At 38.7% G+C, this 243,979-nt stretch overlaps 6 protein-coding genes across 8 annotated transcripts; 4 read left to right on the plus strand and 2 right to left on the minus strand.

The window, feature by feature from the left end:
- Nucleotides 1-240: 240 nt before the first annotated feature.
- Nucleotides 241-9,777, minus strand: lrrc56 (leucine rich repeat containing 56). The gene is made up of 13 exons (XM_014986224.2): nucleotides 9,683-9,777; nucleotides 9,381-9,558; nucleotides 8,696-8,783; nucleotides 8,231-8,291; nucleotides 7,147-7,243; nucleotides 6,138-6,335; nucleotides 4,295-4,463; nucleotides 3,997-4,188; nucleotides 3,723-3,790; nucleotides 3,410-3,552; nucleotides 2,395-2,603; nucleotides 1,981-2,293; nucleotides 241-1,168 (listed from the first exon to the last, which is right to left on the minus strand). Exons 2-13 carry the CDS (start codon nucleotides 9,543-9,545, stop codon nucleotides 1,003-1,005), a joined length of 1,869 nt encoding a protein of 622 aa, XP_014841710.2. The 5' UTR covers nucleotides 9,546-9,558; nucleotides 9,683-9,777; the 3' UTR covers nucleotides 241-1,002.
- A 457-nt stretch (nucleotides 9,778-10,234) lies between these two features.
- LOC106917342 (GTPase HRas) lies at nucleotides 10,235-30,278 on the plus strand. Of its 2 annotated transcripts, none has more exons than XM_088006348.1 (6): nucleotides 10,235-10,516; nucleotides 21,568-21,706; nucleotides 24,411-24,589; nucleotides 26,044-26,203; nucleotides 26,861-26,985; nucleotides 27,631-30,278. In XM_088006348.1, exons 2-5 carry the CDS (start codon nucleotides 21,596-21,598, stop codon nucleotides 26,978-26,980), a joined length of 570 nt encoding a protein of 189 aa, XP_087862474.1. In that variant the 5' UTR covers nucleotides 10,235-10,516; nucleotides 21,568-21,595; the 3' UTR covers nucleotides 26,981-26,985; nucleotides 27,631-30,278. The 2 variants fall into 2 exon arrangements, with proteins under 2 accessions (XP_087862474.1, XP_014841707.1); XM_014986221.2 differs by having other exon boundaries at nucleotides 10,236-10,537.
- Nucleotides 30,279-32,461: 2,183 nt separating this feature from the next.
- LOC106917343 (tumor susceptibility gene 101 protein) lies at nucleotides 32,462-34,160 on the plus strand. The gene is made up of 6 exons (XM_014986222.2): nucleotides 32,462-32,586; nucleotides 32,685-32,769; nucleotides 32,893-32,958; nucleotides 33,098-33,261; nucleotides 33,388-33,490; nucleotides 33,645-34,160. The coding sequence occupies exons 1-6, from the start codon at nucleotides 32,545-32,547 to the stop codon at nucleotides 33,743-33,745; spliced, it is 561 nt and encodes a 186-aa protein (XP_014841708.2). The 5' UTR covers nucleotides 32,462-32,544; the 3' UTR covers nucleotides 33,746-34,160.
- Nucleotides 34,161-35,456: 1,296 nt separating this feature from the next.
- On the plus strand, nucleotides 35,457-42,530 carry tsg101a (tumor susceptibility 101a). The gene is made up of 10 exons (XM_014986219.2): nucleotides 35,457-35,868; nucleotides 36,657-36,744; nucleotides 36,840-36,905; nucleotides 37,106-37,269; nucleotides 37,903-38,029; nucleotides 38,593-38,650; nucleotides 39,675-39,769; nucleotides 40,620-40,822; nucleotides 40,907-41,146; nucleotides 41,235-42,530. The coding sequence occupies exons 1-10, from the start codon at nucleotides 35,827-35,829 to the stop codon at nucleotides 41,322-41,324; spliced, it is 1,173 nt and encodes a 390-aa protein (XP_014841705.1). The 5' UTR covers nucleotides 35,457-35,826; the 3' UTR covers nucleotides 41,325-42,530.
- A 334-nt stretch (nucleotides 42,531-42,864) lies between these two features.
- ldha (lactate dehydrogenase A4) lies at nucleotides 42,865-48,885 on the minus strand. Its single transcript, XM_014986220.2, has 8 exons — nucleotides 48,453-48,885; nucleotides 47,024-47,149; nucleotides 46,282-46,399; nucleotides 46,032-46,205; nucleotides 45,766-45,939; nucleotides 44,782-44,899; nucleotides 44,072-44,195; nucleotides 42,865-43,983 (listed from the first exon to the last, which is right to left on the minus strand). Exons 2-8 carry the CDS (start codon nucleotides 47,147-47,149, stop codon nucleotides 43,819-43,821), a joined length of 999 nt encoding a protein of 332 aa, XP_014841706.1. The 5' UTR covers nucleotides 48,453-48,885; the 3' UTR covers nucleotides 42,865-43,818.
- A 19,581-nt stretch (nucleotides 48,886-68,466) lies between these two features.
- On the plus strand, nucleotides 68,467-242,405 carry brsk2a (BR serine/threonine kinase 2a). 2 transcript variants are annotated; one of them, XM_088006349.1, is made up of 19 exons: nucleotides 68,467-69,128; nucleotides 170,777-170,871; nucleotides 190,538-190,623; nucleotides 194,545-194,685; nucleotides 205,553-205,669; nucleotides 210,463-210,496; nucleotides 210,624-210,692; nucleotides 212,623-212,769; nucleotides 216,354-216,385; nucleotides 218,643-218,807; nucleotides 219,845-219,942; nucleotides 221,265-221,415; nucleotides 228,617-228,677; nucleotides 230,623-230,830; nucleotides 231,545-231,593; nucleotides 233,321-233,444; nucleotides 234,391-234,571; nucleotides 237,544-237,633; nucleotides 240,218-242,405. In XM_088006349.1, the coding sequence occupies exons 1-19, from the start codon at nucleotides 69,035-69,037 to the stop codon at nucleotides 240,238-240,240; spliced, it is 1,965 nt and encodes a 654-aa protein (XP_087862475.1). In that variant the 5' UTR covers nucleotides 68,467-69,034; the 3' UTR covers nucleotides 240,241-242,405. The 2 variants fall into 2 exon arrangements, with proteins under 2 accessions (XP_087862475.1, XP_014841703.1); XM_014986217.2 differs by having other exon boundaries at nucleotides 68,468-69,128; nucleotides 239,745-242,405.
- Nucleotides 242,406-243,979: the final 1,574 nt, after the last annotated feature.

The raw sequence follows: 243,979 nt of genomic DNA on the forward strand, positions 1-243,979 counted from the left end.
GAAAGCAATGTTGTTCTTAAAAGAGTGTGGAGCTTATGCCCTCTAGAGGCTGTATCAGATTCCTACATCAGTTAGATTAGCCACAATGGCTCCTATAATTCCGGATGACATTTGGGAAAATCTTTCTTCAAGTTTTGCCTTTTAGTTACACTTTCACATGTAACTGAATAGATTAATTTACTACTTTAACTGAATAAAATATGAGGGTTTTGAGAAAGAAAAAAAAAAGAGTTCTTAAAGTTGAAGTTTATAAACCTTTAATCGTGCTTATTTTCCAACAATAGCTTCCCTCAACATTGGTGTCCTGCAAGAACTCAAAACTGTTTGATAAATAAATTATTTCAAACAAATCAAGGGTACACATCTTAAAATATAAAGATTCCCTGCTTTCTCAAAACATGATATAAACAATTATAATCAATGGATCAAATAGAGGGATGCGTCCCATTCTGGGATATTTCACATGAGGGTTACCTTTTTCAGGAGGGGGAGAGAAAAGGGGCCTGTGTGTGTGTCTCTTTAGGTCCACTCTCCCCACTTCCTCTGGCTGTGACCCAAAGACCAGTGTCAACACCACATCCAAACGTATGTCTGAATTCCTACAGTACTCCCCAAAGGAAGAGTGGAAAAAAAGAGAAATCTATTGGATAAGTATGAAGGTCTATTGGTGAGATTTATGCCTGTATTTAGCGTTAAACTACAATTAAATGTCCATAACGGCCCTCAGTGTGGTTTTATGGAGATACCAGACACGATATGGAAGCAACTATAAAACATTGGGCATCTGTATAAGCGATTCTCCAACATTGGTTTCCACTTAGACGCAAGGATGTGTCATATTTGTCAGTGTGTTTCCTCAACACCTCCATTCTGGGGTTTAGTTTTCTGCTTTGCTCCCATCTGCAGTGTGAGCAACTAGAAATGAACCAGAGCTGAATAAAGGATGTACAAGCTGAACAGAAATGACAAGGCCTAACGCCTGGAAGGCAGGCCAGCACGGTGTCAGTCCAGGTCTGAGCTCCCTCTGGACGGCTGGAGTAGATGCTGCTGGGGATGTTTCTGCAGAACTGCTCTAGCAGTGTGAGGGCGGGATATCACTGGTCTCTGGAGGACTTTTGACATCTTTTGCTTGGAGGTCAAAGGTAGACTGGACCTCTCCATACCCGCACTGAAAGATAATACAAGTAAAAGTTCTAATAATAATAATAAAAAAAAAAATCTGATCTAAAAAAAATATGCATGTAAAATTGAAACATTTATGATTTACACATTTTTTTGTCTTGTTAAATTATATTGACAATTTATTTGCTAAAGAATCATACGTAAAAATATGCTTTTTAACCGGCAGTTGTTGTAATTACACCTCCTCAGCTGAAGACCTAAAAGCTGTGATTTTGTATTTCAGAAGTTGCACAAATTAATTTCTGGACAAAGAAATGAAAGATTATCAAATATTTACTGGTGTTAAATAAGCACAGCATCAGTACAAAAACACATGTCTGAGCATTATTTATTCGAAAGACAGCTCATCTTTTATTTTTGGAACAAAAATCAAATTTGACTTTCTTTTAAAGAATATATAAGTAAAACACACTAACATCTAATAATATGATTAAGATTAATTTTAAATTAATGGAATACCTAAAACGGAAGGATTTAAAGCACAAAACTTCATACACAAATAAGGAAAAATGAAAGAAATAGACAGATTTCCTGGAATCTGAATAGTAAATTCAAAGAAATCTGAGCTGATGACCAACTGCAGGGATTGATGCAATGATTCTGTACCCCTAAATAAGTTGATGCCAACTGAAAAACAATTCTCCATTTGCAATAGTGTCTGGATTTTCACAATTAACAAAGTTTTCAACAGATAAAAATGAAATAAATGGTATCCTTGCTTAAATTGGAGTTTAACAATTTAAACAAAACAAAATAATAAAAATCAGCCCAAAAAGTAACTGTTTATTATTGCCATACCTTGAAATCACTGGTCCTTCACATGGATAACGTTTCGGAGGTGGGTGGGGTGAGTAAGTGGGCCTTGCCACATGTCTCTTGGACATGAGTTCTGTTTCTGCTGCAGCTGACAGAGTTTGAGGGGCCAAGTCTTTTCTGCTGAGCTGCTCTGGATGGGTCAGAGGGAGACGAAGCTTGCGGGCACGAATGCCTGGCAGCTTCGTGTTCACAGGAGCTGCAGTGACATGAACAGGAGGGGAAGGACAAGGTGTGGTGTCTGTAGACAGGGACAGTGGGACCATGTTGGGGAAAGATGTTTCTTGTTGATTCAGGTCTGACAACAATAAGAAAGAAAAGCCCTTCTTAACTGTTATAGTTTGAGTAATCATGTATAGAAATGGAGAATGTAGTTACTTTATGCATTCAATATTTCACCTGGGGAAAGAGACTGGAAGGATGAGTCTGGTGAGCCAGTAGCTAAGCCGTCACAGAGTTCGTCTTCTTCTTGATCTTCGTCACTACTGTCGCTCTTCATACCACCAAAGCCTTCTTCCTCCTCCTCCTCACTTTCGGCTTCTTCTTCATCAGAATGGTGAATAACCAGGACCTGTGGCAACCGCTCTTTCTCTATAATTGCTAGCTGTCTGGAAAACAAGTTAGAAAAAACTACAGCAGTAGTTCCCAAACATTTCATGATCTCTTACACAAAATAACACAATCAGTGAGCACAGCTACATTTATTTGAGTTATGCAAAGGGGATGCATGATATAATAAGAAAGAATGTAATTGTAATATGATATAATATTATCATATGATATGTTTCCAGATCTCATAATAGTACAAATCTCATTCCTTTTTTTTTTTAAAGTATCTTGCAATAAAAGTGCTCCCACATTAAGGAAAATTATTTACCGTTCAGACATTTATTGCCAGATTTCATATGGATAAATGGTAAATGGCTTTTACTTGTACAGCACTTTATCAAGTCCAGAGGAGCCCACAGTGCTTCGCACTACATTCAGTCATTCACACATTGATGGTGGCAAGATACTACACTGTAGCCACAGTTGTTCTGGGGCAGTCTGACAGAAGTAAAGCTGCTATGCACTGGTGCCACTGGGCCTTCTGACCGCCACCTGCAGGCAAGGTAGGTGAAATTGCATCTGACTTGCCTGCAGAATCACCCCAAAAGATAAGATAAATAACATATTTTATGAACCAATAAATTCACATCTGAGTGTATTTACAAGCACATTCAGCTCCTATCCCTGGGTTTCCAAGTGTGCCCCAGAAAGATCTCTGTTTTCTTCTTCTTTAGAGCTTTCTATACCTCATGGATAAAACACCCTTCCCCTTGTAGAGATATGGTTAAAGGCTAAAAATGTGATTCAACCACATCTGAAATGAGACGTGAGCCAAAAGAGTAACAAAAAAAAAAAAGGCTTTTACTTGCTGTGTTGTTCCCTCCAGGCCCGCAACTCTGCAAACACATTGACACGCTCCTCAGGATCAGGCTCATTTAGGTCATACGTGTGTTCTGGCACATGGATGGGAAGGTCGCGAAGGACCAAAGAGGATCTGGTTGGTGCCGTCTAAGAGGCAACAGAGAGAGAGATAACAGGTTATTATTATTATTATTTTTTTTTTACTGTGAGCTTACTTTTTGTACTGTATCAGACCAGTAGCGATTTTCATCTGTACTGTTTTGATCAGTGATAGAGTGTATTGATTTGGGGAGTCAGATAGATGCATTGTTTCTCACGTTTAACTTTTCTCTCCTTGCCCGAACGGCCTGCACAGGATTCCCACAGAACAGGATCTTGCCAGCTCCTCCACATCCAGCAGATGAGATGAGAGAGACAGCAGTAAATTACAAAGACATCTTGCAAGACGATACAACTGGAGCCTCTTGGTGGCACTGTTAGGCCAGGGTGGTCGCTGTTTGGATTGCTTACTGTTTATGCGTTTCAAAACAGAACAGCAGGTATCACTAAACCTAAATGTACATGTCAGGATTAACCAAAGCTGAGCCACACCGTGCGTAAGGGTGCTGGTTTCTGCTTCCACTGATGCTACATCAGAGTCTGAAGACGCTGGTCTTGATCCAGGAGGGGAAAGAAGTTTGCGCCCAGTCGCCAAAATGGGCCTCATGCTTGCAGACGACGCAGGTCTGGCACCCAAAGGACCGGTAATGTGTGCACCATGACGAAGATGCCTTGCTATCTTTTCTACAAATTGAGAAGTTAGATGTCAATTAAATAGAGACAATTGCAATCAAATATATTGCATAAAGACACGCATTCAAACATTTATTTTATTTTTTTTTTTTTTTACCCGCAGTCTCAAAGGAGTTGGACTCTTGAAAAGACATTCTGAGAATGTCCCAGTCTTCCTGCGTGGTGCTACAGCAGGTCAACTTGTCCTCTTCCACCTTCACATCATCTAGGTAACGCAACTGAGGGACCAACTCCCTCACTGCTGCTCTGTAATTATACTCTTCAGCCTAAGCAAAGGAGACAAAACAATGACGAGGAGAGACGATGTAAATGCAGAGGACACGTGTGTTCCACCTCAAAATTTTTAAGAGGAAAATATTTAAAGGACGACACACAATTATGTTTCCAAAGGGTCTAGTCAAAGTTAAATCTATATGTCCAGTATCATTTCCTTGCTGGCTCACAATTTTCAATGACATTGTGTTGGTCTGACACAGAAAATCCCTGAATAGACAGAAAGATCAATGGCTATTTTTTATGCAAAGTCATAGTTAATTAAATAGTATATGATTTCCAATTAGAATCCTTTGTCAGACTAAAAGTACCTATTGTAAATAACAAACTTTGAGCAGGTATCAAATGTAGTTTCAACTAGGCCCACTTTTCTGTATTACAAGTGTTTCTGTTTTTTGGTCTGATGAATATTTTCGAACATTTCCTGTGTTTAGACTGAAAGTATCTGAATCTAATGTCTGGAACAGGTTACTACCAGATGCAAATTAAGTACTGCACTTAATGTTGATCTGCAAAGGCACACCAGCCAATTTCTTAGCTACCGAGAAATCAAACTAGGGCTCGTCACTCCTGGCTTTTACTAAATCCCACAGATGCCGTGAATAAAAAAAGAGAAAGACAAGAGACAGGCAAGGACAAAACCAAAAAGAAAGAGGGAAGAGAAAGATCGTCTAACAGAGAGGAAGTGAGCGGATGTGTGCATTTGTGTGTGATGGAAAGAGAGACAGAGAGAGAAGTGTTGGTTTGGGGGGAGAGAGCAAACCCAAGAATCCCACAATTACTACAAAGCACATGCCTAATGCATATTCAGCTCAGCATCTCTACTCATTGCCCTAGTTTCCTAATTAATGCTCCACTGGTGGGTGTAAATAAACACATTCACAGAGGCCCAAAAAACTCGCAGCTAAATGCAGCTTGGTATCGTGCATCCAGGAAAATAACAGAGGCATAGAGAGTTGATTCACCTACATGACGTTTACATTAATTTAACAGTGCATTGGCCTGTTTCCAGTCAGACTTTGTTCTGCAACATCACGACAAAACCTGTTGTTTGCTATGACGCATCGCTGTAAAACCCTGTCAGCTATTCAACTGTTAAGTTTTGGGTTTTTGATATCTTTTTGTGCGACCAGAGCAGATCGCCACAAACATACTTTCATGTGCCAGCACACCGGCAGCACTGCGCGCACAGGAGACACTGGTGGATGATCACAGGCACGAGCTGCATTTGCAAGCAGGCTTTTACAACACCAACTGAATACAACACTTCCTGTTTAGGAGCTCTGCCCAGCTCCTTGCACAAGACTTATTCAACCCCAACCGTTCACAGGCTTCTTTTAGATTTTGCCAGACTTCTGCCACTTTGATAGCTTCACCCTCTCGGGGGGGAAATTTACCTTGAGAAACCCTAAGATACAGTAAAGATATGCAGAGGGTATATTTTCAAGTTGTTCCGTATGAATTGGTGGATGCACAAAACAAATCATTTGGACTTTTGGTCCTTTACATGTTACTGATCCTAGCGAAAACCCAACCAGAGAAGCAAATGTTGAACGAACAACATTACAGTGTATGTAACATAGCCAGGACAATTCTTGTCATATGGAAAAATGCTAAGTTAAATATATACAGACTGATTCAGTTGTGTGCCAAAAGAAATTCCCTACCTGAGGGGAAGCAGGGTTAGGGCGTTTGCTCACAGGGTTCCCCTCCAGGGTGAGAGTTTGGAGATTGGGACACAAACCCAGATACTGAATCTGGATAAGGTCGTCCACACAGTTCCCTTCCAAATCTAAAAGCCGCAGGTTCTCCAGCATGGCAACCTGACTTAGGTCGGACACATTGTTATAGGGCAGGTAGAGCTCCTGAAGCAGGAACAAAGGATCACAGAAAGTGAACAGAAAGAAACACATTGAGCAAGTTTAAATACAGAACCTTGGAAATATGTGAAAAAACATATATTCACATTTCTTAAACGTTTTTTTTTTGTACATTTGTGTCACATTACAATTTCAATGTATTTTATTAGAATTTTATGTGATAGACCAACGCAAAGCAGAGCAAAATCCTGAAGTTAAGCAAAAAAAGGTTGAATAATAGTTGATATTTTCTACAAATTGAAATGTGAAAACTGTGCCATTTATTCAACCCTCACTGTGATTTTACAGTGAGTTAACACTGTAAAATCACCATTCACTGCAATTCACTGCAACCACAAGTGAAAGCCCTTTGGGCGGTCTCTCTCCACCAGTTCTGCATATCTAGAGATGTTCCCTCTTTCTTCTGTTCAAAACAGCTGAAGCTCAGTCAGAGTTGATGGAGAGCATCTGGGAACTTCTGCCTTCAAGTCTTTTCAGAGACTCTCCACTGGATTTAGACCAAGAATCCTCAACTCCAGGCCTCGAGGGCTGGTGTTCTGCAGGATTTAGGTGTGTCTCTGCCTCATCATACCTGAGTCACATACAGTTGGTTACCGCTCACAAACCTCTGCTGTTTTCTGCAAATTTTACTTTGAGTTGTTCTATCACATTGACATTTGTTGTTGTTGTTGTAACAGGATAAACTGAAGAGAAGTTTCTGAGGTACAGATACTTTTGCAAGGATCTTTACTAACAAGGATACACGATGATCATAGTATGAGTTTTTAAGCAATCTTCTATGACTGTTATAGTCTACCTTAAGAGAATCAAATGTAGAAATGCCACTTAAGTCTTGAAGGCAGCAGTGAGACATCCACAGCACCTGCAGGTGGGACAGGGTGGTTCCCAGGTCTCTAGAGAGACAGAGTAGCACAAAGTAGAGGGACAGGCAGCGCAAGGAGATGATAATGCTGTCAATAATGAGAAAGGCCAGCTAAGTTTCCTTTTAGAAATTGAAACAATTTTATTTTCCATTGGAAATTCTATGTTGCTTCTCTTCTACAAATCTACCCCTACTGCACATTTTAAAACAAGTCAGCTTTAAAATATATCTAACCCTGGATCATGCTCTCTACTACAGCTCTCTTAGCCCTGAGCAGGAAGCGCTGTCAGAGGCAGCACATGTCCAACTGGCTCTGCTCCACTGGTCTCAGGGTGGAGCAGACAAATCTTTAACTTTTTGTTTGCTCTTTTTCACCTTCCAGACATTTCTCAAATTATAACCAGAGAGTTCAATGGCCCAGATGTGGCCTTCTGATGTGGCAGGACAGTCTAAAAAAAAAGACTGTCCTGCCACATAGAGTGTGAAATGAATACATTTGAAATGTGATACGAAACAAAACCCCCCTCTATTGTGTCATTGTGAAACAGGTGGTGAAGCTTAAACACGTGTGTCGGTAGTATCTCCAAGATTGCAGGAAACGTCAAACCTCTGGTAGTCTGGTTTACAAGCTGCAGACTCTACATCCTGTATTGTGGGAGAAATGGTGGAAATGTCGGAGTAAAGTACAACAGATTATAACAGCTGCACAACAGCGCACCATTCCAGTGAACACCAACCTTCTCGATGCATTGTCTAACTCAGAGGACCATTTCTCATAGCTCAATATGTGAAGCTTAGCAGAGAATCCCCAATCGTTTCCCCCTTCTCTTGATTAAGTCATAGATGTTTTTAAGAGAAAGATATAAATGTGAAAAAGTCAAGCAGTGGGTTTTACTTTTGGCTAAAGGATGAAATCCTTCTTGAATAGTATGGAAGCTGTAGTGATGATTTACTGTAATTGATTTCCTTCACATATTACGCAAAAAAAAGAAGATAACATCAGCGTTTTAGTACCTACCTCAATGACATGACGAAGCTGTTGTTCATTTTCAGCTGCTCTAATCTGGGCAAGTAAGCACCTGCAAGAAAAACTGATAAGCAAAGCCATATTTCTATCACTTTTAATGACAGACCTATTGTGTTTCAATACAGAGAGTTCCCTCATTTCCAGTTCATATCTTCAAAAGTTTAGTCCTCCCTGCCCACTATGTTAAAGGAAACATGACTAAAACATGATGCATTTGTGAACTGTACATACAGTTTCCATCAATCATGAACTCATGATGAAATCTAGGATTTTGAGAGAACAATGATGAACGCAGTAAACATTTTCCTTTCCAATTGCCACTGTAGACATCTAAATCTGCCTGACGCAACTGTCTTTTTCTAAAGCAAACAGCTAGAACAAGTAGAGGCGTTGTTGTTTCCAAAAAGGTTTGAATAAAAGACCTTTAATATGGCTTGAATGTAAGTTGTTTCTCACCAAAGTCACCCAGTGTATTTTCTTGGGTGTCTACGCAGATCTCCAGATGGTTCACACGAGAGAGGTCATGAGTACCGCACAACAGTTCCTGTAGATGGACAAAAATAGTAGGCGTGCCATACCATAACAATGCAGCTAAATTATATGTCTCCAAAAATCTTAATTCTCTAAATGGAACCATAAATGTGGTGTGAAGGTTTTTTTGTCTGGCCACATCAACTTTAAACACCACCAGCAGTCCTTTCATAATAGTGCCTTGCAATAAGTATTCACACCCCTTGAACTTTCTCACATTTGTCAGATTAAAGCCACAAACTGAACTGCGCTGTGGGAAAACTTTATGTGATAAACCAGCACAAAATAGTACATAAAAGTGAAGTTCCAGAAAATGATACATGGTTTTTAAAAACATTTTTAACAAGAAATAAAAAAAAAATGCATTTCAGTGACTTGTCAGAGATTCAACTTCAGAATTGTACTTTGTTTGGGTCTATGACATGAAATCCTTGTGACAAAATATGGACAAGTTCAAGGGGTATCAATATCTTTGCAAGGCACTCTAATTCTATGCAACAAATGCTTAAAAGAAGATGTGTTTTATACACTGCACACGAGTAACATGAATGTTTGTCCATTAAGATATAAAATGATTGATTTTAAGGTGTTTTTTTGACAGACAGCATACCAGTCTTTTTGGAGAAAGGTATGGTTCCACTGCTTTGTCTTGGTCTTGGTTTGCTTTACGGGCAGGAGTTGGGTTGATGCTCCCTGAACCGCTCAGCTCAGTCACTTGAACCCGTGCTGTACCAGGCCGGACCTCTTGGACCACAGAGTCATGACACACACTCATTTCTCACGACAATCTGAAGAAAGAAGCCATGAACAACAATTATGAAGCTAACGTTTATGAAACAGTTTATCTAACATTTCGCTGTAAACAAAGTAACAGTGCGCAGTACGTAAATTATACAAAGTTAGATATTTTACCTGACGCAAGGAATAGTCTTGTCAATACATTTTACAGATCATCTAAACAGACAAAAGTTTACTTGGCAACCGGGGTCAACTTCCTGGAAACGGGCCCGTGGCTCATTGGGATATGTAGTTCTCGACAGCCATATGAAGTGTTCAGGCTACCAGTCGGGGAAACAGAAAAGTATCCACTATTAAGTTAAATATTTATTAAAAATGTATCGTGTTTTAAAATGTGAGCATAGCAAACGTTATGTATCCTGAAAATGTGACAGTTTTTAATTACCATAAATATTTGACGGTGTGTTTTCTAGTTACAACTGTATATGTTTGTGAGTTTGTGTTACAGGCCATTCTATGGTTGCCTTGAGAGGACAAAAACGCAACCTCCATCACTCATTTCGGATCAAAATAGGCATTCGTTGTCTTTAAAACTCAAATGCCTATTTGTAAACTTTAATTTATTTTTGTAGATCTTGGGCGTTTTCATGGAGTGGCCATATTTCTTACAGTCCCTGAACGCATCTGTAACAGACCAGTAACCTGGGCGGTTCTATGTTTGATAGAGCTGGGCGTGGGCTCTGTACTCCTCATCTCCTTTGCTCCGCTCTCACTGTGGAAGCACATTGTTCTACGCGGGCTCATCATACTGAAAACCAGTGATTCTTTTCCCTGCGTATTACCTACTGAAAAATAAATCAACTACTAAATTGGCAAATAAAGGATATTGGTAACCCGAAGAGACGTTTGGACAGATCTCAGGAACATTTTGTTTTTCCATCTAACTGTGGCAACGGAATTGAAAGATTTCTTTCTTCCTCTGCGACTGACGAAACATCGCTTTTGTCGGTAATTAGACCCCTGCTCGTTGTGAGTATATACTTCACATTCCTGGGTTAGAAATGTGTTCAAAGGGGATTTTTTTCTTTCTCTGGTATGTGTCGTCTTTTTACACGCTTTCGGTGTTTTGCACACCGCATAAGATTGCGGTCCACAGTTAAAACGTGTTAGCTAGCTATCATAACATCTTTTTACTTACCCACGGCGAGCCCAAACCTTTTCTACACAGCTCATAACTGATATTTTCTTTTATTTGTGCCTGAATAATTAGACGCCGGGTTGTGTCGAGTTTTGCTAAACAGTCACAAAATAGTTGTGGTGTTAGAACTTGGAAATTAAGTGATATGATGGTCACTGGGTGTCCCCTTTTATCCGACTCTGAAAGAGAAAGTGGAGGCTATTTACATCTAGAAAAAAAAGTGAACGTTCTTTTTGTAAATGTTCAGTAATGTTGAGAGAATCCTTAGTATTTGCTGATATTGGCAACACAGACAAATAGGGTGACGCCCCATCTCACTCCGTAAGAATTGAACGTATCACTGCGGAAGTCAAAATGTTTCTACAAGGAATTTATAGAAACGGCATGCAACAATCTATTTTCCGAAAATGTGTTAGAACTAAAGTTGGACAGAAAATCGATCGATCAGTAATGTCTTTTCAGCTGTCCTAATAAGTATGGTTTTCAAATGCACTTGAACTAATTTATTTTCAAATCACACAAAGATAAGTGGGTAACATAAAAATGTAAACGTAGTGTTTTAAAAGATTTAATTTGGGATTAATCTATATTTTAATGCTTATTGTATCCTGTCAAAAGGTATGACTCAAAAATGGCTTAATAAAAAAAAGGTTTTTAGATGTTCTGAAACATTCAACTCCTTATGAATGATCTACATGATAATTTGAATAAATGTCAACTAACTGACTTGAAACGGTGTCTTTATTCAGTCTGAAGGTCATATTGCATAATATAAAATGCAATTTCACCATTTAAAAACAGTGATAGAGTATTCTGAATATGGCAGATAAACACATTCAGTTTCTGGACCAGACATATGGGGACAGACTGTTGCCCTAGGAAAGCTTATTAGTCCGTGTAAGATGAAGTATAATTGTGTGGATAATCAATGCACAACTATTTAGGAGGGAAAATGATACAGGCTGACTTCTGTTACATTTGGAGTGATTTACTGTTGAGAGCAAACATGCAAATATTTTTTTTGAAGAGGGGAGAAAAGCTATTTTTATGTGAACTAGATTCTAAAACCTGGAAGCTGATGTGTACTCAACTGCTGATCTCTTACAGTTTTCTTGCTTTCAATATTACTTTGCCCAGCTTATGTAATCATGCACCAAATTTCTTAACTTTTAGTATAAAGATACTTGAATATAAAAACTAACAATAAGGGTGTTTTTTGTGGGTTTTTTTTATGTTTTTGTTTTTTTCATTTGACTTGTCTCAAGGCAAATCAAACTTTGATATTCAGCAACAAGTCACTGCAGAAAATGTAGAAAATACAAACTAGGGACAGAATTGTACATCAGAAAAATAGCATCCCCACGACGAAACATGATGATGGCAGCATCCTGATCAATTTTCTTTTCTTTTATCTATTCTGCCTGGAAACAAAAAAAGAACAATTCAGTTCATACTTCTTCAGATAAAGCAACACGGATATTTGAAATTACGATATTGATTGATTCAAAAATTGCGAGTGATTTGCGGGTGTTCTCTCACAAATCGGTTATAGAAAATTCTAAAAAAAAACAAAACTACAACTCAAAACAACAAACACAAAGGTTTTTTTCAGGGACTTAGCCAGTAGTTGAATCTCTAATCAAGTGATTGGAGCAAAATTCACAATCTCTCCAGAAGTAAGATATCCAATACTATTAAAGCTACTTTTAGCTGCAACAATAAAAACGAATCTGAAATACGAAATGTATCCAATCACAGTAATTATGGTAGCATCAGCTTGAACGCTATAGCCGTTGCAATGGACTGTTTGGGTGCATTGTTTGCTATGGTATTACATTTCAAGTGTTATGCATCCAAGCTCTGTAACCAAGTAATATATTTGGATAGCTGGACTGACTTTCTCTGCCTTTGACGCACATGACTAATATAGATTTTTTTGCATCTGAGATGCTAAAGCTTTTGGTTGACAAAATACCCAAAGAGTGAGGAAGAGAAGATGTGGTTTACTCCAAACCATTGTCCTCATTGCCATATTCGGCAACAACAGCACAATTATGAGTTTTCCTAATATTGTACTGCCTTAATGTGAACATCAGGTAGTCATAGAGTCGTTTATATTGGGGTTGCTTCTAAATTTCTACAGTTTTACAGTTTTCCTTGAAAGCCAAGGAAGGAGCCAGCTGGAAAAAGGCCAGAGATAAAGGTGTGAATATAATTTGCTGTCCTGTTCTGGGATCAGATGTGGCCTTGATATTACCAAACTGCGTTCCAAAAGAAGCGAGACTTTTCCGAGTTATAATTTTTTTAACAAAAAAATAACCTTGTCAAACAATGTAAGCTTACTACCCTTTTCAAATAGCAGATTTGAAACTCTGGAGTTATTTTAAGCCCAGTCATACCACAGATTTTTATATGTATATTGTCTGCCTTCTACTGTAGATTAGTAATTCTCAAAAAGTGTAATTCTTCTGAAATATGACTGATAATTACTAGTGTAGGTTTCTGTTTCTCTAAAACGTCTGGGTTCAGGATTCACCAAGTCCTCCAGCTGCAAGAAGAAGAAGAACAAAAAAAGAAAACAACAACGTAACTTCAAAGTTTTGGGATGTTTGCGGTCTGATAAGCCTCGAACTGGCTGGGTTTTTTTTTTTGTGTCTGTGTGTGATATGGGGAGGGGGGTCAGCTAGTCTTTTCATCTCTAGCCTGCCGCCTGTGTCGTCCCACCCAGCCCGACAAGCTGAAAGGATGACCCAGTAGGGAAAAGGTCACTTGGACTCGAGGGCCTTTCAAGAGCAGAGTGTTTTGGCCTGTGCACACTCACACACGTAGGTGTGATGTCGAATAAGAAAATGAAAATTATCTGCTCATCTCTTTAAATGAGCAGATCTGCCTCCTCGTTCTAACATGCTCCTTAAATTCACATCCTCGTGTGCTTTTGTTATGTTTTTCTCAGAAAGACAACTTGTCATTTCTTACTTGCCGGTCAGCACTTGTTTCAGTCCTGTTTAGGATGATGATGATGATGATGTCATTGGAAAACAGCGGGAGGGTGTGGCGGACTGTCGAGGTTTTTAGTCCGGCTCTCGGAGTCTCACTATCTGACTGATACTTCCCAGGAGAGGGTCTCCTTACCATCATTACGCCATTAAAAATCTATTATCTCTGCTGTGGTTCTGCTTGTATGGATTCTATAACCAATTAAGCACTTTAATGGAGGGAACGTATGTTTATAGAGGATATAACGGATTCAGTTGTCTTGCTTCTTGTGCAATTGAATAGATCGTGATGACGTTGAGGTTTGTGTAAACTAAAGTTTGTTTATTTATTTATTTATTTTCTTTCTGACCTAGCATACTGCTGGTGGTATCTACACATTTTCTCTTTTCCACGTTGACCCTTCTTGTGTGTGGTAGTTGTGCTCTTGACATGCAGTGAGAGCGGATCTCCCCTCCCACCGACCCGTTGCTTCTCCGCGCTTGCACCCTCCGTAAGCTGTCATGTAAGGTTATCCTCTTGGTCCAGGCGATGCTCTAGGGTTTCAAAACGAAATGTTAATTTCCCATGCTGGAGGTGGTGTGCTATAAATACCTTTGAACGCATAGATGCTGGGGTAGTGTTCCCTCATCGGATGGGGAGCGTCTCTGCAAAGGTTTTTGGGGACTTTGGAACAGAAATCGACGCCACTTGGCATGTTTGGTTGCTGCAGAGACGAAGTTACTCTTTCTCAGCACACTGTTGCTGCTTCAGTATTGCACCCGAGCTGCACGGTTGTGTCAACTACATCATTTTATCTTTTCATAGTCATGTAGGGCTGTAACTAATGATTATTTTAGTTATTATATTTGATTAATTGGATAGAAAATTGGCACATTCTGTCAGATTTTTTTTTTAAATTTATTTAACCACTTAAGGCTTTTTTTAAATATAATATTAGAAATACATTAATAGATGCACCAATTAATTCAATTTGGGGTTTTTTAAAATAAGACAATAAACATTTTGTTTAAAATGCAATAACAGCATTCCTTTAGGGTACACTTTATCGTTTGTAGCTAAATATGCATCTGCGCATTTAGCTACAAAAAACAAACACTACTCTACCTATACCTATAGAAAAGGCCAAATACCACTGCAAAGGTTAATACTGTACACTTTGCATATCACATTGATTGCTTTATGAAGAAGGAAAAAAAAAAAAAACACATGGAGATGTTGGACTGCAACTTTACCAATCTGTGTTCACATAAAAGACCGCAACTACTGTACTAATGAAGCTGAAATTGGCAAAGACAATGATGAAATTAAAGATTTGTAAATTTTACAATTTCCAGCATCTCTAACAAAGAGCTCAACTGCTTCCTCCGTCTGTGTGGTAGTAAAGTGGATGAGGTTTCTGCAAACACAGAGGACCGTGTTTCCTTTCCATCTGCACGAAGACCAGCTCGGTTTAAGCCCCCAGTGACAACAAGTGGCTCCAGGAACCAGACAGCATCCATCAATGATTCATTTTGCTCTTCATCTCCATATGTATGTGTGGATTATTAATCAGATGCTCCCATGGCCTAGTTTGTGGGAAGATGGCATGAGTGTCTGCTTTGCTTCCTCTAGTCTCCCAGCAGCAGATGCAGGCAGGTTGAATTAGCATCCTAAAACTCTAGATTTTGATCATTTGTTGAGTTCTAGCTATGTCATGCCACAAACTAGTCTCGCTGTGTGAAATTTTAGCCTTCTCTCTGTACTAATTGTGTTCTGTTGGCTTTTTTTTAAATAGAAAATAAAAATATTTTTAATTTTATATTCTATTATAAGCATGAACAATAGAGGGGAAAAATCTTCAGTTTTAATCCATGAGATGTAAAAACATTTTTGGTCACAGTAGCGGTCTGTGTTTGTTAAACCAGATGCCCCCTCCCTATTGGTCAGATGTTTGGTGGATTGGGTTTGGTCATAACTGGACAAGGCCACAGGATTGCACATTTTTGAGCTTCGGAAATATCCCAACACTCGACATTTAGCATATATGTGAAGCTGCATCGCAACAAAATATAAATATATTTGATTCTCACACAATTCAGAGAGTACACATAGCTTATTAGTAATAAGATATGTGCCTAAGATACAGATTTAATTAAGAATTGGCTGCTTTGTAGGGACGTTTTGGGTCTTGTTCACCCAGAAAACCGCCATCTAAACTCAAATTGTTGTTTTTCTGCGGGTATGTAAAAATGGACTTGCACAAATATGACCTTTATGGGAAATTGATGGGCTATTGCTGAAATTACAAATATCTGAGCAGAATGAACAAATATGTGTCTCAAGGAAAGGAGTGGAATATTTTGTAAAAAAAAATAAATAAATAAATAAATAAATTCAGGCTTAAATAACAGGAGTGCATCTGCCATGCAATGGACTTGAAGAGGGAAGAGTGTATTTAATAAAATGCTACCAAACCTAAGGAAACGAATGAAACTATGCCTAAATAAAAAAGGTAAAAAAAACCAAACATATATATACAATATCTTGTATTCTTGTACACATCTCAATTTCCACTTCAATCATTTGATGGTGCAAGCTGAAGATTTGAAGCTGTCCTTTCTGTAGGGTTCTGTGTGCAAGCATTTTAGTGAAAAGTTTAGTGGAAGATAAAAGCATGGTATGAGAAGACGCATGAGCATAAACAAACACAGAGCTGAGAGCATTGTGAAGCCAGACTCATTCAAAACTTTGGGCGAGATTCACATAAGTCTGTGCTTCAGCAGCTCTTATACACAGATGTATGTAGGACAGGAGTGACGACTTGGCCATCACAATATATCACTAATTTATTGTTATTGTAGTATCACTCTATACAGCGTGTGTGTTGTGAAGAAGTGTCTGAGGTAAAGTAAGTGTTAGCTAATTTTTTAAGTGCCGTGCATTCAGCCTCTCTGTGTCTGCAATATATTTGGTGACACTTGTTATTTAATGCAGCATGAAAATGTAAGTGGCCGAGTCATTAAGATGCTGCAACTCAGCTGTTTTACTGCCAAAACAGCAATGTCGGCCAGGGAAAAAAACTTTTAAAATAAAATGTTGTTGAGATGGAAACTTTTAATGTATTGTTTTGTTTTTGTTTTTTCTCAGTAGTTGCACAGTATCATATGTTTGTTATGAACCCAAAGCGGGAACACATTAGTACTGTTTATTTATTTGTTTATTTACCACAACTCATATCATTTTCACACCACTCATCAAATTTATCACATTTGCTAACATTGGGCAGCCTTAGCCACAGCTGTCGCATTCATCGTTTTTAGAATTTTATACTTCTTGTTTTTTATGTCAATTGTTTTTCAATTATTATTGACAATGCAGGATTCTGAGCTACGTTTTCCCTTTCTACTGAATTCTTTAATATCTTTAATTTTCATGCTACTTCTTGCACTTGTAACAATAAATTAATGTTTATTGAATAATTATTTTTGCCTAGTAGGGGAAAACATTAAAAATGTCTTTATATACAGTATTAGGAGTTTTGGACCTCACAAAGAAGTGCGGTTGTGTATATTTGCTCTGCCTTAATTACTTTTTTTTTTTTTTTTTTACTTACCCTGAACGACATACGTTTCAAAATGGTGTGTGGTCCAATTCAACAGATTGCAGTATTGCAAAACAAATCAAATTGCACAAACCTAAAGGTGTCGCAGTATAAAAATCCACAGTGGAATTTTCCTTTGAATGACTGACTTCTTAATTTGCTTCAGGTTTTCAGATGTTAAAGTTGTCATAAAAATGTGATTATATCAAGCAGCCATGCCAACTCTGGTGAGCTTGGTTTCCTCATCGTATGTTACTGAGTAATTCAGTTCTCCACACACAAAAAACCCCCAAACTGATTAATAGTAGTGCTTGTAAATAATGTACTAACAGGACCTGAACCATTGAGCATTGTGGTTAGATAAAAATGACTGAAGTGGTCAGGTTATCCAATTAGATTAAGTCAAGTGTGGTTTGTTATAAACAGATTAAGCTGAAAAGACTAGGGATAACTGAAGTTGAATGTGTAACACAACTGGCTATATGCAGTATGTAAGTGTATTTATCAATTACCTTTTATGTTGCTAATAAGTATATATATATATATATATATATATATATATATATATATATATATATATATATATATATATATATATATATATATATATTGGCTGGTATTTTTTTTATTATTTTTAAAACCCAATAAATTGAAAACTGTTAAAAGACTTTACTGTATATTATTAAAGTGCAGGTGTCCAAATTTCAACCAGTTACTGCAGACATGGACCAGCATGAGATTCCCACGGTTATCATACTGTAATTGTTTTTGTTCAGAACAGAAAAGCATCAGTTATACCTTATGTTGCTCAAATAAAACACATTAATTAAAGAAGTTTGAAACTGGTATTTTTTTTATATATATATATACATAAAGTAGAAGAACAAAATACTCTAAGCACAGGAAAGGTTTAGTATTCCTATGAACAGCAGTGCATAGCAGATGTGGTGAAGGAGCAGCACTAAACAAGTAACATAATAGAAAAATGTTGCTTTTTTTATTGCTTTTTACTTATTTATTTAAACTTTGATATACCTTGATGACAAGATTGTACTTCGATACTTGCTCAGATCTTTGCGATCAACTCAGAATAAGCTACTTTAGTTGATTTTGCAGTCCACAATGAAGTTAGAAGGTTTCTAGGTGTTTTTACAAAAAGGAGCATTACGTGCCACGCGTTCCACCCAGGTTCGCATATTGGGGATGTTGCGCTGGAACATAAAGTGTATCATTGCGATTAAACGAGAGCAGTTAATGCCCGTTTTTAGTATGGAGCCCTGCTTTCCTGTCAATCATTAACATCATTCTGGTCGTTCTGTTGGCTAATATTAGTCTGCCCACACAGCACACTGACACAGTTTGTATGCAAATAACACAGCCTTTTTGCTCTGAGATTCTAATAATAAAACACCACACCCAAAGATAACACCAAATGTGACAAGTTGTCAGTTGTTTTTCACTTTCCACTTGATTTGCCACATGAAGGCGGTTTTTGTAATTATTCGCTTTCTTTTTGTTCCTTTGACATGTTGCTCCGTTTCAGAGAATTGCTGCTCTTCTTTCTGAAACTACACTCCGGGCACGACGTTTCGTGTATTTCTGCTCTTACAATAGAACTGAATTTTAGCTAAAATCATTGGTGAGCAAAGAGATTGTCTAATGGACAGAACAGTGAATTTCAAATGGCAGAAGACTTTTCTTTGCCCACACAAGGTTCAGTGGCATATGTGACCCTTGCCTGTAATGATACCTTAATGCACTGGATACACACTGTAACAGGTGGTGTGGGTTAATGATTTTCTTTTTTAAACCTTTTACAAAACATTAGGCAAGGACACCTTATATGCATGTTAGTCCCAGCTAGTTTTTATTTTTATTTCTTTGAGTGTTTCATCAAAACAGCAAGAAATGAGAGAAACATACACTTAGGATGAAGGATTAATGTGATATAGATGTTGATTTTTTTTTTTTAAATGTGCATTAAAAAGTAGCACTTACAAATGTCACACATTTAAAACTATGATTAAATATCAATCAGTCCAATTTGCCAAACAGGAAATCTGACACAAACACACAATTGATATAAATATAACTTGATTAATATCGATAACGTCTTGACGTCAATAGAAATCCCCGTTATTTTCCTAATTGATGTAATGAGAGGTGACATCATGATGGCATCACCTGGTCAATCGGGGACTGTCTGAAGCTGGTCGCACAGGCATTAGTCATGAACCTGTTTCTGACAAAATCCTCATCTGAGGTTATGCTCTTTTCCTTTTTTTTTTATGGGCCCGTGAATAAGTTAGGGTTTTTTTTTTTCCTTTATGGGTGGGGGTAGAGGTGTCATTCTCAGGTCATAGGTTTAGAAACCTTTTTGTATTTTTTTCATAAACTGAGTCACACTCTACTTCAGAACATTGTGTAAAACATCCATGTCTACTCTTTCCACTTGCCGACACCTGGAATTTTACAGGTGAGCAGTGCAGCAGTTTGTTGATGTCATTGGATCTGTGCGACTATCTCTTCTTTCTATTAGCTTTTGTTTTCTATATAGAGAAATATACCAATGGTATGATTTAAACTATATATAAAAACAAACTATAGGTTTGTTAATCAACATCTTTCGTACTTTATGCTATTCAACAAGAAGCAAGGAAATTCTTATACCCCTTAACTGTAAGTCAATGGATCCGTGAGAACGCCGTTGTCCTTATGACAGATAAGGGTTGTTTTTTTTTAAGCTCTTTTTATTTATTTATTTTTTAGATAAAACCAGATTTTTTCATGCATGTCAATGTTTGAGTTTTAAATTCTCCCAGTTATTGGATAAGTATTTCACTGTTGATAATGTTGATTTGGTTATGAAGTCAGTCTTTGGCGCATAGTGACAGTTAGTCACAATTTTGTTTTTTCCTTTTTGCACTTCGTAGACTTACAACTTTATATAATTTATTAAACTAAAGAATTTAGATGTGGTCCTTTTATGTTTTTCGTATACGCCAGCCAATCGTAAATGCACCGTCTAGCAGAGGAACATACCCTCAACTTGATGTGCCACCACCTTTCCTGAAAGTTGTTTCAACGATCTTGTATCTATCTGAAAGTCACACATTTACTCCTCCAAACATTCTTCTTGTAATTGTGGTCAAATACCTCGACCCTTGACTTCTAAAGTTTTCTCCAGAAGGCATTTGGCTTCTCCTTGTGGAGAGGAGCAAATTTCAGTCAAGATGGGTGGCGTCCATTTTTGGAGCAGGTGCCTTTCTTGTCTGTTATCTCTGAGTCCGTGGGTATGTTAAACTTACGCCACTGCTAAAGGAACAATGGTGTTGAGGCCTTTTCTGGTTCTTCATGTCAAAGCAGACTTTGGACATGATACAGTGGGCTAACTCTTAGCCTCTGGAATGTCCACTGACCTCAAGTCTTCAGAAATGTCTGAACTATGCTTGAAAGCCAGGTATGTGCCAGAAAACCAATTAATCAAATAAACTTTACCTTTTCTGATGAAAAAAATAAATAGTGGTCGAAGATCAAGAACAGATTTTGTCTGAAGAATATTGGTTGTTGCAAAACTCTCCAGCTAGGTATAGAACATTTATTCAAATATTAGTGACGGGTATATGCTTATTTAAGAGAATGTATTATTTCAACGATGCATGCATTTAAAGGGAAAAAAAAAATTTAAACCATACTCCCCATTAAAATCTCCTAATTTTTATTCCTGCTGATGTTGACTGTGGAGAAAATTTAAGGTAAAAACAAGGAAAGATTCTGTTTCACTGAATTTGTGTCTTACTGGATCCCCTGTATGTGTCTGTGGCCTCCGTCTATCAAGGTCAAAAGGCAGATTTTAGTAATCTGAAGCCTGAGTGATGAGGATCCATCGTCTGCCAGTGTCATTGTGTTCTTCCTTCTTTTCTCCTTCCTTCGCTGCTCCCACTCTCATGCTCTCTCTTTACTGTGGTCAAGGATGGGAACACTGAGTACCGTCGGCACATTTTTCACATTCCCCTTTTTTGAGAGGTTCAACTTCAACCCCCTCCCCCTCCCCCCACTGAAAACCTACTCAAACACATGTAAAACGCTACTTTTTCTCGCCAACGGCCAGCAAGGCCGCCATCGGATGTTTTTTCTGTACCTCATGTCATGAATGACCTAATGACTCGAAAACTTTTCACGGCTTGGTTCTTAATTTAAACATTGTTGTTTTTTGTTTTTTTTTAACTTTTAGTCTTTTCCTAGCATGCTCGTTTTTAACGCCCTCTTTCCTCTCTCCGTCAGCGTCGCGTTGTGGACGGCAGCGGCAAACATGACGGAGTATAAGCTGGTGGTGGTGGGAGCTGGAGGCGTGGGCAAGAGTGCGCTCACCATCCAGCTCATCCAGAACCACTTTGTGGATGAATATGACCCTACCATAGAGGTATGACTGCACTGCACTGTTCTGTTATTCCTGTGGATATGTCACCCAGAGCTTGAAGTGGCACAGAGTAGATCGTAATGCTAAAAAGAAATAATAATAATTATTATTCCCTCTTGAACTGTTGTATTTTGGTATTTGTTCTGGGTTTTTTCAATGGTGGATGATTTATCTCTAGTTTTAGAATCTATCTTTATACTATGGAAAGATTGGGCATAGAGGCTCGAATCAGATTTTCACAGTATGGTAGCCTAATATTCCATATTATCAAAATAATTAAACAGAAAAACGTCTAATGTATCAATTTCTTGTAATTGCCTTTATTTGTGGGCAAATTACAGCAGCAGGCTGCATTAATCTTTGGTTCTTCCTGAGTGAAAAAGCTCAGGTCGCTCAGGATCTTCGTCTGGCGTGTCATTAAATGCACTCTAAGCTGTGGAAATGCTTTGACATGACATTTTAGCGGCTTGGATGGCAGAAGCACAGAGCATACTGTGAACCTCGCTGACATGAAGGCTTGATCTGAGCCACGTTTCTCTCACTACATGCACCGGATCTCCTGTCGATTCTCCAAACTGGTCAGACTTTGAGGAAGTTTGCGCGACCCTTACATTTGACATCATCGTGGATCTAACATGGAGGAAGAGGTTGCAATGCTTGTATCAAGAAGGCAGCCAGGGAGAATATTTTCCTCCTCTCTTTTCTCTCTTTTTCTGTCAGTCTCCCCTCTCTCCCTCACTTTCTCACCACGCCTGCCTCTGGCCAGACAATGTCCTTTTTGTGTATTTGCATTCCTGGCCCCTATGCTCGAACAAACAAAGGGAGAGCACTCCATGTTTTTTTGTGTGTGACTGCATGTTGGAAGGCTAAACATTGGCTCCGATAACGCTGCTCCTCTGATCCCCTCATTTTTCATGTGATCCGAAAATCTGCCAAGATTTAATGGGAAGTAGAGATGGATGACCGAAATCCAGCCACGTCCATCTTTCTGCTGGACATCCTTCCTCACAACTCGGTGACCCAACAGCAAGACAATGTCAGCTGGGATATGTAGCAGCCTGCATCAGATCCCCCTTGAACTATTTGTTTGTAATTCACATATTTAGGCAATGTTTCTATGTATTGTCATTTAATTTTCCTCCACTTGTGATACAGTTTATTATTTATTTTAAAAAAAAAATCTCTTTAATATGGACTTCTTGTGGGGGAAAATGATAACATTCACGAAGGTCTTGGAAGCTAACAGGTTAGTCAGGTGCATGCTGTATAAATCTCCCTCATCAGCTGATTTGGTGAGTCAGCCAAACATGATTCCTTAGGGTTCATTTTCAGCAACAGCTAGAAGCCCTTGAAGGCAAAGAGGATCAGAAAACATTCTCTTTGATGTTGTAGCACAGCTGACAGAATCTAAAGGTTTACTCTGTTTTTTTTTTTTTTTGCAAAAGCTAAAACACACCGGAATATTACAGCCTACGTAGCGGATTGGTGACACTGCCAGGCGCAGTTTATGTAACTCCATGGCCGTTGTTTGGCTGGAAAAAGAGGTACCGAGTGACCGTTGTGAAATTGTAGATCCGCTGAGGCTTGTAGCCCTTTCATACAAACACTTTCATTTTGAGTTGACTTAAGTTGCCAAAGTCATCAAATGTCTGAATAGCTTGCTAGCCTTTCACTGCCACACTTATCTATAAAAAAAATAAATAAATAAAAATCTCACAAAATTCTGAGTTTAGTCATTTCTCAGGAGTGAAAAGAAAAAGGATTTCATGGCCTAAGCTGGTGAGTAAACTTCACCAACACCGGATAGAGACTTTTAGTAAAACATGGAACGCCTTACTCGTGGTCCGACTGATTACTTTTTAAACTTGGCCTGGGTCTGCGGTGACCCAGTTCCAGCATCCGTCTCTCGGGTTGGATGAGTCCAATGTCAACACAACAGGTGATTAATCGCTCTGGGGAAACTCCCAATGCTGGCTGGCGGTTCTGTTCCTTCCAGCATAGACACTGGATGTTTGGATAGTCACAATGATGGGTTACAACAGAACTGGTTTGCCAACAGAGGGAATAAACAGAAACCTGTAATCTAACAACAATTTCAATCTGACTTCACGCAGGTTAATTACTAAGCCTGTGTACAATGTGGACAAACAACATTTGGCAGGGCCGTACTAAAGGAACAGGCGATCAGCTAATTTCCTGGTTTTGTGGTGGTGGAACTTTTCTTTTATTAACAAAATGAAATTAATCTTTATAAATCTGTTTGTTCAGTGTCTTCAAAGATTAACCTTCACATTTTGTTTTTGCACTCTGATAACAACACTCGAGCGTCCTCATGTTTTGAACATCCCAGTCTGCCGCCTGACTTATTAAATTTGACTAAATCTATAACTGTGGTCAGAAAAAGGACTTTTTCTGTTTAAATGCGCACATTCCATCCGTGTCTTCTTAGTCATTGCAGCAGTTCAGCATTTTAAGTACGGTATGTGTTGCAGAAAGCTATAAGTACCAGTGTGACGGTTCTGCTTTTGATGTTGCAGTTCCCAAACTACAAAGACTCTCTAAATGTTCAACTGTTCAGTTTCTGCAACAACTCAGAGATGATTCCCCTCACCGTCCTCCTCAGGACTGTTGGAGTACTATGCTTTTTTTTGTTGTTGTTGTTTTGGTGCATGAATTGAAACATTTGAGTGTCTCCTTTTTTCTGAAGGACTCCTACCGGAAGCAAGTGGTGATCGACGGGGAGACATGCTTGCTGGACATCCTGGACACTGCAGGTCAGGAGGAGTACAGCGCCATGAGAGATCAGTATATGAGAACAGGAGAGGGCTTCCTCTGCGTCTTTGCAATCAACAACACCAAGTCTTTTGAGGACATTCACCAGTACAGGTTTGTTGAAGACATCCGTATACACACATTGTTAGTATGTCTGACACACAAGAACATTGTTTAGTCTGCTTCTTAGCCTTTTTGTACGTGTCCACACGTATATATGAATATGTTGCGAGGGCTCCTGTGGGGTCTGGATTCAGAGGGCTTTGTGTCAATGTGTGAGTGTGCCAGCTCTCTGCAGTAGTAGGGTGATGTCATGCTGTAGCGTTTAACACAAGCTAAAGAAAGCTTAGCCCCCAACTGGAGGCTTACAGTGTGATGCCAATGAAATTGATCCTGACTCAATTAGAGGAGCAGGCAGAGGTAACGCTCCCAAGGACAGGGAAAGGAGAAAGCCAGCGGGAAGTGGGGGAGAGTTTCTGCTAGAGATGACAGGGCTCTTTATCTTCGCCAAATGTTGTCTTTCTCATCGCATTAGGCTGTGATTTCAGAGCTTTTAACACAGCTCAGTTGAAAGCAGAACGCGTAGAATCGGCGCTAGAACAGATTTAGGAAGAGTTTGAGCTTTCGAGCTATTAAAATAGCCCTCGTCTGTTTTTTTTGTTTTTTTTTTATAGGCGACGGTCGAGTTTTTCACTCGAGTCCTACTGGTAGCTCATGACGGTGCATTAAAATAGCAGTGCTGACTGTCTGCTGGAGAGGATCATGTATGTGGGGTTATAGTGTTGCATTAGGATGAAAATTGACTGAGCTGACAGTGGCAGAAGCTTCCTGCTGTACATGAGTTGATCTGATGTGACCCACTGCTCTCACTCAGTCGCCCCCCTCCGCCCCCAGGCTGCACAACGTTTGGCACTTGCTGCTGTAGTGATGAGGTAATGCTGTTTGCCGCCTGCCTGTTGTCTATCCCTCCACCTCCCCCCTCCTCTGTTTCTCCCCACCGTCCTCCTTCAGCAGTGCAGCACAGCCCAGCGTAGACCTTGCCACGGCTCCACCTCTGGGTCCTAAAGTTCCCTGGGTGATGGGTTGCTTCTCCTGTGGAGGTGCCGGGCTGTGCTTGTTTACGGAGTCAGGAGGATTCCACAGACGTAGTGGACATGTTATTGTGGATTACTACCTACTACAAAGGACTGCGCAATATGTCACAAGTGTATCACTGGCATGTATTGTGTGCAATGTGAACATCACCACAGACTGTTTTGAATGTAATAATTGGTGGCATTTTGTATTCAAAGTTTTAGGATTTTGTGCTTTGCATATCAACAATGCTTTCGTTTTCGCTATAACAGATGCAACACAATGCAGGGTACAGAAAATATGTTTGTTTGTTTTTTGTTGTTGTATTTTTTCACAGCTGATATTGTAATCACATGATTTGCCAGTTTTGTCCAGCCCCAATTAATCCTTAGCTTCATCAATCCTTAGATCACCTGTTGGGAGAAACAGTTTTATTTTTTATTTTTTGTTTTTGTAAAATGTAATCTCAAATTCTGCAATCTTTCAATTCACAGAGAACAGATCAAGCGCGTGAAAGACTCTGATGATGTACCCATGGTGCTTGTGGGAAACAAATGTGACCTCCCAGCACGCACAGTGGACACAAGGCAAGCCCAGGAGCTTGCTCGCTCCTACGGGATCCCTTACATTGAGACCTCGGCTAAGACACGACAGGTAGGTGTTCAGAATCTGTTTTTCTATTTTTCTGTTTCTGTTTTTCTTTCGATGATTCGCATTTTTTTTCCCCCCCATCTCCGCAAACCTTCAAGTCATATTTTGGATTATGTATTAATTGGGCAAATATCCATTTGCATTATGCGTTGAAATCGGATCCATTACAGCCGGCAGCACTCTAAATTTGGTCTCAGCATTTTACTTTTCACATATTCAAGCACACAAAGCGGTGCACGGCCTGTGGTGTGATGTAATTTTTGTAGCCGAGAACATTTTTATTATGCTTCAGGCGGTGAGTCATGGCTAGCTTACCTTGGCCTAGAGTAGAGCTACATCATTTATAAAGCCTTCTTAGGAACAGTTGCAGCAAAGCTCCCACTGTCTGTGACTCACTGTCACACATTATTTTGTAGGCACTTATACACTCGCATTCAGGCTGGAACCTGTTGATTCTTTGTCACTCGCATTTCCAACCCAAAGATTTAGCATGTAGATCACGGTTTTGCCATAAAGCGGTGAATGGGGTTGCCATGGTAGTTTTATCAGCTGATGTGCACACCTGCTGCTAGTTATAAAAGATACATATGTGGTCCTTTGGTTTTTCTCGTGGTAAGAGCCTCCATTTTTCCTGTAACCCTGTTTGTGTGTGCTTGGCAGGGAGTGGAGGATGCCTTCTACACACTGGTGAGGGAAATAAGACAGCACAAGCTGAGGAAGCTGAACCCGCCTGATGAGAGCGGCCAGGACTGTATGAGTTGCAGATGTGTGGTATCGTGATGCAGGTAAAACATTATGAACTCAGTAACTGTCCCTCCATTGGTCCGGTAAAAGGTTTGCATACACCATGGGTATGAATGTCATGGAAACTGTGTGTGTGTGTGTGTTTTTTTTTAACAATTCATATTAAAATATCCATCCATTCATCTTGTTCAGAGTTGTGGGGGTTAGTGTCTATCTCCAGCAGTGGGCGAGCAAGAGCCAGAGTGCACCCTGGGTAATTAGCCCAATACTCAAACTCCATATAATCAAGGATTCAGCAAATAATTGTTGCATTACATTAATTCTCTAATAATACAACAAACAATGTTTTTTTAGGACAGAGCTTGACTTCTCTAGTTTGTCTGGGATTTTCCCTCTATTCCACATGTGGTCAAAATTACGCACACCCAATTTGGTTCAGTGTCCCTCCACAAGTTTCTAAATATGGAATCCAGCACGATAGGGTATATTGCTTTTCAAGACTGAAAATCAGAAAAGAAATTTTCAATTGCATCATTTAAATTCCAAAATGACCATAACATTCATACCCATGTTGCGTGTGTATAAACCGTTCAGCGGCCCTGCATGTGACTGAATACAGAATTCTGTTAGTTTTTTTCCCGAAATGATAACATTTCAATGCCGTCTTCTGTTGTTTTGTGTTTCAGCTCTCCATTCACATGTTGAGGAGAAATGCTGCGGCATAAAGTCGAGAAGTGATGGATTAAACAACCTAAAGATGACACATGGACTTTAACTAAGGGATGATGACTGAAGTGAAAGCTCATAAAGGAAACCAACACGGCTGACTGAACCATAGACTCTTATGAAAAAGAGGATTTTTTTTGGACTGTTGCCCGAGTGGCTAGCTGAACTGGATTGGTCCCATCTCCTAATTTCTTACCCCTTTTTTTGTTTTGTTTTGTTTTGGTCTGCATCGACCTGTGAGCAACACCACTAACGACTTGGAACAAGCTGTGTTGCTCCACGTTTCTCTTGCTAACTTATTGTTTTCAGTCTCGACACTGGTTGTGAAGAGGGGGTGTTTCCTACTCCCTCCCTCTTGCCTTGAAACCTAATCCCCCTCTCCCTACAGAGCCTCTGGAAGTACTGACTGACTTTCATTTGGGAAAACAACTGGAAAGAACTTTTACTTTTTCTTGTCACACTGCATAAATAATCAGCCTCCATGCACTCACTCTACCTGTGCTGGGTTTCCTTGGGCGGCTCCTGTTACTGGACTGTTCTACTGGGGGAAAAAAGAGAAAAAAGAGAAAAAACGTATTTTTTTTCTTACTAATTAGTGTAAACTGTAAAGGAAAAGTGTGGATTTTTGTTGTGATTGGTAGATTTGAAAGCCACTGGAACAGTGCTTATTTCACACGCCACCTGCTTTGGTATTTTTATTGACTTCTCTTTCAAATGGTAGAAGGTTCTTTTGGGATAGACGTGTTGAAGGGAGATTACTAAAATGGGCTCATTTCAAGGATGCAGCTGCATTCACTAATTACAAATGTCTCATTGTGAAATGTCTTTGCAAAATAATAATTGTGACGGCTAGCGTACGTACGTTCTGGTGCAATAGAACTCCACCCTCCAAACTTCAAGTGTTGGAAATACACCTCCTTAGACTTCTTCTCCATTTCAGTTTGGTTTCACAAGGAAAGTTGCGGCGCGTGCAAAACGTCAACATTTCATTTCTGTAACTAGTGTTTACAGCGCTTACTCGTGAATGATTCCTCTTCTCAGACTGCAAGATTTGCTTGTTTAAATCATAAAGGCTCAGGAACCAAGGTCCAGGAAGGGCTCATCTAACTTGTCCTGGCAGCCAAAGTAAGGTGTGTCAGAAGTTGGTGTTGCAGACTGTTGTAGCGCACAAGTCCTGCCTCAGAGTCCGTCAGTTTTATTTTTTTTTTTTTTTTGCCCCACACACACACACACACACACACACACACACCGTTCTATCCTCAAGTTCCTCTTTCTCTGCCACCTACAGCTCTTTTAAGGGGGCGACAGCAAGTCAGGTGCTTATTTTATGAAACCATATTTACTGTACATGTGGGACTAATGTATGAAACAGATGATTGATGGTGGTTTACAGGAGTGTGTTGCTTGTACTTTTTTTTTTAATGCTTCTAGGCTTGTGCTCTCCATCACTAATTTGTTTGCTGCCTAAATGAGACTTATGTGTTTATTTTGCCTTATCTTTTATCTAGTCTTTACCTCATGCTTAGCAGCAAGCTCTACCAGAGGTGATGTTTGCTATTTTCTTTGTTGATTGATCTGAAAATATATGATTGTGTTAAACAAAATCATACAAAAACAAAAAACACTACAGGTTATTATTATGTTTTTGCTCTTCTGTAATAGCATCTTTCTGGATTGGATATTTACTTGTTAAAATACATGACATGCATGTCAAGTGAGAAATGAACTGGTATAAAACCTGTTGCCAAAATGGAACTAGTTTAAAAAAAAATTACATTCTATGAAAATCTACCGGATTGATTTATCAGATGTGGAAATGTCTTTAGCAGGTTTTGAAATTTGCTTCACTTGTGGATCTTGGGCATATTTTCAGGTTTCAGTGAATGATTTCAATTTTTACTTGGCTGCATTTTATATTACGTCTGGTCTTAGCTGATTGTTGTACAGTCAAAAACCAGAAATATTGACCAGTCTGGTTATCACGTGGATTCTGGTGGCCAGTTTGTTTTTAATTACTTGTTCGTTTCTCCTCCAGAGAAAAGACACAAACTGTGAATGTGCTTGGGTCTTTTAGATTTCGTTCGAAAGACACTTTGTGTTAAGATTATGGAAATGATGTAGGGGATTATCATTGACCCCACCTTTAACTGGGGGGGAGGGGTGAAAAAACTGGAGTTTGTAACATGGAGTTACAGTTGTGGTGGTAAGACCTCTCCCCCCTTTATTTTTATTTTTACAACAGTTCACCCATAGTATAATCATAGTCTCACAAATCTATGCACACAACCTCCCCACAACCCCCCATCACATTAGAAAAAGCAGCAGCATGTTGTTGCAAAACTCGGCCACCAAATCACCTACATCATACGGACTTGTTTAAAACTTTGGGAAGCATGACAAAGACTGTATGGACCATTGAGATGGGGCAGGTGATGGTTTGCACAAATGCAACGAGTTCAAAGGCTCGTTTCTCCCTTTGCAAACCGTGGAATAGAGGCGTGAAAGAATTTTGTGAAAATGTCAGCTGTGTAGCTATTTAAAATGTATTTACTCTTTAAAAAAATGTGGCAAATGTATTGCAGGACAAGAATAAAGATGTCAAGATGAATCTTTCCCACTTTTAATTTTCTTTTTTTCTGCTGCCACCTACGGGCCGATGCGTGTATTGCGTGAAATGAATAAATTAAAGGCTGTGGACTGTATTCATCCCACCAAACTATAGAGCAAGATAAATGGCTGATATAGATATAGATCTGTTTGCTGGTCATAGCATTGTGAAAAGGTGATGTAAAGAACACTGCAAAGTCATTCAATAGATTTGAATATTATTGAAAGGTTCATTTATTTAAAGAATTGTATCACTATGTGAAACATATTCACAAAGATGGCCTTTATTTCTGTTAATTGAGAGGAAAAGCATGACATTTAAAATTAGAATATTACATCAGACCAATTTTAAAAAGAAAGATTTGTTATAAGAAAAAAAAGTGTGCCCTTAATAACAGGCACATGTAATATCTGCTTAAATGTAAATTCTTAAAAGACACTTAAAAAAATGTCAAATAGGCTGAACTCACAAAGAGCTTTTCTGGTTCTGACTCCAGTGCTTTACTCTAAATCCACATTCATCTAATTACACTTACAAACGCGCACACATTAATTTATAGATACCCGGATTGTTGGGCAACTTAGGTTAAGTTGCATTATTTGTTATTTACAACCTGATCTCTAAAGTTCCTGCATGATTATTTTATTTGCCTTGGTCTGCCTGTGGTTGAGACGAGACATCTTATTTAGCAATACCATCGTTTCGCAATTCGGTTCTGGATTCTCGAGTGAGGAACCACAACAATGTCTGGACTACAGCACACTAAAGATCCAGCAGTGCTCCAGCCTCACAGTGACATTCTTGGACAGACAGGATACCTGTGGGAGTCATATAGGAACCCAGAGACGAAACCCAACTGGGTTCAGAGAAAGCATAAATAACCTTTCTGTGATCACAGAGGTTCAGACAGAAAGTTTGACCAGGTCCGTATTGGGATACCCAGAAATCTAGGTCAAAGCATCTCTATGACTGCTGGTTTTGTTTGCATCAAACGTATCCAAGGATGGTGATCCAATGACGGGGGGCATGGCTTTTGGCTCTTTCAGCAATATAAAGATTCCTGACAAAAGGTAAAAAATAAAATAAAAAAAATAAAGTTTCAGGACCAGACCGGTTTGAGAGTTAAAAAAAAAAACCCCAACAAGGTCATATGCTGGATGTGCTAAACAAACACATCCAATCAATGCGTGACATTAGGACAGCTTTCAGCTAAGATTAAGCTACTCACTACTTGAGTTTTTCAGATGTATTGTTTAAACTAGAACACCTGTGAATTTATTTGAAAATATATGAATCATGTGAGGTGTGGACCACTGTAAGAATAACTGTGTTGCTATAGCTAAATCTGGATGCTAAATAAACTAGACATGACTTAAACAGGTTTGCTGTTAACATCATGGTAACAGATTCTACAGCACACCCTCAGAGTTCTAATTAGTCTATTACCTGGTTAGGGCTGTTTTGGGAACAAGAAGAGAATCAGCACAAGTATTGGGCAGGTCATCTTACTGTTATGCCTGATTAGGATTGCAAAATGTGATAACATAGTGAAGCAAAGTGGGTCAAGAACATTTAAATACAGTTAAAACAAAGAGTTTGTCACATGTACAATCTGCAAAAATTGTTCTTAAATGCACACACCATAGTTTTTAATATAAACTTAAAACCTAAAGAAAGATCATTTTAAGTGCATATTCCCTTATCAGTAAATCTTAAAGGAAGCTATGCCGTTGACCTTAAAATAGGTCATCTTTGTTATTGTGTTTTATTTTATTGCTCCACCTCAACTGGAGACAACATTTATACAATATTACTCTTGTAAGAGTCTTGAAAAAGATAATCTTAGTTGTAAGTAAAATTTGTCGTAGGCTTTTTAATAGGAAATTTTGTTCTGGTAGCAGCATTTTATTGCTATCTCTAGCTATATCTGACTGTTATGTTGCAACCTTAACGGCAGCGCTGAATTACTTACCTTAGATTTTTTTTTCTTTAAAAAGCAAAATCATTCATGGCTGCTGCATTGCAAAACTGATCTAAAAAGAAAAACACATTTTCTTGTTTTTCAAAGCCACGTGGGACCAATCATTCTTTGTACATCTAGTCATTTGCATAATTGTGGGTCTGTTCACTTCCTGGCTGTCCAGGGTTATAAAAGACAGGAGGTTGTCCTCAAGGTAGTCGGGTTGAAAGTTGATTGCAAAGAGAGGCCCTTTCTCATTCTTTTGTTCTTTTTTGAAGGCTTTTCGAAGAGAAATCTAAATTTATCATGTTATTCAATGAGGAAATGATAAGGAAAATGCTCCCTAGGGTAAGTTCTTTTTCAGTTTAACTAATAGCCATGAGCAATTTTTTTTTTCAGTTTTAAAACCATTGTCATAGCTTTGCTCTGTTGTATCTATTTTAAAGGCATATCTGCGAAAACATGTGGCTCATCAAATTTACGTCTCCATGTCTTACTTCAAAAACCTCATGCCTGTGATGGATGAGTATGGTATGCAACAAAATAGCGACTCAAATTTTTTTGTCAGTCTTAACACTATGAATCTATACAACAGAAGATATTATAATTTCATCTGATATTACGTTGATCTGATATTTGGTTTACTTTGTACAGTGTACAAAGACGGAACCACAAAAAGCTTGATGAGCCTTACGGGAACCATTCCTGTGGTGATTTCAGGTAACTCAGTTTGTACTTTGAACCATGTGAAACAGATAACCTTATTATTGTTGCTTGACCAACAGTGAAAGACCATAAAGAAGTGCACTTTTCTGTTGCCTGAGTTATATTTATAACATTTCCTCTGTTTTTATGTAAGGCAAGACCTACAACATCCCCATATGTGTTTGGTTTGAGCCAAACTACCCCAATTCTCCACCAATGTGTTATGTGAAGCCCACACGTGAAATGATTATTGTCAAAGGAAAGTACATATCCAGTGATGGCGAGGTCACAATACCTTACTTGAAAGATTGGAAGAAGGTAAAAAAAAAAAAAAAGTTATTTTTAATTGACTAAACTATGACTTCAGTTAAGCAAATCTATATGTTATTGTTTCTGGGTAGTGAAATTCACACTTCACCAAGATGTTTTTCTTTCCTCTGCCAGGGTCAATGTGACTTATTTAGCCTACTGCAGGTAATGGCTATCTTGTTTGGAGAGGTTCCTCCATTAGCAATGCGTCCCAATCCAGAACCTGAGCAAGCCTCATGTAAGTAACACTCCAACAGGTTTCAAACCAATAGCTTTGAGTTAAATACCAGCTGTCTTTCCGATTCTGGCACTGGCCAACAATGATCTTTCCTCTTTGAAATCATAACTGTGTGTTTGACATGTTATTTACTGTAAGCTGTTGTTTTATTTAGGTTGGCTGCAGTTCCACAAAGAAGCAGATGGGAGATATTGCATGTCTTTACCCAGAGGAGATGGCCAACCTTTCCAGCATGAAAATGAAACCAATTGTTAGTGTTTTTGTGTATATTTTTACAATTTGTCTAAAAAAAAAAAAACATGGTGTTTTACTCTATGAAAAGATAGGCTTAAAATCCATAAACCGCCCACTAACTGAAAATCAAAACCAAAACAGCACAATGTACATTGTTGTCTGCTAAAAGTTTACATATAAACATTAGGACAGTCTTTAGCTAGGTCTTGTGGAAATGACTTGCCTGTCAGTCTTCTAGTTTCTTCTATCCACCATTTTCACGCTGCCTTGAATTACTTTACAACCAGCCTATAAAAAACCTTGTTTGCACTGACTGGTGATTTTACATGGACCTTTGAACAGAGAAGTCATATACAACCAGATACAGCTCACGCATGTAAATATTCTTATTTTAATTGCAAATATGTTTTGAGAGAATAAAACAATAGAACTGTTCAAGCTGATAAGTTTTTTTTTTTTCATCTTTTATATTGAAGTTACTTTGCTTGAAATGTTTGCAACTTTTAACCACAACTTTTTAAAGACATAATAAGGATTATTTCTTTTCTTGGTGTAAATAAAATACTTTTACAAAGAAATCACTGTTGTTACATGTGTGTCAGATAATATGGGACATAGTTCAATGAAGAATTGTTACTTGAGACAAAATGTTAAAAACAGGAAGCTTATTAAAAAAACAGTCAGAGAGAATTTATGGAACAGTTTGATTTTCCATTATTTCAGAGATGGAATAATGGAAAACAATAACGACATTTATTGTGAAAATGCCTGATAAAACTCTGGTTCTGATTTAACAACGTGAAATACAAATACTTCATTTACTGGTCTTTTAATTTTTGATCAGGTTTGTATGTCAACAACAACAAATCTAGAGGAGAAATATCTAAAAAAAAAAGGTTGTGTTAGCTTGGCTGCCTAACTTGAAAAAACTTTAAATGGAAAAGAGGATAAACATTGCCAAGTTAAAATATGGGTTCTACCAAGGAAGTTGGAATGAATAAATAATCAGAGGTGCTTTGGTTTAAGGGTGTGTACCCTCAACTCAGTTATCACAGTTTTCTTTTAGTTCCCAAGACTGAACTAATTATTTTTCACTGAATTCATGAAATGAAATCAGACTTGTAAAGAGCTTTTTGGGACCTTCAAAGACACTTTACAATGAAATCTGTTATTTCCATTCACTCACACATTCATACGCTAATGATGGCAAGCTACTGGATTAGGATACATCATATTAAAAGTGGAAGACATTCTGAAATGATCACCATTTTCACAGGGATTTAGACTACACTCATTTAATAATTCTTAAAACTATTCATTTTAATGAGTATGGAGAAAAACTAGGTATGCCATTTCTTATTGTTTGTGCTCTTTTTTTATAACATGCACATTTTTATTTTTGTTATTTTTATTTCTACAAATATTTTCTTTGTGATACATTTTACCACTTATAACCCTATATTTTGGCCAGCATGTTACTTGGATTTTGAAATTCAGACTTGTTTTTGGTTTTGCTGATCACTTATTTACAGTCAACTAAATTTCATTTCATTTTATGAATGAAAATCATTTTTATTTTATTTCATTTTCCTTTAATTCTAGCAACTTAATAGGTATTTTTACACAGTCAAAATTTAGAGTGAAAAATTTGTATTGAAGTTAACCTTTTTTTTGTATTGAAGTTAACCTACGGCAAGCTAATTACGGAAAAAAGACGTCACCATTAACGACAACACCTTACGTCACAGACCGGAAATAGTTGAGAAGACACCCGGACATTTCTTTTGTACACCGTCGGAATCTAGTTTTGTATAATTTTCTAGAACTCCCAATTTGCAGTTTCAGCTTTTCATACTGGTTATTAAGTGGACTATTATTAAAGCTGTAACTCAGAGATATTGCTTAAACTGACCTGGAATATTTTTAAGGAAACGCGAGGGCTGTCTGTAGTCGTCTCTGGGCTAGGCTACTATTAGCCTAGCATTTAACTCTTGCTAGCTAATAACTTCAGTTTATGTTGCTTGTCAGAGCAGCTTGGATAAAATATCAACTGTTCAGACTCCAATTATTATTAAGAGCGATTTAAATACACGTCAAGAAATATGGCGGTTGTCAACGAAAGCGCTCTGAAGAAAATGCTGAAGGTAGGCTTTGCCCTCAACGGCTATGGGTTACGTTAGCTAGATATGACCATGACCTAATGTAAATAGGCTAATATTCCGCGGAATTACGGTCCAGGAAACACCTTTTTTTTGTTACAATGTAAGGTTTTACTTTACAGGTACAATGATGTGATCCATTTTGTCGAGATATCTCACGCTAATGCGAGTTGTACTTCTAAAAATATATTTAGCCGCACGTTATACGTCAACTGCAATTTTCAGATTGTGACATGATCATATTCTTTATTTATTAACGTCCCACCTTACAGAATGAACTTTGGTACCTTTAATAATAAAAATAAAAATATGTCTCTAAGTAATGCTTGAGGAAAATCTACAATGTTGAACTAATCCAACATAGTTTGCTTGATGTTTCATAGCTTTGATATAGGTGCTAATAACTTTAAGGCAGTGTATTGTTTTGCCATCACAAAATGAACAAATAATCTCGCATTTTGATCATTGCATAAATGTTTCAACTTCGTCATGAGTGTCATCTACTTTTATGTAGAGGTAAAAATATAATCACAATTTTAAATTGGTATGTATAAATCTTAATCTACAGTTTCGCTGTAGTTTTCACAGTGAGTTGTATCTCATACGCTATTGAACAAAATTAAAGATAACCAGATATTGTCTTTTATCAGCCATCAGCAAAGCAACACGATAATTCTTCGACTCAATTTTGTCAATGGGCAGAAATTTTAACTGAACTAAGCCGTACTCGTATTCTTCACGTTCATTTCACCGCCTTTCTTTTTGTTGTTCAGCAATATAAATACAGAGATCTGACTGTTCGGGAGATTACCAACGTCATCTCCCAATACAAGGACCTGAAGCCGGTTATGGATGCTTATGGTACATTAACTTATACCTACTTCTCTATTTTTATCAGCTTGGTCGATTTTTACCCTGCATGCTCATATGAGGATTTGCATCTTCTTGTGTTCTAGTGTTTAATGACGGTTCATCGAGAGACCTAATGAGCTTGACTGGGACTGTCCCTGTGAGTTATAGAGGTAAAATAATTTTTCCTTGCTTGATGATGATGATAAAAAAAAACTGCAAAAGAATATGCAGCATAATTGTACATTAAGTTTACACAACATTCCACCTGCAATTAATAAACAGCACAAAGTCGCTGGTTGTAGGCGAGAGGACAATATCCACGAACTAACCCCTTTAATTTAATGGTACACTTTGTTTTACTTTTCTCTAGGCAATGTCTACAACATCCCAGTGTGTTTGTGGCTGCTGGACACATATCCATATAACCCTCCTATATGTTTTGTAAAACCAACTAGTACCATGATGATTAAGACGGGCAAGCACATTGATGCCAATGGCAAAATTTACCTCCCTTATCTACATGAGTGGAAACATGTAAGTATGGTGTTAACGGTCAATATAATAAAACAATTACAATTATATTTTTTAGATATCTGTAGTTCTGGTTCCGTTTGTACCTGACCTGAAGAGGCGTGTGTGAAAGCTTTGAGAATATTTAGGGCTGAATGCTCAAACCTCATAACATATTAGTAGCTAGTAGGGCTGGGTGATGTGACTTAAAAGTGAAATCTACTACATTTTTACACCAAATCTGATTTCCAGTTTTAATTGATTGAAAATATTTTCAATAATTTATGTCAATAGTCTCCTCTGGGAGTTGGCCTGAATTCAAAGTCAAAATAATGAATTGCATTTATTACAAACATTACAAGACGTAACACATGTTTGCAAAACAATATGGTAGGCCCTGGATGGACCGATATCACTGCACATGCTCTCCTGCCACACCGGAGACTGAAATTACAAGCACCACTTCAGCCAAAGTTTGAAATCAGGAATTTCAAACTTGGCAGCCAGGCCCTGCAGTGCAAAGAGCCCTGTTGTGAACCACTTAATTGTAGTATTTTAGGGTTTTCTCCACCACATCCAGATTAGAAAGAAAACTAAAACAAAATTCTAACTTGTTTTTGTCCTAGTTCATAAAACTAATCTCTGTGTGCTTTACAGCCTCAGTCAGACCTGTATGGCCTGATTCAGGTGATGATTGTCGTGTTTGGAGAGGAGCCGCCTGTGTTTTCCCGTCCCACCACACAACCCCCCTTCCCAAGCTTTCAAGCAGCTGGACCCCCGAACTGTAAGTGAACTAAAGTTTCATCGTAGTAACTATCAGTATAACTAAAAGTTTTTTTTTATATTTTTGCCACATCAATTATGTCAGTGACAATATGATTTATTTTAGACACATTTTGTTATAGGAAGGATTACTTTTTGGGACCACATAGTAAATATTCTTTATGGTAACAAAGATGAAATAATACGTGATTTTTAGAGGATATATGCTATTAAATACATCACTTATTTATTTAAGTCTGGTTTAAGAAAGTTGTAATAATATTGTTCAAATACTATTCAAAGTCCAAAACGTACAAAGTCTTATAATTTACAGCTGGTAAAAGGTTATTTTTAGCAGTCCTTCTAATTAAGTTGGCTTTGCATCAAAATTTCTAGTCATCTTTTGTCTTTCTCTTTCCTGCCATCATATTTCATGCAATGCATTTATTACCTTGAGCACCAGGGGGTGCTCGCATACCATGGTAGCTCTTCAGGACTTAAGCTAAATCTTCCCTGGAGTTACAGTTTTTTCATCCTCAAAAATATATTTTTTAATTACTCTGAAATACCTTTTGTCTTCCTCAGCTTCATATATGCCTGGAATGCCTGCAGTCTCACCCTATGGGCAAAACCCCAATCCAGGGTAAGATGTTTCTACATTGTCAAAGCCTGCATAATGTGTTTTCTGACAACTAAGTGCCATGGTGTTTACTTTGTGTTGTTTTTATTCATCGGATTGTCAGACAGGTGTTTTTATTATTGGTTACGTTTGTGCCTTATATATAAATATCCACAACAAAGTGTAAAAACTTAAGTAAATGTAAAATGTGAAGTCAGTAGAAATTAGAATTTTCTCTTTTTTTGTTTGTTTATTATTTATCTCATATTATACTGTAATGACATAGTCACAGTTTTAACAATTTGGTAAAAACTTGAAAAAAGGTAGGGTTTTTAAAAAAAAAAGAAAAAAGAAAGTTACATACTGCTGCTTTAAGGCTAATCTTTGCATTCCTATCAAGTATCTCTAAATACTGGCTTGAATTTTAACTTGTAACCAATACATACCTCTAGATAAATACTCACATGAAGACCTAATAAGACCAGGGTTCAAGTTTACACAGGGACAGTAGAGCTCATCTTGGGTAAACTTGGTCCAGAATCTCCCTGGTTACCCAGTTCTGAAGGAGCAGGACGCTGGTACTAGTGACCCAGTGATCTGGTTTAACTAGGTCAAGGGTTCTTATGGTTACCAAGTTCTGGATCAAGAAAGTTCAGTCCAAGTGTACCAAGGGTTAATGGGTTAATTATTTTGTTAACTTAGTCTATGCTCACCCAAATTACTCATGGAGATTTTGATCCAAGTTGATCCTTTTCAGTTGACTTGGTAACCTAGATCAAAAGTTACTCTGGATCTCTGGTTCTGGAATGAGGGAGTTTGGAGCACTGTCAGCTGATTAGTCATTATGTTAAACAGAAATGACCTTATTTTTATCTTAAAAGGACACAGTAGAGCATTATTATGGCAAAACAGTTTAAAATAAAACATGTGAGCAAAAGAATAAAATAAAATGAGCTAGAGTTTGCTTCTTGTGTTTTTATCTTTAAAGTTTTGTTTTTAAATAGAAAAATATAAAGAACTGTCATTTTAATAACGCAACTCTTTTCAGAGGTTACCCAGCTTACCAGTACCCTCCTGGGAACTCTTATCCAGCCACAGCTGGACCTGGACACTATCCAACTCAGACTCCAGTCTCCACAGTGGGTATGTATTAGATGTAGCCTTTTTATGCTTCAGGTAAATCTATTCTTATACGTGCATCTATGATAGCTTGAACAGAGTTTTTCCAAAATTTGTGCTAATATTGGGGGAAATATGCAGATTCACAAACCGTAATCATCTGCACTTCATCTGGTTCTTAATTTACTTTAAAACACAGCATCTCAAGTCATGGAATATCTTAATTTTATCCATAAAGTTCTTTAAATCTCCATGTTCCTCATCCAACCCTAAATGAGGACCCTTGACCTTTTTACTTACACTCTCTCACCCTCCTGGTGACTTCAGTGGTATGCCGAGTGGCTTCTGAAAGGCCACAGCTGTAACTGGAGTGGAGCGTATTAAAGGCCAAAGTGCTGGATGGTCTCTCCCTGCCCCCCAACAGACTGTCTCAACACACACAGAATATCTTAAACAAAGACTGTTCTACAGTGGTGAATTCTGCTCCTTCAGCAGCATGCAGGAAGAACTTTAGGCAACTCCTTTAGTGATGGAAGGAGCTGGTTTTGCCTGCCATAAAAGTCAACAGACATTAATGATGCTGACTTCAGACCTAAGTATCTCTTGGCTGTAGAGAAATCTGTTACATCTACAACAGATTTGTTTACTTCTAAACTAGTCTGTCCAAGTAATGTTAATATAATAATGGAAAAGATAAAAAATATATAAATATTATACTCATAATGGTGTTAAATATACATTCTTTCAGTCTTATTAAAACACTACAATAACTACCAATTTCAAAGTGGAGAGGTCCAAGTTTAACATGCTGGTATGGTGCAGTTATGTTTTACCACACTGTATCACAGAGTATTTTCAATCCGTGTTTCCTAAGGGCCAACCAGGGACGGCACCATTGGCGAAGACACCATTCGCGCGTCTCTGATTTCAGCCGTAAGTGACAAACTTCGCTGGAGAATGAAAGAAGAAATGGACAGAGCTCAAGCAGAGCTGGATGCCCTGAAGCGAACAGAGGAAGATCTAAAGAAAGGGCATCAGAAGCTGGAGGAGATGATCTCCAGACTTGACCAGGAAGTGGTAAGATACTTTGTCTGTTGTACTTCTTCTCTTTTATTCCTCCTTTAAGGTTTTATTGTCCTCCAATTTTGTTGCTTCCAACAGACTGATGTTGACAGGAACATTGAGCTGCTGAAGAAGAAGGATGAGGAATTAACCGAAGCCTTGGAGAAAATGGAGAACCAATCAGAGAACAATGATATAGATGATGTCATTGTGCCCACAGCTCCTCTGTACAAGCAGATTCTGAATCTGTATGCAGAAGAAAATGCAATTGAAGATACAATCTTCTACCTGGGAGAGGCCCTGCGCAGAGGTGTCATAGATCTGGAGGTTTTCCTCAAGGTAGCTCAGTGAAGAGCATCCCTGGTATCTGCTGACCTTTGTTCTCTGTAGTGGTTTCCACATTCACTCTTGTTTTCTTCTCTTGCAGCATGTACGCCTTCTGTCCAGGAAACAGTTCCAGCTTCGAGCTCTAATGCAGAAAGCTCGTAAGACTGCTGGCCTAAGTGACCTGTACTGACCCACAATGACCGCTCGGAAACATCCGTATATTCACACTCCTACTCTTCTTCCTGCTGTTTATTTCCTTTCTACAGTCTTCTTGTATACCAACCAGCTGCCTCTTTTTAACAAAAAAACGAGAAAAAGCATTTATGAAGAATTCTGTAATGTCTGACTGTGGCCTCTTTTATATTTGGCACCATGGTAGGTCACAAACACAATCCAGATGATCAGCAATTACTTTGATTTCATAAAAAAAAAAAAAAAAATGGTATCTTTGTGAATTTCATTGTGTGGTTGATTAAGGAAGCTGCTTGACACACATGGTGTAATATGAGTTAAAGCCTGTGTGTACAGCGCATGCAGCTTCCTTGACAGCAATGTTGATGCTGCAGTTGACATTGGTTTCCACTAAGGCTGGTGATTTGCATACAGCATCCTGCACTCCATCCATTAATAAATTTGGTCAACTGGATATTTTGTCTGGTTAGCATCAGTAATATTGGGGGAAAAAACTGCTTGAACAGGTTTTAGAGTTCTGTTCCTTTCCCCACATGAATATTTATGTTCTAAACCAGAAACATCCACAGAGGATCCCCTAAATGACATGGGCCTGGCCTCAGGTTTTATGCTATGGAAGTTGTGGGTTATATTTTGTAATCTTGGAATTATAGAGATCATTTTTTACACAGTGAAGATCGTAACCTACATGGACTTTCTGTCACATATGGGTCAGTTACTGAGCTTCAGTTTTTGCTTCACTCTCTGATCCTCTACATTTTCCCCTTCTGATAGTCCAAAGGTTTTAGATTGTGTCTCACAAACCCAGGCTTACACATCAGTTTGAGTGCATTGAAAAGTCATTTAAGTTAAGTAGTTGTTTCACCTTGTACAGCCTCGGCATTTGTAATATTAAGGTATTACTTCTCTTTATGTTTGCTTTTTGGTTGCTATCCACTTATGCTCAGACCTGCTGAGAGCATTTGGTTTTCACTAAAATGTTGTGAATAACATTGAGGGCTAAAGGGTACAAAAAGAACTATTAAACTAATCAATATATTAAGTTATGTAAAGTTTTGTCTTTTAAATTAGCCTTTTACTAAATGCACTTTGAATTGTATCATAGAATCTTATTTTTCTTGTTTTCAATTCAACCATAGACCACCTGTTCTTTTATATTTGTAGATTTATGTAAAGCATTAAAAATTAAAGTTGATTGAATGAATTGTCTGAATTTATTATGCAGTAACGTTTATAAACTAAAACTTTTGGAAGTCGGTTCTTATTCATAGATAAAAGAAGAAACGTGAAAAGTACTGGAAAGCGGTAGTTATGGAAGACATAGGTCTTCCTTTAAACATCCACAAAACCATTTTACACAAACAAGGTCCAGTGCTTTGAGTTTGCTAGTTGGGTCTGGTTTGGCACCACTGATTTTGTGACTTAGAAACATGAACAGACAAAAGGGACCTGATCCCATTTGTCAGCATCCTTTGACATTTAAATATGCCACATAGTGATGCTTTACCAGCTGGAAATAAATAAAAGACAGACATCTGTTAATATTCTGGCAGGTTTACTTGATGTTGCAGCAAATAAAAATATCCAGCTGCCATGACTGAAACAGTTTCTCTTTAAGTGATACAGTATATCTGAACGCAGCAGCATTTAATGTATTTTCTGCATTACAGCCTTGGATAATAATATAGTCTATATTTGGAGTTAAATATAAAATCTCTGGGCATTTCTGTGGGCAAACAATCTCAGAACTGTAGATTTTTTTTTCACCTCATCTAAAGGTAAATATGCTGGCTGACTAGTCTCCACTGGCTCTCTGGGTAAATTAGCTCTGTTCCACCAGTAATCTCACCTACATGTCAGTGCACTTGTGGTTAGGTTTGCTTCAGTGGACTGCATATTTTTTTTAAATAATAAAGGTTCTTTGGTATCACAGGATTTTGGCCCTGTGATAAACAATATGTGGCAGTGTTGTCATGACGATAAGTTGGTAATGGTCACTCCTTATAGAGAATGGAATGTCTCTGTTACGCTTACAAAACAGAGATTACCAAGTGGAAAAATTTGACTAGTTACAACCACAGAATTAACAAATACAGTGCACAGAGAACGCAGCAAAAAACACCAACCGACAGTACACAAATTACATCCAACTAAAATGCAACGGTCTGAAGTTCTTGTAGTAGAGAGTAGTAAACAGATATCCACTCTACTCAAAACAGATTGACCTTAAATACAGGGGGTAAACGTTTCTTGGCCACAGATGGACGAGGACAGGTGGGGGGGGGCAGGGGTTGGAAAAGCAAAATGACAGTGTGCGAGCATATAAGTGTTACACCCATCTTTGAATGACTTAGCTATAGACACTTTGACTTTTATTATATTCAGAAGTCTTGTTGCTCTGGGAAAGAAACGAGGGGTAAATTAGGAGGGGGATCAACCGCAGAGTTTGCTGGGATTTTTCAGGAGTGTTTAAGGTTTTAAAGGAGAGCTCTTCACAGAGTGAGCTCCTTCTGCACGCCCCACAGGGTCTCGGCGCTCTTCACCAGCTGCGTCTCCTCCTCGGGTTTCAGCGTCATGTGAATGACATCGGTCAGGCCACTGTTGCCCAGAACACATGGGATGCTCAGGAAAACCTCATCCTTCACACCATGCATTCCCTATCCAAGGGAAAGTAGAAGGAAATCGGCCGTTAGAACAACTCCATTTTACAGACAATGGAAATGCACTTCTTGGTTTTATTCGTACCTGGACAAGTGTGGACACGGGGTGAACTTTGTGCAGGTTCTTCATAATGCTCTCCACTAAATCAGCCACAGACATGCCAATAGCCCAGGAGGTGTAGCCCTTCAGCTTGATGACCTCATAGGCCCTGCAATGTTCAGAGAAGAAGATCATTATGACAACAACTTCAAACATCCTGAACTGATCAAGATTCAGGCACTCTTATCTTCCACCTTCTTCTCATGGAAAATAAATCCCTGCATTATCACAGAAACCCAGTTTTAAAAATACAGGAATTATTAATACCACATACTGGCTGGTCTTTCCCAATTGGTACCTCTTGTTGAGACAGACATTGGGAAAATTTACCCTTCTTTGTTCAAGACTTGAGTCTTTCAATACATCTGATACCTTGACATTTATGCTAAGGTAACCTATTGTGTTCTACATGGCTACTCCAAGATAAGTCACATTCGGTGGCTGACAAAATAATGGCACAATGTCAAATAGAGCTATTGAGTAAACTTTTGCATCATGGAGCAGCCAGAAAAGTAGCACTGCAAAGTCATGAAACGCAATATAGATTGTTGGGCCTTCATAGTTTGGTTAAATTGATTTATTAGCTACTTTTAATTTAAAGGTTTAAGCTGGCACCAATCTTTACCATTACATTATGCAAAAACAATTTCAATCCAATGAATAACAGTCGGTGAGTAGGACTGCATCACACTTACCCATCAACCACCTTCTTATGCACGTCCTTCCAGTTCTCGCCGTCACCATCTGCACCCATATTTGGGTTGAGGTTTTGCAGAGAAACTCCAGCAATATTCACACCACTCCACACAGCCACTGTGGAAGCAACATTTAGATTGTTACATTCTGGCAGATATGTCCTAAAACACAGTAAAAATATATAAAGACAAAAGGGTCAATGCTCCTTAAACTGTCTCACAGTCCAACACTACAATTACAAGCTTGAACGCAACTTATTGTGGCTTTTTCAGAAAGGATAAACATTTTTTGTACAAATGTTGTACAAATGAAAACATTTGTTTTCATTTGTACACTTTACATCTTTGTTCACTTCCATCCCATTTCTGATATCCCAATTAAATCCAATGCCGTTGCCTTCACAAGACACCTAATTAGTAATCAGGTCTAATTTAAGATTGGTGTAACTACAGCTGTTCTTCAAAGTACTCGTGACTTTCATGGACTGAGTTGATGAGAAAATGGATGAAGCTAAATGCAGAAGAATTCTTGAAGAAAGGCCCAGTCAAAGTACAGACCTAAATGCAATTGACTAACAAGACTTGAAAAATTGCACAGACACTCTTCAGTCAATATGACTGATCTTGAGCTATATTCTTGAAAAAGGCCTGGCAAAATTTCAGTCTTAACCTGAAAATCTGGTAGAGATACTCCAAAATACTTGAAGCTGTAATGCACAGTTCAAATTTGCATTTCTCCTAAACTGTGAAAACCATGCGTCCCTTTCCTTCCACTTTATAATTATGTGCACTGGTTTTGTTTTCTACAACATAAGATCCTATCACACTGGTTGTTGACGTCATAAAGCTGTTAAAATGTAAAATTGTTCAATAGGCGCTGTTAGTGTGTATGTCAATGTCTGACCTCAAGATAGATGTGTAAAAAAAACAAAAAAAAAACTAGGTGACTTAGAAGATGATTTATTTTTAGAAAGACTTGCATACCACTCGAGTCTCCATGCTCTCCGATGATCCAGCCGTGGCAGCTTGCAGGGTGGAGGTGGAACTTCTCTCCCATGAGGTGGCGGAAACGGGCGCTGTCCAGGTTGGTGCCAGAGCCAATGACGCGGTGACGTGGGAAACCACTCAGCTTCCATGCCACGTAGGTCAGGATGTCGACTGAAAAAGTACAAAATGCATGATAAGCACATAAGCCAGTATTTCCCCCCCTCCAGAGAGGATACACCTAATCTCATGATTATCTGACTAACCTGGGTTTGAGACCACCAGCAGGATGCAGTTGGGGCTGTATTTCACAATGTTGGGGATGATGAATTTGAAAATGTTAACGTTGCGCTGCACCAGATTAAGGCGGCTCTCGCCCTCCTGCTGGCGGGCCCCGGCAGTCACCACCACCACCTTGGAGTTGGCGGTCACGCTGTAGTCTGACAAAATGACAGAACGGGCATGATGTGGTTTGTTAAGAGCTCTCCTGACAGACTTAATGTTAATGTCTCACACCTTTGTCGGCCACAATCTTGTGTGTCTTGAGGAAGAGGGCGCCGTGCTGCAGGTCCATGGCTTCACCCTTCAACTTGTCCTCCATCACGTCAACCAGGGCCAGCTCATCACACAGATCCTGAGTTTACACATGTGGGTCAAACTTTTGTTCTGTCACAGCTTGCAAAAAGAGCTTGCTCAAATTGACCAATTCGTGACAGCCAGTATCATTGTTAGTGTGTTGTTCATAAACTTCAGATGTTTTTCCACATCTAGCTACGCTACAGTCACGATCCTCACTGAAACCTAATTTTAGCTTTCCTCTTGTCACTCTACCAGCTTCAAAGACCATGCAATCAATATTTCTCCTGTCGTCCATTTCCACTACATAAGCTGTGGATGTCTGCAGGGTTGTGTACAAAATACACATGTATTTAGTATTATCAAGACAAAGGGGACTAAATAAAAATGCACACCACACTTTTCAGATTTTCAAATTACATTGAAATGGAGGACAGGCTTTTTCTGTCATCCACCATCTCCTCGCTGTGTGCTCTGTTGTAAGAGAATACTGATGAAATGAAATACCTCTGCAGCTGCAAATGCCACAAAATGTTGTACCACACCAGTTCTAGTTTACAGCCTGCACCAATTTATGACAGCATTTTCTTTACAGTGCAAGCTGCCATTTTCTTGGTTTGTTTCTAACTCTCTGTGTTTGCAAAACTCCTATAAAACTTGATCTGGAGCCGCTCATACACACCTTGAGCAGTATGCTGATGGCGGATGCCATGCCCACCATGCCGACTCCGACCACCGTCACCTTGTTCCTGCAGCCAATTGGCTCCTCCTTCATCACATGGCTGATGAGCTTTTCCTGAGTGGACATCTGTGGAAATAAATTACACATAGGGAAGGAAGTTGGCAGATGAAAAGCAGCCAAACCACTAGTGTTAGAGTCTGGTGGAGTTACACCACAGAATACGTGACTTATTTCACATCCCCTCCCCAGCAGGCTGAGTGAAACCAGGATTTCATTATTAGGTCATCACAACTGCCATTTCTGTAACCACAAACCCCCTCGTGTCTCATCCCCACACCATGATGCAGATGGGGCTCTTCAGAGCCTCTGTTCTCCTCAGTGATAGCCAATGCCCAGGGAACCTACTGCAGCAGGGACCATCCCCTCCCCACGTCACACACGGCCTCTTGCTTCCTGGTTGGGCAGGCATGGCTGAGCGTTGCCACTGGCAGACGTTTACGTCACCGTCGTGACAAGGCTGGTTTTCCGCTGTAGCATGAAGGCAAGCGCGTAGTGGGGGCTCCTGACAGGCTCCCCTCCTGCTGAGGGTTTTTAGTTCTAGGTGTTGTGACTCTTCACATTACTGAACGCTGCAATAAGCATCATGGATGCATTTTAATTATTATTCTATCAGTGTTTCCTCAAATGAGAGGTCTTGCCCCTCAGGAGGAGACTCTTTGGGGGTTACAGGATTACTCTGCATGTGCTATACTGGGTGGAGGTCAGAATGGCTCGAATTTACCCTGCAGGGGGCAGCATTTAAATGAGAATTAGTTAGATGGTAAGAAAATTAGGAAAAAATGCCAAAAAAGAAAATAAAAGAAAAAAAGATAGTCAATGTATGTTTTATGTACATTTCATTAAGTCCTTTTAAGTATGGTGATCTTGATGGATATTTAGCATCACACCTGCAGACATGTCTCCCTCATCAAGCTGCTTGATGATTAGTACATGTTGAGCTCTTCAGGTTTTCGTACAAACCGAAGCAACCGTGAAGGTCCGTCTTCGTTGTAATGGAGAAAATTCACATCCAGGAGCAATTTTAGTCAAGCTTTTCTTTTTAGAAGAATCAGTCTAATATGACCAAGAATCATGCCAGGATGCTATAGTCACCTCTATATGAACACAGAGGGTGTACCCACTGCGTAAATCACAACAACCAGCTGAAGCCATCAAGACATGACAAAACCACTATATCGTCTTATAGTGGTTTAATTTGTAGGAGAAGCACCGGGAAATAGTGGAGCTGCGGCATCAGCAGAGTGACGCCCAAACCTTCCGATCATCAGGTTGTTAAAAAAAAAAAATTGCAACAAATGATACCCAAAGAGGCAGTGAATAATAAACAGTATGTTTCTCTGAATCGTTTGTCAATTTTAAATCGCCTTACCTTTACGGTTTAAGTTAATCAGGTGAGAACACGAGGTGGAATGTCACGGCTCCTTCTCTCTTTCCGCACAAGTGCAGCTGCTCTTACGGGAAGGCTGTGAGTATTTAAAGGCAGCCACCGTTTGGGGGCGGTGGCAGGCGCGCTGATGATGATGATTAAGAGGACGTCGGGTAGGATGATGATGCTGCGGCCGTCTGGCGTGTGGAGAGTCACGTTTGCTGCAGGATGCGCCACAGATCGGGGCAACTATGGAAAGATGGTCGTTTTGGAAAAAAAGGAAAGAAAAAAAAAACATTTGCAATTATATCATGATTTGATTCATGAAAAGACTAAAATTGAAAAGAAAAAAAGCAAATTACACCTTTCTCACGTAGCCTATGTATTTGGCGGAAACACTGAGCTGGTGAACATGACGTGAATTTCCTGCCACGAGTTTGTGACTCATTCCGCTTGGGTACGGGCACAATTTTGTAATATTTTGTGTATGTATTTTAGCTATGCAGAAAAAAAAAAACCTCTTATAACGTCTTTAAATTGCATGTGAATTAACATTTATTCAAAGTTGATATGAAGCCAATTTAAGCATGTTTAGATTGTTTTTCTTGTAATAAGAGCATTTTTGCGCCATCTTGTGTCCATTCGAAATTAATGCAAGACCATGTTTAATTTTTTTTGTAGCCAAGAAGAGCTTTATTCAACCTCTTCAGTATACATTCAACTTTACGTCTCAAAAGAAAGTCAGCCCGAGTAATACCACATTTGATTTTGTAATTTGTAATTACAAAATCATTGTAATATATATTATATATAATTGTAATATATATATATATATGAGAGAGAGAGAGAGAGAGAGAGAGAGAGAGAGAGAGAGAGAGTGAGTAAGAGGATTGTGATTTGTGATTTCACACAATTCAGCTCAACACTCAACAAAGATAAAATAAAATAAAAAAAATAAATAAATAAAAAAAATGTTGCCTGACCACAATAGACTGTTCCAAATTTCACATATTTTTAAAGTTGGGATTATAATACATGCAGTTGCGATTTTTAACAGCAAATTATAAAACATCCACCTTTGGATTCAACGATTTACCTCCTTCAATAAAACAAATGAACAGCATATCCAGAGGCTGTCTGGGCTGCGTTACATGTCATGAACGCTGGGACTTTGGTCTTGTGTTTTGCATTACTTCGTGATTTGTCAGCCTTTTCATATTCAGTTCAGGTTTAAGATTCCTTGCAGGGTTTTTGTTGTTGTTGTTTGTTTGTTTTTATAATACATAAATATGTTTTCTTCTGTTTGTTCTTTGTTAGCTCTTGGTTCATATTCTATGACATTCAAGTCTCTGAGTATTGTTTGCTTGTGTCAGCGTCTGTGTTCCAGATCTATCTCAAAGCTTCCCTCAGTGTCTCAGCTGCTTGCTCTCCCATCTGTGTGGCATTCCAGTAATCAATCTGTCCAGTCTAAGTACTACTTGGTTTTCCCATTCTGTTGGTTTTCTCCTTTAATGCCACAAACCTGTGTCCTTGTGGTTCTCTCATACTGTGTTAGTTTGGACTACTACAGAGTTCAGTTTTTGTAATTTTTTTAAAAGTAAACTATTTTGTTTTTTTCACCTGTTTGGCTCCTCCCTGCTGTGTTTTATTGTTTTATGGCACAATATATTTCTCGTACTGTAATTAGGGTTGTGTAATGTTGTTCCCTTTTATGTTTGTTGGGAATAGTTTTATGTATGTTAGTTATAAATTATGTTGATACTGTTTAAATTTTCTGAATATTTAATTTATTAATTGATTAGTCATGTCAAATAGGCTTGTACTGTATTGATTTGTATTATACTGCACAATATAGTATCCCCTTGTGTATTTGGTGTAATTTTTATGTATGTAACAAAAAAAACATTCTAGCTACATTATAATGTACTGTTCTGTTGTCTGGACTTATCGTAGGATTCCCAAAAGTTAGACTTTTTAAATTTATTCTTCTTAACAAAAAGTTTTATAGTATTTTGAATGTGACTTGAGATTCTTTTTCATTCTCTTCTAAAGATAACATACCAGACTTTAATTGGCAGGTCTTTGAAATTCGAAGACTATTAAAAAATACCCAGAGTTGCAGATTAAAGGCCACTTCAAAATGATTACATGAAAGTCTGGTTCTATGAAAGCAAAGCTGAAAAAGAAAAATTTAAACTGGTGCTCATTATTTAATATTAAAAAAGCATGTTCACTAGTAAATGTTATTTCTTGAAAATACAACACATCCTATGACGTTTCAATATATCAGTCTTTTTGTGATCTGTCTGTTTTTCTGTTTGCCCTGAAAGGTGAATATAGGATTTATCTATTAGTCATTTTTTGTATTAAAAACACCTAGATTAATTGGTGGAACCTGCTTCCTGTTATTAATCAATTAAATGACGGCACCAATTAATAGATTGGTCTTCACATATCTTCACATGGAAGAAATATGTCTTCACATATGTAAAGATATATGTGAAAACAAATATGTCTTCATATGTGAAGATATATTTCTGAAAGATAATTAAAAAAATGCTCAGTCCAAATGAAAAGTTAGTGGCTCATGTACTCATGATGTTAAGTTTTTTATCTGTTTCACTTTCAAACCAGTTTTTTACAGGTTTTGCCACATTTGCTTTCCCCATAACAAAAAAGCCGCCTTTTAGAAGTCCTTGTTTTTAGTCATCGTTACCCACTGTCCTCCAGCAGGGGGTGCTGTTATACAGGAAACTGTATGGCTTCCAGGAACCATGAAACATGAAGTCTCCAATATTGTGGAAATAGACAGTATAGGATAACGGCATCCTTTTTTCTTTTCTTTTTTTTTTTTTTTTTTTTTTTTTTTTACAATTCAAGATAAAATTACAAAAGTAGATTTTGTAATTGCCAAAATCATGTAGCAAACACATGGACTATACTTTATTTATTTATTTTTTTTAATGTGTTTACGGTTTCAATAAAATGGCTACTTACCCCCCTCAAGATGTATTTTACACATTAGGTAGTACTTTAGTACTCAGGAGAAATGTTCTGATTCTGCAGTGGAAAGTACATCTCCAGGGCATGCTCTTAGATTAAACCTCATCGGGTTCCTTTTCGGCAAGACCTAAAAGTCTCCTCTGCAATAAAGAAAGACTTAGGCGCTGTGGTGTGTCAGTATAAGGTGCAGCAGAAGATAGATGAAGTTTCATTAGACCTGTTTGGGATCAAACTCTGTGTCCTGCTGTTTAATGTTCTCATTTAGCCCACTGAGATTCACCCAAACAGCTTCTCGGTGTCCTTACTGTTGTCTGGCTTGCCTTTGTCTCCAGTTTGCTTCCAGTGTAGTCTCTGGAGCGTCTGCCAACACAATCACTGCGTACAGCCCAGTGGAATAAAGAAACATCAGTTTGCCATGTTAGCTCACCTTCTTACACCACAGGGGTCAGTTTCCAACATGTTGTTATTGCGCAGGGCATTGGGACCGAGGGGTTTCCTGCTTTGGGTGATACCTGTTTCAAGCCGCCATGGTAATAGAGAGCAATCTAATCACCTTGTTGCAGCCACCTCTTCCTCCCGCAGCCCGTGTTTAGAAATAGAACCGTGGCAGAGGAACAAGGCCTCATCAATCACCGAGGGATTCTCCTGGGATGAAAATCATGCTCGCAACTCTGACAGAACAACATCCAGCTCGCTGAACTGTCCTCATTTTCCTGCTCAAACAGAAACAACCTGAACATGAGCAACTTAGCTGGCATCGTGCCAGATTTCTGTCGCGTCTTATGCTCTGATCTGTGTTTTTCTTTTAGCGCTTAACAAACATTTTCCTTCTTCTCCTATCTTAAAAAAAACATATAAAAATCACTTGAAGATCATGGTTTTTTTTCCCTTTTCTCCTCTCTTTTTTTGGAACGTCGTTCCATGGACACCTTCTGTTGAAGACTGATAACATCCCTGATGGAGTTCCTTTATTAGCCACCCACAGGCAGATTAACCAGAGCAATAATACACCAATCAACAGCAATTACACACTGATAAGCCCAGGGAGATCTCTACAGGATCCTGCATTTGTATGATGATTGGAAGCATTTTAGTACAGCAAAAAAAAAAAATGATGTGATGTGTGTTTGTGTATGCGTTTACATGTGTCACACAAGTACATTCAATTAGGCCTACTTACGTTTGTGCCAAAGTCTTAATCTTCTCATAATGCAGGCTATCATGCTCTGAAGTGAGATGAGTTGAGATACTCTGAAGGAAAACTTTGAGTTGAGTGTAAACATGATTGCGACGGCTGTGAGCCAGATTAACAAAATCTGGTATAAGACCAATTTCCCGTCGTTACAGCACATAAAAAATAAAAAAAAATGCATGAAGTCTTGGCGTTTGCTTCATTGTTGCACATCAAACCTAAAACAGCCAACTGGCTGGCATTCCTACTGTGCAGCTACATGATAATGAAAACGAGGGGAATCATAGTTTTCCCGCCTGCAGGCATTCACGCACCAGCCAAGTGTGATTTCAAGAACAGCTGTATGAATTTACCCTCTCCCCTCCCATGTTGCTTTTGCATCCACAAAGTCTTGTGTACATGGATGAATACACACATGAGCACAGACAATACAAAAACACAACAAAACACTGGAACCAGCAGCTTCTTGTGGGATGCATGCTGGAGCAGCAAGAGGGTTCACGAACTGATTGGGTTACTTTTATTTATGTCATTTCCCCAGTGAAACTAGTATAACTTTATTTTCGATCTGGCTCTTTAAAGAGTGTTGTTGAGTGGAGGACAAAATATATTAGATTTTTCGGAATCGAAACTTTTAAATAAATCATAAAAAAAAAAAAAAAACGAGAACGATGTTAATAGCCATAACGACCAGATGTAAATTTCTGACCATCTATCCCTGCCTGGAGATACAGTATCTCGTCCCACGTCGTCCAAACATTAATCCTGCAGCAGAAAATAAAACCCAAATTCAGCATTTCAATTGGCCACAAAATTAAACACCTTTTCTCTCCCAGCTCTAATTACTTTAGAGGATTTATCTCCCTAACATGGCTATTTGTTTAAGGGCACTGCATGCTCATGTATATTGCATTGCTGTATGTAGCCTCGCCATTTTTTCCCCCATGTCAGTAGAGGAGCAACCAGAGGCTTCGGTCTCCCAGCCCAGTGACCTTAACGCCAGTGATTGATATGGGAGGAGCGTTGTGGGCCGTGAACGCATCGTCTGCACATTGCACATGTGCGTGTCGGTGTGCCGACCTGTGCCCATGGATGTGTGTGTATGAAAGGGTAAGGTTAATTGAAGTTGTTAGAGTGAAAATTATTCCCTCAGGGGACGTAGCAGGTGGAGACAGCGTGTGGGGTGCAGCAACGGGTGTAGGAAAAGAGAGAGTGAGATAAGGGAGGAGCGAGGACGGCGAAGCGTACAGCGAAGGGTGGAAGGTTGATCTACGGGATTGTTTCTGCTGTCCTGTGCTTAGAGGTAGCGATACACGAGGGCAAAAAGACGAAATGGTTCACGTAAAGGTCACATGTGACTGTCTGTCCCGCTATGTGAACCCCTAAGATCTTCCATCTTTTGTCTTTAATCTCCTTGTCTCTCTCTCTCTCTTTTTTTTTCCTCTGTTAAATATGAGCAAACCGGGTTTTTCTTAAAAAGTTTACACAGCAAAACTAAACTAAATCCACACATTCCCTCCTTTTACTCTCTACCTCATCACCTTCCTATCTCTCGTTCTGTCTGTCCCGTAGCCTGCTGTGGTCTCTCTTCTCTGCTCCCGTGCTGGCCTTCATTTCACAGATGACAGGTTGGCTGACTGTAATCCAACAGATGCCGGGGCGGGGAGGCCTGACCAACTGTTTTAACTCCAATCAGCTTTTATTGCTCTCCAGAGGAACCTCATACAACCCCCTGCCAGCCTGACATTTCAGAGAGGAGCGGAGGCTACAGAAGGAGAAAAGAACCTAGAGTGTATACATACATATATGTAACTCTATGAATGTGTGCGTGTGTGTGTGTGTGTGTGTGTGTGTGTGTGTGTGTGGTTTAAGGTAGGGGGGAGATGGAGAAAAAGGGTGACAGTCAATTCTTGCTGTGCCTGGTGTGGAGCCGAGCCGCTGGCTTCAATCAACTGAGACACATGTTATTTTGTGTGTGTGTGTGTGTGTGTGTGTGCGTGCGTGTGTGTGCGTGTCTGTGTGAGGCAGAGAGAGTCCGTTGTCAGCAGGGATGGAGATGTCGCCGGTAATTCATCTGCCAGTGCTGCCCGCTCCCAACAGCTTGAGCCACCCCTGCACGGTCCACGTCTGTCGCCTCCCTCCTCTTCTCCATCCATCTCACTCGCTGCTCCCCACCTCCATCCACGACCCTCAACCTCACACCATCCCTCCCACGGAGACAGAGACAAAGAGCACTAAGAGTGACCATACACAAGCGCAATTTTGAAGCTGTAGTCGTTACTGTAAACTTTCTCCAGCCTTTTGTTACGTTTGGGGCATTTTTGTGTTGGGGTTTTTCCCCTAAAAGTCAAACTGTGAAGGTAGGTTAGCTTTTATAAAGTTCATTTATTTCAGTAAATCTAAAAGGGAAACACACTTATATTCGCATCGAGTGGTATTTTTAAGTTTTATTTACATTCATTTTGATAACTACGGCTTTTGACTATATGTCAACTTAAAATCGTTTGTTTTATAATGAGCCAAGCAATGATGCTGACTTGACAGATGTTCTGCTGACTATCTTTGAAACTGTTCAAAAGAAGTGTAAACCACAAAGGTAATTCCCAAACATGCTGGCTGTTCACAGGATGCTGTACGCAAGCATAGTAATTGAAAGTTGAGTGGAAGAAAAAAGGGCACACAAGAACAATGATAGCCTTGAGTATTGTTGCAAAGCTCCAATAGTGCTTCAAGGATCTCCACACAGAGACATTCTCTGGACAAAGCCAACAACTGTTGCATATCTTGTGATAAGCTACTCTTCAACCTTTTTGTAAAATGCAAATTCTCTTTAAAAAAATCCACTACTATGCAAAATTCACTTTTTGCATGTTTCAGTATTAACATATCTAGGTTATATAAAAAGTAAATAAATAAATAAAATAAAATAAAAAAAATAAAAAAAAACACCCAGCTATTTTTTTGGGAATAAGTAAATGCTCTGCTGGTGTCTACAAAATGATCTGTTTCCAAATTGTTGTCGCAATTTATTTATTTATTCATTTATTTATTCATTTTACCTAGTAACCGAAGGCCAAGCCCAGCACCTTCACCTGGCAACCCAAGTTGAGCTCCACCCTCTCCATTACAGGAGACGCTAAATTTATTCCGCTGGATTTGCTGCGTAATGACTGTTGGAAATTGAAAATATTTTGCTGTCGGCTGCAGTACAGAGCATGTGTCCGTTCATTTTCTCCCAGTCACATAGAACAGAGTTGCGTGGCTTCATTTTCTTTTCGCTTGCGATGTCCCTGCGATGTTGCCAAAGAAAGTTGTAGTTTGCACAAATCATTTTTGGAAAGAGTCATGTGAAAACTAGCAACACACGGCAGGATTTACCAAAAGACTAGGACTGAAGGAAGGTTCTGTTACTGTCCATCACAAATCTGCAGATGATGACGATGTAAGTACATGTTTATATCTTGTGTGTTTTTCGGCATGACCATGATTTGTTTGTCAGTTAGCATAAGCTAACGCTGAACGAGAGCCTCTGCTAGTCCTGTGTCTGACGTCACATTACTCACAATATCAGCGCATTTACACTCGGAACTGAAAGTAGCATTGAGAAGATGGGGTGTTCGTGAAAACACGCCCGACACTCGCACGGCACCGACATTGTCAGATTTCTTTCTTTCTTTCTTTCTTTTTTCTTTTTTCTTTGCTTGTTGAGAGAAAAAAAACTTCCACAATGTATGTTAAGCTCATTTGCATAATCGTGACGTAGCCCCTAAACTGTGTATTCTTTAATAAGCTCAAAACTGGCAGAACTGATCGGGTGAAATCTCAATATCAGAATAATTTTGTGTATTAAATGTAATGACCATATTTTGTGTAGCCCACAGATTTATCCTATGTAGCTTTTTCAAGGAAGCATAATAGTGAACCTATAAATTTTAAATTCAAAACCTTTTTTTTTTTGTTTTAAATTAATTGGATTCAACTTGCTATTAAGGAAAAGCAAAAACTCATTCTTTACGAATCCGACTGCAAATATGAACGTCTTTAGACATTTACTTTCCATGTGAAGTTCATTGCTGTTTGGGGCTCACCCTGGCCTGGTGTGCCTTAGCAGTAGCTTACTTTGCCTTTGCCTGAGGCTAGCTATGGAAGATGACTAAACAGTGCACTGTCCTGTTGGTAAAAGGGAGGTGTACAAACTATTAATAGCTGCTATATTAATATCTGTGCCACATTTGAAAACAATTTCTCTGAACTTGTGTTCAACGTAAATTAAAGACAGGATTTAAAAAAAACATTTTACAGTGTGAGATTTTGGTGGTGCTGCAACATCAAATAAATCTATTGAAAGGCTTTTTAGCTGTGAGTTGTTTGATAAATTCTACTTCTTATTCCTTGATGCCCTGCTGATACATTTGGTGGGGGTGATGAGCACAGTTTTTCACAACAGGAAGTTTTCTGGAAAGAATCTTAGCTAAGTTTATGGATGGGTTTCCTAGCTCATTAGATGAATTTATCTAGGTGCTCTGATTCTATCCCATTGTCAACAAACTTGTAAGTTTGATTAATTAGAGACCCCAAAAATAACCCAAGGTATGAATGTACAGTAAATGTTTGTGTGTCATAACCTTGAAGATGAGCTGGAACCTTGTCAAGGGTGCACCTCGCCTCTCGTGACATATAGGAAATTCCCCTCTGCTGCATGCACTCTCAGTATATGGATGAATTTCTTAAGTCTGTGTAGAATTTGACATCTTCAACTCAGCAGGCAATTGAGATCAATATTAGTAATCACCTTTTTTTTTTTTTTTTTTTTACTGCTGATGCCATAAAACAGCAATGTGACTTAGGCCATGAACAGGATTTTTATTTGACCCTTACTACTAACACCTAACTTGCAGATCTTGAAAAATGTGCTTGTTTATGCAAAGAGAAAATACATTTTATAGCCATTTTTGTTTTGTAATAATTATTAAACAATCTATACAAAAAGATAAGGACGTTTACTGTTTCTTGAAATATATTTTTTCTCTTACAATGTTCGACTATAACATTCAGGTGTCATGGAAAACTTAAAGCTGATCATCCTATAATCCTTATATTCTATCTTCAGCTAGCATAATGCAACTTTCTGTGTAAAAGTTTGAGGTTTAAAACAAATAGATTGGTGCTAAACCTGGCAGAGCAGAATGGAAATCGCTGCCAACATCATTACATTGTGACGCTGCTGGGGAATAAGTTGTAGCACCACTGTAGTCAGCAGGCTGCTCATCAGAATCCAGTACCAGCTGCCTTTTCCTGAAGCTGTTTTCCTAGATGGGTCCTGGGAAACATTTTGAATCAGCTCTCAAAATTTTTCTTCTCTACTTTCCTGTTCATTCTTTGGTTAACATTTTTGTGATACTTGCAAATTCTGCCATTTTTCTTTTAATATCTTTGGACTAATTCTTCCCCAATTATCTACTTAAAAGTAATCTTAAAATATTACATTTAAATGTAGCAACAAAAAAAAGCACTTCACTGTCTCATACATTACCCCACTTCTTTGATATGTGCGTTGCTGGTAATTATTCCTCAAAAATAGGACAGAAAACTCATGGGGGACCGTGAAGGGAGTTGACTGTGGAAAGGTTAGTGGTTGCGCTTGGGGAGTGATGAATAATCAGGTGTCACGCCACCACAATGTACATGATACATGATGTAGTTTATGTGTTCGCTTTAAATAAGCCCATTAGATCATGTAGCTGGCACATATGCTGTAATCAGGTTTTAAAAGCAGTGGTGACATTGCCAGGAGCAGATTCCAAATTGGCAGGAGACGAAAGCTTGTTCCAGTGTGTAACTGAGTCCTTTTCAAGGGTACAACGGCAATGTACAACAGGGAAAAGGTCACCTGTGCAACCAGTTCTGAAACAAATGCTCTTAATAGCACAAAATGAAGTCAATTCTGCATAACAAGTGAAAAGTATTCATACCCATTTCACTTTTTGCTTTTTGTTTCGTTACAGCCACACGCCTCTGTGTATTTTGTTGGGAATTTATTTGATAAACCAACACAAAATGGTTGATAGTTGTGAATTGGAAGAACAATGACGCATAGTTCTTTAGAATTATTTGAATTAAAAATCCCAAAGGTTATTGTTCTTAACACTCCACATCATGTGGCGCCACCTTTTGGCGCGATTACATCTGCAACACTTTTGAGTTGTGTCTCTACCTGCTGCACAGCAATAAAATGACATTTTGCCCAGTCTTTTTTTTTCCAAAAGATGCTAGGCTCATTAGAACTGGATGCAAGCCATCCATTTCAAATCTTACCACTGATTCTTAATCGGATTTAGTTCTGAACATGGACTGGGCCATCCTAGCACATTAATCTGCTTGAAACCCCCATTGAATCCCTGGCTGTGTGCTTAGGGTTGATGTCTAACTGGAACCTTTATCTAAATCAGGGGTCTCCAACTCCAGTTCTATAGAGCCACTGCCCTTCAACTTTTAGGAACATCCTGACTCCCACACAGCTGATTCAGTTGACTGAATCCCCAGCATGCCATCGCGTTTGGCAGAGGCCTGGTAACAGGCAGGGAGAGTCTAAATGCCCCAGGTCAGTAGCTCTCGAGGACTGGAACTGCAGACCCTTGTCTAGGTTTTGCGGCATCAAACAGGCTGATCAGGAACATCAGATTAATGTGAGAAGGTCACATATGCACAATATATATATATATATTTTTTTCATTTAACATTTATTAAAGACATTGATAATTTCCATAATATTTCCATATGTTCGTCACATAAAATCTTCATTTAATACATTGAAGACTCTGTGGTTGAAAACTATGTGCCGTAAATGTCAAGGGGTCTGAACAATCGGTAAATACTCTTAAGATTCTTTCAAATGAAGAAATGGCACATTTGTGGAAGCCTAAGCAGAAACATGTAATGAACACCTGGTGATTATTGCTAATCACAGCAGCCTTTATCGCTGATTTCTCCTAATAAACCCTGGCGCGCTCACAGCGAAGGGATTGTTATATTCTCGATGTCCATATGTGTTGTGTTTCCCTGAGCTCAAACTTGATAATGAGTGATCAGGCCAATAGGGACCGTGCATGCTGACTGAGTGATCAGTGAATTTATCACGGCTAAATGCAGTTGTTTTAGTCCTTCGCTCTACGCTCCCATTAAATGTCCATGTGATTAGTGAGGCGCACACAGCAAACCTAATTATCCAGTGCCTCAGCCAAACCCTTTACATGATTACCAACAGTCTGCTCCTTATACTGCAATTAAGGTTCTTCGTAATTGCAAAAAGGCTATGATTAAAGAGGAAATGCTTGATTTGAATGAGTGTGTATGTGCGTTTTGTGGATGTAGAAGAATCTTGGTGGATGCGTCTGTGGATATTAAGCAATAAACATGTTTTGTGTTTTTATCAGCACTAATTCATAGCACCTTTGTGAATCCTCTTCCAGCATTAGCCGTAATAGAATCCAGGTTATTGGATTTCCACCGGTGTTCTTGAGCATGTTTTGCTGTTGCCGGGGTTTTTCGACACTTAAAAGCTGCAGCGCGCAGAGGAGAAACGGAAGCAAACTGGGTCAAATGACTGTGGTTGGGATTTCACAATGAGGAGTTGTGTGATGCAAGAAATTCTGAAGCTAGATTTTTATTTATTTATTTTTCCCTGGCATTGCCCTGATGTTCTGTCTGACAAGACTGAATGATAGTTCATGCCTTCATAAATATGAGAGAGAATTTACTGATTTTATGAATGCCGTGAAAGGGTGAAAGAAGTCCCTGTTGGCAGTTTTTTAGGAGTGTGAGAATGTGGTTTTCACCAGTCAGCAGGGGGCAGTGCAGCTGCAGAGGAGGGTCCCTGCAGCTGCGCACTCCCTGTGTATGGGAGGTGGGGGGGGAGAGAGAGGCTTACTCCCTGCAGTGAATTTTTCTTCCACAGCCTCACTTATGGGCATGTCAGTGTACAGCTACCATTCAGTAGTGACATTTAAAATGAACACCAGCTGGCCACTGATCATGCTACATGAACACGGGTGGGTGAAGTCCACTTCTGTGTCTTGATGATAGTTTGTTCCAGAACTTACACGTTAACATGCATGTGGCATGATGAGAGAGCAAGTGTCCCATTTTTCAACATCCTCCAAAACATATATGAATTCATAAGCATCTTTGTAAATGTTTCAGTTAAAGTTTTCATGTGTTATTCCTTTCAGTTTTACCTTTTGGAGCGGTATCTGTTGACACTACGTAGGTTTGGTTACCCTTCACCTTTTATCCTACCTGAACCTCAGCAGGAAAACCTGTATTTACTCCTGCATTATCCTGCACATCACGGATGAACATGATAGCATATACATATGTGTTATGGCCTGAGGGAAAGGGTTTTGTGAGAAAACAAAAATCCTGAAATATTGTCTACCCTGCATTCTTACCTCGTGGCCCCTGCAAGATGTTTTGGTTTACAATAAAAGGGCATCTTATCTATGTCACAACGGCATACTGTGACTGCGTAGGTCGTGGTGCTTTGCTACATTTTCTGTTACATTTTAGAGTGAAAGCACGTCTTTGTTTTGTTTTAGTTTCTCAAAACCTTTGCTTTCTGATGTTGTAAATCTGAAAAAGCCAACAAGTAATAATATCCTGATTTGCAAATTTTTGTTGTACGAATACAACAAACCAAAGTATAGCTAACATATGAACTAACTGATTTAAGTTAAAAAGGAAATGGCATGGCAACAGTTTTACCTTCTTTTGCAAAAGTGATAAAATATGCCAGCAAAAAAAAGAGAGAAAAAAACAGTTTGGACCTAGAGTGACACTGGTATTTGAAAAAGTTGATATCAGTTACTCAGGCTATCTGCTGCTATAGCCAGTCTGTAGTTGGATTTCTTACCTGTCTCACAGAATGTCAACTTTAGCTTCATAGTAAACTGTAGCGTTGTGATGTTCATGAACAAACTGAATCTACTGTCCTGCTCTTTAGCACACATAATTGGAACCGAATTACAGTTGCAAGCTGTTTCTTTTCTTTGCAGTTTTACAGAAATGTGCATGCAAGCTCCTCTTTCACAATTCCACTGAGTGAGATGGAGAACAGGCAGGGGAGGTGCGCAGCAGAATACACATACTCCTTGGATGCAGGATATCATCCAAGTAGTCAACACTGCCTTCAAGAAACTGCATGTAACAGTCTGGATGGGGGGGGGGCAGTGTGGGACATGTTTCATTTGAAGCTTGTCATCAAAAAAGACACACACACACACACACACACACACACACACTGCAAAATTGTAGTTAAGTTGCCTTATGACAAAAAGTTTGTAGGTAATAGTTAACATTTGTGTTACCTGAGGATGATTTCTTAAAAATTAGTAAGTGTAAAACGATGGATTTTTTTGAATGACTGTTCATGTAAATTAATCCACAATACCTGTACAAGCCCTCTTCAGAAGCAGTGGTGCTTATTTGTTCAACTGAAAATATTTCCAAACATTTGCAGCTCTCTTCCTTGTAGTAGAAATAAAAGTATAGCAGCCTGCTTCCAGTCAGCTGACAAGTCATCTAATGTGGTGCAAAGGGTGGAGCTGCAAAACTTTGCATAGAGTAGAAAAATAATTTCGCTCTACCATTTTTTTTTCTCAAGCATCTAAAGGGAGATGATTAAGTCACAGGTATGGTACGGCAGAATGTTTTTGCATATTTGAAACCGCAAGTCCCCCCTGAAACAAACACTCATTCCCATTTCATTCGTTCTCCCTTATGCTGCTCTCTTGTATTTGTAAATATTTGCAGATGAACACCGATAGTCTCCTCTGTATGTCGATGACAAGCTAATTTGTCAAACACTGGGGCTGCCCCGTTCAGCCAGCAGCTTCCAGCAAGCCGCTTGCCAGCAATAACCCATTTGTACAAGTCTGAAGGGCTTTGAGTTCACCTGTGGTGGATGTTGCTGTATGTGTAACATTTGCTGCAGCTCAGGAAAAGAAAAAAAAAAATGCAATACTACAAGATGAATGGTTTATGTGCAGAAATGTAATGCAAGAATGTGTTTTTGACTCTTTGTTGAACTGGTTAGGCTGTGAAATAAAGCTCTACATCCCTTGGCAGTGGTTAAGCTCATAATTGTGTGCCACTTACCAAATACAAGCCAGTGAAAAAGTATTTGCTCTCTTATGGGTTGTCTGTGTTTTCATCAAATGCATTTTCAATATAAGACAAAAAACAAACAAACAAACAAAACAAAACACACACGAAAAAAAAAAAAACCCAGAGTAAATAAGTGCAGTTAAAATTGCTTATAGAGAGCTTGTCTGACAACAGGATGTAGGATAAAAAATCTCAAAAACCTGAACATCATGCCCCAATCTAAAGATATCATTTCTAAGGGCTTGGGACTTTAATCCATTGCAGTCAAGAGGTATTATTGACAAATGGGGGGAGACCTGGAACAGCCTATCAAAACATTATTCCATATCAGTAACTCATCCAGGAGCTCACAGAAGAACATTGAACAATATCTAAAGCACTGCTGGCCTCATTTGCCTCTGTGGAGGTCAATGTTCATGATTCAACTGGGCAAACGTAATCTATGAGAGTTTCTTGGTAAAAAAAAAAAAAAAAAACATTGCTGTCCAAACAGAACACAAAGCCACATCTTACATATGTCAAAAGCATCTCGATGATCCAGAAATACTCTGTAGGCTGACTAGACAAAAGTGGAACTTTTTTGGAAAGTGTCGATCCTGTCGTATTATGATGTAAAGCTAGCACAGCATTTCAGTAAAAGGACACCGTACAGACAGTCAAAAACGATGCTGGTGGTGTGATGGGCTGCGTCTGCTATGCTGCTACTGGGTCTGGATGACATCTCTTAAATTTTGCTCTACAGCTGAAAATTGTGATGAAAAATCTCTCTTTTTGAGAGCTTAGGTCGACATTATAGCCACAGGTCCTCGGAGCGGCTCATAAAAACAAAGTTAAGGCTTAGGTGTGGCTTTATCAAAGTCAGGATAGGAACTTAAGTGGGCCATTTATGCTGAAGTCCTTCCAGTGCCTTTTAATTGAAACAATTTTGGAAAAATGATTGGGGTAAAATTCCTTTACCAATGGTGGTAAAACTTTACTAATATTTTGGTGAAAATATTTTCTCTCATGGGGCCAGGTGAGTTTTTCTTCTCAATTAAAGAAAGCCATCATTTAAAAACCGAACTTTATGTTTACTTTGTTTATTATTGTTATTGATTAATGATCTGAAATATTTATGACAGGGAACGGGACGCATGAAATGTGAAAATACTTTTTTTTTCGCAGCAGTGTTTGCTGACGTAAACCTCACTGTGTCAACATCTGACTGTCTTTCCCCCCCACCCCCCTCTGGTAAGTCTCCTTTTCATTTCTTTGTTTCAAGCAAATACAGAAAGGTGAAATGATCTGAAATGCAAACAATTACTCATTGTATAGACCGCTCACAGATGAAATCCCTTTTCAATATTTACACAATGTTTTTCTTGCAAAATTGTTGAATCTGATAGGTTGGTAGAAAAATATGAGTATTCCTTTACCTTCCACTTTCGCTGACACTGCACTGCTCGCTAAAATGCAATTGCTCGGTAATTTCTACCCTGCTTAATGTTTAATAAACGTCCTGAAGACAAAAGGCATTTTTGTATTTTACTCCTGTTTAAATTTAGCAGTTTTATGTCCACGTTGGTAAACAAGCATAAATACATATTTAATAAGCAAATCCGCGCACACAGCTTAGTCTTCCCGTTCGTTTGCTTAGGAGGCGGCTGTAGGATGCAGGAGGCCACGGAGCAGAGGAGACGGATTGATGAGAAGCGGTTTGGGGTAACAGAGAAGGTGATTAAAAGCTCAGGCTGCAGATGTTTCTGGAACACTTCAAAGTGTAACACCTGCCAGCGCCAGTGCTGAGCGTGATGCATTATTGAGATGGTGCCCACCTGGCACCTGGCTCTGACATCACACGCCCTGTCCACCTGGCTCGGCGGCATGCACAGGAGTGGCATTTTGGGTCACACTTTACAGGAAGCTGGCTCTCGGCGCGATGAAGGGCATCTGGGGGATACGGCGCACATTCCTAGGGCAGACCTCAAAGGCACTAAACTGGGGCATGTAAACTTGGTGTCACGCAAGAAAGTGAAAGCTTTGCTAGATGGGAACATGTTCTTGCTTGCATGCATTATTTATAAAACAAATGGAGTTTTAATTTTTTATTTGCGTTGTGTTTGCTTGTTTCAGTTAAATATAGACAGAATATATATTTATATATAGGGGAAGAATCACGAAGATTAAGTCTAATGAGTGCACAAAGCAAAACGGGAAAGTTTTGAATCGTATCTCGTTTCTTTATTTAAACTCTGAAATCTTCGAAATTATGCAGAAAATATTTCTGTAGACTATGTATTCTATTGTTTTGTCTTTTTAACCTAGCATCAAAAACATTAGGACTTTAAAAAATCTTTATGCGTCATATTTTATGCATGAAGAGGTCAGCAAATAGTTATTTACATGATGTACAAACAGGATGCAATGTAAAATATGACAAAGAAAAACAGAAAAGAAAACAAAATATGGGCTAAACCTGGGAAACAAAGAGATGTGTAAGAACAAAGGAAAAGCTAAGGACTGAGGAAAATAATAAAAGAAGAATTAAAAAGAATAATTTATGTCAAACAATTGCCATAAATGCTAATTAACCACAGCAAAAAAATAAAAAATAAATAAAATTTAAAAAAAAAATACCAGTAAGTGTAAATGGTAAAATAATCCAAAATCTGTACTAATTCTAACTGAAAATGCAATAAAACTACAAATAAAATGATATCAAAGTTAAATTAGGAATTGATGATATTTACTAAAAATTTATTAAAGGCAAGCAAAAGAGATAAATTCTTTGTTTGCTTTTTTAAAATGTCAATGGCCCTCAAGGTCTTCAGGAAGCTTTTCCACATGCAAGAGCCGAGATAGGAAAAGTTTGTCTTTTTGTGATTCTTTCTTCTTTATTTGAACATTATACAAAGACTTTACAAGAGACTGATCCAGATCTGACCTGGATAGCTTGTACAACAAACGTAAGTCTGATAAGTATGTGGAACGCGGATCAAGGAAGATTTTGAAAGTCATTTGAGGCACTCTTCAAATGACTTTTAAAAGTCAATTCAGTTCTAAAATGAACAGACTTCAAAAGTAGAGCAAACTCTCGTATGCTCTTTGTCAGTATTTGACTTTTGCGTTACGGTACTTTCTTTTTAGTGTTGGTGTTAAAATGTTCTGCATGTGTAAAAAGTGCATGTTAAAGTCTCTCCACTGGGCTGAGAAAGAAACAGTCAAACCTTATAGGAATGTGTTGCAGTTGATAAAATATACTCTTAGCAATGTTTCTTAATGTGAGATCAGAAAGTCGGAATAAACTGCAACACTTACGATCAAATGCAACACAGAGATTTCTAATTTGATCTGAAAAGTTGATTCTGTGAGTTTCATTTTTTACTGTCATTTTATTTTTCTGAAGGTCATTTCACATTATTAAAACTTTTAAATCAACTGAATGAAAACAATGCCCAAACTCCAGGGATATTTTTATTAAGTTTTTCTTAAAGATCTGATTTTTCTTTTTTTACACACTTTTAATTTGACGTAGACATTTTATTTAATCTGGCACATATCTGATTCTTAAAGTATTGACATCCTCTCTCCTTTTTTTTCTTTTAGCAAAATATGCACTTTTTCTTGTTAAAGGTGCAGTATGTAACTTTTGTAAAGAATATATATTTATATATTTTTTACATATTTGTTAAAACTAACAGAATGCTAAGAGACAGGTAATCTGTGAAAAGATTGATCTCCTCCACCTCCTCCGTGAGCTACTACTGCTGTCTGAAGAAACCAAAAACAACAGACCAGAACCAGCAGGAAGGTCTTAGCGCTGTCGATCGATGTTGCTCAATGTGCTAATGGTGGAGAAACAACGTACTGCTACAGAAAAACTGTTTTTCCGCCGTCATTGGCGTTCATGCTAGCTAGTCTGAACATTTTTTTCACAGATTATCTGTCTCATACTGTACAGCCTCAACATAGCAAGTATGTGAAAGTATATTTTTCGTAAAAGTATATTTTTCATCAAAGGTGCATACTGCAGCTTTAAGTACAAGAACATAAGTTTAAAAGCAGCACAATTCTAAAGAGAAATGCAAACACAAAACCACTGATCAAGATCAAAGCTTAAAAAAGACTGACTCCGATATGAAAGAATACACACGCGCACATACAGGTTTGTATATATATGTATGTATCTTACTCTTTTGTTTCTACATATTTCTCTGTTTAATATTTCAGCAGCCCCCTTCAATGCGAATATTTTAGAGGTCACTTAGTGTGCTCGTGTGTGTGTGTGTGTGTGTGTGTGCGTGTTTCTCCTGCACGTGTCCCCCTGACACCTGTACTCTCTCAGGGTGTGAGGAACAGACAGAGGCCAGAGCTGCAGTCACAGGTCTCAGACCAGTGGGGTGTGAAATGAATCGCAGAGCCAACATACTCTGCCCCTGCTGCACACACTTGAAATCACCGCAAGGCCATGTTTGTGGGCCCTGCGAGAGTGAGGGGAATAAAGGGTAGCACAGAGGAAGGACACAGGAAAGAGGAGGGATGAGAAACTGTCATGCACTGTGGTTTTCCAGCAGCATTAAAACCACCTTCAGTAAATGGAGCTCGTGTAAATATTCATGAAGGCTGGAACACTTTCTTGGGCACGGTGCTGTTTGGAGTAATTGTCGTTTTGTTTCAGGGATGCAGTTTGGTTCAAGACCTTAGAGCCACGTAGCTGAAGAACACTGCCCACAGCAAACGCAGCCCTAAGAGCTGCAGGCTCGCTGTGCTTCAGTTACTGTTGGCACTATTTATTCATCCAGACATTTTCACCTCCAAACATTTGTCTAAATCACCTCCCACGCTAAAGTATTTAATTATGCATATTCATCATCAACTTTAAATGATCCCTAACATTAATTCCTAACATATTTGCTCCAACCCAAATTAACATTGCACTAGGATGCTTAAAACCAAGGGCTGAGAAATGCGATAATCAGTTTAACAATCACCTTAAACCTGTTTTTAATTTGAGCATGGAAAAACGCCTCATTTTGTAGCCCTTTTAAAGCCATGGATTAACTACCTTAAAATGCAGATGTGATGTGAACTGTAGAAACTTGATGTGAAAAGAATAATGATAAACGTTTTCTATCCAGCAAACAGAAGTGGCTGAACACCACATCAGCACCGAGTCAAGAGGACTTTGGGGCAGAACAATGAAGAGAATGCAGAGTAAATGGCAGCAAGAGCTCCATTAAAGGGTTTGACAAAGGAAATACTTTTAAAGATAGAAGTAGTAGTCAAATAAAAACAAAAAGAGAATACAAAAAATAATGGTGGGAATGCATTAATGAGTGGCTCAATTCTGGAACGAGATACATTTAAACAATGCAGCTCTGGGACAGGTGTACTTTTTATAGAAAAACAAAAGAAGTACAGAAAGTCAACAGTGGCCAAAGCTGTATCAATGGCTGTTCTGAAACAACCCAGCTATCAGGATTCACTTCTCCTAAAGAGCATGTTAGTGTCAGGTTATTGAGTCGCGCCTAAATGATAATAATAATAAAAAAGAGATAACTGTTTGGAACTTAAAAATATTATGAAATGTTTTCTATGATAATTTCGATAAAGTTAAAACCTGCTTTTGTTTTTGTCGCGTTCACGTGCCTTGTGTTTTAGATGAGTCCCTTCTCGTTAGCATGCTATCAAGTTCCACAAAGTTTGAACCAACAAGAGCTAATGGTCTCTGGACAACGCTTTTATAGAGGTATTATCGGATGTATATTGACTTTAATTACATTAAACTTTAACAATCACAAGTTGTAGCTGTCATGTGAAAAGAAACAACTGTTCTGAGGCAGAGGAACTGGTCAGCGGAGACGGTTTCTCCTCTTCGATTGGCTGAAGCCACTGCTGATCATTCACGGCCGCTCGGCAGCACCTCCCACAGACGCACAGCGGCAGCGCTGCTTTTCTTTTTTCTTTTCTTTTTTTTTTTTTTTAAACCCCCACAATGATATTCAAGGCACTTGCGACTCGCCTGCGACTGTAGAGAGGGGGGAAAGCACCCAGAAAAAAGAGAGAACCTCACCTCCTCAAACAACGAGTGAGGTAGGGACCAGGAGGCAGAAGAAGCGAGAGGAAGAGAAGAGAAGAGGCTGTGGAGTTAAAAAAGAGCGGCGGCGGCGGCGGCGGCTCCAGAGCTCCAGCGAGGAGTGTCTAATTGCGTGCGCTTTATTAGAAAGTGTCTAATTTGAAGAGATTCGACATGTCATCGTCCGGGAAAGACAACAGCGGTGCCCAGCACGCCAATTACGTGGGACCTTATCGTTTGGAGAAGACGCTCGGGAAAGGACAGACAGGTTAGTTGGGACAGCTTGCTGTCCGCATCCCCCCCTCCTTCCAGTCCCCCTCTTTAATTGCACAATTTGTTTTCAAGCCGCTCCGCAGGCGAGTTGAAATTTGGTGTGCGCAGGTGAGCGGTAACTAAATGCTTTAGTTACGAAACACCTGCCCAGTCCTCGTGTGACACTGGTGCGTTTTGTCATTTTGTCAGCAGTCGTCTGACATAATAATTGTTCACATAGTAGGATGAGGAAGGATGTGTGTCTGGTGTCGCTTTACATGGGTTTTCCTCGTTTGTGCGTTGGCGTTGGATCGAATCTGCGTGTGGAACAGCGTCAAACAACAGACATGATGACAGTGCGAAGGGCAGTGACAATCAACTTTTTTTTTTTTTGTTATGTGTGCGTGTTTGTTATCCGGGACGGCTCCTCCTGCTTGTTTGCGCACCCTTTGAGTGTTCTGTGATTGGAGCACAACGCCGTTAATCCCGATTTGCCTGATACATTGATCTATTCTTAGTCCGCAGGCACACACGGAGAGCCAGAAAGAGAGGCAGGCGTTTCTCCTACAGGCAGCGACTGCAATTCGGAGCAGAACATCCCACCTTGACACAACACGAGCTGCTTGCAGAGCCACACTAATCTATATTCATGCACCCCTCATGGGGATGTAAGTGTGGGCTTCCCGAATGAGAAGCGCGTGCTTTCTGTTAGATCTGGACAGCAGTGACGGTGCATTTTTCTGAAGTTGCATATAGCACATGTGCTGTGCAGTCAGAGGATGATGCCCTGGGAACAGGAGCCGGTGATGTTTCATGCTCTCCTGAGGAGATGCTTGAGTGTTTCAGTGCAGCCCCGGCGCTTGCGACTGGACAGCAAGAACGCCGTGGGCTCAAATAGCAGAGCCATGTGAAAGGAGAGGCAGGTACAGCCCTGCCTGCCTGTGTGTGTGTGTGTGTGTGTGCGTGTGTGTGTGTAGGCAGAAAATAGCAGGACTGATTGCAGCTCCCTCTCTCAAAGCTCTCCAGCCTTTAAAATGAGGGGAGAGAGTTGGACTTTTCCTCTCCTCTGCGCGTCTATCTATGGGTAGATTTTCCTCCCATCTGTTGTCTAAAATGGCTACAATAGGCGTTACTTTCTCCAGCTCAGTCCAGCTGGTCACGCTGAGTTGCCATGTGTGTAAATGTTTTTTTTTTTTTTTTTTTTGTGCACTCCTAAACAGTATGCTTTCTTCCAAATATTCTCCTGGTCTCTTAATTCACCTGGCCACCAACTTGCTGTTTAGCAATGGTTCTCATCTACACTGTATATATTTGCTGTTATAAATATTGCCATAGACATGCTGTTTTTTCCCCCACATGACAATAAAATCACTGTATTTTAATAGCCTTCACCATATCTCAGCTCAGTAGAGCAAGTTTGATATGCAGTGGAATCAGACATGCAGCATTAATCAAAATCTCTAGAGAATATTCCTTATGCCTTGTTGAACCAATGCCATCAAAAAATGAGCTAATTTTAAATGCAAAGGAGGACTGAGCTAATATAACATTTAGTTTTATGTCTTGTTCTGCTTGTTTGCATTAACATCAAGGTAATAGTAAAAATAACTATAGGCAGTAGAAATAATAGCTTCTGTTTTGTTTTTAAAAAATAAAATTATTTTAGCTCTGATTATACTTTTTCAAATAAAAAAAAAAGTCAGTAAAGCAAAAACGCTGGTTATGATATGTTTCAGGCTGTATTGAAGTTGCTTTTTGTTTTTTGTTTCCATAAATGCAACCCTCTCAATTTTATTTTGCTTGCAGGAGGAGCTTTTCCTCAGACTCGTCTTGCTTTCTCATTGCCCACTGCAGCCTCCCTAATGGGTGTTTGTGCTAGTATCGAGCTGGTATCGTCTGCTTGGTACAGACGTTTAATTATGTGGTGTCACTGAGATCATCGTTTCTGTTCACGGGAGAGCCGGGGCCAACTCTGATGGATTTTTCATGCTCACTTCAGATGTTGGTTCCATGTGGGTGGAAGAATGCAAGCTACAGGTCAGCTAGACATGTTTGACTTCAACATATTAAGAGTTTCAGGGACACATGGTAAAATTCACTTTCACGAGCTTTTTGGTAACATTTTTCCATTTCTCCTTTGAACCCACTGAAAACACAGCATTATCTAAGTCTGCTTGTACTATGTTGGGAGGAAAAATGATTTGGCCAATGGCATCTGAATCTTTCTTCTTTCTTTCTGCTGTGGTTTTTACCCATGCCAAATCTATTCAGATTAATGACGGTGTGGAACATCCATTTGCCTGTTAACCATTTGTTAATCTGTCAGATCTTTTTCCCAGGCCTCCGTGAAAAGGGTTGGCCTGGCAACTATAAGTGCCCAATGGGCCTGGCTCGATTGTGACTGGCAGCAGGGACTGTCCAGTGAGCTAAATCCCCTTGGGAGGGTTCCCAGGCCAGGGTTGGCTTGCGTTGACACAGGAGGGAAAGCGGAAGACGTCTTCTTGATCTGGCTCTTCAACTCAGGAGTTGTGCAGGTCCTTTTTTCATTAAGTGATTAGAGCATGTCCTGAGTCACACACACTGCCACCATGGCGGTTCTGATTTGGATCCTGATCTAATCCCCCTACACAGCTAAAATCCGCACAGCGCTCTCTCTCACAACGTTCACGTGGCACAAAGGTTGCATAGGCTGTCCTCTCCTAGCTTAGCACATTAGCAGTTCTTTATCACTGCATACAACAGCGGATATTTACTATTGTTTCATTACTAATAAATGGATTGTATGAATTCCAGGATCTTCTCCAAAATGCTTGTCCTGCTGGTTTGAGCAAGTATTTTTTTTCTAAAGGGGAGACCACCATTACCCTTTAGTTTTCTGCAGAGTGTTTGTATGACTCCCCCTTTGTCAGGTGTGCATTCAGCCCTGAAAAGGTCTGCAGATATGGAGTGTCTGCCTGGCTGCCTGCTGATTGGCGCTTAAGCTATAAAAGAATAAGGCTTGTGTTTCTGTTTTTGATTGGTAGAACCTGATCAATACTGCGTTTCCATTTGATGGACGTTGTGCAGGTTTTCTATTGTATATGGCAAACATCAAAACATATTGTCTACTGACATTCAAAGCGAACAGGGGTGTTATCTTGACATGTGCTGCCGACCTAAACATTTTATTGACCTATCTGACCCAGCTCATTCAAGCTGTCATTCTACTCTGTGGTGCTCGCCTCAAATTGAGAAGACATTTGGTAGTCCATAAAATAATCTGTGTATTTGTTTTGATAAATACATTTAAAGCCCAGGATTTAATAATTGCTTAGTTTTGTGAGTAGAACAATTTCATGTTGGGGATTTAGCTATTTATTATGTAACTTTGACCTGTTTTTTTGTCTTTCTTTGTGTCAGACTACTCTTAAAGACCATTTATGACCTCTAACTTGTAAAATTAGGCTTTAGGAATTTTTCTCCAAATGTCCCAGAAAAGTAAGTGGGAAGATCTATTGGCATTGTGGCATAAAAACCTTATATATACGCTAAACTTTATGGAACTGTGTGTTTGTGTAAAAGCTGACTAATCAGGGCTGTTTTGGTGAAGGGCTTGAACTAGTTATTATGAAGTGGGTGGTCATGATTTAAAGATCTATTGGTAGGAGTGCAAGATTAAATTCGACTCATATGATAAACCCATATGTTGGGCTCATGAGCACAAGATGAGCCCAAATTGTAGCAATGCTTTTGGGGAAATTTTTGTTTAAGAACAAGGCAGAATTCAATAGACACTAGATTATATATATTGCTAATTTTTGTGCTTCTTATTAATCTATAAAAAAAAAGAGAGAAATTTTCATTTGTGAAAATAATAATAAAAAGAAATCTCAAAATTTGCAACATGCTGATAGAGTGCCAGAGCAGGAACTTCCTAAAAAGATGGAGGCCAATTTCCAGGCATCAACTTCTGAAGTCAAATTTTTTAAGTTATTTTTGAAAAGTAGATCATTTTTATAACGACTGAAGGCAACATAGTTACTTGATTATGCTTTGAAAGGGCACTGTGAGCCTGGAAAATGCTTAATATCGTTAAGACTGGCTGAATAACTGCTTTGTTCAGTGTTAAATACTACCCTGAGTTGCCATTACTTTGTTCCTGAGGGTTGTTTAACAGAGGAACAGAAAGCCTGTTGTTTAAAAAAAAAACATGAAATGTTAATCCCTTGTGAATCCCTTTTTTAAAATATTGTTCTGGATCTTTTTATACTTTTCATGAAGGTTTTGATAGTAAAGTCATTTCTGCTTCAGGGACTTTCAAGTTTACCGTTTATTTGACAAAAAGCTGTTTGTGACATTGTTTTGATCGTTTTGTCTCTTAAGCACTCCCTGTTGGGATCTGAGGACTTTTTGTTTGGGGGTTCTCTGGTACAATGCACTTAAACCAGCATCCTGCTGTTCTTGCTGTCTTCATGTCAGAAGAAAGACTTGCCAAGTTGTAACTCTTTCTGTGGACTTCACTGGACTTAACTCTTTGCAGCTTTGGGGTCTGCTTGTGCATTTTTTGTTTTGTTTTTTTTGTATATTGGTGTAGAAAAACCTCTGACTTGGCCTAGTTCATTAATGCAAACAAGTGGATGCATTCATTTTGAGTCTGGCTATCTGGTAAATTGTGCAGCATTTGTACAACTGTTAAAGCAGTATGGTAGGTTTAGGTCGGTTGCTGTTCTCAAAGATTTCTTCTCAGTTGCAAGAAATTCACACACTCGACACAGGGTATTCCTCATGAGGACGAGGGAGAAGGAAACGTTTAGTTTATGCTGTCAATAAAAAGTTACTCGGCAAATCTACAGTGAAGTATTGCATTTCAGTCAGGCATGAGTTGTGGCTGTGCTCATGCTCTCGTTGACCCTTAGCTTTTGTGCTGTTTAAGATAATTGTGAAGCAGGTGAAAAGTTGCTACTCTAACTTGGGGCGGGGGGGAGGAGTGGAGAACTAAAGATCTGCAATGATGGGCCTGTGTTGTTCGTGGGCTTGTTCAAACATTCAGGTCAGAGAAGCCCTGACCCAGAGGCTGTCCCATGTTACTCCCAGCTGGGTTGCTCACTGTGTTAGCAGGCTGGATCAGAGCTGCAGAGCAGGAAGCCAAGCCAGCATGGTCTCAGCTGTTACACTGTCTGGTTAGAGCCAGAGCTCGACTCCCTCAGCCCTGAAATGCATCCTAAATAGTGGGATGCTGGTGTGCCTGTGTGTTAGCTACATATGCTGTCTATTTCTTCTGTGTTTTGAGCGCTGCACAACAGGATTTACAACATTAAACTCCCCTTTTGGGACTAATTAGGTGTTTTTGAACTGAATTAAAAATAAAAAAAAACTTTTATTAACAACTCCTGTGTGTGAAGCTTTAGATGCTGTTCACACAGTTATTGTCATGTTCAGGGGTGGCTGGTCACCCCTTTGTTTAAATCAAATCTGGATTCTCGTGTCAAATGTTGCCGTTTGGGACTTCTGCTGAAGGTTATGTAAGCAGGCTCGTCTCCCTCGTCCTCCGTCTCTCTTTCTCAGTTCCGTTTCCTCTGGCCAGTTCAGATTCATACAGGAATTCAGTCATGTGGTAAATCAGACAAGACCTCAGTGGAATTGCATCGATTGGAGGAATGTATGTAGCCAATGATTTTCAGAGATTAATGATGAGGAAAGAGGTGGAGAATGGGGGAGGAGCGAGGCGGGGCAAAGGGAGGGAAATGGAGTGGGAATAGAGGCGAGAAAAGCCTTGAAGTCTGAGAGGATGAAGTGGTCCTGAACATTCTGACTCTGGAGGTTATTAATTAAGGAAACGTATTGATCATCATCTTCGTGACTCTCTGCTTCTCCCTGATTTTTCATCTTTATATTGGGTGGGGGAGGGATGGAGCTCAATCTTTAGATGGGAGGTCAGTGAATAGAAACATCTCAGTGGGTGATCATGGGTGTGTGTTTAGGGGTTTTTGTGTGTATTTTTTATTTTTGGACAGACTCCATCACTTCCTATTTGATTCTTAACCTAGCCCAGCGCAGTCAGTGTCTTTTCTGCAATGTTATGTAGCATGGAGAACGAGGTTAGGACATCAGAGTGCTATGGTCCATTTCCCCCATGTCATAGTGAAACGCGCCACACTCGCACACTCCACTTCGTCCATTTTGCCATCTGTCAAGGTTCCCACTTCTGTTTGGCTCCTGATTTCTGTAATGCGATTTATTTTTCTTGCGTTACTTAGAATTTCACACAACTTGTTTTCTAGAGTGGAAAGAAGGGAATGCAAGCAGAAAAACACAATTTTGCTTTTCATGCTGCTGCAAATTCTCATCATGGTTAAGTGAATGTATTTTAGCTGTTGCTTCACAGTTTAGTTTTTTTGTTGTTGTTTTTTTTCTTGTTTATTGCTGACAGCTATTCAGCCAGTCGAGCTGGATGTGTTTGGCATTTAAGACATATAGCATAGAGTATTAAATGTCTGTTGCATGTACACAGCAGTAGGCTTAATCAGACTGTCTCTCTCCTCTTTCACCCAGTTGAGATTAACCCTTGCTTAGCCATTTGTCTGGCTCAGACTGTGAGAATGCTGGGTTGGTTGCCAAGGTTGGTTGCCTGGTTGTCATGGTTTCCCTGCTTCTTGATGGTTCCCAGTCTTCCCCCCTGAAGGAAGAAAGGAGGTACTCCCTCCTGCTCTCACTACTGTCAAATCACAGCGTCTCTATCTGTGGCTCAATTTTTGTCCACCCTTCAGATTTTTGTCTGAAGGGTGGACATTCAAGGTTGCATCGTAGCAATCTTGGGTGCCTAAAGCTTTTCATTTATTCAGATTGCAGGATTTATGTATTTGATTTATTATAATAATAGACGATTATATGAGTGTAATTGTTTTCACATGCACGCTGCATGTGTACACATGCCTATGGCGGCTGTGTGTACTCAGACATACGGTGGTGGATCAGACCGGCTTGCCCTGCTCTGTGCTCTGTGTTGTGTTCCCATTTAAATCTGGGAGATTAGCACATGTGGAGAGCCTCAGAGTTAGTTGCCATCAGCTCAGCTAGCCTTGGCAGGCTTTCCTCGGAAATGGGGAGGCATGAGGGGCGGGGGTTCTTTATGAGTCTCCCCACCACTCCAGCACTGCCTGTGCCTCTGAACTGTACCTTATCCTTCATCAGATATGTGAGTGGGCCGGTGACCTTGACTTTGGTGCAGTTTTCTGCCATTTCTTATTCATGCAAGTCACATGGGCGTCTTTGTCATTTGCTGGGGATTAATATAAACAAAAAATGGTCCAATATTGTAAGGCTCAGCCACCAATTTTTGTAATTGTAATCTTTTTATTTTTATTTTACCAAGACAACTTCTTTACAACTGTGAGTGATGAGACTATGTAAAGACTATCTCATGGCCAGAGTCTATTTGCATACTGTCTGTATATTGTCAGTGTATTGCTACATCCCCAAGTAAAAATGATATGGTCACAAGGCATTCAATATTCACATACAACTATGAAACAAAAATGATCTAGCTCTTTTTATTTAAAACAAAAAGACAGCAATTATTCCTGGCACTGCTAAAATTCAACTTAACTACTGATGTTATATTTTCACATTTGATTATTTTTCTTTTTTTTTTAGGTTTCTGAACCATCAAATATGTTTTTTCTTCTTAAAGCCAACTATAAGAAGCAGGGTTCGTTTCTCTGCTTCTTAATTTAAAAACAATGGTTGCTTAAAACATTGGTCTACCTTAATGCCAAAAATGGGCCCATGACCATACAGAATATTGGGTTTGAGGATGAGTTTTTTTCCCAAAAAACTAAGAACCTCGTTAAATTTAATCTGAGAGACTCTGTCAGCAGTGTATCATAATTAAGTTGAGATTTGATCTTTGTTTTTCTGAATATGGTTGTCTTAATGCCACCATGTGAAAATTATTTCTTTTCACAATACTAAACCTCAAAATGTTGTTAAATCTTTATTTACTAGAGTTGTCCAGTTTCAGTTTGACTTGTTAAAGCAACTTTTGACCAGTTGACCAAATGATGCCCAGATTTTTGAAAAAACAGTGACCGCTTTTTAACTTACTCATGGTAGAAAGGTTTAAATCAGATGCAGCTTGAGAGCTACTTCATTTCTCTCTTCAAAGTAAGCATTTCAAGCACTGATACTGAATGGTGTCAAATCTAAAGTATTCACCTTTATATCTGGTAAAAAATAAATACACAGCTGATTTTATTTTTTACTACATGAAATCATGCTGGTGTGGCAAGAAATATTGTGAAATTTTCACATCACCCCGAGTTGGTTGTGCTGTTGCTAATCACTTTCCAGCTCATTGACGATGCATAGCTATTAATACAAGCTTATTAGCTTAGCCTACTACCTTCTGGTGGCACAATACATTATTTCCCCGCTACATATCTATGGGGATCAGCTCTCTATAAACAAGGTTCAAGAGTGAGAGATCCTTCAAAGTGCCAGTGTTTGTAAGCTCGATGTGCTGTGTGTATAAGCTGTAATTAGCAAAGGCACCACTATTATTAAATCTTTTTGAGCTGGGTTACACCTGACGCCTTCATGCATAATTTATTCATTATTTTTAGCATTCTGCATGCCAAACTGTATGCTTTTGTGCTTTACAGGTTATTAATTCAATTAAAAAACTTTTTAGGTCATGTTGTTGTTTCAGACCGCACTTCTGAATGTTAAGTCAGGTGAGTTATGACGCCTGTGTATATATGGGTGAATATGCATATGGAATAACTTCTAAATTGCGTGAACCAGCAACTCCCTTTGGGCTGTTTTCCCGGAAAACATACATTAATGAAATTGTGTGAACTCATTTAATGAGTACAGCGCATGACAGATGGCTGGGGCTAGGCAATTGTGATGCTTTCAAAGTTTTCAATGGCAACAACTTGTCTTGGCTATTCTTGTGGATAAAAAAAATTGACATTGCCCTTTGCGTGAAACACCGCAGAAATTGGGCCTATGTGTCTTTCAGAGAATTTGCTATCTCTTCTTCACAAACCAGAAACGTGAACTGGATGATCCTCTCTGACTGATAAACTTGCCTATAATAAAGCCAGTGTTCAGCATGTTGGCCAGCTGGTCTTATTATATTGCACATTTGAAAATTGGGGAGTATTTTGGTTTTCGTAGGGTAACAGTGAAATGTTTATTTTTCAGTTTTTATAAGTATTTGGGAGCTTATATTGAAAGACCACCACAGACAACCTAGATAATAGCTGATGGAGCAGCAGAGTGGCAAATAAAAATGTCTTCTGCCACTTGATCAGGAAAAGGGTAAGTGCTTTGAGCATGCTGCCAAGTCCCATCTGCTGTCATGTCCACGTATTGTAATAACTGGAAATGACATTTTGATTGTGCGAGTCCAGAGTGCTTTTTTATTTATTTATTTTTTTAAAATGCATCAAGCACAATCTCCTATTTGGATTTTTGTTTGACTTTGGCTGAGAGTCCACCAACCAGCACTTAACTTTCTCTCTGTGCTCTGATGTCACTGGAAACTATTAAATCCTTTGCAATGGGAAACGAACATTTTTGTTTTCTGCTAAATAACCCCCCAAAATTTGGACTTACTAGATGTAGTATTTGACTATTGGATATCACAGTCTGTAATGAAGGCTTTAGAGAAGTGGGAATAATTTTAGTTCAGCAACTCTGTGGCTTTTATCAATACAGCAACATATATATATATATTTTTTTGTTTAATTTTGTAAAGCATCAGAAATTGCTGAAGTAAGGGATGCTCTATTTTTTTTTTTTTTTTTTTCCCCTCACAGAGTTATTTTTTTTCAAAATGCATTTTTGGGTGCTTTGCTTTGTGCGTGTGGCTGAGTGTCAGGGTTTAAGTCTGTGCTGCATGTTGTTAAACAGGCTCTCTGTAGAAACAAAAGGCTGTATTTGAGAGCTGCACCTCTTGAGACACAGGCAAACGGCGAAAAAAGAAACAGAGTGAGGGGGGACAACCGCACCTCAGAAGTGTTTCTGAGGGAAGACAAATAAGTCACAGAAGTAAGGCATCTCTCAGGGTCATTGCCTGCTATTACTATTAATCAAAGCCAGCTTACCCAGCTATGTTGATTCACAGTTGCACATTATGCACATACTGACACACACACACACACACACACAGACACACAGACGTGAATGTGCTGTCTGTGTCTGACTGCTGTGGAGCTCATACATCGCCACTGGAGGAGATTCAGCCATGGCAGGAAGAATTGCTCCAGGCAGCTCTGCAAGCTTGACACACACTCATACACACACTGACACATAATTCCTCATGCCTTGCGGGACATTTGGAAAGATCGTCAAGCCTTACCTGTCATTAACGGTACATTGTGAGTTTTTTTTTTTTTTTTTAAATTACCTTTAATTCTGTATAAGTTACATGCATTGGTAAACTTTGTCTTGTCAGTGCTTCCATACGAGTGGCAATATCAGCACAGTGACCTGCTTTTATGAGGTATGGATTGTACTGTGGCCCGTTTCTGAACATGTTATTTTGGTTGGTCGGCTGTCTGCTCCCACTGCTGTTTTGACGCATTATAATTCTCGTGAGCTTAAATTAGTACTCGTCCATTTGGCTATGCATCTACGCAGATCTGTGGAGCACTGCATGAGTCATGAATTACGGTGATCATTATGGCTTTCAGTCTGTGTGACATGTTTGACTGTCTGCTTTGCTGGAGTTAGAGTAGCAGGTTCGCTGCTTTATCAACGGGTCCAACGAAACGGGTTTACTAGTACATTCAACTCATGAGAGAAGATGATAGATGCTTGCCCTGGATCTTCGTCAGGGCAAACGGTGTTTGGATACTGTTGCATGAGATGTAGTTGGGGTGCTCATACTGCTCGTATTTTTATTATTTTTTTTACATGTCCAAAAATCCATTTCTTTATATTATCTAGTTATCAAATTGCGTATGTTAGTGTTAAAGACGTGAAAACGCTAAGCTTGTATGATGCCATATATTCCACCATAATTGAAATGCAAGGTATGCAGTAGAAGTGCGATGGGACTCTATTTTAGATATTGAGCTTGAGATCATGCATGTTTCAAGTTCATTTCCATGGCTCATAACTTGGAATTGCTTGACCAGATGTTGGGGTTAGCGCTACCCGATGGAGAAACTCTGAAGGAAAACATTGTCATTTCAATCTCTTTAGATCTCATGCTATAATAGCTTTCTTGTGCCCTTTTTAATTGTTTTTTTTTACTTGACCCATCCTCTAATATATTTAAGTTGTACCACTTTGCAAAACCCATATTGAAACATGAATGCAACAGCATTTAATTGATATTTTTTTTCAGTGAATGAATGAAATTGATGAAATAACTTCCTTTCTATAAACAATTTAAACTGATTACTGTAGGTCTTAATGGAAAATTATAGCGTACATCTCGTGCCAAATTAACTTAGATTGAAGTCGAACCATTTCTTTCAAATTTCCATTAAGCTCTTCTCTCTCATGCCTTGCTTCTGCCTTCATTCTTGACCCCTTTCTCCCTCTCCTCTATCGTTTCCTCTCTTTGTCCCTAATAGAGGTATTCCCCTGCAGCCCCCAGACCTCGCACTGCTATTCTGCTCAGGTAAGGCTCATTTCATGCAGCATGATTAGATCTCACTGGAAGCAATTCGGGGCCGGATAAGTCAGAGTGCTGTGGGCTGCCGTCCTAGCTGAAGGAATTCAATTAAATCTTTACATATACTCCTGCTGCAGTATATTCCTGTCATTCTGCACATACACACACGATGCACACAAATGTCATCACACTCACTACTGATAAGTAGTGAGTGTGACTAAGTGTGGAAAAATGTATGCACTAAAGTAGATATTAATTTGACCACTTCATCTATAGCCAATCATGTTTTCATGTAAAACCACTGAATAGCAAACAATTTTCATTATTGCCTCCTCCTTTTGTTATCTTAATATTTCATTTTTATATTTTAATTCGACAAACATAGCACATCTTAATGAAAGAGCTATACTTTGTGTTGCTTCATGGGCTAACACTGGTAATTGCTTGGAAAGATTGCTTTGAGCAGAACATATCATCATATTTTAACAAACTACAAGGGAGTACAGTAATTGTAATTGGACAATGATTTAAATGTGTGCATAATTTGACTGTGTAACATTTTGTTATCAGTAATTAAGGCTCTCTGGGGTTTTTTAAGACTCAGAACATATGCTAAGAGTTTATGGTGCCATAAGCAGTTAGCATGTTTCTTGTATTAATGGAGGAGTGAGGCAATGGATAAATGGATAGGAAATTTCATGCCTTATTTATGTGCATAAATAAGTTAAATGAGAAATATAGACATTACTAAAATTATTCATTGAATAGTTTTTTGTGATTTTTGTCGATGGTTTAATTTAGGACTTCTGCACAGTAAGGAAGTAAAAATCTACCATAACACAAATGAAAGAGAGGGAAAAACATTTAGCTATTTTTAAAGTATGTAGATTTTGGTATTGATAGTGACGGGACTAGAGTGTGACAAAGTTCTCAAATAGTATCCTATTGTATGGCATGACTAAGTAGATATTTTGTTTCTATTTTAGGTAACAGAACAGTAAAATTAAAGGTTTACACCAGATTTAATGAATGTCTTGTGTGCTATAAGTAGGAACACTTTAGGTGTTATTAAGAAGAGTGTTTGATGCCTGTAAGCTTACAACTGTTTCTGTAAGACTGGCATGTGACCTGAATTTATTACCAAGACACTTCCAGTGAAAAATCTCAACCTCTTATTTTCATGCCTTAATGAGGCTTTATGAAATATTCAGATCTTTACCTGGGGGAGCTCATTGTACCTGTGAATTTGTCTTCCTACACGTGCCCTGCTCTTTATTCCTTATTCGCACCCCTGAGCAGGTATTTGCATTTTTTTTGATCGCTCTTTTAGCATAGACAGATACAACAAGACAAAAGACAGATGCTGCCAGACATTACCGAGCACCTGCAGAGAGGTGAAATTCATGTCTGTGTACATGATTTGGTTTTCCAAAATTTACTGCTTTAGCTGAAGGGGTCCAGTCTTGATCATGCCTATTAAGACCCCAAAGACACGTGATTGTTGGCTAGGAGCATGTTGGCTTTACTCTGGGTTTTTCTCTTTTAGGTTCCTGCTTTCGCTCTCTCTGTCTTTGACTGTCTTTCCTCGCACAAGCCTGGCAGTCTGGCAGACCTCTTAATTGAAAAGCACATCACTTGACTTTAAACATGCTATGAAAAGGGAGGTGCATGTGGATATCTCATCTGCTGAAGAGAGGATCAGAGGTATCCACTGAATGCTGGGGAAGCCCAAATGTATTGTGACGGCCTGCTGGAAACATCTGGTGGAATCTTCTGTCAGACTGAACTTCAACTCCCACCTCTGGCATAGCTTTTAACAAATCCTGTAAAAGGTGGGGGACATTGAGTCTGAGTGGGCCATGTTCCATGGCTCCATTGTGGAGGCGGCTTGCCGGAGCTCTGGGCACAAGGTTGTCGGGAATACCAACACTGTTTATGCTGAGACTGTGAATTGATGACCTCAATTTGGGCTGTAGTGGGTCAGTGGGCAGAATGCCACAGTGACCTCCTCATTTTCATCAGCATGTCTTCCAGTGAGGAAGCAAATCCTAGGAACCTTTCCAATATCTGGTGCTGATGTTGCCAAGGTGATTAAAAAAGCTCCTGGGTGGCAAGACCCTGGGGGTGGATGATATTTCCCCAGAGTTCTTAAGGCTCTGGATTTTGTGGGGATGTGTTAGTTGAATTGACTCTGCAATATTACGGGAACATTAGGAACATTTTCCATGGATTGGCAGACCGGGGTGGTGATCCCGATATTTAAAAAGGGGCACCACGGAGTGAGTTCCAACTGCAGGGGGGTCATGCATCTAAGCCGCTTTTGTTAGATCTGTTCAGGGTTTCTAGAGAGGAAGGTCTGCCGGATAGTCTAGTGTCAAATTCAGGAAGATCAGTGTGGTTTTCGTCCAGGTCATGAAACACCGGTCTGGCTCTACACTTTCAGCAGAGTCCTGGAGGGTGCATGGGAGTTCACCCAAACAGTATATATACGTTTTGTGAACTTGAGGAAGGTGTTTGATCGCATCCCTCAAGTCCTGTGGCGTGTTACTTTGGGAGTATTGGTACTAGGCCCATGGATACAGATTCCTGTATGACCACTGAAAGATCTTGGTCTGCATCGCTGCCATGAAGTCAGGCTCATTCCCAGTTGGAGTTGGACTCCACCAAGGTTACCCTTTGTGACCGATTCTTTCTGGACAGAATTTCTAGGCGCAGCCAAGATGTTGAGGATATGTGGTGGTGTTGGGATCATGTCTAAGGTGGTTGCAGTTAATGTGGTCCTACTGGCTTCATCAGATCATAATCTCCAGCTTTTGCTGCACCAGTCTGCAGCTGAGGGTGAAGAGGACAGGATCAGGATTAGTGTCTCCAACTTTGAGACCATGAGCCAGAATAAGGTGGAGTACCTTTTCTGCATCAGGAATGGAGTCCTGTCCCAAATTAAGTTTTAGTGTCTCAGGGTTTTGTTCACGAATGAGGGGGAAATGGAGCAGGAGATTGATAGGTGGATCTGCAGTGATATGGGCACTGTACCGATCTTTTATAGTGAAGAGAGAGCTAAACCCAAAGCAGAGGCTCTTGGCTCAGCCAGTTGATCTACGTTAGTACTGTCTTCTATGGTCATGAGCTCTGAGTAGTGACCTAAAGAATGAGATTGCAGATACAAGTGGGCGAAAAGAGTTTTCTCATGTGAACGTTTTGAGATTCCCCTGGAGGAGCTGGCCCAAGTGGCTGGGGAAAGGATGTCTCGGCCTTTCTGCTTGGGCTGCTGACCCTGCAACACAACCTCAGATAAGTGGAAGAGAATGGATGGATGCATTGCGAGACCAATACAATCACAAAGCTCTCCACTGCCTTCTCTTTATATAATATAGACATCTCTTTATATGTGCTTTACAAGCACATATAATAGATTGCTAGTGGTATCTCAAATCAGTACTGTGAAAAGGTTTTACCAAACAAAACCTTATCCTACATAGTTTTTTCTTTTGTCTTAAGGACATAGATGGCATCCCACTCTAGTCTCTGGACTTTTGGAGAAGACCCTCTCTACTGCCCTCTTCCTCTTTGAGGATCACTTTAACGACGTTCTCTTGTTGAATTATATTGTCGCAGTTTGTGCGTCTTGTATGTGGAGTGCTTTCTATAAGGCCAAGGAGGTGAAAGACAAGCACAAAGAGCTCACTGGAACCCTCTCTGGAGGCTTAGAAATGTGTCTAGACTACAGAGAGCTTCATTAAGTAAGTCCCAGAACTCACATCGAGCTTATTCTGGTTCACAGAGAGACTCTTCACTTGATATGACCCCTTACACGCATGCTGATCCCTCAAGAATTTAATATTGATTGGTAGAAGACAGTTTAGAGAGCCCTCTTTATTTGTTGAAACATAGGCAAGTCTGAACACGCTTGTTGTTGTTGTTGTTGTTCTCTCTGTAGGGGGGCTTCTTAATGTTTATTGGCCAATGCAAATGAAGGGTGCTCCTTCCAAAATAGCTTCTGGCATGTTACATTTTAATGTTTCTTAACTGGGTTTTAAATGCATTTTATCAATTGAAAAGGAGGTTTGTATTTGCAGTTTTTCAGTCATTGTTGTGTGTAGTTTTCCACTAAGAAGTCAAGTTAAACACAATTGACTTCTGGAGGGGTTTTGTATTTTTTTGCAACTCTTTGAGGAAAAGTGTGAGGTGTACAGAATTGCATACATACAAGCCAAGATGTGGCACAATGTGAACTTGACCAGAACAGAATTAAAACAAAGATAAAATTGAAACACTGGAAACAATGCCAATTAAGGACATATATTAAATTACATTACATGTCCTAGTACTGTATCTAAAACTGAGTAAATGTTTGCTGAAAACAACTATCAACTGATGATGGAGAGCTTTAGTGAGTGCTTGGTCACGTGTCATTTTTGTCTTGAGTTTTAATCCGAGGCTTTGATAGATTAAAGCCTCTTTTGTGTTGTGCAAACTAAAGCTTTGTACTGAGGCTAAACCCTGCATGAAAGCATGACTCGGCAATGACATATATCAGACATTAAAGTTCATTGCCTCGATGTTTACAGCTTTAATTAGAGGAACAGGTAATCAAACCCAGAGGGCAAACATTTTATTAGGTTGACATTGTGTTATTTTTAGAAAATTATGCAACACCAAAATTTCCTTTTTGAATGCAGTGAAATAAAATCAGACCTTTTGAAGCCTGCTTTTGTTCTCTGTGCAGATGTCTGCTGCCAACCCCAACCCAATACAGCTTTGCAAAATGAAAACAGGATGATTGATTTAAAATTTAGCTGTTCAGCACGCAACCACACAGCTTAGGGGCTTGTTCGACAAAATCAGGCAGACCAACAGGTATTGTGGAGTTTCATCTGCGGTTTAATGCCCATCATTAACAAAAAGCCTTACTAGAGTTTGTTTTAAGTGATATTTGAACTTTGTTCAAATCTACAAATTGTTGGAGAAAACTGTGGAAAGTGACAGCTTAAGAAATGCATAAATGCAGTTGAGTTGATTTAAAACGGGACCTGAGAAATTGGATGAGAAGGTGTTTAATCGTCCCCAGATCAGCCAAGCAAATAATGGATAACTCAGTGTCACTTCAGACTGTACATTGCATAAAAATACACTCGTATACCAGATGGTTTCTTTTGAGTGGGTGCCTTTGCACGTGTACAGCAGCGATGGATTGTGAGTGTGATTAATCTCTTTGGGCCTGAGGTGCTGGGGTCAGAGTGGAGGTGCCTGTGGAGCTAATGACAGTGATTAAGATTGGGGTTGGTGGGGGCTTAACCTTCATCAAGTTCTGCTCCTCAACATGCTGTCATCTAACCAGACCAGTAACCTTAGCAGAGATGATGAGTGCAGAACAGTACTGAGAAGAACCAATTTAAGTCTTTCATTAGGGAAAGGTGTCAGAATAATTATCAAGAATGGTTTGTTATGACTGCACTGCTAAGTAAACTAGTGCTTAGTTTATTTTATTTTATTTGTTTTAGAGCTTGTTCCACATTACCTACATGTAACCACGTTAAACCCAAAATGAAAGGTGTGTGTAGGGGTGTATGTGTGTGTGCGCACATTAGGGTTTTGAAGGTTTGGTAGGACTCTGTTATGGGATCCTGCAGCACTATTGAAGGATAGCGCTCATTATTTTTAAACTTGGACATCAGTTATTCAAAGAGTTGAATCTTTTTCTATTAGCAGAAGTATTATGTGACTGATTGTCTCATTTAGCTCAGCTGTACTTTGTGGGAAGCGCTGGATTGGCCTTAGTCTTTTTCATCCTTATTTAAATAAATCTTGGGTAAATTGAAAGCCCTTTTTAATTTTTTTTTTATGTGTACAGGATTTTAAATGTCATAATCCCTGAAAACCTAAAAGAAGACAGTGTTCAGTAAAGGGAAAGGCAATGCTTGTCTTTGTTTTGTTTGACAAAAGGAATACTTTTAAAGAATTTTGAACATTAGTCTTATGGATGAGTGATTAATCCAATTTTAATAGCACAAATAATGGTCCACATTTATATTGGTACAGGCACTTAGTGAAACAAGTTAATTAAGTCAAGCCACATTACTCTATGATTATGTTATTTGGACATGTAATAGCCTGAAAAATGCCTGACTGCACACAAATTTCCAATCAAACATGCCACAAATGACGCCCAACATATAAAAACCACTTGCAGCTTTGCGCTCATCTGAGCTTCTTCAAATTTCCACAAGCTTTGCAGTATTAGTTAAAGCTTTATCATTCTGAGCCACAATAACAAGTAACTGAGTGAAGACTCTTTTTTTTCTTTTAATCGGGGAGCTTTTATCTGCTCCCTTTGGCTTTACTTTTTCTGTCAACTTCTTTCTAACACCCCTCCCCCTCCTTTCGTTTTCCCTCAGCTTTCAATCTTTACTGCCTTTCAAATTTTCCCTTCCTGTCCTCAAACCCCCTCACCATTTTCCCCGTGGCATTCAGCGTCACCCTGCCATTTCTTTCCTCCTCCGTCTCTCTGTATTACCCTTTTTCAGCCTAATGGGATCTTCGGTGAGCATGTTTCCTTTTCTAGCTCTGGCCTCTAGTATAACCTCGCTTATTGCACTGAAGTTAATGAAATAGGGAGGAAGAATGACCCTCTTCATCTTTTCTTGAGCAGTTTCCTCCTTATCCTCTCAAACCAGCCTCCTCCATTTCTAAAATATGGTTCTTGAAAACTTTATTTCTTTCTTCTGACCTTGTGTCTCTAGTATGTGCCATAGGTCCGTCCAGATATTTTCTGTACACGGCTGTACCCTGTCTCGGACATCTAATCTTATTCTTTACATGCAATGAACAAGATTTTAAATGCATTTCCTCCCTTTTGCCACCTTTATCTTCTTAAATCCTTCCTAAATATGTTTTCAACTGCCTGCCCAGTCTTCTGACCGTCTTGATGCTTTATTTGCTCTGTTTTTCCTCTCTCAGGCAATATTAAGTTTTTTATTGGTGCCTGTTTTTTATACATAGGTTGTAAGGAACAGAGTGCAAACAGGTCTATATTTCTGTGTGTGAATATGGCTGTCGTCTGAGACCTGTTAGAAAAGCCCTGCATACGTTACCAACGCAGGAAGCTTTGTTGGTGGGTTTTGCAGTGTGTGTGTGTGTGTGCGTGTGTGTGTGTGTGTGAGCATTTACTGTGTGGCTTCTGGTTTCTCATTACAATATGCAAATGTTGCTTGCAGCTTTGCTTATGTGTCAAAAAGTAAAACTCATTCGTGCATAAAACATGATGTCATGAAGACACTTTAATGCTGAATAGACACACAACCACCTCCCCACACACACACACACACACACACACACACACACACACACACACACACACACACACACACACCTCAACTCCAAAGCAGCGAACCTGGAATGGTGCACCTGGTGAGTTCAGACAGCATGTCAATGCAACTGGTTATGATCGAGTCTGTAGATATAAAGTCAGACCCCCAGCTGCTTGTGTGCAGTCGCTCTACTGTGACCGAACCCATCTTCAAATTATCTGCATTTCTATAGAGCAATGATCGCTTTTGATAATTAAAACACTTCATGCTACTGAGATTGGAAGTTGAATCTCTATGTATCGACTGCTCATATCTCTTATGTATTAAATGCACATATTTTTTCTTTGATACCTGGCTACCCTCATTGGTGGACATAGTTGTTTTGATTTTCACCATGGTAACTGATGATATCACCACGCAGATTAAAAAAGTGGCACACATTGTTCTACTCCAAACACTTTATTTCCATGCCCCTACTGCTTTTTTTTTTTTTTTTTAGAAGAAAAAGCTTGTTTTTTAAAATGTATATGTATTACCTATGTAGCCATTAATGTAAATGAAATGTAATTACAGTGCTTTTTCCCCCTCACATTTATTTCACCTATCAATATAATGCTTTTTCAAAAGTATGCGTTTTTCTAAACTTTTTTCCTGGTTTTGTCAAACTTCATTGTTTAACATCATCAAAAGACCATTAACCTCAGGGAAATAAATGGGAAATGCAGTTTTTAAATTGGGGTTAAGCCTGGCCATAAATCTAATGAGTTGTGCCGCAGTAAGAACTGCCATAAAATGTTTAGTGATAACTGGCAGTGAGCCTCTTATATTTGTGTGACTGTCTTCCCGAAAAAAATTGTTTTTAATTTGGCTACAATAGAAAGTTTTTTTTTATTTTATTTATTATGAACAACATGCTTAAAGAGATGCCACAGCAATCGATCAAAAGTCCAGACTTTGACTCGTCCACTTGTTGCCTGGTAAAGACCACGCCCTTGTCCTATGCTATTTGCTTCATACAGAATGTCTGGACTCTATTGAGAAACCATTACTTCCTGGAGGAGTGAGTCTGTTGAGGTCTTAAATTTTACCCATTTGGTAACGCTTGGCCGTGACCTGTGTAATGCACTGGTTCAACGCAATGAAGCTAAGCACCAGTGGAAATTTACTGTGCTGCCTGTATAACCTTTGTGTGCTTGACTGTGTCAGTCCCAGAAATCAGCACAAACATGTTTTATAGATATGGTCTTCTTTTTCTGAAATATCATCAGTTTTACCCAAAATGTAAAAGAGTGCACGCCACCAAAATTCACTTTTATCTCAATAGGACACAGAATAATTTCCCCAAACTCATCAAGATATGGTTTTGATATCTTGATGAGATATCAATGCTTGATATGGGCCATTGTGCTCATTTTTTATTTTGCTAGTTTGGTGATAATAGGACCTGGATGTACTTAGTGAAATTGTACTTGGCTTTCCAGAAGCACTTAACTGTAGTTAAATCATGTTTTTAAGGAGGAGCTGATGCATTTTCCTCATACTGACAAGTTTGTTTGGATAGGACTTTTCACCCAATGACATGAAATCATTTTAAAGCTCCTGTTTTATGTTTACTCGAGTTATCTTTTTCTGATTAAAAATGCTTTAAGCTGTCCATCCATCCATTATCCAACACACTTACCCTCTGTGAGGTTGCGAGGGTTGCTGGTGCTTAGCTCCAGTTGTTTGAAGCTAAACCATTAAAATGTTTTAGCATAACAAAAAAGTAAAACAGAAGAACTCTCTAGGGGGTAAAGATTTTACAATTCAGTGTTTTTCAAAAAACTGTAGCCAGTAGGTTTGAGATTTAGCAAGTCCCAGTATTGCTAAAATGCTCTTGACTGGAGACAACCAGTCAGAATTCTCTCTTTTTTGTTTTTGTCTTCCCATCAGAGCTGTTCCATTCCAAGTGGTTCAAGCCTCTTTAATATTTCTGCAGTCAATTGTTTCCTGCCTGCCTGGCAAGAAGTCTCAACACAAAAAGGAAACTCCATAACTAAAACTTGAATGACTAAAGACTTTTAGATTAATGGGGAAAATAGAAGCTATGGAAAAAGGCCCCACAGCCTGTAGAAGGATAGATTTCCTATAGGAAAGATATTGGATATCCTATCATGCAGCCAGGTATCAAAATCTGCCATTTTTCTATCGATCTGAGATCAAGATCAATAACAGGATTTTTCTTCCATACCATGAAGAATTTTTCTTCCATTAAATCAATAAAAACAAATATCATCCACTATTTTTGGTCTATGAGCATATTATTTGGCAAAATGTGCTTTGATGCACTTTCAGTTGAATAAAAATACATTAAAGACGAGGGACATGTGCTATATATATGTGTGTATGAATGGATGGATGGATGGATAATCTTGTAATTCCTTAAATTCCGGTAGGATTTGAAAGTGTGTCACAACATACACTGCATTTCAGGTTTTTCCCCTTTTTGTTTATTTTTTTTGCAGTTAAGGAAAATGAATCTCAATTGGTCAATTTCTGAGTTTGTTGGTCAGACCTTTAAAATAAAACTGCAAATAGATATAAGCCAGAGAAATCCAGATTGGTGCATTTCTAAAGGAGATGGAGTCATGCTGCAAGGATTAAATCTCTCTCTGGCCAAGTGAGATTACCAACTTCCCCTCTTGATTGCTATGAAAACACAAGCAGATTAGGCCCACACAGATACACACATTTGCTCATGCACACCACCTACACCTCGTGCATGCTCATAAATACACTGTGTAATGGATTAGGTCTTGTTGCTAACCCACGGACTAAGGTGGAGCAGATGGCTTGTCTTTGTGCTATTATGTAAGTTGACTGAGAAACACTGTGCACACAGAGTATATGTTACCATCCCATACATAGTGCTGACACAACCTTCTATGGCTTCCTGTTAATTGCAATATTTTCTGCGAAGTATCACCATCAAAACTGCAAGGAATCCTTAAAAAATTCTGATTTAGACCAAAAGGATATAGAAGGAGCAAGACAGATGGAGCATCAGGTAGAAACGGGTTACTGGCAGAGCGCCAAGAGGTTTGGTGTAGTGCCAGTTACACAGGCTCACATACACATGCAAATTTGATGCACACAAAACACAGGATGCTTGGTGTAACCTGCCTATGTGTGATAGGAGGGTCAAAGTGCCAACGGGGGCCTGACTGATGTGACCGTAGCAATCAGTGTCGGAGGGCGCTGGACTAGCGGGACAAGTCTGAAAGGCCTGAGGCTTCTGTGTGTGTTTGCGTGTGTTTGTGCTGCTGGTTATGGCACGACTTGAGTGTGTTGGAAAGTCAGATGGAGTCTGTCCCTCAGAGTATTTGCTGACAAGCTGACATTGAGAAAGTCTGTATGGTACAATATGGGGTGGTTGTAGGGCAAGAAACCCATTAAGTGTGCCTTCTCTGAAACAGATGTACAAGGACATCTGATGGCTCTTGCAGAGAATACACAAAGGTTTTGGGAGATCAGTGAATCATGAATTAATGCAGTGCAAGTTGTAATCTTAAAAATGCAGTCTTGGTTCCTCTGGTTGCTTCTAAATTAAACCCTCTCCCCCCAAAAAAAATCTCAATTGAGATGCCAAAAACATAGCTGATCATACAAATACAATTATTGAAGGTTCTACATCATAAGCTAATCTGATTTCATCACTGTAGTATTTTAACAAGTTCATTATATCAGATTTTAGTAATAATGCAGGCATGTTTCACACAGTTTGTCATTCTGTATGTGTCCAATAAACTTATCAAATAAGCATATAAATAAATAAAATACATTATTTATGTAATAATGCATGTTTAATTCAGATGAATACACAGTAAAATCTTAATTCATTTTGCTAGTTGGACTGAATCTTCTAGAATTCATGTTTGCATCATTAATAAACTTACTGCAGGGAGTGTTTTGTCAATATAGAGTCTGAAAGGATTACGTCCAAAAATTTAGCGACCACAATACTATTTCATTTAGAACTTGACATTTTATTTAGTAGATTTACATGTACATTTTTAATCATAGGTGTTAATTACAGGCTTTAAAGATACTTTAAATTGGTACTGGACAATATATCTGAAATTATAAGGATCTGTCAGTATTGAGAAATATTGATGATTTTATTTGTTTTTAGGTGTTTGAAATACTGGGTACATGCCCTTACCTGTTTTATCCACAGTTTTCCCTCCATGCTGTTTTTTGTTTTTAACCCATTATGAGGCTCGGTGGCAAAACCTGAAACTACTGCTGGGCAAGTTACTCAACAGGTTGTTGCTAGGCAACCAAGTGAGTGAGTGAGTGAGTTGATGTCATCCACGATTAAGCATTGTCACCATAGAAACTTTTCAGATGACTTTATAAAACATGCTTCCACCAGTGTTTGTTAATTGATCTACATTGTGGGGTAGATGTTAAATCTATCAGCTCAACTCAAGAAGGTCTGGATTGTGACCGTGCAGCCCTATCTGTGTGCTGTTTACATATTCTGTTCATTGGCATGTTTTATTTATTTATTTTTTCCTGAGCATTATTGCTTCCTGGGGTAAATGTGAGCATACATTGTTTGACTCGTGCATTTATATTTTGGCCCTATGAGCTGGCTGGCAACCTGTCCAGGAAGTGTCCCACCTGCTGCCCTTTGACTGACCGAAATGTGCAAATCAGGCTGTAAAATAAGTCCCTTTTATTTAAAGATGGGTACTGTATTTTTCTGTGACATTTACCATAAAAAAAAAAGACTAGACCTAGTAATTTGTATAAATTATTTTTACCTTGGCTCAACTTAATGCATCTTTAAACAGGCTTTCAAAACAGTGTGGCGGTTTAATTTGACATTTCATTGGCCATTAGGTGAGAACCTACCCTTCAGCATTTTTTTTTGTTTTGCTTTATTTAGTAAATGAGGTACAACTGTTTTATTTTTATTTTTTCCCATGAATGAGTCAAGGAAGAGATGTGAGTAGAAGATTGCAATGCCTACCTGACGTAAATATTCCAATTTGACAACTGAAAGATTTTTCAAGGGCGAAGAGAAGTCTCGAAGTCTATTTCACATTGTCAGCCCTAATAGTCTTATCAAATTCTCCTTCCATATTTGCAAGTTTGAAGCATCCTTGGCTGAATCTCCAGTTGTCCTGAAATGTTTTATGACACATATTCTGTAGTACATTCAAAATAGTCCTTTCCTTAATCACTTAAATATATCTTTATAAGGACTTATTCCCTTATAAAATTCTTAGTTGAATCCCCTTGGTCCCCCTTTGTCTTGCTGTCACTTTGCTTTTGTGTGTGTGCGTGTGTCATTATTTGCAGCAAGTAAGTTAAGAGTCTAATAAACACTGCCTCCTTATATTTTTCAGTCCGTCTGTTGCCTCAATAAAACTGCAGACAGCATAGGAATCTAATTAGCCGCAGTAATTTAATGGATTTCATTATACATTAAATACATCACGGAAGCAGACGGTTGGGGATTATTTAACCACGCCCACTTGGTCTGGATGACTTCATACTCATTTAAATATTTTCACAAACATAACACAAAGGAACTAAAGTCACTCTCCAGTTAATCCATTTAAAAATGTGTCATTGGGACACAAAAAACACCTGGAGCTCCCTATTTTAATAGTTCACGCAACAAAAATATACCCTAATATACTTTAATATATGGTCAGTATATATTGCGAGGGTCATCTGTATTCAGCTACAATGACGTGAAATGTATTTGGAGAGTTATTGGTATTTTCTTTTTATTTTCAAATCAAGAATATTTCTCCAGATCAAGTATGGCTGTGGAAGTATCAACGCTATGGTTAAGCGCTATGGTTATTTGGATAGTTCAGCACTAACTAAGGCACATAAAGTGGCTTTCATACCCAAGTTGATTGAAACTTTGGTGGCAATTGGATGCGCCAACAGGACAACATTCATTTCAAATTGGGGCTTTAATCGGCGCTTGTGTTGGTCATTGTGGAACGATGGAGAGAAGTGTGGGTGTCGTCAAACCTCAGCTGTGAGTTTGAAGTTTGAGTGAAGTCATTGTCCTTCATACACCTGTCTTCCACAAATGCTTGCATACTACAGACACAAGCACATCAGAGCTTCCTCTGTGACAGAGATAATGGTGTAGCATCCCCTCGTTTTCTCTGAGAGCCGTCATTACTGTCATCACTGTTCCTCTGAATCACTTACTGTCAGAGCATACACATTTTTTATGTTCTCTACCATCACAACCTGTGCTCCTATATTTCTTTTTTTTTTTTCCCCGTGCACTTCTCCTGATGCTAGTGAATCCCTGACACATCCCCCACTTTCCTCATTTGGCCCCCCATGGTGCTCTGTCAGTCTGGAGGCGACAAGGACCTGGATACATTTGCCTTTCTAAGAAAGCTTCCTTTCACTTCTTCCCCTTCACCTGTGTGTGTGTGTGTGTGTGTGTGTGTGTGTGTGTGTGTGTGTACGCGCGCGCGCGTGCGTGTGTCTTTTTGGGTGTGTTAAAGGAGGAAGCTGTTGAGGTGTGGAAGTTCGGTTTAAAAGCTGACTGTATATATCAGGAGTACTGTAAACAGATTTTACATTCCATAATAATTCCACAAATTGACTAAAAAATGAAGGCAGACAAATCTTATTACACCTACAGAAATCGCTCCTTCTTAAAGCATCAAAAATGACGAGAAAAAAACACAAAAATTGAGTTACTAAAAATATACAATAAATCGTGACATGTTATGTCTGTGAGACAATGATTCGCCATTTTATGTCTTGAAATTAACCTTTTTATTTTTATACTTGTTTAATTCTTAACTACCTCTGAATACAGTTTGGAAAGAGATCAATATGTATGTTTAACTCTACTAGAGAATATTTAGTTTTATTGAATGGTAGAATTTTAATACATACTATTTAATTATTTTTATTTGGATCACACCTATCTGATCCATTTATTGCATATTGCATATGTTGTAATACATGAATAACTTTGTTTTAATAATTTAACCCCAAAAAGTAAATTGTGGAAAAAAATAAAACGAAAACAAAAAAAACAAACTTTGGTTTGTCAGTGTAACGTTTCATCTTGAATAAGTGGGTTAAGCAAAAAAGATTAAAGTACAAAAAGACAGAGGCCCCAGATTCATCACCTCCCTCCCCCCTACTTCGAGAAGGATTTATGTTTAATACATCACTGACAGAGCAAGGTTCAGCCAGAGTTAAATGCTTTGATCAGCATGCTGATTGCACCGTAGGCATGACCTCAGTGTGCGCGTAAACCAGGGCTTCTGGATTGGTGGATGCTGGATTCAGTCTTGCAGACTGAGCAGCTCACCTCTTTAAGGTTGGCCGGCAAGCATGCCTTGGGCCTTTTGTCCTGAGTGGCCCCTCAGTGCTGCTCAAACTGACATAATGCTAATGCACAGGCACACACTTAAGCAGTTGTACAAGCCCACCAAGGGATTGACATATGCATACACATGCGATACACACACATGTATGCGTGAGGCTGTTACATGGACAAAAAAAATACACATGCGTGTACACACATGCACACAAGAGACAGACTTGCACAGTTTGGCCCCAGGCGGTAGGGATCAGTGTGGTGCTTAGGAAGGCTGAGATAAGGGTGAGGGCTCGGTGAATACAACTCAGAGCTGCAGAGTATCAGTTTAGGTCATGGCTGCAAAAGCTCTGAAGTCGCCACAGTGGATTACTGAAGACACGTACTGATCAGTGATCTGAGCGTCGCAATAATCGCAGTAATCAAAGCAGTTTTTTTTTTTTTTTTTGAAGTGTGACAAGGTTCCGGTTCTTATCATATCATTAATATTTTTCGGACGTGCGAGGTGTTTTATTGTGACATCTGTTAAATGGCATACAGTAGATGTTCTTGTGTTTTTCTGTGCAGTTTTTGTATTTTAATTTAGCCTTAATTTGTGCTCACTCGATGTCCTGTGTAAGGGAGGGGGGGATGGTAGGAGTTAAAGGTGGTGTTAGTGGTGTTTGTGTGTGCTGCCAAAGTATGGAGCTCCAGTGAAGTTGATTCCTGTCAGGCCTATAGCACCATACTCAAGACAGGGTTTGACCAAGCGTTTAAACGCTGCTCCAGGATTTCCCGCTGGTACGGGCTGAGTGGAAGTGTCACTCGGTGAGATGTTTGTGTGTGTATGTGTGTGATGGAGTGAGTGAGTGAGTCGATGCAGAACTGGAAAATTGAGAGAGAGGTTGCCAGTGTAGAGGTCAAAAGTCTTTGGAAGTCTAGGATTACTGACATTAAAGACAAGGGCTTGTTTGAAAAGAAGTGGTGGATTTTTACAGAGTGGAGTGCGATGGGTCTTGGAAATGCATTAAAGTAATAAGTGGAACTCTTTGCTTCACACTTACACATCTTCCAATTGTTTTAGGAGTAAACTGTTTATTTATTGGTTGTTGTACACCCATTTAATGTAGATTTTAGTGTTGAGAAGGACTCCGTAATATGGGGTTTCTTGCGGTATAATAATGTCATGTTTGCGATAATTTAACTCATAAAATGTTATTCTTACTATAGCTAAAAAATCTAATTATTTTGGTATGTTAATTTTATTTAACATGCATTTATTATTTTTGATACGTGGACATTAACAAATATAGAATATCTGTGAATATCTGATTCTTATTTCATAGACTTGTACATTTTCATAATTCTGCTGCATTACTCTTTGCTGCACTCAGCTGAAATTAAAAAAGAAAAAAAAATAACTCCAGTCACTGGGGCACTTTTTCTTGCACTTTCTTAAAATAACTTTATTCTTTCGGAACAGTACTACCGCAAATTTTAGTGGTTTGGAAATCGTAACTTTTAAAAATCTTGGTAAGCCTTTAAGCTCTTAAGTGGTTCATACCTAGTGTCAAGAGGTTGCACTGCAGATTTAATGTGAGCTAAATGTAAGCCCATAAATGTTTAAAGTTGAATCCTCAAGAATATGTTAATTAGATTAATTTCCAGCCCTTCACAGTAAGCCTCTTATCTAATCTAGTTGAACATTTTTGCTGGCATATTCAATTTTAGTTGAATTCACTCCAATTTTACTTTCCTCAATGCTTCATGTTGCCATTTCCCTACAGCAACAACCCCAGAAAACGCTGTCTGGTAACACTGGTGGTGATGGATAGGCCTGAAGAGCAGTGACAGTTATGGAGGAATGAGTGTGACTGTGTGTGTGATGGGAGGGTCAGTTTGAGCTCCATGGTCTGTCAATCTGTCCATGTTGGGGAAATGCGAGGATGAATGAGTCTTTTGGGCCTTTCCATGAATGACTGATCTTTTATGCAGTGCATTTTGAGACAGAAGTAGAAATACAACTTTGCCACACTTTTTCTTTCTCTCACGGCCGCAACGCATAAGGATAACTAAAAACACTCTTGTTTTTTTTTTTTGTTTTTTTAGAAAATGCATTCAATAGTATATTGAGGATATTTTACTCCATCAAGAAATAGTCTACAATCATCAGAAGTCTATCAGTCATGAGCAGGCATCGGCTGATGTGATCCTCATGTTTACTTCAGGGTAAAATATCACAATTTCAAACTATTGACGCAAATCATTTAAATAGGACTGTATAAAATAAACTCATGATGGATGGACATTTTGTCCTGTCACCTTTTTTGCCACATTTGACATTCTTTTTGGGTACACCACAAGACATTTCTACTGACCAAGCGTCTATTTATTCCATTCAGGTGGATGTTTTGCCATTTTGACAACAACTTACAGCAACTTTCTGTAATCGACTCAGCGTAGAGACTGGGCTGACCCAGAGGTATGGCATTGCAAAGGGTGATGGACAGACCTGAACAGTTGTGACAGTAGTGGAGGGATGGGCTTGAGTGTGTGGGTGATGAGAGGTCAGTTTCAGCTCCATGGCTAGTCAATCTGTCAATGCTGGGTACTGAGATTTCCAGGAAACACGAGTGTGAATGTCTGAGTCTTTTGTATGGCTGCGCCCTTGAAGTCCCAGTAAAGCAGAAGAAGGATGGGGGGTGGTCTGACTTGCTGCTTCATAGGGGCAGCTGTGTTGCAGAATGGGGTGAGGGGTATTTAGGAGAGCTGATGATTTGAATTTGCTTTGAGGGTGCCCAAATGTTGAGAACATTAGTTGGTGGCTGCAGCAAAAGAACACTTGTGTGTGAGAGAGATTTATAAAAGTCTCCATACAAACATGTGTGGGCTTTCTTTGTGAGTTTTTGTTTGTAAAAACTGTCCGTTTTTAAAATTAGAACTCTTCAGCCAGATTTGAATGATAATGGACTCATTGACCCTGAGAAAAATGCTGTATTTGCAAGAGTTCAGTCATGATTGTGCCGGGATGGGCGGCAGTCTGTTTTGTGTGCAGTCCTTTCTGTGCTGACCTGCTTTGTCCCAATCTACCAGCTGAAATGGACTGAATAGGATGAAGGTAGTCGTGGTATCGTTTTTGTTGTTGTTGTTGCCGTTTTGGGGGAGGAAGGGTTCTATTAGGTTCAGATTTGTGTTTATGTTGTTGGAATGTGTTTTCCTCTTTAAATTGTGTGCAGGCTTTGGAACTGCAAAAGGCACTCAAACACAATCGCTTGGCTTTTATTAGAACAGACAAAGCGCACAGTAAACCAGCTGGCAGTGCAACAGCAACAATAACATTAATAAAACCTCCATCCAAACACATTAGCAGGCGTTGGGGGAAATGGCGTTTTTGACCGTTTCTTGTTGTTGTTAGGGTTTAACAGTTTTAGAATCTAGTTTGACAAAAGTAGGAGCTCAGCGTTGCTTTTTTCTTTTTAGAAAAAAATAAATCTTAAGCTGTCGTTTTGTTTCTGAATTCTTTTTATGACGGCCATCTCCATTTTGATCTCTTATTATCCCAGTGTCTATCCCTCATTGTCCCTATTTTTGTTTGTTCCTGTTGCGGTCCTTTCTTGTTTTGTCCCCCATCCTCTATTGTTATTGTTAATCTGTTCCCTGGCTTTGCCCTTCAAATTATGCATTTATCCAGGTTCTCCCAGCTGATAATACTGTAAACCACTCGCATGTTGCACCTTAAAATGTCACCTCCCTATTGTCACATCAGTTACATTCAACACATGACAAACAATAGCTTGGTGTTTCTGGTGACAGTCGAACTTAATCACAGATCCCCAAACACTAAGTGTCCCTGTTGATAACTGAAGCCGTCGCTTCAGTTCACAGCTTAACTGCATTCCTTTGATAAATTCACACATTGAGTTTATGGGATTTATCACTCTGGACATTGATGCAGTTGACCTGCAACCTGTTTTATGCTCTGTGCGTACATCTGAGTGTTATCATGCTGAAATATTCAGTGTCTCCAAGCCGATTCTGTTTACGCTGGTTGCGTCACGTGATCACTTTCCATGGAAATTAGTGCTAGTTTTTCATCACATTATTTGAGTTAGGCTGCAAATGCCTTGTTTGATAAACCTCAATAAAGGTTAGCTGGATCAGTGACTCTAGGCTTTCCTGTTTGATCAATCATAAATGGCAGCTCCTCTAATTTCATTATAAAGTCCCAAGGGTATTTAGGAATGTATTTAACCTGAATTATTTGTAATTCCCTAAGAGGAAGATCAGCAGCAGTGGTGTTGGTAAACTGTCCTTGAACTCTGTGCATTCTGCAGCTAGCGATACACATGCACATGTCTGCACATAACGCTGCACTGACATACACACTCATTCACTAAGTCACCATCCCCAGCCCCTCCCAATTTTTCCATTCTTGTTCTTACTAGTTTTATCAACTTGACAAATAATGAAGAACACATTAGGTGTGAGGTTATTTTTAACCTTTCACTCTTGTTATTGTAGTAACAAGTCATTGTCACTACAGTAACAGTGACTTGTTATTGTGGCACATGTATAAATTTGTAGTATGTTGCCCCTCCCACACCTTTTCTTTTAAAGCACTGAGAGGCAGATGTGCTTATAGTTGAAGCTGCAATATCACTCTTTAGGAAAAGACATGCATTGCAGGTCTTGGGAATATTTTAGTTTGTCAAGAAGTCAGTCTGAAAACATCAGTGTTGTTTTTACTTGCGAGTAGGCACGGGCTGCTTTGAGATCAACGTGATGCAACAAAATTCAGACACTAATATTTATAAATTGCTCAGGTTGCTTATATTTGGTGTGGGAGAGTGCGACAGTTACTTTCTTTTAGGCAGAGGCATTTAGAAGATTAATAGAACCATAAATCAGTGGCAAATGGTGAAATTAAATTTAATGTTGGTCGGTTAGATGTAGACTTGCATGCATAATTCACAAAGTGGCCATTTCATTCTTCACCATTGATACAAATGGTTATGGGGATGCACCAGTTACTTATCTACTGATTGGAAGTAGCAAGGTTTTTGTTGCATTTTATCTGGTCAATGAAACATTATAAGCTAATTGTCTAATTGGCATTTAGAAATATGGGGTTACGTTTCCACACATTGTTCAACCGTCTTTTTAAAAAACAAAATCTTTTCAATGTGATTCAAAAGCATGTTTTTTTTCAAGCTGACAGATTAGGAACATATTTTGGATAAATATAACCTTTTATTTTTTACTGAGAAATTGGCAGATTTAAAGAAACTGATACAATCAAGAAAACCACAGCAGGAGCATCACTGAAAAGTAAGAAGTCATTTGTTCTTTAATGGTTGTTTCATCACTTTGACTTCTTTCAGTTTTCTCGCTTTTCTTGACTTAGATTCTTATATATTGAAGGAAAGGAGGAAGCCTGAGGCTTGAGAAATCCAGTTTTCATTCGGTGTCTCTTGCTTTTTCTTCCGCAATCACTTACTTGCATACGTATTAGCACAGAGGGACACATTCTCTCACGCTTCCTTCAGGCCCCCTTACTTTTTAGCTGCAGGTCAATCCTTATGTAATGATGTGAAATCATTTCTTAACCTTATCGTCTTTCACCGTCAGTTCGTAGATTAATGATGTGCAGTGTAACCTGAAAACTTTGGAAAGTTTTAGAAAATGGAGGAACTTTCTTAAACCCGCATATATTTTGCAATCATACACTTCTTTCCCTTTTTGTCTTTGTTTTTGATATTTCTAGCTGACATGAAAGCTATTATGAATACGATGAGACTCTAAACCATATTTTCCACACATGCTGCTCCAAATAGCACCTGGCACTTCAGAACAGCGTGTCCAATCATTTAATGTTACTGTGTTCTAACATTTTCTGCATGCCTCGATGGATCTTTTGTTCCTTTTTCCTTCTCGCGAGCATAAGGTGTCTCCACGATTCTATTTCGCAAGCAAATCATGTAATTGCTGTCACCACAAGTTCGGATTTCTGCTTGAGCATGATATTGAAAACTCTTTCACTACATTCATTTGTGAGTTATTGTCTAATCTGTTTGATGTCAGTCTCTGTTCCAGTCACCTTCACTTCAGTTTTCTCCACAATCTTAGATGCTGCCATACTCTCACGACACCTTTTCTTTACTTGTGCTATTGCCTTCTCATCTCTGTGTACCCGAACTTCGTTACTCATTATTCTTTTACAAGGCATTGAACATCCCTTTTTATTTGTACTGCAAAGGAAGCATAAACCCAAGCAATCAAAGGATAGGCAAAGGATTCACTTCCTTCTCTGAGAAAATAATTGAATGAGACTTTGTTTAGATTGCAGCAGTTACTTTTTAAGGACTGCCAGGTCCTTGTATAAACAACACAAGAGTTCTCTGCATTCCTGACCCAATGTTGGTATTTTTTTCCCAGTGTGAGTTGCACTCGTGTTGATGGAAAAGCTATGAAGGTATTGTTGCAGTGGGAAAGGTGTCTGGTTTGGGAGACTGTGGTCTCATCTGTGCTGCTTGTGGATGGTGTGGTGCTGTTACCTTTTAACTATGGCCTTCAGCATGCAGTGGAAGGATTTGAAGTCGAGTGTTGAGCAGCAGGTATGTCTCGTTTTCTTTAAGTCTCCACCAAAAAATAAACTACTCTTTCTTATGGTTTGGATTTCTTTTAAAAGTGTTCTGTTTTTCTATGTTCAAAGAAAAAGCTGCTTCTGAATTCTTTGCACTAAGTGGAGTTTTTTTCTCCATGTAAATTTGACTTTGCCAACACTGTTCTTTTCTTTTTCACTGATCTGCTTTTTGGTGTTCGTGAACAGAATCTCTTGACTTATTCGTACAGAAGAGGAATCTGGATCTTATCTCGGCTTTATGTTGTTCTTGTATTTCTGTTGGTGACTTCAAGCCAAGACCTTCATCATGCGCAGGAGTGATTTGCAGTCAAATGGCGGAGGTGAAAACAGTTTAGGTATGAGACCATGACTTTCAACTGGAAAAAGGTTGGCTGCTCCCTCCAGGTTGGGGGTCAATCTTCCCTTCAAGAGGAGGAGTAAGATCCTCTGCCTTACTCACAAGTGTTTGTAGCATGAAGAGGAAGACATGGATTGGAATCTTATGTTTGCACTGTTCTTGACTGCTGTAATAAAGAAACATCAGGTCTAGAAAGCAAAGGTCTCTATTCTGCGGTCCATCTAGGTTTTATCTTCCACGACTGGTTATCAGGAATCAATCATGACCAAAGGAATACGTTTCCAGATACAAGCTCTCATATTTAAGAGCAACATTATACAAGGAGAGCTTAGAACTTCTTTTCCTACCTGAAAGGAGTGCATTAACATGGTTTTGGTATCTGACCAGGATTCCTCCCCCCTTTCCTTCGGATGTTCCTCTGATCAGAGGGGCAAACACAGATCTTGTCTTAGGAACAATGAGCTTAAGAGTGTTACTAATGAAAAGTGTATCTGGATTCCCACCTGGATGCGCTATCTTCGTGACTTGGTCATGAATGAGCAGAACACAATGAATGGATGAATAGGGGTTTATCTTTCACAATCTTAATGAAGCTCTTGTATTGCTTAGGAATAGCTGGGACTTTGGGAAAACAGTTTTCGAATTTAGGTTTTCATACGTTTTCTCTGCAGTGTCGTACATTAGCCTACTCGAGGTCTCTTGGCTTGATGGGTTTTGCTGTCTCTTTAAAAAAAAAAAAAAAACTGGTGCAGACTATCAACTGAAATCTTGATAGAGTTTGGACATGGCTATCTCTGACTTGGCTCCCCCTCTCAACACTCTACACACCACCTAAAAAAAAAAAAAAAAAATCAATGGAAAATATTCCTGAGAATGTTCCCCAGTGTGTAGCTCTCCGAACCTTGCACACTACACCCAAAGCTATTCTTATCTGCCTCTTCCAGATGAACCTGCAAGTGTAGAGTGCTGCAATGCTTTTGGGTGTGTTTACTCAGTAGAGGTGCATGTGCAGACATTTCTGTTTTATGGAGCATGTTTATCTATGTGTGCTTCTTCACTTTATGTGAGGTCATAAACATGTCCCTCAGTTTTAGATATTGGAGGTGCGATAATTTACCCCAGCTACTTGTGAGGCAGCTGTCAAATTCACACACGACCTGTTTCTGGACCATCATGCATCGAGTTTAAACTACATAGTCTTTGACAGCTCAGGAAGAGGGATGGAAAAGTGCAATTTGTCACAGAAAAATATAGTATTTTTTTTTGCCAGAACACAGTGGATGTTGAGTGTTTCCTTCTTTTTCTCTAACCTCTGGCTTTCCTTCTAGCTACCTCCCAATTGAAATGGCTTTGTTTCCTGCCAGCAAAGTGGGGTTTCAAATGGCGCTCCAAGAAAATTGACTAAAATAGAAAATTCCACAGGGAAATGTTAAACCCCCAGTAGTATATACATCACAGGGACAATTATGGAGGAAAAAAAGAAGAGGCAAGGAGTTTTTCTCAGGGTTTGACTAAGTAGGTCTTCAAGTGGTAAATGGCTCTGGTTACACTGGAAGTTCCAGAAACTGCTCTGCTGGTTCTTGTGAGGATGAAGAACTCCTTTGACTACTACTTACGAGATGCAATGACCTTCACTTACTTTTAATTTCTGTGCCTATTTACTGGGGCTGTAAATTTGGTAAAAGGGTGAAGTGGGCTGAAAAAAGAAATGGGATGAAAAAAAGAAGGACTTTAAAGTTTTGGGCACCAACACTTTTATTGTATACTTTTTCATTAAAATACAAGAATTTATAAAACTGGTGCTTTTTTTTTTCCACTTCACAAATCTCATGTCAGTTTCCAAGGATGGATTGCTCAAGAATCATTATCAAAAGAATAAGGTTTCATTTGTGATTGAGCTTCTTCCATATGATGGCTCAAAGATGAGGTGAGGAACTTTTTCATCTGGAAGAAACTTGAAATAGATCAGGGATTTTGAAAGTCAGTCCTGCATGTTGTTGTTAAGCTCTCCCTATTTCCCAGGTTCTACACCCTGAGAGTAACTACCTCCTCAGCATGGCGATGTTCTTCAGAGGCCTGCTAACGAACCATCATTTGATTCAGCTGTGTCGAACCAGATAGAGAAGTAAAACCTCCAGGATGCCGACCTTTGAGAACTGACTTTTGACACCACACAGAAAGTGGACTCAAACAGCTGAAAACTAAAGAGAGCCTCTGACATTGTTGGCATTCATATGTCTGAGGTTATGTTGCAAGATGGTAATTTTTGTAGCATAAATTGAATCTGGGTCAATGTTGGGAAGGTATAAGTCAGATGAGATTGTATAAAAATAAGGAGACTTATAGAAGGCAAGGCCATGACTGACCTTTCATCTACTTCTGAACAATATTTATTTTTTGTAGTCAAAATAACAGGGTTCGTTCTCCACCCACAGTGGCATTTCTCTTGTGAATATAGATTGGTACTAAGATGAATGCATACATAGGTGACAGGTGTAAAAAAGCGGTGCACAGGTGGTACATAGGGGGGGGCTTATTCTTTGGTGGGGTGATAGACTTTCTTCTGTGGGCAGCGTACAGGGTGTTAGAATTACCATGTCTCGGGCTTCAAGGCAAAACCTATTTCCACCTTAATATAGGTTATCATTTCAAAAGGGCCGACTTTTGTGAGTGCTGAATATTTCATATGAAACGAAGGCCAAGTAGTCTTAAGATATTCTGTACGTAAAGTTCAACAGAATATTCTGCTTTTTTGGTTTTTGTTTGGAAGTCTAAGATGCTTGAAGGAGCCTTGAAAATTAGAATTTTTGCATCACAAACTAGCTCCACACTAACTTTGATTCTAAACTACACTGAAAAACATGGATCTCATCTCGATATGAGGGGCATCATTCAAAACTACCTGAAAGCACATAATATACAGGTTTTGACCTAAACTTCTCTTAAAATCCTACAATCTGAGAATGTTCAGATTGTAGGATTTTGAAAATCCATCTGAAAATGTTCTGAAACTACTTTGTTGGGGGGGAATGGTATGTTCACCTTTTGCCAGCTGCTGACAGCATTAGTAGTAACATCAGACCATCCTGATACTGGTATCGCGACACCACTTTAAGACTATAAAAATCAGGAAATGTCACTTTTGTGTGTTGAGGCCTTTCTCCTCTATGTGAAGTCCCAGTCGTTGGGAGTCTAGCACACACCCTGACTGTGCTCCGTCTTTCAATCTGCGTAGCAGTTTCATTTCCGAAATAATAGTTGATCCATTACTGTGTGTTATGCTGGGTTGGTCAGATACAGCATCCTCTGGATTTTCTTTCATTCATTAACACTGCCACTTTCACTGTGACCCTATAACACACAAGCAGTTATCACATTGTATTACACACACTGGCAGCAGAGTCATCCTGAAGGTCATGGTCCTCCTGTCCTTTCCGCCTGCCACCATTCATGCCTGTATAATGGAAAGTGCTGACTGGTTTAGGATAAGCATTTTACCCCAACAGCCCCAATTCCACCACCCTGCCAGCAGAGGGATTTGGGAATGTGTGAAACTGTCATTTACGGCTTTTGTGTGAACTGCAATGTCTCAAATGTGTTCATACCCCTTAAAGCTTTTAAGGAGTATTGTCATGCTACAACCAAAAACTTCAATTTTTTTTTACTACATTTCTTTGTAACAGACCGACTTTTGAAGTCGGAGGGAAAACCACAGTTACAAAATGTATTTGTAAGTGAAAATCTGACGTCACCATACATAATATTCAGCTTCCTGAAACAATATTTTGTAGAACCACCCTTTGCTGCAGCTTGACATCTTTTGATGCACATCTCTACCAGCTTGCATGTGAAAGAAATTGTATTTTTGCCTGTCTGTCTTTGCAAAATAGCTCCAGATTAGTAGGAGTGTGGCTTTGTCTTGCCAGAGATTTTCAACCAAATTTATGACTGGACTTGGACTTGGCCACTTTACCATATACATGCACTTTGAACTAAACCACTCAAATGCAATTCTGGTTAGAAGTTTAAGGTTGTTGTCCTGCCTCAGTCTTTTATAACCTCTGACTGGTTTCTTTTCAGGATGGCCTTGTATTTAGCTCCATCCATCTTCCCATCAGCTCTGAGCAGCAGAAGAAACACAATGCCTTAGTATGTTTCTACAGCCACTATGCTTTCCTGAGGGGATGGTGTTTGCATTTACTTTACATTTGTAGACAAGCTAAATGTGTACAACACTGTAATTTCCTGAAATGTTAAATTTTTACATTTTCTGTTCTTTCTTTCATTTGAAGTAAGTCAAAAATGTGCAGGACTAAAGACAACATATCTTAAGATTGTCATTCAAAACAGCAAGAATGGAAAGAACATGATACCTTAAATAATCACACATTACAGGAGAGAAATAGTCTTTGCTTTTACATTTGGATGTGTATGTTTGGTAAATGTAGGGTTAACCTCTCCTAGTTTCTCCATCTGTAGCTGCTGTAACCTTGTCAGTTAGCAAGACCAGGTAATTACCTTTGAATGACAGGTCCAGAGGGCAGGTTGTGTGTGTGTGTGTGCGGGTGCGCGCGTGTGTGTGGGTTTGAGTGGGGGAAGTGTGCTTTTTCACGTTTCACATGCTTATAGTATGTGCACAAAAACCACTGTGTGTTATTCAAGAAGGTTTGCAGAGATTTCAGATGATGAGCAGCAGCATTTCTTCTTCTATTAAATTCAGTCAGACGCAGCATATTGATGTGTGGCAAGGACCACTTGCTCGTATATTCAGAACACGCAGCAAGAGGCTTCCGTTTAATGCTTCACCTGAATGCAGACCTCCCCTAAGATCAACTCTTGGTTTATAGGTGTAGTAAAATCTGCACTATTCTTTGTACTTTTTTCTCTCTCAAACTGAATAATCTAATTGGAAGTGAAAACTAAGGGATAGTTAGACACAATAGTTTTCAGGTGTTCTTCAAATTTAGACTATGTATTTTAAGTTCTTTTGTACAGCTTGAATTGGTTTTGTTTGTAGTGCATGAAGTTATCACAACTATTTCAAAATAAGTTAATAAATTGGCAAATGACTGTTGCCTTAAAAATCAGAACCTCATGGTTTCAAATCCCAGATAGAGATTCTGTTGGACGTTTACTTGGGTTCTTTTCAGTTGCTTCCCACAGAACAAAATATGCATTTTATTTGATTTATTCTCTAACCTTAAGTGACAGTGTACGGCTGTTTGTCTTGTGCATGTGGGTGTGTGTGTGTGTGTGTGTTGACCTCTGAATTTGCAGCATGTCCAGGGTTTGTACCAGGCCTCTCACAAAATTAAACGTGGACAAGTCACCAGTGCATCTGGGATCATGCAAGAATTATTAACTTAATATTGATTATATATATATATATATATATATATATATAAACTTAAAATATTACCTATAACCTAAAATATTACCTATTGCAAACTCACTGATGTATGCAGCTTATGTGACGAGATGATGTATGGTATTGAGTTCATAAGAATCACACGATATTTCACCAATGTTTTTGGGAAAACTGGGAAATTTTTTTCCACTCCGTTTTTCACAAGTGGAGGAAAGGTTTTAAAGATGACAAATTGTATTTTAAGGTGAATCGAACTGTTTAATAAAAAATAAAATAAAATCCTGATTGTGTCCTTATAAATATAATAAAGGTTCACAAAAAAACAGCTGCTTTGACAACATTCCAGGCTGATTGGCGTGTTCCGACTTTCCCAGTCGGAATTCTGATTCATTGAGCGATCTTGTATCTCCTAACCGGGTTCAACTTCAGGATGTGAAGGGAAGACACCATAAAACAGCAATTAAACAGCCTTTCGTAAGATGTGTTTCACAAAGGCGCGAACTACGGCGGATGTTTTCATAGCGGAGGATTTAATGTCATGATCTGTTGGCCAGACTTGGGCACTTTGCTGCTTCATTGTCTTTACAGTGAAGTAGGATCACGTTGTAGCTGATCTTGATCCAAGCCATCAAATTCCCCTACCAGATGAGAGAAGATTAAACAGCTCATGAGATTACCAACAATACTGAGAGCTTTCTACTGGCATTGTTCCTTAAAAATTATGTTGAAAGAGGACAGTGAGACCCTGATGACTCCCTCAGCCAAGCTCTCTGATTTGCACAGATATGGTGAAAGTCATCAAGCTGAATCATATTCTTAGGAGTCTAAACATGGAGTTTTGTCATGGTTGTAAATGTTCGGTAATTCGGTAACGCTTTCTGGTAAACTCTTCATTTATCTCTTTATGGGCCATTAACATCTTGATCTCTCTTAGCTGGCTTCTCTCCCTGGTCTTGTCTATTTAAGGAGGAATGGATTCTTTTGGTACACTCAAATATGCAGTCAGAGACTGATCTCATACAGATTTAAGCTACACCTAGGCCTCCCCAAATAGCTCCTCCATAGCAGGAAAGGCTTTGTTAAAGTATCTGTACATAACAATGCCTTCTGTGCAGTATATTTCAGCACCTTAATCCACTGTGGGTTATTCAGTGGAGGGGAAGAAGGAACAGAGAGGGCAAGAATAGAGGTGGAGGGAAAAGCAGCGTGCATGAGGGGGTAAAAAGGTGAAGGGAAGCTTAGATTCAGAAAGAATCAGAGTGGAACTGGTTTCATGCAGAGTGAAAATGGGGTAATCATCGATTCTTAATACATGCCGTTTGAGGTAATACAGTTCTACTCCTTTGCATGGAATTTCCTCAAATTATTTTCAGTGGAAACTGTTTCCGTTGAAACATTGAGGGGAGGAAACTGTGTTTCTGTATGGTAACAATCACAACTTTGCAGCTATGCACTAATTTCCTTTTTATTTGACACATCTAGCCCAGTAGAAGACTTCTTAGAAAAATATTTTTGAACATTAAATGTCAAGTTCCTCCCCTCCCCCCCCAAGCTATGCCATCAATATGCATGTGTGGTACTGAATAAACTGTGTGCTCCAAAATCTCCCAGTACAGGAATCTTAAGTGAAGCTTCAGTTCCCCTTAATCCTCCTTTCCCCTCCTGCTGCCCCATCCCCCAATCCTCTCCCCACTTCATCTGATCCTCTTTTCTGCCCGTTGACTTCTGGAGAAAGATATCTCCCCTGACCACACGTCGTTCCTTAATCTCATTTATGCTGCTTCCATATATATATATATATTTTTTTATTTTATTTTTAGCAGATTCCGAGTTGGCACTAAGTGGCCTGAGCATTTTCAGTACTTTTGCAATTCCCTCAGGAGTTGACTTTTGTCGAGCTCTAACTCTGTTTGTGCACTGGCCTTAGTCCCATGATCACAATAATGAAACTAATTTAAAGGGCTTCCAGGAGTAATCTTTTAAGCTACACCTCCACCACATAATACCTCTCTTGTGACTGCCATTGAGAGGGTATATAAGACGTTTGTTTCTACAACTTAAGGCCTTTCATAATGACTTGAGGATCTTGTTTCGCCTGTGGGCTTCTTTAATTTACAGGAGTCTGGGAAGTTCCTTTTGCAGCTTTAATCTTTGTCATTAAACAATCAATGCATATCATTCAGCTTGTTCCATAAAACATGTCTGACAGGCATTTAATTCCGGTGTCCTAAAGGCCTAAATAAATTATTTTATTCATGGACAAGTAAAGGGATTTTTGGACAGAAATTTTTTCCAGAAGTGTAAAAAAAAAAACAATTTTAAATTTGTAAAAAAATTAAAAAAAATTAAAAAATAAAAATTAAAAATAAAAAGGCTTCAGGCTTCATAGACAAAATCTTTCATCTTGAAAGAATCTCTATAAAATTGTTGCCTATGCATTTTTATTGGAGGTTTGTGGTGGTTCAATGTGAATGTGTTAAATGAGGTAAAATTTTCACTATGTAGATATTTTACCTGTGGAATCGTTTTCTTCCCCCTCGCTTGTGAATAAGGCTAAATGCAAACCCACTTCCCGAGTAAGTGTAAAGCCAGAACTGAAGCAAAAAAAGAAAAATGATAACAGGGTTTATTTTTGGGAGAAAAGAGAAGGGAATCTAATCCAAAGCTATTCTCACTCATTGCAGCTTTCCCCAGACAGCTTTACTGGCCTTTGAAGGCTCCCTCTGTAGAGGCGGATCCTCAAAATGGGGGCCACTGGGTGAAATGAGGAGGTGGGCTGGGGCAGAAAGTCTGGAGCTAGACAGCCAGATTAGTATTGCTGCTGCAGCTGTGTGTGTGTGTACCTTCAGTTTTATTTTTGTTTGTGTATACTGCATGTTTTCACATACCGGTATTGATCCAAAGGGTTGAGAAAGGGAAAGAGAGAGAGGTATGTCGACCAAATGCATACATTCATACACACCATATGCATATACATATATACATAAAATATCTCTACTGTAGAGCAACTAGTCGATCTGTTTTGGTTTTTTTCCTCCAAAGAATTACCAGTACTTACATCTGGTGTTTCTTTGTTTTGTTTTTTTGTTTTTTTTTGTAGCAGCCATTATGTGGATCTGCTGTTTGTCTTTTGTTTGCTTCTTCCTTTGTGCAGCATATTAAATTGTCATAATAATGCCACTGCCTGCCACACTTGTATGATGATCAGTCTAACAATGTTTCATATGCAGATTAAATATTTTCTTAAATGCTGCTTAATACTGCTATAAGGTAAAAAGAAAATGCCAAACAGCCCATTAGCTTTAAGGTGAGAAACGCCATGTTCATTAGATTAACAATGTGGATTTTTAAAAAAATTAGCTCTGCAAAATGTGACCATTCAGCTCCTGGGCTAACGACAGATATGTCTAGCATAAAATCAGATGGCAGAATAAAGCGCATTGGGAGTCATTTGGCCACGAGTGTAATTTAAAAATACCTTAACTGGTACCATAATGAATACTTGAGGATGCGTTTAAATCACATTATGACTTTCCACACACAACAGTGAACGTTTCTGTTCACTGTTACCATTTACTGTATTCTAAAATCATTGTGGTGGCTTGCCATTTATTTTATTTTATTTTTTTAAGCTATCCTCAAACTTGAAAATGTTGACATAGTTATCTTTTTTATGAGATGAAGGGTTTTAGATTTTGGTGCAGTAAAATTAATTTGGTATTTGTGCCAAATTGAAATAAAAACCAAACCCTTCCTTGAACGTGCACATTGTACCCAGGAGTAAATATCAACTGAAATGCACCTGATTATGTCTCAAATTATTTTTCCATGGTTTGTTAAAACAAATGATTGTCGATGCTGAAAAACAGAACTACAAAGCATAAGACTGAGAATTTACAGATAGTGTGGTGCTTAAGTTCTGATTTGATAATGTATTGATTAATTATTTTCATAAACGATGGATCATTTTCAGGGTTGTCATTGTTTCTTTGGAGGAAACACTTGGAGCTTTACACATTTTGATGTCAGGATGGATCTTTCCTACCTGTGCTGAACTAATTCTTCACACTGTAAATAAAAACCTTTAAATGTTTTCAGTCGGTTTCTGACTCATGTTTATCAAATGCAACGTAAGACCAAAAATATCACATATTGTGCAAAAACTGGCCTGATGTTTGTATTGTTGCAGACATTTTTTTTGTGCATCTCTGCATGAGCTGCAGTTACCAGTGAATGGATTAGTTCCAAGCCTCATTTTCCATTCCTGTCATCCTTTGTTCAGTTCATGTTGGTTTTTCAATTTAGAGTTGCTGAATAAAACCTAAACTCATACCTCCCAGGCATGAAAGTACCCACAATGCAGCGCTCTGCATTGCTAATCCTATTGGCTCCTGACGAATCACCGGCGTCCTGCCGTGTGCGTCACTGTCGAGCAGAGAGCCAGAACAAGGCAAAGCTAAATGCTTAACTGCATTTTAAGCTCGTCAGATATGAACAAGCTGGAGGTCGCAGAATCGAGCAGAGCTGGGATTAGTGACGTTTTTTTTTTTTTTTTTTTTGGTGTGCAGAAGCCTGAACGACGTTCCCTGCAGGGAAAAAAAAAAAGTTCATGCAGCTGCAGTAAGTTGGGAAGAGGAGCAGCTGATATTTGATAGGTGAACATGCCCTATCCTCCAGTGAAGTTGAATTAGCATGGCTTTAAAAAACGATTTCATTCATTAATGCTGCGTAATTCAGTTCCTTAATCTGCTGTGATTCCCTGCGCAGCATGGTCTTACTCTGTAAGAATTCCCTGATCACTCTTCTATCACGTATATTAACGTGTATTAAACACCAAATGGCCTCAGGTGTTTTTTGGATGCGTTTGGGGCACACAAACTAATTTTATTAACATATTGAATTAAACAATAGCATCTCTGATTTAAACTCAATACTGCAACAGCTGTTGCTCACCAAGCAATGAAAAATCCCTTAAAGAATTATCAAATTAAGAACAAACAAAGCAATAATGCTACATACTCAACCATCTCCCCTCTTCACCTTCTCCTAATCACTTGAGGAAGAGGGGTGAGAAAGAGGTAGGGTGCTGAGCAAGAACATGAGGGGCAGAGGCAGCGGAGGGGGTTCAGGGCTCGGGATTTAATTTCCGCTTTGCACTGCGAGATAAGTCGAGCTTAATGAGCTGACAGAGAAAGATGGAGAGAGCAGAGACGTTATGAGAGCCGGGGCAAGGCAGTGCACGGGAGCAAAGGGAAGGAGGAGAAGAAGGGCTGGGGAGAAGGAAGGATGAACTGTTGCAGAGAGAGAGAGTGTGGGGGGCGGGGGGGGTATCCCACTGATCCTGTCAGGGTATGGCATACAAGATGAGAGGGAGAGGTGCTGACACCGTGAGGGGTAAAAGTCAGCTCTGGTGGCTAGTAAGTGTTTCTGTGTGCGCACATATTTTTATAGTGGAAACATAAATCTGGTTTGGAAGTCATGTTGTTTGGAGAGTGAATGTTCTTAAAGGCAAAAGGCAGTTCCCTGCCACCCACAGTCATGCTTTTACAAAGGAGGAGACTCCGTTAAATAAAATAAAAAAAATAAAAATAATAGTTCATTCATTTGTGTGGTTTGTCTGCAACCTTAAGAGTTTAAACTGAGAATTATTGAGTCCTTTTTTGAAAACATGTTATTTGTATCCCAATAAAGCATGCCATAAATGTTGCAATGTGGGTTCTACACCGAACAGATGCAGCATTATGACCAGTGGGGGGGCATTATGACTGATCTGTCGCTGTGCAGCCTCATTCTCAAGAAACTGCTTGTCATTATGCATTCTGTTGTTTTGTGTTTATTTTTTGTTGTTTTTTTTCTATTAGAACCAGCATTACCTTCTTAATTAATTTGAGCAACAGTAGCTTGTCAGCTGGATCAGATTCAACAGGCCAGCCCACACTCCCCATGTAGATCAGTGAGCCTTGGCCACCACTTACCCTGTAAAAATCTTTTCTTTTTTTTTTTTTAAAGATACTCATCACTCCAGATCAAGAACATCCTACAAGAGATGCAGTTTGGGAGATGCTCTTAGCCAAAAGTCTAACCATTACAATTTGTCCCTTGACAATCCTTGACAAATCCTCTCGCATGCGAATTTCTCTCTAAAGATTTTTGCACAACAAATAAGGCCGGCACTAAATGTGAGACCATGACGATCAAAGAAGATTTAAAAGCCACCATATAAACCGTCAGCAGGAACGTACAGCATGTTACCAACAGGGACAAGCTGAAATTTAAAGAAGGGATGGAGAGTACATGATTTTTCAAGAGTGGTTTATTATTAATCCATTGGTAGACGGTTTAAAAAAAAACCAAAACAAAAAAAACATAACACCAATATATTTCATGATTTTTTTCACATTGTGTTACTCAGAAGCTAATAATGTTTTTTGCAGCCTTTATTTTTACTTTATGTTTGTGTTTTAAGTTCAGTTAGCTGATCCACTTGGCCTGGCCTATTAGTATTTCCTCCTGCCTCTTTCTGGATAGAAACAGTCTGGATTACAGTCATTGGATGCAGTGTTTGTTACAAGTCATGGGATACACTTGAGGCAAGCATTTAAACTTGTACAGCAGAGAAAGATGTTTGGAGGCTCACAGATGGAGCTTCGACAGAGCTGTCAGTGGTGCCGATCTGAGGCTTGGAGCTATCCTCGGTGCTGAATAAACTTTTCCCTTTTCCTTTGACTAGACTTAGGTTTCCTCCACTCTTAGAGACAATTTCTAAGCTTTATTGACATGGCTTAAGTTTATTGCAAGGTGCCAATAAATCCCCCCTTTATTAGACCTCCTGTATTGATTCATGTTTGTTTTTTTTTTATTATTATTTTTATCTCACATCTCTAACACTGTCTACCCATTGCTGTTTTAATCCTCTCTGGATTTCTTCTGTTTTTTTTTTTTTTTGGCAGAAAATGTCAAACTCTCTCCATTTGGGAGTCTGGGTTTTCTGCAGAGGGGAATAGAGAGAGACTGTGCAAGGGAGGAGGAAGTGAGGTGTCATGAACCCTTTCTCTGGGGCTTAACATGAAGATTTGCCTAAATGCCAGCAGTGCTTTTGATTGTTGCTTTGATGGGACTGAAGAAAAGGGAATGATATTTACATTTTCGCTCTTCTGGCATCGTTATGGTAAAGCAAAGATGCAGCTGATTATTGGTGGATCAACAGTCACGAGAGTTTGCACATTGCTGTTCTTTGTCTCTCTTCACAGCAAAAATAACGTTCCTTTGTTTTGCCTCGCGCTGATCCGATTTCTCATGCACATAGCCACAGACCTGAAGCATCCTAACAGGTGTGCGTCAAGCTTGAATGATTTCCTGTGTGCATAAATGTGTTAACACCTGTGATGATGTTCCCCTGAGATGTGACTTCTGATGTATGACGACTTGTGGATCGGTGCGCGCGTTTATGTGAAGTGGTGTGAGTGTGATGTTAATCAGCCTGTCACGCAAAGACGGAGGACCTGCAGGGAAAAAGCCTGTTGTCTGGAGTTCTCCACAGGACAGCCCAGCCACCATTACCACCCTCCTCGCGCAGACGAGACACAAACGCATCTCGTCCCCCCTGTTTTCTGCTGGAGAGTACAGCGAGCTGATGTTTGTAGTACGGGGAGTTTTAATAAATTGCACAGAGGTTCTTAAATTTATTAGTGGGTTCTTACCAGCTTTAGCAAAGGTACCTTTTCAAACAAATTCATCATTTACTTACGTTGACTATCTTTGCTTTATTTAGACTAACTTTTTACCCCCATTGTTGTTACATTGTGGAAATTATCAGATTAAAATACTAGATAAATTATTTGATATCTTAATCATAAATGTAACTAAGCTTTTTATATAAAAAGACTTCTGTAAGTCTCACCAGAGCTGCTTGTTTGTGTAAATTAATTATTTTTGTTTTTCCTTTTTACAATTTGAGTCATATAATTAGTAATATATAATATATATAATTTTTTTTTTAACCAAAATTGTTCTTATCCATTTGTATGTTTCTTAATTCACATTTGTAACAAAGGAAAATGCGATTTACCAGTAACTCTATTAACCTTTTAAAAGGTTTTAGAAAATCAGCTTAAGGAAAACGATATGTATTGTCACTGTTGCATTGACATTGGAAAATGGCTTCATATTGATCACAGCTACATTGGTATGACGCGTTGAATAACTGACCCAAATGCAGCAAGCGAGAGACATGGGAAACGAAATCCAAAAAACGAAGCCAAACCAGAGAGTCGGGGAGAAATGAGGAAAATGAGACGGACTGGCGATGAGAGACTGAGAATGAGGAGCTTAAATACTAGAAGGTGAGAACAATGGAGCAGGGCTGATGAGCTAATTGATAACAGGTGTGAGTAGTTGAGCAGGAGTCAGCTGAGGTTAGAGGAGAGGGTGGCACAGGGAAGCAGGTAAGATACGCAGAGGAACACAAGAGAATGAGTCGGGGAGAGCACAAGGGAGCTGGAAATTATTCTAACACTGAAGAAACACTGAGACTAAAGAAAACATGATAAACCTGAAAGAGACAAAGACAAGAGGGAGAACTAAACAGAAACGAGGCTGATCTAAAAAAATAAGAACAACAACTAAGGAACACGGACACTAGAGTAACCAGAAGGACTAAACAAAGAAATAACCTAACTAGAATCACAAAGGAAGGCTAGACATAGACTCGGACATAAAACAACTAAACCTAGAAACACTTCGACAGGGGCGGAAACAAAGAAACACAAGAACGAGAAAGATCGAACAAAAAACCAGAAACGACAAATAATCAAGAAGAGTAAGACAAAAAGTGAACTAAAACAGAACTGATAAATTAAAAAAAGATGAACACCAAAACCACAGAAGTACACACAACCAAACCCATCATCAAAATTAAGGCATTTAAGTGCATGTTTGCCTAAAATCATCACAGAAATAAATTGGAAAATAAAGTGGGAAAGAAAGGAGTAATGGTCTTCCTTCCCCACCTAGTCTCAGGTGTTCCTCAGCTGAGTGGGATTTCATGCTGTGCACATCTACACAAACACAACTTCCCCTTCAGCCCCTTCCCCCTGCCCGCTATACACACACACACACACACGCATATGAAACCCAGAAGAATGTTTTTCAAATCGTCACCTCGACTTAACCATTCACGTTCCAGCTGGTAAAGCCACTGGCACGCTCACAATTTCTCCTGCATTTTGCATGTCAAACATCCTTTTAATGCTGTCACAAACATGAGCTAGTGTGCACCACCATAAAACAATCACACACAAATCCATATGCACACATACTGGCCATAGGGGTTCCTTTTATCCATTATTGTTGAATGTGGCAAATGGGGGAAACAGGAAAAGGCAAACAAGGGCAAGGAATTTGCGAGGATCTGAAAAAGGTTTTTTTCTTTGTCCAACTTCTGCATAAGACACGATTAGTCACAGACATCCTGCCTCTGTGCTGCAGAGGCCAATGAACCCTTGACATTAGCATTATTAGAAGTCCCTTTCTATCTTCTTTATGCTTGTGAAGGCTATGTCGTGGCATTTTTGAATGTCCTGTTGACCTCAGACTTACTGCACTCTTTCTTGTTCTTTGGTGCTCCAGCCTTGTGTCCGCATGTGCGCTCACATAGAGTGATCTGTATGACATGAGGAAATGAAGAATCTCTACATTTCCGTGGATTTAGCAAGATCGACTGAAATGAAAATCTAGCAAAAATAGTTCTGTATATTGGTCTGTCAAATTAGGTTTTTTGACCTTCAATTTTCTGTGGACCGAGTTTAGATTTAAAAGGTTATGAATGCTTAAATGATGAGTTTATTCTGGCAGAAGCTACTTGCATTAAGCTTGAAACTGTGAAGTGTTTCCATGAAACAAAATCCAGGATTCTGTCCAGTCTGAATAAAAAAAAAAATCCATCCTTTCTCCATTTATCTTTTTTTCTTCTTCCTCATATGTCTAGATCCAGATTATACTTCATTTGGATACGAATCTGGACCCGAGTCTGACATTTGCAAACATCAAATAGATAACTGAACTAAAATTGTTTCCATTTTCCTTTTCCAGAGCAAAAATAAAATCAGTAAGAGCAGTGACATAGTTGTCTTAAAAGCAGCTACCCAAATGGATTCTCACTCCAGAGAGCAGTGCATGGTGGGATAAGGTCATCCTGCTCTGAGAATTGGCTGCTTCATTTCCTAGAGTGCTGCTTGAGTGACTGCTTCAGTGGCTGCGTACATCAGTGTGTTTATGTTAGAAGTAGAGTAACGGATATCGGGGCCCTAAGAGGACAGCCTCTTTTCTGCTGCTGTTAATCACACTCGGTCTCAGAGACTCAACGTCAGGCCCTCTGCTGCACTTTTAGCTTCTACAGCGATTTTATTTTCTTCAAGAGTTGGTCAGCTTTTCTTTCTTTAACTGCTTAATTTTGTAGCCATGCTTTCCAAAACACAACATGTTTGATCATAAAATTATATTGGCTGTTGAACCAAAATTGCTTTCCGAGTCTTACTGCTCATCTCCTTCACACAGAATGATATACAGAATACTGGGATATAGTATGCATCGCCATGATGATTTAAATATTAAAAAAAAAAAGAAAATGCCATTTAAACTATAAATGTATCTCTGTGGTGTAATAAACTGAAAGTTTGCTGTATAGAAGTTACCAATAATCAAAAGTGTTACTTCACAACCATTTTATAGAGAAGTTGAATTGAACTGATGAATAGAAGACAACATGATGGCAGCATTCATTGATGCTCAGAGTGGATGGATGAAAGGATGAAAGGTTCTGGATCGTCCCCGGATACCCGGTTCAGTGGGACATGCCCAGATAACCTCCAAAGGGAGACCCCCAGGAGGCATCCTGATCGGGCCACCTCAGCCAACTCCCCCTGATTCCTACTTTGAGCTTTCTTCATATGATGGAGCTCTTCACCTTATTTCCGAGGTAGAGTCCAGCTGACGTTCATTTTGTCCACTTGTATCTGGAATGTTTTTGTTTTTTTTCCCCATAATGAAAACGTCTGTCTCATAACCAAAGGCGAGGGTTGGAATGTAGATGGACCAGAAAAATGAAAGTGAGAGATATATTTCTTTCTAAAAAAAACACATCAGAATCATGTGGCCTTCTTCTGATCTGTGTGTTTATTTATACAGCTTTGACTTGCTTATGTGGCTTTAGACAATTATTTCTCTTTAACTCTTTAATACAGGAACAACTTTATGTTCCATAAACTGACAGAAAGTTCAGTCGGCAGGTTAATATCAATGAATAAAAGCTGAAGTGAACACAAATATTTTAAAGCCACTGTGTCACTCATCCTAAAATCCTAGAAGTTGTTTCAAAATGTGAATGCAGCCATTCATCTATAATTTAACAATGTGACAAAAAGCAGCATAGTGAACAATATTCAGAGAATACAGAAGCTTTTTTGGCATTTGGCAAAAGAGGAAATATGGCATGATGTCTTAAAATCACTGTAGGTCTTGTTGCAGTGGACAGCGGCACAAGAATAGTTGATAAAACGTGGTGTCTGACCCTCTCAATGCAGTTCAGAAACACATTTATCTAATATGCCATTAATACACCCACACAAGCTCCAAATAGCTACATGCCCAAATGGATTTTTTTTTTATTTTTTTATCAGACGCTCATTTGTTATGAGAAAGTGAACATTTGCTTCAACTGACATTTTGGAAAGGTCACAGCAGCATTTTGTCTTAAAATAGTTTTCAGATGTTTGCACCTCATGAGGAAAAAAAGGTTTTGCGTCTTAGTTTAATGTCCAAAAAGGAGCTCTATAAACTCTGCTGCAAACCCAACCTGGCAGCTTCTCCTCAGTTCAGGAGGTACAGACTGACTATTAACTGGCAGTCGGGATTTGAAGAACGAAAGGATAGTGAAGAGGATCGCCGAGAAGGTAGTTCTTGCATTATTAATTTGCAGAAATAGAGGCCCGTATAGCTGCATATATTATTGATTAAGATATCTCCAAGGGGTGTTTAAGCTAAAGTGGCAGTTGGCTTAATTGATTGGGACACAAGTAAAGTGAGAGCAAAGTTTTCACCTGTTTATGGCTTGGAGGTGATGAAAGTAACTCTGATACCTTTAAAATCACTCGACCTTCACAAATCTGTGATGAAAGAAGCTACAACGGTTCAGTATTGTAAGGGAGTGGGTATCGGACCCACCATATGTTACTCTGATTTCATCTCTGCACCATAGATGCAGAATACAATGACCAAAAAATGTTGTCTACATGCCTCTGTGAGAATGGAAAACCTAGTATAATACTGCCATTCTTCCAGGATTGAGCTACGTCACGGTTGGACAAATCAGCAGTCTGTCACACAAACAATGGACCTGAAATGAGAACATTTGTGAAATAGAAATGACATTATTTAAAAAGTGAAATTTACTTGGATCAAACACTAAAAAATTCACAGATTTGGATTTAAGAAAGCAAATAGGTACTAGTTTACTGGATTATCTTTCAACTGCAACAAGTTATTTAAACCCAAAATATACAATGAATAGCTTCTCATTTCTTAAACAACCATGTTGATAGACACACCATTTATTCGTGGAAAAGATGTTAAAGTGTGTTAAAGAAGAGTCCAATGGCATACATCAAGGAGAGAAAACATCAAGGACTATTGCAGAAAATACTAAATTTAGGTTAAGAAATGTTCAATCCTGCATTAAAAACTGGAAAGAAAGTGATGAATCGTCGTCTTTGAGGATGAAATGTGGGCGAGGAAGAAAGATCCTTCATGATCGTGAGCTGCCATCACTTATGTTAGAAATTAGATTGAAGAACAACAAAAGAGGAACTCACAACTCAAAAATAAGAGCAAGAAAACCACTAATCAAGAAAAAAGGCTTTATGTGGTAAAGGAGCATAAACTGGAGAAGTGGAAAGTCGTGTGGTCTTGAGTCCAGATTTACCCTGTTCCAGAGCGATGGGCCCATCAGGATGGGAAGAGAAGCAGATGAAGTGACGCACCAGCTATGCCTGGTGTCTGCTGTGTGAGCCGATGGGGGCAGTGCTATGATCTGGGGTTGATGCAGTTGGTCAGGTCTAGGTTCAGCTTCATTAGGTGCCCAAAGCATGAGGTCAGCTGACTACCTGAATGTACTGAATCACCAGGTTTCTTCACGAATGGATTTTTTTTTTCTTCTTCTTCTTCCCTGATGGCATTGGCATATTCCAAGACGACAGCGCCAGGATTCATTGGGTTCAAATTGTGAAAATGGTTAAGGTAGCATGAGACATCCTTTTCACACATGGATTGATCACTACAGAGTCCAGACCTTAACCCCACTGAGGATCAGTGGGCTGTGCTGGAGAAGGCTTTGTTCAGTGGTTGGACTCTCCCATTATCATCTGGATGGAAATAAATCTTATGACATTGCAGAAGCTTCATACAATGCCACAGCGTATGTGTGCTATAATTAAAGCTTTCTGATTTAAGGTTTTTTTATTGATCGGGAGTAATATTCTAATCTTAAATGTTATATTCTGTATAATTAACATAAGTAAAAGTTCTGTATGTTTCGCTTGGACAACTGAGTTAAAGAAATTAATGCGCTTTGCAATAATATTTTATTGAAAGGGTAAAACATGGTAGAGAATCAAAGTAAAAAGTTTGTTTTTCTGTGTGCAACACGTGGTTAATGTGCACATTTTTGAAAAGTCTGTTACAAAAAATTAAATATGTAACATTTCAAAAATGTCAGATTTGTCACAACTTGAATTTTCCCCAAATAAACAGAATCCAAATTTTAAGTATTTGATTGAAATGTGAGCTTTAAGTTTAAAACATTTTTTCTCTTGCTTACAGCTCCTGATGAAGCTCTGACAGACTATTGGCAGTTCTGTGTAAATCAGATTTTTGCTTTTTGAGCACACATAAACGTCTCGGCTTTCAAACGTTAGTATTCATTGTGGACTGTGAGAAACTCTTAACCTTCTCATGAAACTGTAATAAGTGTGTCAAATTCAGAGTCTCACATAGTTTATCTTTTGTTTATTGTAAGTTGCTCCTAATATTGCAGCAGCTATCTGCCTCCTTCTCAACGCAGAGATCTAATCTGATATTATTAGCTTTGTTTTCGGCTCTGCATTAGCATGCAGTGTTGGCTTTCCTCCCATCGTATTGTGTAGGTGTATATAAAAACATGACACTGACAAAGGGAATCCGAAATGAGAGATGTTGATGTGCCTAAGTAATCTCACACTTCATCTCTATTGAATGATTTCAGACATGCACTAGTACACAAACACACACGCAAAGGAGTGTAGTGGCTAGATTGTGCAGCTTGGCGAAGATTGGGATTGAGTGGGAGGAGTGTGGAGTGATCCCCTCAGCTCTGTGGCAGGTCCTGTCATTGGAAAGAACAGTATCACTCTGCATTTACATTGATCCTTATTAGAGCTGGGGATTAAGTCCTTGCTGAGTGTGATTTAGCTGGAGCGCCTAGAAGTTTCACATAAAACATATGACACGAGCATAAACACACACACACACAAATGGTTCCTCAGAGCGCTTGTCATACTTGTGTTCATCGAGGAAAATAATCCCCAGGTGAGATTTCTCTCTCTCTCCCTCTCTCTGTCTAAATGTATGGCCTACATATTTTTCCCCCAAATTCATGTTTCAGCTCCAAGTCGATTCTCGTTGTGATTAAGTTCACTGTAACTTGCAGCATTTGCTGTTTTGAGTGATGAACTACAGCAGCAGAGTAGGCTGCTACAGGTTCCTACAATTTTCTGCTCTAATTAAGCTTCAGACTGGCTCCATCAGTTCCCTGTTATTATTAGCCACATTAGCCTCCAATGTCTGCACAACTAAACAGAAGATTAATGGACAGGGGGTTCACCAGGTTGTTTCATTGCTTCACTGAGCCGTTGGATTATTAACATTTTCCTGCGTTAACTCACATCGTGTCGCATGGTGCAAAACTGCGCACCTGGGAAGTGTATCTGGGCTGGGGAGCTCAGATCGACGGCACCCAATCATTGGGCTGTTCTTGTCCAGGCGGCTAATATTGAAACAGATGGCATGAGTGTACATCGTCCAGGAAGCTTGCTAATTCTCTGATGCAGATGCAGGAGCTTGACTGACCTTTTTAAGTTGCACTCAAACATCAAGCGTATTAACATTAGTCCACCTCATACTTAGTATCTTTCAGCATTTAATTTTTTTTCCCCTGTCTGGCTTGTTGGGGGAGCACTTCCAAACTACGATTTGTGTTCTCCTTATCAGCTAAAGAGGGTCTTTTTTTTTTTTTTTTCCCCTTTTCTAGATGTACTCACCATGTTGGCACCAAATGATTCAGATATGGAGACAATTGTGCCAGAAATTATGTGACATTTGTGGCAATAATTAGTGTGTGAAACTCCAGTTTTTAAGTGTGTTGATATTTGTGTTTACATGGAAACATCAGCACTAGCACGAAGACAAAAATCGTAAAGTTAGAAAGGGGAAACAAACAAACAAACCCATGAACACAGCCTGAAGCATATTCATTAAAAATTCTTGCACACTCTGAAATGGCAGCGAGGGGCAAAATAAGTAATGACTTTTATGTGACACATTTAAAGAAACCTGGGTTTGTGCGTGAACACTTTCTTGCAAATAGCAGGCCACATCTTATTTGCTGTAATGTTTTAGAAAACAAGGATGGAGCCATGTCATTTATGCAGAGCACACATGTGCTAAAAAATTGCCCATAAACGTGTGCTTTGCACTGATGGAGAGGTTTATGCATTGCATTTTCTGTATTCGGACCGGTATAAATCATGTGAATTCATACATACTTTAACTTGTGTCACAGAAATGTGGAGAGATAGAAAGGAGGCCGAAGAAGAGAGGGTGAATATCATTTGTTGGGCGTCTCACGTTGTGTATTCTTCCGAGAGTGGGGAGATACGAATCGGGGTGTGCTTCTGTTCTGACATGGACGAAAAGCCGCAGAGCACAGATAGGGAGGGGACCTGTGTAGGGATGGAACAAGCAAAGAGAGAGTGTTGGAGAGATACAAATCAGGACCTGGAAGCAGCACTCCTGAGTCCTGTCATAGATGAGAGGCGAGGTGATAAGGAGGACGAGCAAAGGACGGAGCGAGGAGGCCATGGAAATGGAGAGGTGAAGAAAGGGCAACATGAGGCATTTTACTACTTGTACAAATGGAGCGCTGGGGTGAAAGCATCAGCCTGAGAGAAATGTCATAGTCATCACAGTTAGTTTATTACGGAGGCAACGCCAGATTAGCAAAAACGCATTTAGTTTCTTCCTTTGCATCACAAAAACAAATGATGCTGTGGTTATCGATCCTTCCATGATTGTACATTTTCTACACAAAAATCATTTACAGTCAAGAAGGCCCGTCTGCGTCTTGTATGAGTGAAGAGAATTTGTCTTTAAAAATGAGTTTAAATGTAAAATCATTCAACCCTGACAAATTCTGTCTAAGTCGCTATAAGGTTCTTATGGAAACATTCCAAATTACTGAAAATGATACACTAAATGTAAAAAGGAGCTGTGGAATTATCCTTTACGTTTTAGTGCTTATTTAATGCATAACCCCTCTGCCTTGCTTTGTTCTTGCCTTTAAAAACCACACGAGATACAAATACATCAGCTCACAATCTTTTTGCATTTTTTTTTAATAATTAATTAGACATCATAGCTTCTTTTTCAATATTTTAGCATTTAGTTCTCTGAGGATGTTGATGAAAACGACAAGGCATCACGTACTCATAATGTGTAGTTTATATTTTATTCAGTGCTTTGCAAATGATTATACCAATGACTCTTATGTGCACTTTATGTAATTGGAAAAAAAAAATTACTAAAAAATCTTGTGTGTATTTGTACTAGGTTTAATAGTGATGAATTACCACAGGTGCATTATGTGGATAGCGATTGCGATCCCTTTATAGGTTTTGTCACAAATATTTACCGTGGAACGCGTTTAATAATGGATTTCACTTTGAACCAACGTTTCAACACAGGAACTATGTAAATATTGCTTTTATTTGCACAGACGCTCACACAAAGAATCAGCTCTGTTGGGTATCACCCTTCACATCTCGTTGCTGTTATTCCCATCCTGTTGCCCAGGAGACTGGTGGCATGTAGCTACAGGTGGGTGTGGAGGTAGGTGTTGATGCCTTCCTGCTTCCCATCAAAGCCCAAAGTCTCAAGATCACATGCTGACTCCAAACAAAAGATCCATCCACAATTTTGTCACACAGATTTGTCATGCAGAATATGACTGTAGCATTCTCTCTCTCTCTCTTCCTCTCTCTCTCTCTCTCTCTCTCTCTCTCTGCGTCTCTCTCGTTCCCTGTTAGTCAGTCACCCCTCTTCTGTCGGTGCCTTCCTCTCCGTCTCTCCCCTGTGTGTTGAGCATGATTATGTTACTAAGCAGAAGTCTCCTATCAGAATGTTCATTGGTCGAGCTCGTCTTCGAGAGGGTATTGCATAACCACTTCCCCCTCTAATCTCGGCACCGACTTTGTTGGATCACAAGATAAACACAAGTTAAGTTGAAGCAGAAAACTTTTCCCAGAGTTCACCGCTCACACTTGTTTTCCTGGCGTCTTCTGCTAGGATGTCGGCACGTTGCTTGAAATGGGGAGCAGATAGAAGTGGAAAATGAGATATGCAGATACGCTTACAAGCTTCAAAACATTGAGTGTGGAGTCAGAAGAATTTACCGAGTGACGAACGAACACATGAGCACCGTCTTCGCTTGAATCAACATCTTTTTTTTTTAAATGTTGGATAAACTTGTGCATGTTATGGTGGTGCATGAGAATGAACTTAAACTAACAAGTTCCAAAAATGTAAAAAAAAAAAAAAAGAATGTCTCCTTTTTCATTATGAGACTTCTGGAGCCTCACAAGGTGGAAGCAGTAAGACACTAGGACATGTGAATTTGTTGAGACCGCTGATATATATGCACAAAAGTGCTTAAAATAAAATTGTGTTTTATTCCCACAGTTTAGAAACAGTTTTAGTTTTGCATGTTGATTCATTGTGAGGTAGGAAACCCCGTGTCAGGGGATGGTTTTAACAAAATCACTGATGCACCTGCTGGACACATTTTTCTTCACACCACACACAGTGAGGTAAAAAATAAAAAAAATAAAAAATCAAAATTTTACTTCTAAATCGATCTTTAATAACTTTAATCTTTAATGATTGGAGAGCATATAATCCTATTGAGATTTCTAAAGGGGTAAATTACAGTTTTAAAAAAATAAATCTGTGTTTAGCAGATTTTGGGGTGGTGTGGATTGAGATAGTAGAGAGCATCTAGTTACGGGACTCATCTAGATCGTTGAGAGCAGGGTTACCAAATTATTGTAGCAAGTAGTATTTTTTTTTTAACATTAGGGATTTTTTCCCCCTTAATATACTGTAGCTAAGTTTGTTTTCGTGAACTTTTGAAGATTAAATAATGCTAGAATATTTTAGTACCGTTTTAAACATCTTTTGATTGATGGCTATAAATGTGGTTGTACATTTAATCTTTGAACAATTGGTCCATTGGATTTTTCAATCATGAAAAGATAATTTATTTTTTTTTTACAGTTTTTACTGAAATTTTCGCAGCATCACTGTAAATGTTTTGTCATTGTGAATATGTGCATCAGGTGTGAGATATGAAAGGAAGAAGGCAATAATGTTTGAAGCCGCCAGCACTGAACATAAAAAGCTGGAGGTGTAAGCCGCTTCAAATAGACTGCTGCATCAAAGCAGCTCCATATAGTAGATCATGCCTGGTATAACTCGGGGGCGAATGACTTCAAACATGCACCAAGCAAGAAACCAAAGCAGTTTCGTCTGTAAAGAAGTATTTGTCGTTAAATATGTGTTTTATTTGTGTGTTGGGCTTGAACGTGCGTTTCGTAAACATTTTCCAGGAAATTGGTTGAAAAGCATATACCAGTTTTCAGAACAATGCCCCACGAATAAATTCCTTCACGTTTTCATGTTACCCCTTCAAAATCTTGCTGTAAGTTTGGTGTATTTTTCTCTGTACCACCAGATGTGATGCCTGATTCTTTTACTTTTTTTGCTTGCTTGTTTTTTCTTGCTCTGTCCTTTGCATCATTTATACTACAGAAGAAAATGCCATTGGGTATTATGTAATTTGGTACCTTGACATGCACATATCAAGTTGCAATGACTTTCTTTACCCTAAAGGCTACTGGCTAGAGTCTTCTATAAAACCAATCAAACTAGCTTAACACAGTTTTTGTGCGTAACAAAACATCACACTCCCTCTCTGTGTTTAGTGGGCGTGTTTGTCCGTTGGGAATCCTTCTGAGTGATGTGACTGGCCAGATTTTCAATTGAAATTTGGTGACAGCCAGCATGGGACTTGGCCTAAGCAGAGAAAAGGAGGCAAGGAAAGACAAAAATAGAATAAGAAAGTAAGGAAAAGTAAAGGCAAAATCAACAAACTTACATTTTCCCTTCCTTCTTGCCATTATTTGTCCTCCCCACCTTCTCTTCATCTTCCACTCTTTGAATCCACATCATGTTTTTCTCCCATTAGGTAAATTCCCGTGCTGGCTGTCATCGGTTTTGAGCTGAAAATCCGGCCAAACACTAAAGCAGAGTGAGTGCAATTTTCTGACGTACGTATCGGTGCAGAGAGCATGCTCTCTGCTTGCCATGCAGCCATTCATGGGCCTATGAATAAAGGGAAATGTGGTCATGATCAAATCTATGCGTGCTCTCGATTAATATATGCACTGTTGTGATTTCTTATACCCCTGTGGTGTTTGGCAGGGATGGGACGCCGTAATTGTAACCATTTGTTCCAGCTTCTCCATTTGTGGCTTGGTATAACATGGCTTAGATGCAGTCACGGTCACTCTGATTTGACCAAGTCAGATTGAACTTGTTGCACTCAGATGTCCTGTGAAGTCTTCAATCTCAATGGTCACAATGCACAATGTGAATTTTGTTTCTTTACTGTGGTTTTAAAAATATCTTTTGCAATTCCCTGTTGTATAAATCCATACTTAATTACCAAAAGTTGTTTTATTGTCAATGTTTGAGTTAAAAAGAAAATGGTGGATAGCATCCCCCATTCAGGGTTTGAGTGCTTTACAGATTCTTGCATGCAAACATTTTTTTTTTTTTTTTTTTTTTTTTGGTGTTTTGGTCAGAGCTGCAGAAGATAAAGACGTCCTTGTTCAATCCACTGTTTTCTTTCTGTTTCTTATTCTCTCCTTTTTTTTCCCTCCTTGTTGGAGCCTTTTGAAAAATAATAGGTTTGCTCTGGGAGTGCTATTGATCTGGTTGTACCAGGCTCAGGAAAAAAAAAAACAAGTGAGCTTCATCTTCTCCAAAATGCAGACCAAAGAGAGAAATATTGGCCATGTTTTAAAGGTCCTTTCACAAGCAGTTTATGGATGCTTTACTTTTTGTGCCCCTTGTAGTTGTTCACTTGGTTCTGGGCTTTTCTTATTAATGCTGTTTCCATTTCAGTACAAGGTCCTTGTGTTCACACCAAACAATTTCTCCCTGCTCTGTCTTATCATATTGCTCACTCAGTTTTGCAGCCGTTTACGATGAGTCGGGGTTGTAAGTCAGACACCGAGTACTTCCCAGCTTTCACCCACACACTTGCATGCCGCTCTAGCTGCCCTTATGACCCAAGTTTCAGAGAGTCAGGGTGTTGATGTGAAAAAGAGATGGGCGCAGACAGAAATGTGGAGGGTTGGGGGTGCATATATGCTCACACACCTACAGGGTGGTGCTTGTGACTCTGAAGCAGTGGTTTGCCTTGGGCACTCCTCCTGGCTACTGATGTAAGTTTGAGCCAAGTGGTTGGCCTTTCATGTTGCTCAGAGTGTGACCATCCATGTCAAATGTTTGCAGGCATGCAGGTGGAAAGTGAAATGATAAACTTATTAACTCACCTTCAGGCATGTACAGAAAAAAAAAAACTGTTGCAAAACATGAGTTTATTTTTGAGTACAACAGTGAAACTAACCGAACTGAAAGTGTTCATGCAGTTAGTCATTAAAGAGTAAAAGACGTGTCGGAACAGGCCAAGTTCTCCATGTTTGGTTAGTGGAGATGTTGTAATGCTGATGGTTTGTTTAAAAATGTCCAAGTGGAAAAACACATGCATGTGGAAAATCACATTATTACAAGTGAGATATGTCAAAGCTGTCTAAAGTTCAAGATTTTCACACAGGAAATTTGGTTTTTGAAGAATATCAATATTATGTATCAACATGAAAAACCCTCATCTCTGGAAGAGTCAGAAAGTAAAATTAGTTTCAATAAAACCATTGACAGATAATATCACAATGCAATGGGGTTTACTATAAAAACAATAAACCTCATTGAAATATATACTGGCATAAGAAAAATGTATTTTACAGTAACTTTATTTTTTTTAAATCTTCCACATTTGGAATGTTTCCCACATTTGCTTCAATAATTGAAATTATATTGTGTAGTAATGTGAAACAATGTACTTGCACAAAATGAAATATTCAGTAGCTTAAAGGAATGTTTTTAAATGTGGAAATTATATTAAACATGTAACATTTGAAATGGATAAGAAACCTCTAACATGTAAATTGTTTTCTCTCAATGAAATGACAGTTTTGTAAAAACTGAGCAAACTTTTATTTGCATAAACGTTTTAGTGTGTACTGTACTTTAAAACACCAGCTTTTCTTTTTTTTTTCTTTTTTTTTCTCATGTGGAAATTTTCCCAACATGTGAACCACAGATTTTCACATGTAATTTTTGGTGTTGTCATGAATATGTAGCCATATATTTCTCCTACTTCACTTTTCTCCCAATGTTGGGGGGTGGGGGGGGATCATGAGCATCATGTATTTTCACCATACATCATGATTTTGAATTAATGTTTGCTTGGGCTGTTTTGCAAAATCTACTAAGACTAAGGAAAACCTCTTGCTGTCTGAGAGAGGTAGCCCCCTTCTTCTGTAAGCAGCTGCCTGCGTCATCACTCTGATTAAATTGCATAAGAGGAAAAATTTGGCCTCATTTGCATCCCCTGGGAAAGAAAAAAAAAACACTGAGCGGGCTGGTGGGAGAGAAGGGGGGGGGAGACACACAACAAGGTGTCCTTGTGATCACATTGCAGTACTTTGAAGGTGTTTTTCTTTTGATTTTACTTTTCTTCAAGACATAAAAAAAAGCTTAGTCTGTGTAAAAGGAAATGAAGGGCAGAGGAATAGAGGGTGCTGTGCTCTATAAATACCCTGTTCCCTGCAGCCTCATTGTGGCAGGGTTGACTGCAGACTTAAGTTTGTGCACAGCTAACCTGCAGGGTTTTCCCAAGCTGTGAGCTGAGGTTGGTCTGTTTTTGCACGATAAACATGGTGGTAATTGAAAGGTATCCACGTTCATGGACAGCGACTCTAGAAAGTCATCAGCCCGGGTTTGCATCTATTCAGTTCTTATACTATCCAAAGTATAAAGCTATGCGCAAGTTTAACTTTTATGAAGTGCATATAGTGGCACCTGCGTGCCTCCTCCTGGTGCTTTTTACTCCCCGCTATGCGGCTTCACATGGATATGTGTGGGGCTTGTTCTGTGTTCTTGAAGGAACCCGCATGTTTGCCATCTCTGGGGTTGCTTTCTTTCACGATGACTCCGGTCGTTTATACTGAGGCTTGAACAAGTACCAAGAAACGGAGGTTTTTGAGATTTAATCTGTTCACTTTGAACACATTTGTAATAGGTGGTTAACATGTTCATTCTTCTGTTTCTTATCAATCCATAAATGCAAAGGGAAAACTCCCAAACTCCACTGAACGGCCCCAGGTGAGACTTGAAAGTTATTGCAGCACGGAGGATTAGCGCAGACTGGTTCATGCAGTCAGAACTTTTGCCTCAGCTCCTGTTGTAGCCGTTTGGGGCTGTCCAAACATTTGCTTTCCCCAAACTTCGCCTTTTTCCACACAACTCCTCCTTGAAGTTGCAGACTCCAAGCCGAGCTTCTGTGTAGCAGAGCCTTACACTGCTCGACTCAGCTCCTTCAAACTAGCAGCAGCAGCAATTAGCAAACACCTGGTGGAACCATGCATCTGCTGAGCTTAAAATAAGCTTGAAACACCGGTCAAATCCTTGTTAAAGGCTTAATGGTGAAATGTTGTGATGGTGTGCTGAAGGCAGAGTGTTAGAGCGGGAGCTTCTTAAAAAGACAGAGGCCCAATTTTAAGTTGTTAATTTGCAAAGTCAATTTTTTTTAAAGTCATGTTTGATTTATGCAGCATTTTTATAACTGAAGTTAGCATAGTAACTCAACTGTGCTATAGTATAGAACTACGTTCCTGAAAAATACACAATACATCCCCTTTAGTGACATTTGTTTTCTGTTTTTTAGCAAGTGGATGTATGTGGACATCTGAGCGCTGCTGGAAGAGCAGGTCACGTGATGCAGACAGATGGGAAGCCTCAGTAGCCTTTCCTTTTGATTTGATGAAGAAAATAATCACACGTCTACCTGAGGGTTTGGCCGACACAAACAATAGACAGGCAGAAATTGAGTTTCCTTCCTGACGTGGAAAAGAAAATCAAAAATTTGATTCAGAAATCCAACTGATACCTTGGATCAAAAGAAACTTGATAACTCATTGAGGATATTTCAGCTTGAATGTTGAGACCTCAGCATTCAACTCTTGCCAGTCTTGAATGTTGAGACTGGCAAGAGCACAAATTGACTTTGATTTCTTACAGATGTGTGATTTTGATGAAGTAGATGCAAACTGCTTGAAATTCACCTTCAACGAAAGGAAGGGCAAAACATGTGAGAGAGGCAAATAATAGAGGAAATTAATGTGGTATGTAAACGCGTGCCATGAATGGCAAACACTCTTTTAAAAAACAAACAAACAAACAAACAAACATAGAAGCAAACGTAAAGGATAAGGATGCCTTTCCTTCCTTGAAATGCCTATTTGTGGACATCAGTCTTCTGAGGACTTACAGATTAAACACCATTAGGACAAAATGAAATTCGATAGTTAACTCAGTTTCTAACGAGCTGATAATGGAAGCGGTGATAGTGAATGTCTGGAGTGATCAAGAAATTGCAGCTGGAGTAAAATGTAGATCTTTAAAGTGTGTTACTGACTCTTTATACAATGCCAAACAATTTAATGCCACTGCTTTAATTGATGCTGACTAATGTCTTCTGCATTTTTCCACCGTTTTCAGACTTACCCACCCTGTTCTCTCGGCCTGTAAGTGTAAAATAAACAAAAATGTAGGAGAAAATGCGAAACGACAAAGTGGGGTTGATGGAGCAGCAGGTGAGAGAGGAGGTAGGGAGGGGATAGGAAATTATAAAACTGAGCTGGTCCATTAAAAAACAAAAATGCTTATGTAAATGTTTGAATTTCAAAGGTGCTGCTGCTGCTGATGTGCTGCACACTACACCCCCACCCAGCTCCTTCTCTTAGCCAATCATCATAGCACTCTGCTGTATTTGGGTCATGGCAACGTGTTGCTGCTGTCTCCACTGGCAGATAGATTGTGCTATAATCTCCCCCCCCCCCCAAAAAAAAAAAAAAAAAAAAATAGGCTGGGGGAAATGAATGTGGAAGAGAGAGACTCGTATAAATTTAAACCTGTTTTTTTTTTTGTTTTTTTTTTTTTGGTTTCGTGATTTTATTTTTATGAAGCAATGGCTTTAAAGCAGTTCTGTTTATCAATCCACCCTTTCTCCTCTGTGAGCTGTTAAGGGCTTGCACGTGGAGTGGTGGGACTCCCACTTACCCCACCAACCTCTGTCCCTTCCCCACTCGTATTCATGAATTAATTCACACTGTGCCCATGTCATCAATAAAATCCTCTTAAAACTCGTACGCCTAAATTGGATCTGAAAATCACTGGTGTTTAAGGGGGGGAACGTCTGAGCCATTGATTTTTCTTACTGTTCGGCAACCCTGCTGATAGTTAATGGATGATCCGTGGGGAGAGGGAGTGATGGAGGGAGGACGTGGTGAGATAAAGATCAAGGAGAGGGGGAAAGAGTCTGATGCATGGCAGCAGAGATGAAACAATTTTTTGGGGGGATTTGGAGACGGAAATAAATTACTGAGACAGAAACAGACGACTAGTTTAACCTTCAAATGTGCTGAAGTACTTGAGCCAAACAAAGTGGATGGAAATGCAAGCAGGTGTGATAAAACCATAAACTATATAAACATGTACACACAGTGCAATAATTAACCAACTTATTTTACATTTGATTTATTTTAAATACGTTGTACAGTCATGTAAAAACTGGAAGAATGGGGCAGTTTACCTACAGTAAAGGAAGTTGCCACTTTCCACTGCTAATTCTCGCGATCTCAGGAGGATGCATTTCTACAAACTCAAGGACTCCATGCAAACAACTGTTGTGCAAATTGACTTTAACACAGAATTGAGCACATACATTTTATAAACTCTTTAAAAGGAGTACAGCCACACTTTAATGGAGAACTATTTCGCAGAATTGCTGATACCAGATGTAACACTTTAAAGATTTAGTAGACGTCTTCTGTAACTCCAGTGTGGTTTTAGTTTTCTAAAACATTGTATTTTTTTTACATTAATTACAATGTACAAAACTGATATTGTGAACCTGAGTTTGTAGTGAAGGTATTACTTTACGGCAAGATAAACGTTTGCAGTAAAGCTATCTTTTTGTCTACTTCAAGTGAAACAATTTCTGAAGATGCCACAAAACCTGTTATTAATTGAAAAAAAAAAAACAACCTTTTAACTTTTGTTTTAAAACATTTTTTTTTCTAGATACTTGCAATGACAATCTATTATGGTCTCAGATGAACTTTAAACACCAGCTATATTGTCAGACTACCCTACATTTTGGTCTGTTTGAAGTGGGAAAGCTGCTAAATCAGAATAACATGACATATTTTGGTGGCACAGTATTTCACATCACTAAATCCCAACTGCTGCTAATACTCCTCGTGATCTCATATATAATTTAAATGCACTACACAACCTTCATGACTTGCTTTGATTTTTGCTATAGAAAGCCCAGAAAGTTCTGCTGTATGTCACCTGTTATTTTGCCCCTTTGTGCAATTTAAGTAATTATTAATCGATCAGACTGACACAAAGGAAGACGACAGACAGATTACACATTTTTTGAGTGCACACTGCTGCTGTATGGATCCTCATAAATATGAATAGGGCTATGAGTCGCACCCAGTTCAGAGTGGCATCTGTCTAACTTGTCTGCCTGGTCTTCGTTTAGATATTATGTGTTGAGCCAGAAAATAACGTCCCCACCCCCGAAGGCATCTTCATGCAGTTTATTATACATCAGTCTCATAACGACTTGGATCTCTCCATCTCTTTTCCTTTGCATTTGTGCCCCGTCCCTCCACCCGCTTCTCCTCCCTGGTCTGTTCTGCTCCCACTCTCTCAGCACTCGGCGTTAACAGTCGGTCTCTTGCCTATTGTTTTGCTTTTTTATTTACCTCTTCTTTGCAGCTCCCTCCCAGTCTGTCTGTCTTGCTCTTTCTCTCTGGTAGCTGATGTGGGATGTTGAGACCACATCACATTTTTTTTTCTTACATCACTGGTATCTGGTGGCGGTGATAATGATGGCAAGGAGGCGGGATGGAGTGGGTAGGAAGAGGAAAGAGGCGGGATGGAGTAGAGTTCCACAGCGGGTGCCAATGACTGCATTAGGCAGCCCTTGTACATAACTGAAGCTCTGACTAGTGATATTGTCATCTGTAGTAATGTGCTGCTTTGTGCCTTCTCCCACACACATCGGAATTTGGATCTGGGTTTTAGCGCAGTTTAATGGTTGCTAATTGTCTTTAGGTGTGTTCATAATGAATTGTATCGCCTTGTAAATGTATTCACACCCATTTCCGTGTTTTAAGCCTGATAACTTACCAAATCATGCCTAAACGTGCCTTTAGCACTTAGTAATTGTGATTTTGTGGAATTTACTTGAATCATAACTTTGATGAGAAACGAAACGCTTGAAAGTAGTTTGTTCTGTAAATGTTTCAGAATCCCATTGCTAATATTATTTTCTCCTTTTTTTCTCTCTCTCTTTCCAACCTTCCCTTGGACTAAATCTGCTTGAACGTGAACACTTCCTGTTCTCAATGTACTCCTTTACTTGACTCCAGGTAAGGCAAAGCAATATGTTTTACCTATAGCAGGAAAATGCACAAGCACATCCATATTTTCAAAATATTTCACTGACACAGATAACATTTGTTCAAAATACTAGCTATATGCAGATTGATGGCTCTTTCAAAAGTCATATTGGTTGTAAAAAGTTTGCCTCTGTGTAATCCAGTTTCATCCAGAAAGGACAGGGTTAGGTATAAAACTGTGATTTCTGATCCATGCACATTGTGAAGGTCCACCAAGGCTCTGGCTGTGTTGAGACTGGTCCTTTACTTTTTCATATTGTAATAAACAGGAATTCAGTGTGCTAAACAAGAAATGTTTAGTCTGATGTAATGTCAGTGTTAGGTGTATTTTTATGCGGCACATGTAAATGTTATCTTCATCCTGTAGGCACGTATTTCCTCTAAAATAAAATGAGCATTGTAATCTTTAAATTTCTAAAACAAAAAACAAACAAAAAATTTCTGCTCCTCTTTTCTTCTTCTTCTTTTCTCTACTGAATGATTCCTCGTCTCTCCTCATCATTTTCAGCTCTTTTTAGATCCTCACTTTGACTCTGTAACCTCCCTCCACCTAAACCCACCGAGTCAAAAGCTTCCACCGTCTACATCTTTCTTTGATAGCCGGTCCTCTTACTGGATGACCTGGCTTCAGCTCTTAGACCACTGATGCATTTACACACCTGAAAGTTTACTGCAGAGCTCTCATCTGTTGCTTGACCTAGCTTTAGGTTATTGCTTCCTTAGATTTTTGTGTGCATGTGTAGCCATGCATGTGCTCTTCTTCGTGTATTTGTGTGTAGGAGGGAGAGGGCGTTTCTCTGTCCTGTTGCCTTTCCATTTGACTTAAACTGGTGAAGCTTTCGCCACCATGGGATGGTGGTCACAGAGTGTTTCCAGCCAGGACAGCAGGACTTAGCAGAGGTCTGGACTCTTTGAACAGTGCTCCCAAAAGGCTTCTTTCAAATGTGTGCAACAGCTGAGCAGGGAAATAAACCACAAGTTTCCAAAGTGAAATGGACTGTGCACCCAACAGAGCCTCTTTCATACCCTCTTATTCTCATTATGTCCACCCTTTCCACTGAGTGCCTTTTTTTTTTTTATCTCTATAACATCCTAACCCTTCCAGTCTCTCTGCTCACTCCTCTTGACTTTGGGGGCTGAATGATGCTCATTACTGAAGCCTTCAGACCCAGTGTTGGTGGCAGTGTGGCGCTCTGCAAGCTGTGAAGCAGATAGCTGTCTTGCTCTGACTACGTCTTTGCGTTTCTTCCTTGAAAGCAGTGAACACTCTTCTGCCATCCTTGGAGGCTAAAGCTCCCAGGCAGTTGCTTCAGAGTGTATGAATGATACGACTGTAGTGTGTGAAAGATTGGAATGACAGACGAAATGACTGGAAATGTATGTTCTTGAGTGAGATTCTGCAGTCTTTTGCCTCAAGCGTACACCCACGCAGGCACCGGTGTACACACAACAGAATGTTTATGTTAAAAATGTAAGTGGCATTACAACCTTAAGTAAAAATAGATTAGATTTACCTCTGAGGGATATTGCCTTGTGAAAAATATTCATTCCCGTTTAACTTGTCCAGATATTTTAGCAACACCTCATTTTATTGGGACTTTGTGACAGTCGTATAACCCTTTTTTTTTTTTTTTTTTTTTTTTTGTAAATCCATGCTTTTAGACATCTTTAAGAAATGTTAATCCGAAAAATGTTTAGTGCATTCAATCTCGCTGAGTCATCACTTTGTGGAAGCACATTTCACTTCAATCTGAGTTGCAGGTTTTTAACGTTTGATTTGGAGACATTTGAACATACAGAGACTGAGCTTCGTCCATTCTCCTTTTTTTGCGAAACGGTTCAGATTCAGTCAGATTGAGTGGAATCTCTGTGTTTTTCCACTTATTGTAATTCGTTTTCATTAAATCATTACCTTGTAACTCTGATTGCAGGTTTATAAATATTTTTTCTCCCACAGGTTGAACCTCTGCCTCATTCAAATCTAATGCAGCCTCTGAAAGGATCCAGTTGTTGAGCTCTGTCTGTCCTCCCACCAACTCTAATGGACGTCCCTTTCCCCACAGCATCATGGCACCACCACCATGTTTCAAAGTGGACATGTTATGTCAGAGGCTATATATCGTTAGTTTTCCCCACACAGCATTTTGCACGTCGGCCAAAAACCTGTCCTTGTCTGACTTGTGCGTTCTTGCATGTATTTTCTGTTCCTTCTATATTAATTGAGGAAGAAAGCAAACAACATTTTTTTGTTTGCTTCTCACATGATCTGTGGGTCTTTACTGCTCTTCCAGAATTACCACAAACTCTCTTTGCTGCTTCTCTGATTAATGACCTCCGTGCTTGGTCTCTCAGTTTAAGTGAATGGTCATATCTCTGTAGGCTTGGCGTTGTGGCATGCTCTTTCCATTTTGGGATGATAGATTAACAGTGCTTCATGAGAAGATGAAAGCTTTAATATATTTCGTAAACTAACCCTGATTCAAATTTTCAAATAAATGCATACGATAGTTTTCGGATTTTCATCAAAGTACCACTATTTATTGAGCTTTCACATGAAACTGCAAGAATTTGGGGATTTTGACGACACAAGATGTAAAAACGCCAAGAGTGCAAATGTATTTGCAAGGCAATATTGTCTTCTCCACAGAAAGAGTATTTTGTTAAAGATGAAAGATTTACATCACTTTCCATCATGCAGGGGCTTTTGACGCTTCAGAGTGAAAGGTAAAAGCAAATCATCCAGTCAAAAAATTATAAACTTGGTTGTTTAAGCAATGTAGTTTCAAGAGTGAACCCCAGAGCCTGAGGAAAGAAAGCGATGCAGCGCTGTCACAGTTAGATTCCAGCAAAGTGTCAGGGCTGTGGCTGGGAGTGGGATTTGTTTTTAGTATTCTCCTGTTTCTCATCTTTCTGATGCTATTAATGTTTGACACATGCTAACAAATCACAGTTAAGAGCTTATCTCTGTAATTTAGCTTTATTAGCCGTCTTCCAGTATTGCAACTTCTTTCCCCATAGCAGGTGAACTGATATTGATTCCCAGAAACCTGGAACTCGTCACCTCTGAGATTATTCATTTCCTCCTGAAATGAACTCCGACCATCATTTTCAGTCTGGTGCCGTCATTGAGAACGCTTACAAAATGTCTCCCTTTTATCTCTCTGTGCGATCATGTGTGCAGAGAGTCAACAGGGATGGCTAATCACCCAACAACCCTGAGGGGGACTCTGATACTGAGAATAATCTGAACTATCTATGGTCTGTTTGGGAGGAAGTCCAATATCCAATTACAAGTAGGAGTTCTCAGGCCCTAAGAGAGGTGCTTGGCAACCGGAGCCCTGATGGTTTAAATATTAAATCAAATCCTTAGCATTCCCTTTTTATGTCCTTGTAAGTTTTTTTTTTTAAAGGATTTGTCTTGAAACCATACAAGCAAAGAAAAGTGTAAATCCCTGAAAGAGGAGGGAGGAACTCCATTTGGAGACAATAGGGCTCTCTATGTGAGCCCGTGTACTTACAAAGATGTTTGACACTGGTATGTGTAGCAGTATTAGGTTGTAATCTAAGAATGATTAGCTGATTAGTCCCCCCTATAGAGATGTAGTAGGGCTCATGCTGCTTAATGAGCAGTGGGAGTGACACACACACACACACGCACACGCACAGCCACATGCTTCCTTCATCGACCAAGAGAAAATGTTGTCTTTCTTAGCTCAGGTGTATTTTTCACTGGTAATCATTTCATTTTCTGCCTGAACCTCTGTCAGGCATTTCTATCCAAATGTGTGAATATTTTCATGTATGTAAATATGTATGTGTAAAAAGGGCCAGAGGTATACCACTCTGATGGATTCTTACAAGTTCATTACTTCTTTTTTTTTTTTCCGGGCAGTGTTGGACTGTATCCCTCTGATTCCTGCTTAACTTTCTTCTGTGGAAAGCAGCCACAGAATCACCAGAAGCCCATCAGACTGGGAAGCTGCCCAAATGCCAAACTAAGACATTTGATGTTTACAGATATGGAGGCAATTATCAGGACTGTTCTATTTCGGCAAAAATATTTTTACTGAAGCGTTAAATATGTAAATGACTACATATTTTTAATATACTACACATTTTACATATTTCCAAGTTATTCTCACATGCAGTTAGCCAAGCCTTGTTGAGATGTTTGTCTGATCAGGTCTAAGGTCACTTCTAGCTTCTCCTGGTATGTTCTTCTCTCTGCAGGTATTGTTTTAAGTGACGTCACTGAATAATTCAATTTCTCCTGCTTCATTTCGCATATTTGTCCGATTGTCTCAACTCCCGCGGCTTGACTGTCGATCACGTGAACTTTGTGACAGACGGCTGTGACGTTGGCCCCGACATCGGACCCATGGTGGGGGGGGTGGTGCCATGCAGATCGAGCTGTACTCAGCTCTGGGTGCAGGGGTGGTGCGCCCCAGAATGCTCCCATCTGTTGTACTGAAGAAAAGCTGCTGCACATGTACAACTTTTAATGAGAGTCTATGGGCAAATATTTTGACGCCCCAGGGAGAAATACGTCACCAATCAGACAACGTTGATCCACAAAACAACTTTACCCGTCATTAATTGTAACATATTTATCTTACACAGCTAGAAGACTATATGCATACGTTTCAAGATGTTTTCATTTTATTATTTCATTTTTATCAATTCTATTTTTCTATCTTATCCAAGGTAATGTGGCGAGTGGTGAGCGGCGGGGCGGCGCCCTTGCGCCTTCAATTGGCCGTCCGCCACTGAGGAAAATAAAAAAGAATTACAATTACCTTTTCTGCACAACAATATGTTGCAGTACGTTACTTATCCTGAGTTTTACTTGCAATAATTTATATTATTTAGACAAACTTTCTCAAACCTCTGACAGCAAAAAGTTACACAGCTTTTAATACGTGTGTATTTTCTACCAACTTAACTGGAAAGACATAATTTTTCTGGTGTTTTTATTTTTTATTTTTTACCTTATTTTCTGCAGATTAAGATGACAATAAAATCTGGAAACTGTAATTGATTGACTTCACACTAATGCGCTAATTGTGTTACAGTACCTTACGAGTGATTGGCAGAATAGATTAAAAACATGTGTGGAAATAAAACACTTTGACAGTATTTGATATGAATGACTTTGATTTTACAGGGTGAGATCACAGCTGGTCACTAGCACACACTCACACTCTCTTTCTTTATACAAAAGCCTCCTGAGAGAGAAGTAATGGAATATTTCGTCTCCTGCAGTTATTGAATGCTTGATATTGCTGTCTATGCAGCTTTAATTTGGTTTTTGTTTCAGTTTGATCTAGTTTGTACCTCAGATTGTGAAGTAGACTGACAGATTGCAAGGTTATACAATTCATCTATAATTCCCATCTAGATGTTTATATTCCTTATTGTTCAAACATACAGTATTTTCTTGGATGCGTCATCTAGTTTGGGTTGTGTCAGACTATATACACTTTTACGTATTTAGTTTGCAGTATGCAAATGACTCCAGCATATTTGCTTTTCTGCCCCTCTTCCTTCCTTTTTGTTTACATAATTTTCCTCATTGATTTCTGGCCGGACTATTTGTCACCCACTTACTCAAGTCAAATTAGAAAGCAATGTTCATTGAATTCACAGTTCAATCGATTTACCTGGGGAACCACTCCCAAACTAAATGTAATGAATATAATGCTTACTGGGGGGGGGGATTGTGCATTCGTGTGGAATTAATCGTAAATTTCCAGCTTGACAAAGCATGAGTTATTCGGTGTGCGTATAGATGGAATGGAGCTGTGGTGTGGGGCTGGTAGGTGTAATTTATATTGGCGCGAGTCACCGCCGCTGTGGCCCTACGCTGCACATGAGCCAATGACGTGCCCCCAGAGCCTCCTGGATATGAACTGTATTCAACACAAACCTAATTAATGTGGGTGCTATACGTATAGGAAGGTAATGCTTAATGAAAATTGGCTTTTCTGTTCCGAACTGAAAAGATTTTATAGTTTTCCCAATATTCATTGACAAATAAAAGCTAAAAACACTTTTGGATTTTGTTTCTCATTTTGCTAAAAGGTGTTTAAATGTTACTAAAAATTGATTGTAGTACTTGATTAGAAACTATAAATGTGTGTAAAGCATTATTGGCATAATTTTAGATGTGTGCAAAAGTTTTAAAGTTTCAGGAATAATTGGTGTACCAAAGACCCATTAATAAAGTTCTTTATTAGTGAACCCAACCTGACAATTCCCTTCATTAGCATGGTGGCTTCTTTTTTTCTAATATTATTGCCCCACAGAAACACTCATCACGAGTTTCAAAATAAAAGTTCTTAGACATGAAAAGCTATAGTTGAACATAAATGATTAAAGTGCCTAATAATTTAAAATTCATTCAATAAAATTACTCAAATGTTAACTTTTTCTTTCAGTGCAAGCTTGCATAGATGTGGAAAATGCATCATTTTAATTCATTTTCCGCATCCTAACCAAAGGGGTCAACAAGTGTGATGAGATGAATAAGGTTTTAATCATCTCCATGCCAACCTTTAGTTGGCATAGCGAACTAAATATGTAAAAGTTCTTATTGATCTCCATTAAACTTATGGATGGAGGAAAAAGTCCATCCATGACTGTTTCTGCAGTTCTTCTTTCTATCACGTCAAGTTATTGTCTGACCATTTTGTTCGGGATCAGGACATTGTACATAAAAATATAAGGCAGTGAAAGACTTTTCAGCTGATGATGGTAACTGTAAAGCTGAAACGCATAAATCTTTTTTATGGGGCCCTGAAAAGTGGTGTTAATGAAGCCTTTTAGCAGAGTGGTCTTTGCAAAAGCTGCCAAACAAAAATGGCTCCTGCTGCCCCCTTCAGTAGTCACCTCTCCCACTGCAACAACCCATTACTGTCAATTAGCCCAGCTCTCAGACATGTAATGATCCCTGTTACACTTGTGCACACTCAGTTTCACACATCTGTTTTACAGCCAGAAATGTAAGAGTCTAAAAATAGCTGAGCAGCTGTGAAGGTGAGACTCAAGCACAAGTATTATGCTGTTCTAGGAAAATCAAACATCATTATTATTATTATTATTATTATTAGTATTATTAGTATTTTTACTTTAAAAAAAAAGTAGATTAGCCAGAACTAAAAGGTTTGACTTTAGAGATACTGATTTTAATTTTATGACTGATTCCTCTGCTGACTGAGTCAGTTTCTTTTTAAAAAGTGTAACAGAAAAAGGTGCAGTAACGTAATTTAAATCTGGTCACAATTGCTCATATTTTCTTCATTTGAATTTTGTGATTAGTCTTTTTTTAATGTAAATAATCTACGTATTTCTTTATGTTCCGACTTCAATGCAGTACCCTTCTCTCTACTGAAATACAAACAAAACAGACTTGCAGAAGCTCAGAGCAGAATATCGGCTGGCAATCTTTTTGTTTCTTTTTAAGGCCAACTTCTGCTTAAAGGTTCTGATTATTTTGAACATATTTTTTCTATTCCTGAATTGCGAGTGAATCTGATAAAACCCTCTTCTGAGCGACTGAGCTGTTATGTCCTCAGTTAATATTCTCTGATCTTGTCAAAAGCACAATCCATTTACAAAAGATTTGTTTCTGGGAGTGTATCTGGATGTCATGTCCCATAATCATGTTTGAGGAAAAACTTATCTCTACTCTCAAAAAGAACCAAAGGAAAAAAAAAAAACACAAGAAAAGCTCATCTATGAGAAGAAAAGTGCAGAGCGTGAAGTCACAGTGTAAACAGTGAAGATAATGCTGCCTGTACCAATCAGTTCAGCGTTCGGGCCATCAAGCATTAACCCTGATTCTTAGCAGGGGGAGCGTTACACGGTGCCTGAATTTGACGAATCTAGTGGGTTTACAAATTTGGTTTCCAAGTTGTCCATGAAATACAATCTTGCACAGTTTTTAAATTTGGCAAGGCATGAAATAAAACATAAATGAGAGGCAGGCATAAACAGGCAGGATGGGAGGTGGTTGGTTTGAATGTGATTTAGAATGAAGGGAGGTAGGAAATGGGAATAAAAGATAAAGTTAAAATAAAGAGTTTAATCCATATAAAAATGGGATTAAAAAAACAAAACAAAACAAAAACTAGGCACCAGAGATACTAAGACTCTGTGGTTTCAAACCACAGAGTCTATTTTCAGAAATAGTTCCCATGGTGAAAGGAAATAGTCTTGGGTAAAAGAGAGTTGCACATTGAATTGTTCGTAGTTTAGACACAAATCTGCAAGAATTGGTTCATAACATAAACGAAGATCAAATGTAAGTGCATTAAGTTTTGCTGTTTTTACTTTAGTCAAAAATGTTTGACTTTGTGTCAGTAATCTTAAAAACTCAAAGCCAGTGAAAGATTTCTAAAGTGCAGTGACTGACTTAATGACTCTGACTCCAGCATCAGTCACTCACACGTACCAATAGTCATCATAGATGTTTTTTCTGCATGAGATGTTGGTTCATATGAAATTGTGCCTGCAGCTAAATCAGCAGTTATACAAGAGGGGAAACTCAGAACTAACTTCATAACAATATTTTAATAAAAACAAATGACTAAATCTAAGATGTATAGCAATGCCATATTGCTTTTATTTTAGTCAGAAAAGCAAGAGTTAGTGTTGCTGATAACAAAATACTATTGATTCTTATTTTTATATATAGTTATTTTTATTTTTGATACACGGTCAAAACACAGAATAAAATCTTACTGAATGTATTAGTAGCTTTCAGGTCCATATTATGTAGAATATTTTACCGTTTAATCTTCCCTCTTTTTAATAGATGTCAAACTCCGATCCTCCAGGGCCGGTGTCCTGCAACTTTAAATCTGTCTCTACTTAAATACATAAATCAAATAACTGGATCATTAGTATCACTTCAGAGAACTTGACTGCATACGGAGGAAATTATTCAAGGGTTAGACCAGAGATGCATCTAAAAGTTGTGGACATTAGAGAGTAAAGCATTTACCGGGCTTGTATTAATCGGTTAGCAAGGCTATCTGCACTGGTAGAGCCTGTAGTCAATTGTTTAATAGACCTGCCATATTAGCTCTCCAGCTGCTGTTTTAAAACTGTTGCATCCATAAGAGGGAGAGGTGGCACTTCTTTAGCTTACACAAATGTTGCCAAACTGTCGGCCTTTTTTACTTGCAAGCAGTGGAAAAGAGTGGGGGCCTTTTTCTCAGGCAGCCATTTTAACTGTTGACATGGTAAGATGAAAAATTTTCAGCAGTTTTGAAAATCCGCAATGTTTTAATCTTGCTATAAAATGATACTTGTATCCAATCCATAAATATGCATAAGATAAATGCTGTCTTTTTCTAAACTATGCCAACTTTGAAAAAGAAGAAGAAAAAAAAAAACAGTAATCAAAAAACACTGCACCTTAAGCTGAAAGGAGCAGTGTTATGTACTTTGAAGACACAGGGCCATTTCATAGTACAATCAAGTAATTGTTGCCTTCGGTAAAAATGCTCTGTATATCAAATGTGACTTAAAAAAAATTTGATACCTTAAAATTGGCCGGTGTCTTAAGAAGCTCCTGCAGCCTGCCACCATCGGGGTGTGAATGAGTGAATGACTGCGCGTGGAGTGTGAAGCGCTTTGGGGTCCTCTGGACTTGATAAAGCGCTTTGGAAGTACAGGCCATTTACCATGTTGTGTAAAACACACAGCGGTCTGAAGATGGACAGTCTGAAAGTAATATTGAGGAAATAAATGTTAGAAACCACCTTCAACTCCCCATCCAAAAAGTACATAAATATCAATAGCAGTCAGCAATTTTACACATTTAGAAAAATAATCAGTCTGCTGAATATTCTAGGTTTGCAGGTACAAAGCTGTTGACTCTGCGTTTCTGCATGCTGTTTGGAAATGAAGCATTCAGTCTTTACCTTTCCTACTTTTGGCTCTAGGTTATTTGGGCTGTTTTGATATACCTTAGAGGTGAGATGTGGGAACTGATGTAAGAATAGAGAAAAAAAAATTATAAATAAGGGAATTGCCAGCAGTGGGCTATATCTCTTCTGGGAAATACATTTCACTTTCTTCTTTGGGAGTTAAGGCATGACTGAGACTTGTTACATCACTGTGTTTTTTTTCTTTTCTTTTTTTGCTTTTCAGCAGTAATTTCCTTCACAAGCCTTTACATGGAGACATTTAGTTCCATAATTCATTCATTTATATTTCCTTCTCAAAGCTTATTGGTTTGTTCTAATTGTTGCTATGACAAGATTATGCAGTTTGTACATTGGCTTGGTAAACTTCCTTAATTTTCTGAGTCTTAAGCCAGATGTTAAGAAATGTATACAGTTAATGCACGTCATAAAATTTGTCAATATGTCATTGTTTGACACAATGCTGTATTGACATATACAGAATTTGGCTTTTTGGAATAAACCTGTTTTATTCTGAACTAGAATAGTTTTGCAGTACATCCACTTTATGTTCTGTATGTGTGTGTTCGTCTGTGCTACCTGGTGAAACAGCTAAAGAAAAGTCACAGTGTGTAGCTTTTTGCTCTGGTGTGTATATATTGTCTGGAATTGATTTATACATAGCCGTCGTCTGCTCCTGCTTTTGCCTTTAAGTCACTAGTCTGAGTGCGTGTCGTGTGTGCGTGTACGCGTGCGTGTGTGTGTGTGTTTAGCTGAGCAGGGAATCCCAGTTCCCAGTGGTATTCTTCTCAGTTCAGTGAGATGCACCTGAGCCCCGCTCTCAAGCCAATCAGACACTCATGATTCAGATCAGGTGCTTCACCTCAGGTGTCCCAGCAGCAGTGCTGGACACACACACACACATGCTTGCACATACCCACACACACAACTCCTTTTGGTACTTGGCTATCACTACACATCTGTTGAGACCATTCTTTGCACAGTTACTTTATTCTACTGTTTGCTGGGAGTAAAAGCAAATTTGAAAATTGTATTTATTGATTTTTTTGCTGCCGTCCTCCTTGTTCAGCGTCTTACTGTGGCAGGATTAGAGACGGGCAGTTATATCACTGATATTGTGATTTGTCTTGATAGACATCACTAATGTTGACGTTGTTTTCAACCTCAAAAACTGACTTTATTCTATTGTTGGTTTGATAAAAGCATCCCATCAATATCAAATTGTTTCAAATTGGATGCTCTGTAGCAGTCCAATTACTTTACTTAATGAGTCCGGTTTATAGAAGGTTATTTAAATTTTATTGTCAGAGCAGCATTTGTTTGTGTGGCTCTGAGGGTGTTGATTTTTAGCCAAAAATGATTCATTCTTTATTCATTGTCGTTTTTGGAATAAATAATACAAGATACTGTGATAATTCTATATTGCCCGTCCCTAGGAGAGAGAAATCCCACAAGTTAGGTTGGAAAGTTTCATTAGACAATCTGCTTAAATGTCCATAAGCTTTATTGGGGACAAAATAAAATAATTTTGGGGTGTTTTTTTCTTGTCTAGGTCCTGCTTTATTAATGTTTTCTTTGCCAGTTCTCCTAAGAGGAGTTATGTACATGTGAGAAGGTCTGGTCAGGTCAGAGAGAACAGCATGTCTGATTGTATGCGCTCGACAAATGCCAGCCGCTGACCTCACCTCATGACAACACGGCGCAGCACGCAACACAGCTCGGGGGCAGCAGGGCGATGGGATGGTCGGAGCGAGGTGATGTGGTTGAAGGTAATTGGAGGAGAGAGGACAAAGAAAAACAGAAGACGCTGGTCAGGGGGAGATGGCTACAGAAAAGAAAAAGGGTCAAATTTAAAAAAAAAAGACTTGAGAAGGAATATTTAACTGTGGTTGAAAAAGATTGTTCAGAAAAACTGTAGGGTGATTATAAGAAATGTATATAGAGAATTGATTTATTAACAGATTTATGATTTTAAATATTCAGATCTTATTTGGGATCTTTTTTCCAGACTATTGAACGCACCTGAATATAAGCCAACTTTGACGCCCCCCAAAAAATTACTCTTGTCTATAAGCCGCAGATGTCCACATTGTCCGTACCTTGAGGTTTTCCTCTTTTTTTTTTATTAATTAATAAAATATTTGACATTTTATTATTTTTCCTGTTAAAATAGGACCCGTGGCGGCAGAAGAGTTTACTTCAGATAGGTATAGGCTTTGTTTTCCTCTGTTATTCAAGGAAATTTGTGACAAATACCCTATGTAGGTATGAAAGTGTGCACGCATTGGGCCTTGTGTCGGTCAGACGGAGTGTCTTGGTATGCCATGCATACCGTATTTGTGTGGGTCGGAAACTTAACGTCAGGTGTGCGATACAACATTTATGTTCCTGTGTGGTGTGTACGGTGTGTACATGTGGCTATTCGTGTGGATCAGGTGCATTGGGCTGGTTTTGTGCTCTGCGCGCACGATGCACATTGGGGAGATGGTTGTGTTCATGTGGGTCAGGTGCGATGATGTTTTATTGTGCGTGCCCTCTGATAATATCCTGCAGGGCATCCCTGGCCTCACACACACTTCTTCATCTCCTCTTTCATTGTTGCTCTCCATGTCTTTTTCACCTCGCTCTTGGGCTGTCCACTTCATCACGCAGCAGCCTTTTTGAGTGTAAATCTAAACGTAAGACTAAAATCTGTGCGGTTAAAAAGGATTATTTTACGTTAACAAGTCAGAGTTTTTCAACAAACCAAACTGTGAATAGTGACTGGTTTGTCTACGATTTGTAGTATTCACAAGTCTATTCTCGCTGTACATATGGTGTTTTTTACAAATAGAGGTTGCAGTTGGCTGTGGTCAGGAGCCGGTTACAGAGAGCAGCTTGTTTTAACTCTGATGGATTAGAGAGTGACGTCTAAAGCTGGAGTTGGATTAATCTCTAAAGATACCAGACCTGTTTCAGATTACACGCACAGAGAAATATACCTTTTAAACATGAACACAGTTTATCCACTTCTGCACAAAATGTGCATGTCTTTTTAATTCCACACCTTCCATCCCTCGTCTTCACATTTCTTTTTTTCATTTTCTTTCAGTTTAAGTGTTTTTTTTTTTTTTTTTTTTGTATATTCCTGCCCTCTTCTCATTGCCTGTAGCATTGCAGTTGACGTCAGTTAGACGTTGTCTACACTCAAACTAATCCTGTGTTTGGGGAAAGTGATGTTCTTCCCCACTACCTAAACATGTGCTTTAAAAAATAAAAAAAACCCAAATATATTCCTATTCAGGCTGTATGGCCAGTAAAAAAAAAAAAAAAAAAGTGTAGGTATGCAAGACTTAAGTTCATCAGCAAAAATATATATCAACACTAATCTGCCAGCCACATTTTACGTGCAAGCGCAGTCCGGGACATGATTCAGTCTCTCTTCTTCAGAGATCTCTCATAGCCTTGGTCTGGTCTGCCCTTGGGGACAGATAAGAAAAAAGGCAATAAAAGGCCGATTGAATTTAACGGTGTGACACCACACCGTTAACCTCAGAGTGCCCCGACGCCGCGCTGCGTTCCAAAGCATGACAGCTCGAGAGGCTGATGGTTGTGCTGGTTGTAAACCTTCTGACACCATTGCTGTCACTACATTTAAGTCTGACTTGTAAAAACCAATGTTGCTTGTGGGGAAAAAAAAATGTTTAAAGGGATTGGTGAATGCATTTAATTAAAATGCTGCTTAGCATGACCGTGTAGAGAATTTAGCTTGAAGATTGGCCCTTACACATAGTGACATAATTTCTGTTGATTTTGATGATTAGGTGATTTAGATTTTTTATAAGACTAAAAAATTTTTAACACTCTTTAATATACAACTAATTCACTCAAATATGTGTTTTTTTCTGTTTCTTATTTACCTTTGTTTTTCACTTTACTTTCCAGTAATATTCCTGCATACTGTGCTCTTGAACAAGGACCTTCTTGTAGCCATCTACTGGACAACAGTGAAGTCAGTAGGCCTGTACTATGTACTCAGCAGCTATGGATTACTCAGAAACCTCACTTTACTAAAGCAGGGCAGCACTTATAGTGAAATTCTGATGTTTCACTATAGGATCCATGATCCACAAGAGGACATTCAGGAAGTGAAGTAATCTTCATTAAAAACTTAACACAAAGTTGCTCTTCCTCCCTGATTATGAGACCTCTACTCCACTTTCTACAAGCCCCCCCCCAAAAAAAAACAAAAAACTTTGATTTGTTTGAAACTATACTTTTTTGGATCAGTGTGTAGTTCTTTGTCACCTGTCATAGCATGTTAAAAAGTTTAACTGTAAAACGTAGTCTCTGTGTGTATGTGCACACATACTCAGACGTGTGGCAGCTAATGAAACATCTGTCTCTCAAGTTCAACAGCTGATTCCCTCCGTTCCACGAGTCTGAGACTGCCACAACAAAACTTTTAAAAAGTTTTCTGTTCATCCAGATAAAACTTTATCCCTATGATCACCAGGACAGAGCGGAGGGCTGGCGGAAGGATGGGGGGGTGGGCTGTTGAAGTAAGTGTGTCAGACTGCGCCTAGGCAAGGTGGCAAAAAACGCGAAGGGAAACTCTTACATTAAAAAATAAATAAATAAGAGGACGGCATCAACATCTGTGTGGGAACTTCAAACAACCTTTGAAAGGGAAAATGTGATTCCGTTCGGGATTCTCTAGCCTGGTAAACAATTTTTTTCCCTTCACAGTTACTGTGTGTGAATGCATGTTTGTGTTTGTTGGGAAGGCGGATGCTTTGTAGAGAATGAAGGACTGTCAGAGCTAAGATCCAGCTGGGTGACAGGAACATATTGAGAGGAGATGAGGGCTCCAGCTGCTTACAGCAACGTGTAATGATTGGCATGGATGTAATAAAGAGTAAACCCACTCTAGGCATAGCCCATATACTTTTGTTTTAATCGCGGTGTTGTCTGCAGTCATCTGCTTGGTCATACATTAGAGGAAAAAAAAAATGTCACTTGAACATCGTTTATTCTGTATATTCCTCAGTATTTCCACATGCTGGTTTTCTCTTCTCTGACACTTCCCTGCTTGCCTTTTAATAATGAAACCACAGCACTTCATATCATTTATTTACTGTTTTTACTCACCAACCAGGTGATCCACAGTCAGATATGATTATTTATCTAACGTAACTACTCAGCCTTAAATTATGTTTCAGTTTTATAAATAAATAGTATAAATTGCACCTCTTGCATTCTTTGGAAGAATGCAAGAGCTACGTCCTTTTATTATTATTATTTTTAATATACATGCCTTAAATAGAGGCAGCTTGGGCTTGATGGGAAGATTAGTCGTCTTGTAATCTGAAAGTTGTTGTTTTAGATTCCAACTTCCCACCAGGCAGAAAACCTCTATTCTGATAAAAGAAAAAAAAAAGAATAGAATCGATGGAGATTATTGTTTTCAGACCAATTTAAGTAACTATTGTTTTCCTTTATGCTTAAATATTTACATTACATAAACATACATTTCAGAGCAATAAACCTCCAATCAGTTGTTTCTTAACATTGATTGGAGGTTGTGGACTTGAGAAGATTTGCTTATTTACTGACCCAACCAAGTCCCCTGGCAACATCAAACTGTGTGCTTTCAGATGGCAAGCTGGTTGCTCTTTGTCTGCATCCACTGCAAGCTCAGAGATTCAACAGCAATGTCCCACTGTTATTTATTCAGCCATTACTCACAAAACAGCAAGCGCCAGGCACAAAAAACAGACTGATTTAAGCAAAGTAGAGCAAAAGGCTTCCGTCTTCTGTCTCGCAGGCCTGAAATAGCATGGTATAATTGGAACAGCAACACGCTGTGTCGGTAATAAAAAGGAGAACTTTCAATACGTTTTTAAATAATTACTTTTCTAAATGTGTTAAACATGTGCTTGATGCTTTAACAAGTTTGTGTAATGACAAGGTGCTGTTTGGCAAACTGTCATCAGCTTCCAGCAAGGCTTCCAATGAGCCCGCTATGATATTTGGATTTTTTTTTATAGACAGAAGGGAAAAACACAGTTAAACTGTAAAATCACTTGTGTCATTTGTTCTAAGTATATGTGCATCTCCATTAGTGTTTTTTCTTTCTTGTTCTTCCCTCCGTGTTGTTGAGGGCGGTAGCGGCCATTTGTACGTCTCAACATGTGTACAGGTGCTTGTGCTCTGAAGTGAGGTGATGTTATGTGAAATCCCTGACATTACAAGAGCAGAGAGGTGTTGGCTTTCCCGCGACAGTGCTGTTCTTTAAGCAACTGGAGCACCATCGCATGTAACCATCACCTCTGTCTAATGTGTCCTCCATGTTCAACAATTTTCTTCATCCAAGCTTCATTTGACTTCTTTAGTCTGTGTCCTTGCCTCCTTTTTCCTTGTCTACTTTCTCTGTTGCAGCCTTCTGCATCATTCAGCAGCAAGGATGCCATCTTCTCTTGAAGATTCCTGACTCTTTGAATCGGATATTTTCCGAATAATCTGTTATCTAAATCTTGCCTACTTCCTAACTGTGTTAAAAATCTTTTTTAAAAAATCTGTTTTCCAAGTCCTGCTTTAGTTTTTTGGTCATCCATGCCACTAGAGTGAGATTTCTGCTCTCTCTGACGGTTTTTATTGGTGATATTTCTGTGCACATCTGCAGTAAAACTGTGTCTGGACAAGATTGCAGTGCCTGCAAAAAGAGAGAATCTCAGAGGAAGGAAGACAGACTGGTTGTGAAGTTGACAGAGAAGGATCCAAATAAGAGAAAAGAGAAAGTAAAATTGAGAAGCAACAAATAGGAAAATGTACAAGACTCAAATATAGAATGCTCCTTGCAGATTTGAAGAGAATCAGAATAAAATAAGAGGGGGAAAAATTGTGGAGAGTCCCAAGAGGCACTATGCATGTGATAAGGAGCCCCCGTCTGGCTGGAGTAGGTATTAATACCATCACCCTATCTCACCCCATCTACTGCTTTTTTCCTGTCTGGCGTTTGTCTGGTTGATTAAGACTGAACGCGTAGATGGTATGCCCTGTAGGTCAGCTATAGTCTCACATTTCCATATGACCAATGCTGGTTTGTAGATTTTTGAATGACAATTTTTATTGCACCTGCAGATGCTGCTGTTTTTTTATGATAATGTATACCCTTTTCTTCGTAATCTCTTTGTGTTCCATCTTTTTTCCTCAATCTCCTATTGTTCCTGTCTGCACTGGAATACTGCACCGACTCATTGTTATCAGTCTATTTGCGTCATCAGCTCTGGGGAGAGGGTTTTTTTTTTTTTTTTGTCTGCATGTGTGGGTTTGACCTGAGCTCCACACATGCAGAGTTAAAATTTTAGGCTCCAGCGTCTGTATCCCTTACTGTATCCCTGCAAAGGCCAGGGATTTACAAAATATGAAGCAGCAGAACTGATGTCATCTTAGCATTAATGTAAACTTCAGGGCATGCTCTCAAGTAAACACTAGTGACCTTCTTACACATAAATGCTTTCTCCCCAAAATACTTCTTCTCAGAGGTGCACTGCACTTCAATGTCTCTACTACTACTACTCCTGTTTGCCATAGCAACCATCTTTCTGATCCATCAAGACGTATCAACTTGAACTCAAACATCCCAGACCACTCTTGCATGCCTTGCAAATTTTCACTTCTCATGAACAAAATTATTTCACATTACAGTCAAAAATGTGAATGGATTTTATTGTGGTTTTATGTAATAAACCAACACAAAGTTATTAAAGTGATTGCAAAAGTGGGAGGAAGAAGATGAATGATTTCCAGTTGCATCCAGTGCCTCTAGTTACCATAAGAAGTCACAGAAATACAGTTGGTGACTCAATCTCTGTATGCATACATCTGTTATATGGAGACCTCAGATGTCTATCATTATTGTTTGTTTATCATTATTCACAGGCTGCTTGCCTAAAGTGAGCCGAGAAAGTATAGAATTAATTAGAAAAACAGCCAAGAGGACTATGGTAACTCTGGAGGAGCTATAAGAATTCAAAGCTCAGGTGGAAGAAAAGCTCAAGGGAAAAGCTCAGGTCTGTTGACAGGACAGCTGTTAGTCTTATTTTGTATCTAATCTTTCTGTGAAAGTAGCAAATCACAGCAGACAAAAGTCCAATTTAGAATTTGCCACAAGTCATGCAGGGGAACATAGTAAAAATCTAGAAGAAATTTGATCAAATGTGATCATAACTGATTTTGTTGGGTTGGGTAGAAGTGCAAAAAACATTTTAAAGTCAAACAGTTCAAGGGGTATGAATATTTTTGGTTGGTTCAGTGGTACCTTAATTTATCCACCAAGGTGGAAGCTTCAAGCAGAAAACATTTTGTCCTTGATGGATGAATATATTGTGAGTGTATTGAGTCATATCCATTTCTCTCTGTGTAACTGTCGTTGGGTATTTGATGTTGATGGTCTCTCATAGATGTCTACCTTGAAGTTTAATGTGTCACAACAATATGTCATAGAAGCTATGGGAGGATTGTCATTTCTGTCCAGTGTTGTACAGCATGAACTTATGTATCTCACGACTGCATCCCATGTGTTCAGTGCTACCGTGACAGCTTCATGAGCGTTTGTGTTATATATATATATAAGCATCAACATCTTCAGTACAAATGTGTTATTTTCTGCTCCTCTCAACTGAAAGTACAATGTTGGCTTTGTCTGCAATTTGATCACAAATTGCCCGCGCTTGAAGTAAGTGATAATTGCATCCCTTTGTGCAGCAGTAAAGAACTCTCGTATCGACTTCAGACACAGACACAGATCATGCTGTATGTATAAAGCAGAGGCAGGCAAATACAGCTATAGAGTCCTCCTCATTAGATGGCCGTGTATCGGTGTGAGGCAGCAGGGATGTGAGAGGTGTTGGGCCTGATCAATATGTCTTCAGTCTCACCGACTGTATCATTATCATTTTAATGACTGCAGTATTTTACCCACTGATAGTCTTTGAGATGAGCAGAACCAGAGGTCTCCAAAAGTTCACAGCTGCTATTGTCTAACAGTGGCTGCATTCAGACATTAAGTGATGGGTGCTGACATTTTGAAAGCGGCAAGCGGCTAATGATGAAAACAATGTCGACTTCAGTGTTTTAATGTTGCAGTTACTTCAGAATTACCATTTTTATTTTGTGTATTCTGTCATCAAACGTTCTGAAATGAATTTGTACAAAACAAATTTTGGTTTTACACATTCAGTGAAAGAAATGATTTTCTGGCTGACACGTTAATAGCTAAGATGATCCTCTTTTGCTGAAATACTGTCTTGGGACCATTGACTGGTCTCTGCAACTTGTATGAGGAAAGTTTTGCACACTTCTCATTTTTGTCTGATGGGTTCCTTGTATGGCCAGCCCATTTCCATTCCCCTCACACCATCCCAAAGAGGTCAAGATCTCTGCATTGTCTCTGCCCAGGATTTTCTACATAAAGCTCTACAGGTTCTTGATGATTTACTTGTGCTCTGTTGTTGTCATCTTGCAGGGTCACGTTCAGCTTTGATGTGTTTTGCAGAGGTTGTCACATTTCCCTCAACTCAGCCTCTAATAGACTGTAGAATTTATGGAGCATTCTCTTATGGTGAACTGCCCAGTTCCTGCAGAGGCAAAACTTTCTCAAACCATTAAATACCCATTTTTGCCCACAACCATTGGCATGGGTTTATTTTCCTGGAAAATTAAGTTTGGTTTATTTCACCTGTTAATATCCAAATCATAAAGTTTTAGGATCAACTGTCCAGAAAATATCTTTCAAATGGTGTGTGTAGGGGTATATCTATTTTACTTTTTATGCAACATTTAACTCAGAATACTGGACCTTTCTGGTCTCCATGTAAATGGATTTCTTTCTTTTTAAAAAAAATATGACATTGCAGATGTATTAATTTATCTTATCTAATTCCATAAAATTACAAGTATCAAGGCAGCATTCATCTGAATGCAAAGTAATGATGATTATCATCTATTGAATTGTATCACTGGTCTAGGAGATTAATTCATCCAAACTACTGAAACTCACCTGCCTTTGTGGTTAACAGAATAAAAATGAGCCCTTCATTTAACTCATCAAATTTAAAAAGATCAGAAAGGTTTAGAGATTAAATTATTTTTTCTATTGGTATCTTTGAAAACTGTTTTAAGGGGAGAAGATAATGTGATCATCTATAAAAGGGATGTTAATGTCTTGTGTTGCATTTGTGCGTTTGCACATACCTCTGGATCTCTACATGTTTCATCTCAGACGGCCCTTTATGCGGCTCAGGCTGCCTTCAGAGCAAAATCTCCCTGAATGCATTTGTGTTGGAAATGCATAGACCTGATACTGTGTTCTTCCCTTTTCTGCCTTCAATTCTGTGTTTTCAATTTACTTTTCCTGCTCCGCCAACATACTTCCCCATCTTCCTCCTTTTTTCCTCTTCCAGTTTTATCTTGTTTCACTTGCCATCTTGGCAGAGTTTTCCCCTCGGCTTTGTGAAGACATCTCACTCTCAGATCACTTTTTTTTGTTCAGTGAAAGGCCAGGTGAAATGGACCCTCGGTGAATGGCTCTGATATTCTGCTGCGTTTGCTTTCATTTGGCCGTTCTCGGCATGTGTGTGTGTGTGTGTCCTTTCTCTATGCAGCTACACTTTTTGTACAAGGCAATGTTCCAAGCTCCTGTGACGTAAACCCAGTCTCTGAGAAAGTAGGCAATCTTAGCATTGGATTGTGGCCAGAATTGCTTTCATTTTTAGTCAACAGTGAGATGTTACACTCCACTACACATGTGTGTGCTCTTGTCCATGCACGCTCACGTATGCATAAAACTATGCAGAATCATGAACAATTACATATGCTGTGGGTTTTTTTTTTTTTTCCCAACCAGGTCCATTTCCTGCTTTGGCTGCTTCACCAAGAATTATTTTAGTGGTTGATATTTTCTTGTATCATGCCTGTTATTTACACAGAAACTTGTGTTAGAAATGCATGATGTAATAAAAGAGTCATTCTTTATCATGGTTCGTTTTGTATTAAGAGGTCTTGGTTAAAAAAAAAAGTCTCAAACACAGGAGGGAAAGGAAAATAACCAATAACCCGCAGTAAGGGGTAAGTGGACCAAGTTAAACATCACCTTAAAGTTGGAAAGGTTAAAATGGACAGAGGGATTCTGCCTTTGGAAGAGAATATATATTCCCCTGACATACAGCTGAGATGCAGACGTTGCTCTGAACAATGAGCTAGTTGCTGCTGAGGCATTGATTTAGCCAGAAGAGTGGCTCAATTTATCCTCCACCCTGACAGTGGTGTCAACATCATCACCGGTGGCTGCCGGGGTGATTACCAGTGCTTTACTCCCACCATCCACACTTCGTTGTATATTCAGCTCTTCTACACAGTGCACTCTCTCCACTTTTTCCGTTGTCATATATCCCTCCTCCTGGGACCTGCATTGGTCTGATCTACCAGACTCTTATGCACAACAAGGATTGCTGCTGGAAATCCTCTACGGTGGTTCCAGTTAGTTTTTTTTGTCTATTCTTGCTAGAATAAAAAAAATAAAAAAATAACAAAGGTACCAATTATCAACAAGCAGTATGAATAGCATCTAAATCTGGATTGATTTTTCGTCAAACTAAGTCACACTTTCCTGATCTTTTATCATCATAATTTGTTGAACACATGCAAGCTGCAACCTCAATTACCGGTTTTGGTTAGACACAAGTGACATCCTGTGCGGCTTCTACATCTGTAGCTCATCTGGTTAGAGATAGTATTCTGAATATATTGGTTTTGTCGAGTGGTAATCTGAACGACTGTTTCTTTTTTATTTGAAACCGATTTTTTTTTCTTCTGGCCTCTGACATCGAGGCATTTTCATCCACACTATTGCTGCTAACTAGATTTTTTTCCCTACCCTTCAGACAATTATCTGTAAACCCAAGGGCTAGTTTACATGATAATCTCTGTAGATCAGCCCTTTCTGAAATACTTGGACCAACCCCTTTGGCATCAACAACAATACTACATTCAAAATCACTGAAATCCCTTCTCCCCACTTTGATGCTCTGAACTTCAGCAAGTCGCCTATGGCATCACATTTCTGCCGAAAACTCAAGGAGCTTATTAAGTAATCACAACAGAGCATATATTAACTGAGAGAGCATGGCTCTGATCGCATTTCCGTCTTTTTTCGTGGGCCCATAAAAGCAGCCTAGTGCCTGCTGCAGTAGTAGCAGCAGTTTTTAACGCTCTCACCAGAAAAATGCACTCCTCTCTGTATCTGGTGGGTGTATTTCTCTGTTAAGGGTGGTAACTCCTGTGATTGATCTTATTGGCTGGAGTTTCAGCTCAAAACCAGTGACGGCCATAATGGAATTTGGTTTAATAGAAGAAGAAGAGGAGGAGAAGGTGGAAAAGGATAAACACAAATGAGAAGGTCTGGAAATGTAGGGGGAATGATCAGAAAACTCCTTTTCTTCACCTTATTCTTCTTTTACGCTTTGAATTCACATTACATTCTTCTCCTATTAGGCCTTGCTGTGTGTCACTTGTTTTTTAGCTGAAAATCCAGCCAATCAGAAGAGTTACCAACCCCAGCTGACAAACGCTCACTAAAGAGGGTGGGTGTTATTTAAATGCTGTGTGCAGGGCATGTTTTACCGCTCTGTGTGCCCACAAATGAATGGGAACGTGGCTACAATCAAACCCGGGTGCTTATTTGATTCATACATGCGCTGCTGTGAATGCTTAATAAGCTCCTCTGGTTTTTGGCAGGATTGTGACTCCTTACTCTTCTTTATCACATCTAGATACCCAAATGTATTGTGTTGCTATTATGTAACTGCCTGAGTTGCTATTTACATTAATAGGCAATTAAACAGGTGTACACATTAACGTGGTCCGTAGGTATGAATACTAAATGATTCAGGATCATTAGCTGCTTTTTATGTGTTGAACGAATTAGAGAAATGCTTTATCAAAGATTATTGTCAGATCTCAATACGGTCTACTAACTTAACATTTGCAGCAATGAGTCTTTAACCCACTCTATGCAATTTGAGTAAGCAGCTTTAAAGGTAAACTGCACAACAATAGTAGCTTGAACTTTTATACTGAATGGTTTTTGTTCTATGCTTGTGGAGGACTTCAACTGCACAACAAAGACCTTTTAAAAGAGAATGAAGAACACAGATAGATTGCTTGCAAGTATTCCTTAACCTGTTGAGTTGTAGACGGCTAAAATGTGTGTAATATTGCTGCACAGCAGGGCGCTGCCCCGACAAGCCCACTACAGTAATATTGCTTTCCCTACATTGGTACAGGAAACCATTTGCTAACCGGTTTGTGTGGTTTTTGTTCCCCTTGGAAAGTTTTTTTTTTTTTTTTTTTCTACTGCCATACCCAGTGTCTTCCCTACACATTGAACGAAGGTCAATTTAGCACCATTCTATACTGGAAGGAATTGAGTTTTTGTTTGATCGGCCCACTCGCCACTGTGGAACATTGCCACATGTCTATGTGTGTGCCCTAACCTCCTCCTCTGCCCCCAAAGCGGGTAGACTGCTCCCTCTCTGGCAATTAAACTTCAATCAACAAATGAAGATGCAGTGACACGTTGAATTACAGCCAACATCCTCTTCCATACGCAAGCCTAGCTCTGCCAGCCATGGATTAGCTTGCAAATTAAGGCGCTGAAGAAGAGAAAATTTGAGTTGCTTGATAAGAGCCAAATAACATCCTGCCATTGTCTTGATCCGCTGTTCCAACTTGGATCCAGCTTCCTGATTTCTCTTGAAGTGGGCAAATAAATTTACTTGTGTATTTCCTGGTTGGACTTTGACCGTCCATTTCAATCTGCTTTCTGATGAGTTATCAAGGCAGGCTGATTAAAACTCATCTCACTGAAGTCTTTTCCGGCTTGATCTGGGGCTTATAATGAAGATGTTGCACAGACAACCAAAAGCTGTTAATTAATGAAATAACTCTTGATCAAATCATAGATGAGGAAGGCTTGATTAATTGCTTCTCTTTTTTTTTCTTTTTTTTCTCTGGCCCACAGAGTTGGTCCGCTTGCACAGCATTTGTGTGTTCTGTTCGCTTGTGTCAGTGTGTGAAATAAAAACACCCGAAAGTGCACATTTATCTGCACATTATGTGCTACTTATGCATTGCTTTCTGTGGTTAGAGCGTGGGTTTACAATATTACCCAGTCAGGTGTTTAATAATTTATATGCTGATGCTGTGGGTTACCTAACACATGATAGGCAGGCAGCATGCAGCTCTTTGAGGAGTGTCTGGTGCTCCTTCTAAAGCCTGTCAAAGTTCTCGCCAAGGCATTTCATTTGTCTTCTGTCTCCCAGGAGGAATGTGTCGCTTCATGTTTAGCAAACACGTACCATCAGAAAGTGCCATTGCCATACAAACTTGTAATGAATCGTTTTATGATAATGATAATAATAATAATAATAATAATAATAATAATAATTGTGGTTAACTCGTCACATTCTGGCAAGTTGAAGTATGTGTTCCAAGTTTTGTGCTGTACATTCAGTTCATGTGTTTGCGCACATGTTTGTCCCATCTTCAGCTTCTGCATTGGGGCCTGGTGTGGCTAATTAAAAGAATCCTACTTGCATTATTCATGCGTCTGTAATTATACATTCCTTTTGCTGATCCACAGCCAGAGACATTAAAAATAGATCTGAGTCTCTGTGCCCCACCCTTCTAGGCCCCATTTTCTCTCTGTGTGTTTTGACTAGGTTCTCTCAGCATCTCTCTGTGTATCTGTCCTTATGAGTGTGTCTCCATCTCCCTGCCACCAGCCTCACTGTTGAAGCCCTCTTTTTGTTCTTTCCTTCGCTCCTCTCATCTCCTCCGCAGAGTCCTCGTTCTGATGTTCCTGTTTGGGATTCAGGCAGAACATTCGCCTGACAGCGTCTGTCCCGCTCGGATCTGTGGGCTGACCTCAAGTCACATCAGGCCAGATTGCAAACATGAGTATTAAGAATCGGCGATGACATGTCCACGGAGAGATTTAGCTGAGAAGACCTTTTGCCATCTCTGATCAATGTAGCGACAACAATTTCTCCTGAACAATAAAATCTCTACATAAAAAAAACTCAAGTCCAAATTGGAAGGAGGGATGAAGGCATGTTGCACCTCAATATCTTTCTTGCAGAGAAAAGTAAATCACTCAAAACATTCAGTGCCATTTTCTGCTGTGCAATCAATCCTTAGTTACCTGTGGCAATGTGACTCGTTTGCCTTGTTGATGGAAGTGAATATTTGAAGCTTCTGACTTCCAGCATGCAGAGATTTTGAGAACATATCCTTGCACATATTTACATTCTGATGAGGATCATGCAGAAAGTAGGAATTTTTTTTTTCTTCTTTTTTTACAACTAAGTGCATCATTTAGAACTTGTCACCTACGGGTGACACTCACAGTTGTTTCAATATGTGCTCCTGAGTATGACAAATGAATAACTGCCTTGAAACTAGAACTTCATTACTTCAAACCACTTTTCACTTTTGTTAGTTAATGCTACAATGTGTGCATCGCTGTCATGCGCACTGTGAATAAATTCCCCATCTTTGTATGTACATTAACCCATGACATAGATAAGATATTTGAAAGCTGAGATGCTTGCAGACTCAAACATTGCTCATTCCTTCTGTTTCTGTATACAAAGAAGCAGCAGGTGGATGAGAATCGGTGCCAATGTGGAGGCAGAAGCATGAATATGCTTAGATGCAGAAATCTTGTTTTATCTCTATTTTTATATATTGTGTGATTTAGTTGCAGTTTCATTTCGTTATTTCAAGAGACAATGACTGACACTTCAATGTATATGTTTACTTAAGGACCTACTACACAAATGTGTAATGGAGCTAGGGCTGAAACGATTCCTCGAATGATTCGAGTACCTCGATTACTAAAATTCCTCGAGGAAAATTTACCTGCCTCGAAGCTTCGTTAATTTATGTTTTATTAGTTAGCGCACCGTGTTCCGGCCGGGACTTCATTTGCGTTGCGCGGAGCTCTCACTTCCGCCTCTGAGTTGTTGACAAAAGCTAAGTCTCAGCGGCATAAAGTCCAATCTTCAAGATTGGCCCGTGGGGATTTTGTTGATTGATGATAATGCCCGACTTTTTATCGTTTTTGGGGAACCAATAAGCATCCTTAAAATGACTGGGGGAATGCCTGGAGTACGGCAGCATTTCTCCTCCGGGGCTGCTGGTTGAAAGCGAACGGCGGGAAGAGCGCTGAGGTGAGCGGATAGCCTGAACAGGGCGGGCGGCTGAGTAGCTGATGCTTACCGTGTAAATGTAGCTTTACCGACGAACCGCACAATACATTTCATATCCCGGTCTGAAGAAACGGGTGGCGGAGCGCATCGTATATGGCTGGTAGATGAGTTTCTGAGTGTGACCAGTGAAGGTGTCGTAAATATCCCGTATTGCTTCCCCCCGTGTTCGTCACCCGGTCTAACGGTTCGTCAGTCCGCTGGTTTATTTCCTCCCCTCCACCCCATCTTACGTTCGTTCATTCGCCCTCTCCTCCCACTCCAGGCGGCATTTCCCGTATTTTCAAACCCAAAGCGTGACAGGTTAGGTGGCAAGGTGAGTTTAATTAATCTATTAAACTCACTGAAGATGAATACATAAACTAAAAGCTGGATTGTAGACATTTTTTATAAGCATATTTGTGAGCCTGCCTCTTTGTTATTAAATTCAATATAATTTCAGATTTTTCTATAACTTTTCTTCTGGTTAACTTAGAAAGTGAGCTATTATTGTTACAGGTTAGTTTTCTAAACTACAAAAAAGCAACTGTTAGGGATGCTCAAATATGGAAAATTGGACTGATATTGATATCTGATAGTAACACCGGTATTATGCCAGATTTACCAATATTTCATTTTATAATTTTTTTTATCCGATTACTCGATTAATCGTAAGAATAATCGATAGATTACTCGATTACTAAAATATTCGTTTACAACAGCCCTAAATGGAGCACTCGGTTAATTGGTAATATGAGTGATTTTACCGCTTCAGGCTTTTTACTTCTATCTAAGTAAGATTATTTTGAATTAATGGATCTCATACTTGAATACAATTTCTGGTGAAGTAAGCTGTTCATCATCCATGTGAGAACTTGGTTAAAAACGCATTTAACCAGCTTTTCACCAAACGTGGTTAAATGATATGATTCAGTTCTACTCAAAGCACCAGAACATAGACATGATGTAATATTTTGTCTGTATGTTAAAGGAATGGGGATGCGTATGACTGGGCTAATAGCCTAGCCCAGGCCATGATTCCCAATACAGTCCACATGAGTGTACAGGTTGTGTTGTGCACGGAGAGAAAGGGCAACCATAAATCATGTCTGCCTTTGTCTTTCGCTTTAATCTCACATCTTTAAACGCTGGATGGCTTGACCTTTTAATCACCTTGGGTGCCCAATCAGAAGAATCTGTAAGTTATTATCCTATTTACCAAGAGTTTGGGTGAGATTCACATGGTGGTGACTTCAGCTGGAGCCAACAACAATTTTAATGACACTGTGCAACTTGTTTTATATATATATATATGTATATATATATATATATATATATATATATATATATATATATATATATTTGAAATATCTAAACTGCTGAAGGTTTACGTTCCTGTGTTTTGATCAGGGAAATGACTTGTGAAGGAGCTGTGGTGGAAATATATTATTTTACACAACCTAAATAAACTGTTTCTTTATGCATGCGTCAGTGTGCATCCCTTCTCGCTTCAGCACTCCAGGGCTAAACTGTTCTTCCTGCTTTTGAAGATGCTTGCTTTACTGACGTTGTTGCTGTTGCTTTGGCTCACAGCAGTTACTGGGGAATTCAATCTGGGAAGACTAACGTCATGACTGACTGAAAATGTTAAGTGTGGAGGAAAGGAGGAAACTGTATTCTGGGAAATGAGATGAAAAAAGCAGTTTGTGGGGTTGAATCTGCTGAGTAGTGAGTCCTCATTGTTCTATCCTACATGACTCTGCACTAATTTCTTGTACTTATTAAAATGATGATACAAATAACAATGAAAGTCCCCAAAATACATTTTACATTAAAGAAGACAGTTTTGTGTTGTTAAACATACCTGGAGAACAACTTTATTAAATTTGTGCAATAAAAACCAGTAGCAGTAGCAGCATCTCGGTAGGTTAGAATTTCACCACAGCTATTTTGGTCATTTTATTTAAAAAAAAAAAAAAACAAGAAACTCATGCTATATAACACAAACAGTGATATAATTCAAGCATACTTTTAGGTGATTGTGGCTTTCAGTCAGTCAAAGGGAAAACAAACAATAAGGAATAAAAATACTGAGAATGTTAGGCTACCAAAAAGTATATCCATATACTTTTACACACACATGTGCCCTTGGATTGCTTTTGCCCAAACTGCATTAATGCAGCGTGTCATGGAGCCTCTGCTGAGATGTCGAGGAAACCCTGGTTGCATTTACAAGCCACCATCTTCTTAATTTTAGATAATTTGGAAATCCATGAAAACTTAAAAGCCCATTATATTTGGGAAAACAACAGTGTTCATGGTATTGCTTTATTTGCTTCTGATATATGACTTTGTCTTTTGTAGTTGTCATGGTAACTCAAAGCAGAAGCAAGAAAGCCGCATTTTGCTCATGCAGATGTGACGTCAGTGGCGTACGTGCAAAGAGCCCATCGAGGTTAAAGTTGAAACAATGCTAAGTTAAATTCTGTATTTGATTTGTAAGTCTTGTAATTCTAATTTTTGATTGGTATTCAGTTAAAGTCGGTGTACATTTTGATGCTTATGCCAGTTAATATGCAGCTAAAAGCAGTAGAGCTCTAAAACAGTTGATTTATCCTGTTTGACACACTATGCCTTGGTTGTCTTCATCTAAGTGAAGGATGGAAATGTGAAAAAGGTAATGTGTGAAGTTACTTATTACTTGTGGGAAAAGTAAACCAGTTTTATAAGACAATGGAAATGTAAAACACTAATGCTGTACACTGTAAAAGGTTTGTTAACAAATAAAGAGAAAACGCAATCTGGATGCTAAAGGCATAATAGAAACCTTCAGATTGTGCTCATCACTGTTATAGCAGTCCTGACACTCGGGACCTGTAACAATCGCACGGCTTCTCAAACTATCAATGACTGGGAAAACGTCCTTTCAAGAGTAGCTTAATGTATCAGATGTAGCCCATATTCTGGATATGTGTGTGTGGAGACCCTTGAAGCACCGAGTCGAGCTGTAGTCAACACTGTGTAAATTTAACACAAACTCTTGAACGGACTTTGCTTTACAATCCTCTCCAGGCTGTGGGCATCCTTTCTTTTATTCAACTCTACTGTATGCTTAAATACAACTCTGTGAACAGCTGGCATCAGTGGATGTTTGCTGGACAACTGTGAAGTCAGCAGTCTTACCCGAGATTGTATTAGAGGGGATCACCCTTTCCTTTCTTGCAGCTCCACGGTGAAATCGGTTCTTTTGTTTTCATGAGGTCTTGAGAGTCTTGACTCATTTATAAAGTAGCTCATTTTCACATGTACTTTTGCTCAAGTCTTGTTAAGTATTTTGTCTTTAATTATCTGTCTCGTTTAGTTTTTGCGCTTTGTATCATTAATCATGTTTTAATTTTTATACTTTGTCTTATCTTTGAATGTGCCATGAAAAAGAACATTTCATAGCACAATGCTATGGGACACAATTTTTGGGGAAACTGAATTGTGGGTTTTCATAATTATCAAAATAAAATTGAACAAAATAAATAGTTAAATAAAAAGTTTAAATGTTTCGGTTATACCATTGAAAGAAAATATCTTCAGTTGTATTTTCATTTATTGGTTACATCTGTACATAAACGAGACATGTCACACAGTCGGGATTCCTGATGGGATAGACTCCCTCCTCTTGCCGTGCTGCAGGGGATTCCCACATCCTGCTCCATGGGCTTTTCATATGGTTGGAGAGAGCAGCAGGAATAAGCCCTAGCACCATGCTGGATTTCCTGTCGAATGCTGATTCCAGTGCAGAGCGATAGTCCTGACGTAGAGCATTCAGGGTTCGAGAGCAGAAATGGAAAGCAGATCACAGATCTGCGCCTAAGGGCAATGAGCTTCTGAGAGCCACGCCTCAGGGAGAGAAAGCTAAGCCAGCATAAACTATTACCATCTGCCAGCAGTGGTTTAGCACCTTTGAAAGTTGGAGAGGTGTGAAAGTGAGAGCATTTCTTTCTGATCTTTTTTTGCTCTCCTGATGTTGGTTTGGTTTCCATATAGAAATTAATCTAGTAAAGATTCTTCAAAACGCAATGATGCTGGACCATGTGTGTTTTTGTGGTCAGCAGTTGGAGACTACAGAAGTTTTGCAACTTTTTCCTCCTGCTAGGAAAATGAAAATCATGATGGCTTAATCTATCTTCTGAGGAGCTCTTCATTCTTCCTTTTTGTGGTTTGACGAATTACAGCAGCAGTAGGTTTTTCTTCTTTTTTTTTTTTTTTGCAAAAATATAGTTTTTACATTTGTTAAAACTGTGTTCATCACATGACAAAAGAATATGAAATGTGCAATATGTGACAAAAAAAAGAAGTAAAAATCAAGCACCATTGGATCATCTCAGTGGTCCTATTGCCATATGCAGAAATGTGCTACTTAGAAACATCTAATGAGTCAGGAGGAAGGTCTTAGCACTGCCAGTCATGCTGCTCATATCCTGCTTCTGCACCGAACACACCATCGTTCAGGCACAAGGTTGCCATTGTGCTGCAGCTGTGCTAATGGCGGAGAGATAACCTAACGTTACAGGAAAACTAACAATTTGAGTTCAGTACAAACTGCTGTGGAGGAGTTATGGAGGGAGGACATTAGTGTAGCACAGAACAAAGAGCGAAGGACCTATAGGCTGTGCTTGTTAAACTTTTCAGTTCGCTACTGCAGCTTTAAGAAGTAGGCAAATGAAAACACAGCAATGGAGGCATATTGGTAGGGCATATGAGTAGGCAATCAGTTAGGAAAAACAAATCTTAGCATTTGACCATATATTAAGTATTTCTCAAAAATACTATAATGTAAAATAATAGGATGGGGTTGTTTTACGGAGATTATTTATACTGTTGCACCCTAACCCTTCCTACAAAATATCCATACACATCCAAAAAACAGGGAAGTTATGCTCAGTTAAGTCAATTAGATAGTTTCATTGTTCAAGAAGTTACAAGTAGATGCTGTTGCCACGAATAAACTGTAGGACCCTGTTGGGATATTTTTCAGGACAGCATGTTCAGCAGTGATGCTCTTCCATGAATCAAAATAACTTATGAAGACACAGCGAAGTGGGCCGAGAAGCCCATTAAAAAATCAGTGGTGGCACATGGCACTGCGGTGTAGAGGAAGAGATCCACTGGAATAATGTGCTTCACTTTGACTTCTTCAGTACAGTGTTTGAACTTTATGCATGTTTTAGTACCAGTTTCGCTCTGCAACTTATGAGAAACGCAAGTGACAAAAACTTTACTATTGTAATAAATTTTAAACTTGGCAGTTCTTTAGTCTTTGAAATTGCTGAGCTCAGCGTTTGATAAAACCTTTTCAGTCGTCCTTAACATGCCAAAAGCTGCAGAGGGGTGATTGAAACCAGGACTTTGCAGCAATGAAGCACCACTTTTACAACTTTGATGCTATGAGCCATAGACCAATGTTCTCCCCGTCTCTTCCACCAGGATTCCTTCACATTAGATCATTAATCACAGGGAGATAAAACATTGCAGAGCTGGGACAACAGCTGGTGGTAAGTCAGTGGTAACCTTTTGGTGTTATTGATTTTGGAGGGGGCCAAAGAGTGAAATACATCAATATACACTGGCACACACCATAAACTTCATAGTGCAGCCTGCTGTTTTCCATACACTTGCTGCTTCTCCAATATGTAACCATACTAGTTCATAATTTACCTATCGTTAGTCCTGGACTTGTTTTAATTTTGACATTTCCCATTTTGGCTAAATTCATTCATGTTTTATAGCTCTTTGATCTTAATCAGATGTTATTACCATACTTGGAATATGTGAAACCCTGTGTTTCAGCGGTTGAAGTGAAATTGGAGCATGACATCTAAGCTGCCTCACTGACGGTTTTTCTCAGTGAGCAGGTTTGATACATTATACAACTGATATTGGGCATTGTGTACATAATACAGGTCAGCAAAAAAAAAAAAAAAAAAAAAAAAAAAAAATATATATATATATAACCTTTAGCTAGGTGGACAACCTAGCTAAAGGTTGTCCACCTTTAGCTAGGTGGACAACCAGTAGAGCTCCAAACCATACAGTAGAGATTGGATAAATTTCAAAATAATTTTAAACAGTAATAAAAGAGTGATATTATAATGTTTCATAGAAGTACAACGGTCCTTAAAATATGTATACTGTAAAGTAAATTAGGAATAAAATATTCTGTAGTTGCTATTTTGATTTGATGGTGAGCTAAAATGGCAATTACCTGCACCTAATAATTTCTAAAAGCAAAACAACAAAAAAACATCTTTAAGCTTTAAAACATACCACTTGCTCGCATATGGACATTACGATTACAGACAACTAGAATCCTTTGGTAATATTCTGATCCCTTATGTGTCAGCCAAAGTTTTACATGTAAATCCACAAGTTCAGACATTTTACCAGTTGACTCCAAAAAGATCCAGATGAAACCTGAGTGTTACCGAGAGCTTTCCATACATACACTGTGCAACCACTCTCATCTACCAATTTGTCATCCAGAGCTGCAGTATTCCAGTGAGATTAGCTCTCAATCCCACCTCCCCATCTCACACGAAAACATTTTCATCACTTATTCTTTTTATAAAGTGCCAGATTTGTCATGCAAACTCCTATTTTGAACGTTCTTAAGCTATTTTATTGTAGCCACTTAATTTTTAAGGCATAGTGTTTATGCATTTTCTGTCTCAAAGCAACCTTAGATCTTCTGTTATTGTGCTCCAAACTTCCTTGTAACTCACAGTGATTGTAAAATCATAATGTGCTGTGTTCCCTGTGCACGTTTTTGTCTTCCTAATGTGCCCTCAGCTCAAGAAAAGCCTGGCTCTGTCAAAAGATGGATAGTGAGGCAAACAATTCTGTTAACTTTTCAGGCATTTGCAGATATATTTTCTCTTTTAATGTGTTTATCATGACTCATGAGCTTCTCTATAGCGGCCATTAACATATGATTATCATCTCAAAGCTAATAGCTTTGTCTGTTGTTCTCTTCTTCCTAAATCTAGTCGTTTCCATCTTTAATGTTCCTTTCTTTCCTGTTTCCTTCCTTTTTCTGTCATTTTCTCTCTCGTGCTTTCACCCTTTTGTGTGACTCCACATTCTGCCCTGCAGCTCTTCAACATCTCAGATTGAAGCCTTACTCCCACACAATGCTCTCCATTATTGCTTAATTATCTGTGGCCTGCCATTTGAATAATGTGCAATCTCTTAATCTCTTTAACATTTGCTTTTGCTTGCTGTTATTTTTATTTCCTTCTAACTTTATTTTTTTCCTCTGCTGCTTCCCCCCCACCCCCCCCCCGAGTTCATTCTCGTTTCTTGTGATGTTCGAGAAGCATCAGAAAACTTCTTTACACCAGTCCATGTGTTTCACTTCCTCCTTAGAGCCAATTGACTCACTAGTTAGTTCATAAAACTGTAGAAAAAAACAAAAAACACTCAAGGTGTAAATAACCCCCCTCTGAAAGCATAAACCCGCCCCTGGCAAATTTTGAAAAATTCCAGCAAAGTCAGCGGAGTCGAGAGACGCGGCTGAGAGCGTCTCTCAGCCGTGTGATCAGGATGAAAGAAACACTGTTGTGAACTTATCCACTCTTTTGCTATATTTAACAATTTTAAGACGACTCTAGTGACTTTTTTTCAGAACAGCTGGTGATAAATCTAGCACCAATTTTTCTGTGTTGGAGACTTTTATGGCAAAAAACTTTCTGCAGCTCGGCTGCAGGCAGCATGTCGGTTCTGAGTGAGCAGCCATTAGCCGCTATTAGCTTCTTTTGCTTCCTCAGAACGACTGCAGCCAGTCTCACACAGTCATCTGTTCAACAGTATACCTTCGCTAATAGTCAGAGCAGAGGAGGCCTATTCTACTGCGTATCTATGTTGCAAATAAATCACACATTTGTAAAGCTAAGTAAAGCTATTGATCAGTGCTTACCAGTCACCACGGCAACTCTCACAACAACTCCTGACTCGCCACCTGGCAGGGACAAAGAAGCGGGGAGGGAGAGCTGTGCTTTTACACCCAAAGTGATGAAGTTATACCAAGCCGCAATGCTGCAACCTGAGGAAAATTTAACTGCTTAAGAACCATTTGACAGGAAAGGCCAGGACAGGGTTTTTAGGACCAAATGATGGCGAATCTAAAGAATTGCACAAAAATGTCAAAATTTGCACAAAACATAGAGATAATCTATTTGGGTAGTTTATCTGTAAAAAAAAAAAAAGTTGATTTGGGGGCGAGTTTACTTTAAGAGTTTGGTAGTTGCAGCTTTGGTTGGTAAGATGTAGCAGAGTGTCATTTTTGACTAAACCCAAAGACATAAAATAAACAATAACCACTGCACCAGCTCACTGCAGTCATTTCTGTCTGTCTGTCTGTAGCTTACCTTTCAAATTAAAAATGAATAGATAAATCTATTAAAGAAAATAATCTCAAATTAACAGAGCTAGACATTAAGGCCTTTAGAAATAATTATTTTTCAGAATTAATTCAATTCTAGTTTTTCTTCTTCAAATTCTTTGTGAGATATATCAGGTGATTACCTTTATAGTCTTCTGTTCTCTGAAGCACCATGGCACCATAGGATAATCTATTAAAAGCATGGACTGACATGTGTTTTATATGGGTGCATTTGTTTCAGTTTGTTAAAAGTTATCTGATTGAATTTTTTGAAATGTGTATGTGACTGCATGGTCCCTGCAGAAAATCAATTGGAGCTTTTCTCATGGCTCCTGCCGTATCAAATGCACACGCTGCTTTATTCCAGTGAAAATGTGCTCATTGCAGTGTCCCTGTCTGTTGTCTTCACTGTTTGCGACTGATCATTTACCTGAAGCAACAGTATCTAGGGACATTAAGTAAAATAGAGTAGCAAAAGTGCTTTTGTGTTCAGTAGAAAACCACAAGATTTGTTTGAGATATGGGGGAATACTTGTAAATGTATTCCTAGTAGAACACCAAACACGCAAATGTCTTTTCTTGTGTTGCTGTTTTGAAGTAAAGTGTTGTTATTTCAGCTACGTTGTAGAAATATGCCGTCGTAATCCACTTCCCTCGGCTTTATTCAATTTTATTTTAGTGTAATAGTTAATGATGAGTGCATGGCCATTGCTTTTTAAAGCTGTTTGCACTCAATTTAAATTACAATTGTTTTCCATTGGTTTGGTACATTACAGAAATCAATAGCAGACAATAAACACTCACTCACTGCTTTTATGAGTCAAATCAACCTTAGAAGGGCAGTTCAAGTAACTGTGTTCACTCCAGAAGTCATTATGGTCATTTTGAACATGAGTTTACAAGCCATTTTACAGGTTTCTCATCAATACACATTATTAGCCTTAGCAAAAATATAACAATAATTTTCATCACAATTCTATTTCATCTGTATGTTTGTAGATCCAAGCACTCTCTTGTTTACTGAGTAACATTCTATATGCGGTTTATACAATCAGCTTGTTCAGTGCTGCCATGCTCTTGCCTCAAATCGAAGAATAGACATCGTATTATTCAGAATTTCACATTAATGATCTGATTGTCTTTACTCTTTTCACAGGGTTGGTAAAGCTTGGAATTCACTGTGTGACCTGCCAGAAGGTTGCCATAAAGATCGTCAACCGCGAGAAGCTCAGCGAGTCGGTACTAATGAAGGTAAAGTTCCAGACTTAAGATTTATGGTTTTAAAATCGAATATTTTGGATTTTCATTCTGCTTTAGGTTTTTTGTTACATTGAAGAAACGGTTTTCAAAAGGCCTCATTGTTTTTTGTCGTTTTTAAACAAATTATTTTGTGTAACAGATCGTTTAATCCTTCCCCCCTTGTTGATTTTTTTTATAAATATTTTTTTCTTCTGTTGTCACAAATCTTAAACTGCTGCATAATAATGATGGCATATGTTTTAAATCTAGTGTACAGGAAAGTCAAGCTGATACACGCTTTGCTACATATTTCTAGAAAAAGAAAAGGTTGTAACATCGTGGGATGTGTTGAAATGACATGCAGCACTGAACAAAAGTATTTTAAATGAGATCTTGTATTGATTCCTGAGTGAAAATGTAGTTTTCTGAACTGTGCTTTCTGTCACTTTTAGATTTACTCACCGCTTTACAAGTTCAGTTTTCATAAAAAAACAACAACAAGAGTTTAAGATTGATTCATCCTCAGCAGCTCGTCATATACGAAGCAGTCTTGGTAAAGTTGTAGCAAATTCTACAGTCACTCATGTGTTCGATTTTTAGAAAGGGGTCAAGCAAACTATACCTCCACTCCCACTCATAAAAATCCCATTTTATTAAAAGATTTATAGTGAGCTACTTGAAATGTAAGTGCTATTAAAGTCTCAGTGCACCTCACCTGCACAGTGCCTTGGTAGCTCAGATTTCATTTCACTGTAAAAATACTTTTTTTTTTTTCTTGCCAGTCTTTGCTAGATACTCAACCTTACTTTATGAGTGAACAGCCAGACTTAGTTGCAAGTTGGTCACTGAATTGCTGTGTCTAAAAATGACTGTGGCACTTCTTGCAGCAGATGCACTGCAAGAATTGTGTGTGTTCTGCAGACACAGGGTCTGGAAAAAAAAATGTCTTAGGCACCTGAATAGCATATGAGGCAATTTTTATCTTGTTCACTGCTACACAACACTTAAAAACAAAATAAAGTTGGGCTCTTTGCAATGCCTCTCCATAGACATATACAGGATTATTCTAAAAAGTTAGAATATTATAAAGATTATATGGTATATTGATTTCTTACACATTAAATCAAATATTTCAAGTATTTGTTTTTCTTATTGTAATTTTGATTATTTTAGCTCGCATATAGTGAAATACAGGTAAGAATTGGTGCTTAAATGCAAATAGTATTTTTTATTTATTTTTATTTAAGTAAAATAACTTTTTTAGATAGTCAAATCGAAATGATATGATTTTAAGATGGTGTACATATTTCAGTTATTTGCACCGTGTATTTATGTAGTCTTTTGAGTCTGTTACAGGATGCCACACCCTTCTCTCTTCTTTATAAATGGCACAGCATCATAAAACACTCCAACCTCTGTTCTGGCTTTGCATCAATGTGTGCCTCACTCCATCAGGCCATCCCTTGAAAATATTTCTAGAGCTTCCCCAAAAAGACTTGACCTTGATCACTGCTAACTTTTGAAAGCTCGGATAAACATAAACCCTTGAAAAAACAAAAAAAATATTGTTTTGTATAACATTTCTTATTTATGCTGTTTGAAAATAAAGCACGTAAGGAAAATAACTACAACGAGGCTTAACTGAAAAATGTCTATTGAAAGCTTTGAAGCTGCAACTTTAAATATATTTTTGCTTAATCTTAACGAGACATATATGTACGTTCCTCATTAGATGTCATGATAATTTAGTGTCAGAAACTTTGATTGGCCACTTACCGCAGAGTTTCTCTCTCTCTCTTTTTTTAAATCAAGTTGTTTTTTGTTCTTTCTCATAACATCCCAGGACTCCTGCTGGGCAGCTTCATTCTGTCTCAGCTCAAAATAGTCATTATATGAAATTGTCTCTTGAGTTGATGGTATGGTTATAAAAAAATAAAACTAGCAGTAACCAAGAAACAAAGGACTATTTCTCAAGATGTTCCAACTTGGAAATTTTCTTTCACAGAGAGAAGTACTTACTGTAATTGTTGGCTTATGAGCTGGAAAGCAGGAAGTGAATGGGTTTGCTCACATCACAGGCCGTCTGAAATTTGAAATTCCCTCAGTTTTCATCATTTCATGCAGTAACACCATTAGACTTCAGATGAAATGCTCTCTGTGCTTGGATATTGCTGTTTGATAAACATTCTGTATAAATCAAGTCCTTGCTGTGTGGAAATCTCCCACAGTCTTGTTTTTTTTTTCTTTTGCACTCACTCCACTGCTTTACTCTAGAAATAACTCCTTTTTTCTGTCTCTTACTCCACTCAACATGCAGTCAGGTATTTCCATGAAGAAAAAGACCATTTCTGGTCATTTCTGTCGCCTTTGCTCTGACAGAAGTATTATTAGTTGTAGCAGAAGTGGTTGGTGGAACAGCTGCAATATGTGACAGCAGTAAGGTGCGGCAAAAACTGACAGGTCTCCGACAGGACACACACTTGCTGAAGCTGCAGTTCAGAGCCAATTACCGAGCTCTGACATTGTCATTCTTCGCCTAACTGCTGGTCCTCTGTTGGCGCGTGTGTAGCAAGCAGATGTGTACTGAAGTATCTGCATTGAAAGACAGAACTATTAGAGAGATTATTTTAAAGATATTAATGTAATTTTTTATCAAACTGCTTCAGAGAATTGTTAGAGAACCTTAGGGGACAAACGGCATCATAAAGACAGATGCTCAATAGAGTTTTGGAAAAGTTTGAAACAGGACTTGGTTATTAAGAAGTATTTCAATCTTTGAGAATCGTAGACAGCTCCATGTAAACCAGTCATTGGAAACTGAAAAATTATCATCCAACTATTAAATACACTAAAAACACTTGCTGCAGACACAAAGTCTTGTTTGCAAGGCTAAAATAAAGGTTTCACAACTAGATCACATAAAATTTCAACAAAACATGTAGAAGTTTTGTAGTTGTACTGTGACAAAATATGAATGTTTCAAAGCACTTAAGATGCAATCTAAATAACTTCATTTTGTTCAGACATTTAGTATTAGTTTTGTTTGCAGCTTAATTGCATTGACCATGTTCTGGTAAAGTACTTTAAGCTCTTAATATCTTAACGTGGCATTTTCATTTAGTATAAATCCAGGTTTGTTGCACACAGAGGCTGAAGCAAACAGCTAGTCCAAGAGCAACCACACAGTTCACACTTCTGCATGGTCACAGCAACACTGATTTTGCAAATAAGATCCACAATCAAATCTCCAGTTCTGCGTTTCCTGCTGCTCCTGGACAGATGTTGACTGCATCCTCCAGACTCTTTTTTTCCTCCAAATATTCCAATTGTTTTGCACTGCAGTCTCTGGTGCTTCTTTTTGTCCTGTCTGCCTGTTTGCCTGTCAAACTGTCAATGTCACCGGGCAGCACTCTCCTGCTAGGCTCCGGCTGTGAAATGTCACCTTTTAATATGATAATGTCTTTGGTCCCCGTGGTGCCATTAGGGAGAAAATGTGACTCCCCTGGACAGGTCTGTGTGTGCAGCTCTGCTGAAGACACACTCGTGAACAGCTACAGATAATAGACAGAACTGCTCACTAAGAAAAGTTCTCCAGTACATATACCACACAGTGAGAGACGCATTACTATGTCTGCGCATGTATGTGTCCTTTATGACCTGTGTCATCCCTCTCCGTCTGTCCTTCTGCTGACTGGCCTTAAGAGTCAAAGGTCTACGGAGATGAGTAGACAGGTTGCATTAATTGTCTTAGAGATTTTTGGCGGAGACCTCTCGGCTCGATTCACTGTGTTGAACTTTATATAACTGATCTTGCAACATTTTAATCCATGGCCCTACAGGCTGTGACCTAATAGAGCAGACAGAGCACTGAACCTTCTTGGATAACATATTCATCGGTGAACTTCCTGTCAGTTTTCTAACAAGGGAATAAGCCTTGACTGTTTTAAAGAACAAGCAGAAGCCAGTGTTTTTTTTATTTTAAACATAAAATGTAGCAATGTAGCTACTTGAATAATAAGTGTCTCTGTCTGTGGGAAAAGCCGCCTGTCATATTTTGAAGGATGAGATGGAGACAGACGCATAGAGAATAAATTTTATGCACATATGACAGTATGTCAGCAGTATTCGGCATCGAGGGTAAACAGAACAGGGGACGGCAGCCTGATCTAAGTACTGTTGAAAATCAACCATTATTCTCTGTGTGTGTGTTTGTGTGTGTTTTGAGTCCATATCTCAAGACCTGGGTCCATGTTTCTGAAAGTCAGCCAGCTTCTCTGTCTTTATCTGCCACAACTGTGCCGTGGGCCTCGGAGGATGAGACTCGGTGGGAACAGGAGGCGGGGTGAAAGAGAACAAGGCAAAATAGAGAGAGATGGGCATGCTGTGTGGACCCCCCACTGAGACGAGATAACACAGATGCCTGTGTAGGGACATCACATCTCTACTTACATTTCCTCCCTAAAGTGGGAGTGTTTTCTATTGATCTGTTAACATGACATTCACACAAACAGAGCAGGGAAGTTGTCATGGTTATTACTGGGGTTGCATGCAAATAAAATAATATCACTAAAATGACAATAAAGTCTGACATTTTGCTAAGCTGAGCATGCATGCCAGACAAAGCTAGTGAACACATATAAGAGATGTGAGATTTTAAGCTCAAGCAAAGCATAAAAGTATAGATAAGCCAATAGAGATTCAGCTTTACGGCTATAACTGTGTCGGTATTGACCCGTTTGAGATTATCACATCATAACTTTACCTAAAAATGTCATGGTTTGACTATATTGTGCAAAATTTGTGCAGTACAATATTACCACCAACATTTAATTTATTTAAAATAAAATGTGAGAACTCTTGTCACTGCTTGTAAAACATATAATATTGATTGTCAGAGCTATAATAAAATAACATTTATTGATTTTGATAGGAAAAACAAAATGCTCAAGTAACTTTTAAAACTTAATCACCAAAAAATGTGGACTTACCTTTAGAGTGACAGATGTAACATCTTTAGCTTCAGCACCATCACTATGCATGTTTTTTTGCAGCTAGATATATTTCTAAAAGCTCAAATGTGGGTGTACTAGCTTTCTTTCAGCCAGATGACTGTTTTCAGCAACATTCAGAGGTTGTTATTATATAGCCCATTTCAGATCATGGTGGCACAAAAAACACTGAACAATGAACCCTCTATTTCAGATCATTTTGTCCTTAAACAAGATACAAGTCAATCTGCTGAAATCAAAGGTCTTTCAGAGATTGCAGTTTAGAGTCCTGAAATAAAGGGAAGTATAAAACTTTGGGGAAATGTTTATCTCTGCGCAATCAATTTCAGACACGGGAAGATGAGCCTCTGGTTTGTGCTCACTACTGACCTACTGCTTCTTCAGCTGTCTTTACTGCATGGTGGCAAAAGTGGTATGAGCTCATCCCTCAATTGCTGGGTTTCTGGTTCGATTCCCACTCTGTCCACCTCTGTCATTGTGTCCTTGGGCATGACAGTTCACCCAGCTTGCCTGCTGGTTGTAGTCGGAAGGCCTGATGGCATCTTTTGCCTGCCTCTGTCGGTGTACCCCAGGGCAGCGGTGGCTTTTATCCAGTACTTAGTATGTCAGTGTAGCATGAAGCGCTTTGGGGTTCTCTGAATTTGATAAAGCGCTATACAAGTACAAGCTATTTACCATTTAGCATTTACGTTGTATTTTATCTGCTTGTCCCTCTCATTCCCAATTATTGTGATTATGGGATGAATACCTTCAGTGGTCACTTCAACCGTCACTGCATGTCCAGACCGTTCAGGTGTCACCAGGCATAAAGAACACATAGATCACTAAACAAATGAATGATCTGAAAAGGGCGTATATGTTTCAAACAGCGAGAGAAAACTTTGTTCACTCTGGCAATCCATGAAAAGGACTCCAACCTGTAGAAGTGGTGTGATGGAAAAATAGTTTTTTAAATCAGATACATTTAATATCTTTATATCTTGAAATGTCCTTAACTCTTTTAAGTGTCTAAGGTTTCTGTGTGATTAGTATTAAAAAGACGTTAAGAATCTTGCTTTTTGCATCCTGTGGTCAAAAATGATTAAAACCTAGCTGATGCACATACCATTTTCTTAATTTCAGTTTGGCTTGGTAATATTGAAATACTATCCTTTCAAATGAATGTTTGTCATGACACAATGGTATTTCTTGTTCACTGTCTGACATGGGCTGCATAATAAAAAAAAACAAAAAAAAAAACTATAAAGGGGTCCAAGGAGCCTCACAGACAGGTAGAAATGATAAAATTGACATCAAAGAGACCTTTTGGTCAGACAGAAAAGGAAGCAATATTTGAATTTTGCTCGAGTTTAGCAGAGCCTTAGCAACTCAAGATAATGGGATGCAAGTACAAGGGTCACCTTCTTCTCTTTTAAAATTCAATGCATAGAGATGGATAGCAGCAGGAAGTGAAAATGACAGAAAACCCCAGAAAAGAAATTATGGTGTCAAAATAATTAAAGAGCATGCAGACTGTCGCAGCATTTAGATCAATTTCTGTCTAGCTTAGTCACTATGTTCTAGTGAGCAATATTTTATTTCTTATTTTGAAAAGTGGCTCAAAGAATTGGGCCTTTAGAAACCGGAAGACATGAATTACTATTTGAAAGTATGCTTCCCTCTTATCAACTTAAAAATATACTTAATACAAAATGTCTGTCATAATAAATCCACATTGTGCTTTCTCATCTTTTTCTCATGTATCAATGCAATTCCTAAGACCTTTAGCATTTTGGTCACCATTATTTGCATCAGGTGTTGGCCTTTAATCTAGTAAAAGTTGGTCCAACCTACTAATTAAATTAATTCAAGAAACAAATCCAGTGACATTCTAGTTAGGTATTTAGGATTATGTCCTAGATGACTGAGAATCTACACCAGTGTAAATTAATGGCAATCAGAGTGTGAAGTCATGACATTTGGAAAATAATAGCCATCATTTCAGCTCACAAAATGCAATGGTACCTTCTAGAAAATGTTTGAGGGCTCTCTAGGTTAAATTGTGCTTCAACAGATTCAATTAAAACTGTAAGACGGAAATATTTTACCACAAGAGAATATTGTGCATTGTTCTTGAACTTTGAGAAAGCCTAATTCTGTTGATGATAGGTGTTAGACATACCTGTTGAAGACACCGATATAGGGGAGAAGATGGATGAGAACGAAACATTTACTGCAGCATAATATGAGCTTTACCATGTCTTGCACAACACAACCTATCTTTCTAGAGAAAGGGAAAACTTTATTAAGGCTCAGCGTAGTCTAGGGCTGAGTTAAATCATTACAAGCTTGCAGCACTAACAACTGGCATAGGGAGTGGGGGTATCTTTGGCATGCAGCAGTTGGTAGTTGCTGTTGTTGCCTGCTCTGTTTCTCCCTCTGAGCCAGCGAGCTGGTGGCGGCTGCTGCTGTCGGGATAAGGACAACTAATTAGCCGGAGTGACTTTCTCTCCTCCTAAAGCTGCATGACATCAAAGTCACTCTGCTGTCCCCAAGCCCAGAGAGAGAACAGAAGAGAGGGAGAGGAGGGATGAAGAAAGGGAAGGGTGCATGTGGGGGGAGGGTTGGGATGGTGGATGAACTTAAAGTTGCAATATTTTCTGAAGATGATTTGGAGTATCAATGCGTTACTTATTTTTTAATTGTGATTTTTTTTTTTATTAGAGGGTTTTTTTGTCTGTCTTGCCCTTGATTTACAAAGTTCTTTAACCACACTTCCTTAATTGTATTTTGCTTCATATTAGTTGAAGTTTGAATGTCATCATTTAGATTTTACACTGCCAGATTATAGTTAATAAATATAGTGAACTTTTACAATATAAAAGTAATCTCTAACTTAAAAGTTGACGTTGTGTTGAATCTATACATGCCAAAAACTGAGAAAATAGAAGGTTTGATGTATTACTAAGGATGTTTTTTTCTATAACAATCAGGCTGAATTGAAGATGAATTTCTATCAGGCTTTGGTTGCTATTTTTTTTTAGTTGGCAGGGCTGTGACTTTTCTATTCTACTAACAAAGACACACTGATCTGAACTCCCCCACTGTAGCTCTGACTGCATGTTTCGGGTCATGGTTCTCCTGGTATGAAAACAGCCTTGGTGTCACGTTTTATTGCATCCTCTAACATTCATGTCTTAAAAAAAATAAATAAATACTATTAGGAAAAAGTATCTCCACATGGTTTCCAAACGAGAATGTTTTATTTAGGGTGACCGTATGAAGTTTTTTTTTTTCTTTTCTTCCTGCTGCACAAATCTGTTTTTATGTAAGAAAAAGAAAAATCCTTTTGTACTCATCCAGCCAGAGCACATTCTTTCACATATATTTGCTGTCCTCTACATAACTTACGGTAAACTGCAAACAGGTTCTTTTTGTGTCTTTCTTTCAACAATTACCTTTATTTTTTTTTATTTTTTTTGCCATTTTCCCATAGTGGCCAAGTTGATGGAGTCCACAAATAACAGTTTTCGTAATGACAAATATTTTCACCGTTGCTATGAGGCTCTGCTGCTTCTCTGACCTTGCCACAAGTCTCTTGTGCATATGTGACTTGATCTATTCACTTCATGCTCTTTTAATATGCCAATGATGCATTTGAACAATGCATGTTCATGATGCTGTTTGGTCACTAATGTTCTATAATTAAACATTGAAGCTTTTCATAGACCATTTGTATTTATACTGAGATTACATTGTAAACATCGGAGTCTATTTAATAATTATGTGACTTCTGAAAATATGTCTTTTTAGGCCTGTCAAAGTAAAATGATATAAAACATATATGCAACCTTGTATTTGTTTCAAAAAGTCCAATTATGGGCTAATTTGTGTTGATTCACATAAAAACGCCAGTAAAGTAAAACAAGATTGTGAAACACTGTAGAGAGGAAAGGGGTATGAAGACTTTTTACAAGGCTTTGTATACCAGCCAACATAAACTGTTGAGTGAGTGAGGAGCGTAATGCTTTGACCACATGAATCAGTTTTAATCATGTTATCCTGACACCTCAGTGACTGCAACACAGCTTTTCTCTCTGCCATCTTTTCTCTTTCCCTCCTAATGATTAGATTGGCCATTTTGTATTGCCACCAGTGGGTTGGGTAAAGAGAAGCCAGTGTGTGGATTGTGCACATCCAGGCCTCGGAGCGTGCACAGACACTGCTTGAAATAAATGGCTTTCATATGTTCTGCCCCTGCGAGCTGATCTATCAGCTTTGTATGGTTCTCAAGCAGAAGTTGGGGCTTAACTCACAGTTAGATCTTGATAGCTTGACTGCACACCAAGCCTACTGAGGTGATTTAGCTGCTCCCTTCACTCTTTGTTTGTTTAGTGCATTTAAGGGTTATTTTTTTACCCTACAATTTATAGGGATAAAACACGAGATAGTAATCCAAAATCAGCTGTTTCTTGTTTTTTTTAATTTTTTTAAATCTTTTTAGAAAGTCTATTTTACATCTTTTTGTGAGCTCATTCTTCCCTCACAGAAATGTGAAGGAATGGATCTGATGTCACTGATATTCCCTAACAGGTGAAGCCTTAAACAAGTTCTTTTCTACATTATGAGCCAATATGAAGGCCACTCGGCATTCTGCTTCCTAATCTGTCCTCAAGTCACTGTTCATAAATCAATGTTTATTACCGTTTTTCACCAGCTTTGTTGACGAAGCTCTGTTGAAATTGGAAATGTGCAATCAATTTAATCCACAGGGTGTCAGATATTTGCAGTTTGTAGGCTATAATATTAACTTTAACTTCACCAACGTTCCCTTTTTGTTTTGGTTGCCGTTAATTGAAAATGCAAAACATTAAAACACTATAAACCGATCTCTTGAGGGAGTCTTATTTTGTGCCGCTTTAAACAGCTCTTTTTGCTGTTGCTTCATGCGATGGCAAAGCTTATCAAACACGCGGTGTTGTTTGATTTTTTTACCTTTCATATATCTTATCAAGATAAAACAGAGATGAGTGTAGACAGAATAATGAAATGGAGGTGAACAGAACAGAAGATGTAGCGGGATCCCCCATCGAGCGCGACAGGAGACAGACGGACGTCCAAATCGATGGTGTTTGTTTCTCCTTTCAAAGGGATCAGCCGCTATGTTGTCAGATAGATGAGATATTTATTTCCTCCCTTTTTTTTGCTATGCTTATTTATGTCGGGCTTATCATTTCTGCTTCTTTCATTAAGAATAATGTTGTGGGACGATAACTTTTTGCTCAGTTTTTAAGAGCTTGTTTATTTCTTGGTTTTATCTTGAGATTTGTTAATCTTTTAATATAACATTTGATCTAGTGTGTTTTCATGTGTGTCTCTGTGTGAATACGGCGTAAACTCTTATCTATCACAATTTGGAAGAAATACATTCGGTCTTAATATTGCAATTTTTTTCTTTTTCTTACAGAGCTTAGCATTTTTTTGTCATAGGCATCTCGAGTAAATGAAGGCACCCGGCACTTTTAGCACTACCTGCTCCTTTTCCTTTACACCTCTGAGCATTGATTGTTAATGACCTCAGTGTGCTGACATTTCTCCACTCACTAACAAATGAGCACTGAGTTCATTTGACATGAACTCTGTAAATCCTAATTAACGAAAGTGTAAGCTGAAAGGGAATGTCAATTTTTATTGTTTTTAGTTGACTCGTCCATCCGATATAGACTGAATTGTTTGTAACTTATGTGGCGAAAAGTAAAGCATGTAAAGCAAGTCTTTGTTCAACTTTGTGGTACTTGGAATTCTCCCTCATACTTCTAAATTTGGCAGATATGTTGTCATATTTCTCAAAACAGTTGTACACTTTAAATGAACTTTTTTTCCCCATAAATTGGTGAATTCATTCCTGCAACTTTTCCATAGTAAGGTGTGGAGATGTTCCATTTAATTCCCATCTTTTTCTCTTCATTGTGCATAGTTGCACAATAACCTTGTTTTAAAGTTTTGCAATTTTCTGACCCAGGTAGCTCAATGCACCTGCATCTTACTTGAATGATTATATCTTCTTTCAACCTTTTCAGATTTGCTAATAGAAATGGCCATTGAGTTGCATCAGATGCCCCAGGGAAAGATGCATTCTTGAATATGAAAAGAGGCCTACGTTAGGTTAATAAACATGAGAAGAGTACCGAATCCTCAATAATGTGTTAAATGTTAATTGGTTTATGAACCAAAATTATGATCAGAGAAATATTCTCAATTGTGATCTCCTCTTCTGTTTGTTTGGCACAACAGACATTCAGAAAGCTGAAGCGATGTATGAAAATGTTGTGAAAAAGTTCCATATTTTTTGTTTCTCATTTCAGAAAGTGAAACGGTTATCAAATAAGTCAAACTTATTACACATAGCAAAATATTTTATCTTGAAACTTGAAATGTAGTATTACAGAGAATTAGAACCTTATATAAGATCAATAAAAATAAAAATCAAAAAAGTGTTTTTCTATGTACTTGGTTGGGGCTCCAACACAGCCCTTCATTTCTTCTGTAGATCCCATAAATGACCAATGATTTTCCATGACAATCTTTTTAAGGCTGTGGTTATCTGTGATGCTGGTGCAATTTTTCCTACCTTTTTCTTTCCACTCAACTGACTGTGAATAAGTTTAAATACAATGCCACAAAGTTGTATAAAACAAAAGGCTTGAAATATTAAATATTTTTGATATATTATTAATGTCCTATAAGTAATGAATGTACATAATGATTCCACACGCTAGGGATACAAAATTATTACCACTGACTGCCTGAAAAATCAGTTTTCTTGTAAATCGCCTTAGCATCATCGTGTAGTACTCATACTCAAACACCAACGTGGTCTTTACAACATGGCCGTCTCCACGTTTACACCTACATAGAAGTTCATTATTACACCCATTTGTGGAAGACCTCTGCCATCATAGTCAATTAGGACCAAGGTTATCCACGGACATGTCTGTTAGTATGAAATGATGTGGCTTGCCATGAGTTTAAATGTCTTCCTGATGGATCCGTCAACAGAACAGAAACATGATTACAGAGACTGAATGAGCGAAACCAAGAGTAAATGAGGGGCAGGAGAGAAAGACGAAGGAGGGGGAGGAATACTAAAATTGGGTTTGGGTGGGAAGCAGTAATGAGAGCCATTTCAAAGGATGGTAGATGGATAAAGGATACGGATTAGCAAGCCAGGAAAGACTGTGTCCTGATTGATTTACATGTCTCTGACATTGATCAGACTCCCCAGTGTAGGGACTTTACCTGCTATGTTCAAAGGATGACTGATAAAGTGATTATCAAAAAACCCTGCTGTGTTTTCTGACTGTGTATCTGCGTTTATATGTGTGAAGATGTGCAGTTGTATTTCAAGAGGTTCCCAAGGTGGAGAGAAAACCAATAAGCAAAGAGAGAGATGAAAGTAAGGGGAAGAATCTTCCTCCCCCCCGTTCAGTTTAGCGGCTTTGACAGGAATAGAACTGTACAGTTATGGTTTTATTTCATATTTGTCCTGCTCTCTGTGGGTCCAACTCAGTTGTGGAAGATAACAAAGTTACCTGTATGGACTTGTTACCTCAACAAATCCGGTTAAATCTGCGACCCTGAACTTGTCTTTGTAGATTCCTTATCCAATTTGGAAGAAACAGGTTTTTCCAAAAACAGATTTTGTCAGCATAAAGTTGAAAATGTTGTGAACAACAAGAGTTACGCCTTGGCTCCCTGTTATGAAAGTCTTTAAACACAGCTGTGAAGTGTATATTTGAATTGTGGACACAGAGTGTCAAATTCTTCTCTATCGGCAATAAAGAAAAAGCTCACAGACACAAATCCATGTACACACCAGTTTGGCCACCCTCTGTAACTGGGAGAAAACACAATTTGCGTCCCACTGGCTCACTGACCAACATATGGATGGAAGTCCCTCATGGCTTGCAGTGATCAGTGGTGTGTGAGTACACTGTTTCATAGTCATGTGTCCACACGTCACAAGTATGAATGGATGACTTACTGACTGGTGTTTGTGAGCCAGTAGCCAAACTGTGCCATGTTCTCCCCATCTGCTCATTTACAGTTGGCTAACCGTCTTCTTCCATCCGGTCGTTACCTCAACAATGCTCCTTCATCCAACTGTCAAGTTTACATTTATTTGATGCATGCACACAAAATTTATCTGTTTATAGATCGTATTAAAATGTCTCAAAGATTTTAAGAAGGGAAACTAGACAAAATCTTGTCTTCTGGTCATCTTATTCTTTTGGGAGAAAGTAAAGTTGAGTGCAAATTTATTTCTACACTTGGACTAGTAAGTTTTGAATACCATATTTTTTCCCCTTGCTTACATTTTCTTAAAATCTATGGGGACATCTTTCTAATTGCTGACCAACCTTTTGCATGTTTCCACTGGTAATTTGATCATTTCTTTTTTGGGACGAGCTCAAAGACTTTGGCGCTGAAAGGCCCTCCTTGCCGTTAACCTAATCTTAAGCACAGCTTCACAGATTCTCTTTAGTGTACAATTGTAGAAAAAACATTGTAGCATGCTGAAAAGTAATTATACCCTTTCATAATAGTCAATAAGAAATCAGTTATTGGAATTCTAGCAATTAAATGCTTCTGGTATTTGCAGACAGCAGGCAAGCTTTTTGGGCGTCTAACTGGTCATTTTGATCATTCATCTGTCGTTGAGGTTGAAACGCCTCCTGGCTCTCAGATTCAAGTTGGGACTCTGGCTGCACCACTTTAGACCATTTATATTACAGACACTCACCAACAAATTGGTAAAATTAAATGATTAATTTGCCTCTAAATCTGCCAGGAGAAAAACTCATTTTGGGCTTGACTGTAGATGAAATCCAAGTGAGACAACAAATAGATTGCCTGCCGACGTCCAAATTCGTGGCAGAGGTCCCATGGGAGTCTCAAGTTCAAATTCAACATGGCTGCTGGGTATAAAACTAGAGAAAGTTTCAGAAATACACAATTAATTTTCTTCTGAGACTTTGGGTCTTGTGAAACCAGTCACACACAGTACTGTCAGTATGAAACATCAATCTATAAATACGTTCCTTTGTGTTTGATAAAAAAAAAAGAAAGTTAATAGGCATTTTTATCTTAAGTGGTTAGGTTTGCCACAACAAACCTAATTCAACCAAACTCCACTTGAATTCAAAGTTCCAAGACATATTCACTGATATGTCAAACCTCCAAATTAAATGGAGTATAATTTTTTTCTCTAGGCACTCTCGTTGAATTAATCCCTTGTTTCCTTTAAGTTCACAAGCTTAGCAGTTTTGATTGTTTGCTCATCACCTTGTTATCACATGGTTGGTTTGCATTATGATGCTGCTGAAAAGGCGTCCGTTCACCATGTTGTATTAATTAACTACATGAGAGCCTGCAGGACCCGAGGGGTTTTTGAGGCAGATTGATGGAGATGGCACTGCCTCTCTTTACTCTCAATCCTCAACATTTATTCCTCATCAATGCGGAGAATTGCATATTTTTCTTTTTAGAAGACTTCCAGATTCACTCCATCTCCCTTTGTTTATCCTATTTTTTTTTTCTCTATCTACCCAGTTATTCTTGCATTTACTTTGGTCTCCATGTTGGCAAGCCACCTGCATATTTTTTTTGTTTTTTTTCCCTGACACACATGGCTGCCCTGTTGACTTTGATCCTCAGATCTTGGTATCAAGGGACGTTTTGCTGGCATGCCTGGGGGAGGTGACAGAAATATCTGTGTTTTCCTTCTGCGTGCAAGAGAGCGAATGAGGTAAAGGACTGAGACAGTGCGAGGTGCAATAATGGCTGAGTGAGAGATGACAGAGCCTGTGATCCATTATTTTCCCCTTTGAGATTTTGGGCCGGTCCCTCTGTGTGGTCGCTCTTTGACATACGCAGCATCAATCTAATCACCTTGCATCTTTTTGCCTGTCTCTGTCGTCTCGTGCTAACCACTATGATCTAACCAGTAATTTGTTTGTGCATCCATTCAGTCATTCAGGTGGAGGGCTGTAATTTAGAGAATCAATTGCCAGCTGATGGAGCTTTGCTAAAGTTGTTCTCGTACTCTATATGTGGAGCGTCATTTTCTTATTGCCTCATTTGTCCTGATAGCCCCCACACATTCCAGTTCTTCTTGCCTGTGCCTTTCATATACGACTTTATGAAAATAATACATTATCCATACTTAAAATTCAGTTTTAGTAACAAATGTCATAGCAAAAGCTAAAGGCCAAGATGAAGAAAATAATCATTTTTCTAAAGGATCTGATAAAGCAAATGAGAGTGTCATTGCAAATGTCTCTCTGGGGTTATGTTCAAGGGGTCTAGGGGTCTTTTTGGCTACCAAAAAGACCCCTAGCCCCATACTGAGCAATTATAACATTGATATAAAGTTTAATTTTGAGACATCTTCAGCATATAAAATCTGCGCCCAACCGTTATACTAAAACTTTGGTTTACTCTCCAACAAAACTCGCCAACTGATCTACTTTTGTGTGGAGGGATGTGACTCAAATTGGAAACCCTGTGCAAGTTAGAGTAGTCGGTCCCAATCTTCACATTCTCTAACAAGCTCCTCTTCTACTCATAATCACCAAAATAATAACCACCACTGTTTGCTCTCAGCCGCTGGATTTGGATGATGTTTTCCCCCTCTCAGTTTTATCTTGGAGGATTGATCAAATTGGTATTTCAAATTGTGGCAAATCATAAGAGGAAGACAGAAGGCAAGAATGATAAAAAGTTAAGGTGTGTTCAGCCGACCACCTGTCCACCTGTGCGTGTGTGTGTGTGTGTGTGTGTGTGTGTGAGTGATCGGTGCTCAAGAGTCTGCTAATGAAGTACTTTGGAGAAATGGCAGCTGAATAGAAGTGTCTACACTCACAGATGTGAAACTTAATGAGAAAGAGTGTGCTATATTCAGGATACAGGCCAAGACAGAATATGGCCACCTGGAATTTAAAACTTTTGGAGGGGGTGGATGTGTGCATTTGGCGGTCTGATAAAAAGTGAGAAGGCAATTACTCACTGTCTTATGCATGGAGTAGATGAGCAATAATTTATTCAGCAGCACAACACATTTTTCCACTCCTTTTTGCAATTAATAGAAAGCGAGTTGTCACTGTATTTTCAAATCGTTGTGGGATAATCACTGTTGTTTAATTCAACAGTTTTCTTTATAACATGAAAGAGCGAAACGTGGTTCACTGATTTACATTAGTGCATTAATCAGCAGCTAATCTAATAAGAAGGCGGTTTTAGTCCTAAGCCTTTACACTGAGCCTCGTTTCTCTTATTTTAATTAACAAAAGACTGGAGAGGGGAATCTTAGGAAGCCAGCTGCCTGATTTGAGGCATTTCGGTGGCTCATCCCTGCCTGAGACCTGCTTAGCATTAGTCTCTTTGCAGGGAACCCCACTGCTAGGCCAGGCACCACGGGCTTGCTCTTAATAACACACCTCAGCCTAAGGTGAGGAAGTGGCATAGTTTAGGGCTGCTGATGGAACTCATTAGTTTCTGGATTAGTCCAAGTGCTTTCATTACGCGGTACTTCATGGTACTGTTAATTATGCATTTACCACTTTACCCCATTTAGATGAGCTTTGTTCTTAGATTTAACACCGTTCCCACCTGTGACTTTTTAGGTTTTACTTCACTTGCCCTGTGCTAGGCTTTTCCTCAAGAGAGATTAAATATGATCGCTCAGCAGGGGAGAGGTGTCTGTCAACCAGCTGTGAGGTAGGAAGTTGACTTAAAGGAAGAAAACCTTTAAAAGCTTGTATCTTGTGAAGTGAAATCACACAGAACTACACAGGAGGTAAAAAAAAGTGCTGGAAACAAGATCACATATTAGAGAATATACGAGTATAGTGGATTGAAAAAGTATCCATAACTCTTAACTGTTTTAGTTAGCCATGTTACAACAATGCCTTCAGTATACTGTTTTGGGATGTTATGCTATTTATGTGATCAGTTAAAATTAAAATGTTAACCTCTAAAACGGTATTTTTTTCATGCTTTGGCAAATGTTTTTTTCTTTTTTTTTTTTTCTAGGATTGCATTTTACTTAGCTCCATTAATATTCTCTATAACTTTAAACGGCTTCCCTGTCCATGCCAAAGAAGCACATGTTTTATGATGAGAATGCTGTTGGGCTGATTTGCTGTGTCATTTTCTGTTCATGTTTAGCGTTTTTGTTTGGATTCGTCAACTTTTTTTCCTTAAATGTCGCTTCCATGGCTTGTGGCTGATTCAGACAGGTACTCTGGCTTTCTTTCTTTCAACATGGGTTGTCCTGTTGCCACTCTTCTACAAAGGCCATGCTTGTGGAGTTTATAAGTAGTAACTGTCTCCCACCTGAGATCTGAATCTCTGCAACTCCTTCATAGTTTCTACAATATACTCTGCTCTCTGTTTCGCCCTTGAGTTGAGATAATTTTAATATTTTTTAGTGTTTGCATCTGGCATTTAACAAGACATAGTATTCTCAGTTTGCTTACAAATTATTAGCTTATATGTTTTTTTTAAATCTATGAAGTACCTAAAATGCTGGCAAACATTTAGTCCTCCTTGAAACCTTTTTCAATGCTTAAGCTGTATGTTGTCAGTCAGCACAAGTAGAGGTGTATTTGTCAACTAGAGGGTCAAATCAAGAACTACTTCCTTTCTTGGTTCAAAATAAGAGACTTGAGCAGAGATCACATTTATTTGGTGATCATAATAATGGCTTAAACTTACTTAACAAGATGACATCACATGCTGACATCAACTGGTTAACTATTGTGGAATAAAAAAAAAATATTGTGACCTTTTTAATTGCATACTGAAGACCTCATCACACAATAACTATTTAGAGTAAATGGTTAGTCTTGGTTGTATTAATACTAGTAAAAAAGGCTACTTTTTACTGTATGCTACTTTAAAAGTTTCATGTTTATTTATTGGAAAATGATTAAGTTTAATTAGTCTGCATTTTCTTTTTATCGTAATGTTTTGTGACATGTGACCTTTTCAAGTGTGTTGATGAGCGTTGTTATCTTTGAGACGATAATTATGAATCATGTATCTAGATGAATTACAGGTAGAGCTGACAGGAGCAATTATTGGAAAATGACATTGCTAAAAAAAAATAATTATTTTTGAAGGGCTTTATTTCACACCCAGCTGAGCAAACGACTTTATAGGAATTTAACAGAAACACGGCGAGCCGACAGATCAAAGTTTGCCTTCGTTCCGCAGAAATGCTCACGAAAACCCAAACATTATGAGGAAGACGTAAAGCAACGTGAAGGCTGTCACAGGCATGGTGAAACTGACTTTGATGAAATCAAGTTAAGACAGAGGAGCCTTTAATTCACACGGCTCTTTGATCTCCATCTTTGTCAGGAAAAGTTAGAATCCATTTGAAATGTGAAAGAGTAGGGCGAGCAGATAACATGGAGGAGAGCAGGGTTGCTGAGGATTAGCTGTGGCTTCTGTCAGAGTGGTTTCCCATGCTGATTTTCAGTGTCAGCTGAACATGCTGACAACGATCTCTAGAGATGCTGACACAAGTCCAAACTGATCAGCCCTATTATGGTGAATTTCGACTCTCGCTGCTCTCGGTAGTGAACTGAAAATATCTCTCAGAAGCTCAGAAGTTGTAAAGTCTAGAGTCGACTCCTCGCTTGTTCCGACTTGTTCTGTCTTTATATGAACAATCAATATGTCAGACACTTGTGGAATAAAGGAGCTACTGCAGCAGCTGTCTGGACATTTTACACACCTTTGTACCCAGAGGCTGCAGGCTTGGTGGACAGAAATACCCGATTGTGACAGGTTGCTCTCTGCGCTGCTGTCTAAACAAGCTGGCCCTTATACAGCAAAAGAACACCACTGGAATATGACATAAAATTCAGTATGAACAATGCACTGAACAAGTATTAGACCTGTCTTTTATTTTTTAATATTACAACTACAGTTTTATTGGGGTTTTCTCATGAAAATAAAATGTGAATGTATGTCAAGCCCTGTCCTACTGTTTTAACAAAGCTGGCCGGAACTCAGGTTGAGTAGATAACCAGTACAGTTTTTATTAGATAAATTGTACAAAAATGCAGTTTTGTGTGTTTTTGTACCAAAAACTGGGCAAAATATCATATGTAGGAACCTGATGGATACATCCTCCTAAAATAGTTACATGATCTGTAGTTGCATCAAAACGTGTTTGTAAAACATGTTATATGTATAATTTTACCTTTCCACATCACAGCTATTCACTACTTTGTGTTGATACCTACTCCCTACCATAAAACACATAAAATGTTGATCTTGTGTAATTCGAAAAGGAGGTACGAATACTTTTGCAAGCCATTTTAGTTTCTACCCTTTTTTTTAAGCTGCCCACATTTCTACTTGTGCTTGGAAGATAAATGGTAGAAATAAGTTTTTGACTTACATTGTTCTATCTCCTGGTTTTCCTAATCTACGTCACAAATGACTCCCAGCTAACCTCAAGGTAAACCCACTGGCTAGAACTCATCTTATAAAAATAAAGAAAAAGGATTGAGCGTTTATTAATATTTTTATTGGAATTTAACAGTGTGAATTTTTCAGTAATCAAATCCTCTTTTGCTCTTTTTCCTCTGAATTTTTCTCTTTCTCTCTTGCAGGTGGAGCGAGAAATAGCTATTTTGAAGCTCATAGAACACCCACATGTTTTAAAGCTTCACGACGTCTATGAAAATAAAAAATACTTGTAAGTATGAGCAATTTCTTTCACCAGTCAAAACTTTCAAGAAACGTAGTATTATTTTGATAAATTATAAAAAATTGTGTTGTCACACATTTTTGTTCAGTTGGTTCCTACAAAGTCTGGAGAAAACTAGGTAAAATATGAAGTTTAAAGTGTCTCTCAAGTCTGGATACATTGGGGGGGGGGAAAAAACAAGTTTGGTAAAGATATTGTACGTCCAGACTTTATCTAAATGTTGCATCTATCCAACATTGTCCATTTATAAATCAGTTTGTCAGTGGAGCCATCCATCCATTTGTCTTTTCTTTATTTCAAATTTTCCTTTATTGCAGTCTCAGGTTACATAAAGTATTTAAGTTGTAACATCTGTAGAAATGTTCATCTGTCCACCCTGTCATTAGTTTGTCTATCCATTCATTCAGCTGCCCATCCATCTGTTTGCACATTTTTCAACGGTCTTGCTGACTGTTGCAGGTCGCACATCTAAATGCAGAAATGTTTGCAGTATTTAAGTTAAGTATTTATGTGTCCTTTGCTCTTGAAATTTAGTCTGGGAAAGTATGGAACTTTTACATAAAAAAAAAAAAATCAAAGGAACTTTATACATTATATTCACTGTTAATGATATCATTTCTCTCAGGTGGTCTCTTGGGAGTAGCGATTTTAATGCAGCAGATCATCTTATGATTGCAGGGCAACTGTGACTGCCTTCAAGGGCTTGGATGCTCCATTAGTACTGGCATTGAGCATTTATTTGGTCACGCACACCAGGGGACTGCTAATAGCAGGGGGGAAGTCTCTGTAATAAAAACGCTACGATGCGCTTATCAGCGTCAACACCACCGCATTAAGAAACATTTGCCATGGAGAGGCCGCTGCAGCAGCTGTGTTTACACACAGATGCTAAATCTATTAACTAAGTTTAACAGCACTGAGTGACAACCCCATCAGTTAGTAGACCTCCCGATCTGCAGAGGATTGCTTGTCAACTAAATTCAGCTACCTCTTATCTGCAGCTTATGGGTCGTGTACAGTATTGGGCATGCTGAACGGTACATGCCATCCTTTTCAGAGGCTATGGCATGCAGAAAATTTGAATTCAAGTCAGTAATTGGATTTTGAAAATCTCATTTTTTGCTCATTGCTTCATCACTTTTGACAGACGGTCACCAGTAGCATCACAGAAGACAAATTACTTTACATTTGCGTAAAGCGTCAGACTCCAACACATATACCCGAATCACTAATGCGATTTTGCTCTTCACATGGTTCAGATTCCTGCTCGGATATCACCACTTGAAAGCCATTAATTGATAGGCATGCAGCGTGTTTGGTTTTAGCACTCCCAGGGCTTTAAAGATTTATTATTTTTGCTGGCACAAATCCTACAACAAGCTGTTAAAACTAATGTGGTGTTTATGTATATGGGAGGTGGCGAGAATTTGATACCTAACCTAACAATAATTTATTTATAGGTTGGATGAATAAACATATTATGATACTGAGATAAATTATGGCTCTAAGAATGAAAAATGCTCACGTCTGAAACTGCAGTGCATCTCAGAACCCTTGATTTGTGTGTGCGTGTTGTTTTCAGTTTATTTATTTGCGTTTTGATGCTGTAGAGCTCAGGTAACAAAATGGTAGCCTCAAATTCCTTTTACATTATGAATTAGAAACTTTCAATTTTTTTTTATTTTGCAAATCCTGTAGTTTGCCATAGATTTTGTAAGCCATTTGCTTTCTTTGTACAATTGAAAAAAATATGAAGATCAAACCCTTAAAGAAATAACTAGTTAGAATTGGTAAGCTATATTCTTGTAGGTATGGTAGCTCCTGCTGAAACAGAGATCTCTTCAAAAAATTACATTTAGTTTGTCTTTGATTAGTTTTTATTGGTTTTTAAGATATTTATAATAAAAAATATTTAGAAAGTGTTGCATAACTGAAACAATAATTGAAATACCAACTCATTAAACTTGGCTTAAAGAGGTTGTGGCAAATTATGGACCACAAGGGCTGTGTGTTCTGCATAATTTAGATATCACTGCTCCAAACACACCTGTTCTACATCATTGACTCATTAAAAGGCCTCTGCAGAAGTTGTTGACATGCAGAGGTAATCAATAATTGTTAATTAATCCAATAATGTTCAATAATCCATTTGAATTGAACAAAGTTCCAAATTAATGCTGTTTTTTCTTTTTTTGTTTTTCTCCCTTATATTGTTTCCTGTGTCTTATCTAGATTATACAGCTTCAGTAGCTGTGTATTGCCAGTGTTTCAGAAAGTTTTCTTCTAACAAAATGTGTCTCAGAGGAAGTGATGCCTTGAAAATGTGTATTTGGCCTTGTTCAAAAACATTTCAAAGAGATTTAAAAAATATATGTTGTCTGTATGTAGTGGTTATAGAAATGAACAAAAACGGTTATATAGAGATCTACTTTGCACCAGAAGTCAGGGAAAACAGTAGAGGAATATTTTTCTTTGTTTTGTCTTTCTTTGTTCCATTTTTCCATTAAACTTGAAATACACTTTGATGTTAAATTTATAGCTGCATAATGCAAATTGTAATGCAAATATTTATTTATCTAAATCACAAAGACTGCAAACAGTCTTTGAGTTCTTATTAAATAGAACCGGTTTCTGTTTTAGTTTTCTTTTCCTAATACTGATTATAAAAGCACTTAGTCAGTCTAAAAAGTCTTATATAGAGTCCAAGAACTATAATCATACAAAGTAACTGTAGACATCTTTTAAACCTTTGTTCCACTGGTTTTATGTATAAACAAAACAATCACCACTGTTGTAGTGTGGATCCCATAATAAAAAGAGAAACGTTTAGATTTTTTCATTTTATTTATTTATTTATTTTTTTTTCAGAAAACCTGCCTTTATCCATAATCCTGAATGTGCATGTTATGCACACCTTGAGTTTCTTTTGGCTAAGAAATAAACTTAATATTTACACCCAAAACAATCTCACTGGTATAAAAGTAAATTAACGTGCCTCGACTACAGTGTTCTAAAACAATTGTTGGATCAGGGGGAAAAAACTGTAGTGCTTTATTCAATTTTAAACCCAATATACACATCCTTGTCAATTCTCCCTGCTTCTTAGGTTAGTCTATATTTTTCATGTTTACATGTATCCTGTTTCACATGTTTAGAAGTAAGTGGCATATGTGCTGTAGTTCCTGAGAATTTACTGCAGCCAGACTTTTGGCTAAAGGGAGACCATGCTTGGTGGCCAGTACAGTCTGCAGCACCATATGGTAATCAGTGAAACTGAAATGATGGATGTGCACCTCATATTTTTTTCCAAGTAGATAGTTAAAGAAAAAAAAAGCCTTTTTGTATTTCCACTTGTGCTTGTTATGAATAAAGCACTTTTCATGCGAGACATAAGAGCAGAGCAGGGGCCAGCTGGATTTCAACCCGGAGATGAAGCTTTGTTCTTGGGTCAGTGGAGATTTATCTTCATCCTGTCCCCTCAGAGCTGCAGACCATGGCCGAGCTATATATTCAGGATGACAGACTGGCTCTGTAAAAGTCTGACCACACAGACTTGAAGGCTACCTCAGCAGCAACTCTTTGGAAATAAAAATGGCACGGATATGTTGGCTTTCTTTTTTTTAAATGCATATGATTGCACCGTGTTTGTGTAACACAGAATGTCAAAGAATCAGAATTCCCCACATATTTAGAACGTCGGGCTGCAAAAAAAACAAACAAAAAAAATAAAAAAAAACTCATGTTACATCAGTTCTGACAGTAATGTAAGGTCTTTGGATTTATTTTCTTCATGGCTCTGTCAGGGGACTTTATTATGAGATATAAGATACTTGTAACTGAGTTTCTCTTTCAGCTCTTCTGAAGCTTTTTTATCTTTAGATGTCTCTCTCAATTCTCTGTCTTTCTCAGGTACCTTGTGCTAGAACACGTGTCTGGTGGTGAACTGTTTGACTACTTGGTGAAGAAAGGCCGGTTAACACCAAAAGAGGCCAGAAAATTCTTCAGACAAATTATGTCTGCCCTGGATTTCTGCCACAGTCATTCAATATGGTAAGTTTTTCAATCTTTCTATTAAACGGCATCCTCCATCTGTCTATGATCGCTAAATGCTGTGATTGTTGTGTAATGCAGAAGAGAAATTTTGACATCCTTAATTTTACCTTTACTAACGCTATAACGACAAACTTCAATGAATTTAATTTGAATTGTATGAGACATTCCAGCACACCACTATCTACAATTGCGAAGTGCTACTTAATGTCTCCTTTCCCTTCCTCAGTTCTACCCTGCTTTGTGTTCTATTACATGAAATCCTAATGACAATTATGATTTATTGTTGTGATGTGAAAAAAATAGGAATATGTGGGTATGGATGTATTTGCAAGACCCTGCAAATAAGCAGAATGTGGTTGCATGGATTTTTCTTTCCTTTAAAGGGATAAGAACTTTTAATTGATGTCTTCTTTAAAATATATATATATATCTTAATGTGTTTAGGCTCCAATATGAGTCCAAGTGATGAGATATTTGTGGCTTTAAAAGTCACATTTCTCACCTCCAATCCATAAAAATATCACTTACAATCTTACTCAGGGGGGTAGCACAGTCAATTTAGTTATCATACACCATTGAACAAATAATGAGCTCTACAGTGATGAATCCTGCAATGAAACCGTTCCCTCCTGAAGCGAGTCTGTGATCCAGTCTTCAGGATCTTTGGGAATACTGTTCATCTATAAATCACCTGATTTAATATAGAAATTAAGCATAGAGAAAGCTGGGTGTCACATGTTTATGTGTTGAGTATTTATAAACACCTCTTTAAAAGATTTATAGATTAAACTCATGAATGTCTTGTGTGCTAAAATACAAATACAGTATAATGCAAATACAAATGTATTACTTATTATAAAGCAGTTTAGATAAACAGGATTGGCTAAAAATGAACTCTTTAATTAAAGCGTCACAATTTTTAAATCTCTTTAGATATTTGTTTTCTGTTGATCGAATGCAGCTGACACAAATTATCTGATACATTTTGTTGTCTTTCTGATCTGACACCCTGTGTTGAGCCTCAGGGGGTAATTTAAATGTTTACCAGCTCATAGACTAGAGGCAATCAAATACTTCAAAAGTCAAACAAGTCAGCAGGGACTAAATTAGAGGGTTGTGTTTTGTGTGGTTTTTTTTTTCCTGTTTGAATGAGTGTGTGTACAATTCACAGAAACTTTTGTGATCCCAAAGCTTGCAAAGACTGTGTGCTTCTCTGGAGATTTAGTTTATAGCTTTGTATAACATGTGACTGTTATAACTTTGTAAAGAACATGTGAGAAAAAAAAACAAAACTGAGGAATGACAAAGAATGTATTTTATGTCTTCAAATGAATTAAGCTAAAACTATATATATGTATATATATATTTTTTAATTAAGTAAAGTAAAAGCCTGGTTCAATATCCGTTACGTAAGAAATGTCACAATGCAGATAAAAAACTGCAAACTCAAGGATGAAGCTTAATAATGCAAGCAACAACAGATTGAGAGTTAAGACTGGAAAATGGAATGCATCTTTCACCATATCGTATTCTAACTTGTTTTGGTTAAACTGAGAGTGGCAGTGTTTTTACACATTAAAATTGCACCTCTGCTGCAGGGATGAGCCTCTTTTTAATTTTTTTTTTTTTTTCTAAATTGAAAATAAAAGTCTGAATGTACGTCATGGAGTCCACGATGGATCTATGCAAGCAGGTTCTGGTGATGAAGTTCTGTTTTTAAAACTATTTTCCGACAAACCTGACCAGACCAGGCCAAAGTAGCAAAAAAATATCCAAAACGTAAAGGAGGATCATTTCACAGTAACATATTTAACATTTTAGACTGTTTACAAGACATGAAGCATGCACTAAATGTGATCCCAGATCAAATATTGCAGAACTGCCAGCACACACATGGCCAAATATGGCAACTGACCTTCACTGACCCTCTTTGTCTTGTAATCAGGTCTTCTTTCCTGTTTTGTTGCCTGAACTTTTGTCAGAGAACCAGGTATTTTGTCATCTTCATGCTCAGTTTTAGCATTATATATATTTGTCAACATTTCATCCTCAGAAATTAATTTTATTCATGCTTCATAAATGTTTGCTTAAATAACATTAACACAGTTTTAGCAGTTAAACATGTCAGACTATCCCTCTTTGAGAATATTACATCATTTTTTAATTCTAGAGTGATGCATTTGAGTTTGTTTAAAATTTAAAAAGCATAACTGATGGATTCTGTATTGAACTCTGTGAGACCAAAAATAAGATTAATTTTTTTTTTCATAACTGGGAATAGAGGAGAATTGTCCTACCTAAAGGAATTAGGTCTTTTATCAGCCTGTGTAAATAATGCCTGATAATAACTGAGAAGAACAGATTAGGCCAATTAGAGGAAAGCATCTGGGACTGACAGTGAGTGCATGCACGCACATAAATGATCACAGCCCTTTTATAGCCAGACTCACCAGCGTATTTGTCTTTCTTGTTTTACCTTGGTGCCTTCGCTCTTCAAATCCCTTCACTAACCACTCTAAGAAAATGATGCCTTGTGAATTTATCAAGAGAAGGATTATTTAGGGGAGTTGGGTCGCTCACTCAACTTTCTACCTTCCTCAATTAAGAGCAGACAGACAGAACCAGCCCTCCTCTTCTTCTTCCTTCCATCCCTTCCTAATGAGATCCCAGCACCCCCCCCTCAACAACTTATAAAAAGACTTTCAGCAATCACTTCTTCCGTTTCTGAGCGTTTGCGCAGGGGACCTACGTAGGCCATTAGAACTGCTCTGCTTTCTCTGTGACTCAGTATCAGGGTAAGGGCATGTGAGGGAAAGTGGGTGGGTAGGGATTTGGGGGAGAGGGTTGTCACACATGGATTCTCAGCAATCCTTTTGTGCACACCTCCCACTTTTTTTCTTTTTTTTTCTTTTTTTTTTTACTTCATGCTGCTGTTCTCCACCCCCGTTTGATCCCCAAATATCTCTCTTGGGCCAGATTGTTTCAGATCTGTATATAACTGAAAAAGAATACAGAAAGAAAGCCCTGTTATGACTCAGAGTTTTGCTTTCCTGACTCAGACTGCACTTTTGTTCAGAAAGATTATCTTTTTCATATGGAGGGAGAGAAAAGGGAAAGCATGTAAGAAAGAATCTATAGCTAGAACAGATGCATAATAAATCCCAGGGCTGTGAAAATGATCACTCTGTTCCTCTTTTTCTCAGCTGATGAAAAGTTTGTTGTAGAGCTACACAGACCAGAATTTTGAGTAATTTGTAATACCCGTTATTTGTATAGTTTAAAATGCATTTGCACTTATTTGGATTTCCATTGTATTATTATCTTAAAGAACTAATGTATAAGACCATACAGCTGAAACTAGATATCTTGCATAAATTGTTCATTGCATTTTTTTTCCCCCTTTGCGAATGAAATTAAATCAGAATCAATGTTTATGTTAGGATCACAGAACCTATTTATGTTTGCTTTGAATGTTTTACAAAGTTAAATGTTTACATAAATTAAGATTACTGTAACTTCTAACAGTTTGGTGAAACCCCAGTAATATTCTACGCTCACTAGCTTCTGACGGGATCATACTCAAAATTTATTTAAATGAAGTCACGCCAGTGGATCTATATTTAAGTGAAGTCTTTAAACAAGGCCTGGGGAATACATCAATAACAATACATATTGCAATAGACCCGTAGTCAACATTTTATAGAATATACATCCAATAGAATCTTCCAGTCCAGAACCACACAGCATTCTGGGGGACGTGGGCAGAGGAAAGGCTTTAGCCTCTCAACCTCTCACCTGTTGTGCTGTAGAAGTTTCAGGTTTCGTCACTGTGCCTCATGAAAAAATAAAAATCGGTGCCGAGTGAAATTTGGCACTATTTCAAATATTTAAATATTAAAGATTAATCTAACTTTAATACAGAATGGTGACAATAATTTAAAAAATACTCAGCAAAACCTAAATGGAAGGTGAAATCAAAATATACATTGTTCAGACACCAGTCATTATATGCATCTATGTCTATGCATCTTAAAAGTTTGTCATTACATTTAATGATCATTTAAGCCAGTGTCACATTGTATACTATGGGCCAACTGGTCAACAAATGGTACCAATAAAACCATTTTGACTGTTTCTATTCGACTAACTAGGTCACAGATTCAAAGTACATGCAATGACCCAGCTTCTAAAATATGCACTGTCATGCATACTTGTACACGCTTCCTGAAATGCTGTAATTTGCCTGGTGCTGCTGCCTCTATATGAGCATGCTGAGAAGGACCTCATCCAGCAATCCCATTGAACCCACACAGTGGCATAATGAGAGGTCACAGAGGCTCTACTGAAAAGATTAAAATGAGCGCCAGTATAACTGTGTAACTCCAGGACTGGGGAAAAAAAAAAAAAGTCAAAAAGGGAGCTGCCAGAGGTCAACTTTGAGGGTGGTTTCACAAGCAAATTAGTTTCCATCATTTCTTTAGCTGTCGCAGAAAATACAGTTGTTTGCAGAGCTGTTGAGAGAGATTTTGCTGAGTTGCATCAGTTAAAATATCTTTATGTCCTTGGTTGCATGATGCAGGTACTGCAAATTTGCTTCCTGTACATTCAATGATCTCTGTTGGCTTTAAATCTGGTGATGATGGAGTAGAGTAAATTAGTCTGAGACATTTAAATGTTCAACTGGTGCTAAATGAAGTATGTCAAAAAATACTCCCACCAGTGGCAGTTCTCCACCTTAAATAATTATTATAACCATTTGTATTTGCGTGGATTTTTTTGTATTCTTTCTAGGCTTCGCTAAATAATTTTTTTCATTTGAACCCAAATCATGAATTTCACAGCTAGCAACAGATATGTTAGCCTTGTTCCCTATTCCCATTTAGTTCTACATTTCATTCTCTCTGTGGAAGCTTTCATGCCTTTATCCAAATCACTTAAATCTGCTTTGTACTTTTGATATTTGAACATAAACAAGTTATATTTACCAAATCTAGGTACTTAAATGTGTTGAGTCCCTGTCATTAGCTGATTTGCTGTTGGGAAGCTGTTCAGCTGTACCTAATAATAAAGTGGCTCATCAGTTTAAACCTGAATTAAAACCTAAACACCTCCATTATTATGGACGGAAAGTATTCGGTTTGTGGCATGTTGGTGCAGTGACTTTGATACATACACGGTCACTCTTGACAGCTTCGTCTCTTGAATATTTAATAATACATTTTCTTGAAAGATGCCTGTCAGAACATTCAATGTCACCTTAGAAAAGTGAAACCTTTCTTGGATTTGAAATCACATCTTTATTTCTAGTGCAGTTGTCACTTTCTAGCCGTTCCACCAGAGAAACGAAATGCTGGAATTATTCAGTGCAGATATTGGATATTTATTCTCACATTCTTGGAGCTGTTGGAGAGATCACTCACGATAAAATACTTTGATAGCATCTTCCTCTCTGTATTTGTATATATATATATTTTTTTTGTGATAATAGCAGACGTTTTGGAATCTGAATAATATATCTGACAAATTTAAAAGAAACTGTGATTAAACTTCCCAACCTCTGTTAAATGAAAATGAATAGTTCAGCAAATTAATGTTGACTGATTTGTCGTCTGTCATGCTAATAATGTCCAAATCACAATTATAACTGATAAAGAAAAGTCATTTAAGATCAGGCATTCAGTGATATTTTTTACATTTCCTGTGAGCAAAACATATTACTAAAGCCATAGTCAGCTAAAGTTTGCAGCTTCAGCCAACCTGCATTATGCCACATGTACCAGCGTTCACCTAATCCGTTGGACAAAAGTGTTCTTTCATGTGAAAACATCAAGTTTGGTAAGATTTCAGTCCACTGATGATCATTTCTTTAATGGTGCCAGTTAAACCGATTGGGTGTAACTTTAAATTATAGAAGTTGATGTTAGACTGAAATAAAATGAACAATTCAAATTAAATTAGTGAAACCGTAAAATTGTATTCAAAGAAAAATTGGGGTCGTATTGTGGTTCATAGTTTCTGAATAAGGAAAAAAAAAAATAGATTATTGTATGAGATAGTTACAGTAGTAAAAGACTCAGAAGGAGAAAGGAAATGAAATAATAAAAAAATTAAAATAAGTTAGAAATATTGCCAAGTGTGTGTGAAAATAACAGATTGCATTTCAAAATGTATTATGACTGTCAAGTTTACTCATACTTATTTAGTCCAAAAAATGGATAACTACTTTAAGGAGCAACTTGCTCCAATGGTTACTGTTATTAAAGATCTTAAGTTGTTTCAGATTTTTATTATCTGTGGCAATCCTTCTGTGCTCTTCTGGCAGCTTGTTTGTTTGTTCTGCCTTAAAGGTCTGTTGCTCATCCCATCATCCCCTGTCAAACTCCTCCGGATTAAGAGAAAACGCAATGTTGCACACAAAGATTTAGCACAAATAGGACATGTTTTTTTTGTATGCGTTTTACAGATCTGGCTGTTATTGTAATCCCACTTCTTGGTCACTGCATTACATGTGCAACAATACAGGACTGGTTTAGTGCTACTCAAAATTTGAAAAGAATAAACTGAAAATCCACCAAAATAAACAGCAAAAGCTTCTGAAGTCAGTCAAGGAAATAGAAGTTTCCCTTCTTCTGGTTAGAAATCCAGTATAATTGCTGACTCTTTATGAGGTAGCTAGTAAAATTGGAATGGTCTTATTCGAGTAAATAAAAATGTGACAAAATAAAATGTACCAAGTTTGCATCAACTTTAGACTTCCTCTGATGAGTTTTACCAAAATATTTGAAAGATTTATATCTGTTTTTTCTAGATCCAACAGGCACCAATCAAAAAATATAAATATATTTGTATCTTTGATTTAACAAATGAAGGATGTAAACTTAAGGAGTTAGTCATGCTACTCTTATTTGCAGTCATTGGATGCAAACAAGTCGTCATGTCTGATAATTCCATGCAGTAAGAATTGCCAAATTAAATTTGAGGAATTGTAAAACATGCATCTATTCAATTTAATGATTTTTAATGTTATTTCAGGGTTCTATACAGTCAAAGGAAAAAAAAAGAAGTTGAATGCAAAGCCAGTTCAGTTCCTTTCCTTCAAATGCTGTCCAGTAGGAGACAAATGCACAGTGACAAGATAAAAATATTCATTAGATCTTTATGTTGAATCTAAATCATATCTAGAATTGATTCTGTGTAATGAGTTAGAATGACCAGCACAGGTTAGATCAGAGAGGATGTTGTTTAATACATGAGCATACATTTATCTCAGTAAATTACAACATCAAGGCATTCAGTGATTCATTTCTAGATGTGAAACTCACGTAGGAGACAGATCCATTACACACATTCAGTGCATTTCAAGTGTTATTTCTATTAATTATTGTGACTTGCAGCCAGTGGCACAACTGCACATTATTCAGGTGGATGCGAAAACATGAATCGGCGCTGCATACCCACTTTTTGCGCCACTGCTTGCAGCCAAAGAATCCAAAATCCAGTTGATAGGCTAAGTAAAATATTACATTTTAATTTGTGGAATGTCAGCCTACAAGAAAATTTGTCCATGTGCTGCACAGTTTATGCCAAAAATACCTGGTCAAGACTCCTTTAATACCTTAAGAAAATGCACAATGGCATGAGCCAACTCTTCTGTATTGTTGGTTCCAAGTCTCATCTTACTTTTTGTGTCTTTTGTTTGTTTTGTTTTTTTCTTAGCCAGGTAAGATCCTTCGTCTCTGGTTCATTAGTGGCTTAACACGTAGAACCAACAGTTGCAGCGTGTGATTTGGATACATCAGTGTGTGGTGGTTCAATTAAGCACCATGTCTTCTGAATCTCATTGAAACTTGAATGGACTTTGCTTCACAATTCTCTGTTCTGCTCAAGTAACTGAATTTTTTGTTGTATTTTTCTTCTTTCTATTCATAAATGCTGTGTAATGAATCTTAGTTTTCACTGTTTGAATTGAATTGACTTTAATATATTCACTTTTATGTCAACACCATCAACTAGTGAAAACATATTTTTTACCTTAACAGTGTCCTTGGTGGTTTTTCTGTGTTTTTGTTTTGTTTGGTTTGTCTGTTGTGTCTCATGCTTTTATTCCAGGCGTTTTGAAAATAGGGTTCTTGTAGACCTATGTACTTTGAAGACAATCAGTGTTACAACTTAACATGCCAATAGCTGTAACAGTAAATGTTTTCTTCTCCCTCATTTGCTTTGACGTTATTAACTAAAACTCTGACACCACCTTCGACTGATTCCAGTACGAACTAAAAGAGGTCATAGCCTAGGGACAACTGTTTTAGATGCTATCTGTATCTTATTTCAATTATAGCTTGGATCACAGAAACTGCCAGCATGATAACGAACCTGCTGACAGCTTCTCCCCGAGGGCAGGAAATGAGTTGTACAACAATTGATGTCGTCTGAGGTTAAATGTCCATTCTGATGAAGCGTTGTTCAAAGGCTGACGTATTCAACTGTGGTGCCATCTCCCCTTTCCCAACATTGGCTTTAAGGGAAGATGAAAGTAAAGCTTATGACGTGTAGACAGCTCTGTGGCTTTTTAACCCCATTTGGGAATGTATTGTGAGAAGTTAAGCGAGTCTAACATTGATTAAGTTTGAAAGCATGCAGCTAAATATGACACAACATTGAGCTTATTTAGTATATATGCTTAGTATAATTTTAGAGTTTTAAATGACAGGGAGTGGAGAATTAAAGAAAGAGAAGACACTGCAGAATTAATAAAAAGGAATATCAAAGATTCAGCTTGACTGTAGACGATTTTTGAGGGTAGGGCAGACTCTAGAGAAGTTCTGCACAGCTCCGCTGTCCAGCACATGTCCTAATGTAAAATTCATTGATGAAACCTCTGAAGAAATCTTTTCCTCTCCCTTTGTCAAAGGCAGAGTTTTGTCAGTGCTTTACAATGCTTTACAAACTTCAAAGGTTTGCCAACGAACATCAAAAATAGTGATTACATATTCATAAAATTTGGTGGACTAATAAAAGAGAACTTTTTAACAAGAACAAGGGAAGTCATTTTGGAGGGTAAAAAGTTTTATTTTACTTTTTTATTTTTTCACATACTCAGTGCTTCCATGACTGTACCATAGCTGGTTCTTAATTGTTTTTTGTTTTTTTTAAAGCTTGCTTGGTTTTTCACATCAACACACAGTCATGTCACAATAACATCTAAAATGCGTCTTCTGTTGCATTGCTCTTTTGCAATCTGAATTTCTTTAGATTTACATAGGAGGAACACAGTTTACAAACCAAATCACAGTATTTGTCTCATTATCAGTCTTCAATTAATGTTAGCACTCCAATTTATAAATTGTGTTAGTAAGCAACGTGGGTTTATCTCAATTCTATACGATGACAAAAAACACTTTCAGAGTTGTGTTGCGTATTGTACTGTGCTTTGCAAAAGTATCCATTGACATTAAAACGAGGATTTTATATGATAGACCAACTCGAAATAATTCTTTACTATGATTTGGATATGCAATAAGCATATATGTATTTGGTTATTCAGAATATTTACTCAAGACTATATTAAGTCGATACTTTTGTTTTAATATGGCTGCAAGTTGTATAAAGTCTCTATCAACTTTGCTGTTTAAAGTTCTTTGCAAAATACCTGAAATTCACTTAGATTGGTAGGAGAGGATTTGTTAAGATCTCATTTTAAGTTTAGCTACCGCCTTTCACTTCATTCAGGTCTTGGACTTTGACTGAGCCATTCTTGCACATTACAGTGCTTTGATTATTTTGGCTTCTATGACTCCTCCAGAGTTATCTTTAGCTACTTGGTTGCTTCTCTGTTTCACGATAGTGTTCCCTGGCTTTCTTATTATAGATGGACAGCCATGTCTTAGGAGGTTGCAGTTGACTACATACACTCTGTATTCAGGGATTGAACTGCTCTAAATAAATAGACATGCAGGATTCTGGATCATTTGCTTCAGACCCTAGTGCCTTATTGTGGTAATTTTGCACAACTGGAAAATAACTTTGTCATCGTGCTTAAAGTGCCAAGCAAATATTTTATCTTCATTTTAAGACCTTTTGGAAATGTTTTGCTTGTCCACAGAAATGAAATGCTTGACTGAAGCAGTGTTTAAACATTTATGTACAGCCTTTTGGATAGTGCTGACAAAACAGATGGATTAATATCAGTGTTTGCACACAGTGTTTTGCACACACTTCTAAAGTAGTTCTCAGTCTTGGCAAACATCTCCAGAGTGGAAGAGTCTGATGTAACATAACCCCAATCCCTGAAAGGGATGTGCTAAATGCACAATAAAATGGTATCCCTGCTCCTCTTACGGCTGTTACTCATCGAAATTGAGACTTTAACCTCAGACACAGCCTCAGCATCCACGACATGAGAAGGTTATTCCTCTCAGTGGTCCATTTTAAGTCGGAAGTTGATGTCCGCTGGATATTATCCCCCCCACTGTGCTTAGTGGTAATGAATGGCAGTTAATGAACACCACCGCTGAGGCAGGCTTCCCCTGGATTCCCATTTTCGCCACCCATTTGCTGGTGGCTGTCTGGGAGATGAGAGGGAAGAAGATGGGGGGGAAGGACACAGCAGGAGGTCTGTCACACCTTGTACTATCCCAACACTGAGGCGGGAGCTGTGTGGCTTCAACATGACAGATCAAAGAGAGATGTTGCACAGAGGAAAGGGGCAGGTCAAGATGCTTTGTTCTTTCCAGGCACAAAAATGTTTATGGTGTTTGATAGACCTTTCAATGAGACCTTTTGTTTCTCCTCAGTTTCCTTTATTAGATCACATAATCTTGTCTTTTTCATGTTTCATTAACTGGCTTCTGTTCCTGTTTTACAGCCACAGGGATCTAAAACCCGAGAACCTTTTGCTAGATGAAAAGAACAACATCAGGATAGCAGACTTTGGTATGGCCTCTCTTCAGGTTGGAGACAGCCTATTGGAAACCAGCTGCGGGTAAGTGCAATCAAAAGCATTTACCGCTCTAACGCATTAAGTCATATCATACAGTGTCGAAATCTAGCAAGCTAGAAACTGCTGTAAATGTAAATATTCCTCACAGTTTTAGTAGAGGCGTAAAAAGAAGCAGGGAATGATTAGTGGAGTGAACAGGTCAGCCGCTTTCATAAACCTCCACAGCGTACAGTGTAAATCTCCGGAGTAGAAACTTTTGCCATCTACTGTCTCGGAGCACGGCCAGGACCTTGGGCAAACATTACTGCTCTCCATCTCCTCCCCTCTCACAGAGGAGTTTATGATATAACATTTACCATTTCACCAGCCTCATCAATCCTACAACCTCAGTGAATTTGCCTGTAGGAGAAGTCACTTTCAGAGTTGGGTGGCTGTGTTATGAGTGCTCCTTTTCTAAACCTGAACTGTCTGGATGAAATAACTTTTTCACTGTTTGCTTTAAAGACACCAATCACCGGCTCCCTTTTTAATCTCTTACATGGCAGGCACTACATTGTTTTTGCAAACTCAGCGTATACCTTGGCAGAGGTTGAAAGTTTCAAAAAGATAAAACGGCAGTATTGCTGTAACCATTCAGACTTCTTGTTACTAACATTAGGTTTCTCACACTCTTGCTGCCTTGACCATAAATAAAATAAATGAAACGAGCCAGAACAAAATAATTCTGTGTGTTTTAATGTGAATGTCGTCAGGATCATTTTTGCTTTGTCATATAACTGCTTCCAGATTTGGGTGACTTGAAGGCCCCGTGACATCTGCGCCCTGCACCGATTGTCTCTGTCCAGATTAAACTGAAATTTCACATCCATGCAATTTAGAAAGTACACATGTTCACAGGGAAGTGATGAGGATCTCAGTTAATCCCGCCCTCCTTCTCTCTCCTCCTCATCCTCCCATCATATGCATGGCCACTTCAGCATGATTATGCAGATGCATTCATCCAGCTGAAACTGTTGCATAATTTTTTTCCATCAGTAACACTAATGCCTAAACTCTTGTGACTCATCGGTAGAGACCAGCCCAACTGTATGTGTACATATTTTCATGGCTATAGAATATGTGAATAAGGAAAAAAAAGTCACCTTTTAACAGTGATTACCATAAAATAAGGCATTTTTAGCACTCCTTTCTCAGGGGTATCTATTAACCAAGTCCATCTGTTCTTTAATGTACTTTACCTTGCATTTTTTTGGTTGAATTTCTAATGTCATCCAGGTGCATTGCATTTGCTGAGTTTAATGTTTGAGGTATGCATATTCCAAAGTAGGTCTAGAAGTTCTTTCTTCTTCTTCTCCTTCTTCCTCTTCTTCTTGCTGCCTTCAGATCCAGCGTCACTCTGTGAGCGTGTCTCAGAAATGTGTGGGCAGTGTGTCTACGTGTTTATCTGCTGGAGTCCAATACATGTACCATAAACTGTAATTGTGGTTATTGATTATTCATGCTCTTCTGGTTGCCCCATCCCTAAGTGCAGATATGACACTTTTTAATTAAACAGATTTATCTGGGTCCCCTCTCACCATGCGGCAGTCTGACACAAATGTATTCCATTTGCTTTGGGTAATGGAGCCGAGTGGAGATGAGACTTGCCTCAGGTATTGGTGGGGTGGGGGGTGGAAGAGTGGGAGGGACCTCAGAGAACATCCGACATATAAATACACGGATGCGTTAAAGAGGCAGAGGAACTAGCAAGTGCTTACAAACATGGAGCAAGGGAATCACATGTCTAAACAAACTCAGCTGTGGGTTTATCCATGTTTCATAGTTATTGCTGTAACATGTTGAAAGTGATGGAGCTATAAATATGGCTCCAAAGATTTACATTGTGCGTTAAACCAGCACACACATGTTTGATGTGGTAGAGTATATTGTATGCATTATATTAAAAACTAATTCAGCTGCAAATGCAAATTATAGCACTTTGTAGATGTTTAAAGGTTTAATCTGAGTTTCAGAAAAGAAAATAAGTTAAATCAAAAACACTTTATCTTCCGTCTCAAAAGCTTTGTTTTGTCTTGTGCCTCTTTAATGCATGCCAACCTGGGACCTGTATATTATTTTTCAGTGTGGCCAAAATGACAAAGCATCCAGCAGCAGCGGGCTCGTTTTAGTCACAAGAGTCCAGACTAGAGCCACCAAAACTAAAATAAAATTTTTCCAGTTCCATCCTGATCAGACCCCCATTAATAATCCTGATATCAATTTATCTACACAAAAAGTTTGAAGCATCTGAGCGGAAAGATCTAATAACAATATTTATAAGTGTTTATAAAGTTCCCTTATTTTGCTGAACATGGCGATCACAGAAGTGTCAATTTTTTGATTTCTAAAATTATTTGCCCAACCCCCTAACTAATTGAAATCAGGTGTTCCACCTTCATGGAAGGGGTTTTCATCACCAAGCTACATGCAAGCCCTGTGTTTCTAAGTGAAATGGAAAGCATTTTATATAATAAAGCATTGAACAGCTGAAGCACTGGAGATATTTTTAAGAATTGAATGGCTCTGGCCACATTTTTTTTTTTTTTTTTTACTTCCAAACTCTAATTGAGAATACAGTTGACAGGAATCGGCTGTATTCATCCTGTTTCCCTCCTGTAAAAAACATGTTGAACTGTCACCGAGGTGAATTCAGTCTTTTTGCCTTAGATATAATCAAGTGAATCAGTTGGCGTTTAGTTATTTTACATATAGACACATAGCTGTTATCAGCAGGTCGGTGTTTATCGAGGAGAGTTGCGATAGTGTGAAATATTAGCCTTATAAACATGTTTGCACATCTGTTTTGAGCTGAATATTTCTCTAAATCTTAAATATTTTTTTTTATCCAAAGCACATAAGTTGATCAATACTACCTATCTGTTTACTCTGAGATAAAAAAATTAAAAAAAAGACTTGTTCCATTTCAGCTTGCTGCTTAAAAAAAGTTGCAGGACTGTCAATAGAGCTGATTCTGGGAAAGAACCAGCTCATTGATATTTCTGACCACTTAAATGGAAGGAAAGAAATTCCAGACTTTTTTAAATGAATGCCAGATTTGAGTGGAAGGGAAGGGAAAACATTTTATGACTGACATGTTCTACTTTCAGATGTTTTTTTTTTATCAATAGAAGAGTGCAAGGGAGGAGATGGACTGGAGAAGTAATGATACCTTTTCAAGTCTCAGATACATCAACTTCTATTGAAGTTATCAATGACAAAAGAACCATTACTACCAAAGAGTGAATGAGAAGCATCTTTTTATTCCAACCACATTCACCGGCGTCCACTTTGCATTTTTGTCTAGTGGATTTGCCCGACGACGAGATAATGAGCCACAAATACATCCCCAATTTGGAAGACAAGTGGCAAATCTAGCAGCGCTTATTGTGACGAACTAAACACCATGGATTTTAATCTTGACCAAAATATTTGTATTGAGCAAGCCGTGGATTACTTTGAAATTTTGAACCTCGTTTTTAGTAGTTATTTATTCGATATGTAAATTTATTGAAGGTCTTTTTTTTCTTTTTTTCCCTTTTTGTTAAATCTCTTAAGACTATTATAAAACCTCAGAGGCTCCCTTTTCTTCCTAGGTTGCTTTTTGAATCAGGAACTGCAAAATTGTCAGCATGTTTTTGTTGCTGTTGCGTCTGTAAGCCTCTTTTTGAGATTAAATTTCACACATTGTAGCAGTGTTTTCCCATACACAGATTCTGCCTTAATAGATCATATAAGCAAACAATGTGTTTGCCAGAATGGATCAGGGAGAAGACAATCTGCACATGTGCTGCTGTTATATCTTTGTGACATTTTCTTTCTTCTTCTAATACTAATAAAGGATTAATCTAAGACATTTTTGTTTGTTTTTTCCTCTGCACTGTGACCAGCCTTTAAGACCTTTAAATAACAAGTATATATTTATGCAGATTCCAGTTGTGGTTTGCATGCTGTGATGCTCATGAGACATTGATACTACAAATGTCTTTCTTTTCCCCTTCCTACTTAAATGCATTGTGCACTGTGGCACTTCAAAGCAGGAAGGACATATTTGCATAGGCTCATATGTGAACTTACCCCATTGAAATGCTGGCAGTGTGATTGGCCAGTATTGTGACAGCTCAAGGAGTCGGGTCATCAAGGCTAGTATTTATGAGTTTACAAGAAAACAGCCCTGGATGGGCCTTCGTTAACGTCAGCTACCCTGGCGCTACACAGACGGAGACGGAGCTGTGGAGGACACATCTCAAAGGGTTCAGAGGTTTAAGTAGACAAGTGAATAGTTTGTAACAGGCTGTTTAATGAAGCTAATTACAGGGTGATGCAGGGGTCTTGTTTTTTTTACTCCAACTTAATTAATTTTGAAACACGGGAATGTCATAGTTCTGCAGAAATTTATAGAAGGAATAACAAGTTTACTCCTTGACTGCAGCTGCAGGATTACCGAGGAGTTTTAGTGGGCTCGCTCCATAAATCTTCATATGATATTGATGTGTCAATCTAGTCATTGGCTTTACTGTCAGGCCATCCAGAGGCTGTAAAGATTAGTGGGTCTGGTTACCGTCTGCTGTCGGAAGATGCCCTTGACTGAGAAAGCAGGAGGACGACATCCGAACACCCTCAGGATGTCTAAACCGTGGAAGCACCTTGATCTATGTCCAGTGGATATGTTTACTACCTAATGTGTTTAGAGAGCTGTTTGTTTATCAGACTGCATTACTGACTTACTTTAGAGTCTGTTGACTTTTCTCCTCTTGCTTGTTTAGTTTGTGTTTTTAAGCTGTTTTTCTGTTTCCCAGATCACCACACTATGCATGCCCAGAAGTCATAAGGGTAAGAGATTTTTTTCTTCACTCCTCACAATATTTTTTCTGCATTAATGTATTATTTTTTTTATTAAAAATGTTGGTAATGTCAACAACCCTGTCCGACCTTGATAAACAAATCCTCTTTCCTTCAGGGAGAGAAGTACGATGGGAGGAAAGCAGATGTCTGGAGCTGTGGGGTCATTCTTTTTGCTCTTTTAGTGGTGAGTCCCAACTCTTTCCTTACTGATTGAAGAGCAGGTTAAAGTCTGTAGCGCTACTGGCCAGCATGATTTCCTTCGAGTCTCTGAAATGTACTTTTTTTCTGTAAAGTAGTCAAGGAATACAACTTGAATGAGTAGACTTTTAGATGTTACCCTGCTAGAAATTAAACTTTCATCCCCGTCTCACATTGTTTAGGGCCTCTAGCAGGTTTTCTTCCTGAAGTGTCCTGTGTTTAACCGTTTCATCCCCACCAGTTTCTCTGTGGGTTTGGTGTGTTCAGGATGATTTATGGTGTTGGTTTCCCACCACACAGTGTTTTGCATGTGGTTCAACAAGTTAAATTCTGGTCTCTCAGGACTTTTTATAGATTTCTTTGAATAGTACCTTTGCTCAGTGCACAACTAATGGCCGCTACCAAGAGACTTTTGGTTTTGAGTCTGATTATTGCTCTATTTGCCTGAAATTACATGTCTCTGCCTTTCTGAAGTTGTGGAATTTTTTTATATTTTTGGCATAATGTTGGCAATGGCATATTGTTTTATGACATCAGCCGTTCAATGTCACTTTATTCCCAACCTGTCTGGCGTGTCCCTTGGTCTATTACCGAGTAAAAAACGGTAATAGAAAAATGTTTTCCAATTTTTTTTTTCAGTTTTTTCTTTGTAAAAAACATGAATAGGAAATGTGTTTCTTTGTGCGCCTCAATTGTGCAATATGTTGTGTTGGTCAATCACATAAAATCCAGGTAAAATACATTGAAGTTTATGGTTACAACTTCTTCCAAGCTCTTCTCCCAAAATGTCAAACACATTACATTTACTCAATTGCAATCCAAAGCGTCTTTTCAGGTCTTATCTTGCATCCAAACACATTGCGGTATCTAAAATAAGATCTGTTCTCCAGCTACATTATGTCTGTGGGTCCCCCAGCCATACACCCCTTTAAGCTTTGTTGCATTAACTGCTGTACTGGAGTTCCTGCACACTTCTGCCTAATAAATAATTCATGTAGCCAAGCTGAAAGAAGGGAGCCCAAAATAAATATCAACACTGACACGGCAACTTTTTGCTACAGGCTTTGTGTATTTCTCTCTTCTTTTGCTTCTTCCACTCTGTATTACCGTCTCAGACAAACTTTTGGTATGTAAACCTGAGAATGTTTACTGTTTTCTGATCTTGACCTTTCTTTCACACCAAAAAAAGTTTTTTGTTTTTTTTTGTTTTTTTCGTGTGCCCACTGTTTGTCTGTAGAAATACTATAATTGTTCTTCTGTTTCTTCCTGCTCTCTGGCTTGGAGATAACCATTTGTCTGATTGTGGGAGACAGAGATACTCCCCAGCAGTTACTCTGCACTCAGATCATCTGTTACACAAGCCTACCCTTTCTCCCCCCTCCCCCACTTACTCTTCATTTGTCAGCCAATCTGTCTGTCTTTCCTGCCGGTTTCCTCTCCTCCATCTTGTCCTCTGATGGAGGCTGCCATTCATCACACAGCCACATCTGTGAGGTGTCGGTACTCTTTGATAAATGACTGATGAAAGAATGCCAAATGAATGAGGTACACGAGAAATCAGGGTAATTATTAGAAAAGACCCATTTTCAGCTCCCTGCTGGTTTTTTTGTTTGTTTTGCTGTGCACTTAACGGAAGGCTCTACTGTGAAAATTAAATAATTGGGGTTGGGGGAAACTATTCTTTGAGCCTTATAAGATTTTTGTTTGTTTGCTTGCTTGGTAGCATTGCAGATCAGTTATCTTTTTCCTCTTTCAAATTACACTTTGTTGAAGGTTATTTATCTATTTCAGCATCTCTGAGTGTCTCGAGAAGCGGTTTATAAATAAAATGTATTATTACATGCTGCAAACTGATTTTTCCCCCGCCCCTTTTTGCTGAGTGCCTCAACTGATTCTCTGCTTCCTTGCTTCCTCAGGGCGCCCTGCCGTTCGATGATGACAACCTAAGGAATCTTCTGGAGAAAGTGAAGTTGGGAGTGTTTCACATGCCACATTTTATTCCTCCAGACTGTCAGAACCTTCTGCGTGGCATGATTGAAGTAGACGCATCCAAAAGACTAACGGTCAGTTCATCTCCTAGGCTCAAAGGGAGAGCAATGGTTATTTTTATGTTTTTGTATATATTTTTTTAATATTATCTAATTTCAATTTGGCATATTTGTGTTAACCCATGGAAGTTACCAGTTTGTGGAAGGACTTTTCCTATTACATTACATTAGTTGCTAGATTATAACTACAACTTTCAATGTGTTTTAGGATTTTGTGATATACCGACAGAAGTTAACAGAAAAGGTTGCATTGTTTACTAAATGTTCTACATGTTCAATTCAGAAAATTGTGGTATTTAACAAACTGAGTCTGTGTGGAGCCACCTCATACTGCAGCGACCTGTAACACATTGTTTGGATTTAGGCCTAAATGTGTGAATATAAACTGATCTAAAAACACTCTGGTCTTCCTGGTGAACAGCTTCCCTAGTTTTTTTTTTTTTTTTTGGTGATTAACAAACCTTCCACTTTTCCTGTCCATGCTTGAGAAAAGCATCTCTAAAGATGACGATGTTTGAAAGTGAGAAATGTGTATTTGATGTTGGTTTTTTGCCATCTCTAGCATTTTGCATCCCAGAAAGTAAAGTGTGCGTTTCATCTGACCAGAACGCCTTTTTGCACATCGCCACTATGGCTGCACACCATAAATAAAATGAAGGGCGGCTTTTTATACACATTCTGCATGCACACACCCTCTCGAGGCGCTCCGGTATCTTTATGAATCAGTGCAACAGTTTTCATCCTCGTGCCTGTGAGGAAATGCGGTGACACCGCAGTTGGTAAATGTTGCTGCTCTATTTCCTTTTGCCGTAGCTTTATCTTTCACATTGTCAGAATAATTTCAAGCACGATGACGGTATTTTAGAGCAAATAAAAAAATGAAATTCTTTATTTTAAAAAAGTATTTGCAAGTATTTTTAGCTACATGAGCTAAAACAATAAAAAAAAATTAAATAAAACACACCTCTTTATTATGCTGTATGCACACTGTTTTGCTTATTCTCATCTCCCCTCTCTCAGATGAGGGCAGGTCACCCTGAGATCCCTGGATGTGCCCACCAGAAAACAGCAGTGTCCTCGATAAAGGGTTACACTAAGACCAAACTGCTGGGAGAGAATATGGTATCTGTCTCCTCCCCGCTCCTAACTCCAAACGGAGCTCAGAGGATGTGTTGTAACCTCACAGAATGTCAAATAGCTTTTCAGAGTGAGAATCCTTAAAGATAAGTGGTGAGCACCAAGTCACACATGAGGCAAGAACACCCAAGGGCAGACAGCAAAACAAGAGGGGGTCTGAGGTTATTTGGCGAGGGCTTGTTTATTCTTGATTTTCTTCATGACAGTTTGATGGATCCATTTACAGGGTAATCATACAACTGTCTGTTTGCTTTTGTTAATTAGATTTTGCTTGCTGATGCATGAAAGATCACATCTCACAAAGCAAAGGCTCCACAACAATACGAACTTTCTCAACTTTCTCTCTGCGGTTAGTCATCCAGAGACCAGTGGGTATTACGGTTGTCTTGTGCTCTGTAGTCAAAGTACACAGTACCTCATTAAAACAGTTAATCATCCCAGACAGAAAATGGCCCCATGTGGAAGATACACTTTAAAGGTTGCGAGAACAGGAGTAAATGAAGTCATAGTTTTGTGTGTCAGGTCAGATAACTTAGACTAAAATCACATGATTTGGTGTTCAGACATTAATAGGACCATTTAAAACTTCTAATAGCTGAATTGTTGCAGAATCTCTTCCTGAAATAGGGTAATACTGCCCTTCATGTTCTGTCATTAAAGCTATCTGACAGAAAAAAAAAAAGAAGTTTGAGTAATGATCTAATATTGATCTTTGCAACATGAGATGGGAAAATTAATACAGATTTGAAGCCTTTTAGCGGGGGCTGAAATGTAGCTTGTGTACACTTCAGTTTCAAGGAAAAGCCTAATTTATCACACAGCCACCCAGTCTGCATCCCGTTTTCTCTGTTTGGGCAACAGCTAGAGAACTTTTGTCTCAGTGTCAGTAAGTAATATGTCCATATTGCTTTCTGCCGACATTAAAATATCAGTATAAATATTTGTTATCCTATTTTGTTGTTGAATGGATAAGTTATTCTTAAAGCATGAGAGACGCAATAGAAATTTGACGGAAATCAGAGCATTCAGCTGAACTCATTGAACGCTGATGTTTAGACCACTTTGGTCTCGTCTATCTATTTTTCCCCGAAGGCAGACAAGTATTTCTTCACAGAGAGAAAACTGCTAAGGTTTGACAACACCTCACCTAGAACATAGCTTTATCATTTTGTTCTAAAGATGTATTTGTCAGTTTTGAATAGTTTTATGTTTCGAGTCAAATAAAACTACTGTAAATCCTTTTGGGACAAATATCATCCTGAAAGATTGAAAGCACTGAAACACTGAACAGGTGCTCTGAAAATGAGACACAAGTCTATTTTTTTAGATGGAGTAACTACTTTTACTCCAGTTCTTCTTTTAGAAAACTGGAGTAAAAAATTTCCTATCCAAGCCAACCAAGAAAAAAATAAATAAATTATCAAATTTTTAAAAAGGCAAAAACTGAAGAATTCTTATACTTTTTCACAGCACTGTACACAACCAGATAGGCTTTCCCTCAATATGTAATGGTCATATGCAGTTAATGGTACTTCTTACTTCAAACCACATTACTGTGCGTCATATCGCCATCCTGCCTCCAGGCCCCCAATAAAATGCACCGAGAGTAGGTCACCCACTGGCCTGTATCTGATGGCCAGGATATCTCTGTCGATACCATGACCTCTGCGGAGGCATACACCAGTCACTGAAACTCGCTAACCAGCCTGAAAGCCTGTCTGATTGCTCCAATATCTCACACAGTCGTTTATCAGTTCTGCCACACGGAGGTAGGTCCTGTGGGACGCGGGGACGATCAAGACATTGATGGAGACATATACACATGAACTCTGAATGAGTGACAATAATTAGACTTGCTCTGTGCATCTCCTGTGGTTCTACAACAGCAGCATGAGCAAATTAAAAAGTCCCAGCAGTGACATTGATCTTGTTTCTGTCTGTGGCCAGTTGAAGAAAGGAGGAGTCATTGAGGCAGACGTCTTCGTTTGTTACCCTTTGGCTCGCTGTTTCCGCCTCTCTTTGCTTTTGGCTCTCTAGCAATCTACATCAGCAGCGCAATTAAGTGGGGAAGCAAATCGTGTAAAACTTAAGAGAAATGGAAAAAGAATGACGATGGAAGATTCTTCTTCAGACCAGAACATTGGCAGGATCGGCAGTGTGTGTGTGTTTTAAGCTCAGTTGTTGTGTGATCTCTCTTTCTCATTCATGGCTCAACGTCTCTTCATCTCTCTTTATATCAGTATAATTTTTTTCCCTTGTGCCTACTTTTTAAAAGTACGTTATCTATGAACTTGTGTTTTCCTAGAATATTTGGGTTGAAGTGACATAACCAACACTGTCTAACATCTCCTTTTTCTCAATTCTGACCCCACATCTGATTACTTTTTTATCATGAGACAATGTCACAAGAATTCAAGTGTACACTAATGTTTTTTTTCTTTTCTTTTGTTTTTTTTTTACAGTTAGAAAAAATCCAGAAGCACTCGTGGTACATGTAAGTTCTCATCCTTTAACCAGGTTTTTACTCCCCCAATTTCATCCTTCGTTAGACTATTCTGCACCTGAAGGGAGCTTCCGCATGAAAAATGACCGAGCTTCAGCTATGTACACAAGAGTACATTTATGCAGGGCATGACTTCACTCTCGGGGACATGGGGGTAAATTGGTAGCGCATGAAAGGAAATTTGAAGCATATGGTCAAGTGAACAAGGAGAAAGCCTGAGGGAACATGCTGGGATGTGGAAACTAAACCAGTCTAACCTAAGTTCGCCCTATGGTTTGATACTAAAAGTACAATATATCCACTGTATTAATATAAATCATAAAATAACATTTAGAGAACTCTTGTTCACAAATGGAAACATATTTCATTTCTGAGAATTTGATTTACACTAATTAAAAAAAATAAGAGAAAGAAACTTGCATAATGAGAATTTCTGCGGCTACCTAATTGAACTGAATGATTTAGTTTTAGGACAAACTTTTGTTAGTTGAAATGAAGAATCACTGAAATGAAGTAAAAGTCCTCTGAGCTCCTTATCTATGATTGCTGGATTATGTAAACAACTAGAATGTTAAAAAAAAAAAAGAGAAAGAAACAATAAGAATGAAGAGTTCAGTATGTAGAGTGTCTGCGGGTCAGCTCAAGCTCCAACACGGGGTTAGCTTGGTTAAAAAAAAAAGTCATTGTAATATTCCAAAAACAGATCACCAGAAACCTGCGTCTGCTTCTAAAGATTTCTGACTCAACACAGGCAGCCACAGTCTTCAACAGAACCCTGTTTTTTTATTTATTTATTTTTTATCTGCTTATAATGATTTTAAGCTGCGACAAAGATTACAGACAGATCAGTGATGCTTCATAAACTTAGCTCATTGTACTGGATGTCATAAAACATTTAAAGAGTTGTTTTCCTCTCCCAGTCTGCAGTGAAAGTCAAATGACATACAGGAAGCTGCAGCTGACAGTACAGTTTCTTTTTTTTTTTTATGGTAATAATGTTTGATCCTGGTGAAAATGACTAGAAAACAAAGATTCACTAGTTTATGAAACTATTGTGTAGTCTATAATGCAGTCTTGTAACCTGTACATTAAACAATAGGCAGTAAAAATAATGTGCTGCATGACAGAAGACCACATGACTCTAATGAAAGAGTGAATATCTCTCCATTTTGGCCCTTAAGACACCAATGCCAAGTTTTATTAAAATATGTACGTCTACTAACCAAGTTGTAACAGCTTTTGCTTCTTAGTCTTAAACGTTAATGACATTCAGAATGTATATTTGTTAATTAGCCTTAAGGATAAATAGGATCAAACTGTTTTCTTACCTACAGCGGCAGGGTAGACTAAATGAGAATATTTATTTCAGCCTCTGAGACTTTAGATTTGGCTTGGACTTGTCCCCTCGATGACTTAAGACTTTACTTTTGACTTGAGAAACATTACTTGTAAACATGTTTCGGTAAAAAAAAAGAGTGACTGTCTCATTATGCAAGTATATTTTACATAAACATGGCAAAACGGCAGAAAGGGAAGTTAGTTAAGGTGTTAATTTAGATCTACTTCACAAGTTCAGCGCATAGAGATAACAGGGGACGTGTTATTTTAATAGCTGCCGATGGGGTTTCTGCTTCACTGAGCTCACCAGACGAAAAATAATAGATTAAGGAAAGAAGTAATGTGGAGCATATTGAGTCAAATCTGTCTAAATGTCTGTGTGTATTGGCATGTTTGTAGAAAAGAACACAGCATTTCTCATTGCGTTTTGTTGGAATTGAGAACTAAAACGGAAATCTTCTGGAAAATGGTGTCGGCATAATTTCGCCTTTCTTGTTGAGGCCTGCCTGCGTTCTCCCTGGAGACGGGCAGAAAAAAAAGATGGGGGAAAGTGACATATCTGGGTGTTTTAGGGGAATTGCATAATAACGTGGAAGCTAAGTTTGTAAAGTGAGCGTCACTGAGAAAGGCAGCTTGCATATCTCGACAGCATACTTGTCAAATGAGCAGAATTACCCATGTACTTATTATCATGTACTGCTAATTTTGGAGAAACATCTTAATTGGCAAAATGATCAGCTATGCAAGAAACGGATATTAAAATCTTTACATATTGCATTTTTATTTGTACGATCGTAAAGGAATATCATAAATGCTTCTATAATTGAAAATGGACTCTCGCGCGCGCACACAAGAAGCTGACCATGATTTGTTGTTGTTTGTTTGTTTGTTTGTTTTTTTGCATCATTAGTGGTGGCAAAAATGAACCCGAGCCAGAGCAGCCTGCGCCCAGAAAGGTAACAATCCGCAGCCTGCCTTCTGCAGACGACATCGACCCAGACGTACTGGACAGCATGCACTCCCTGGGCTGCTTCAGAGACAAAAACAAGCTCCTGAAAGACCTGCTCTCAGATGAGTGAGTGGATGGAGGTTCAAAAGAGAGAGGGATCTGTAGTTGATGAGTGTGGACTTGGGTCCTGCTTGCACACTCAGCTTCGGTTTTTCCCTGGCTCTTATAAAATCTTGCGAAGCTGTCGGTTTGTATGTCAGAAACCATGGATCACTTAACTGTTATCACACGTTGCTTACATTACTTGCTGCTGGATACTTCTTTTCCAAACTTGTCTTGGTTTTCACTGCAGACTCGTTTTTGAGATGTCCCGCTGCTTCCAGCCTGTTTTTCTTTTTGTTTTTTTCTCTGAAAATGCATTTACATTCATGTCTGCTGTAAATATGAGCCCACTACTCTTTCAGTTCTTTATTTGGCTCATCCCTCCTCTTTTAATGCTAAACTGGAACTACTCTCTCACTGTGCTTTTGCTCCAACTCCTCCATTTGCTTCCTTTCTCCTGGGAAAATTTTGTAATTGTGCTGCATGGGAGGAAAATCTGTGGTCTCCATTTCCCTTCCCCTGCTTCATTTTAGCTGAAGTTGCAGGTCCTTGTCTCTTTGCCTCCCACTGCTTTCCAATCTGTCTTTATTATAGAGGCCTATTCCCTGGGTACTTTGCATAGAGAGTGCAGCACAGAGGCTAAAGACATTAGGTTTCCTGATTTGCAAAGAAAGTAAAGGTCGAACTTGTGATCTTTTCATACTTTCATTGGACTCGATGGCTACCAGCACACACTGTATGTTGAAATATGGCTGAGCATGCTAACGAACATATGTGTATACTATGATATGAATGCTTAATGATCTGTAAAACTAAACTTTTATTTTAAAGATGAAAACAATTTATCAGCTATTTTACTGTGCACACAAAAAAGGATTAAAGGATATTAATCATAGTGAGGGGATTTGCACTTTAATCTCACATTTATTTATTTAAATTGCTAACATTTCAGTCAGATAATAGGAACGATTGAAGACACTTTCAAGGCAATTTTGCTTTACACCTGTTAAAAAAGTTTAGTAGTTGGCTTTCTTTTTACTTGAATTGTTACCCCTTTGCAGTGAAAATCAAGAGAAGATGATTTACTTCTTGTTACTGGATCGTAAGGAGAGGTACCCCAGTCAAGAGGATCAGAACCTTCCTCCTCGCAACGAGATTGGTGAGTCCAAGATTTGTTTTGTGATGTAAAGTTTTAAAACAATAGGATAATTCAACTGCTTTGATCCAAAGGTGCCAGCGTTGAGACAGTTTTTTTTTTTTTTTATGCCAACTAATGCATAAATGAATTTAAACAAAAATGTTAAAATTCACTCTGAAACACAGAGACAGAAAAACCTTAATGCATTTAAAAAGCTTTTCTGCAAAAGAAAGGTAATTTGGTTATTAGTTAAACTTTAAAGAAAGCAGTACAAAGTTTTTGATTTATTTTTCTGATGAACTGTTGTGTGGCTAATGATCTGTCATACAACATTTCACAGTAGGTGAGTCCTAGCCCGTGGCAAAGTGGCAAAACCTCAACTACTTTCAAGTGCCTTGAATGACTTAAGGTGGGCCTGCCTGCTCTAGAAAAACTGACCAAAGTCTGACCAGTTAAATTACAGAGAAAATGTTCAGACAATGCTGTGTCCATCAGGAAAAAACTGTTTTACATGCAGGTTTCTTTGGAAGCACAATTATTTTTGGCTGACGATGACTGTCAGAATTTGGAACCTATAAATAATGTTATTTTTATGTGTTTATGCAATACCAATGTTGAAACAGTGGGTTTTTATTTTCAAACAGCTGTTTATATTCAAACAAAACTAACTAATTTACATAATTTTTTATTTATTTATTTTTTTTGTGAAAAATCTCACTCACGGATGCTTTTTGTGGCTCAACCAACCTGCCGTGTTTTCCTCCATCAGAAGAAATTGGTTCAGCTCCGGCTCACGCAGCGTTAGATTGGCTCTTCGATAAACGGATGAAAAGAGCTTTTTGTTTATTGAAAATGAATAACTCTCTCAATGAAAAACACTGGCTTTAAATAGAACAGATCAACAGGGTTTTCAAAAAGCTGTCCTCTCATTTAGGTCAAACATTATCTGATGAAATAAAATTGGTGCATCACATCAAGGGGTTGATTTTTAGGCAGAGAAGTCTGAGCAGGGGGATGGGGATGCTCTCTCTGTCCTTAAATTCCTTCTTAGGTTAGTTTCTGACAACAGTGTGTTCGTATCTGCTGCGATACGCTGACATTTTGATAAATGGACTCCTCCTTCAGTGAATATGATACAGTCGATACAGTGGCCATTAGTTCAAGGGCTGGAAGGAAACCATTACTTATTCTCTATTAGTTAGAATGTCAATGTGTGAACAGCGCTAAACATCAGTCAAACGCTTCCATTTACACAGGCCATATGCAAAACTGCTCATTACCTGCACTGATATGTCAGGTGTTTTGTGCTTCCTTAGCATTTCCCTTCATTCTGCTTGACACAGATCCTCCAAAGAAGCGCGTTGACTCTCCAATGTTGAACCGTCATGGCAAGAGGAGGCCAGAGAGGAAGTCCATGGAGGTTCTGAGTGTCACTGACGGCGGTTCACCAGTACCAGCCAGAAGAGCCATCGACATGACACAGCATGGACAAAGGTATGCATGCAGTAATCGGTATGTTTAGAAATGAAGGCGCCTCGCAACAAAGTTAATATATTTCAGTAATTCAAAGAGTGAAACTCATTCATCACAAATTATTTCTGATCTTTTTGATGATTGTGGCTTACAGCTAATGAAAATCCCATCTTTTGTTTCTCAGAAAATTAAAATATCACATAAATAATTTTTTTTATTTAAAAAATATGGTCATATATCATGAACAAAATCATGGTGAGGACTGGTTGTTTGAAATTCAAAAAGCTATGGCAAAACCCCAACTACTTTCAAGGTTCATGGAGACAGACAAAAATCTAATTAGATGAGGAGTCCAACAACACTTTCAGCACAGAGAGACAAGGTCTTTAAAGGACGGCTGTTAATAAAACTACTACATTCACAAAAAGGGCAAACCACAAACGGTAATTGTTCAAAGTGCGGTACCCAGTTATATTAATGGAAAGTTAAGTGAAAGGAAACAGAACAGTGTGATAGAGAAAGCTGCACAATCGACAGAAAAAAAACTAAACAAGCCCCATTAGAAACATTTGGAAAAGATGGAGTCTGGGCTTGTATTCAGGATGTGTTACAACTAACACATCCCTTGTCAGACCAAAGCCAAAGACAACATCAGAAATATTGTCTTTGTCTCAGAACTAAGAAGAAAATGGACTGGGCTACTTCTCAGTGGTGGTCCACTCTTCCAGAGGAAAGTAAATTTTGCTTTTTATTTGGCCGTCATGCTACGTTGCTTTTATGCAGCAAGTTATGCCAAAAAGCACTGACAAAATATTAAGTTGATATCTTTTTCAAATGTCTGCTTCTTTTCTGTAAGCATTACATCTCTTTTAAGAACAACAAACAAAATTTTATGTTGCTTTTAGTTAACATTTAAGGTGAATTTTGGGTTTTCATTCAGCTCGTAAGTCCTAATTGACATTTATAAAAATAAAAGTTTGAAAATGTAATTTATAATGGACCTCCACATCATATAAATGTCACTTTTTGAATGGCGTTATCAAAATAAATTACCTTTTTTGATTTATTTGGTGAGTTGCACCAAATACACACGCCTCGCTTTCTGAGTGTTTTGTTTGTCTGGGGATTCCTGCTGCCCGGTTTATGTTTCAGCTGCTCTGACAGTGAGTTTTGCAGCCGTGTCAACAAACTGCACTGCAGACCTAAACATAAACAGAGACTGACTCTCTGCTCACTTTTTCTTCTGTCTCATCCTAGTAATTCAGTGTACAGTAAAAGCTTGGATATTCCTGACGCCAGAACAAAATGCAGCAAAGAAGAAAGGTACTCGCTTGCCTTCACTTCCACATGCTCCCCCGCCCCCCTCCACTCGCTCCATGCCCCCCACCACGCAAGGACAGGAAAAAAGATGCAGAGATCCTGTGTGTTGAAGGGACAGGCTTTAAAGTTCTGTTTCGAAAACAATGAGGACGTACATTTTTTTTTTTAAAAAGTTCAGCTCCTAATTAATTTAGCTTTAAAAACTGAAGATCGGTGCACATTTAGAATTCAGAGGCTCAGTATCAACAGCCCCACTTGTTCAGGCATTAACTCAATTATCTCTTCTCCTCATAATCAGTTCTACCGTAATGTGTCCTACTTTCTCTCGATGCAGAACATTTCTCCATTTAGCTGTTTTGGAAATGCTGAAGTCATGCCAGGAGCGCACTCCCACGAGGCTGAGCGCTCTGATTTAAAAATCCGTTTCCACGTCTTATTTCAACAGCGAATGTATCATCATGCCACAAATTTGTGCTCAGGGGCAGTGACATTTGTAACAGCAGGGAAGATTGCATCAGAGTGAGTGATAACGAGAAACTGGTGAATGTTAGTTGGACCAGTAGAGCGCTGGGAAAGGCTGATGTGGTGACATCATTGCAAAACAAGCGCATTTAATTCATAAGTCTGTTGTTCATTCACCAAATGTGAGATGTATTGGATTCGCTTTGGAGGTTTTAAATCCATTTTAATAACTTTCATTTTTATGGGGGGCGAAAAAAAGCCTTTCCTTTGGTGGCTTTGAATGTAAGTTTAAGATTCTTCTTTTTCTGTTATATCAACTCCTCCTTCCCATCCCTTTCCTTGAGGCGTTTCCGGAATTATCTGGTTTTCATTTGAATTAGTTAAGGAACTGCTTTATTCAGCTTTTAGCCCTGACTCAACTGTTTCAGTGCGCACCTAGATTTCAGTACTGCCCTGATTTATTTAAGCTTTAATTACGCCAGTCCCACTACCTTGCAAAAGCATTCCTTTTCCTTAAAACTGTTCACATTGAGTCACAACACAGTGACAGTTATGTTTCATTTCAATTATGTGGGGCAGAAAAACACAATCCAGAAGTGGAAGAAGATCTTTAACAAAAAACCTTAATTTAGTGTCCTAGATTTTGACCTAAGCAAAATGTAGTGAACAAATAATATAATGAAAACAATGGAACACCGCTGACAGGTCAGGTTTAAAGTTATAGAGGAGTCTAAAGCAGAATTATCTGAAATGTACATTCAAAGTGCAGATTGTGTCAAAACCTGAGAAATAGATGTTTTCGGAAGCTTTAAATCTAATCTGACTATATTTTACCCATTTTACAAAGAATAAGCAATATTTTCAGTTCCCAGAAAACCTGGAGATATGTATATGAATACTTTAACTGCGGCACAGTGGAGTTCTGCAAAGTATTGACTTGAGAGAGTTAGATACAGATGCCCTCCGCACTTTTCAGAAGAAATAAAAATAACAATAGAAACAAGAAACTTCACATAAATATGCTAATTTTTGTTGGTCTTCCATGCAAACTCAATAGTACATAGTTTACAGTTATAGCGTGAAAAAAATTTGAAAATTTCATGGGATAAGAATTGTGCTTTGAGCCAATGTAATAAACAGAAACTACAATAAGTTCATTTCACATATATTTTTGGATAGAATTTAAATTTAGATTGCTAAATCTAAATTTAACAGATGTACAGATGACCCTGAGCTTATTTATAAACTTTGCAGATTTAGATTTAGGCACGTTCTTTCAACCAAGAAATTTGTTTCTGACAGGGAAAAACACATTTTCTCACCAAGGACAAAACACACACAAAAAAAAACAGAAATAAAGAATTTCTGTTTGTTTTTTGTTTTGTTTTGTTTTGCTTTTTCAGTTTTATGTACAACAATTGCACATTGAAAATGGCACATTCTCAAAAATCAAGAAAAAAAAAACACTACTAGCATTACAGCAAACAAATCCTTCCAACTCCACCAGCTATTTGCGTGTTTCCACTGGTTTTGCAAACATTTTTATTTAATTATGAGATCCAAGTCTTTAAGGTTAAAGGTCCATTTTGCCATCATATTAACTTCTATGTTTCTAACACAGTCTTACTGTAACTCAGGTGGAGAAAGCACACATTAATATCAGTTCTAGTCAGAAGAAACCTGTTGGTAAAGTTTAAAAAAAAAAAAGAAGCTAAATCAACTGAAACATGTGAGAAATGTTGTGCTCTATATTTATGTAAATATTGAGCAAAAATCCTGTCTTCACCCCACGGGGCAGCGTATGAAATAGATTTGTATCAGAATCCTGTATTTTACAAAAACAGCTTTTCTGCATCTTTCTTCTATGCTACTTTAGTTGGGTGTAAGTTGTACTCTTCCATCTAGTTTTCCTCCAGGAACTCCTCCTCTCCCCTCTCTTAAAACACCTTTTTCTCTCTTTCCAGTTGTCCCTCGTGTACTGCTGACCTTCATTCCCAAACGCTCCTGCTGTTAGTGCGGAATTGCTATGCTAATGTGGAAATGCTGCTAGTTTTGCTCTGCCTGGCCTCCTATCAGTTGATATAAATTGGAGGAGGAGGGAGGTTGCGATATCGTAGCCCCTCTGCCTCCAAATCAAATCAAATCTCTTCTTTTTTTCTTCCTAAAAAAACAAACTTTTCCATCTTTTATCTTTTGCTCGTCTTTGCTTTGTTTGATCATGCTGATGTTTGTGTGTGTGTGTGTGCGTACAAGGTCCTGGTGCTGGGAAGAACATACAGAGCAGCGAAATGTCCAAAGATTTAACTGACTTTCTCTGAACCTAACCTTATCTTGCCCCAACAGAAAACTTTTGTCGACAGCTCAGAAGATTCGTAGAACTTAAGATCAGAGGCTGTCAGAGAGAGGGCTGACTTTGAAACATGTGTTTTGACATGATACATTTCCGCCAGCAAAAATGAGTGAAAGAGAGAGGAAACTGCTTTATTTTAAATTACACAACCTAAATGTTGGAAGCTCATACTGTGATAGTATTGTGCTCAGCACTTAAAATCTGATATTTTCTGTGAAGTGTAATTGAATAGATTTGCGATAAATGTAGTTGTGGCCGCGTTGCATATTAATAGAAATGACAGCATCCTCATCTGAATGTCTATTTTATCCATTTTATGCAGAAGCTGGGCTTAAAATTTATATAAAGCATGATAAATCCGATTGATTTAACTTTGAATCCTAATAACATGCAAGAGGAAATGAAGGAAGGTTAATGAGATGGAAATGAAAATGGAAAAGTGCTGTGCTGCAAAGAAGGGAATATCAATGATTTCTTTTTTTTTCCTACAGATGTGCTCTAGTTGTTTCATACAGTCCAAACTTAGCAGCTTAAACGGTGGTAATAAGTTTGACTCCCCTGGTCGTTACAGACTCAGATTTACTTAAGAGGCTAAAATGAGTAAAAATAAAACACCTTTTACTCTGATGTCTGCTGCAGAAACTGCAGGGGTTGTTCTGCGTTGCAAAGCTGTGAATATTAATGCACAAGTCCTCAGGGGGTTTTCAGGGCTCAGAGGAGGAAATGAATTTAAACCATATGTTGATTTACATGAATATTTACTCATGTTGAGAATCTCCATTGGTGGGACACTCTGTGACAAAGGAAGAGAGAAAGTAAAGACTGAACTTTTCCCACTTACTTTAAACTTTGAAAGTCTTTTTTATTGTTATTATTTTAGGTGTTAATCTAGAAAACAGAACTTTGTAAGGTATCGAGAAGCTCATACCTTAATTATGAGCTTATTCCCCATTTTTAAACCATTTTTTAATCTCGACTGAATGTTTTGTGTTTTAATTTGTGGTATTGCAATACTCAAAGACAAATTCTTTACCTTTGGTTGAGACATGCCACATTTAACTTTGGTACTTTAAGTACATTTCCCATATGCAAAATTAGGTCCAAAAACAAACCTGGGAGGGGTCCAGCAGCAGATGAAACAAAAATAAATTAATATTTTACCATGTGCCTTTTATAGTTTAATAAGTGGGATGTGCCTCAGATTTGCAATTCAGTTTAAAATAATGTCCTTTTCAAGTAATGTTTAAGATTTACTTATCTGTTTCCATAACCTGTAAAATAAAACAGGTTTGAAGCTCTGAATGTCACTCATCTGAGTCTAAATTTATACTCATTTTCAAAAAGTAGGATATATTATTTAGATTTAAATGTACCACATAACCAGTATTGGTATATACCTCTTATACCACTGTGCATGGACGCAGCTTTAAAAGCAAGCAAGAAGCCATGTACACAGACATGCAACATGCAACTGTTGATCACACAGCGCGTCATGTATGACTTAATGATGTAGCGTCTGGGTTTTCTAATATATGATGAATGGTTCGCAAATTGTGTGTGCTGTTCATTGTAAATTAATCCCTCAACAACAATAATTCATCTTTTCTGTGAAGCAGTGGTGAGCGTCTGACAGCCCATTACTGTACAGCATAACCATCTGTAACATGAGCTTTATAGACCTGCTGGTCCAACACTAACAGATGCAGAGCGCCTCGGAACAATATGCTCCAAATGGCCGGAAGTTCTGGCCACGTTCAGATTAAGTTTACAAGCATTGTAGGGGTAAGCAACCGTGGCTATGTCTCAGTGGACCGTTGGACCTCAATGTAAATGATAGCAACTGTCTGGTCTGCTCCCCAGAGTGAAACAAGAAATCCCTGCCAATATGATCTCACCATCGCCTACTCATGTGTGACTGAATGCGTGCAAAAGAATTCTCTCTGAAAACGGACAGTGGAAGATTGACAAATATAACTCGGCAGTGGGTGTTTCTAAATTTTGCTTTCTCACATGGTAGCTTTTAAGGGACCTTTTGTTATGTTTGTCTGTTGTGCTGAAGAGTAAACCTGCTGTTAAAAGTTCTTTTTTACCAAAAGGAAACAACAATTCATGTACATCCACATGTTCACAACTGCATCGGCACCGAGATGCAGAGAGAAAGGAAGCGACCGAGCGAAAGGGGAGGAGGGGGGTATTATTAGACCGAATGACAAAAAGGGACAGTGTTGTGACAGTGAGCAGCTGGTGTTTCCAAGTGTTGACAGGCGCCTGTTTTTGTGTGTTTGTGTGCGTACGCGTGTGCGCTTGATGGAGACAGATTGGGCTGTGATTGTTCATTTCTGAGCAAGACTCTTCTCATTGGGGGTTATTGACGGCATCTGTGAGGAAAATGACAAACATGACAAATGGCACTGAACCAAATGTTCCTCTTTATTCTGCTTCTCAAGATACTTAGCAGGCCCGAAGGCATAAAAAAAAACAAAAAAAACAATTTGTTTGTTTTTTTATTAATATGCCGAAAGGAGGAAAACTAGTTTGAATGGTCGTAAGTAGAAAATTGGTCATGGATTTATCACATCAATATAGTTGAATCCAATGGTTAAGTGGTGTGCTACTAATTGCTTGGAGTCTACGTTAGTAATGCAGATTATCAAGTTGGTGCTGGTGGGTTTTTTTGTTGTTGTAGTAGTGCAGTTACCCTCCTAATTAGATCAGCTGTTGTTTGAAGCACTTAAAAGCAAAATATGGTTGTATCCAGATATTTATACACACTGCATACAAAGGCACACAATTTGTTTTTCTTTTACTGTTGAACAGTAAATTAGGAAAAAAAAAGTTTCTGTTGGGATTGAAGTTTATGTCCAACAGTATGAAAGAAAGGCTATGTGTCTTTTTACACAGCATGTACAGACATCTGGTTTCAGCTGCATCTGTGAACTGCAATGTGCCGTTGTGCCTTCTAAACAATACGCAGGATGTAAACCAGCCTCACACCCTCCCTATATGTTTACTGAAACACGTTACAGGCCACAGGCTGATCCTTTAAATTACCTCTGCTCCTTTGTGTGTTGTCGCTTGTTTTTGCCACAGGTCGCGGTCTATTAGTGGAGCCTCTTCTGGTCTCTCCACCAGCCCCCTCAGCAGCCCACGGGTAAGTCATAAAGCTCAGACACAATCACTCACACACTCTGTAACACACTCATACTGGTAAACAACCATCCAGCTACTGCCGAAACCGCCTTATTGGTGTTGTGTTATTGTTCAATTTGTCTGCAAATAAACTAAAGTAGCCTTTTCTATTGTATACACTGTACACAAAAGTATTCATACCCTTCAAACTTTTTAATACTTTATTACATCACAACCACAAAGATTCCTTTTAATAGGTGGTGTACAAATACTTTTGGCAATGCAGTGTAGATTTTTTGTGGACATCTGGTCACTGCATTATTGCTAAAATGCACCCACCTTGACACTTTAGATTTAAATATCCTAAAGATACACTGTTTAACAAAATCCTTATTAACCCAATATTGCATTTTAATTAAGTTACCTTAGGCTTTGTATTAAATTGTTAGATGTCCACCAAAGTAAGGATACCAACATAAGTCAAAGTATAACTTTGACTTATGTTGAGTGGATAGCACAACAAACTTTCACTTTCACCAACCCTGAAGCCTCTTATCCATCCTCTCTATCCTATATACTTACATTATCCCAGCTTCTGTTTTCTCTGTTCAGTTCTCTTTGGAAATCCACATATAAGAATGCTTTAGAAAATCCAACTGTCCTTGCTCAGAGCTGGGGAGCATGTGGTAAACTTTTCCAGTTGGCTAACCTTAGAAGACTCGAGATTATCCAGGATCCAAAGACACAACCCCCTATACACAGACACACACACCACACGGGTTCTTTGAGGCTGATCTGAAAGGGAAATTGATTTCTCAGATGTACCGAACACCAGGATTGTGCTCGCCACAGGAGACTCTATTTGGAGTTATTTCTGGAAAAAGGGGCAAATACTGGAGTTTTGTCTCTTTGGTCGCTGCATTAAAAGTCAAAAGGATCAATAAAGCTATTAGGAACCTAGAGATCCTGCAGTACAGACACTACCTTCCGTTTATTGTTGAGTCAGACCAGACTGTGTCCACAGCTGGTCTTATGTCTTTTGCATATATCTGTGTTTGCTTGTTTTTCTCTGCTGTCAGATCATTGTTTGTTTTCCACAAGAGAAGCCAGTCTTATGTCTTGTTTGGACTGTACTTCACATTGGTTGTATTTATTTGTTTCCCATGTCAGTTTAATTCTGTCTTTGTTTAATGTCATTATTTCATGTCATGATTATTTTTTGTTTTGTCTTGTAAATTCTCTATTTTTCCTCCTACTATTCCCTCCTTACCTTTGTGTGGTTGGTGGCTATGTGTGTTTCCATGCATCCTCATGAGCTTTTATTTAAATTTTTTCATCCACCTGTTCTTCCTCCTGGCTGTGTGTTGTGCTTTGTGTCCTCACATTGCTTGTTCTGAATCCAGCCAATCAGAAAGTTCTGCGTACCACCTCAGTCCCCTGACTTGTCTGAGTCCCCCAACACCAGCCCGTGTCCTTCCCCTGAACCCTGTCCAAATCGCACAGGCCCACGCATCTCCACACCTAACTCCCTGGCTCCAAACAGTGAACCCCTGCCTGGAGCCCTCAACAAGACACAGACACTCCCAGCTAAGCCCAAAGTTGCCCCAAAGCCTCTGCAAGCCACTCGATCAAATCCCCTTCCTGAAACCTCCTCTGATCCAGCACCTGCTGCCAAATCAGAACCTTCCACTCCCTGCCAGCTGCCATCACAGCCACCCTCTGCCTCCGTGCCTCCCACTCCTACTTCTCCATCCTCACCTTCTCCTTTTGCCTCCTCCATCTCCAGTACTCCCATCCCAAGCAGCCCCCAGGTACGCCGCTCCCATTACGCTGCCAAACCCCAACTCTCTGTGCCCTTCAGTCCGGTCATGCCCATGTCACCCATCCGGCTACACCACTTTCACCCTGTGGTGCCTGTTCCTTCTCCATTTACTGACCACCCACCCAAATCTATCCCCCTCATACAGGTTACCCCTCACCCTTCCCCTCGAGGCAGCCCCCTCCCAACCCCAAAAGGCACTCCAGTGCATACTCCCAAGGACAGTCCTGCAGGAACTCCAACTCCCACACCACCCCCAAGCCCATCCATTGGAGGCATGCCTTGGAGGACGCGCCTTAACTCCATCAAAAACAGCTTCCTCGGCTCACCACGCTTCCACCGCAGGAAACTCCAAGGTACTTGCATTCCAGTTGAATTCATGTTTCCTGCAAACACTGAACTAGAGCCACGTCAGTCAGCATTTTGCTTCTGATTTCTGATCTCTGGTTTGTGTAAACTTTGACCTACCTATTTTAACTGATTGTGGCTTCTGTGTAAGGTTTACAGTTTAAGAAGATAAAAGGATCACTGTAAAGCCGTGTTTTATTATTTTAGAATGAAGACGAAATAGTGTGGAGTTGACATTTCAGTATCTTTAATTGGCTGTAAGTGTGGCTAGCTGAAACGGTGATTCCTACGCAGGAGTATGGATTCTTTTGAAAAGATAGAGTCTTACCTAACTCTGGGATTTAAAAAGACTGTTAACATTTCCTAATGAAAAGCATTGCATAACACAAACTGAAAATTTAAAAGTACAAAGCAAGGAAATTTTCTTGGTATGTTTAGCCTTCCCATTATCTCATAAAAGCCTTTCTATCTGTTTTTCACTCTCTTGCTTCCTGATTGAACTGCAGACCTGTGTCATGTCATCTTAAAATATATCTTAGATTTGTGTGTGTTGGATGTAGTGTTGCTTATGAAATTTTGTTTTTTTTTTTCCAACTGGCCAATGACCAGTCGAGGCGGATTCGACTGAAAATTGGACTACCAACCAATGTCAAAGTTAACTGTCTGAAAGGCTCACATTAATTTGATTAACTCCGATTACTCTGTCTCCATTGCTTCCATAGTTCCTACACAAGAGGAGATGTCCAGCCTCACACCAGAGTCTTCCCCAGAGTAAGTGGAAACTTGCTGACATAACTATGTATGATCTGCAATCATTTTGGGGCTTAGGTTTGGTAGCATAGTCATTTGAAAAATGTAGCGTCTACAAATATTTAATGTTTGCCTGCATTTTATTTTTTTCTGCTTGCTTAGATTGGTGTGATGACCCCAGGTCCTTCTTAGGTTAGACATGTTTCACGGTAGCAGGAGCTAGTGGGTTTATGGGGATGCTTGGTGGAAATGGTTGGGGTGTCAGCTCATGTGAAGTTCCAAACTCCTGTGGGCATGATTACTGAAGGTTGGCCTAGATATGGCTGCTTGGCTGCTGTATAGTTTCCTCATGTCCACCTGCCTAGAAAGAAAATATTAACTGTACAGATGAGTTGGAAAGACTCAGCTGCCTTTCATGCCAAATATCTTGGCATAATTTTATGGTAGCTGTCCTTTTTGCTTGTTTTGAAACTCCATTGTAGACCAAAGTTCATCCAGTATCATTTTTCTGGATGAACAACACATTTAAGGTAACCAAGAGGTTACTAAGGTGACTAAATACACACACCAAGTGTTGTTTTCAGACAGTGTGGAGAATTCTTTTTTTTTTCTTTCTCATCATTTACATCCTGATTGAACTGCAGACTTGTGTCATTATGCCATTTTAAAATGTGTTTTAGATCTGTGTGTGTTGGATGTAGCGTCCCTTATGACTCACTGAAATATGGACTTTTTGATTTTCCAAATGGCTAAATACCAGTCAGGCTGATCCAGCTAAAAATTGGATCAGTCCTTAACATTAATGCGTAGAGAAGATAAATGCTCTCTTAGCATTTGCAGATAACTTGTAAATGCACGTAACTGCATTTACAAGTTATTTACAAGTTACAAGTTTGTCCCAGAGCACTTGCTTTAGGTGAGCATTTGGCCTGGACCAGTAAACAGATCTGGGATGGAGTCTCTGTGTTTTCAATGGATCATTGCAGGTTTGGGTTATGGGGATGGGGATGTTTAATAGCCATGTGTTCCTTTCAGACTTTAATTATATTTGCCAAAACGAGTTACAAAAGTGTGTGAATAGCCAATAAAGTCCCAAGTCGGCCAGCTTTGAGTTTTCCCAAAACCATGAAACAGCTCAGACTTACTCTGAAAATAAGCTGAATTCAAACACAAAGTTTGCCATTTTAAAACTTGAAACTGCTATTTAAAACATGCAGTGTCTTCTTAATGACTTCTACTACCACATACTGAAAAAAGAAAAACTAAAATGGTAGTTTTCTTTCCAGGAATTTATTTTTGTCTCTGTTACTTATCGACTTATGTGACTTATTCCAAATTTTCTCATGGCTTATCACATGACATGGCAACCTAGAGGTCTTTGAACTGAAATTGGTCCAAGAAAAAATAGTATTCACTATTGGGAATTCACTTTTTTTTTATTATTAATTGGAAAAGAAGGCCTGTGCAATACTACAGGTAGGAACTGTACTTAAATCAACGCACACCAGATGCCCACAGATAACTGTTATGTCTGCCAGGCTCCTTTGCAGCTCAGTTGAAAGAAGTTGATAGGGAGGCACTTGGCATACTGTGCAGTTTTTGCTTACATGCAGCACATTTGACAGTAAAAGTAGCAATGGAAAAATGACATATGAAAGGGAACAATATTAACAAATTTAGAATCCGAGAACTATACTATGCTGTTTGTCAGATGATGAGCTGCAATCACTTACTTTTCTTCCTTTCAGACTTGCCAAAAAATCCTGGTTTGGTAACTTCATCAACCTGGAAAAAGAAGAGCAGATCTTTATTGTCATCAAAGACAAGCCTCTCAGCTCCATTAAGGCAGACATTGTTCAAGCCTTCCTTTCGGTAAGATCATCTTTGACTCTGCTTCCTACATCTATATGTGCATATGGTGAGGTCTTGATGTTTGTTTTCCAACATGGCTTCTTTTTATGTGGTAATTCAGTGGACTGTTTGTATTTTGCTATGGACTCTGTTGAGGTCAAGAGAAACAGCACGGCACTGATCATTAGCATATAGATGCCTTTGCCTCTACATCATCAGCATGGGCTTACGAGCAAATCGTAAAATTAAGTTGTAGATTACATCTGGGTTTTAGTTTTGTAATGCTGTGGATGTATGTTTTGGGGCCAACGTCAATAAGCTCCGAACCAGATTGACCAAACACGCCGCTGCGGTAGTTGATATTCAGTCAACATAATTGAACAAAACCCATCCTCACCCCGGTTAGATTTAACATAGTCTAAGTAAATGCAGCTCTGCCGCCGCAGGTCAATGTCAGATCTGTTTCCCCTTCCCTGAAGGCAGCTATTTTCTCCTCTGGGTTACGCAAGCTGGTATTCCAGACAGGAGATTGGCACCTGAATCAGTGGAATTATACCTCAGAGCACACTCACATTAATGGAATGTCAAAGCCTCCTCAGCACTGTAGCAAAACGTGACAATTTCAGAGCTCACCTGTTCGTTGGGCATAGAAATTCATTTTGGTAGGGAGAGGGCCATGTTTTGGATGACTCCAGATTATATTAGCTTAAGTCTCTCTGGCACACATGGCTACTCCCTGAGGCATTAATCTTCTTAGAGTTTCAACTGGGGCTCATGGTATGCAGAGGGTATTTTAATGAGGGCTCATTTCACCCTGTCATTTGTACGGTTGGGCAGCAGAAGATGATATCACTCGTTTTCTATTTATTATCACATTACCTGCAATTGTTGGCTACCTATTTTAATCTCATCTGTACATGTTTGTCTTTTTTTTTTCTCTTTTCTTTTTTTTGTCTTTTTCTCCCAGATTCCCAGCCTGAGCCACAGCGTCATCTCTCAAACAAGTTTCCGGGCAGAGTACAAGTCCACCGCCGGCCCCACAGTCTTCCAGAAGCCGGTCAAGTTTCAGGTGGACATCACCTACACAGAGAGCACAGCTGCCACAAAAGAGAACGGCATCTATTCAGTTACTTTTACCCTGCTCTCAGGTGAGGACTTTTCTGCACCCATAACATTTATCTCCTATGAACAGAAACTGATCTAATATCAAAACGCAGTGCTATGTAGGCACTGTTTGCATTTCCAACATAAGTTTGCACAATTTTATCAGATGAAAACTTTTAACCCTTTTATTGCTTTTCTTAATCATGGTCAACAGAATTTGACAACAGTGTCTGGAAATTCCATTCACTGGCTAATCGATATTCCTGTCTGCCGCTGCAGCACGAAGGCCAACTAACAGTCTGACAAATCTTTAAGACATCCCCTTTAGTTCAGTTAAATCCATCCAAAAAAAAATAATGGAAGGAATCTGGCACATGTGCAAATCTTTTAGATCAGGCTAACTGAGTGAGCACCCAAGATGTGACTACAAAGAGAGAGAGAGAGACTACCAGTTTCTTCAGTGTAAGCTACCTGTTTTGTGTTGTGTTTTATGAAATTTTAAATCAGGGTCGGAGGAGATCGGGGGCAATAACAAAACCAAACGCTGTTTCTGCTAAAATTAAATGTGCTCGATTTATTTCCCTACAGATTACAGCAAAATAACATGCATCAAACACTGTTGCTGCTAGAACAAATACGCTCGATTTATTCCCCACAGAATACAGTACAAAACACTCTATGACTAAACACGTGATGCTTGATTCATTCAAGTTATCAGCGCTTACCTCGTGAAACCGGAGAGCCTTCGGCCTAGAGACAAGCAGCAGCATCAACGTAGCTGGGCATTCGAACGCGACCCACAGCAGACTCTGACCAAAACCGCGGGCTTTTTCATATTTTATCTCTTAAACAAAGGGATGCCTGCGTGCAAAGGGGGAATGGCCATTTCCATCCTTGCAGGCGAGCCATCCAATCAGAGGTAGCCGCTCTCTGACCATGAGCCAATCATGGGCTGAGAGCGTGAACCAGCGGACCAATCAGAGCCCAACCCAAGTCAACCAGAGCTAAGCACGCCCTGTTCACGTGATCCGCATGAGCTTACAGCATGATCAATTTGCACAATACTCTGAGCAGAATAAGTTTTATCAAACAAAGAAAGATCAAATTATAAAGCAAAGAACAAGTTAAAAGATAATAAAAATATAATAAAAAGAATAATGATTATCAAAGAACATAAAAGATAATAAAAAGATAAAAATACAAAATACCAGATCATGTTGTCACACTTGTGACTGCACTGAAGGAGTTACAAGCTTTAGCAGCTGAAATGGGAGAGACTCTTTACACAACTTTTTCCCAGGATCTTCATCAGTACAACGTTTTATGAGAGAATGGTAATGAGAAAAAAAAAATCACTGGTACAGGAAATCCATATTAAGGCTCAGCTAGAGCCTGTGGAGGCGTACATACTAGTAGGGTATTCTTAAATAACCTATTTCCTCCCACATCTTTAGACTTCTAAAAATCCAATTTTAAAAATCTAATTTTTCCAAATCAAATTTTGCGAAACCTGTAACACTGCCACTTACACTTCAAGTGGAATGCTTTCACACTTTAGACTAATGGCATCAAAATTGACTTTTTTAAAGTACCAAACACATAAAACTAAAATGTATTTGGTTTTTTTTTTTTCTTTGGATGGGGCTGTTTTCAAACTTGCTGCCAAAATGAGCAACTGCCTGAGAGTTTCTTGGAGTTTCTGCCGCCCCGAGTGCTCGATAAGATTTTCTTCTTACCTCCCTAAGCGTAACGAAACGAGGTCTGGCAATGCAAGATTACATACCGAGCAGCCATGTGTGAATGCTTAGTTGTGCAGAAACGGATGTACGCTTTCTTTCACTCCCTTTAGTCTCTTTCACTCAATCAAGTACAACTACAGTAGTTTGATTCTCAGAGCTGCGGCTGAGCGAAGGAGATGGAATCTTTCACCTTGATGAGTATTGGTTCAGTTACCAGCCATGCCATGTATGATTGGAATCTTATGAAAAACACAGAAAGTAGAAAAGCTAAAGATGTATTTGGATAGTTTAATGGTGGGAATACATTTGAATTGTAGAGGAAGAATTGGATGGATAGGTTTGCATTACAATCCATTTCTATTAATAAAAAAGTCGATACAGGCTCAAATATTTCCCTCTTGTGGTAGGATAAATGCCTCTTTAGCAGATCAGTCTAAACATGTTTTGTACCAAACATGATGAAGCTTATTTAAATTGGTTGGTTTTCTGGTACAGGCTCTGCTTTTAGCCGTAATTCATACATTTTTAGTAGTTTTGAGGTCTGTACTCTTCCAGTAGTTTATTATTATTAGTCTTCTTTCTTTTAAACTTCCTACGCTGTATGAGCAGGTAGCCTGTTGCAGCAGCTGCCACTCATTCCTGGGTTTTGTCTTTTAAGATTACATTTTTCAACAAGTTTCGTTTTTGTCCTGACTTCCCCCACTGTGGAACAATAAAAGTTTTCTACTCTATGTATGACACAATGCCAGTTATAGCTTGTGCACCTAATTATTGCTATAAAAACTCACTGAAATTGTGTTATCATTCCACCCTAATAAAATAACCTTTCAAAACAATAATGAAAAGCCCAAATAATACCCATAAAGCATCTAATGTCTGACTGCTCCTGTATGCTAAATATATGGGCTAACTTCCATCCAGCACAACTGAATGTCACTCTACACAATGGGATTTAGCAATTACATATATTCCTCTTTTTGTCATTCTGCATCTATATCGTATGGCTCAAACAGTCGACATGCTGTTAATATTGAATCCTGACTCAAATGAGCACACGTTTTGACTTGTCATTGCTTGGAAACCACAGGTGTATTCATGATAGCTACATGTCACTCAGAGAAAGGTGCTGCTGTTATGCTTTTCTGTTCACTACTGATTCCCTACTGTAGTTGAGTGACGGAGCTGAACCAGAGTTCATTTATGAACTCCACCCGTACTTCCACCCTTGCAAATACTTTCAGGTCGATTGAGCTAATATTTTCCGTATTTGTGCGCAGGTCCAAGCCGGCGTTTTAAGCGAGTAGTTGAGACGATTCAGAGCCAGTTGTTAAGCACACATGAACAGCCTGGGGTCCAACAACTCTCTGGTGAGTTAAAATGTTTATTTCAGATGAAGAAATACCTTTTTTCCCTAAATCTCCTTCCCAAATTCCCCCCTACCGCCTCATCTTTCTATGCCATCCCTTAACAAACCACTCACATCTGAAGCCAAGTTAGATCTTGCCCTTCTTTTTGCTCTTGTACTCTGCTTCTTCAAACGGCTTCCTGTGCCTCACCGACTTTAAGGGGTGTGAGGTTGCTCTGAAGCGCCGACTGCAGGCCAAAGTATTCTTACGTTGCCATGGAAGATTAAAGATTAAAAGAGAGGTAGATTAAGTTGATTGGCGTTGGGTTATTCCTGGTTATTCCTATTTTATAGACTGATCGTCCATGCCTGCTGCCATGGCAACACTGCTGTGCCTCAACACACTCCCAGAATTCAGAGAGCAGCACGCCTGATAAGTGCCTCTGTCTTTTATGATGTTTTAGTGCATCCAAATAAGACACCCCGCCAGTCTCTTTCATATTGGCCTCTTTTGGTGTCTTAAGGCTTTAAATAACCTAGTGACAGTCTGGTTATTACCTCCTTTGTGTCATTAGTCTCAAGGCTGCTACAGTTTGTTGTTTCTCAACTGTTCTCCTAATGCATGGAGTGGAAGGTGAAGAGAATAGGAAAAATAAAGCCACAGGAATCTTTTTTTCTTCCGCTCAGAATTTTTTGTCTTGTGAGTCACCTCTGTTTGTGTTATTTATTTTGCAATACCCCCATCTTCTGGGCAGCAGTGAAACTACAGATATACTTGCGTTCATCAGCTAGAAAGTGCCTTTTTTTTCTCTCAAATAACAGTTTCATCTCGTGTAAAATATAAAAATATTGGACACATCCTACTCCACATTGATACTTTAGTAGATATTTGCTCTATAACCCACTACATTTGTCAGAAGTGAACTCTTCATTTGCATTGAGCCTTTTATTCATTTTTAGTGATTCCAGTTCTCATAAGTAATGGAGGATATTTAACAATTTGCTGTCAGTGCTGTATTCCAGTAAGTTTTCTAACATTAAAAAAAAAAACAAAAAAAAAACTTAAGCTTACCAGTTTTTGATCTTTAAAGTTGTTTAGCTCATTACCAGACTGAGTTGTTAGAAGGGTCATATTAGGTTGCATCACATTGGATTAGGTTATTATGACTGTAGGTTGCCACACAATGAATAGAAATGAAAGCAGTTTTAGTTCCACAGTAATAACATCCACAGTCATGCATGTAGGGGTCAGCCTGTCCTGATAGTGCTAAGGTACAGGGAGTTCACTCAGTTTTCAAACTAAGTGTTACTCGGGGCCTGTGAAAATATGACGTGCCAAATTTAAGCCAAATCTGGCACATTCTCAAGTCCACATGCAGAGGCATTCTGGCAAAAACACAGAGCAAATGATAATCCTTGTTAATTATGCTTATTTGACTCACAGTTTTCAAACAACAAATTACCCTTTTGCAGAACAGTTTGCTAAATATATGTGCAAATACATGAAATATGCTGCCAGCATATGTTCTCTTGTTTCTTACAAACAGCAGCTCAATGATGTGTGTTTTTGACTTTCCAAAGATATGACACAGTAACTAATGACCATGACTATCCTTCCTTCATTTCCGATGTTTGGGGTTTCTATGGCAGTTGCTGAAATAGTCTTCATATATATAAAAAAAAAAAAAAAAAAATCCTACATACACTTTTTTTTCTTACTTGCTGTGTAGCCAATGTGTGTCGACTCATTTACATATTAAAAATCGCACAGACAAATAAAACAGCTGACCAGATGATTGATATGATTTAGGCCTATGTTTTACACAGCTCACAGTTGATAAAAACCGTTTGGACTTCCATGCGAACATTAATCTTGGATACAACAAATGCAGTGTATTTTATACGGTGCCTGTCAGAAGCGGACTCTCATTTGTCACTGGCATATGCGGCGTAACGACTTTTTCCGTGGAATCACTCTCTTTGGTCATCGAATGCTCCTTTGCTCTCTCCATCTTAGCATTGGTCCCCATAGTCCTCCAGTGAACCCTGTTCTTCCTATATTTTCCCCACATTTGTGTGCCTGTATTGGACACTGGCTAACTTATTTGACATAATTAACCCAACTTTTTTCAGATGAGAAGAATGGCCAGGTGCCCCACCCTTTCGGCATGCCCTCCAAGCACTGCCCCTCTCCCATGCACGTCCGGAGACACGAATCAGAAAACAATGACACCAAATTCCCAGCTGCAGGCCGAGACAGAGGAAAGTTGTCGGCGGCATCTGTGGGGACACAGGAAGAGGCTTAAGCCTGAGACATTTTGTAGATGAACCGATGCAAATCCGAACCGGGCGCAAAGAGAACATCTAGTTTGCAGACGTTATTAGAGGAAAATTTCTTTATGTGCAAAAAAAAATAAAAATACACCACAGCTCCAGAACTCATAAATAAAATGCTGCGACTCTCCGATGTTTCATTTCTCTACAGTTTCCATCATCATTAACACTCCCTCTCCCCGACCCACCCATCAAATCCCCCCCCCACATGCTTATTTGTGTCCCTTTCTGCTGCTAACCTCTGTGATGTCCTGACTTGTTTTTGACACCAGGAATAATCCAGAAAACCTATTAAAGTCCCTCCTCCTGCTCCATGCCCCACTTGCCCTTCCAACAACTACCCCAATCCACCCCCCTTCAAATGTGCCAAGAGTGTCGGACATTTGTCAGTGGAGGACTCCTCTCCGAGGGGTGCCGAAAAAAAGACTTCCACCTTCGACTGCACCCCAACTCCACCTTTGGCATCCATCAGTAGAAAGTAGATGAAAGTCATTTTAGTGCTTCTTCCATAATCTTTCAAGCACACACCTACAATCATACTCTCCAGTCATCAAATGGCTCATCTTCTTTCTTTCTTTCTTTTTTTAGTTTTTTTTTTTTAAAGGGATTATTTTTATTCTATTGGAAATAAAGCACTGGTCAAAACACTCAAGGTACAGCATACAACAAAAAAAAAACATGCACAAAACACTCTGGGATGTACCAATGTTGATGGAAAAACCTAAAATAAACCTACAAAAGACTTACAGAAATGTGAGGAGGAGCAAAGAGAGAGCATTGTCGCTGGACGTCCAAACAGCCAACACAGGCGCTTGCCGGATTGTATCCCTTTGCTTTGTATTGTACTTTCTTTGTGATGAACTGGGTTTGAATTTTAATTTTTATTAGACTTGATACAACTGCTGCAAAATGGACTGAAATCATGATTTCAGAGAGGACGTGGGTGTCAGCAAAACAGGCAACGGGGAAATGGGGGAGATAAAAATGAAAGTATTGGGGGGGGGGAAAGGGTGGGTACAGGGAGGGTTATGTGGGTATTTAAATGAATGATCTATTCTCTTGTACAGACTGAAAGCGTTTTTAATGTAAAAAAAAAATGAAATGTCTAGTTGTGACACTGTTAGATATCATAGAAACAGGCTGTTGAAGCTACGCCTGCATCATTCTGTCATTTTAAATTCTGTGTATTTTTGTTACATGATTATCGCTGTCCCTGTTTGATCGACCTGGAAATTATCCAAACATTCCCTGTTCTCTGCAGCACTTTCTTTGATTTTCCATTTGTACCTCTCTCTTAGTCTCAAATACCAGCAGTAGGAGTAGAGGAACAAAAAAAAAAAAGTGATAAATGCAATTGTGAATATTTTTGTATTGTTGTCCTTATTTATTCATCTCACTGTTTAATTCCTAATTTATTATAACTTGGCTATTTATATGGACAAAGCTGTTAGGTCAGTTGAATGTTATTTACTACCCTCTTGTGTGTTGGTAAATGGGACATTTAAAGAAAAGAGTGAAAAAAAAAGCTGAACTTTATTTTGTTTTTGTTTGACTTAAAACAGAAATATGTGAACTTTGACAAATCTCTTTATTTCCAGACCTCATTGAAGAGGAAACAAGAACTTGTTGGAACTCTGGAAAAAGAATGGTTTTACCAGTAATTTAAGAATGTAGACTTAGCCTCTTTTGGAAGAGGGAACATGCTCTTCTATTGATATTTGTCAGTTTCATAATATTGTGCATTGAATGCCAGGCCTGAGGAGGAGAATTTGTCAGATCGTGATCTGCTTCTTCTCTTTGTAAATAGACAGACGAGCTGTGGGGGTTGATTGTCTTCTCAACCATGCTGGGGATTCCTGCTCTATGCTTTTAGCTTGTATTGCTGTGTGCATGTCAAACATGAGCTTTTCTTTGCATGGCTTTAGTGTTTAATGTTCCACGCCAAACTCGCCCCCCTTCTATCAGCCTTCATTAATTTTTCCCTCAACAGTACTGTGTTTTAAAGTTGAAATTCCCTTCTCTCTGCTTTTAATTCTGGCCTTTTGTTTTCTTACTCTCCTTTCAGTCCTGCTGACTTTCTTTTCCTTCCTCCAGCTTGCGCACAAAGTTTTTAAACGATGCTTCCTTTACTACGTACCTCTCTGCGGAAAGCTCAGAGGTCTGGGCGTTCTGTGCCTGTCTGTTGAAGAGGCACAGGGAAGGAATGCCACTACTACAAAATCAAAGCAATACCTTTTATTCACCCTCCTCTTTGTTTACTACAATGGGAAGCTGACGGCACTGAGGACAAATTTTGGCCCGGATGGGTCTTTTCTTCTTATTTGTTTTTTTATTTTATTTTATTTTATTTTCCTTTTTTTTTGGGACAGAGCAGGAACAAAACTTACTGATGTAATCCCCATTCTAAATAACTGTGAGCATTTTCAGTGCTGAAACAAATAAACTCATTCAGTTATGGTGTGTGTGTTCTCCTTTTTCATATTGGTAAAGATGGGTCCATTCCTTTGAGGAAAAAAAAAATATATAATCTTAGAATCAAGTATTAAGTGTACATTTAAACAACTCAATGTAACTTCAATTCAATCGCACTTCTGTCAAACCAACCTCACCTGTTGGGAAGCAATACTGTGTGAATCTATTTCACCTGCCGTTTTTGTAAATACAACGGGCAACAGGTGGTCATGAGAGGCAATTAGCCAGATGACCCTTATAAAGGATGAGTTTTGTAGATGGTCACTGCAGACCACTTGTCTCTTCCCATCCTTTCTGGCTGACATCTTTGTCACTTTTGCATGTCGTCAGTGTCCACATGCCAAGAGGTGTCATGAGACGGGAGTTTACAACTCGCTGCCAGATCCCTGCAAAATAACCTCTAGTAGGCCACTGTGTATGTTTCTGCTCAAAGATCATACTCCATGAGGGTGGTATGAGGGTCCGACATCCATGAATGGGGCCTGTTCTTACACCCCAACTCTCTGCAGAGTGGTTTGCTTTTGTCAGAGAGCACCAAGATTGGCGGTGTGTTCTCTTCACGGAGGAGAGCATGTACAGATGTGACAGAGTCTGGAGACACCGTGGAAAATGTTGTGCTGTCCGCAACATGACCAGTTTGGCGGTGGGCCAGTAATGGTGTGGAGAGGTACAGTACGTCTTCGGAAGGACGCAATGGGTCTGAGGTTGAGACCTTCAGACCCATTGTGAGACCATCTGTCGATGCGTGTTCCTCAGACCTGAATCCAATAAAGCACATTTGGGACAACATGTTTTGTTCCAACCACCAACTGCACTGCGGACTGTGCAGCAGTTGATTGATGCTTTAATCCAGTGTTTTTCAACCACTGTTCCGCGGCACACTAGTGTGCCGTGGAAATTGTTCAATTTCACCTATGGTACCGTATTTTCCGGACTATAAGCTGCTACTTTTTTCCTAAACTTTGAACCATGCGGATTGTATCCCGGTGCGGCTTTTCTGTGTATTTTTCTTCAACCCCCAGGGGACTCTTTAGCAGGAAGTGAATCATTAGAAGTCAAAATTGTGAATCAAAGAAGAACGTGTTAATTTTCATTTAGAAACAACCACATGCTAGCAGCAGGCACGACGGAGAAATGTTTTCAAACTCATATGATGCAGCTTTTAAGTTGAGGGCTGTCGATCTGCCACTACATGAGTGACAGTGAAGCTCAGCAGTAGTTGGAAAGAACATGGGTCCATTTCCCACAACATGTCTGTGTGAAGTGAGCTTCTCAAGCCTGGCTACTATGAAAACTGAAACCAGAGAGAGACTGAGAGCTGTTGAGGAAGAGCTTTGACTTTCTTCAATTTCTTCCAGGAAATCAGCTGTTTTCATCCAAATATGCACAGGTTTCATACTAGGTGGGTAAAATAGACAGATATTGACATTTTGTACATGCAAATCTTCATATTGTAACAGTGAAATCTTTCCCAAATATTATTGCTTCTTTCATAATAAGAATTATTTTCTGTATTCTGGTTTAAAGAATGCTTGTGGATTAGTTTGTAAAACACTTTGAAG

This window comes from Poecilia mexicana, unplaced genomic scaffold, assembly GCF_051168715.1.
Source record: "Poecilia mexicana isolate PSO_F unplaced genomic scaffold, ASM5116871v1 scaffold_6, whole genome shotgun sequence".
NCBI classification, from domain to species: Eukaryota; Metazoa; Chordata; class Actinopteri; order Cyprinodontiformes; family Poeciliidae; genus Poecilia; species Poecilia mexicana.

Coding starts and splice junctions, on each gene's coding strand:
- lrrc56 (XM_014986224.2), bottom strand. CDS start 9,545: ATGAGTGTGTGTCATGACTCTGTGGTCCAAGAGGTCCGGCCTGGTACA. Junction 6,336..7,146: donor CTACATTTGATTCTCTTAAG/GTAGACTATAAC, acceptor TTCCTGCTTCAG/GAGCTCTACCTGCCCTATAA. Junction 1,169..1,980: donor GAAGGACCAGTGATTTCAAG/GTATGGCAATAA, acceptor ATTATCTTTCAG/TGCGGGTATGGAGAGGTCCA.
- LOC106917342 (XM_088006348.1), top strand. CDS start 21,596: ATGACGGAGTATAAGCTGGTGGTGGTGGGAGCTGGAGGCGTGGGCAAG. Junction 21,707..24,410: donor AATATGACCCTACCATAGAG/GTATGACTGCAC, acceptor TTTTTTCTGAAG/GACTCCTACCGGAAGCAAGT. Junction 24,590..26,043: donor GAGGACATTCACCAGTACAG/GTTTGTTGAAGA, acceptor TTCAATTCACAG/AGAACAGATCAAGCGCGTGA.
- LOC106917343 (XM_014986222.2), top strand. CDS start 32,545: ATGTTATTCAATGAGGAAATGATAAGGAAAATGCTCCCTAGG. Junction 32,587..32,684: donor TAAGGAAAATGCTCCCTAGG/GTAAGTTCTTTT, acceptor TCTATTTTAAAG/GCATATCTGCGAAAACATGT. Junction 33,491..33,644: donor AGAACCTGAGCAAGCCTCAT/GTAAGTAACACT, acceptor TGTTTTATTTAG/GTTGGCTGCAGTTCCACAAA.
- tsg101a (XM_014986219.2), top strand. CDS start 35,827: ATGGCGGTTGTCAACGAAAGCGCTCTGAAGAAAATGCTGAAG. Junction 36,745..36,839: donor GCCGGTTATGGATGCTTATG/GTACATTAACTT, acceptor CTTGTGTTCTAG/TGTTTAATGACGGTTCATCG. Junction 36,906..37,105: donor TGTCCCTGTGAGTTATAGAG/GTAAAATAATTT, acceptor ACTTTTCTCTAG/GCAATGTCTACAACATCCCA.
- ldha (XM_014986220.2), bottom strand. CDS start 47,149: ATGTCCACTCAGGAAAAGCTCATCAGCCATGTGATGAAGGAGGAGCCA. Junction 44,196..44,781: donor CATAAGAAGGTGGTTGATGG/GTAAGTGTGATG, acceptor TGAACATTGCAG/GGCCTATGAGGTCATCAAGC. Junction 43,984..44,071: donor CCGTGTCCACACTTGTCCAG/GTACGAATAAAA, acceptor TCCCTTGGATAG/GGAATGCATGGTGTGAAGGA.
- brsk2a (XM_014986217.2), top strand. CDS start 69,035: ATGTCATCGTCCGGGAAAGACAACAGCGGTGCCCAGCACGCCAATTAC. Junction 205,670..210,462: donor CTATTGGAAACCAGCTGCGG/GTAAGTGCAATC, acceptor TCTGTTTCCCAG/ATCACCACACTATGCATGCC. Junction 228,678..230,622: donor GCCCCCTCAGCAGCCCACGG/GTAAGTCATAAA, acceptor CCCCTCATACAG/GTTACCCCTCACCCTTCCCC.